The following is a 273,199-nucleotide window of genomic DNA, read 5'->3' as shown; positions in this document are numbered from 1 at the left end:
TATCTCCTCCTGGATGGAAGGAGGTTGAACAGTTTATGACTCAGGTGGGAGGAGTCCTTGATTATTTTGTGTGCTCTGTGCAGTCATCTACTGTGGTGAGGAGACTCAGTGGCAGGTAATTGGGTGCCGATGATGCGTTGGGCGGTTTTCACAACCTTTTGCAGTGATTTCTTTTCACACACCGTGGCGCTGCCATGCCACACTGTGATGGAGCTCGTCAAGATGCTCTCAATGATGCAGCGGTAAAAGTTGGTCAGGATCTTGGGGGATAGGTGAACTTTCTTCAGTCTTCTTAGGAAGTAAAGACGCTGTTGCACCTTCTGAACCAGAGTTGAGGTGTTCAGATGCCAGGACAGATCCTCAGAGATGTGGACACCCAGGAACTTAAAGCTGGAGACACACTCTACTTCAGACCTGTTGATGTAGATAGGGGAGTGTCTGTTGCTGTTAGATTTCCGGAAGTCCACGATGAGCTCTTTGGTCTTTGTGGCGTTATGGGTGAGGTTGTTCATGGAACACCATGCTGACATATACATATACATTTATTGTATATTTTCAATATTTTCAATTTGTACTGCACTGTATAGACTGCATCAAATTACTGCAGCCTATGATTAACTTATAACCCAACTGTTCACTTATACTACAACACATATATTTAAATTATTGTTATCTATTATATACCAGAATTTATACACTCAATTATGTACCTGTGCTCTCAAGACATCCTCAGTTCTTCATGGCATGGATTCCACAAAATGTTAGAAACATTCCTTTAAGATTCTGCTCAATGTTGACATGTTTGCATCACACACGTCCTGATGATTTCTCAGGTGCACTTTCAAGTTGTGAATCTCCTGTGCTACCATGTCCCAAATGTGACCTGTTCAAAAGTTTCAAATCCAGTGACTGGCCACTAAAGAACAGTGGACGTATTGTCATGTTCATGAAACCAGTTTGAGACGACTTTTGCTACTTTTTGAAGTAGCAATTAGAAGATGAATAATTGTGAGTAAAAAATTGTGAAGGGATGCAGATGATCAGCAACAATAGTCAAATAGGCTCTAACATTCACACATTGATTGATTAGTATTAACAGCCTAAACTGTGCTGGCAAAATCTTACTCACATCATTACACCACCTCCACCAGCCTGGACAGCTGACACAAAGCATGTTAGATCCATGGATTCATGCTGTTGAAGCCAAATTTTGACCATTTGTGTGCCTCAACAGAACTAGAGATTGGACCAGACATCACATAGAAATAAACATCTCATAGAAAGTGTGAGCATTTAAACTAGAGATAAACTGAAGTCATCCTTATAGCTTTGTTGTTTGTGGCCACTCTAAAGATGTAATGTTTTACACTTACAACTTTAAGTATGTTGTGGCATAGAAAGCTGAAATGCTGCCTAAACTGTTGCCCTAAACTCATTTACTAGCTGAAGAAAATTAGCTAGCTAAACATCGCTCCTCAGTAAGAACATGACCCACCTATCTGGTGTTTGCTAGCGAGTATCTTGATGTAGCTTTTAGGCAAGTAACCCAGTTTTGATAAAGCAAGTCAAATTGCAAGTTACCCAACTAGCAAATCCTTACTTAGCAAGCTAACCTCATTCGTAGGAAAGTCAGTGATAGTAAGTTAAAATGATATAGGCACTGCAAAGACTTGACCAATTTATTTCTCTTAAATTGTCTGCAGCCACAAGGATATTCTGGTCGCTTGGAAAAGTTTCTAATACAATTATATGACACTCAGCACACAACAATTCCTCCAAATGTACAGTTTGTGTACAGAACTTATAGATCAACAGAGGATGCCATTTCATTTGCCCTTCACAAAACAACCTAACTTACCTGGAAAATAAAGATAGCTATGCCAAACTGCTTTTCATTGATTATAGCTCGGCATTCAACACTATCATCACCTCCAAATTCATACATAAGCTGTATAACCTGGGCCTGCCTTCTGCACAGTGTAACTGGATACTGAGCTTCCTCACCAGTAGACCTCAACATGTCCGCCTCAGCAAACACAGTCTTCCAGCACTATTATATTGAACACAGGGACTTCTCAGGGCTGTGTACTCAGCCCGATGCTCTACCCTCTTTTCACGCATGACTGTGTTGCTACCCATCCCAACAATGTCATCATAAATTTCACAAATGACACCACAGTTATTGGTCTTATTACAACCAACGATGAGACCACATACCAGAAAGAAGTGTCTGAACTGGTCACATGGTGAGAGGCTAACAATCTCACACTGAACATCAGCAAGACCAAGGATATGGTTGTGGACATGAGCAGAAGTGAGTGTGTCTATCAGCCTCTACTGATCTGAGATGCTGAGTTTGAGAGAATGAGCAGCTATAAGTTCCTTTGTGTACACCTCTGTGAGGGCCTCAAGTGGACAGAAAACACAGTGAAACTAGTAAGTAAGGCCAATCAAAGAATGTGCTTCCTGAGGAGACTAAGGAATTTTGATATGTCACCACAAATACTCCATAACTTCTATAGAGGCACTGTGGAGAGTATGCTAACTTGCTGCATTGCTGTGTGGTTTGGCAACAGCACAACCCACAACAGAAAGGTATTACAGAGGGTGATCACGCTGGCCCTGAAAATCCAAGGGACAGATCTCCACTTACTGCACGACATCTACAATAAAAGGATCTGCAAATGGACTTGCAACATCATCAAGGATACTACCCATCCCATCTACAATTTCTTGAGCTTAATGAAGTCTGGCAAGCGATACCGGAGCACTGCGGCCAGAACATCCAGACTCCAGAACAGTTTATATTCCCAGGCCATTAGACTGATCAATAGTCAAAACCTACAAAACACGTCCACCTGTATCATCACGGTAAATTCTGTCTGTTCAGTGGCACCCTGCAATTTACCTGCTGAACCATCATACACTCATAACAGATAATTTAAACACTAGACTTTACACTGACACTTTATCATCACTTGTCATTCTTGAGAGGAGTAAACAAAGTAAGAATTTCATTGTACTAGTACATATGACAATTAAGCTATTGAACTGAATTAAATTGAATTGAATTTCTTAATAAAATTCAATGACAAATTCAACCAATCTAACTACTCATAAATTCATTAAATATTCATCTTTTTATTATTATTTTTTTAATCTATCTTTTTAATCTTTTGAACCATTAGAAAACTCTCCATTAGCAAACTCTCCCTCTTCTGCAGCTTGTACAGACCTTAGGAAAATGTGTCTTCTGTTTTTTCCATATAGACCGGGACAAATTGCTAACGCAGACATTTGCCATTAGATGGCAGCATAGCACTAGAAGAAAAGCATCCAGCAGATACAGCAGATGTTTTGAATGAACATTATTAAACATTATAAATTATAGTGTATCAGGTTGTGGTTTATTATGGCGTTGTGAAATCTGTGTAAGCAATAATCTGGTTTCATGTGCTCACTATATTTAGGACAATGCATCATCTGAAGCATTATTTATTACCTAATTGAAGATTGTTAATAGTATCATTGGCTCAGAACACTGATCAGCTGGAAAAAGAAATATTTTTTCCAATTAGTAAATATTAATAATGTCAAAACCAGGCATAGTTATTACTGGTCTTAATAAAATCATCTTTTGATCATGTTTTTAAAACACAGTACTGAATATTTGAAATTGTCACTGGAGGATAATATTGCAGCAGCATGCAGTATTGCTTAGTGTGCTGTTTTGCCTGCAGTATACATGTCTTTCATGTTGTAATTTTTAGTGTAGTGTATTGCTTTTGCTCAGTCTTCGAAATGTTACACCGATTCTTTTATCAGTCATTCGTGTTCGTAGAGAATAAGCATCTAAGAACATATGGATGAAATATTGATCATAATGCTGAGCTTTGTTGTTGCAACAAAAGCTAGAATTAAGACACGTTCATTCCGTTTCCTCACAAGTGTTTAATAGTTGCTTATACCATCTGGTTTTCACTTAACAATGACAATAATTTGACATGGACATAGACATATGCTTCTCGTTAAATCAGAATAAAGGTAATGGTTAAATATTTCATTTTAATATACAGTGCCCATATTAGTTCATGTATAAAAATAATTAATCTCTGAAGTTATAAGTACGTCATTACTAAATGTATAAAAATATGAATCCATAACATAGGATATTTTTCATAATATTTTTTCCCCTTTTTTAAGCCATTATTGATGGAGTACATACTGCTACAATTATTGCACATTCCCCCACTATACAAATATTCAGCTTCAAGTATGTAAGCAGGTGAACAGTCCAAGTCCAAGCATTTCACATCCAGCATTCATAAAGACTCTTTCAATTCTTTTCCCTTATGGAGCCTTACTGGTAAAAGTCTTTTAGCTGGTATTTGAGTTTTTCTGTCCTTTTTTCCCTTGCTAGGAAACACAGAGGCGCTGGTAGTTTCCTGGATAAACCCAGAGGTTTGAAGAAGCGACATGTCCTGTGCTGATGGAGAGACAGAAAACCTTGTCATGTCCCAGAGCTCCGTCAGATCCCAAACTAAATGCACACACAACAGTTTTCACAAGTATCTTTCATACTGTTGCCATAAACCCACACCCTTGGTATCTAATTTAAACTCCTGCTTCTCTTTCTTACAAAACAGAACTGCCTGACCCACTTCACACAAACACTCATTCTTCTCAGATGACCCAAATCCTTATCTTTAGTCTTGCCTCTCTGGTAAAGGACGGAGAAAGAAGTTCCAGCTGCTTGGACTTGGTAGTTCTCCATTTGTGTGCCTGCAAAGGAGCTGTCAGTAGTATTTCAGCAAACTGAGCCAGCATAAGAAAAAGGCTCAGGACAAACCGCAGATTGATGTTTAAGTCAGTTTTTGAGTCGAATCACGTCTCTGGGCTTGCAGTGTGGAGTGATTCAGATGGCCCCCTCCCCGTGGGCTGGAGCGGCGGAGCGTCGGAGGAGGGAACGCCTCCGTCGCCGGCCATAGCCACAGGGACTGATCTTGCGTGGGGGGGCGTTACTTGTCTTATTACTGAGATGATTGATGCGGTAGGCTAGATCATGTATTGAGCAGGTGAGCAGGTTACAGCCCCGTTTCATCCTTCCACTTGTCTGATCACTGCAAAAAGCAAACAAGCCAATAAAAACTAATAAAGAGTGTAGGCTATCCTACATTACAGCCTCCCAGAAAGGCTATTTTAAACAGTGAACCTGTTCCACTAACATTCAGTGTAGTGATGACAGAAACATATTTACAGGTGATGAAGAACCAGTGAAGAATTAAATCAGTAGAGACTCTGCACTCCATATTTAATATGTGAAATTTGTTATAATAAGTGTTTGCTTTGTGGTTTCAATTTCAGAAACCTTGAAGAACAGGTGAGTGAAAGCAGGGGGTGTGGCCATTTGGGGTTCACAAGCCCTGCCCTACACCAACACTGACCTTAAATCACATCTTAGATCATTTATTACTCAGATGCAATTCAACTCTAACTTTAAATACCATTTTACATAGCTTGTATTGATTTATATCATCCTAGAACCATAAAACGTATGTTATTATAAACTATAAATCTACAGTGAAGCCCATTCATGCCATAATGTGGCCATTCATTTTGTACCAAACCAAAAAAAAACACTTTTAAATGCAAACCTGTATACATTTAATTAAGTGATGCCACCCCACTGCAACCCCATGTCTAAAAACCCAGACATGCCAACAGAAGGAAGGATGCCTACCTGTTCTGAGATGTAGGTGGCCCTGTATCCCTGTTCTCAGCTGAATCTTCTGAACTCCTGTTATGCACACAGAGATCCTTCTTCTGAAGTTCTGCATTCACTCTGATATCGAAATAAAAAACAGCACAAACATATTAGCATCAGAATTGCAAACCCAGTGTGTAATTGCAATAGGAGAGACAGATAAAAATGCTCAAACATACTTTTTTTCTCCATCTGAATTGGGTGGAATTGTTGCACTTAAAACACAAGGCACAAAAGCAGCCAGCAAGCACCAAAACAAAATACTCTGTGAGACCTTCTTCATTTTGACTTCAACCTGTAGAAAGAGTTCAGATTGACATTTTAGTTTATGAACTACCAAATAATGTATTTCAGGAGAGATTGAACAGTTCCTTAAAATAATTAACACAGCAGCTCTAATCACCCTCCATCCATAATCTTCATGATAAACACACTACATTCTGGCAGATGTTATTGGTGCAATAATGAGACATGGAGCAGGCATGGAGCTGTGTTGCTTTGCTGGGGGTCAATAAGTGCTGCCTCACACATGATGATAACCAGACTGCTGACAGCCGGATGTCTTTCCAACACAAACTTATTTTAGCCTTGACCTCTGAGGAAATGCCAACACATTCAACTGATGATAATTATGTCTGAGTAGCATTGCAAGGTACATACCTGAGAAGCTTGGTTCTTGAGTAAGAATCAAGAACTGTACTCCTGACCTCTCAACACTGATTGGTTTGTCTAGAGAAATAGGATTTCCCAAATAATGTCCTGTGTGTGTGTTTGTGTGTGTGAGTGTGTATGAGTGTGAGTGAGTGTGTGTGTTTGAGAAGGATGCAGCTGTGACACTACCAATCCTCTGAGTCTAAAAGGCAAACCTGGGAGCCTTTTATACTTTACAGGGGGTGGGAGGAGGCGGGAGTTAGGATGAGTGACAGTCAGCCACATCCCCAACCTTACATGCCCTGTCTTGTGCGGACAAAGGAAGGATTTTCCAGCATCATTAACAATAACTGTCCATTAATAGTCCCACTGCATTTGTTGTAATTAAAATAAAAAATCATATTTAATGGTATGTTTCTTTTCTATACAGTTAGAGTGCTTGGGGTCTTGAGTAACCTAAAGGAATATTTTAATGTTTTAAAATATTCCATACATGCTGTATATATAAGAATGGCATGAATCTTTAATATTCATGCACTGAATCTTGATGATTTTCTTATTGGTTATTGTTTAGAAATTGGAATAATGACTTAACACCTGCAATTCAACCACCTAGACATTTTGTTAGTGTTAGTGTGGCTTTATTTGGAAAGAAATCTGACATAATAATGTTGCTGTAATGTGTTTAAAATGATATAAATGCTTTCATGAATGACATCACTCACCAATTTGATTTAATCATTTATTGGCATTAAATATTATGACATATTCAGTCATGCACTTTCAGTTTTCATGAAAAGTAGTCATCTTCTGTAAGGCCTGCTAGTATTGTAAAAGTTATTTATTTACTACACCAACTTCACTTATATTAAAGAACATGCCATGAGTCAGATATTTAGAACACAGCTTTTAGTCTTCCATTAAAACCTAAATAATGGAGTTATTAAAATAACACTGAGGCCAGTTTGCCTGTCCTTTGACCTTTGCTGCACTGATATTTCAGGGTCATAACTTTGAGCAAGTGTCCTTTTGAAGCTTGCCTGTACTCAAATCTCAGTGTAGTTTTTAGGTGCAGTGTTGCAGTACACTGGTTTTAGTGACCTCTTCTGTCATGTTGGAGTAGAATTGCAAATATGCTGCACTTTGAGAGTTAGTGACTATGGTAACCTCACGTTAAACCCCTCACACGTCCCTGAAAATATTGAAATCAATTGATCAAATGGGTTGTACGTGCTGAGAGCCTTGCTTAATGCTCTGAGGCATTAAACAACACCCAAAATGATTTTTCACATTACGGCACATGACCAAAATTAATTCATCCTTACAAAGGATTCTTTCCAGATGCATCTCTGAAGACATATATTATAATATCCCTTGTTGGAATAAACAGCTGTTGGTCGAATTACGTGGCCCACTGTGCTATCTGGCCAGTCACACTTCATAGCAGCTGAATTCTGTCTGGCCTGGAGGCTTATGGGTAAACAGTGTCTATCCTCACCATGTTTCTCTGTGAGTGATATGATAAATGAGTATTTGGATTCAGTAGGACGTAGTGTTCCTGGCCTAGTCTCCCTTATGGTTTTCTGTTGTTTAGTTAGCATAAGTCGAATTTCATGTAAATACTGACAGTCCAGGCTTCTAACATTGCTTCCTTGTTTTTTGTTTGCCTGTTTGTTTTTTAACATAAATTTTTGTGATTAAAACTGCAGGGCAAACGTTGATCATGGGTATATTACAAAAATATCTTCCAGGGTGGATGTTAACCCACCCACATCCAGAGACCGCTGTTAATCTGTAGGAGTAACAGTGATAGGTGGAGCTGTAGCTTTGGATCATGTGACAGGTGGAATTTACTTGTGTAATGCTTGTGCTCAGACTGATAGACTTCAGCATGTTCTAACATGACGGAATGGTATCAGCATTTAAGACTGGAAGCCAAGTCCTTGCACTTCCAATCATACAGGAGTCATTATTATTTTGCAGAATGTGAATCATCACTGATCATTTCAGCTCATGCTTTGAATTTGACATGCTTTTTTTTTTTTTTTAAAGAGATTCTCCACTGGTTTCTCTTCTCATGTATCTCAACTGTCCTGAATTAAAACATATACGTCGGCACATGAGTGGCTTTCTGTGTTATTAATGCAACAGGTTTTTTAAGATGTGTGCTGACCATTACCAAAAGGTTTTCGCTACATATGTGATTTATTATAATTGTATTTACTCAATGATCAATATTCATTTATTCAAGTACCAATTATATAAACATCCATTTGAGAATGACAGATGAGTGTAATTAAAAGCAAGTGCTTCACGTTGCTTTTACACTCCCAGTACTATGTTGTGAAGAATGCTTTTGTGCATTTAGAATAATTGCAAACAGGTCGAAAGCTTTACAATCATTTCTTAAGCATTGTTTTTAATACGTCGTGTTCTTACATGATCAACATTCATGTGATGTGATGTGTCCACGTGATGTAGCGTGTGCGCTGTGATCGGCGAGCATGAAGGATGTCACGTCTCTGTCTAGTAACTGACCTGCGTCTGTTCCTCATTAATAAATGGAAAGCGCAATACATTGCTCACGGTTGCGTAAAGTTTTCAAGAATGAGCTACATTCCACATGAGAGGCGAACTCCACATGCTTAATACAATTTCACAGTGTACGCACACACAGTCTTCTTTCAACACCCAATCCACAAGTCACTCCAGCACTCACTGCTACACCTTGACTACTTCATTAATCTGAAGGTCTCTGCAGACTTGTGCCTCCATGTTGAGCTTAAAATAGTAACAGTTGCCTTTCAACACTGCAATGTTACAACTTTCTTGGAAGCTTTAGAACATCAGCTGTTTTTAAAAATGTGAAGAGTTCACAGTAAAATGGATCCATTAATTTTGTGCTGGAATTCAGCCATCACATCATTCAGGCTGAAAACACAGTTAAGTACATAAAATGAGAAACCATTCGAGACTAATTCACTGTGAAATTTTATCTAGTCCACTAATATTTTAATGATTCACAGTATTCATAGGTGGGTTTTTTTTCTTTTTGGAGAATTTGTTCGTGATAATGTAATTTTAAAAAAGAAAGGCTGTGGAAGTAGACTGTTAGAGTTTAATAGGATGTGAAATCCACTGAAATCCTATGCGTGGAATGTCTTATGCACAGAATGTATTAAGCCAAAATTCTAAGAAATACAAATACGACTCCCAGTGGTCTCCCAGTGACCGAGCTTTATTCATATTCCCGTAGCCTTTTTAGCTGCGACTGGTCAACACTGAGCTATTCGCCTTCTAATTTTATTACACAAGGCTGATATGGAAGCCATCAGGATGATGGAGACATTACTAATGGTAACGTTTTGATGAACTGATTTTGACTCATGCATTCCTAATACCAGAACATCTGTAACATCATCAGTACAAACAGTGTTGCCATATTGGGGAAATTTCTATCCAGATATTTCACACTTTAACACTGGCAAGTTCACTGTCAACTATTTTATAAATGTACACCTTGTAAAAATGTAGTACATTTTTGGAAATTTCAGATGTCATCATTTCATTATCAAGACTATTTCAAGCTGTTTTTCAACAGTGTTTTAGCTGCTTTACTTTGTACTAAAACAATGTGTCGTTCTAAATGCAGATTTACTTGCTGATTTTCCTTAAACTGTTTGTGGAAACCAAAGTTTTGACTCATCTGAATTGGTCACACTGGATTTATTTGTACAGCTTGCAGAAATAAAAAAAACAAAAAAAAACAAACTAAAGTGCACAAATAAATTTAATTAGACTGACTTCAACTTGTTAAGCAAACAATTCTTCAAAATCTGTTCAGCTCACCTGTATAAACAAAGATAAAATTGTGTCACTTAGCACCAGCTGATTTATTCTCTGCCTTTCCAATCTCTTCATTTCCATGATAGACTTGCAAGGACGGCAGAACATTTGCTTCTTTTCCATGAATGGAAATGGAAAATATGTTTTTCGTATCTTTTTCCATGTATCTCATCTATTACCATACTCATCTGTAACCAGAACTGAGCCCACTAAACTGTTATTGTCTATAAAAGTCCTTGAGATAGCTTGGGTAGCTGTAGCCTTGGATTCAGAGAGACTCACTGTCATTGTTCGCTAGGCAAGCATCAGTCTTCCTTCCTTCTATACTGTGTAATCTTTTAAACCTCTCTTCCAACACATACAGCAATGCACTTAATCATTTAACTTTACAGTAACCCATCTCCACTACTTTGATTATAAGTTCCTGACTTTCATGCTTCTCATCCCTGTTGGAAGGGGTAGTAGCTTAGAGGTGTGTTAAGACTCTGGGATGGCTTAAGTGTTAAGGCTCTGGAATGTTGTTCAAAAGATTGGGATTCAAGCCCCAGCACTGCCAAGCTGCCACTGCTGGACAACTGAGCAAGGCCCTTAACCCCCTCTGCTCCAGGGGAGCTGTATTGTAGCTTCCCCTACTCTCTGACCCCAACTTCCTCAGCCTAGATTTGTGAAGAAAAGAATTCCACTATGCTGTAATGTATGTGTGGCGATAACAAAGGCTTCTTCTTCTTCTTCTTTTCCTGTCCACACCAATCCCACATACACCTGCCTCACTCACCTCAGTTTCCATTCCATTCCTACTCTCTTGCTTTCACCAACCTGACTACTCTGACCCACCTTCATGCTACACTAAAGCCAGCCACTAGTCACTAACATACACTATATTGCCAAAAGTATTCGCTCACCTGCCTTGACTCACATATGAACTTAAGTGACATCCCATTCCTAATCCATAGGGTTCAATATGACGTCGGTCCACCCTTTGCAGCTATAACAGCTTCAACTCTTCTGGGAAGGCTGTCCACAAGGTTTAGGAGTGTGTTTATGGGAATTTTTGACCATTCTTCCAGAAGCGCATTTGTGAGGTCACACACTGATGTTGGACGAGAAGGCCTGGCTCTCAGTCTCCGCTCTAATTCATCCCAAAGGTGTTCTATCGGGTTGAGGTCAGGACTCTGTGCAGGCCAGTCAAATTCCTCCACACCAGACTCTGTCATCCACGTCTTTATGGACCTTGCTTTGCGCACTGGTGCACAGTCATGTTGGAAGAGGAAGGGGCCAGCTCCAAACTGTTCCCACAAAGTTGGGAGCATGGAATTGTCCAAAATGTCTTGGTATGCTGAAACATTCAGAGTTCCTTTCACTGGAACTAAGGGGCCAAGCCCAGCTCCTGAAAAACAACCCCACACCATAATCCCCCTCCACCAAACTTTACACTTGGCACAATGCAGTCAGACAAGAACCGTTCTCCTGGCAACCGCCAAACCCAGACTCGTCCATCAGATTGCCAGATGGAGAAGCGCGATTCGTCACTCCAGAGAACGCGTCTCCACTGCTCTAGAGTCCAGTGGCGGCGTGCTTTACACCACTGCATCCGACGCTTTGCATTGCACTTGGTGATGTATGGCTTGGATGCAGCTGCTCGGCCATGGAAACCCATTCCATGAAGCTCTCTGCGCACTGTTCTTGAGCTAATCTGAAGGCCACATGAAGTTTGGAGGTCTATAGCGATTGACTCTGCAGAAAGTTGGCGACCTCTTCGCACTATGCGCCTCAGCATCTGCTGACCCCGCTCCGTCAGTTTACGTGGCCTACCACTTCGTGGCTGAGTTGCTGTCGTTCCCAAACACTTCCACGTTCTTATAATACAGCTGACAGTTGACTGTGGAATATTTAGGAGCGAGGAAATTTCACGACTGGATTTGTTGCACAGGTGGCATCCTATCACAGTTCCACGCTGGAATTCACTGAGCTCCTGAGAGCGACCCGTTCTTTCACAAATGTTTGTAAAAACAGTCTGCATGCCTAGGTGCTTGATTTTATACACCTGTGGCCATGGAAGTGATTGGAACACCTGATTCTGATTATTTGGATGGGTGAGCGAATACTTTTGGCAATATAGTGTATCTTTTTGCTTTCCTTTCAAACACCCTTTAACTGTTTACTCAGAACCAAAATGCATTTTTTCAATATTTACCTGAATGAACACTAAACCTATATCACTAGACTTATTTTGCTTACAGTTTTTGTACATATTTACTTAACGTTTGTGGACACCTCAGTATCAGTCTCATTTGTGCTTGTTGAACATCCCATTCCACATTTAGTCTTCCCTTGCTGTTGTAATAATAATCACTCATCTAACAAATTTTGGAGCATGGCTGTGAGGAATTGCTCATTCAGCCACAGAAGCATTAGTGACAGCAGACAGACAGCATGATGTATGAGAAGGTCTGGGGCACATCAGCATAATAGTTCATCCCAATGGTGTTCAGTGTGGCTGAGGTCAGGGCCCTGAGCAGGCCACTCAGGTTCTTCCATACCAACCTTGGCAAAATATGTTTCCATTGACCACGATTTCATGGACTTCTGGAACACTGAGACCATGACCAGGATAAAGCAATGACTGAAGATGAATGAGTGATCTGCACTAGCATGGTTTCAATGTAGTCTTATTCCATTCATTCTAAACCCAAGAAGAATCGTTTTTATGATTTAATGTAAAGATGTTTAGTGACTCTATTTGTTTGGTTGTCACATGAAAGGCATTAAACTTGCTGAACATAAATCAGCAAGTAAAAACATCAAAAAACAATCCAATACAGTTTGGAGCATAACATAATTTAAAATAATATATTTTGATTGGCCAATTTAACTCAACATGCCATTTTTAACTTTTTTTCACTGGACCTTTGTAGCTGCTTGCATTGTGTTACATTCTTACAATAAATTACAGTATGTCACCAACCTACTTGAAATTTGTCAAAATGTTTGTACACCCAGGGCAAATGTAACCATAGTATCAACTTGCAGTTCAAGGTCACTTGTTACTGCCATCGTGTGATCTAAAACCTCTCTTTTTACTAGTTGTTCCATAACTTATTGCCCAACCTGCAATCACAATGCAAGTTTCCTCATAATGGCCGAAGAGGAACTGTTGGAAACTGCTGCCAAATTTGCCCTGCTGTTAGCTTCTTTATAAGCTCTGTGCTTGAACTGTATTGTGCATCAACAAATTTTTTGGTTCTGCAAAATAAATAAATATTTATTAATATTATTAGTCTTTCAAAGCCATTTTGTGCATTTAATCGTTCAAAAACAAATATGGCCAAAATTCATTTCTACACAAAAAATATGCTGAGTGTATTCACAAATTTTCAAAAATGTTGTGAATTCGTACTACATAAAACTCCCATTATACATAATCTGAAAAAGAACATCATTCTAAATCTAAAAGGTTTTATTACCAAACATAACAGTTAAGAGTTCCATAGTTTAGTAGAGTTTGCATTTGATTCAATTAATAAGATAATAATCAAACCAAGAATTCTCAAATTCTTCCACGCTGGTCTGTGTAATTGATTTATGCCATTGTGTGCAAGTGTTCATTGCGTGTTGGAGCTGAAATACCCAAATACATTTGCAATGACTTGTTTAAAAAAAACATGCTGATATCTCAATTCAATCTTACAGGGGTTTTTTTCTTTTTCCATAAAATATGCACCTTTGTTGAGACACATTTCAGATCTTCAAGCCTTTTAAGTCTCCTGGATTTTAAGCAAATCCTTTCAATCATGCAATCGGGAAAATGACACTGGGTTTATGTATCTTGTAGGAATTTGAGAACTGTTTGGAATGTAGGGAGGATTATAGCAGGAAATCAACAGGTTATTTTAAGTTCATATTGGTGTGTGAAGACGGTTTTCTGCGTTGTGTGCGTGATCAGAGAGGTCAGGTGGTGAATCATGCTAAGCACGAAACGTTATCATCTTGGGGGTAATGGCACGGATGGTTTTAATGCCTTGAAGTCTATCCTCTCAGAATGTCAAGAATTTTTCTGTTTATCTTTATAGTGTGAGAAGAAATAAATTTCGGACTTTCCCAATTTCCAACATGTGATTTGAATTTGTCCCCTGTATAAACACCTGATGTATTATATTCAGACTTACTCCACTATGCATGACCCAAGGATTTACTGCATAATACATATTGACTAGGATCATGTTTAGGTGCATGCAGGCACTTAGTAAATGTTTCTACTTGTATCCTAGGTGTGTTGAATTTGGACAGAAAATCTGTGTTAGTGGTCTCCTCTTCTGTTGAGCTGTTGTTCCTCCACTGTAGAGCTTGAACCACTATAGTAAATAAATAGATGGAACAGAGAGACAGTGTTTATGTGTGTTCCTTGGGTATTTAGACTTGTTTATTTTTGGGGGTTTTCAATCAGGTCATTTGCTATTGCCGTAGTATTTATGCTGTGTTTGTCAATAATGTCAGTGATGTATATGTTGGCCACTGTGAAAAGCATCCTTCAGATGGCATGGTTTAATGTGGATTAGTCACTTGTAGCAAAACTGGCTGTTGTTTTCAGAGTCTGCTTTGTGTTAACTGTCCTTACACTCTTTCTCACACTTCATCTTTTATCACATTCTTTGAACATCTTGACCTAATCCAAATCAGTCCATAATTTATGGTCTGTGACTGAATTCAGTGTTCCAGATGAGTTTTGACTCAGCACGTCAGGCTTTAAATTGTCATTGATACAGTTGCTATTCAAAACAGGGATAGAATTATATTCTCTTTAAAATCCCGCTCACAAGTGGACATGCGACAAAAACACAGAACACAGAAGGATTCTCAATACTGAATGCATCAAAAATGGCTAAAATTCAAAATAGCACAAAGCTATTATACAGACAGGTGAGCTTATTATTATATACCCCAACGCACTGCACTGCACTGCTGAGAATCAAACCTTAAGCCTTGAAATCCATATATATAATCCATACTTTTTTATTTTATGATTTTTAAACATTTTTTATTATTATCAACAAGGAATTGCGCAATGTATCAGTTCATTATACTGGTGAGGAAGTTACAGAATGCATACATTTTAACTCTCATATTTATTCATTTTCAGGTGCCTCTTTAGTATAGTATAGTAGTCAGTATAGTAGAAGCTCTGGAGCCAAATCCAAATAACACTGGGACAATTCACCTCTTATTGGATGGCAGTCCATCACAGGGTACTATATACACACACATCTGGTTAGGAGTCCGCAATAGGGTGTCTAAATATTTTTCATTTACATAATGTTGTGGAGATTGTAACATGATTGGTTCTTATATTTGACGATGCAGTAGCGCCTGTTAGTCTGAACATTAAAACCTCTTGTAAATTTTAACATGACTTTTATGTCCTATATTCTTTTAATAATTATATGCATTTAATATGCTTTTCCTCACTTTGGTGGACTGGCAACCCATCCAGATTGTATTGCTGTGCAAAGTGTTTTTGCCACAGATGCTGATCCAACAAATTCCTGACTAGAATAAAGCAGTTAAGATGGACGAATTAATGAATAAATGCTTGTCCACAGAGAAAACTGCTTATTATCTATAAAAAGAAACCCTTGCAGTAATGTGCCATGTAAGTTGGAGCTTTAGTTAATATGTACATTTGGTATATGACATGTATTCTGGACCTGTACTGTTTCTGATTAGAGCTAAATGAAGATGAATATTAAAAAACTGCTGTTTAGCCTTCATCCATCCTAGAAAGAAATCAGCTTTGAAGTGTTTATGGAGCCATGTGGGGTCGGTTTGTAATTAAAGCACTGCTTTCCACATGTGACTTGTCCGATTCAAAACATGTGTTTTGTGCTTATTTTTGTCATTACTCTAATTTACAGTGATTGTCTTGGAATGCATAACGTAGCTGTTATGTAGATGCATTTTGCTATCTCCAAAATATCATTTGGCTGAAATGAGACATCAATACAGCCCGAACATGTGCATCCAATCCAGAATGACGTAATATGTGCGGAATGTACGGTATCAGTTTTATGGTGACTCTAGTGTCAAAAGTGAAATGGCAAGAAGGATGCTGATCAATGTATGTAATAAGAAGCGTTTGTAGCTTTACATTGAAAAGATCTGTTTTTCTTCAAATAACACATAACGGCATGCCATCTTGTTGTCAGTCTAAGTTGAGTGGCATGTGCAGCTTCACCTAAACCTGCCTGTAAATCTGTCCCGAAACCTAATAAAAACATATTTATATTTCATTCATGGTTAATAAAATATAAAATGTATTAAATATATATTCATATATTCATATTCAAGTCATATTAAAGTTATATTGTATCGATGCTCAAACTGGAGCCAAACCACCTCAGACGATTATTTACATTAATCTGGTATTTGATTGTGCTTTTACACTTTTTGAATATATTAACATTAGCGCAGGCTATAAGAAAATAGCACAATGTTGCTTCTGACTGAACAAACACCACAAATTATACTGAGGAACCAGATTATTTTAGAGTGATTGCATGACTGCGGTGCCATTTAACCTTGTCATTTTAAATGAAACTTATTTTTAAAAAATCATTTCTTATATGTAAACATCCATTTCATTTCATTTATGGAAGGTTTACTGATCAAAAGTGAGTGCATTGTGCTCTTCAGTGAGTAAAAGGTTGAAGTAACAGGATTGTGCCATTAGCAAAAACAGAAAATAATTAGCAAATACAAAAAATGAACATGAAAAAAATTAACATGAGGATATGTCAGCTTTAAATGTATTTTTAATGTGTGAATGGGACACCACTGATAAGGCTGGTGGTAGCTCAGTTGCTGATCAAAAGGTCATGAAGTGAAGTCCCTGCTAAGCTGCCCCATGCTGAGCTATGGAGTAATTCCTCAGTATATGTAAAGTTTGTTCACTTTTAAAAGTTGCTCTGGATAAAGCTGTCTGCCAAAGGACATGAATGCCAAAAAAGTCAATTTCTCTTCATTAATAATGCATGAGATGTTAAATGGATTCACACATTCAAAGAACTTTATTGATCCCACGGGGAAAATCCTTTGCCATATTACAGTTGCTCTAATAAAAATAAAAATATATAAATATTTATTTTTTTTATTATTTTTTTTTATTTTTTATTACAGCAACTGTAACATGGCAAAGGAATTTCCTCCTGGTATCAGTAAGTTCTTTGAATCTTGAATCATTAATGCACAAATAAGATTTTAATGAGATTGTAATGAATATTCTTCAATTTCTAGTTATAAAGTGCTGTGACAGGAAAGAATTAGGTTTTATTAACATTTTACATTCTTTATATGAAATTTAAGCACATGTTGTTATAAAGGACACTTTATCCATCTTTAAAATCTCTTTTACCTTTACATCCATATTCAGTGAGTGGGACACATAGCAGTCCAAGTGTGGAATTACCGTATACATTTTTCTGTGTGTTTAATAATAGATGTAGTTGCATGGCACAGTATGCATAACTAGTTAGCAGTGGATAGTTCTGTTTGCCTTACCTCTGAGTTCTATTAGTTTATTTGTGGCATAAATTACGAGCAGAACCAAAAGGTCTGGTCTCTGATGGCAGACTGTTCCTGTGTTTTTTGTGTGTTTTTACAAGTTCTGATACTTTGCACAGCAGGGAAAACACTTTCAGTAGTCGTTTTAGCCCGAACATATCATGTATTAATTCAAGATTGTGTAGGTTTGGTTATTACACTGTCAGTGTTGTTAATCTTTAATCTCTACACTGCTTTTTTTTTGTAATCCACTGTTTTGGGTTTTAATTTTAGGCAATACTACTAACATAACATTAATTCAGTAAAAGCTTTACTGAATACGCTGTTATTGCCTCGAATGCAAAATAGTTGCAGTTTAGTAGTTTGGGAGAAAAATGCTAGGCGTCTACATCTTGAAGAGTTCAGGCTTGTGCCAGTTGCTCACTTTTCAGCCTGAGATGCGGTTAAAGAGAGACAGCTTCACTGCTTCAGCTCTCTGCATCTGCAGCCAAGCAATCTGTGACTCCAACAGCCCTGCGTCATGTCTGAGGCATCCGTACACATTGGAGGGGGCATTAGAGGGCTGTAAAAATAGAAAATGAATCATTCAGATTTGTACATCCAAATTGCCAAGTTCTGCAATCCGTGTCTTTCCGTAGGATAATACTGACATGCCTTACTGTTTAATTTCGCTTTGTTAGCGGTTACTTAGATCACAAAACAAATCTCTGCAGCACCAGTGGACCTGTTATGTCTTGCTCGCATGAAACACCGGTGGATTTCAAGAAACATTAGAAGAAACAGTAGAACATTTTGGATTCAGAGAAGCATGTGCAAAACCTAAGGTACCCATCTTACTGTAAAACAAATGCAAAGCTGTAGGTGTTGCTACTGATTTTGCTTAGACATCATGCTCAGTACTGGTGCATGTATTTTGGATGGAAATCTGGTAGACTTTCGTACACCTTATCCAGCCTGGATGTGCTTATTCAAACGATGATTCATTCAGGCTTATGCACTCTCCATGGTCACGCCATCAAATATCGGAGAACATGAACAAGTGTTAGACTTGCACAATCATGAACTCTACATGAGCTCGGCAGGTTTCTTAAAATTTTCCACAACAGTGCTGATGTTGTTGTATGAGACAAATATGTTGATCTAATCACTAAAATGCCACTAAACTGAAGAACATAGCAAGCAATAAACAACTGAAACAATTTACAATTCAAACAAAGGTGGGTAAATCCATAAAAATAAAAATAAAAAATCAAGAAGACACGCTAGGCAGTTAGTACATCTGACACTCTACAACATCTCTGGTTTGAATTAGACTTTCATTCCTCAGAGCACATGGGGTATCTTAAAGACAAATTACACGATGCCAGAAATAGTCCAGGGAATGTTATCTGTCTTTAAAATCTCTTGCTGGAGTTGTGTGAGGGCATGAATGATTAAAAGCACTGTCTTCCTTTATTCTGGACTTCATGGTTACAAAGCCGGACACTTTATGAGAGGAAAGGGAGAATCTTAGTCTTACAGAGAACACTGCTGGATGAACATGGCTTTGGTTTTATGTTGGGGTTTATAAGGATTAAATGCTTGGTTAAGTTTGCAAATCTCAAATGAGATACTTTCTTCGATGTTTATTTTTAGCTCAGAAAAATAAATACAAATAATACATACAGATTTTTTGAATAACCAAATACAGACATTGAAGATGCTATTCCAATGGTCTCCAATAATTCCAATAAACTGATAAATTGTAAAAGAATGCTTTAATGTATATGTTCTTTTTGCCAGATTTTTTTTTTTTTTTTTTTTGCAGATACCGTAAGCTTTTCATGCATCCTGACAAAACGGTGAGGTTTCTGAATTACGTGGATCGTATAAACACATCTTATATTCTGTATATTCAGATGGAGTGACTGCCTTTCTTTTCATGTTTATCACACATTTTCCACACATGCTGAATTAATTCACAACAGCCCCCTGCAATCTTAGGACATCATTTCTTCACCCGCTGCAATCAAAAAGGTAATTGTAGTTGATTTACATCCATTTCGAGGCAATATTAAAAACACAATTGGAATCTGAGAGTAAGCCTGTGGCTGCATGCTATTATGTTTCTCCTTTTTTGTTCTGCTAACGTAATATTTCATTTTATTGATGATACTCAACGGGGGTCATTTTAGGTCTCATTTTGGATGCATGCTAATCTCATTAGTCTGTTAACGCAATGTTCTTCACAAGCTCTTCGAAAACAGTCAAGACAACACGACATCTTTTGATGGTATTAATAGTATTACAAGTATACAAAGGTTTACGATTTATTTTCAACACATATGTCTAATAATATATTACACCATCTGCTGGATTTTTTAATAATTCATAAATACTTTGTGCAGCCACAAAGGAACAGTGTTACCCACCGGTGCCTCCCTTAGTTAATAGCTAATAATAATAATAATAATAATAATAATAATAATAATAATAATAATAATAATTGATTATTATTTTGCAAACTAAGGGAGGCACAGGTGGGTAACATTGCATGGTTATAAAAAGGTCAAAACATGGTCATGGCTTTATACTGTGTGTGTGTGTGTGTGTGTGTGTGTGCATGTTAAAAGTCTAATTTTAATTGATTTAATTGCAGGTTGCAAATTTTCCAACTCGATCCTGATTAGATCATGGTTTGCAATCTCATGCAATATCATGATTATAAATGTGTAAGAGTTCATCTTGACATCACAGCTTTGCTCTGAATGAATGTTTCCTAATTCTGAACCCATAAATAACATCATCCTGTTATTCATTTTTTGAACCAAAGTATTTTGCATCCTTACAGCAACATCTAGCTCAAGCATGTGTTTCATGCTAACTTCAAGAAGGGTATGTAGTTGAAGTGATGTGCTTTGTTTTCTTCCCAGTCAGACCACAGGACTCTTTTTCCACCATTTGATTAATGCTGAGTTAGTGACCCCCCACACACCAGAGAACCAGGCAAAAATGCAAAATATTTTAAACTAGTGCAGCTTCTCTGCTTAAATTGTTTATGGGACAGGATTACATGCTGTAAACACAAGACAAGAGCCAGCAATGGAAAAGTTGATGTTCACTATGGAATGCACAATATAGTAACACAAATGAAGTTGATTTAGTTTAGAAAGAGACATTCTTTTTCTCATTTTATAAAATCAGATATTCATATCTTGTTGCTTCCTGTGACATCAAATCAGCAGTAGGTCAGTAGGACAAATGGCATGCCTTCCTCTCAGCAATCTCTGGAATAATTTAACTCTGTGTAAAGTTGTTATATTTTTAACTTGACCGTATTTTTGCGTTTATGTCGATCTATCCATCCACCTGTCTGTCTGCCCATCCAGTCACCATGTCTCAAGAAGGAGTGATGAAATGATTACAGGATTTGGCTGGAATTATCATGAACTGATTCTGTTTTGTAATTGATCCAATCAGGGTCAAGGTCACAGTTTAAATGGTAAATAGTATTTATTCAATAGCTTTACTTACATTTTACTTACATGGTCATATTCAGGAGCTCAGTCTAACTGTCAGCCTGTTCAGGAACTTAGTCCATCTGCCATTCTGTTTCGAAACTCAATCCATCTGTTAATCTGTTCATGGAAAATTCTTGTTATATTTCAGAAATAAGGGTTTAAAATATTTGTATGGATTTATCCTTGCTACCACCAGATTACATTTTGGCAGTGAGTCAAATATAGTTAAGGTATATTTTAAGGGTATATGAGGCATACAAATTAGTAACAAGAAGGTCTTGATAGTGTGTGGAGTAGTGGAGGCATCCATGTCACTACCTGTGGCATCAAGTTCCACTTGTTTTCTTCTGAAACCTCGCATACCAACATATTCACCAGGCCTCACCTATAACTAGATATTTTCTAACTAACATGTTTCTCCAAGTTTTATGTGAGTTTTGATGTATTGTAGATGCTCCAAGATATCAGCGGCCTTTGAGATTCTGCCTGAAAGGGGATGGATTTCAGTTCCTCCCAAAGATATTCCATCGAATGCTGTTTTGATGATAATGGTGGAGAGTGGTGTCTAACACATCACTGTTCAGGCAGTGAGATCTGCTGACTGCACAACCATTCAGAGAGCCCTCTTAGAGAGAGCACATCTTTGTGAGTCATTTTACAATGTTCAAAAGAATAAGAAATAATGACTTATTGATACATTAAAGATAGCAAAATATGATATTGTAAGAAAGTCTTTAAATAGAGAAGTTAGAAGTAAATTAATTAAATAGCTCTTTGAATCATTGAATCATTTCAAATCAGTGACTTATAGTCCTTTATTTAATCCGATTTTCTTAACAATCAGCAGTCATTGAAACAGAATTCATTATTAATTTTGGAAATGAACAATTTTGTGTTTAAATATAGGAACATAGCCAACACTAACCCAGTCTGAATTTTTCTCATTATCTTATCTCATTTCAAATGTCTTAGTCAATTCAATTCAATTCAATTCAATTCAATTCAATTCAATTCAATTCAATTCAATTCAATTTTATTTGTATAGCACTTTTAACAATGAACATTGTCTCAAAGCAACTTTACAGAACATAAGAAACAAAAAACATAGTGTAAAAAGTCCTAGATGTTAGACAAAATCATCCCTAGTGAGCAAGCCTGTGGCGACTGCAGCAAGGAAAAACCCTTAGATGGTATGAGGAAGAAACCTTGAGAGGAACCAGACTCAAAAGGGAACCCATCCGCATTTTGGTGACACCAGAGAGTGTGATTATAAATTATTCTAAACACCGAAGAGTGTGATATGAACAATGATATACTGTATGCACTTTGCCATGCTACCATGTCACATATACACTCATGTCTCAGAAATATCAGAGTTGTCCACCTTGATTGGTCCACCATTTGTCCACCATTGGAGGCTTTTAGTGCTGCTATAGATCAGCATAATTCTTCGTCTTAATAAAAGATTAAAATACTAATCCTAAATTCACATTTTTGATGACAAATTTGAAAATATTGGGAGGGGGGATTATTTAGTATTAACTTAAACTATGTAATAAATAACTGTGGAAAAACAATATACTGTTAACCATATCAGGCCAGTGATTATAATCAGTTACTCCCCTTGAACAGACTTGTGTACTAGATCCTTACCTACACATTTCCTTAAACAAATACTATTAGATGCAATCAAACCTTTATAAAAAGCAATCAATTCTTCCAATAGTACTGGCTATGTACCTAAATCCTTTAAGCTGGCAATTATCTAACCCTGATTAAGAAACTATAGACCAATATTAAGCCTCCCATTTATCTAAATAAAGATCCTAGCACAGCAGTTTGTTCAATAGCTTAATTTAAATTATATAACAACTCTGGGTGTTTTTTCCAGTTAGATCAGGAAAAGACCTTGGTGTGATTATTGACACCACTCTCTTTGAAATTAGTAGATAATTACTAGGATAGACTTTCAGAAACATCGCTAATTAATAAATGTAATGTCACCCGATAATGCAGAACAAATAGTTTCTGTTATTTCTAGGATGGATTATTATAATGCTTTGAAGCTCCAGTTAAGCACCATAATGCAGCCAGAATCTTTACTAGAACCAGAAGATATGTGAACATCACTCTTATCCTATCCACACTGCATTAAAATTTTCCATTATTAAATTCTACTAATGACCTGAATAAAGCATTAAATGGTCTCGACCCTCAATAACCGAAGTGAACTCTGATTTTTTTGACTCCCACATGTTTGCTCATGTTAGGTGATGGAGGAGTGGCTGGCCACTTTATGTCCCGGGACTCCTTCATGCCTGTGTTACCTTCTGGCCCTCCCTTTTAGTTACACTATCATAGCTTATCTTGCTGGAGTCCCTGCATGTAATTTCTCTGCGCTATGAGATTGCTGTGGATGGTACCACAGGGTTGCCATAATCATGGCTGAGGATGTCTCCACTTGGATATCCTAAAGTGCAGACTTAAAAGCAATTTACACTCAAATCCCAATATTAAACACTGGATAAATTCACTTTGTTATCACAGACAAATGAAGTCAAACATGGAGTCTAGCGAGTCAGATTTGAATACGGTTCCTTTCAATGAGTCTCAGAAATGTTTTGCATCACCTCTGTCCTGCTCATTGAGCACAAACCTAAATCTATATTCACAGTTCTTTAAAGCTGTTTGGGGACAGTCTCCGTTGTTGAAAGCACTTTACCACAATTTACCACCCTTAAAATTCATTGCTATAAAATCCTTCCTCATCTGAGTTCCCTCCAAGCAGTGTTATTTGTCACAAACAAACTGAAATACATCTGCTCCCTGTTCACAAAGAGATTTGTTTATAAAAATAGCAGATCCATCCTGCAGTGCAATGCCACATGACAATTTTGTTATTATTGATATTCCCCAAGCCTTATATCAAATAGTTTAATAATGAAAGTTATTCAGTAACAGGGTCAATACACATATACAATGTTTTTATAGATTTGATGCAGGCTGTCGATATGAGCTTAAATATAATTTGTACCTTAAGTAGATGCATAGATAGAAAATGGTAAAGCTGCCCCCTCCATCCAAAGAGAATGAGCATGGTCTTTCTCACATCCCTATTCTCTCTTTCCTTATGAGTATCACAGGATTTCATGTGGTTTGGCTTTGTATCTGACACTTAGACTGACTCCTAACTCCTTGTGATTTCTCTCCTTTGGGTTTGGTGTAGCACTGTTTCTCATCAGTGTTTATAGGGAATGACTGTAGGCTTGCTCTCCCATCATGTTTAATGGAAATCACTAGGCCAGGACGTAGCACTGAAGTAAAAACAAAAGGTAGTGTAAGACAGCTTGGCTGTAATCCGTGCTGTGCTGAATGTGTCTGCTCAGACAGAACAAGAGGAAGCACCTGTCTGTGGGTGGCAATCACAGCCGCTCTCTGAAGACAGAAGGGAGGATAGAGGCACACACAGATCCAAGGTGACTCAGAGGACAAAGACCTTCTCCCCTTCACCTGATTTAGAAGAATAGTTTTACCAACTAAGGGATTTTCCTGCTTCCCTTTATTACGATTGGCATTAATCCATAGCACACACATTGCTGTGTATAAGTCAGGAGTTTTACAATGTAGAGTTTAAGAAAATGTAAAGAGTGTGGTGCTTAGGATGCTTTAGAAATGTTTCTTTACGATTCACATAATTATTATCTCATTATTTTATACATCAAATATGTAAAATAAATAAAGAAATATGTAAACCTACAGTCACTGTCAAATTAATAAAATATCTGCACATTTATCCAATCAATCAGCCAATCATGTGGCAGTAAAACCATGCAGATACACATCAAGAGTTTCAGCTAATCTTCACATCAGACATCAGAATGGTGGAGAATTGTGTTCGTAAAAGATGTGCTAGTTTGAGTATTTAAAAACCTGCGGATCCCCTGGCATTTTCACACACAGAAGTACATAGATTTTACATAGTTCTGTGGATGAAAATGCCTTGTTGATAAGAGTGCTCAGAGCAAAATGAGCAAAAAAATTCATAAAAGTGTACAGGCATTGTGTAACCTTTTTCCTATAATAAGTGAAATGCTTGTTTTGAAACAAGATCATTTAATGCTCTCTGTTTCATTTATTTTCTTCTTGTCTTCACTTACATTTTGTACGCTGATCTGACATTTAGTCTTAAAAAAATAAGCACTATGCAATATGGTTATAATATTACCACATATATAAAAGAAAGCCAGGTTGTTTTTAGAATCTGACCAGAGACTATGACCAGGTCCACATGACCCTCAAAGTCAAGCAAAAGACTTACTCTTGTACACCATTTGGTTTAGGCACTTCAGCATTCCAAATGCTCCAAGCACATTCCTAATGGCTTATGTAATGCATTTTCAGGGATGAGCACTTCTACTCCTTGTTGCTATTTTTAGATGATATAGTAATGTTTCTACTTCCTTTGACACTCACCTCCAGCAGTTTCAAATCGTACTGGGAAGCCTACAACAACATAAATTGAAAGAAAATGTGAAAAAAAATGGGTCTACCTCATCGGCTTAATATAATAAGGAACTCTCCATACTCTATGGGTGTACACATATAGAATATGGATATAATATTCACACAACCACAGTAATCCTTGCAGAATGACACATGTTGAAGGCAGTTGTACAAAACAGGCTCAAAAGCAGTCAGCCACACAACTCTGAATATGAAGAAAGAATATGTGATATCACCAATGTGGCAAATACTGCATGAAAAACTCAGAATCTGGATTAAACTCGCATTCAATCACACATTACGCCTCCAACCTTCTTTGTTTTCTTTTTTATTCTTTAAACTGATTTTAACTTGCAAAGAAAACTCAAATCACCAACTACAACTTATTGTTTTAACAATTGCGTTCACTTGCACAGCCACTCGAATACCAAATCAGGTCAGTGTGATAGTTTCTAAAATTTGCGTGAGACTATGTTTCAGTGGCAACTGCCTTAAAGGCACTCTCTACTGCATCTCTTGACCACCAGCTGCTGTGAACTATTTTGTCTGTCAGATGGAATGATACTGATTTTATTTTCCATGAAAGCATCCAGACCGGTTTAGTCATGCACAGTTTTTTTTTACATAATATGCACTGGTAGAATACAATTAGGAATCCATTCCTGCTTTTTCCATTGCATAAAACTAAAACTTTATGAAATACCATTGTTTTTTTTTGTGCATTAACACAGGCATATGCTTTAAGTGCACCAAACTCTAGATGTGAATCCTTGCTGTGTTTCATGAGCAGCCAAATTGCCAAATTTTATGCATACTTTTATTTTTTGCCTCTACAACCTGGACTGTTTTGTAGAGGAATCAGGAAGCTTCCATGTGTTTCTAAGTGATGTGTCTTGCAGGTGTACTATAACACAGGAATTCACATAAATAACAATGCTAACACTCCAGGGACAGTTTCAGTAAGCCTCTGCTGTAAGATAAAGCCGAGCTACATTAATTAAGTCACGTTTAACTGTTTGCATTCTCCAAATATTAATCCCACTACAGCACTCCATTTGTTTGTCATATAATCACAGTTCTAATAATGCCCTATAGTGCTCTTATGCTTTGCCCTGATCTGTTCCTTTCAGACACTACAAGTTTCTAAAAATACTCTAGCTTGAAGCAAAACATATGTGTTCAGTTGAGTAAGTGTACACACTGTAATTGAAAACATGAGGTAGAGTAGGAGAGCACGGCTGTCATTTGCCATTACAAATGTGGCTTTTAGGTTCTGCTCAGTGGTGATGTGGCTCAAAAGTTGTTATGAAGGAATGATATATAGCAAGACCTGTAGAGTGTGAAGAATACTGTGCATGTTGGGTTAAGGTATTATAAATAGGAGCTGATTCATGTAGTTGCTTTATATCTGTAGTGACCATACCTGAAAACCTGCATGAATTGAATTGAATTGAATTTGTTTGTGTGTGTGTGTGTGTGTGTGTATGTGTGTGTGTGTGTGTGTGTTCAGCATTTGATTGAAGCCTTAGTGCTTTCAAAGACTCTCACAATGCTCTTTACACAGAACCTATTTGTACTTCATATTTTGTGTGTTCTCACTGTGGTTTTAATCATTATGCACTGCACTTCAGATATATATATATATATATATATATATATATATATATATAGAATGTTCATGCTCTAAATTATATGTAATGTGTTCAAATACAATGATTTGTCTCTCAGATTTGTCTGCAGACACAAATAGGTCTAATTATATACTGTAGGTCTAATTATAATGACTTGTTTACTATTTTTTTATTATGCTTGTGTTAAACTTTAACATAATCTTTAACATAACTGTGGTTCTTATCTTCTTGGGTAACATGTATATAAATTGTTATTATGAAAACTTATTTAGACATGTATTTTTTTTTTTAGTTCTGAATAATATAAATCAATAAAATAATCAAAACCATTCTCAGCATATTAGACCTCTTACATAAAACCTACTCTAATCCCTAATCTCAGTGTTATTACTAAATAAAGAGTCTCTGATCAGCAAAAAACGTACAAGAGCTTATTTTGTCAGCTCTTTAAAATGTTTGTTATAAGACAATTTAATTGCATGATTAGATAGCTGTTCATGAACACAATATCATGTCATTAATGCATCGTATTATACGACACTATGCGCTGACTTGCAAAGTGAATGCTCTCTGTTGATTCCTGTTGAAATGTGGTTAATGTTAAAAATGCGTGATTTTATAAGAGCGTGATACAAGAGTTATTGCTTTTGCAAGAACATTTTATTGGTTAAATTATGCCAACCACATGGCGAATCCCCTATGAATTTTCTGGGAATTAAAGTTTATGAGAATGTGTCAGTGATCTTTTTTTATTATACTAATCTTTTTTCAGACTACACAAATTACATGCACTGTTCTTGCTCTACGCCCATGTTTTTTAAATAAAGTGTATAAAAATAAAGTGTAAAATATCTATCTATCTATCTATCTATCTATCTATCTATCTATCTATCTATCTATCTATCTATCTATCTATCTACTACTTACAAATTCATTCAAATAAATCATTCAATTTTACACTTTATTTTTTATACTAGTACACTTCATAAGAATGGCTATACTGTCTTCAGTCATAAAATGCACAAATTCTATTATTTTACTATGTGTTTTAGCTGACAACTATGTGGAGGACCTGAAGGACACTTTGTTATTCACTAAAGTAGATGAGAATAACCAGAGAACAGACATGACATAGCAGGAATATGATGAGTTGCCTACATGATTATTATAAGTTGCCTATGTGAGGTCAAGGTCCTGAAGTAATGACAAAGATATTTGCACTCAGCAAAATCAAGTAAATGTGGAATACTCCAATAGTTTTAAATGAAACTACCTTGGTAGTCCTCGACTCAGTCACAGGACCACTCTTGCATACACCGTTTTCTCTTTTTTACTCTGGGCCAATTTTAAACATTCATTAATCATCTTATTATGAAGCTTTTAATGATCTTACTTTTTTATCTTATTTGCATTGATTAAACTCAATTAAGTCAATGACTTGAGTGAATGCCATTAACATGTAAATGAAATGAGTAACCATTTAGAAATATTTGAATTGATCTCAATGTTCTTAAGACATACAGTACATAGTGCTTTACTAAAAGCTCTTCTATGAATTTCCTAAATGCACTAAAGCACAAAGAACATTGTTAAATGGTAGAGCAAGCATCACACCAAACAGTCTCTGTACCAGTTAAAATAACTTTATGATTCTTACCTATATTTGGGTGCTGATCATTCTAAATAAATAGGACCTATGAGTCAACCCAATAAATAGCACCATGGACAGGGTCTAGAAGCACAGAACAACACAATATTACTGTTCACTATATATTATTTTGAATGAGAATGAAAATGAAGATGTATTCAGTGATAATGTTAAATCTCAGTTATAAGAACTGCTATTTAGTACTGAAGAGCTTCTTTTGGAATTTACTTGGAGTACAAACCGAGGGGAGATATGATCAGAGCCGCATGAAAAGTCTTTCATAAATCAAAAACACAGGATGAAATCTTTCATGGGTCCAGAGATTCTATGACATTTTCTGGCTCATTTATAAACCTCACATTTTTTCTCTCTTTCTACATCTCCCTTTCTCACTCTATCTGAACAAAACAGTACAAATCTGCCCCAGATTTTACAAATATTGGTTTATGATTTGGAGCTCTGTACTACAGCGAAGGGGGGTGATATTTCTCAAACAGGTCATAAAAACAAGCCGAGAATAGCAAGCTATGATAAGATTCTTCACAAACAAGACACAACACAAACCAGACCTGAAGCACATTTCAATATGATTTCAACATATCACCTTCATTACAAGTGGTCAATTGCAGAAAAGAGGATGAGGGTAAAATTTCCTTTTCAACACAAATACACTTCCAATCAGTACAATGTAGTAGTCAGCTTACAATGAGCAGATCTTTATTATATCACCTAAGACTGTTTTCTAATTGGTAACGTACCAAAATAGGAAGTGTAGTAAGTTTAATGTAGCAGTTTGAGATATTTATTGCTTGGCTTTTTTCACAATTTTCTCACTGTTTTGAAAGCTGTTTCAAATCACAATGCTTTCGGGTTCTGAAGCTGATAGTCATGTGGATATGCCTTTGCCTTCCAAATAGGCATCTAAGCAACTTATGTTCATAAAACAACAGGGACTCCACCAAAGGGAAATGGAAATGGCAAAGGCACATTACTAAAGTGTATTTTAACAGCATTTTGTTATGACTCCTCTCAGTGATTTTCCTTTTGTGGCTGTGAGAGCATTTTCTCTGAAATGCTGCAAACACACAACAGCAAAGACAGTTAAAGTAATTGGAATTGTTGTAAAGTCATTGTTTTGATTATGAACTTTTACAGAAATTATTCCATCTGTAACAAATAAAAGATTTATTAATGTTTGTTTAATATTGTACATCCATTTTCGTTGGTGTCCAGTGTTAAAAAATAGGTTTGTGGAGGATGTACATGCGCTATTATACTCGATCCCGTTTACTTGGGCACATGCTGCAGTAAAATTCTGCTGTGCTCCGGTGAACGTTATAAGTCAAATAATGAACAACATTTAGCTCAGCTTTGCATCTGCTCAGCTCCAGCTGGTGCAAACCAGCATATTCCAGAACTTCTCAAATCACTGCTCTATCTACATCTGGCCAAGACCACTCCAATACAGCAGCTCCCCCTCATACATCACAGAGAATTCTGGCTGTATTGCACACATGCAATAATGAGGGGGATAGATGAGTTCTTGTTAGGAGTGTAATTCAATGCCCTTATCTGTATCTGTTTAGTGCTTCAAATATATGTATCTGTTCTATATAAAATAATCTAAATCTATTAGTTGCATTAAATTTAGGAATCTGACTATTATATCAACAGAAAGAAAGTAAAACACTGAACAAACTTTAAAAGGGATAGATAGATAGATAGATAGATAGATAGATAGATAGATAGATAGACAGATAGATAGATAGATAGATAGATAGATAGATAGATAGATAGATAGATGGATAGATGGATGGATGGATGGATGGATGGATAGATAGATAGATAGATAGATAGATAGATAGATAGATAGATAGATAGATAGATAGATAGATAGATAGATAGATAGATAGATAGATAGATAGATAGAAACAAACTGAGATACATACAAACAAACAAATTCATTATAAAAATATTTAAAGTCAATATAGCCAAAATACAGAAGTACTCTAAATAAATGTGAAAGTGTCAGTGCAATACTGGAGTATTAACCCCAGAATTGATTAATGATAAGAGATAAGAATCTTACTATTAGTGCAAAAGAGCAGTTTTGGAACCACAGAAAAGTAGCTGTGACAACAGAGTGTCCAGAGCTGGAAGTAATGTTCATTCCTTATTATTTGTATTCAGTTAAATTCCTGGTTCTTCTATACTGTGTAGTAAATTATTAATGACAAAATTAGAAGTAACCCATAAAACTCGGAAGTGTTACAGAATTCCTTGTGCCAAATTAATGAGGCAAAGAAAGGAAAGGAAAGGAAAGGGAACATGAAAATCAAGGAGAACATTAAATGAGAAATGATTATGCAGCAGGTTAATGTATTGTGGTTCCCTCAAATGAAGTTCCTGGAATATTCTGAATGTGATTCTGTGTCACTTTTACAGGCATCAGCAAAACCTTTGAAAAAAGCTGTTCCTTTCTTCCCAAGATGAGTCAGAATTCACTGAAGCATTAAAAAGAAAAAACCTGACAAAGGTCAAATTATTAAAAGGTTTCTTTTACAGCTAAACAAAAATCAGATCTCTAATGTTTAGAAGTTTAGACACAAAAACCCCAGCCTCACATTGTTAAAGGATCCTTTGCTTTAAATAAAACACATCTAATATGGGGTTTTTAGTAAGCTTTGGGAGGAAGGTTTGACCTACACTATATGTTTAAAACTATATACTATATACATATATATGTATATACTATATAACTATATACTATAACTATATTATATTGCCAAACGTTTTGGGACACCCCTACAAATCATTGAATTCAGGTGTTGTTTTTCAGGAGTTTTGGCTTGGCCCCTTAGTTCCAGTGAAATGAACTTAATGCTTCCGCATACCAAGACATTTTGGACAATTTCATGCTCCCAACTTTGTGACAGTTTGGGGATGACCCCTTCCTGTTCCAACATGACTGCACACCAGTGCACAAAGCAAGGTTCATAAAGACATGGATTTGGTGTGGAGGAACATGACTGGCCTGCACCTCAACCTGAAAGAACACCCTTGGGATGAATTAGAGTGGAGACTGCGAGCCAGGCCTTCTCGTCCAATATAAGTGCCTGAACTCACAAATGCACTTCTAGAGGATTGGTCAAAAATTCCCATAAACACTCTCCTAAACCTTGTGGAAAGCCTTCCTAGAAGAGTTGGAGCTGTTATAGCTGCAAAGGGTGGGCCAACCCCATATTATTCATGTGCATGTAGTGTATGTGGACACTGGACCATGACACTCATTTGAGGGGCTTTCTCAAACTGGTGCCGCAAAAATGGGAGCAGAGAAATATTAGAATGCTTTGTTTGTTGTAACCCAAACCTGTTACCCTAAGACAATGCCCCTGTGCATAAGATACTTTATGACACTGTTTGCTAAGGTCAGTGTGGAAGAATTAATGCAGCCTGCATGTGTCCATTTGTCCATGTGTCCTGACCTCAACTACCCTGAACATGTTTTGGATGAACTGGAACACAGACTGCATCCCATGCATTTTCACCCAGTCAGCGGGCGATTACTACCTTATTAATACTTTTGTGGCTGAATGGGAAACTCAAGTTTCCCTGAAGAGTACAGGTCTGGAATGGGATGTTTAAAAAGCACATATGAGTGTGATGGCCAGATACTTTTGGTCAGATAGTGTATGTCACCAAGTAAATTGTTTCTGGTACAAAAAGCACCACATTAGTCTATTACATTGTTCCATTTTAATATCATTAGACTGCATTTTTATAAGTCACACTAACCTAACAAAATATTTAACACATCTTAATACCAAGTATACTAAATAAATGCAAGTTTTGAATAAATGCATTTTTTTTGCATACAAAAACAAAACAAATGTGAGGAAATTATCAGGTGCTTAAAGGATACATGGCTTGTTTCGTTTGCAGTAAACGTTAACTATGTAAATTCTGGCACTTGAGTAGTCAAGAAATGTGCTTACTTTGCACTGTACCATGACTCTGTTATGCTTTTCTTTATTAGACTTCATTTCTCATATCTTATACATATCCCTGTCTGACCTCATGAACCCTGAGGTTTTAAATAAGGGTGATGGGTTAAAAATCTTTACACCTTACTTCCTCTGCTTTACTAAATTAGATTGCTTTTACCTCAGTACTATAAAGTTCTTGTAACAGACAGATTCAGTTAACCTTCTTTTTATCTCTTGCCCTATGTTGCTCTTTTGTGCTATTTACAGGTGATTTATAACGGATGCTGGTAAACAATGTGCTGGTTGAGCTCCAAAAGCTGTGTGCCAGACAAGACGACTCTCAGAGGAATTCTATGGAGACGCAGATTGCAGAGAGTTGGCAAGGGAGATGTGAGGTCCATGGGGGGTGGTTAACATTTTTTGCTGAGGCACTGGTGTTTTATATTTGCTCATTTCCACACATTCCTCAGTGTTAGAGGAGGAGCAGGGATGAGGAAGGACTGTAGCTAATAAAATCCTTCCCCCTTATTAACACGCAAACCATTCTTCAGAGATCCACCCTGTCTCGCTCATGTTAGGTTTCCGCAGGACTGATAAAGCAGAGACAGATTGATTAGCGTTAGGGCTGTAGTACACTTTTCTCTCATTATGAAAGCCGTCCTCTGCCCTATTATTATCGGTCTCAGCAGCACTTTTAAATAAACTATTAGAAAGGTCAGACTGGTCACTGAACATATTTATAACCAGAGAGAACAATTGGTTATAAATAGGGTGGGTTAGATATCCTGCAGGTTTTCCTTTAAAAAGGGTTTAAGTTTTATTAAGATTTTCAAGGGGGATTGAGTGCATTAACCCAATGCCAACTGGAGAATGGTTTTGGGCAGGGAAAGGTGATCCTGAAAGTGACCACAGAGGGGAAAGGTCATGCAGACACAACATGCTTCCTGTAATACAGTAGAATACAGATGAATGCCATCATAGGACTAATAATGTAGGTACTGTATGATGAACGCAGTACAATAAGGAATAGCAACTATAATATTTTAGCCACAGGACTGGAATTGGAGCATATTTCCTATATGTTAAGCTTCACACTGTATATTTTGGTCAGAACACTAGGTCTTAATTATCCAATCTTTTGATTACTTCTTCAGAAAAATGACAACAATGACAGCTGCCTAATGATCCCTAATGTACGAGATGATTGATGACTGAGAATGCTATGTATGATACCATGGAAATGAGTCATTTCTTTGGAAGAAACTATTTAACTTATTAAATTTGTTTTATTATTATTACTTTCCTCTTATTAATACTTTTTTTTTTGTTAAAAGAAAATAAAAATCTGCAGATGTGCCTGGTCCATATAAATAAGTTCCAGGCACTTCAAATCTGAGAAGTAAGGGATCCTAGATTGTTTTTAAGCTTGACACTTTAATTCTACAAAGGGGGGGGGGCATAGATGCCTCTATGACATTGACCCTGTGTGTTTTGTTAGCAACAAATTAATAATTAGTGATCATGAGTGATTTGGAATTTTACTTACTCAGATCTGCAAATCATGTGAAGCGTTATAGAACCGTGTGAAGCGTTATAGAAGCGTGTGAAGCGTGCATATGATGATTGATCTAAAATAAATACTACTACTGAAGGAATATTTCATTTGCTGTTGCCATGTGAGCGGACATTTTCACATGTCCTATGTGGAATTTTGCAGACACCTTCCCATCATCCCAGGTATGAAATTCAAGTTGAGGAAGTGTTTTAATTGTTTTTTCCTAGATGAAGGATGAAGTCAGCGTGTTCAAATGATTACACCTTTCTGGTTCATAGCTATCTATATGTGACTGATAAGGACGCTTCACAGCTTGAATAGTTAGCTTAGAGCCTTTGGTCATAAAATCACTTTAAATTAAGTGAAACATGCTTTAGCAACCTAACTATTCAGTGACCAGATGTTTACAAGAGGGAGACACTGTTTGCTTCAGCTGCACTCAGACAGGAAATGCCAACTTAAGAAGCTTGTGTGTGTGTGTGTGTGTGTGTGTGTGTTTCAGTCACAAACTGCAGCAATTAATCCATTCTGTGGTTGGCAGAGATGTCTTTAATAGTGCACCACATTCCAAAGGCATTCAAATTTAGGACATTGCTCCTCAGAGGCACCAGCTAACCCCTCACACACCACAGCTGTGTAACCCGTCTGTGCAACAGCGCGGAGCGCCCTATTTTTACAGTACGACATGCACAACTCAGCGATGGATTCCAGATCAGGAATTGAATGCATTTCTGTTTCACATCATTTCTCTGGAATGTTGTGCTGGTGCACAAGGCCCCAAGCAGAGCCGATGAATTCAATGGAGTTTTGAAGGAGAGATGATGGGATGCAGGCACTGCTGGGGAGCGGGGTGCATCCGGAGCACCGTGCGAGTCCTGCCGTTAATGACCCTCCATCAGGTTGCGTAAAGATCTCAGCTGGAACACTGTGCATCTGGTGCACACATTTTAGCCCCTTCGCACTCTGTCACTCACGCACTGTCCACATAGCTGCATGATTATTTGTTGTTGTATAAATAATTGTTTTTGAGGGTCAGTGAAAGGAAATTTCAGAGGCTGATTTCCAAGCCCAATGTGTTCTAAATTAGAAGAGAGTGTACGTGAACTTGCAGATGAAAAAAAATATAGTGATTAATGCATTCATTAATAGCTTACCCACCATGTGGAACACTGTGTGTACTTTTTTTGTATTATTCTGCATTTTGTTAATGAATAGGCCCGTGTGTTTTTGGACATACATCAAAGACGCATTTTTTCGGAATGTACAGAATCTTCCATTTACATCATCGTTGACGTCTTTGGCCTTTGCTATGTAATCAACCAATTGCAACCTTGACATAGTTGCGTGAAATAGATGTGGATTTCGTTATTCATCTAATTGCACGATTTGTGGCTTTGATACACAATGAACTTTAAACTACCTAAAAAAGCTCACAACTGTGCCAAAAAAAAAAGATTTTTCAAAAATCAGGTCATGACCGTACGCTCTGTTGTGTTAACCTCTAACTTGTGTACTACTTGTTATAACCAGTCTGCTATAAACAATACCAATAATACCAACAACCATTAAAACGCTATAATGTATCTTGTGACTCTAACTGCATTATGAATATTAATAGGGCAGTCGTGTGGAATTCTGGAAGGAGGAATTCTTGAAAAGCCATAAATGTAGTTGCGAATATTAATTTATAGGAATTTGTATGGCAAAAACTCCACATAGCCACACAGAAAAAAACGTATGCAATAGTTTATATAATGAGGTTTTCTCTTTATTTGTGTACATTTGGAAGGAGTCTCCAGGGTCAGTGCTTTTAACAGTCTTCAGGACAGAGGATTTTGTGATTTCTCAGTAAAATGGCAAGCGGCATTTTTTCTGTCTTCTCGACAATGTGGTTGTACATATGTAACTTATTTGCAAGTAATAAAAGAGAAAATCATTTGCTCTATGAGTTTTATTAATAAACCCACGCCCATTCTTAAATGCATGCTCCAGTTGAATTAATATCAATGCTCCATCACCTTAGAGCAACTTGGGTAACAATAAGTGTGTGCAGGCTAATTAACAAGCACAGTCATCCCACACTACATATGTGCAAACTATTTGTTTAGTCATAATTGCATGACATTTCACCTTTTTCAATCTGGACATCAAATTTAATTTCCTCATGTTATCTTAAAAATTAACCTCAGTCTGTATTTGCTCTCCAAGGTTGTAAGTCTAAATGTGTGTTCATTATATTTAGATTTGGAGCAATTTATTCTCTAATGGACACAATGTGTTGATGGAAAATATGAGTGTAAGAGGAACAGAGTCATGTTGTTCTTGAAGTACGATGGCAAGGTGTGAGATGTCCAACTATTAGCAGCGCTCACTCTCACTTGATTAGTAACACATTTATGCACGCTTACACACTAACCCCAAGTTAAAGTCTGTTAGAGATTCAACAACCTAAGCTATAAATCACATATTTAGAGCAAGTCTCAAGAGAGCTAGAAAAGTGAAAAACAGATCCAGAAATTCAACAAATAAATAAATAAATACATTTTTTAAAGTCCAAGAACAGCTATTTGTAACAGGTGTTTTTCACAGCTTGCCATAAATGTCACTAGCAAATACCCTAAATGCATGATAAATATGATAGACACAGAAATATTACGGCATTAAATTACTCCTACAAGCTTATTTTTCTTCATGGGTGCAAAGGTTATACCTTTCAGTTAGTTTAAGTTGGTTCGCAAAAACCTAATTCTCATATGATCCCAATTTCAAAGTGCAAAGCAATGAAAGTCGTAAAATTTTCTTTTGCATTCGGACAATATTAATATTGTAAATTTATGTTCATTGCTGTCCTATGTGCACCACGGCCTGTTCTCTCACTGGTGTATGGAGACATCTACTGGTACTAATTGCGATATCCTAGAAGAGGATTTTGATAAAACTTTTTTGTTTAATCAAAAACACTTTACAATGATAATAATAAAACAAACAAAACAAAAACTACATTGAAAAAAAAACAACTTTTTGCAGGGCATTAAAAAAATGGAAAACTAATTGCAGAGCATTAAAGCTGCAGGATCGGCTGGAAAAATGTGCTTTACACCATACAAGCAAGTTAGAGATCTTTCCTAAGTAAATAAGTAAACCAACAAATAAAAATAAATAGCAATAATAAGTAGCAATATTCTAATTATTAACCATTATATTACAGGCTACACTGGTGCTTCATTTAGTCTATAACTTGTGAGAACTAAAAATTTCAGACACTTTAAACATAACGTAACATTTTATTCTAACTTTTAATGGATCTTTGTAAAGAAAAAAAGAGTCTCAGTTCTGAACATTACGTTAGTTTGATACAAACATGTATGCACAATACTTTTTGTGACAAAAACAATTCAAAGACATTGATATCGGGTAAAAGTTTTAATAACAGAACTGCTCTGGTGTTATAACAGCTTAATACTGTAGTAGCCATGTCTCCATTAACAAAATTACCTCAATAATTGGATTTTGTTTGTGTCAGTGTGGGGGAAAAACAGTGACAAAACAATGTTATTCTACACAAAGTACAAAAACACATTTCTACACAGTACTTCATTCATCACTTCAACAACCGTTTGCTGTTTATGGTGCCCCATTTCCATTTAAACAGTACTAAATTATGTGAGAAAAACTGATAAGGTTACAGGTTAGATTATTGAAGATGTTTTCAACATGACTTGGTGAATGACAGGTTTTTTGTTCCACTTTTAAAATGATCTTTGACATTGTACTAAATTCTGTACAAAATCTGTCACCACTTTGGCAGAAAAAAAAACAACTAAATCAGCATATCTGTGTAGAATATGGTGCTTTATAAAAACAAATATATAAATCCCTTCAAATGAGGCACAAAATGCCCTGCAATGTTACAGTATGACTGGAATAATAACAGATACAGCAAAATTAGAGTCTACTATGCAGTCACACGGGGTGTTTCAAAGGTCCGTTTGAGTGGAATGTGGCCTAAATGGCCAATGTTTCCCCATTCAGTAGTGGTTAGATGTACAGGAATGCTTTGCAGTAATGCAGGAAGAACAGCAATGATGCTTCATTGGGTCTCAGCTGGCTTGCTTTTCCTCTCCTTCCAGTCCTTCTCTCTCAGACTCAGTTCTGCTTCTGTGAAGGCTGCAGGACCCCAGTTTGTGATCTTCTGAGGGCCTTTCGGGCCTGAACAAACACAGACACACACATAAAAAAAAAACAATGTGTGAACATTCAGTCAATAACACTCAGGACTGGTGACAAACACATCATGGATGGATTAAAGCAGAGTAATGAAAAGAAGAAAGGGGTTGTTATAATAAAGAGATATAGTGAGGTGAGCAAAAACACAGATCGTTACCCGGCTGTATAAGACGGATGAGTCCCTCATGATGGGCCACCTTGTCTTTCCAGCTTTTTGTGTTATTAGCAGCATCCTCCAGTTTCTTCATTACTTCCTGTTCATTAGGAAACACAGGATATACAGTCGGGCTTATAACTAGATCAGGCCACTTGAGGGCGGTCTAAACCAAAAATAAAGATTTAAAAATTCTAGCACTGTGTTGTGTTAACCTTTTTTTCTGAAAGAGCTGGGCTGAGTGTTTTTGCAATCAGTGATCAGCATTAATCTTTAAAATCTTACAGTGCCTGTCTGGACTAAAGACTTCGAGAAGAGAGCAATCCATAGCATACTAGTAAACCCTAAAGGTCATCAATCTCAAATTTACTCAAAAAACATTACAGGAATATTATGAAATTAAAGTGAAATGAATTAGCATGTCTATGTGCATACCCCCTGCCCCATTCAATTACACCACTGCTAATGATGTATTAAAGATCAAGTAATTTGGACACCTTAGTGGGTAAAGAAAATCAATGTTAGGGACAGACAAAAACTTGTGTAGTACCTCATACTGCTCCAGTGCACTCTGTCTCTCTGTCTCCAGCCTCTGGAGCTGCTGCATGGCTTCCTGCAGCGCACTGTCCTTCTCCAGACGCGCTCTTTCCAGCTCCTCTTTCTCAGCCTTTGTCTGGGAGATAGCCTGCTGCTGCTGCAGATGGATATGCTCCAGCTCTGAGCGCTTTGCTGCCTCCTCCTCCAGCAATCTGCATCACACACACCAAACACAGACCTGCTTTAGGGTCTACTAGGTTTATTATTTTGCTTTCGTTTTGCAAAGTCTGGCTTTAATGCACATGATGTGTAAAAAAATTTAACACATCATAACACATCTTCAAAAGCCAAACAATTCAGATAAATATAATTCTAGTACCCAGTAAAATACCAAAAAACAATTAAAATTCAGCATGAATTTTAGGAAACTTGAGAACATATCAATACATAGACTTCTTTATGGTTTAGGAAATAAAGTTTAAAGCTTAACACATGGAAAAACCTTGTCAAATGCTGATTCATAATTAAACCTTATTTGGTTCTATTGTGTGAAAAGAGTTGAAAATGAAAAGTATTGTTTGCATACAATTTTGATGTATTGGATTTAAACAAAAAGCCAATATTGAATCAATATTTTTGCTTGGTACACAGTTTCTCCGTAGAGATTTTCTCCTCATTTTTAAGAGCAATTATTTTTGAATGTTGTAATGTATATTATTCACTTAATTATAAAAAAAGTGAATATACACAGATCAGCCATAACATTATGAGCACTGACAGGTGAAGTGAATAACACTGATGATCTCCTCATCATGACACCTGTTAGTGGGTGGCATATATTAGGCAGCAAGTGAACATTTTGTCCTCAAAGTTGTTGTGTTAGAAACAGGAAAAATGGGCAAGCGTAATGATTTGAGCGAGTTTGATGAAGGGCCAAATTGTGATGGCTAGACGACTGGATCAGAGCATCTCCAAAACTGCAGCTCTTGTGGGGTGTTCCCGGTCTGCAGTGGTCAGTATTTATCAAAAGTGATCCAAGAAAGGAACAGTGGTGAAACAGCGACAGGGTCATGGATGGCGAAATCCAAGGCTGACCCCTGTGGTCAGATCCAACAGATGAGCTACTGTTGCTCAAATTGCTGAAGAAGTTAATGCTGGTTTTGATAGAAGCGTGGCAGAATACACAGTGTATTGCAGTTTGTTGCGTATGGAGCTGCATAGCCGCAGACCAGTCAGGGTGCTGACTCCTCTGCACCACCGAAAGCACCAACAATGGGCACGTGAGCATCAGAAATGGACCACAGAGCAATGGAAGAGGTGGCCTGGTCTGATGAATCACATTTTCTTTTAAATCACATGGATGGCTGGGAGCATGTGCGTCACTTACCTGGGGAACACATGGCACCAGGATGCACTATGGGAAGAAGGCAAGCCGGCTGAGACAGTGTCATGCTTTGGGCAATGTTCTGCTGGGAAACCTTGGGTCTTGCCATCCATGTGGATGTTACTTTGACACGTACCACCTACCTAAGCATTGTTGCAGACCATGTACACCCTTTCATTAAAATGGTATTCCCTGATGGCTGTGGTATCTTTTCAGCAGGATAAATGGTTTGAACAAACAACGAGTTCAAAGTGTTGACTTGGCTTCCAAATTCCCCAGATCTCAGTCCAATCGAGCATCTGTAGGATGTGCTGGACAAACAAGTCCCATCCATGGAGGCCCCACCTCTCAACTTACAGGACTTAAAGGATCTGCTGCTAACATGTTGGTGCCAGATACCACAACACACCTTCAGAGATCTAGTGGAGTCCACGCCTCAACGGGTCGCGGCTGTTTTGGCAGCAAAAGGGGACCAACGCAATATTAGGTAGGTGGTCATAAGGTTATGGCTGATCTGTGTTTATTCAGTAATAAGTAGCCATTATTCATATTATCCCTACCCAAGATCAGGGTCTTCATTTATCAACACTGCCTAAAAAAAGTTAAAAATTATATATGCAAGAAGTTACTTAGAATGAGTATAAAAAAATAAAGTCTTCATAAATGCACATGTCAGTTGGATATGGTGCTAAAGTCCTGTACAAATGCAATCTGAGAAAGATTTCGGTTGACTTAATATGAATAAATGAGTGCAGGAGAAAAATGGATAGAAAATAAAAAAAGATGTGCCTCTATATTTTAAAGCATTCCTTGTATCAAATACTTAAATAGTAAAATACAGCTAAGCTGCAATAGGGTTTGGTAAAGTGCTGAGCTGGTAATAGGTCAGCACAAAGGCAGGAAGACAACAGGCCTGTGGCAGGTCAGACTGCAAACCGACAGAACTCATCATGGTCATGGTTTCTGTCACTTCCCCCTCCACTAAAAAGGACTGTGTATAGGTTGTATTGGTGCTGAATGTCACTGCTCAATTTTTTTTGTTGGTGGATCTTACTATTTGCTTACTTGGGTGTGTACTGATGAAGAAAACATCACACATCCAAAAATTTAATTAAAAAATTTAATTGAATTTAAAAATTCAATTTATGAAAAAGACAGTTAGAAGTAAGTTGTGTTTGTTATGGGACTGATAATCAGATATTCATATAAGATTTCTGGCTCTATCTATTATAATTTCACTCAGTATACAAATATAAAGGTAAACCTTGCATCTGGGATGTTATTAATGACCGAATAGGATAAGGGAATCTCTTCAGGGTTATTTTTCCTATAGTGTGCGTTTGTACATAAAGAACATTTTTGGTCTGTCTGTCTGTCAGTATATCTATTTGCTTATTCATTTATTTCATAATGTCACATAAATCAATATAAAGTAGTTTAATAGCTACAGCTGTCATTATAATAGCCTGCAGGATCTAATTTTGCATTTATGGATACACACACTACACAACTAATATAGTATAGCACCAGCATATAGTGTATAGCACCAACTTTTTCTAAAAACAAGAAGTATCTAACTATCTATGCATATGGGACTAAGGCCATCAGAGTTTTCCAAAAATGAAAAAAGAACCTAATCTGGTGGGTAATTTTCTCGAGCAAATAGGGGGAAACTACATGACTGAATTGGAATTAAATAAAACCACAGATTAGCACCTGATTAGCACACAGAGTAACACATAGTATTTGCCCAGTGCAAAGAGGGCTCATGACTTATGAGAGAGCGAAATTGACAGTGTTAAAGAAAATGTGTCTGACAATCTATATTTAGTGTGCTCGCTATATGTGGTATTGGACCTAATCAGAAAGAAAAACAGCAATTCCCTGCTGACATTCGCCCAACAGACTCTGAATTGAATCTTTATACCCATACTACCCTATCTGTGTGTAAATTGTGTGTTGTGTGAGTACCTGGCCTGCAGTTTACGAAAAGTCTCTTCATCCTGCCTGGCTTGCCTCTCATCCTCTAGTGCCTCCTCCAGGCGATGGTACATATCCTCCAGCTCTCGGACACGTTGCAGATACTGCTCTAGCTCACTGGACTTCTGTGCAACCTGCTCCTCCATCTGCAGCCTTACCTAATACATCCATATAAATATTAATACAGCTTGTCTGAAAAAAAAGTTTCAAAGGAACACATTTGTTGCTATAACTGACCACATGATGAAAATATAACATCCCTAGAACTTCAGCACAAGTTTATAATGCTTATACAATTAGTTCCTATAGCTGTTTATCTATTTCTTTACTATCTTACTACTTCCAATCCATATTTAGTTTGGAATTTATGTTTTTTTATAACCGTTTAATAAAGCCATGAGATACTTGCTTGAAGCAATAATGTAATGCATGAACAGGATATAGTTTTTGTTTATTTGATGTCCTTTGCTGTAAAGAAAGCATGCTCACAGTTATAAGGAGAAACTGACTGAGCGCTCTTCAGCTCACCATAAGCTCTGAGATGTGCCTCTGTTTTCTGCATAGCTCCTGTGTAACTTGAATAGTGCTTAATTCTGGATTTATGTGTGTGCAAATTCAGTAAAATATATTGAATAAATGAAAGTAACTCAAGTCTGAATACATTCTGAAGTGTGTAAGAAATTGGACAGGTTTTTTTTTTTTTTGGCTTTAAACTTCGGCACATTTATTGAGAATCTCCGTATCAGGAGGATTGAAAGATGATTTTGGTTGGGTTTCTAAGAAGTGTCCTAAACAAACTTTGGGAAACCCTAAGTGGTCAAAAAAAAGTGGAGTGGTGAGTAAGTAAACAGCAGAGACAGGAACTACCACCATTTTCCACCCCCAACCATTCACACGTCAACACCAGCCAATTGCTGGGGGGTGGGGTGGGGGGTCATTGGGATAGTTGAGTTTCAGAAAGAGACTTGTGAACTGTAGCCCACTGAGTTTAAATAAAGGAGAGCATTTTTCTATAATTCTCTCATTTTAAATACTGATTTCTTATGGAAAAAAAATGGCTCCAACCAGCCAACTTGTTAAAGTGATAGCAAAAAAAAAAAAAACAGACCATTATATCATTTTCTGCATTCAAGGTTTGTGCATTTGGACTTCCCTATTTAAACCACAGGTTTTCATTAGAGTTCAAATTGTGTGAGTGAGATGGTAATTACTGATCTTTTTGTTAATCAGTTTATCATCACGCAAAATGCTATAGTCAAATCTGAACCTCCTGGAAGAGTTAATCAGGTTTCGGTCTGAAATATTTTGCTACTTAGCAAAATTTTAACTGTGCCTGAAACTTTCTGTTAAAGTCCAAACAATAGGTATTTTTAAGTGTGTGTTCTGTTCATGCATACCCATTATCTGATTTGTGTAGATCTTTTTTTGTCTTTATTTGGTTTAAAGGGCTTTGTTTTAAATCATAGTAATATATAACAAAGGGTTTTTAGAACAAATATAAATCATTTGTCCTATTGTTTGACTGGAACATTTATTTTTGTTATTTTTATGAATCATTGTATTGAATAGTTTAAACTACTATGACTCATCTAATGCAGATGCAAATGAAAATCAGTGTTTTACTACGACACGTACTGTGTGTGTATGCATGTTTGCATGTGAATAAGGGTTTTGGCTGTTATTAATCAGATCTATGTAGCTGTGTGCTTCCACATTTCAAAGCACTACAAGAGAAAAGAGAAGTTAAGCTTGAATTAACTTCCTAAACTATTCCAAATATAGTTAAAAGTCACTTTGCAGCTCACAAATGTTCAAATAACTTCGCACACCCTTATATGAGGGTGTGTCAATAGACAAAACACAGTTCTAATCTAAAAAGGGGCTTTTTCTTTGGGGTATTTCCAGTAACAGGGCTGTTAGCAGAAACTAGGCCATAGCCAGATACTAAAATGAGCAACAATGAAAAGACTGAAGATGAGTTATAACGTGATGTGGTTAGTTTACTTTAGCTTCATTCAACTGTATGGATAATAATATTATGTATTTGTAAATACCATTTTCTCTTTCTCCATTTCAGCTTTGTAAAGGTCCTCCAACTGGGTCTGGGTCTGCAGACGTCTGCGTTCCTCCTCAGCTGCCGTGGCGGCTGCATCCTCCAGTTTCTAGCCATTAATGAATGATGATAACAAAATGATTAAATCTAACTTGATAGGGATGGAAGAGATGCAATATTTATGCTTGCATTTAATAGAACAAATTCAAGTCACATTACATAAGATGATAAACAAAGTGCCAAAGGAAACATGTAAACATAAGTAAGTCAAATATAAAGCTGTTTTGTTTATTATTCTGACATGGCATTTTTTTCAGGATAAAGGTAAGCTGTATTATAAAAAGAGAAGGTTAGTGTTTAGAAAAATGTTGTACATAAAAAATAACAGCAAGATGTGTTGTGGGAAAATAATTAACTCCATCATTGATTATTTTCCTATAAAAGCACACCATGTAGTATTTTATTCCTTCAAAACTATTCAACATTCAAAGACACAACATGTGTAAGTCTTATTATCTTAAGTGCCAAAGGGTATCAGGATATATATATATTATACAAGCAATAGACTTTTATTCAAGAGGTTATGATTATTACAATTTTTTATGATGTCACAAATTGGCTGACTGAAATAAGCTCCCCTAATGAATTTCTTAAATTAGCATCCAGGCTTTTAACTCATATATTAATCATGACTTCAGATGCAATCTATGCATTGGAATTACTATAACTACATATTGCATATTTCATATTTCTGGCAAAGGAAACTAAAATATGCTTGCCTTGTTTTAAGTAAGCATCAAATAATAAGTTGACACTCTGTCGCTTTACAAATCTCTGCAATTAAGACAGGCAACCCAGCACTTTGCTACAAAGGAATGATCATTAGACCTTTACAAGGCTTAAATCTGAACAGTGACAGACATTAAAAGTGGGCAGAGGAAAACCACAACAGTAATAAACCAGCATGTAACAGACAACTTGGCCAGCAATAAATCCCAAGACACTAGGTCTTCTCACTAAACCAGACACAAGCTTATTACCAGAGATCTTCCTGTTTAGCTGGCCATTTTGTTTAAGTGTTAAACATCTGTAAAGCTGCAAGCAAACTCCACTACTGTTAGTTCAGCCACAGCACACAGTAAGCAAGAAAAATTCTCTATCAACAACCCTTTAACAGTTCAAGATATTGAACAATATCTATACTATATCTACAAGAATAGCCACATTTGAATAATTAATTTGCTATGGTTGGAACTGGAACAAATAAAAGCTATGCTCAGTAACACCATCAAGGCAACCCAAGCAGCTGTCACTACTCTCACCTCCCATTATTCACAAGCACGTGTCAGGGTGAGACTCATCCGCCCAGTGCAATTTGCAGTATCTCAGGGTAGTGTGAGATATCTCAGGTAGGACTGCTGAGACACAAGGCAGGCACTGTGTCTCAGAATGAGCTCTGCAAGCATGTGTTGAGCCTGGACAGCTCTCTTCTGGTACAGTTATTGTTCTAATCTCTGTAAGGGGCAAGTGGGGCAGGCAGTAGATATCAATGGCAAATTGTTCTCCATTCACACTATAGCCCCGGCTCACTCAGGGACAGACAAAGGGACCTTGTTGTCAGAGTAAGTCACACTGTCTGCTCAGTAGCAGTCTACCAGAATTCTTACATGTTGTGTAGTACAAGTGTTGCTTGCTGATGAATCAAAACAACATTGTTCTGTCATTTATTGCAGCTAGTACTTTTGCACATTTCGCTAACCTAAAATCCAGACATAACAGCTAACCTAAGGCACTAGCTTGGGTGTCTGATAAGACAATACTGTCAGAATAAGCAGAGATACCAGTTAAGTAGAGTTAACAATTATTTGCCTCAACACCCACCACTGTCATCTTCTCATGCCTTCTCTCCTGTATATCAACTCACCAAGTCTTAATGCTTAAGCTTGTGTATTTTGTGTAAATGTTTTGCAAGTTTATTTAAGTAAGAATAAATGGAAGCATGAACAAAATAGTTGTATTTATACTCAATATATATCTGTCAGGAAAAACAATATACTAGACAAAAGTGTTAAAGGTGTGGTACATGCATTGCATCATGAATGAAACTACCCTACTTCAGAGAGAGAGCTACCAGTAGCAAAAACAGGAACAACCACATTTGTGCCTTAATTCACCATGCAGTAATGTGTATTTCCACAGAAATTCTCAGTGGTTTTCTAGTTAATTTAGTTACACTAAAACACTATAAAGACATATCATTTCATGAGGTCAAATAAACACATTTGGATTTTAGCCCAGTGCATGCATATCCAAGTCAGTTGTACTTCCTAACAATAAACAAGAAATACATACGGTCATGGTTAAATTATGCATTGTATACGCTGATAAAAGAACTGAATCAACACTACACCGCTACTTGTTCAACAAATAGATGCTCAACACAAAAGGGTCTATTGTTACTCACTTGTATGTCAGAAAGCCACTTAAAATATATATAAAGAAAGAACCTAGTGATGAAAAAGTATTTCACATTGCTGTGATCTTGACCCTATTCAAATCAATTAAAAAAAATCTAATCAGTTTATCTGCTGCTTACACTGAGAATTCCATATAAATGCAAATATTCAACCATTTGTTTTTGAGATATCATGCTAACAAGAATCTCAGACGGATGGGAACAAAGCAAAGACAGACAGTCTGAAAACATAAAATATCTGAACTACTTACCAGCTACAAGTTCATCGTAATACTGGATTGGTCTAATTTAAGTAAAATCCAAACTTTTGTTCTTATCAGATGTTGTATATGTAAATGCACTCACAGTCACTCTCAATTGTTATTCACTAATTTAACTAAAACCTTCAAACCTTCAACAATACTTTAGAGCCCCTTTTAGCGTTAGTGTATTCCGTATTTAGCTATTCATGAGCTTAAATCAGATTAGGCTCAGTGTGTGGTTAAAGATGTGTGTGTCTAGAAGTTGGGTGTAGGAGAATGGGTGTGTTTCACTTGCTCACTTAATAGGATTTATAATGAGAGGAACTTACAGACCTTTCTCATAGCCTCGAGTTCTCTCTGCTTGTTCTCGTTGGCTATCTGCAGCTCTTTCATCCTAAGCTCTAATTGTTCCTGCTCAGCTTGTTGTTTCTGCCTCAGCTCTCGCCGTTTTTGCCGAGCTTCATGATGTGGAGCCGGACGGCCTAACTTCAGCAGGGAGATACATGTCTGAATGGCTGAGAGTCAAAGAGAGAGAAGAAAGAGAAAACACTATGTACATTATATAATATTTCTGATATATGTAATATTATTTATATAAAGTAATGAAGCACACTTCGCAATCAGTAATATCAGTGGTGGTTTCCATATCCATCATTAGAGTAACTTGTGCATTTTCCAACCTTGAATCCATTCCTGTTTCTTCTTTTTATCAGAGGCACTGATCTCATAGCTTTTGTCTGAGCACTTGACAAAGAAAAGGCATTTCTTCCCCTCCTTATCTGGTAGTGACTGCAGAAATGGCATGGAAATGATTCATCAGTATTCCTCAAATCATGCCGGAAACGGAAGGAAACTGATTACATAACATACAGGAATTATCTCAACATACTCCAACTGCTTCATCATTCGTCCACACTTGTATATTCAACTTCATTAACATAATAAGTGGTTAGATAAACTTAGAATAAGGTTTACAGTGGTGTTACTTTTTTGTGTTGAGGTCAGATTTAAGTTCACGATAAGTCAAAAACGTCTTTAGGCTTAAGAGCAGCACCCAAATATTAGCCAATCATCTATTTAAATAAAAGTTGTAATCTAGATCTGCATTAAGAAACCATATACAGAGTGCTATTGAAATAAGGAGATTCCTGAGTTACCAGCCTATCGTAATGCAACACAAAGGAGTAATTTAGAAATATATCCTTGCCTCAACACAGCAGTTCCCATCCAGCAGTATGTCTCCTTTTTTCTCTGCCAGATCTTCACTCACATAGTATGAGATCGAATTGGGGCTGAGCAGAAACCACCTCTCTGTCCAGTTTTTCCGTTTATGGCCTTTTTTCATCATATAACCCTAAAAAATAGAGCAGATTTTACCCAACGTTAAGTGGGTTTCTCTTTTAAAATGATTTTCAACTATAAACAGCACAGGCAATTTTGTTTTACATTGTAATTCTGTATCTAGTCTCTGTCTGTGGTTGTGCATCTGGCCTTGGCAATGGTCTCTTCCCCCTCTTCTGTGCATACCAATTTAAATCCAAAAGAGAAAACACCACTGGTATCAGAGAGTTCCATTGATACCACCTGCATTTTCCAAAACATACTCACAAAGCAGACACTGCACCCCATGCAGAGAGTTGTGCAGGAGCTACTCAGAGTGCATGCTCATAAAGGAGGCCAGTAACATCAGCTTCACACAGACTGGCTTAAAACACAGTAGCTTCGATTAAGTAACAAATCCATTTCACCAAGACCACCCAGAAGGCACCATACCAGACACCATAGACTCATGATTTGCATGAGCTATATCTGTCGGGCTGAGATTTACCTGTTTCAACACATCCAGGATGAGTTCCTGGAAAACCTCACTGATGCCCATGGAGAGGGTCTGACGATCCATCCCTTTGCTGAAGTGACCCATGCCAACCAGCTCGATCAGCTCCCACACGTTCAGGCACTGCTGTTTGAAGTTCAGCTGCATCTTGTAATCCTCAAATTTCTCCTCGATCCAGCTACCACCCATCGCCTCTGTCAACTTACGCAGGAAATACTCAATCTGTGGCAGAAAGAAAGAAGGATGAAGGTTAGTCATGAAATTCAGCCTATGAATATTAGTATGTGGTGCTCTATATAGCAGAATTGAACACTGCGCTATTTAATACAATATACACAAAAATTGTTTCATAATGTTTATTAAATGAACAGCACTAACATAGGTAAGGATTCAGAGTAATGAAACAAATTCACACAGATACAAAAATAATACAGTCACAAGTCTATGACACTGCATTCCACGTAATCAAAATAACAATGGCTACACACAGGACACTCAGTCATAACGTACATCCTGGTAAGTATTACAGGAAGCTAAGTAGTTCCTTTTTTGTTCCTGGTACCTCTTTATGATTATAATAACCACATGACTATTGCCTTTAATATTGTATCACTATAGGAAGGTTAAAAGAAATGAATTAAATATCAGTGTTCATTTGTCTTCAGAGGAATTCAGCAGATTCAGTGCTTTTAGAAAGCAAATCATAGCAACTGTTATGGTAACAATAATGGTTATGTGAGCTTATGGGCTTTTGGGTTCTTGATAGGTTAGCAACATGCAATATTCATAATATTTTCATTTGATTCAGTTACGCCAAAAAAAACTCTACAAACCTCTTTTTTCACTCACTAATGGGCATGATATAAATAGGTGAAGACTATAGGTGTAAGTGAATAGGTGAAAATAATAGACTTGGTGGAGCCAAAACCTTGCCACTATGTCATGGCTTTCTTCAGTTTGACTACGTCCATCTCTATTTTATAAATATCATAGGTTGTTATCTATTATATACCCACAACATTTCCATGCATGCTTGCTGTACCTATTGTTAAGAGGTCAACTTCTTTTTTCTACAACAATTCCAGAGATAAATACTGATGTATAGAGAGATAGATAATGGTGAAGTTCTTACCTCCTCTGTGACCATGACCAAAGGGTACCGGTCCTCTGAGAGAAAGTTAAATATGCACCAGATCTTAAATGCGTCATCATCGGAGATGAGTAGATGACTTCTGTTGAGGTTTTTCCTGGCGCATAGCGTCCAGCACATCCTGTTAAAGTCGACTCGATCGAAGTTGTCCTGTACCTGAAGTAAGAGATGAAGAGATTCAGAGTGAGCCACAGACACACAGACCTGAATATTTATTACAAAAAAAAAAAAAAACTGAAAAGGTGATTGGAATACAGAGCTGTATGCTTTCTCTTGGCACAGGGCCGGCGTTCCCAGGGCTACCTCTGGAACACTAACCAAAGCTGCTGATAATAAGGAACCATCCAGTGCCTAATTCACATGAGCTCCTACTGGGAAACAGGACAGCTCTACAGCCAAGCAAACATCCTCAATCCAAACAAGATATTTGACAGAATACTGGAAGCTAACATTTTTTATATAAAACACAGTTACTTTTTTCCTTTATTGTAAAATAAAACATTTACTGAAAAAACAAACTAGCACAGAAATAAGAATAGTCATAGGAAAGTTATTTATGACTACTTCATTCACAACCAGCTCACAATTTAGTTCATTTCCCTTTTCAGGGCAGTCCAGGGTAGTTAAGGATTACTTGGAATAAGAACTAAGCACATACGCAATCTGTAAATGAGTGTGTAAAGGTGTGTATAGTGCCCTATAATGAACTCTAACCCTGCCTTATGCCTGCTACTCCCATATAAGATTTGGCTCCACTGCAACCTCGACCTCAATAAAACAAAATAAGATTTTTTTACTATCTGCAAAAGTAAGCACAAAATATCATGTATTCCATGTTATTCTTGACATATTTTAATGCAGTGTCAGTAATGTTTAGCTTTTAGAGTTAGCTGGCTTTTAGAGGTTGGGACAGTGGGAAGTATTGCCACCTTGCAGCTCCAGGGTTCCTGGTTCCATCCTGTTTGCTGACTATGTGGAGTTTTGCATGTTTTCCAAATGTCTGTGTGAGTTTCTTCTGGCTTCTGCACAAAATTCAGAGAGGTGAACTGAATATACTAAATAGCCCCGGGGTGTGATGAGTGTGTAAATGGGTATGTAGATGTTTGTCAATGCGCATGGTTGCCTTAGATTGGTTTGGCAACTCATCCAGAGTGTGTTCCTGCCTTCCGTCTAGTGTTCCCTGGATAGGCTCCAGATAAACCACAACCCTAACTAGGAATGAATGAATGAATGAATGAATGAATGAAACATCAAATGTCACATGAAGTTCCTAATCCAGATTTCCACTAAACTGCAGTTAAATATAGTTCTGGTTACTTGTCCATAAGCGCTTGGGCTAGAATTACTGGATAAGCAGGATGGATAAGCAGGATAATGCATGCATGATTCATTTATCTTTATTTATTCTTGGAGGATATCCCAGGATCACTAATTGCAAGGCAGGGATACACTCTGGACAGGAAACAGTCTATTGTAGAGCTCATACAAAAACAGGCACACACAACACATGCTGAACCACCATGCCATGCATATATAGTTTTATTTTAAAACACTCTTTATTACATGATTGAATAAATTTAGTTTCAATAATTGTACTTGTACAGGAATATACCCAAAATCTATACTGAAAATACCCTCTCCTATAGGACCTTATCAATTCTAATCTATTCCAGTTTCTGAAACCACCTGTTCACTACTGTTATGCTGCATTTGAGGCAAATTTTCAACTTGTAATTTTTCACTTACAACTGGTAAAAAAACACCAAAAAATGTCCACTCAGTTTGCGGTTTCATTTTGTCATCTTAGGTAGTCTTCCCAATTATCATTTACATTGTTTGGCAGAAGCCCTTATCCAGAGTGACTTAAAATTTCTTATTTTATACAAAAAAAAATAAAACCTGGGGTTTAAACTCACAACCTTCTGATCAGTAATCCAACACTTTAACCACTAAGCTACCACATCAGCTCCTTCTTGTTTAAATGGCTGTGCATACTGTAAATAGTGTAATTTTTAAATTAGTTTAGAGAAATATTGCCTTTAGAACAATTAATACACAGACACAGTGACCACACTAATTGCTGTTTAATTGAGAAAATACATATCATCCTTATCACTAACATTAGCCAGCTCGCTAGTTACTTTCGCCACTTCGCTATTGTCCGGTGGCTTGTTTGCTGCTTAGGAGCTCGTTATTATCTGATATTGGTGCAGGACTAAATTTTCAGTTCAAAATTGCATGCGTGGTTAAAGTTCACCACAGCAGAACAGAACCAATAGCCATGTAGGCCCGCAACTGTGAAAGTGTAGTTACAGTAGATTTTTGTGAGCTGTATTCACTAACAGAGCAAACAAAAGACACACTTTTGTGGAGATGCCCATGTTTTTTCCCACATTTCTTTCAAGAGGTGTGAAACTTTTTGCAATTGTACAATTTGCAAGTTACCACTTATTAGGCACCATAAACTCAGCAGTAGCTGAAGGTTAGTAAGTGGTGTTGGAGTGCTTTGCAGAGCAGGTTATGATCACACTGTACCACAAATGTGTCATTGGGGGTTACGGAAAATACTCTAATAGTAGAGAATGATATTGATGTGAAAGCACAAAAATGTGCAAACAGAATTTCTGAATCATTCTATTGCTATTTACAGCTGATATAGTGGTTAAAACAACCTTAGCTGTTAAATAAACATGCCTTCACTAATGCTGTTTCACCATAATCCACAAACACACAGCTGGATTTGTAACAGTTTATTTTGAAAGAGCAGCTCTTTTTTTTTTTTTTTTGCAAAAGTGTGCACTAGTTTACGTCACACACACCTCCCATTTAGTTTTGTGCACTGTGGGACTACACAATAGGAGCCTTGTGGAGGCCTGAACGATCACGACTGCTGCTGAGCTACAGAGAAAACTGGCCATTTGCATTCTACAGAGCTGAGAGGCAGTGAGATTTGTAAACAGGCCTTATCAACAAAAGCAGGCATAAGACACAATTCCACAATTCCATCCACAGTCTTATACAATCTAGAAAAGTGTTTTCATGTCCGTGATATATGAAAATGTCCTTCACAAAATTCTCTTTTTATAACCAGTGAATTAGATATTTATTACAATTCACACATTTGTGTGATTATTAAACATAAGTGCATGGACTACAGAGAAAAAACTACATACAGCCATATTGAAAAAACTAACATCAAGGTGTTATATGACTGTATGAACTGGGTCAATCTGCTCACCACACCACAACACCATCACGATACACATGGTACCCAGCGCCAATGTTTTTTAAGAGAGCTGCTCTATTTTGGTCTCGCATTTGTATAGCAGTCCTGCTCTTTTGTTCACCCTCTGACATCACGGTACTTCAGTAACAATGCATTCCAGGATCTTAGACGAATGTTATAATCAAAGAAGTACTCTGTTTCACATCTGACCTACAAAACAGAAAACTACAGTAGAACAGCACTGTTATTAGACCAGGAAATCACATGCACTCATGTACTTGACAGCACCCATGTGCCGAAACCTGAAGTCATCTGTGCTTAGTCAATATATGTGGGTTCCTACACATGCATGTTATTTTAGGAGGACGAGAACACATTTCACTAGCTGCCACAGCTAAACACAGCTTCCTAACCAAAGTACTAAACATACCATCCCTATTTGAGGCCTTGCTTCTTTATAATGAGTGATTAAGTTATAAAACACATGCCCAGTGTGAAAGCTAACTAAATCACAAAAACCTACAAAACAGTCCAAAGGTGAGTTTTCGGACTAAAATCTGGTTCTACACGAATCGTCCAACATCGCAACATTGTCTTGTAACAATAGGATGTGTATCTTAGGTGACCCTAATGTGGCAGAGCTAAGAAAAAGCTGACTCAGTTAAAAAATACTGACACACACACACAAAGAAAGAAAGAAAGAAAGAAAGAAAGAAAGAAAGAAAGAAAGAAAGAAAGAAAGAAAGAAAGAAAGAAAGAAAGAAAGAAATGGTGAGTCATTTGCTACAATCAAACTAAAGATGAGTGAACAAACTTGGCTGTGAGTCATGCTGGTGGTCAAGGAAAAGGGAAAGGCGGATCACAAAAAGAGTGATGCCGGGGCTGGGGGTTGGTGGTGAAACACTGCCTCACATTTACACATTAAAGAAATATCCTGTCACTTCATAGACTGAGCACTGGCTTAAAATGAATAATGAGGCACCTAATTAATACACATTAACCTCAGAGATAGCCAGACCTCAGCAGCACCAAACACATATTTCCTTGTAAACACTTCCTTGTAGTTACTAAATTATATGCTTTACAATTACTGACAGGATATTAAGCCGGGAGTTAAGGTTAAACAGTTAAACAAACGTTTACGTTAAGAAAGATTGATACAAGTGAAAACTCATTTTCCTGAATCCTACAATAAGATGTGTGTTGTGAAATATAACTCTTCCTTTATCTGCTTCCTCTTTCACAAAGATGGAAGAAACGACCATTATTGCTTCAAAAAGCCATTCATAGCATCTATTCCCATATAGAGTCATGCTTCAAACTTAATCAAGCCCAATTCCTTAAAAGATAAGACCGAAAGATACGACAGTGTAAATGTTCAGTAAAGAAACCCCCTGTTGCATTCAAGTGTTGTTTTCTAGTTCATGTACCCACAGCCTGTCCACATGACATCAGCAGTGGAATGTGAAGCCTCACTCACAACTTTCAGTACCTCTTGTAAGGTCTTCCATAGATAGCAAGATTTCAGCAAGAAAGCTACTAATAATGAGCACAAGAAGCTCACCTTGTCCAGAATGAAACGGTTCAGGTAAGGCATGTATCCCTGATTGGAGACCGGTCCCTCATCATCGTCTCTGAAGTGCTCCTCCAGAGCCACTGGATCATGAGGAATCTTCATCACAGTGCACAGGCTATGGGAAAGCACCTGAAAGTGACGAAAAAATAAAAACCCAAGACTTACTATGTATGCTCATATAGAATACTTTATACAGTCATTTAGCATGAAATCCTACCATTTTTTTTAATGGGGCTAAAAATTGTACTACATATCAATAACTCAGCATTACTATTATGAAATGATTAGACATTGTGCTTTATAAAACCAGGTGTTATCGTAGACATAAGTTATTATGCATAGATACAGGAACATATTCACAGATCAGCAAGATTATCCATGATTGTTGTTTTTCAAGTCTGTAATCACAGTTCTGCTTGATTCTTGAATCCCGATTCACTCTGCGTAATGCCTTAACACAACCGTCAAAAGTCAACTGTTTGAACCTACAGTCTGGGCTAGTTTCATGCAATTTTGCATGTTTCTACTTATGATCTCATTATTTTTATGCATCGTTTTCCTCCAAAAAGTTGCCTTTTGGTGGTGGCGGCATAAAAAATGTATCATAATACTCTTTTCTGGGTTTATTGTTTTATATTTTTGTGTGTGTTGTATCTTGTAACTGTTGAAGCTGCTGTAACACAAGAATTTCCCTCATGGGATCACCAAAGTATCTATCTATCTATCTATCTATCTATCTATCTATCTATCTATCTATCTATCATGTATAGACTAACCAATGTTTGAAAAAGGATGCCTGTAGTTCGACGACAAATTTTTAACTTAAGCTCAAAGAGAAAGGTTTTTCCACACACGTTTTTTTAGCTTTTTAATTTACATTTACACTATTACAGTCACAACATGGCTAGTTGGAAAAAAAAATGTAAATGATGAAAAACAATTTTCAAAGATAACTGGACAGAGAAAGGATTTAGTCTCTTGTTTCAAAGCAAACAATATCTTATCGGTTCCGAGTCTGTAGTGTTAGTCAAAACACCAGAGCGAACCAAAACAACACCACTTCAGATTGATGTGTATTATTACATCAATAATAGTTATGAACTCTCACTAACGGATACGCATTAAAAAGCAGCTTTTCACCATTTTGTAACTTTAATTGCATAGCTGCGTAATGGATCTTGACAGAGTTTATTCAAATACCCTATAGCATAAAAAAAAAATTGTTTGTTTCTTCTGTTTTTTAATACATTATTTAAATAAACAGTTGGCAGTAATTTGCATCAATTTCATCACAAACCTAACGAAAGCTAAATATCATAAGAGGTTTTCTTCCAGGATCTATAGGACCAGATCACACACACCTAAACACAAGGAATGAAAGTGTGAAAAGAATTAAAAAGCATTTCTTTTCTTTGGGGTTATTCTGTTTATTGTGGTTTATTCTTTAGTATGTAAATGTGTCTGGTCTTTGCAATACACAGCACAGTATAAGAGGATTTGAACAACGACTAGAATTACTAATTATGTTTTAGGTTACTTAACATTTCCCCTTTAACGCCTATCAAAGGCGTTAAACCCACATATTGCTGTTAAAGACGCTTCACAGCTCTGTACATTTCATAACACTGAACAAAACCACAGCAAAAAAAGCGGCTTATTTTAACACTCAGCAGTTCAGTCCAATGTCTCTGGTTCAAACACACTCCGTGGATTTTTTAGGGCACTGTGGCAACTAGAAATGTTTGTGTAGATCATGGTGTTTGTTAATTCTTAGAATAATATCCGAGTGAAGATAAAACACACATAACAGATATATTTCTATGTGATTTAATAGTTAAACCTAGTCGATATTGCAAGGCGGACTGGAGGAACAAAGTTACAAACCAAAAAGCAGAACAAAAACTACAAAATGCTCGGTTCCGGACAAATCATACCTTTAACTGAGACTTTGACACTTTCCCACTTTTGTCCAAATCCAGCGCTGTGAAAGCATGCCATATCGACTTTAATAGTTCGTCCCTTAGTCCCATTTCGAGAGGCAGAAACTGGCTGGGGTTCGACGCACTTCTGCTCTGCTCGGAGAAGGTTCCTCTCACACGAACCCAGCGGGAGTCACGTGACTGCGAGCTAACCAGCACGAGGAGAAACTCAGTAGAGCGCTCAGGCACTGCAGCTCAAAGTGCGCAACGCAGCACTGAAGATGCTTACAACATACTAGAACTGCAACTGCTGATGAGCTGGTAATGAAAACTCCATATTCATAATCATCTGATCTTCAGTGGTCCAAGGTTAAGTTGTTTTTATTTGTGACATACATTACTGTGTAGTTAAATTCTTTCTTCGCGTATCCCATCCTTGGGGGTTGGGGTCAGAGCACAGGGTCAGCCATGATGCAAGTACCCCTGGAGCAGGGTGGGTTGGGGGCCTTGCTTAAGGGCCCCACAGTTGCAGCTTGGTGGTGCTGGGGCTTCAACAACCCAGAACCTTAACCACTTGAGCGACCACTGCCCCAGAATTTTCACTGGTCTGCTTTTACATTTACTACATTAAGCCAAGTGCCAGAGGATTGCCCAATGATAGTGGTGCCAATGGGATTTAGCACTTCTTCATTCCATACTAAAAAGGATTAATACAGCAGCAGTTTAGTCCTATTTGGTCCAGCTGTCCTATGCTCAAATAGACAACTGTCCAAAACTTTAACTTTCATGCCAACTCGGTTGGGATGTAGATCACTAACTAACCAAGATGTTATCAATCTCTTGTGTTATCATAACTCAACTGTTAACTAAGGTGTTATCATAACTCAACTCATAACTAAGGTGTTATCATAACTCAACTGTCATATACAGTAGCTGCACTGCATACTGCATTTATAAGCTAAGAGTGAAACGTCATTTTTATTCTTCATGTCTGCTTTATTGTAAGTGAGCTATAATGTGTCCCACTATAACCTGGGTGTGGTACACAACCACTAAAATCTCAAAGGAACAATAAAAATACAACAGCACTCGAATCACTAAGCATGTAATATATTGCCTTGCTGCTTCTTCTAGCCTTAATTTGTAGTACAGTAATAGGTTTGTTACCTGGATGATCAATGACTTTTTTCTGTTTTAAGTTCTAGCCAGGTAAACTGCCCACAGTTCTTCAGAAAACTCCTTCAGGTCATTGCTTTTTCATTGCAAATTCATTGCAAATTCATTGCTTTTTCCATCCCAAATTGCCCCCTTTTCAACAGAGGCTATAAGATTTTGAGATCCATTTTTTCACACTGAGTTCTCCTACACAACTATTACAAAAGTTGCAAGAAGGAAAATGATACAATAAGAGCCTAACTAAATTACAAAGGAAATTCTCTACTTTAGAAAATACACACAGGGAGAAAATTGTTGGTACTCTTCCATTAAAGAAAGAAAAATCCACAATGGTCACTGAAATAACTTGAAACTGACAAAAGTAATCATAAATAAAAGTTAAATTAGCATAAATATTTTGTTGCACAACCTTTTGAGGCTGCAATCAAGCGATGTCTGTAATTCTCAGTGAGACTTATGTACCTGTTGACAGGTGTTTTGGCCCACTCCTCGTGAGCAAACTGCTGTCAGATTTGAAGGGTGCCTTCTCCAGACTGCATGTTTCAGCTCTTTCCACAGATGTTCAATAGGATTTAGATCAGGGCTCATAGAAGGCCGTTTCAGAATAGTCCAACGTTTTGTTTTGTTCTTAGCCATTCTTGGGTGTTTTTTAGCTGTGTGTTTTGAGACATTATCCTGTTGGAGGACCTATGACCTGTGACTGAGACCAAGCTTTCTGACACTGGGCAGCACATTTCACTCCAGAATGCCTTGATAGTCTTGAGATTTCATTGTACACTGCACAGATTCAAGACACTGTGTGCCAGATGCACCAAAGCAGCCCCAGAACATAACTGAGCCTCCTCCATGTTTCATAGTAGGTACAGTGTTCTTTTCTTTGTATGCTCCATTTTAGCATCTGTAAACATAGAGCTGATGCAACTTGCCAAAAAGCAGCAGTTTTGACTCATCTCCCCAGAAGCTTTGTGGCTTGTCAGTATGCATGTTGGCAAATTCCAGTCTCACTTTTTTATGATTTGCTTTCAACAGTGGAGTCCTCCTCAGTCGTCTTACAATAATTCTACTTTGGCTCGAACAGCAATGGATAGTGCGATTTGACGCTGACCTTGGAGTTCACCTCTAATCTCTTTAGAAGCTGTTCTGAGCTCTTTAGTTACCATTCATATTATCTGTCTCCTCAATTTGTCATCAATTTTCCTCTTGCAGCCACGTCCAGGGAGGTTGGCTACATCAAGCTGCTTGGAGTCTTATAGCCTTTACCTTTAACTTGCTGGTCTATAATTTTTCTTATAATCTTCTGAGACAAATCTCTCCATAGATTTCTGTGGTGCACATTCAGTGTAATGCACACCATGATACCAAATAGGCAGAATGACTGATTACAAGTTTGAAGATGCTTGTGATGCTAATTACAGGACACACTAACATGTCCCTATGGTCAAATTATCTTTTCTAGGGGTATCATTATTTTTATCCAGGCCAATTTCATTAGTTTTTTTTTTTTCCTGTTGAACCACAATTCAAAAGCAACGTCTAATTTTCATTAGTCAATTTTCAAGAATTTTTCTTTTTTTAAAATTATTATTACTTTTGTCAGTTTCAAGTTATTTCAGTGACCATTGTGGGTTTTTCTTTCTTTAATGGAAGGGTACCAACCATTTTGTCCACTTGTCTATGTACACAAGAAATATGTTCCCAACTGCCTAGAACCTCAACAGAGTGTGATGATTCTGTAGCTAAAATATTTAACTTAAAGCATCACAGAAGTCTCATATGGGACTATACTGCCTTTTCTAATTACTGTCTACATCCACCAAATACTACATACATAATATCCCATAACAGCCTAGTATTCTCATGCTGGAAAATACCAAAAGCAAACCAAACAGCAAATATTCCTATAATTCTCAAAAAATAACATGGCAGTTTATTTTTTAGTGATGAAATATAATCTTAATCCATCAACGTTAATTTATTTTGTGTTTATTGCTGCAAGTAGGAATATAAGTGCCATTTTCTTGAGGGTCAACACAAGAAAAACATTCACTTCTAATGCCACACTATATTAGAACTATATTTCAACCATCTCTCAGGCAGATCCTAAATAAATATTACCCACTTAATTTCAATTTCAGTTATTGAATATTTTGCTTCATTTGGAGGTAGAATAAAAAAAAAACAAAAAAAAACAACCTACTATATTACTTGCTTGAAATAAAGTATGGGCTGTTAGCTGAAAACAATTTTGATATACAAATAAGAACAGTAGAGCATAGGCCTGAGAATTGCAGATGTCTAGTATGCTGGAAAGTAGTGGTTTGCACTGACAAAAACACACCATTGATGTGTCAATCTAGTTTATTAAAAGAACATATTTACAAAAGAAAAAAAAAAGGTTCTATGGTACAAGGTCTAAAAGGGAAACAGAGTACCCTAATAAAAGTACAGTGGCGATACAGACGATAAAATGATGACTTAACAGATAATGTAAGGCAAAAAAAGTATGCAATTGTTTTAATGCTACAATCAGGCAAATTAGCTTGCAGCTTCTAAATGAAACCAAATCCCATGTATACATGATCAGTTCTATATCTTGTCTACCTGAAAAAACCAAAAGCATACATGCGATTTCTGTAAAGAACAACCTCAAAGGATTTTTTAAATGTCTGTATAGGAAAGGTGATCAATGATTGAGGTGGAAAAAAGAAGAATGTTAAAACTGTATGTCTCATTTTTCAACCACAACTGGACATGGACAAACATGAATAGCAGCAGGCTTTCTGGCGAGTTCCCCATTGCCTCCAAAGTGCTCAGTTTAACGGTAATTGACACATAGGGCCCAACCTTCATTGCTCAACATAAGGCATTTTTCAGGCAGTAAGGTGCACAAGTCTTAGGTCTAGAACATTCACACATTAGGCCTCTTTAATGGGTTTGGACCTCTGTGAAAGCTGGAGAAGTGATGGGGAAAAAAAAGGCAAGAAGTTCTCTACCTTAAGAAATATCTACACATGAAATATATGCAAAACTGAAATTCTTCAAATGGAACTTGACCATGCGGTACAATGCAGTCTGTGGCCAGTAGAAACTGACATTTGAACTGAGATTTTCAGGTGCTATGAAATTGTTTTTCTTCCATTCAAAACCATCTTGCATGTATCAGAACAGAGTAAGCACAAACTGTAATGAAACAATGCAATCTGTCCAACCAGTAAGAGACAATACAGTTTTCATTTCAAATCTGTGATACAGCACCAATGACCCTCCCATTTGGGGACACTCTTCTCTGTTTCATTTCAAAGTTCAGTAAATGGTGAGGCTGAGAGAGCGGTTCATCTTTTTCCCAATAAGCCGAGAACTTCTGGAACTAGACTGAACTGTGGAACGTGTCAGAACTCTGTCTGTGGACAGAACTCTCTCCTCTGCTGCAGCTTTGGCAAGCTGGGCTTTTTTCAGCTCCCTGTGAGGAAAAAAAAATGAACAAGGGGTCACATTTTATATGCAACAATGAGAATTAAAACTATTAAGAGTTTCCCCATTATACAGTCAATTAAATAGTATTACACATATCAGCTAAGATCAAATGAATGTGGTGTTAGCAGTTATTCAGGTTTTAAAAACAACGTCTTAAATGACCCTGTACTCATTCCCCCACCCAGGCTTACATACATAACCTACTCACAAAAACTGAATGAGGCGTCTGTGTTTCAAACAAATCCTGTTAAAACTAAGCAATTTATAATACAGCTTTGCAGAAAATCACATACTTTTGGAGCAGGGCATTCTTGAATCTTTCGGCATTAAGTTCCACACGCAACTGATCAGCATTCATCCTCGAGGCAGTAAGCAAGACTGGGTGCCTGATGAGGTCAGATGTTGATGGTCGGCGTGTGGGGTCAGGATGAATCATAAGCTGTAATAAATTTTAAAAAATATTTACTGAAATAAGCAGAAAACTACAATTTAAAAAAAGTTACAAAAAAAAATACATAATATTTTAAATTCTGTTAATTTTTACCTTTAATAGGCTTAAAAATTCTTGAGAGAGCACTTGTGGGATATGGGGTAGGATCCCCTGCCGGATTTTGTGCCACTGTTCCCCATTGGTTGGCAGAGGCTCAGCTCCAGATGCACTGACAACAGTCAGAGCCAAAGCAAAGATATCTGCCTTTGTCAGGTTACTATAATCCTGAAGGAAACAACAGCATACTCATTACATCAGACAAAAATACCCCACCATCGACAACATAATCTATGTGGAATATGTTTAACAGCTCAGTTAATTAAAAATCTCCATAACTGAAATAAGCCATTCAAGAGAACTTCACCATCTCACCCATACATGGTTCCTCCCCAAACTAATACATCTGAAATACTTAATTGTATAGGATGCATAGCACAATTTTCCATTACTAGAATTAAAGGAGGCTAACACAAACTGATTCCAGCATCACAATGCCCCTGTGCACAAAGTGAGGTCCTGTAAGACATTTCTTTAACAATGTTGGCCCTCAAGTGGCCCTGTCCTAAATCACCCTTAATACCTTTGAAACAAACTACACAATCAACTGTGTCCCCAGGCCTCATTGCTTGATATCAAGTGCCTGACCTCACTAATGTTCTTGCAGCTGAATTAGTAAATCCCCACTGACCAGTTCTCAGAAGAGTGGCAGTTATTATATCAAGAGGGGACTAAATCTGGAGCAGGACTGTTCAAAAAGCACTTGTGTGTGACTATCAAGTGTTCACAAACTTTTGGCTATATTTGGAACACTTATCTCCAACAGGGAAATATCTGTTAGTCTGTGAGCTAAAAAGTTTACATCATTTCAAACACAAATCCTAGGTCCAAATGATCTCTACAGAAATTTGGTCATGAAATTATTAAACAAAACCATTGTCTTACCTCCTGGAGAATTTCATTAGCCAAGTATCTACTGTCACCCTCCTCAACTTGTGGATTAGTTACCCTGGTCACATGACCTAGGTCACCTAATAAAAAGAAGCCATCAGTTAGTCTGCAATTCAACAGAAATGTACATTGCATATAAATGCTGTAGTCAGTATGTGCATACCTATTTTGTATATCACATTAGTGCTGGGCCCATCCTCCTCGTCTTCAAACTCCTCCACACTCACTGCAGACTTCCTTGAAATAAATATGTTACCTGAAACAGACACATAAAATGCAAATTTAAATACATTTTCAGTTCAGGAATCTTCAATGTCTACATATAATAAACAAAGTAATAAATTGAATACTACAAGACAACCAATGCCTTCATGGGTCATTTTAGTACACTGCAATAAATATAAACAACATACTGAAGACACTAATGAGATGCTTTCAAGACAAATATTTTACAAAATAAGTTGCCATACTGAAAGTACTGTTTTTGCAGTCTTTGCATATGGTTCACTACAGGCAGTTAACAAAAACCTCTATTCACACACCCCTTTCTCACACAGCCATGTATTATGTAGGGTGCATGACATGATGGCAAACGTTTTTAAACACATAAGGGGGAAAAAAAACATCGGTAAAACTGAGCAGCCTATAAGAGTCTAATATGAACCAACATGACACTGAGAAAGAGAAACATACAACTGCAAGTTTCCCAGTAATCTCAAAGTATTCAATAGAACAACTCACTTGGCTTAATGTCCATGTGCACAAGCGCTGTCGAGTGGATATACTTGAGCCCACGGGAGACCTGCAGCAACAAGTCCTTCAGTTCCAGTTCAGACAGAAAGTGCAGACGCCTGTAGTTCTCAGCAATAACATCAGACAAGGTGCCGCCATTGCAGTATTCATTTTGGATCAGCATGTGGTCGTCCTCAGCCCAGGCGGAGTAATATCTCACCACGTGAGGGTGCTGTCCAAGAACTGCGTGTGCATAGACCTCACGGAGTGCATTTTGCCTGTGGATGGTTAAATAAATTTAATTTTTTAAATAAATAAATAAAATATTAATAATATAGATATTAAAGAAGTATTATGTAGTAAATATGGGGAAGTATTACTTACTCATCCACGGATCCTGCCAAAGGCTTCTTAGAACGCTTAATTGCATATATGCAGCCATCTAGTCTTTTCACACATTTGTACACAGAGCCAAACTGTCCAGAACCAATCTTCTCAAGTTCATGGAACTCCGATGCATATCTGGACATCATGTTACTCTCCATCATTGTAATTCTCTGCAGAGAACATGTTTTCCATAAAATTAGAATCAAAATATTACCACAACATAAACTAAAAAGGAAAGCCTTTGCTTACATATAATTCCTAGCATGTAGCAGGAAAAGTAAACAACCGTGCCATAAGTGTGCTCTGATTCACTATTGCACTGCGTAAATGTCTACCTTTGAAGGTGGAATGATCTCATCTTCAATCTCAGCATCACTGGCCTCCATGTCCTCTCCACAGGAGCTGCAACACAACGGGAGAAAATCAGTTATTTTACATTCGACACCAGAGGGCAGCAGAGAGCTCTGGGGCGGGCGGGGAGCACGTGGCGTGGTGGAGGAGTGTACATGAGGATTTGGTTACTCGCCACTGTGTTGACGCGCAACCTGGGCAGTAAACGGATTTAACGAATCTCATTGCACCCTGAACATTAATTATATTGCATCTAAAAGTTTAATGTCACATCGCTTCATGTCAAAAACTTTGGGGGTTCAGACAATAAAACAATCGAAGCTGTTAGGGACAAGTCAAAGTGCTTACTCATTCCAGTGGGAGCGCTTTCTATTGTTTCTTTGTTGAGTTGATGATTGGACGACCACGGAGTCTGGGGTGAAGGGGTTAATGTTGACCAGAGGTGTTTGGTTTCTTCTTCCGTCGCGACTCGCCTTTACTTTGGAATCCACATTCTTGAAAAGCGCGACTCTCCTGCTGGAAGAAGCTGAAGTACTTGCTCTGGACAGCAAACTCTGTAGACGAGACATTACAAATTAAATCACACCTTAATGTGAATACTCAAATATGCATACTACTCAAAGACATGTGCATTATAATAATTAAAGTGCAAGCCACACGAACACCATGAGCCGCTGTAATGAATGAGATGATTCACTGCTTATTAAAAACACACTGAGGAACCTGTACTGTTAACTAACACCTGGGTCACTGAGTATCACCTGGAGGGAGAAAAACAACTGAATACATCTCATTATTACATGCTTGTCATGCTTTGCACGTTCTAAAAAAATAAAAAATAAAATAAAGCAAAAACGAATAGAATAAGCATACTTATTATTAAGTTCTTAAGCCTATTTATGATTCAATTTTAAAATGCTAATACTTTTTACAAAGCAGAATAAAAAAGTCCAGCACGAACCTTCGGGGTGTGTGGGGTGTCGAACAGCCGCAGTTTTCTGAAGGTTTTATGGGGTGGTGTATCAGGACAGTCGGGAATGGGAGAGCTCGAACCCTCCACATCGTCCTGAATGCACGTCCTCTCCGGTGAGCTGTCGTAGGTGCGAGGACTTTTTCTCGGCGATGGAGAGTTTTTCCCGCAAAAGCTCACTTTCAGGTGTGACGGAGAGCCGAAGCCTTCCTCGTCCCAAGACTCGGCGTCGTCGTCCTCTCGGGTTCGACTCAGCGGGCTGCTGTTCAGTTCGTCGGGTCTCTTATCCGTGCTGCTTCGCCGCAGAGACACCGGAGAATCCAGCTCGGTAAAGCCGGACTCAGCCCCGGTGCTGTTGTTGGCCTCCTCGATACTGTCTTCTTCTCCATCGCTGTTTGAAAACTGTAATTTCTGGCGAATCGGTCTAATGTTTGGAGAAAAATCTGCGTGCCGTCGGCAGCCGAAATTCATTTTCTCAACCAAAAGAAACTCTCTACTGAGAGTTATACAGATCCAAAGACGCTAACGCTGTTGTAAACCAAGGCGAGCGTTAAGTTCAAGTCAAACGGTTAAAGAAAAGTAATGAAAGAAGTTAGGCATATCGAGCAAGCATGAAGTACCTAACCTCAGCTAACAGGAGACTCTCAGCTCCCCCGTGGAGACCTAACGAACTAACTAGCCACTTTGCTAAATACAACTTCACTTGGAGTTGCCACTTTAATAAAATATCAATCTCACTCGTCTTCCGCCGTCGACTAGCGACAGTACAGTCCAGTGCCGACCTCAATATCCACACACCCGAGTTAGACAATCTCTTACCGACTCATAAGTTGACTTGTTACCATGAAGCACCGAAGCGGCCAAGTTTGAAAAAAAAAATGGCTTCTTCTTCTTCTCCTCCTCCGAGTCTCCCAAATCCACGGACAAGTCACTGCGTTAAAAATGGGGGAAACTAATATCCACGAAAAGACAGTGCGACGTTAAAAGGTCGCAATCAAAAACCGACAAAACGCAAAGCCTTCAAAATTATACCGATTTTAAAAACAATTTTGTTTACGAATGTAGTTTGAATGGCGAGCTACTCCTCCCACCTTACAACAAGCGTGGTCAAAGTCTTCCCGCGACCGTTGGTCAAATGACTCACTGTCGACCAATCAGAGCGCACCCTGAAGTTTGAATGATGGGCGGCTCCAAAACGTCGACGTCATCGACGGTGCATTACGCAACCTGGCCGGAGACTGGCGCTAGTTTCGACTGGCGCGAACGCCGTGCTTTGATCTCTGTGATCTCATTCCTCTCGGGTGATCACGGGCTCTACTTAGTAATGGAAACTGGAGTTTAGAAACACACAGGTTCATACAATTTCACTTAAACAAACAAAAACAAAACGTACAAAGTAGAAATAAATGTGATACACCTACAACTTTATAATTGTTCGTCGATGGAAGGCTGATTAAAATGTCGTTTGCAAATACAGTTATCCTGGCATCTAAATGTTATTTTAAAGTCTTCTTTCATTTAAAAGGTAGGGTACTTACATAAATTATGCAGATTAGGAATATGGACCCGCCCTAGATTAGCCACGTGGGTTTCGATGTGCGCGTCTCCAGCCATAAAAGGAAAAACACTCCCAAACTGTTTCACGTGCAATGTGATACACGTCTCTATATTTTCAAACATGCTGGGTTGCAATGCTTTGTAAAATCTAGAAAGTACAACCTATATGGTAGGCATACTATTTTTTTATTTTTTTTTATTCACATGTTGGATAATAAAATTGTCTGGGTTCTGATATGTGGAGTCATGTAGGGTGACAAAACACAAACAGACAGACATGTACCATTAAAAAAAAAACAACTAGAAAATCTTTCAAAAACCACCAAAACGGTTTTTCAAAAACCATATTCATTTTTTTATTGTCTGTACCGCTTATCCGATCTATCATCGAGTCACGGGGTCGTCCTCGGGCATCAAGGCAGGATACACCCATTCAATCACACACTACAGGCAATTTAGACTCCAATCAGCCTAGAAGCATGTCTTTGGGCTGTGGAAGGAAACCGGAGCAAACCCACCAAGCACGTGAAGAACATGCCACATACACAGTGAGTGGGAGTGAGACTCAAACCCAGGACGCTGGAGGTGTGAGGCGAACATGCTAACCACTAAATCACAGTTTATCTAATTAATCCATAGGTCCCCAACCATCACAGTTGAGTGTTGCTTAACCCTTCGCTGGGTAAAAGGACAGGGGTACTCTAGGACCAGATTTGGTAACCTGTGCTGCTGTTAAACCAGTAGTCATTGCTGCTGAGATCATAGCTTATCTAGTTCTATGCAATAATCAGTCCCGTACCAATGTTACCATACACAGAAAAAAAACCCCACAGATTATAACCAGCAATTTCATACCTACATGGCAGGTAGATTCCATAAAATGGCCAAGGCAGATGTAAATGGAATGTTGTTCAATTTTCATTTATTAAGATCCTAAAAAGTCAAGTATTCAATAGAAGAATCAAATAAATATTTACAGCAAAAACTCCAGTTTCAAAACATTGTTATGTACATAAATCCACACAAAAATATATTCAGTTCTCTTCAAACAGAGCAATCATGATGCTAGCAAATTTTTTGGATACTTGACTTTCTCAATTGTTCACTGCAAGCACATGCACACGCATGGACATCCAGCACACACGCAGAGATTTTTCTTAATTGAAGGTCATGCTTTAATCATCTAGGCCTGGGGTTTCTCCTTGTTGAATACGTGATGCAATTCTGATGGCCTCCTCCAGTGAAGGCTGATCACTGAGCTACAAAACAGAAACAACAGAGATATGTATTGCAATGCCTTCTTGCACTGAACAAAATAAATCATTTTATGTAATATTTGGGGTTGTGCAGAAGAAATTTATGTGGAAAAACCTTTTAGGACTCTAGCAGCCTGCACCAGAATGTCGATGCATTAGCAAGAAGTGTTTCATGTATATTCATTACCCTTTTATAAAGCATGAGTGGGAAAAGGTGTGGACATGTTTGAATGAATTTAGATTGGCACAGATTTTAATCTAATTGTTTTCTAGTTTCAACATATTTATCTCATGATTTACCCCTTATGCCCTAAAATTGCTTGAAAACATATCTACTTCAACTCAGTGCCCACTTCAGTCAGTAGTAGGGCTCTCTAATCAGATATAATTGACGGGTCAGTCTGAGATGGTTTGATGATTAGACATTAAATGAGTTGTATTAAACCACAATTATAACCAGATCCAAATAAGGAATTAATCGAGACAGAAATTGGATGATATTGCTGTTTTTTTTTTAAGCTTGAGTGAAACGTAAATCCAACTGTCCACCTCTAGAATAGTCATGAAAATCCTTAAACATTTCGGGCATTTTAAATATTAACTCTCTCTCTCTCTGCTCCAGGGGCGCTGTATCATGGCTGACCCTGCGCTCTGACCCCAACCTCCAAGGATGGGATGTTCGAAGAAAGAATTTCACTGTGCTGTAATTTATATGTTACAAATAAAGGCTATAAATTGGTAAAATAAATCAGCTATAAAACCACAGGAACTCCAGCTAAGAACAGTGTTTTACTTAAATCCAATTTGTTTTCCACACCCTTCTACCATAAATACCACTGTCTTGATCCCCTTAAACAAAGGACAGGGGTAATTTGTCAGCTCCACCCCCAATAGGATTTAGGTTGGGTGAAAATCCCCACATTGCTTGCTTAAAGGCTTGGTAAATACCATTCTAACACCAAATGCCTTTTGTGGTTATGTACCTGCACAGCAATGTGTGTGCCATTCGAGGTAGCCAGCAGAGTAACTGGATGTGGGCTAGTGGATACCACCGGCCGCTGCTGCTGCTCCTGGACCAGCTCTCCATCCTCAGTCTGGAATACAGACAGATCGGGCGTAACAATTGCCACCTACAACACAAATACAAAACAAGACACATTAGCAAATATATGGGACAAACATATACATGTTTGTTTATTTCTCATCCACCTCATTGCATTGGTTTGTACCAAGTTCAGTGCTGAACGAATGTAAATACAGATAGCACCTTTAGCAAAAGAATAATCACTCGAAAAATCTGGAACAAATGTCAGCCAGTACCTGTCCTTCTGTGCCATCTGCAGAAACCATAGTGACAGAATGACCTTCTCCTGAGGAGAGCATTGCCTCATGGGCAGGGATGGTTATAGTTGTTCCTTCTTGTGTAACCATCGTTACTGTGCCACTCATATCTGCCTGAGAAAAAACCTGAATGGACAGTAAAAGTATTAGTTATTCTTTGTACTACATTATCAGGTACAATGTTGACCACTGGCAGTATTCATCACAGAAAATGTTCAATTTTCTAAAATGCCCCTTCGTTATCGGAAAAAAAAAAGTTTCAGATCCATGACAGGGCCAAGAAACTTATTTAAAAAATATGTAATGAAAATGGGTAGCAAGGACAATATTAACTTGCCAAAAAAAAAAAAAAAAAAATACGATCAAGTGATTTCCAGAATATTCAGAACAAAATTTTCATACAGAAAAATGACAACACTACTTTTCTATTTCTGAATCTCAAAACGATGAATAATTAGTCTTTATAAAACTAAATATTACACAAACACACAAACAGATGTTTAATCATAATATGTAATCAAAATATAAATCATAAATGTAATCACCATAATATTAAACAAAACAATCAGAAGTACCCAACAGTGCCCAATGAGTAGGGTTGCAAAATGTCCATCTTGGTGAGTAGTCATGTAAATTACATGAATATTACACAAATTTATATTTAAAACTTTCGTGTGCTGTGTGTAATCTATTGTGCAACAAAACTTTACCATTGTAAAAACAAATACACTGACCGAGCAAACATTTAGGTGAGATAATTAAAACAAAAAAACAAAAAACACTGTCTAAAAAAGACCATCCCTCACACACAATCCCCCTTGGTCACTTAAGGGGGGAATTCGCCCCTATTTTCCAGGATCTGACCATCACAAGAATATTGTAGCCATAGTTCTGCATTTGAACCTGAAGATTACATCGATTCAAGTAAATTTTGATATTACTTGTGTAAATATATTTGATCTATAGTTTTAAAGTTTAACTAGCAAATACAAAATGTGTTTATACAATAGCTAGCTATCCAGTAAATCAGATAGGCTAAATGTAAGCTAGTTAGCACTATTTCATTGACAATTTATGAGGCTAGATATCATGTGCTAGCTAGCTCAAGCTGTGATGTTCTTTCTTCTACCTTTTGCTAGCCAGTTTTCTGTCATCATACAAAAGTACAGTACTGCTAAAAGTTTGGACATATCATTATTTATCATTTTTGAAAGAGGTCTCTTATGCTCATTAAGCCTTGACCAAAAATATTGTGAAAATTTATTACAATTTAAAATAATGATTTTCTGTTTTAATATACTTTAAAATATAATGTATTTCTGTGATGCAAAGCCAATACTCCAGTCTTCAGTGTTACATGATTTCCCCAAATTTCTAAATTAATGAAAATAAAATTCCCATAAATTCCTGTTAAGTTTCCAACTTGGAATGTTTCCAAAATTCCCAAGATGAAATTCCCATGAGAATGTTCCCGTTCCCTTTGCAATCCTACTAATGAGTCATTTTAATTGGATAAAGAGCTCCAAAGTGGGCTAAATGGCCAGACTTATGCTACCTTTTTCAGTTTCATTGCACTTTGTCAGAAACATCACTTGCTCAATTTCCAGATTATTCTAAAACAGTTTCTTTATGATGCGGGTTCAGGAATTTTTACTTCTTTTTTACTACTGTCAATATTATTAAAGCTAATTTTGTTCTGATGAATCAATGCAGAACCAAAGTACCATATGACTGAATTATACATATTTTATTTTCAACTGCCCCAACCTGCTGTGTGCCATCCTGAGATATGAGTGCTACGTGCTGCTGACTCATGATCTCTGTTCCTCCTGAAACTTGCTCTGATCCTCCATCCTCCTCCACCACAGCAGGCGTAAATGTTAATGCAGGGTCATCAATGGCCTCTGAACAAGATATTAACACAGAGTCAGGTCTGGTGAAAAAGAGCAATACAGTAAAAACAATATGCTCAAAACTAGGGTTTATTACAGTGGTTCTCATCTCTTTTGTGTCTAACTGTAAGTGCACAAACAATTCACATCACAGACCCTTGGAACTGACCCTAAACCATACTATAGTAACCTCAGATTCTGCACCTAAAACCCTTTTGCTTTGCTAATACGCTTTTGTGTTTATAATGTTATCATTACATCAAGACATTTAATAATTATGTGGGCAAATACACTTTTGTACAAAGATTTGGTAATAAAGCTTTCCTTTCATTTTCACCAGCAGTTGTTTTTAAAAGATCAGTTAATACCACAATACAGTGGTACCTCTGTGTTTGACCTTAATTCGTTCCAAAATCTGTCTGAATACCGATTTGGTCGAATTATTTTTCCCCATAGGAAATAATGTAAAATGAATTAATCCGTATCAACTCGATGGTTGATCTCACAACTTTCGATGATTGATCTTCACAACTGATGCCTGATTTCCTCTTTTTCGGAGACATGGCTACTGACATTATACCACAAAAGATAGCGTGGGGTTATAACACAAGCACTCACAGATGATGCTTTAAGAACAGATGACCCGTGTAAACTGCTTCATCTCTATTGTCTACGCCAGGGTACGCCACATGGAAAGCGTGTGTGGCATGGGCATCGCTAGGCCATTTTTAGGGGGGGCTTTAACCCCCCTAACATTTCTACCCAGCCCTCCTAAAATTGTGCGATTCTCCATAGACTGTACACAAATTCGTGATCACCTCAGTCCCCTTTAAATTTCATATGAAAACGGCTTTTCCCCAATCTTTCAGCACGTTCATCAATCCACAGACCGCGACGTCACAGAGCAAGGATCAGAGGATGTGTGTGTGTGTGTGTGTGTGTGAGATCAGGGAAACTCGTATGTGGCTTGTTCAGTACTCAAATGTTATACACATCTATGCAATACAGTGGAATGCTGCAATTAGTTTACAATCCTACCCTGTTAGTCAAACCTTTATTTATTTATTTATTTTTTAATTTTTACTATTATACCCTAATTGTTGGCTGAGACCCCCGTAAATGAAAATCCCAGAACCGCCCCTAGTTCTTTTCAGGTCGGTTTGAACACAGAAAAATATTTTCGAAAACTGATAATTTGTGTCGAAAATACAGTTCACATTAACATTCGTTCAAATTTTGTTCAAAATGTTGATATTCGTTGCAATCCTGTATGAAACAAGAACTGGCGTTCCTGACAGTCGAGTCGTACACCGGAAATATTTTCGTACGTTGAGGTCAAATTGACTCGAAAATTCGAACACAGGGGTGGTCGAGGACCGAGGTACCACTATACTATGAAGTTTTAGATTATGTCTTCAGTGAAAAATTTAAACCAGGACAACTGATAAAGCTTAAAAGTATTAAAAACAGCTCCAACGTAGGTGACAGACCAGGGCCAGTTCAGAGGTTTTAGTCTCAAAGGTTCTAATCATTTTTATTTGTTTTGCACTAACCTGTAGGTTGCTCAAAGTAGGCCTCCTGCTCCTCCTCAATAGGCTCGGTGTCATTGTGTGCAGTGCGTTTGTGCATGGCTAACGTGGAGATCTGCTTGTAGGTCTTCCCACAGTGGTTGCAGTTGTAGGGCTTGCAAGGAGTATGGACAACATGGTGCTTATAGAGACTGGAGTACTCAGTGAAGCGCTTATCACAGCCAGGCACAGTGCACACATATGGCTTCTCACCTACAGATGCAAACAAAATTTAACTAATTATTAAATAGGGTTTTGCAAAATTGTTGCTTTTGTATTAGCGCTCCAATACTCATGTCTTTATTAAAATGTAGTAGAAAAACAGACGACACCTGTGTGAATTCTCATGTGGTTTTTGTAGTTGGTGGCGCTGGCAAAAGCTCTTCCGCAGTTGGGTTCAGAGCAGTAGTACGGGCGCTCACCCGTGTGTGTTCGGATGTGAACTTTTCGAATATTTGATGTGGTGAAAGATCTCCCACAACCTTCAAATGGGCACTTGAAAGGCTTTTCACCTACAGATACAATCATGTAGGAATGTTAAACCACAAACACTTTTACAACATAAAAAACATGTAATTATTGGATAACCGTAAATGTTACTTATGGGCTTAGGCAGTATACTGACTACAGATAACTCACCAGTGTGTGTTCGTGTGTGTTTTTGTAGGTCTCCAGATGTCTTGAAAGATTTAAGGCAATTGAGCTCCTGGCAGCGATATGGTTTTTCACCAGTGTGTGTTCGAACATGACTTTTTAGGCCATATCCTGTTAGTCAACATAAAAGCATGAATATGAATAATTGGACAAAAAAAAAAAACAACAACAAAACAAAACACATTAAGGTGCATCTGAATGTGATACAGTACCTGTCGCAAACTTTTTTCCACATCCCAGATGATCGCATATGTAAGGTTTATCCCCAGTATGTGAACGTTCATGTACCTTTTCAAGAGAAATGAATGACGCATATAACTTTGAGTCACAGTAATCGTGAGATAATCAAGTACATAATTAAAAATGTTTACTAAAACAGCAGTCATAAATGATCACCTTTAAATGATGTGCTGTTGTGTAGAGTTTTCCACAGCCCTCATGTTCACAGCGAAAGGCCTTTTCCCCAATATGCTGCACTCTTGGTGATCTGCCCTCCTGACCCTGGAGTACAATCTGATCACACAGGACACAACAGTCGCACACAAACAAATCAAATGACAAAGTCCAAAGAAAACTGCAAAGAATGGAAAAACTGATCAGAAATAATACAGAAGACTGCACCTGCATGTGCACACTGCCATCAGAGTCACCTCTACTGAGCAGCCCTGTGCCACATTCTGTTCCCTCCATCTGAAAGAGCAGTTCAGGTGAATTAGAATTGCTTCAAAATTTCAGTGACTTCACTTTAATACCATAGCAGACAATCATATTGTGGCTTGAGTGTTTTTTTTTTTGGATGAGAGGTTTAATTGTAACCTTGGCAGAATACTGTTCCAGCACACTGATGGTGTCAGGGTCAATTGCGCCTTCTGCTTGCAGGTCTGCCACTGTGCCATCAGCTTGAATAGCCAGAATGGTGCTTGTCTGGGGCATGTGCTGGATATAGGCAGTCGTGCCATCCTCCAACTGTACAGCCTGTAATCCACCCTGATCATATGTTTCTGAAAACAAATATATTATTACAGACTTTAGTCAAAGGACACCTTTACACATGCAGCATTTACGACATTTGTTAGGACATATTTAACCATGTGTAATTCAAATACAGTGAGAAAATAACATGACCATATTTAAACATATTAGGTTTGCACAATACAAATTGAATGCCAGAAGACAGATCAGAAGTGCTACATGTTTATAATGAATTATAAATATCTGGGTCAAAGAAGACAAAAATGTCGAAATACAGTAATGTTTCTAATTTACCCATTTTTTCAGGACTGGTTCCAAGTTCTACATTCTTGGTTGAAAACATTGTTTCGCATGTTTGAAAAAGGTTTGTTTACATTTGTTGCCTAGTGACTGAAAATCATTTTTTAACTTGCAACAAAAATCACAAAAAATTCCAAACAGAGTTTCAGTTTCACTCTGATTCAGACTGGGGCGGGGGGGACACAGAATTGAATAGATGACAAAGCATCCTAAAGAAAGTATATTATTTGTCATAATAATTGTTGTAACAAAACAAGAACTACTTGCATAGATGTTACCTTTGGGTGCATGAATGTATGCCGTTGTCCCGTCCTCCAGTTGCACAGTTTGGCCATCCTCTAGTCTTAGACCTTCTCCAGCTGAAAGTTACATAAAGGTTAAAAGATTCATCTTGAGTCATTAAGGAGGTGTAAAGTATGCACATGTTGCATAATAAATGAATCATAAATGAAGTAAATAACCCGAGTTAATTTTAGGCCTGTGGAAGGTACCTGCTTTTGGCATTGGAAGATGCTGTACATACGCCGCAGATCCATCCTCCAACTGGATCACCTGTCCTTCCATTATCTTGTTATCTTAAAAATAAAATGAAATTCATTAAAAAAAGATTAAGAAACCTCTTGCTTCTTGAAATATATATCTTAGAACGCTCATTGAATTAAGTGAAATGTATGCAAATAGAAATGATATGATATAATCCTATTTCTATACCTTTAGGGCTGTGCTGTATGTATGCAGTGGAGCCATCTACTAAAGTTACTGCCTGCAAACTCACTGTATCCATTCCCTCAATGTGGTCACTGTCTGCAAAGCAAAAGTTGCGAGTTATACAGACCTGTATAGGAAACAATGACGGTAACACATCGGACAGCAAAAATACTTAAAAAATGTAAAAAAATAAAAATAAAATAAATAAAAAATGTTGGCCCACCTGCAACTGTCACAGCCTCAGTAAGGCAAAGAGTGACCTGCTGTGGATCACCCTCAACACTTTGGAACTCCATGCTCTGGGTGTCCCGATTCAACTGGGCCAAGAGCATGGTCTACCTGTGAAAAGCATCCAATCAACACGTTTATAATTGCAAGTGAAAATATATTGGTAATGTCTGATGAACAACAAAAAGTTGCTCGGGGTTTAAGGGAATGCCTATGTCCATTTTTAATCCCAATTTTTTTTATGAGGAGCAAGGTTGCAAGGGCAATACAGTGTATACTGCAAATTCCATTTAAAAGCAACTTTTACTCATATTAAATGCAGTATCTGTCGTTGGAAGACACCTCATAGCTTCAGAGCCCAGACTTTTTAAGGGACTCCCACTGTCCAAAAATATACAAGTTAGGATATTCGAATTTTCCCATAGCTGTGAATGTGTGTATGCATGGACTGAATTAATTTGGGGCAAACTTTTCCCATTTTCCTGGTTTAGGTTCAAGTTTCACCATGACTCTTACCAGAATAAACCACTTAGGATGAATTAAACATCTGTAGCAAATTTTTCTAATTCAATTATTAATATTTAAACTACTAAAAGGCTCTGAAGTATGAAGTAGTGAAGTATGGTTTTGACTAAAGATCATGTTATTTATATTCAGTGACACAGGACTACCAAAAGTAAGGGAGAACTTTCCTGGAATTAGAAAACTTTGAGTTGTGTCGTTTTAAGGCTTAAGACCAAGTAATATTAGGTGACCTTTTAAAATGTCATTAAACTGTGTGAAAATCATCCAACCAACACACAAACACAACTTAACCACACAGCTATTATAGCAAATATTTCACGAACGCCTGTTCTTATGGTTTTGAAACGACAGTTTTGGAAAACCTTAAAGTTATGAATTCACTCTGAGGAGCCAAGACACCAACTGACAAACATTTACAATTCTATTAAAATCTTCATGGGGAAAAAAAATGAACAAATAAGCCTTTTCTATATCCTCGAGACTGCATCAACTAAAAGAGAACGCGCCTTTCCTAGCTAGCTAACCACTTTAGCCTAGCTACGCGAAACATCTTTCCACTCAGCACCTTCAGCTCTATATCCCAGTCCTGGCAAGACAAGAAAAAAGTGTTGCAACTACAATTTTATAAAAAGAAAAATAAACGTTAATTTGTCCTTTTGCGTTAAATGTGTACAAAGCTAGCCGGGCAGCTAGCAAAACACACCTCGCTAGCTCCTCAGTAAGCAGCTAGTTCGGCTAGTTTGACATGTTAGCAAATACGCTAAGACGTCAAGGTTTTAAATGTGTTTAAGATCTGCGCGAGGCTCGTGTGAAATCCGGCGTTCTACTAGTTTGTTACGGGGGAAAAAAATAATAGATTTATGTTTTATGATTTTTAAAGTTTAAAATGTTCTACAGCTGTAAGTGAAAGATGCGGTAAGCGAGCGCTAGCTCCGTTAACTTGAAGAAACACAACAGGAAGGTTAACAACGTTGTAACCGATAAGAACAGCGTGTCCAATTGCCACAAATAAATAAAACATTGTTTCCCGATGCAATCTGAATAGTTTTTATTGAAAACAAGCTTCCTCCGGAACTCCCACGATATCTCCATAGCTGCCTTCTCCCGCTCGGCACTGACTGAGGAAATAAGGCACACTGGGTAAAAACACATTTATATACTAACCTCCAAAAATTTTCCAACAATCCCTTCGTTCGACCGCCATGCATCAGGGCAGGAAACGCTCGGCAGAGAACACAACCCCGGAACATGAATAACCGCGCAATGCCCGGCGGAGGGCGGGATGTTTTCCGGCACTGCGCGCATTCTATTGGCTGGAAAACACAAAGAGGCGTTTAGTCTCGTGTTTCGATTGGCTCCGAATATTTTAACGCCTTAATATCAGAGAGTATTCAGAGTCAGGGGCACCATGATAACGCCATTCTGGTCTCTCTCTCGTATTGTTTGGCGCTTAATAAACACGAGCAATATCTAGGTACATAAGGAGAATATGTTTTTATTTCCCGACGAGTGCGGGTTACTATTTCTGAACGCTTTTTACGTTTGGACGTGTGAAATGTCCTGATATCACTTGGTGAACGACCAAAAAGTTGTAAATGCGTGTCCGCGGCCATTTTGAATTCCATGTTGGTCATAAGCAGTGAGGCTGTATGGGCAATGCAGTACACAGGGAATGCAGTCTACAGGTGCTCACTTCTGCTCGATGTGTGCACTATATATTACAACATTTTCTGTATTTTTTATGGGTGGTTGTTTGCCTAATATATATTTAAAGCATTCACATATATAATTAAAAAAAACAGTGAAGGGAAAACATAAATATATACGTTTTTAAATAAGTGAATGCTTCTGATTTCTAGTAGCCCACCAGCCACTCACGACTTATTGTAATATTTCAACTGTCCTAATCTTAATAAAAACATTTCCAGCGACATGAAGTTAAAACTAATGTTATAAGTTGCTTTTTTAAACGGAATGAAAAAAATTTAATATGTTATGCTAAATATGTCAGTGCTTATGTCCTGCTAATCACATATGTACTATACGGCCTAAATTGTGTGAACCCCAATCATCACACCTATTCCAGTCCAAAACTAGAGCTATTAGTCCCCCTTTTGCTGCAAAAACCTCCACTATATATATATATTGCCAGAAGTTTTGGGACATATTCCTTTACATACACATGAATATAATATGGAGTTGGCACGCCCTATGCAGCTATTCAACTCTTCTTGGAAGGCTTTCAACAAGGTTTAGGATTGTGTTTTGACCATTCCTCTAGAAGCACATTTGTGAGGACGGTGGACGAGAAGGCCTGGCTCACAGACTCTGCTCTAATTCATCCCAAAGGTGTTCTATGGGGTTGAGGTCAGGACTCCTTCACACCAAATTCGCTCATCCATGTCTTTACGGACCTTGCTTTGTGCACTGGTGTACAGTCATTTTGGAACAGGAAGGGGTCATCCCCAAACTGTTGTCACAAAATTGGGAGCATGAAATTGTCTAAAATGTCTTGGTATACTGAAGCATTAAGAGTTCTGTTCACTGGAACTAAGAGGCCAAGCCCAACCCCTGAAAAACAACACCTGAATTCAATAATTTGGAGGGGTGTCCTAAAACGTTTGTCAATACACTGTATATATATATATATATATATATATATATTTCACAGTTAAATTCTTTTCTTCACATTTCACAGCTTGTTAAGAAGCTGGGGTCATCATGTGGAATATTTGGAATGCTGCTGTGGGGACTGTTGCTCATTTAGCTGTAAGAGCATTAGTGAACTTCAGATGAAAATCAGATGAAAATGCCTTGCATTCTAAGTCACCCTAAAAGGGGGTCAGTGGGGTCTCAAATTCTAAAATACCTGCTCTACGGAAGGGAAAGATATACAAAGATATTCTAGACAAATTTGTGCACCCAGACTTTGGGCCAACAGTTTGGGTATACACAGTTGTGCACATACTATTGGCCAGTGTTGTTTAACATGCAATGTTGTTGCCTAAACTCTTGCTAAACTCTTTGCTTAATAAAGTCCAGGTGGAATAGCCACCTCTAAAAAAGCCCATCATTCAAAGTTAAAGTCATTTAAAGTCATGTTGATAATTATTCAGTGGAATTTTATAGATCACAGCATTAGTAGTTGATTAGGTGACTAACTGACCAACTGACTTTAACTAATGTTAAGTTTATCGGTTTCTTTGTTTACATTGGAATACAGATTACGCCTATATACAGATGCCAAAATCTATAGATATATGTGTGATTACTACAGACAATTTCAACACGTTTCCCTGCACTTATAAGTTAACAGACATAGAATAGGATAGAATAGAATAGAATAAAAAAAGATCTTTACTCCAAACTGACTTGTAAATGTAATGTGGCTACATAATATGAATTAAAAAAACTACCAGAAGCACCCTGAGATTAAAGAGATTAAAAAGCTATAGGTTAATATTTGCTAAGCCTTCTTTTGGATTGTCTGGGAAATATTAAATAAAATCCTTTGTACTCTCAATCTAAGTGTCTGGAGGTATATCACACAAAACAGAGAGAACAAATACTGTAGGTAAGTCATTCTGGTATATAGAGCTTATTGTCTGATTATTAATAAGCATGAATAATATCCATGTTGTAAAGCAGAGTAATTTTCTAGTTGTCTACCCACATGTCTTACCATGGAGATATAAACATAGTAACCACTGCTTTTAGTGAGAAATAAAAAACAGGCATGCTGTATAAAAAAATATGGGGTGGTCCATGACCCTTCACTGTGTGCCAAAAATTATTATTTTTTGTGTAATAGTATGGCTTGAAGTGTGTTATTTCACTGATAACAGTGATAACAATTACACCACTTAATGTGTCATTCTGTTAAAGAATGACACATTATGTTTTTTTTCACAACACCTCATGTGTTGATGCAGTCTACCATACTGGATTAACAGCAGAATAAAACGCGATATTAAATCATGTTTAACTTAGATATGGTAAGTGTTCAGTGCTAAATGCTCAGTGCCAAATGTAGAAAATTCAGCATAGAGGACACATTGTTGACAACAGACTGAATGTGGATTTACTATTGTTCCTTGAATCACCTGATTGCTTCTTCTGCTCTTGTGCATTAAGGACTCTCCAGAAAAAAAGGATAATTGCAGAGTCCCAATTCTTTTATTAGGTTTTGTGCAAAGCTGGATATTCCTGTATTAAATAACAAATCAAAATGTAGTTGTGATTGCCTTGGACAGTTTGCAAACTTGGTTAATTTATTCTAATACATTTTCACAAAAGATCACCTGGACCTTTCCTGTTTTCTGCTGTCCATTTTCGGCAAGCTTTTGCCCACTGTAGACTCAGATTCCTGTTTTTGGCTGATGGAGTGGAACCCAGTGCTCTCAACAGTTGTGTACATTATTTACACCGACCAGGCATAACATTATAACCTGCCTAATATTGCGTTGGTCCCCCTTTTGCTGCTAGAACAGCCCTGACCTGATGACATGCACTGTGTATTCTGTTACCTTTCTATCAAAACCAGCATTAATGTCCAGTAATTTGAGCAACAGCAGCACGGGCCAGCCTTCACTCCCCACGTGCATCAATGAGTCTTGGTTGCCCATAACCCTGTCACTGGTTCACCACTGTTCCCTCCTTGGACCACTTTTGATAGATACTGACCACTGCAAACTGGGAACACCCCATAAGAGCTGCAGTTTTGGCCCTTGTCAGACTCGCTCAAATCCTTACTGTTTCTAACACATCAACTTTAAGGACAAAATGTTCACTTGCTACCTAATATATCCCACCCACTAACACAGGGGTGTCAAACGGTATCCACAAAGGGCCGGTGTGGGTGCAGGTTTTCATTCCAACCGAGCAGAAGCCACACCTGAGTCTACTGAAAGCCAAGATCAGTTGATTGAACAGGTGGAATCAGGTGTGGCTTCTGCACGGTTGGAATGAAAACCTGCACCCACACCGGCCCTTTGTGGATACCGTTTTACACCTGTGCACTAACAGGTGCCATGATGAGGAGATAATCAGTGTTATTCACTTCACCTGTCAGTGCTCATAATGTTATGCCTGATCAGTGTATACTGTATATTGTATGCATGGATAAGTAAGAATTTCACTGCACGTTGCAAACTGTTATTTGTATTTATTTATTTATTTATTATTTAAATCGACATTATAAGGGAAACTTTATTGTGAAGTGTAGTTTCCCGTGGTTTTATTACCGTTGAGAGATAATGCTCATCAGCAGCTAGTCGCTGTGGTTGGGTGAGGAATAAACGGGAACTCCTCCGCCGCCTGTCGGTGTTTGTATAAATGGCGGGCGCGCGCCTAGAGACGCGGACAGGAGCGCGAGCGTCATGGACATCAGTAAGGCGGCGGCTTTACGGCGGCAGCGCAACATTAAACAATCTATTCAGTTTTTACACAAGGATTCCGCCGACTTGCTGCCTTTAGATGGCCTCAAGAAACTCGGGACGTCTAAAGAAGGGGTGAGTTATGTAGGCTGTCCGAATAAAATAATTTTAACTGGACATACACAACAGAGAACCTACATGGTGTAACTACAAAAGTGGTATGATCCAAGGTCTTTAACTGAACCGGATGTTAAGCAGTTATAATACCATTAAAGTATTTGGATGTTTGCAAGGTTTTAGAGGGAAGGCTTGTTAGTGCAATACTAGAAACACAATGACGTCATAGATCAGTCCTGGGGATACCCTGTTTGTAATACACCCATTGCGTCAGTAGCTAAAAACAGTAAACAGTAGCTAAATCTTGCAATAATAAAAAGAATATGAATTCTTTGAAATACAAGGTTGAGAAACTATTGGGCACACGTTAAACCAGTTAGTTTGATTGCTTGTTGTTTACTTAACCCTGAACACTGTGCTTCTTTATTGTGTTTCCTTTAAGTAACCCCTTTTAAAAAATAAATATACAAATCATAAATACAATAAACACTTAAAGTTCAAAAAAAAAAAGTTATACATTTCTACATCGGTAATGGAATATGCTACAGTGATTCAACAATAATGTGGCAGACCAGCAGTTTCTACGACCGGAGAATGCTTGTTTGCTTGTTTCTTTATAGAGTATCAAAAGCAAATTGTGATCCTTGTAATCATGACCTCATACATAGCCTATAAAACGATAGCATGTTTGTCCTCTGGCCATTCTCTACAACCCAGATTATACTGGCCCAGTGACCCAGGCAATCGTCGACTCACTCATAGACATATATTGTTCATTCAATAGTTTTTTTCAACTTATCAGCTACTTCATTCATGTTAAGTAGCCTTTATTTGTCACACATATATTACTGCACAGTGAAATTCTTTCTTCACATATCCCATCCTTGGAGGGTTGGGGTTTAAAGCACAGGGTCAGCCATGATGCAGTGCCCCTGGAGAGGGATGAGGTGGGGTTGGGGGGTGATTGGATTGGGGGCCTTGCTTAAGGGCCCACCGGTGGCAGTTTGGTAGTGCTGGGGCTTGAATCCCGATCTTCGGATAAACAACCCAGAGCCTTAACCACTTGAGCTACCACTACCCCAACTCTTACACACAATCATTCATTTTTAATGAATAAGCAACTCAGCAAAACCATTGACCTACTAGCATGTTTTTGGCGGTGGGAAGAAACTGAAGAACTCAGATGAAACCCTTGCAGACACAGAGAGAATATGCAAAAAAGCTGCACGCAGACAGTAATCCAATCTCAGGATTGTAACGGTTACACTGAAACAGTGAGACAGCAACGTTATAGGCTGCACCACTTTTCCATCTCACATGCATGCTTAACCTAAAGCTCTATTAATCTAAGAAGAAAACAATCTAACGAATATTTAGCTGAGCTAACACAAATTGGGCAAACATAATTATGAAGTTCCTTGTAGGTCATGCAACATTATTTTGCTATTGATATATTTATAGAAACATTTGTTTTGTTAGGAAAATTTGCCTTTTTGCTACAGAACCAGTTAAGATTAAGTAAGAAAAAATGGCAGAACCAATCTACAGGGTAAAACACCACATTCTGTAAATACCTGCAGTTGTGATGAAGATCTGCATTTTCTTTATTGTCACTGAGATTAAAATAGCCACTAACACCAGGTTACATGGCAGAAATATGAGCCAAGAGACTTAACTCAATGTTTTTATAGAAAAAAACAGCATTTTCTGAATTGTATGTTGCTATTTTGCAAGATTCGTTAAGTTCATTATTTTATGCAGGACTTTAGCTTTTGACTAAAGTTGAAGATACATCAGTTTAATTATTTATCTGAGATACACTATTAGCCTAATTTTTTTTTTTCAGCAACCACACAACATTCTCCAGAGGAGGCTGCTGGAGGCCACCTTATCACGGAACAGATTGAACAACCGAAACATGAGACCACCGCGCAATCATATGGTTCAAAGCCACAGCGTGCACAGCGACACTCAAGAGGCTGAGACCGACCTCATTCAAGTCATGTGTCAGGTGAACAAAACATACTATGGTCAAGGTTGACAGTTTGTTGAGTATACCCTAGAGCATACCTGACCTTTTGGGCAAACCTCCTCATTTTTTTCCAACTCTGGTTAGTGCTTTGGGCGAGATATGATCGTTACTGTTGACACTGGCTGTACCCAAAATCTGATATCATCAGTCAGCATAGAGAATCTTGGGTAAGTATATATTCTACAAATATTTTATCATTTTTTTGCACAGTGGTTACTATACCTTTCCTCTTAAGTTATCTAACCTGAATGGTTGTATGAAGTTAAATGACATTGCCTAGCTTCAAAAGTGGTGTGAACTGTGAACCCCATAAACCAGTAGGTCCAGACTGACATTATCCCATAATTATATACATTAAGATGAGTAACTGAATAATGAACTGGTCATGGCATGTTTTAAACAGTGATAGAACTAATAATTACGTCACACTGGTTTTACAGCTTTAAGGAAATGATCATCAGTAACAAAAATGGGGATCATTTAGGACCACTCCAACACAACCTCCAAATCATAGGACACATCAAGCTGAGTTTGGTCATCGGGCAAACAGAAACAGATCTTTTATTTTCTGTTGTGGGTAAGTGCAAGATAATGCTGTTCTTAAGTATTGCAAAAATTCATGCAATTAATCTCATTCTCTAAATAATGTGTATTGCTTGTTGTAGAAACCAACAGAATGTTTATATCACTTGGCACAAAGACACTCAAGTTTCTGAAGGTAACATCTCTTTCTATAAAACCTTGGCAATAGAAGACTTGGCAACATGCTCAAAAGTATGTTTTAAGTATAATTGAATGCATTACATATATCATCCTTTACAGTGTGTTATTGACACTGAAAAGCAGATGCTTGTGTTTGGAAATTCTGTGCGTGAACAAGTCCATTTTGTTGGAAAACGTGAAAATGAAGGTTAGAATAATTTGTTGCATTTATAATTATGTTATTTGAGATATATCTTATGCTTACTGATTTTCTTATTTCTGCTCAACATTTCAGTCTCTATGGAATAAGAAGAATCTACAAATATCTACATTCTTATCTCATGAAAAGATGTATCTGTAAAGAAAATTAGTTTAAAGAGCCTGGGGTCATTACTGGAATCCATCAAGCTTGTAGGCTATCGTTATCACATATCCCTTTTTCCACTTCCTCTGTGCAGAGCTCATTATAAGCTGATTATCCTAGCAGGGAATAGCTGAAATATAAATGAAGAGCAAGTGTCATCTCTACATCCGGACTTTAATGAGCCAATCGTGTGTGTCACTAATTTGTGATTGTAGATTAAGGTTTTAGCGGCAGTAATTAAAGAACTGTAATCATGGATATACAAACAAGAATATTCGCATGAGCATTTATAGACATTTGCATATATTGAGATCTACTAAAGCAGACATTTTCAAACTTTTCCTTTGTGAGCTGCACTCCCCAGCTTTCTTTTAAGAACTCACTCTTTACCTGTAGCTACATAATATTGATTGAGATGATTGACATGATTGAGAACACTACAGAATTAGAAATATCATTTAAACCAAGCATATTTAAGTACATTTCAAAAGTAAAGTGTAATATGCTTTAAAAAAAAGTGTTTTGTATAATAATACTTTACTAGAAAGGTTTGTACTGACATCTTGTCATAGAGTATTTTGTTTGAGTACATGCTTCAATTAAATAAAGGTTAAGGATGTTAAACACATGGTTTGTTGTCCTTTAGCTATGTAATTATTATTACGAACATATGTTTGAAAATTGTATATTGTTGTTGTCCTTCGGCTGCACCCTGTTTGGGGTCACCACAGTCAATCATCTGAACCGCACAGTGTGATTGTGATGCCCTTCCTGATGCGACTTTGTCATTTTCTCCATGCTTAGAACCGGCACTGAGAGTTAACCCCTGAGTGGGTAGGTAGGTTCCCTGCTGCTGGATCACCAGGGACACTGAAAAATGGATATACATTTTCTTACTTTTATGTAATTCTACCCAAACAAACTATGGTCTGTTTTTTTCTTATTAGTAGCATTAATGTAGAGAAATATATAGAAATTCTTAAAAAAAAAAAAAGGTTTAACCCATGACTACAATCCACGCCCCTTCACTGCCCTCCATCTCCTTCTCCAATCAGGCAATGATATAATGACATACTAACACTAGTTGAACCACCATCGGTTATGAAGGCAGACCTACTATATGTGCACATGAGTGGAAATGGGAAAAACTGATGCAGTAAGTAAGTAAATAAGTTTTTGATTTGAGGCGAGGACATAAATGAGAGCTTGCTTAGAAGACCCAAGAGACCTAGGTACTGAGTACGAATGAATTAGGTCTATAATGTAAGAGGGTGTCTGTCCCATTAGTGCTTTAAAAACAATCGAAGTATCTTGAGCTGTATTTTTAAGTAAACTGGGAGCCAATGTTTTTTTTGTACCAGTTAGCAGCCTTGTGGCTGCATTCTAGACCATCTGTAAGGAATGACAGTAATCCAGACGAGAAGTAATAAAGGCGTGAATAACCTTTTCTAAGTCATTGAAATTCAGAATCGGTTTAAGTCTGGAAATGATTCTTAGCTGGTAATAACTGTTCTTAACAACAGAGCTAATTTGTTTGTCAAGACAGAGTTCAATTTTTTTTTTTTTTTACATATGGCTTGACGTATAAAGCGAGATATCCTAAATTACTGGTCAAGTGGCTTCTATTCTTAGAAGGACAAAGAATAATCACCTCAGTTTTATCATTATTCAGCTGAAGGAAATTATTTGTCATTCAACTTTAATGTCTTCAAGACAGTCCAAGAGGGACTGTGGCGAAGCTCCAGATTTTAAGAGGAGATAAAGCTGGGAGTCATCAGCATAAAAATTAAAAGAGATATTGTATAGAGTTAAAAATCACTCAAAGCTTATTCATGTCCACATTTTAAACCATTAGAGACTTAAATTTGCACTTTTTATATTCTCAAACAAACACACTGAAGCAAAAAGCAGTAGGCAAAAGCAGACATTTTCCTATTTTTCACACTTTTTTAACAAATGATTAAGCTTTTGTTTTAAATGATATTTGCAATTGTGACTTTGTGTTTGATAAAGACTCATATTTTTGGCCCTTCTGGTGTGTGACAGGTTTCACAGACATGCAACAAGAAGCCCTTTATTACCTTTAAATAACAGCTATAATCTAGCCACCATTCAGAATATAGTTTAATTAGACAACAATATTTGCTAAGAATTTATAGTGATTAATAAATTGAGCAATATGTCTCACTTTTATGATGCACCATAAATAAAATAAAATCATTTGTTGCTATAGTTGCATGCGTTGTGCTTTGTCACCACTAGATGGGCTCAGTGTCACCTTTCAGTAGCCACTGCCTCACTATAGCAACCATATTACACAACAACAAAGTCCAGTAGCCTGCAAACTGAGGGAGTATATGAACTTTCTCAGGAATCCATAAAGGTAATAATCCTTTTTTTCATTGTAATGGTATGTAATTTCAGGTTATACAAAATAGACATAGATATTAATTACAGCCCTGTGTTACAGAATGGCAACAGCTTCCATATATCAGTTCTCTGATAGACAAAGTGTCATCCCTGTGCTGATTGGGAAGGACAGGAATGTCACCTATATACTGGACACTTCTGAGGCTATGGCTGCTGTTCTGGGGACAGTGAAAAATCTGATTATTCAAAGTCTGCTTACCAAGGCTTCTCTCAGAAACTCCCTCTTTAACATCATCACCTTTTCATATAAGGTGCCTTCACATACATTCTAAATTCATGTATAATTCATAATAATTACATTTTCATACAATTGGAATTTTTCTTTTTATTTGATTTGAAAATTGTTGACAATAGTATAAATGGTGATAAGAATTGTTGTATTCAATTAGGAAAGAGTGCATAAAAGCATTTTTACTTGTGTTCCCAGACTTTTGGACCCCACTGTATATATTTTAGACATTTGACTTATATGGGCAATATTAATGAAGCAGTACTCGTCACATTATCTAACCACACCTATATGTGCCTTCATAGATAACATCATTGTCTGAGCACATGATTCCTTGCGCACCCGATACAGTGTACCAGGCCCTCAGCTGGATCCATACTCTCAGGACAAGCTCAGGAAATGATCTCATTACGTCACTCATCACAGCATTTTCTGATCCTGTCTGCCAGTCTGTCCACCTAGTGACAAACAGCCCCCCAGACAATCCGGAGAAGTGCCTGAATGCCCTATCTGCCTTTACAGCACGCCCTGTGCATATATTTTACATATCGGAAAAGCAGGATTTGGACAGCAACATTTTGGATTTCCTAAATTGCTTAACCTCTGCCACTAAAGGAAGTTGTTACAGGCTGTCTCTAAACTCTAATGCCCCAGCTGATCAGGCAAAACCCTCGGTCAGTGGTAGGGTAGGAATGTTGAAAAACCTCACCCACTGATCTATGTGATATACATTTATACCACAGCACTGTTGATTTCTTAAATCAGATTGGTCAAATCAGCTCTGACAGCTATATAAATCAGCTATATTTCAGATGATAGGTTTTAATATATTATGATGTCTATATTAACAGCTCATTTACAGGGACTAGCATGGCTGATGCTCTATAGAATCTAAGTCTAATGATAAACAGAATGAAAGCATTTTCCTATTTAACAAAGGAAGAGATATATTCATTGACATAGTGAAGGTTCTTTTGAGGTGTTTATTTAAAAATTATGAAAGCTCTTTACAACAGTTAGTTAGATTTCTGTAGTTTGCGCTTTTTGGTTCCTTAGTAACATAATAAGCTTGTTGTTCTAATTAACTTCGAGAAATAGGAAAAGGAGATGATGGAAAAGGAATGTCATTAAATGCAACTATAAACTATTAAAAATATTTATCAGAACTGTCATGGTATAAGAGATGAAATTCTTTGGAACATGAAGTTATTGTAGTTATCACACCACTGATAACTGATAATCTTTGTGTAACAGCAGACCCTGTATTTGTACTTTATACTTGCCTTAGATCAAGTTTAAGGTATCCTAAATGTTGTGCATCACTATTAATAATTATATATTTTCATTCATAACAGGTAGCCCTGATAAACTTATCAGAAAACCAGATTCAACATGTGTCATGCTCAGAGGACAGATGTCATGTCTCATGCTACAAACCATTTCATGCAGTCTGCATCTCACCTTACTGGTATGAACTCTATCTTCAAATCCAGAAGATTAAGGGTTAAGGGTTTTCAACAAGTGTGAACATATATGCACTAGGGGATTCAAGTAAACAAGGAAAAAATATTTTCTTCCAGGTGTTCCAATGGAAATCCTTTTAGTGTTACCCCGTGTGTTTTAAGGAAGGTAGCAAGAGGTGCCGAGTTCTTTCCAGGTTGCCGTGTGTTAGCAAGAAAAGAGATAGATGGATTCTATTACTTGGGGACCATTGTACACCAGCTACAGGTAAAACAAAAGAAATCTAAATGTTCTGCAAATGACTTTTCAATACATTAATAACATAAAAAATTGATTTACCCTATAGGACAGGGGAGGACTCTTTATGGTGACATTTGATAAGTGTTTGCCCAAAGATGACACCATGATGGAAATGGCATCACCTCAGTTAACTTGCCAACCTGACATGGTGAATATAACCCAGGCATATGAGCACAGTATAGTACCAGGGGACACTGTTTTAGCTCCCTGGGAACCTCAAATGAGCAGATATGGTCCTGGAAGAGTTGTTTCAGGCATGGAAGTAAGAGATCCACTGAAGGGTAAGGCTAGGTTTTGAGATGGTGTTTGAACTACTTGAACTACTAAAATAATCTCCTGAATGGGGTAAATGTAGTTGTTTTGTTTTAGGTGGAGTGGGAGAAGGACTAGTAGTGCAGTTTTGGAATGGATACAGAGTGAATGTTGCAAAAAACCTGGCTGTGTGGATACCTGCTTCTCACCATGAGCGAATAATCAGGGAACTCCAGTCTAATCTGTTCCAACCAGGATGTTTAAGCTATAGCTACTGTAATCACCTTAACTGGTCACCAGTCTGCTGCATAAATCACATAAATCACTGTCTTTCAACAACTCCCTCAATGTGCCTTTGCCCAGTCAATCACGGTCCCCTCATTAATTCATGCTTTCTCATGAACAATCACTTGAAGGAGCAGATTAACCCTGACCAAGTAAAGGAGCTGGAGATGTCTCAGGAGGTGAAGACTGATTTGTCTTCTTCAGACTCAAGTGAAGATGAGGAAGAAGTTGCAAATGAAAAGTTAAATTCCACAAGGTCAGATCTAGTGAGCCGCTCAGTGAACACAGAGATATCCTATCTGAAAAAGACCCATACTGAGCCACTGATTAGACCCGCCTGGAGGTACTGGAGAAGAGGTTCCCCTGAGCCACACCACAAAAAACCAGGTAACTGCTTCCCTATTCACAGACCATCTCTGGTTTCATCAATAGAACCAATAATCCATAACCAATAATTCATAAATCCACATGAACAACACACACTGCTAAGGTCTTTGTCAATCCAAAATGTCTCACTGTTATTTGTATGTAATTTTTTATTTAAATCAAATTTAATTATGCTTTTATTCTTTTACATTTCTTTTATAGGGCAAGTAGCCAAGCCTCCAAATCCAGGTTATTCCTCCCTTGAAATAAACAGCGATTCTGGCTATTCCTCATCCAGTTTTTCAACCACAAATCACAGTTCATTATTTGAAATGGTTCCCCATTCAGTAAGAAGAGGTATAACAGTAAGAGAAGTATTTGGCTGGAGTGTACAAAAACCACTTTCTGATGCACCATCTCCATTAGCTTTTGCAGTGAAGAAAATTTCAGCTGAACCAAACTCATAAGTCTACTTAGATAGCTCAATAAGAGATTTAGTAACTATTGATTATGGTTTTTAAATATTCCTTAAATGATACCAAGTTAACAAACAACAATTAAATATGACAAGTGCTTATTTTTAATGTCTGAATTGTTTATGTTTTGCCCCCAGCTAAGGACTATCTTGTATGTTAATAGTTATTTTGTGCTATACATGTGAATGATAAATGATTATTGACAAATCATGGCGATAAATGATATTTGTACCGTAGAATGTGCTAAATCCCAAATCTTTGTACACAATGCTAGGAAATAGCACTGTTTAACAAGAGAAGGTTGGAAACACAAAATGAACAGTGAAGGAAAAAGCTGAAAGGCTGAGATGGAAGTTATGTTGACCCCCTTCTATAAAATAAACACCTTTGTAAGCAAGACCTCAATCTTCTGTCAGGTAAGGTGCTTACAGACCTATCCGTCATTTATTACTCAGCAGTATTAACAGCAAGATATCGTTAAAATTTATTTAAAAAATAATGTTTATTTCAGCATATAAATTCACAAAAGAAAGGCAAACGTATTGCACTTAATTTGATCATAATTGTTCAGAATCAGTCCTGTAGAAAAAACCCTGAGTAGTACATGTACACATTACAAGGTACATTATACATTACATTAAGTGCACCAAAGAGCTTAAATTCTGTTATTTTCAGTTTTAAGTGCAAGGAAGTTATACTGTGTTTGAGATGCCCAGATGTTTCACTGTATTTAGAAACTTCCTCAACCCTGAGGACAGTAGCTTGAGGTCAGAGGTTGAATGTGAGTCTCGTGCTCTCCCCTGCATTGACGTGTACCACTCGGGTCTGTGGGCCGGCATCCTGCATTGCTGCTGTAATGGCATAAGTACCTGGAGACACTTCAATCAAGAAATCCTCTGGTTCGGACAAACCCTTGAATAACAATGAAACAGGTTATCATTCCACACAGCTTCCCCAAATTTAATTGTAAGTCAAATAATTTATATACAGTGAGTGAAATAAGTATTCAGACACTTTGCATATATCCACACACATAATGTCTTGATTGTGTAGTACATTATGTAGTGTATTATGAACAAAAAAGTATATACATTCATAAGCAAAAAACAAAAATTTCTTAATAAACAAAATCAACAAGGAAAGCTTTTTCCTTGTTGATTTTGTTTAAGAATTTTTTTTTTTACTGAACATCTTGCATCAACTGGATATCCCTGTCCAATTATGAAATATCAATTTTTTTTTTTTTTTATAATATGCAAGTGAAACAAACGTTCATGGAGCTACAAATTCTCATTCCTGGACAGGTGCACCACACAAGATTTCACAATGTACTCTTAGACTAATAATAATAGTAAATAATAATAATAAGAAAAGTAACAGAGAAGCCAGTGGCTCAAAAAGAATGACCTGAAAGTTGCAGGAAGCACAGTAAGAACTGAACTTTACTTCAGTCACCCCCGTCCCTACACTCCATGCAAAATTACTCTGCTAAAGAGATGCATGTCTAAAAGCATTTAGTCAAATCAGAACTGTTTTGAAATTAAAACAAAAAACAGAACCCACCATAATTCAGCTCATCATGTTTGGATGTCTCAAAGCTTTAACTGCCAACAATTTCCTTATGTCAGTAATTTGTGGTTTTTGAATACCCCCTCAGATTTATAAACATATGTTTGGTTAGGCTTATGCAAAGTGTCTGAATACTTATTTTTGCTCACTGTACATGGGAATTGCTTACAGTGTACTGAGCTCTTTTGGAGGTTAAGGTGGTGGTTTGAATTTGTCTTGAAGTCTTAGCATGAAATCGACACACATGGGCTCGCTCTTGTTCCCGAAGCTCTGCTGCACTGGCAGATCTGTAAAACGTCTGTGAGGAAAACACACTCTCAACAAGTCTGGTAGCAGAAGGGCAGAATGAATTAAAATAAATTATTGGCACTAGACTGCACCTTGCATTGATTGCTGGTTTCAGACATGCACTCCACTATTTTTGCAAAAGCATCATCCAAGGTCATCCGGGTAGCAGGGTGCTCCAGAACCTTTGAATAAACAACATGGTTAAATTTAATTATCATCATTGTTGTTGTCATTGTAAATACAGGTTTGTCAATACAAAATGCTTTTCCCCATGTGAATTTTGAAGGAAGTTGGAATCAGAGCAAAGGTTCACTAGAGAAGTTGACTGATTTTCAGTAGCTCTTGAGCAGTTCTCACAAAATTCTGGTTAAGAGAACAGAACCGTATCTGCTGACAGGCCAAACACAACTCCCAGAACAAAACCTTTCTGAATAAAATATTTATAAGGACTAATCCAGAAGTCTACTTATGTACTCTTCCCTTACCCAACTCTAGACAATTGCAGGAAATTCTGCTGTGCTTCCACGCCACTGAAGAATCTTTATATCTCAAATATCATTTTTAAGATAACTAAAGCACTTCTCATTTGTTTGCTACGTATAACTTCAGTAATTACGGTCAGCACTATGATGTAAACACTCGTCCATGGTGGATGCCTAGGAAAATACGCAAATAAACCTATACACAAAAGACCACAGGTTTTGCTTCTGACTAAACGTGAGCCACATCTGATAGTCAAAGTTGAAAGTCTAAGATGAACTGCTGGAATTAGATATGGCTGTAACTAAAGCATGAAGCCACAGTGGCCAATGTGATTACATGTGGACACCCTGGAATAAACCAAATACATATTGGCATGTACTTGTGTGACATGTATTCATGTCTGTTTCCACCTACTATACAAAAACATTCAGGTAGCCTGCACTAAATTTCCATAAGTATAAATTAGTATTTGAATGTGCGTGTATGGTGCCCTGTGATGGACTTTTGTCGCATCTAGGGTGTATTTCCATCTTGTGCCCAGTATTCCTGGGGCAGGCTCCTGATCCACTACAACTCTCATTAGGATAAAGTGGTTACTGAACATGATAGATATATAGATATATAAAAATACTCCCACAATACATAGACAGATAGATAGATAGATAGATAGATAGATAGATAGATAGACAGACAGACAGATAGATAGATAGATAGATGTTAGATGTTATTCATATCATGATGTTATTTCTGATTAAGTGGTTTCTAAATATTGTAAGCATCCCATCTTTAAAAGACTGTACTTCCGTGTGCTTCTCACTGCCAGAATGATCTCGATGAGACGCTCTTACACTCTTCCACCTTTCCGATCGTCTTCTGGCTCTCTGCAACACCTCAATTCCGAGTTTTGACGAGCGATCAAGTGAAGACTCCAGCCAACACCGACCTGCCATGATCGATCTGCGCCTGATCACAAAATGCACGTGCATGCAGTTAAATTAATACTCATCACGCGCACAGACACAGCTTATTCCCGTTACAATCCACCAGCTAGAAGTTACAGACTATGGAATAATACAGAACATGACAATGTTTAATATAGCAGTGTGCACTGCTGGGCGTATCCGTGCAAAACATTTAGTGGCACTGACGTTAATCAACTCGGAGCATTTTCAGAATTATTTCCACGCACAGCATAGCAATTTCTAAAGGTTAAAACTTACAACACGAAATGCTTTCCTGTTATTTCTATTTCCTGCACGAACAGTCACCACTATCCCGACATTGTCCTTACAGCAGTATCACTAATTCAGATCTGCTGGGCGTGTAAACGAAAGTGAATCGTGAAGTTTTTCTTCCTCTCCCAGGTGTTGCTGGGAAATGTAGTACATTTATCTGTTATGGCGGATAACGTGATATAACTGAAGACATGCGATAATTATTGTTTTCTACATTACAGAAATGTTGTCAAGATTTAAAAAAACACGTGAAACATTTATCTACAGTATTACACATATTTATTAAAAAGCAAAAAGTTTATTTTGTACAATCAACCGTCTACCGTCATTGAATTTGTCGCCCCCTGTTGATTAACAGCTGCTTATTTCCACAGAAGAAATATACACTATATTGCCAAAAGTTTTGGGACACCCCTCTAAATCATTGAATTCAGGTGTTGTTTTTCAGTGGTTGGTCTTGGCCCCTTAGTTCCAGTGAAAGGAACTCTTAATGTTTCAGTATACCAAGACATTTTGGACAATTTCATGCTCCCAACTTTGGGGATGACCCCTTCCTGTTTCATCATGACTGCACACCAGTGCACAAAGCAAGGTCCATAAAGACATGGATGAGTGAGTTTGGTATGGAGGAACTTGTCTGACCTGCAACCTGACCTCAACCCAATAGAACACCTTTGAGATGAATTAGAGTGGAGACTGTGAGCCAGACCTTCTCATCCAACATCAGTGCCTGACCTCACAAATGTGCTTCTAGAGGTATGGTCAAAAATTCCCATAAACTCACTCCTAAACCTTGTGGAAAGAAGAGTTGGAACCGTTATAGCTGCAAAGGGCAAGCCATGAATTACATTAATGTGTATGTAAAGACAGACGTCCTAGTTTTGGAATGGCTCAGAGTAAATGTATGCACTGTAGTCTGTTATTCTGCAGAGACAATCCTGTACTTGTCCTGATGTAGCCCTTCACTACATTTTTAAGTAGTTCCTCAAGCCCAAAAAAAAAAAGTGTTTCTTCACATTTTAGTTAAACACTCAAATGTTTAAAAAGGTTTTAAGCAGTGCTTGTTAACTGATTCATTTAGAGATTTATGAAACATGCTTTTCAAAATATACTTCTGAGGCCAACTAGCTGACAATCTTTTTTTATCATTAATGTATATAATTGATATTGATATCTTGTGCACTGTAATAATTATTAATCTGATAATCAAAAACTCTTGTCTGAGGTTAACATTTGGCATGCAAAAAAGATTAAGGATGATATAACATGTAGGTTCATCCTCATGGGTCTTGTGTGTTGTGATTAGATTTCAAACAGGTGTAAACCATTTGCATTGAAATTTGTATGAAATAAGTGCCAGTCAGCTAATGTTGCTTTTATTATTATTATTATTATTATTATTATTATTATTATTATTATTATTATTATTGTTGTTGTTGTTGTTGTTGTTGTTGTTATTATTAAGTTGCTCAAGTTATTATTAAGCTTTATTATTAATGCTTATTATTATTATTATTATTATTATTATTATTATTATTATTATTATTATTATTATTAATAATAATAATAATAATAATAACATTATTATTAAGTTCAACCTCTGCTCAAAAAGATTAGATGGGTCTGTGATTGTCCCAGAAACACTGGGCAAAAAATGGTAACCACCTTAATCCTGTACATAAAGTAGTGTCCCTGGTGGTCCAGCGGCAGAATCCCTATTCCACTCAGCTGTTGAAGGGTTAACTCTCAGTGCTGGGCCCAAGACCAGATAAAATAGGAGGGTTGTGTCAGGAGGGGCATCTGACATAAAATCAGTACCAAAATCAAAATATGTGGATGATCTGCTGTGGCAACTTCAAACAGGGATCAGCTGAAAGACAATAACAACATCATTCTTTTAATACAAGACAAAAAGACAACTGCTGCAATTTGTAGCTGGTGACTGTTATCCCTGTTGCTGTTGACAAAATCTGTTGAATGTGCTTTTAAATAATTGCATTACATTAGATTTTATACATTAATTTTATAATAATTCTGAATTACTTAATTAAAAATAATATATGTTTTACTGTTCTGATGTTTAAAACATGCTTTTGAGGCTAGCTGATGTTTTTTAAGCATTTTTTTAATGTATACAATTTTTAAAAAAAAATTTTTTTATCATATTTTGTAATATATACAATTGACATTAATCTCATGTGCTTTGTAATAGTTAAATCTGATCAAACACATTTTTGCCATGACTTTAATGCTTGAGGTTAACATTTGACATGCAAAAATACATAAAGAAAGATTGACGATGTAACATGCAGGTTCGTGGGTCTTGTGTGTTGTGATTAGATTTCAAACAGGTGTAAAACATTTGCATTGAAATTTGTATAAAACAAGTGTCAGTCAGCTAATGTTGCTTTTCCCATGTCTTTTCTTCTATTCATTTACTTTTTTCCTTTATAATGTTGCTTAGTTTAGGAGTTAAGGAGTGGAATAATATAAGTTAGTTTGCTGTAAAGGAATTGGAGCTGTGCATTCTATAGATGGATGCAGTGCACTCATATATGTAAACTTTTCTTTGAACCATATTTTAGCTTTTTTCTGGCTTCTACCCACGGGCTATCAGGCTTGTGAAAGACACCCATTCACTGCCTCTCCCGCCTTCACCACAGACAGAAGGTACTGTCGGACTCTCAGAGGTGTCAACTACCCCATCCTTCATACAGACACACACATGCACACCTCAATGCAAATAAACATCAGATACTGCAGACTACCTCTGCATTCACTGCAGACACACATACAATCCTCTCAATGCAAATAAGCGACATGGACTTTTCATATGCATATCTTTATGTTATATTGCACACCATACACTTTATACAATTGTCTCTTGCAAATTAGTAATTGTAAATTTGCAGTGAATGCCTTGTGACCTTAATTTATGTCATAGGCTGCTGAAGGATTCAAAGAGTAAGAATTTCATTGTATTGTGTAACACACTGTTCCTGTACATATGACAATAAACTCTTGAATCTTGAAACTGATTTTTTCCCCCCAAAAAGTACATCATAAGTATAGCATTAAATCATAATACAGAAGTATTTACATTTATGGCATTTGGCAGACATCCTTATCTAGAGCAATGTACAAAGGTGCTTAGAAGTCTCTATTAATGAATACACCAACACTGATTCACTAGGTCACAGACTTAGGATACCATCAGCCCCAAAATTTTGATGGATGGAATTATAGCACAATTTTTTTATTGTATTTTTTTGTAGTATTGCTTGGTATAATATTACATCCTAAATGTTTAAGAGGCAGGCCACAAAAACTCATAAGGGTGGTTTCCCAGACAGTGATCAAGTCTAGACTAAAATGGCCCTTTAAACCAGATTAACAGAAGTCTGCTTTTTTTGTCATGGTTTTAAATAGCCTTTGACTTAGTCTAGTCCAGAGTTTAATAGGCTGATTTTCTGAAGAAAGACTAGAACTATTTCAGGACTAAATTGAGGCTTAAATTAGGCAGGTTTAACTTCAGATTAATGTCATTTGGAGGACTTCAATGAAGTTCAACATTTACTTCAATGAAGATCAACATTTACTACCAGTTAGATAAGTTCTTGCTGACAAAAGTGACCCATTTTGTTGAAATGAGTTTTCACAATAATTTCTTACAGTTTTTCTCAGTTTCTTTGGAGCATTTCTCAGATCAGAAATGAAATTCTCAAAACTGCCTGTTCAGCCGCTACATCATTTAGTCACTTGTGCACATCATATGAACATTTCTCGTTGCTTTGATCAAATTGCAATTGCTTTTGTACATTCATATAATTGATCGTGTACAATTGTCTGCTGTTTCCTACATTATCACTTGTTTATGTCATGTTGATCAAAATATATTATACTAGTTTCTAAATAATCTTAACCCCCAAAACATTTCACCATCAGTTCATTGCACAAGTCACTGAATGCAAAATAGTTAAACCAGTTGTCAAAATCTCAACAAAAAAAAGAAGAAATTAAAAAAAAAACCCTGTTTTTTGTAAATGTCTTGAATTGACGAATTGTGCAGATGAAATTTGAATGTCACTAATGAAGGGGCGTGAAGAACCAATGATCAACTAGTTCTCTAAAACAGGTCAATCTCTCGAGGTGAATCTCATGAACCTATAATTGGCATGCCTATATAAAGAGCAAAACACAGATTTACAATTGTTGAATTGTTGCCAGGCTAGCAAGGAGGAAATATCACTATGTGTGCTGCTATTTCAGAGCAGGGTGTGCTAACTCATATTCCCCTTATAGGTCCATACAACACACAGCATCTCCTCACCTTCCTAGAAACCCTCTATAGGGCTCTCATCCCTGATGATGAGAGGGGTCCATTTCAAGATGATTTGCCAAAATATGTGATACTTTGGGATAATGTGAGTTTTGCATGCTGTATTGCAAGGGATGATCTCTATTGTGATGTGGATGAAAATCTGTGGCCTGACAGACTGGGACGTCAGGGGGTATAGACAGACAACGGCATGCACAAAGAGGTGTTTCATATGTTTACCCTTTGTAATTTTATATTTTTCCCCATTTTGTTTTTGTGTCCTTTTCTTTTCTATCACAACGACATTATATGATGTTATATTGTAAATCTTTTTTTTCTGTCCACTAGTAATGTACAATAAAAGTGTGAATCCTGTTCGGTCTCTTATAATCAATATCCCACATACAGTAATGTGTAAATTTGTGCAGTTGAAATTCATAGATCCCATACAGAAGAAATTCAGCCTTTTGCATTGTCACTCACTGTAATCCAAACCATAGTTTATATCAGGAAATCCTGAAACCATGCACTGTCATTCTGACAACATGACTAAACATTTTGACTATACCGTATATAAACAATGACAAAAGGACTTGTCATTCTGATGGTGATGACATTTTCATTGACACAAAAACTTACTTTTGAGAGAATACCTAAGGATTTTGAGTAAAGTACATGCTTTTGCAAGAAATCCAATGTGTTGTGCTGTTTGTACAAATTGTTTTGAGAATGCACTTACTGGTTTGCAAATATTAAGGATGATTCGAGAAATGCTCCAAAGCAACTGAGAAAAACTGTAATGCATAAAGTAAATGCAAAGGAAATTATTTCACTTTTAGAACCCCTAGCTTTCATCTGTGACCCAAAGAGGACAGCCTGTTAGTTATATACAGAGTATGCAGGGTACTTCAACTTATGTTTATGGAGTTCAATAGCCAACCTTTTAGGGACAGTGAGTCTTTTCTTCTGGTGCCACCACTGCTTATGAGAATGTAGATGGTTCTGACCTGAACTGCCTTCCAACTGGCATTCTGTTCATACAGTTCATTAAAAATAGATTTCCAGGCATCCTTTTCCTTTTATTCCACAGGTGATGTATTATTTGCTTCAAAACTTTTCTCATGTTCAGTAAAGTTCTTTGATCACACTTTCTTTTCAGCTGCCATTGCAATTTGCTTCTTTATTTTAAACTTTTCTTGGTTCATTCTATGTTTTATAGGCAACCTCGATTCAGCAAATTCAGATTTGCAATGGTAGCCTCATTGTTTATGTCTTTGTTTATTGGTGCAATAAATTACACATAAGTTACTAGAATTAAACAAAGTAATTAATTGTGTGTCTTTTTAGAAACAGCATCAGAAACCCTCTAATTAAAATGGAAGGTGCTTGCAATGAGCATAAAAGCTTTTGTTTGCATTTGATAGGTAAGTGTGTTCAGTCATCCATAACCAATATTCAAACACCTTGTATAGTGATTTTGTGGGCAAAGAGAGACTGAACTTGCTACATGAAATAAAAACAGATGGAGACACAAACAGTGCACAACAGTCACATTTCAAAGAGTTTATGGCAATATATGGTCAGTACAGATTACTTAAGACATTATTTTCTTTTGCCTACCATTCCTTGAAATGTCTAAAAAAAAAAGCATAATACCAGATAATACCAGATAAAAACCAGATATTTTTTGCACTTCACTTATGCTAGTTCCTGTTAACATGCTATGCACTGTTACATGATCACTGAAACCTGCTTTCTACATCCAGAATGCTTATCATGGACTATACAGTGGCAAATAAAAACAATGAAACCACCATATCTCTTTCCAATTGCTTTTAAACCAGTGCTTCATCTGCCTTATGCAATTATCTTTCTTTTGGTGAGATTATATCTCAGTGTAACAGTAGTGGGATAGTCCCAGTACATGTGTCAATTCAGATCCTCAAACTTACTCTTCTAGTAAATGCAGTCCTGCTCTGACTGCTTGTAAAGAGCAGAAAGGCTCTGTCACCCACTGAGGTTTTAGCTCTCAATATGACCCTACTCAGTGCGCTGTTTTGTCTCAGCCTTCTGTTGGATTTAGTGATTTCAAACAAGTATTGCTTAGAACTACTCCTGCACATCATATACTTCTCCCACCCTCGGTTACTTAGGCTACCTGCTTCTGCTTACCAGTATGTGCTTGTAGTGCTACATGGCAAGTGCAAGTATCATGCTACACCCTCTCCAAACAAATCTGTAATCCTTCTCATCATTGTTAATGTGTTATTTTAGTCATAGTGGTCTGTCTGGTAGGCATTGTGTGTGTACTGTCTGAAAAGGGCCCAGGTGATGAAGCAAGATTAAAAAACATTTTGGAAGTAATGGTGTCATCATCTATAATCTATTTCCCACTGCTGGGTCTGGAAGGCACAAATACCCAGATCTGTATTGGTCTGTCGATGTTCGGTATTGTCCCCAATCTGGTCTACATGGCCCGGCTAAGGAAATCCTCTGTGGCAGAAAAACCTGTGAGAAAAAACACTACAGACTAGATTAACTAAATTATTGAAGTCATGTATGATTTATCTGAAGACTATGTGGTTGTTTGTACTTGTTTGTATTGAGAGCAGGATCTGCAACATATATGGGTTCAATATGACAATATCAATATGACACCACCATTTTGCTATAGTATAAGCAACATTTACTGAATGGACTATAAAATCAATAAAGCAAGAGAACACTAGTTACTACTTATTAAGATATATTTATATATGCATATGTGATATTGTATTATATCAAACAATAAAGTATATTTTATATCTTGCTAATTTATAAGTATACTATGGGAGGCTCCAGGGCCCTTTAATGTGGGTGGAATTTCTGTCTTGAATTTGATAGGTAAGTTTGTTCAGTCATCCACTGCTAATATTCAAATTTTTTCAATAAGATTCTGGGGCTAAGAGAGATTGAACAGTGTACAAGAAATGAAAAGAAAAAGACAGAAGGAGTCTAATTTTATTACACTGCAATATAAGGTCAGCACTCACAGCTCATTATGCGTAAGTACTGTTTTAAATTTGCTTACCATACTGCCATGAATGTACGTATCTAAAGAACAGGACGACTCTGTAAACCCCTGAAGTTGTAGGTCTCAAATTTGCCATATGGCCATTTGCCACTAATGCCATTTGGCCATGATTAGCCTTTTTTTTGTCTCAGTCTTTTCTCAGGTTGATATGTTAATTTTAACAAATGATTGCACAGGACTACTCCTGCATATCTCACACATCTTTACCACTGCCACTTACTTTTGCTGGCCACTTCTATTTCATAACCAGTTACTTTTTGTTATTTTATTAGAATGAGAATTTTCAAGCAACGTTTCTACTTACTACCTTTCTTGCTTCTAACTATTTTTTGCATGCAAGAAAAAGTGTCCACATCTTCATAAGAATGTAGGAAAATGTGATCTCATTGACTTGAACATGGAATGAATGTTGATGCCACGTGGGCTAGAGTATTTCAGAAACTGCAGATTGTCTTATTTTCTTAGTATACAATGTTATGTACTTTTTTACAGGGTTGCAAGGTTCCAACACCACCAGAGAGATGATGGAGGCCATAGAGAGCATCCCAGAAACCAGCCAGGCCCATGCCTAGGCCCAGGAGAGAAAATTTCATAAAATATTAAATATTTATTTATATAACTGTATAAGTATAAAGTATAGCATTACTAAAATATAACACAGCAGCATTGTGATTTAGTATGATATACAGAAAACAGTTAAATGGCACAATTGAAAAAAATACTGAAATATGAAGTGAAGCATACTCATATAGAAAATGTCTAAAATGTTTGTCCTCTATTACTTAAAGCTTATTAAATTACAGACTACCATTATTTTAGTTCACAGTTTTAAATGTTGGAAAAATCTTTATTCATTGTTGCCAGTAATTGCTGGCATCATATATGAATTAAGCAAATAATTACTTTTGGGTCTTTAAAAACAACTTTTAATTTTTTTTAGAATGCTTAATTAGCGACATAAATTTTTGTCATGCTATGGAAGGCTACAGAGCTTATTTTGATTTTGGGAGGAGCTTTTTAACATATGCAAAATCTCTGGATGGTATTAAATAGGTTAGGGTTAGGGTTGTTCAGTCATCCATCACCATTATTCAAATTCAGAGCGACGAGGTAGCAGAAAGAAATTGACTCATACATGAAATAACACAAGTGCATTTTTGCAGTATAAGGTCAGTACCGATTTTTATAAATACATAAATACAGTACCGTATTTATGTATAAATATTATTTTTCCTTTTTTTTGCTTATTATCTCTTCAAATGTCTAAATAAGGGAAAATCATTAACGGAAATGATTTTATATGCTTAACGTATACTAGTGCTTCAAAGTACCTTTGAAGATGCTCTGTATTGTTGCATAATAACTGAACTCTGCTCTCTACATCCAGGTTGTTCATCATGGAATACACAGTGCCAAATGAGTATAACAATATAACAACCATATCTCCCTCCACATACTCTTTGCCATACAATACTGTTTTGAACACAAGGAATGTGACCACTCTGGCTGAGATTACAGATGATTGTAACAAAAATAGACCAATCATTGTGCGTGCATATGTCTTGATACTTATCCTCGTACTTGCCCTTCCAGCAAATGCAGTCCTCCTCTGGCTGCTAGTAAAGAACAGAAAGACTATGTCACCCTCTGAGGTTTTAGGTCTCAACTTTGCCCTACTTGGTGTGCTGTTTTGCCTTGCTCTTCCATTGGATATCTGTATGACATTCGCTCAAGACCGCTCAGGACTACCACTGCGCATTTCACAAGTCTTTTCCACCATCTGTTACTTCGGCAGCCCACTTTTGCTGACCTGTATGTGCTTGGAGCGCTACATTGCTGTGGCATACCCTGTGCTTTATATGAAGTTGGGGAAGAGGGAGTATCGTGCTGCATGCTCTGCTGTCATCTGGTTTCTCACCTGCATCATGTCAACACTCATGTTTGCCTTAACTATTGCAGGCATGGCTTTGATTTTATCCATCATTTTGAATGTGCTGTTTTTAGTCATGGTGGCCTGCCTGGTAGGCATTGTATGTGTGTTGTGTAAAAAGGGCCCAGGTGAAGGGGACCAAAATAATTCAGCTATAAAGAAGCAAGCTCTAAAGAATGTTGTAGCAATATTTGTGCCCTCAACTCTAACCTATTTTCCAATGCTGGGTCTGGCCCCTTTTTTGATTATAATCCAGTTCCTTGCAATAAAAGACACAAATAGGGATCTTTGTCAGTTTCTGATGATGTTCGCTGTTCTCCCCTATTTTGGAGTTTGCTTGGGGCCCATGTTCTACGTGGCCCGGATGAAGCGAATGCTCTGTGGCAGGAATAATGAATCAGGAGACACAAAAAAGACCACTAGAGTTCAGAGAAAGTAAGATTCAGTTTAGTCAAGAATGATATTATGATTTATCTGACTATTGTTGGGGACGTGGTAGCTTAGTGTTTAAGGCATTAGCCTAATGATCAGAAGGTTGTGAGTTTGAATCCCAGGTCCACCAAGCAATCACTGCTGGGCCCTTGAGCAAGGTCCTTAACCCTCAATTGATCAGTTGTATAAAAAAATGGGATTAAATGTAAGTTGCCCTGGATAAGGGTGTCTGCCAAATACCAGAAATGTAAACCTATTAGCATATGCAAAATGTGGCCATCTGACCATCACATCATATTCCAAAACCATGCGTATTAATATGGAGTCTATCCCCCCTCTGCTATAACAGCCTCCACTCTTCTTAAATGGCTTTCTACTAGATTTTGGAAAGTGGCTGTGGGCCTTTTAGTTCCAGTAAAAATAAATCCTAATGCTACAGCATAAAATGACATTTTAGATTGTTTGATTCCATCTTTGTGGAAAATCTTGGGCATGGTCCATATACTGGCTAAATTTTTAGGCAGCTCAAGAAATTGTCTTGTTTCTACAAATATATACGAAAAGCAAAACATCACTGTGCCTTTATTATATCTGTACATGTTGAAAAATCCAAATATCTGTAATCTCCCTGCTTTTTTTGTTTGTAACTAGTTTTCAAATGAAAATAAAGCCTTTAAAACTGTCTACATGCTCATATTAAACTTCAGTTGATTTATGCTAGTCAGGGTTATGGTGGCTTTAAAGCCTGTTCTGAGATGAGAATACTGAACATAAAGCGGAGACATATCCTTAACAGGATCCTTGTTTCATTCCTAGGGAAAGTGCAGGAACAATAACCTTTATATAATAGGTTTTTAATGATGGTGACAGAACTGGAGGTAGAAGCGTTATTGCTTTTACGATCCAATACAAGCAATTACTGTCAAAACATGAGGACTCAGGACACAAATTAACAGGGGAGCTAGACTCACAAACTACTCTAGGCTCTGTTTTAATGAACTAACCTAACTACCAACAGAAAAGCAAAACCAGCCCAGGTTAAACTAACCAAAATTACATTGGGTGGCATCTGTCCTCTTACCTAGGGTGTCTATGCAATCAAAACTCCTACATAGTGCATAGTGCATGCAGAATCTTATCCTGTTCTCAAACCAAGTAAGCTAGTGTAAACTAACAAGGAGAACATACTAACAACGATAAACAGCTAACGAAAGGTAAAAAGTTCTAACAAGGTTGTCTTCTCTCTTCTAGGGCGTCTGGGTGTGGCTTATAAACAACAGGCTCCACCCCTTTTGTGGATTCTTGTTCCTGATTGGTCCATTAGTCCTCCTACAGCAAAGCATAGGGAGCCAAAGACAACAGAGCAACACGAAAAAATAAGAAAAAGGGGGAGGGACACACGCAAAACATCAATGACACATGACAACCCTCACCAAAGAGCAAACATAGAAAAAAAACAGTGGGAAAAACACACTCAGTATAACCTAGCACACCAAACCTTTTAGACAATTGACAGTGCATCAGCAACAACATTTTCTAAGCCCTTTTTGTGTTTTATTTCAATGTTGTAATTTTGTGCCAACAAGGACCATCTCATGAGTCTTTGATTTTGATTTGAACATCCAGGACTAAAATATCAGTGGGTTATGGTTTACACAATGACAGGTTGGGGAAAAAAAACTGTAAAGACAGTAACAGTGCTAGGGGATTCTTATTCTAGAGTTGAGTATCTTCCTTGGTGCTTGTTAAATGTCCATCAGAAAATAACTCAAAGGATGGTCAATTCCACAGGCATCATCCTGTGCTAGCACAGCTCCAGCCCCTACAGCACTTGCATCAATTTCAAGCTTAAACAGCCTAGAAAAATCTGGGACTGCAAGAACAGGCGTATCAGATAAATTGCCTTCACACTGTCAAAAGAATGCTGGTAATCAGGAGTCCAAACGAAATGTTTGGACAGGCTAAGCAAAGATGTGAGGGTAGAAACAACCGTCAAAGTCAAGTCAAAGAAGTTTTATTAGTGAAATGAAACAATGTTCCTCCTAGACCAGAGGTGCTATACAGAACAATAACACAGTACAGGTGACGCAGACAGATATAGAGCTAAACTATACTACAAGGTGCATACTTTAAAACTAAACATACATCATAAGTGCATTCGTGTGTGTGTGTGTGTGTGTGTGTCCAGCTCAGTTCAGTTCTCTGTTGAGATATCTGATTGCCTGAGGGAAGAAGCTGTTCAACAGTCTGGTTGTGTGGTGTCCGAATGCTTTGGTACCATTTTCCAGATGGCAGAATGGTGGAGTGTGTGTGTGTGTGTGTGTGTGTATACTACTACAATACTACAATAATACCCAGGTATACCCAAATATCTACGTAACTCACGACAAGTTGAAGGAGGAGGAATATTGAAAATGCCAGTTGCATCTACTGACGCACCTGTCCTTGACCTACTTACTTGCCAAGAAAAGTAACAGTTGCTTGGAAAAACTTACAATTTGCCAAGTTCAGTGTCACGGGCACTTGTGGTAGTGGTTTAAAAACCAATCTATAGTATAAATTACAAGGTCATCTAGATAAGCTGAGCAGTTAGGAACATCTGCCAACACAATATTAACTAATCACTGAAAGGTAGTCCAAATGACATAAAAGTATATTGCAAAAAAATGTCAGTTGTGACAAAAGCATACATTTCTGAGGCATGAGGACTCAGTGGTATCTGCCAATAACCTTTAAGTAAGTCCAACACCTACACAAAATGAGCGGAACCCACACTGTCAGTACAGTTCTCTATCCATGGCAAAGGAAATGAATCAGAGACTGTAACAGCATTAACACACCTGTAATCAGTACACAGCCAATATGAATGATCAGGCTTAGTGAGTAGTAAACAATGTGAACTGGGTTTGTCCAACTCATGCTCTAATAAATATTTAACATCTTCCTTCATGACTGCTGTCTTAGTGATATGATAAGCATGTTGTATAACGTGTGTAGCTTCTGGAGTGGTAACTTGTGGTAAGTTGTATGTCATGCTGTTACACTGTTTTCTGAGATGGAACATCTTAAAATATGCAGGGAAACCTAAGAATTATGCATTCAATATCTACCCTTTAGTAATCAGGCCAATGATATAGGAGGGAAGAAGGATTGGACAACATTTCAGAATTTAAAAGTCTGAAAGTCTACAATAGGTTTGTGGTGAACGTAACACTAACCCATCTGAATCTTCAACAGTATTCTCCTGACTGTTATTTGATACAGATATTAACCCAACAGCTGCTGCCTTCTCACTGCACAAGTCATTGGCTTCAGAACTAGAGGTATCTCCAAGGTATGATATGCTTTCATTTTACAATTAGGAGTACAGACAATATAGTCAGTGTCACCAAGTTTTCCTTTGACCATATGTAGACCAGAGAACTTGGCAGACAAGGATGAAACAGGGATTGGAAGTAAAATCTTGTCTTGCAAGCTTTTAGAAGACCGCAAATTGAATGACCAAACACAAGTTCTGCAGGACTAACAGCAGGATATGCGGCATCTTCTGTGAGGAAAGAGTCAGACAAGTCTACCACATTATGTGAAAGACAAGCCTAAGCAGGAGTCAAAACATAAGCAGGGAAAACTGTGGGGTGATCAAGCAGCAGATCATCTTTTAAGGGACAAACAACAGGGCTTTCCAGGACTTCTAAGAGTGGGAGAACTTTACCTCCAGCTATGTCATTCCCCAGAATAAATGTAATGTCTTACACAGGTAAAGACTGACATACAGCTATTCTAAACATCCTTGTATCCAGATTTGAGCACAGAAATACACTGATCAGGCATAACATTTTGAGCACTGAGAGGTGCCGTGAATAACACTGATTATCTCCTCATCATGGCACCTGTTAGTGGGTGGGATATATTAGGCAGCAAGTGACCATTTTGTCCTCAAAGTTGATGTGTTAGAAGCAGAAAAAATGGGCAAGCGTAAGGAATTGAGCAAGTTTGACAAGGGCAAAATTGTAATGGCTAAATGACTGGATCAGAGCATCTCCAAAACTGCAGATCTTGTGGGGTGTTCCTGGTCTGCAGTGATCAGAATCTATCAAAAGTGGTCCAAGGAAGAAACAGTGGTGAACCGGCGATCATGGGCGGCCAAGGCTCATTGATGCACATGGGGAGCAAAGCCTGGCCGATGTGGTCCAATCAAACAGACAAGCTATTGTTGCTTAAATTGCTGAAGAAGTTAATGCTGGTTTTGATAGAAAGGTTTCAGAATACACAGTACATTGCAGTTTGTTTGCTTATGGGGCTGCTTAGCCGCAGACCACTCAGGGTACCCATGCTGATCTCTGTGCATCGCCAAAAGCGATGGGCCTCCAAATTCCCCAAATCTCAATCCACTCTAGCATCTGTGGGACAAATGCTGTGTGCTGGACAAATAAGTACAATCCATGGAGGCCCCACCTTACAACTAAGGACTTAAAGGATCTGCTGCTGACATCTTGGGATCATATACCACAGTACACCTTCAGGGATCTAGTGGAGTCCATGGCTCAACAGGTCAGGGCTGTTTTGACAGCAAAAGGGGGACTAACCTAATATTAAGCAGGTGGTTATAATGTGCCTTCCTTTCTCCGAAGCGCATTTTTAGTCGTTGAAAAAAAGTGTGAAAATTAGAAAGTGAAACTAAATTAAAGGGCAGCGGCAGGAGCAGAATGCAGATCATTTCTCTCAAATTTGTTTCAAAATTTTGTATAAATTGTCGACAAATTTTTTTTCAGTGTAATTCAATCTTGGTGACCCCTGTTAATTAATTTGGAACTGTGCAACTATTTGTCCGTGTGTTTAAGTGAACGGATGGATAAAAATATGGATACCATGTTATCTGCTGACCACTGCATTATTGAGTATCAGCTTCTGGAGATTTATCATAAATAAAGAAAGTCAAGATCGAGTGCAAAGCTCACACATACTCTTACAGAGCCAGGGCTGACCAGCCAAAGATCAGCAGGTTTGTGGACGTATATCTACAAGGACACGTGTTCCTGCTTCTGCAAAGACTGGTAAGACAGCTGGATAACCATTAAGCACAGAAAAAAATCTGATATGGTGAAAACTGCTTAAATCCTGTTTTAATGTTGTGTCCTTAATCAAACAGATGTACTTGTACAAGTGGCTGATAAACTGACTGACATTGTAGACGGTGTACCTCCTGCTCAGGATCAAGCTGTAACAGACAGTGGTGGGTTTGTTGACCTGCAAGTTTCCTCCTAGTTTTCATAATTCTGAGAATATAATGCTGTATTTAAATGAACTGTTCTATAAATTTTATTTTCTAGGGTTAGGGTTTTATTGAAAAATATTGCACATTGATTTACTGTAGTTAGTAGTTTCTGGTATATGACTTAAGTACATAATTACTTTGTCTTTAAAAAATCTTTGTCCTTTAATTTTTTTGGAATGCTACATTAGTCATATAAATAATTGCCATGCTATGGAAGGCTTCAGAGCTCATTTTGATTTTGAAATGGGAGGCGCTTTTTAATGTATGCAAAATCTATGGACGTTATTTAATAGGTAAGTTTGTTCAGTCATCCATCGGCATTATTTAAATTCCTTGTAGAGCAACGAGGGGGCAGAAAGAGATTGACTCATACATGAAATAAAAACAGAAGGAGACAGAAGTGCATTTTTGCAATATACGGTCAGTAACAATTACTTATGTATAAATATTATTTTTTCTTTTCTTTTCTATTCAAATGTCTAAATAAGGGAAAATAATTAATGGAAAGCAATTTTTATGCTTAACTTATATTAGTGCTGATGATAATGCCTATAAAGATGCTCTGTATTGTTGGATAATAACTGAACCCTGCTCTCTACATCCAGATTGTTCATCATGGATTACACAGTGCCAAATGAAAACTATACAACAACCATATCTCCCTCCACATACTTCTTGCAGTATGATACTTCATTAAACACAAGGAATTTGACCACTCTGGCTGAGATTATAGATGATTGTCAGAAAAATAGACCGAGCGCTGTGCGTGCATATATTCAGATACTTATCCTTGTACTTGCCCTTCCATCAAATACAGTCCTCCTCTGGCTGCTAGTAAAGAACAGAAAGACTATGTCACCCTCCGAGGTTTTAGGTCTCAACTTTGCCCTACTAGGTGTGCTTTTCTGCCTTGCTCTTCCAGTGGATATCCGTATAACAATTGCTCACGAACGCTCAGGACTACCACTGCGCATTTCACAAGTCTTAGCCACCATCAGTTACTTTTGCTGCCCACTTTTGCTGACCTGTATGTGCTTGGAGCGCTACATTGCTGTGGCATACCCTGTGCTTTATATGAAGTTGGGGAAGAGGGAGTATCGTGCTGCATGCTCTGCTGTCATCTGGTTTCTCACCTGCATCATGGCAGCATTCATGTTTCTCTACGCTCTCGCTGGCATGGCTTTGATTTTATCCATCATTTTGAATGTGCTGTTTTTAGTCATGGTGGCCTGCCTGGTAGGCATTGTATGTGTGTTGTGTAAAAAGGGCCCAGGTGAAGGGGACCAAAATAATTCAGCTATAAAGAAGCAAGCTCTAAAGAATGTTGTAGCAATATTTGTGCCCTCAACTCTAACCTATTTTCCAATGCTGGGTATTGCCCCTTTTCTGCTGATAATCCAAATCCTTGTACTAAAAGACACAAATAGGGATCTCTGTCAGTTTCTGATGATGTTTGCTGTTCTCCCCTATTTTGGAGTTTGCTTGGGGCCCATGTTCTACATGGCCCGGATGAAGCGAATGCTCTGTGACAGGAGTAATGAATCAGGAGACACAAGAGAGAACACTACAGTCCAGAGAAAGTAAGATTCAATTTAGTCAAGTACGATTTTATAATTTATATGAATATTTTTGTTCATAACTTTAAAACGTAAAGTACGTTTTCTTCCTCTTGTTTTTAGTTTTTCCATAAAGGTGGAATTTGTTAAGATACAAATCAATTAAGTTATTAACCTACAAACCTATTAACCTAGTAGTATATACAATATAGGGCAAAATGTGACCTGACCATCACATCCTATTCCAAAACCATGCGTATTAATATGGAGTCTGTCCCCCTTTACTATAATAACAGCCTCCACTCTTCTTAAAAGGCTTTCTACTAGATTTTGGAAAGTGACTGTGGGCCTCTTAGTTCCAGAGAAGAGAAATCGTAATGCTACAGCATAAAATGACATTTTAGACAATTGTTTGATTCCATCTTTGTGGACAGTTTTGGGAGAGGTCCATACATTGGCATGATGGCCAGGTCTCCACTAAATTATTAACCATATCAACCAACTGTCTTGTTTCTGCAAGTATTTAGGCAAAGAAAAACATCACTGGGTCTTTATTATATCTCTGCATGTTTAAAAATCCAAATATCTGTAATCACTCTGCTTTTTCCGGTTTGTAACTAGTTTTTAAATGTAAATAAAGTCTTTAAAACTGCCTAAGTGTTCATATTTAACTTCAATAACTGATTTATGCTAGTCAGGGTTATGGTGGATTTAAAGCCTGTTCTGAGAATACTGAACATAAGGTGAAGACATATCCTTAAGAGGATCCTTGTTTCATTCCTAGGGAAAGTGCAGGAACAATAACTTTTATATAATAGGTTTTTAAATGATGGTGACAGGACTGGGGGTAGAAGGTAGATTGATTCGTTTTCCCATAACCATGTGATCTATGATGTCCGAAGCTTCGTTTCACATGCAACTATGTGCATGCTTCACATTGTGGTTCAAAAATCGTGCTAATCCCTTGCACAGGTTTGGAGTGTCATTCGTTTTGCTAGTTAATTGAGAATATTGTGCATCAGAGAGTCAGTTCTTTTAATTATTACCATGGAACCAACTAAGAAAAGAGGCCATTCTGAAGTCTGGCAGCATTTTCAGGTCATATCAACAAATAAAGTTTAATTATACTACTACTACTATTGTTAATAATAATAATAATAATAATAATAATAATAATAATAATAATAATAATAATAATAATACCAATAATAATAATAATAATATACACATTTAAATGTGTACTTTTGTGTGTATTTAATGTGTTATAATTTTATAATGTGCTTAATTTGTTCTCAACCATTGTCAAATAATAAAAACACATCATCAATGTTGAGACATTGAGACATGGAGCTGGAACACCAGAACACGTCTTCAGGAGATGGACCAACAAGCAACCAAGGTATAAGACTTCTAGTTAGTCATTTATTGTTTGTTTATTGCAGTGTTTATAAAAGATAAATAGTGGAAGAATATAAACTGCATACATTAATGTTTTAAAGCCTTATATTTATTACTGCATTTATATTATAAATACTTTACTGTAGGCAAATGCTGCCTAGAACATGTGATGTGGGTGTCCACAGGGTTTTATTATTTCAAGTTATCCATCGTTATTTTTGAATTATGCTAACTCACATTTCTCAAGCAAGCATATGGCAGTGTAAGAACTGCAAAATAAAAGTGTCAACTAGATCTCAGTTGCTGAAGCACTATATAGTGCATGGACATCATGCATAATATGGTAATTATGGTAATTGGTTCCTGTGCACTTATTCCGATTGTCCCTGCAGATATAAAACACAGAATGCGCTACACAGCCATTTTGATCTTGCTGGTGGATTTATTGTACCTTGAAATCTAGTGTGAATTTTTTTTCCTGACCAACTCATTGATGTGAAACATTAAGGAATGGACAATTGATGCAGAATTCTTTGCCTTTTCTGTATGTATTTCTAAGGGATGTTAAATTTACAACCTGCATTTATTTATGCAGTTACAATGACTGAACAATGTTACTGTTTTTGTGTTTTGTTAGACACAGTCTTGAATGCCAGGCCTGAGAGACATGGCTAATACAGTCATTGGAATCTGTGTCCCGCCATGTTGGACTCATTGTTGAGGAAGTGGAAATGCTTCAGGAGCTTGTCAATGTCACCAAGGTTTGTGCTCTTCTTTTGGGACTCTTTTGGGATATACAGCTTGAATCTCAGCTGTCCATCAAGTGTTACCTGGGAGCTGATGCACAGAAACTTTTGAAAAAATACAGATTCTCAAAAACTTGATGATTGAATCATTACATCTTGCAGTTGTCTAAAATTATAATACATTTTGAACGTTCATAAATATAACATAACATTATTAAATAAAATGTACATAAAACTAATATGTACTAGTGACAAATCTGAATGGTTTGTATTTACTCAAAGACATTTTGGCAACTTTACCTGAATTTTATTTGTTCATACTAAATTGTTAATTGTAGAAATTACTCAACATACTCATGTGGAATCAGTCAAACAAATAGTGTTGGTCCAACAGCATGGGGAGCCAGCGGCAACAGAGTTACACACACACAAAAAAGGGAGAATATAATATAATGTAGGACAACAGTTTTCCATTTACACTGACCAGGCATTATGACCACCTGCCTAATATTGTATTGGTCCCTCTTTTGCTGCCAAAACAGCCCTGACCCATTGAGGCGTGGACTCCACTAAATCCCTGAAGGTGTGCTGTGGTATCTGGCACCAGGATGTCAGCAGCAGATCCAAGCAGAAACAAGTCCATGGATCGGACTTGTTTGTCCAGCACATCCCACAGATGCTTGATTGGATTGAGATCTGGGGAATTTGGAGGTCAAGTCCACACCTCAAACTCATTTTTGTGCTCATCAACCATTCCTGAACAATTTTTGCTTTGTGGCACGGTGCATTATCCTGCTGAAAGAGGCCATAGCCATCAGGCAATACCATTTCAGTGAAAGGGTGTACATCGGGGCGGACTGGCCATCGGAAGCACTGAGACATTTACCGGTGGCCTGACGGTTGTTATGGCCTGCCACCATTAGGAATGAATCTAAGACCGCTCAATCTACAAATCAGTGAAAATGACATCGCCACATGACCCAACGTCAGTGACGCACTGCCTAACTGGCTATTTCCAGAGGCAGGTAATCAGTGTGTTCGACTTGAAGCGGCACATTCAAATACACATTCAAATGTCGATATATATATATATATATATCGACATTTGAATGTGTATCTGTGTAAAAGTGTAAGCCAATTTTATATTTGTCTGTGGTGTGGTAATATAGATGGTGTATTCCTGGTGAGTTTTTGAGGGTTCATTTAGGCCTATTTATCCATTAATAATTGGTCTAGTAGTCTACCTGTTACATCAACTAATAGGGTTAGCCTACAAGATTAGCAGTCTGGTGGATTACATTAATAGTGTGGTCGTGACGGCAGCAGCAAAGGTGGCCTGGGATGGAGTCAAATTCCTGGCCTGAATTATTGTCTCAGTTCACCACAGGTGTACATGGTCTGGAACAATGTTTAAGTAGGTGATACGTGTCAAAGTAACATCCACATGGATGGCAGGACCCAAGGATTCCTAGCAGGACATTGCCCAAAGCATGACACTGCCTCCACCGGCTTACCTTTTCTCCATAATGTGTCCTGGTGCCGTGTGTTCCCCAGGTAATTGACACACACAGTCCCAGCCACCCAGAAAAAATGTGATTCATCAGACCAGGCCAACTTCTTCCATTGCTCTGTGGTCCAGTTCTGATGCTCACATGCCCTTTGTTGGCATTTTCGGCAGTGCACAGGGGTCAGTATAGGCACCCTGACTGATCTGTGGCTATGCAGCCCCATACACAACAAACTATGATGCACTGTGTATTCTGACAGCTTTCTATCAAAACCAGCCTTAACTTCTTCAGCAATTTGAGCAACAGTAGCTCGTCTGTTGGATCGGATCACACGGGCCAGCCTTCACGTGCATCACTGGGACTTGACCCTGTCACCAGTTCATATATACACTATCTCACAAACAGTTAAGGATATTCGGCTTACGGGTGTAATTTCAGGATGCACCTAAAATGCACTATAACCTTTACAGGTAAAGTTAATTTGACCTTCTCTACCCTTTTAAATGCACATGTCCAACTGTTCAGTGTTTCAGTACTTTTTGCATAACTTGCTGTTCTCTAACAAGGTGCTTAACGGCAAAATTCACAACTGGTGTTTGATCTATGAATCGACCAATAAATTTTCTGGTTCAGTTAGAATTGGTATTTAAACAGTCCTCTTCATCATGCTGTTCACATTTTGACATCATGAAACCAAGACCACACCTAACAATTGATCAACAGTACCTCGCCATTGCGAGGCTTCAAACAGGATGTTCTCAGAGGGAAGTGGCCACTGAGCTTAGAGTCATCAGCAGGTTGCGACAGAGATAAAGAGAGACTGGAAGAGTCACAGAAAGGCATAGAAGTGGACGTCCTTTGGCCACATCCCACGTTAATGACTGCTTCATTGTGAACAGTGCCCTGCGGAACCGGATGATGAATGCAACTCAACTCCAGGCACATTGAAGGGAGGTGAGAGGCACCCAAGTGTCACGTCAGACCATTCGAAACCGTTTACATCAGCGTGGTCTGCATGCTAGACGACATGCAAGGGTACCTGACCACACCACCAGGCACAGGTGTCGGGCCAGGGAGCATTTACGCTGGACGAGGGACCAGTGGGCCTCAGTGCTGTTCTCTGATGAAAGTCGATTCACATTGAGCAGAAATGATGGCCGCCAATGATGTTGGAGATGTTAAGGAGAGCGCTATGCATCAGCCACTGTTGTGGTGGTGTTACAGTCTGGGCAGGTGTGTCTACTCAATACAGAACTGCCCTACATCTTGTGAATGGTACAGTGACAAGCCAATACTACCTGAATAACATCATTAATCCAGTCATTGTGTCCCTGCATGAACAACACAGGCCTAATTTCATCTTCATGGACGACAATGCTCCAACTCATCGAGGTCGCATCATTAGGGTACGGCTGCTGGCTGCTGGAGGTTGGGGTACCTCAAATGGAGTGGCCTGCACTTTCTCCAGACCTGAATCCCATAGAAAACCTATGGGATCAGCTGAGTCGCCGTGTAGAGGCTCGTAACCCTGCACCCCAGAACCTCAATGACCTGAGGGCCGCCCTTCAAGAAGAGTGGAATGCCACGCCTCAGCAGACAATAAGTCGACTCGTGAACAGCATGAGATGTCGTTGTGAAGCTGTAATTGATGGTCAAGGGCACATGACAAATTATTGAGACATTGACATTTTTTGTTGTGGTATACCCACCTCTGTTGTTGGCTTTTGTTTCAATAAATTGTTTGAGATGAGGAAATCACCATTGCATACTTCTACTTAAATGCCCTACTTTCATGATATAATATCACTGTAGCATGAACTTTTTACATTTACCATAAATTTCACCCAAAATCCAAATATCCTTAACTTTTTGTGAGTAGTTTATATATATATATATATATATATATAGGAGCATTTAGACATTTAGACCATTTCTCTCAAATTAGTTGTAAAATTTGTATACATTGACGACAAATCTATTTTCATTGTAATAAACCATATTTACCGCTGTTAATTTATTTGGAGGAGGCGATGAAACTGTGCAACTATGAAGCTATTTGTCCGTGTGTTTAAGTGAACTTCAAGGTTTCTTAGCTTTGGAAAATGGATACCATGTTAGCTGATGACCACTGCATTACTGAGTATCAGCTTCTGGAGATTTATCATAAATAAAGAAAGTCAAGATCGAGTGCAAAGCCCACACACATACTCTTACAGACCCAGGGCAGACCAGCCAAAGACCAGCAGGTTTATGGACATATATCTACATGGACACATGTTTCTGCTTCTGCAAAGACTGGTAAGACAGCTGGATAACCATTAAGCACAGAAAACTAAAATCCAGAAAGCTTAAATCCTGTTTTAATGTTGTGTCCTTAATCAAACAGATGTATTTGTTCTTGTATTGTAAATGTTCTTTAAATTATGCATATTTTTATGGTTGGGGTTAATTTTTTTTATGTTGTAGGACAACATTTATTTACTGTAGTTAGTAGTTGCTGGTATCACATATGAATTAAGTAAATTATTACTTTTTCATCTTTGTGTTGAAAAACAACTTAATTTTTTTTTTGGAATGCTACATTAGTCATATAAATAATTGCCATGCTATGGAAGGCTTCAGAGCTCATTTTGATTTTGAAATGGGAGGCGCTTTTTAACACATGCAAAATCTATGGACGTTATTTAATAGGTAAGTTTGTTCAGTCATCCATCGGTATTATTCAAATTCCTTGTAGAGCGACGAGGGGGCAGAAAGAGATTGACTCATACATGAAATAAAAACAGAAGGAGACACAAGTGCATTTTTGCAATATACGGTCAGTAACAATTACTTATGTATAAATATTATTTTGTATTCTTTTCAAATGTCTATATAAGGGAAAATAATTAATGGAAAGGAATTTTTATGCTTAACTTATACTAGTAGTGTTGATAATGCCTATAAAGATGCTCTGTATTGTTGCATAATAACTGAATAACTTCTCTCTACATCCAGATTGTTCATCATGGATTACACAGTGCCAAATGAAAACTATACAACAACCATATCTCCCTCCACATACTTCTTGCAATACAATACTTCATTGAACTCAAGGAATTTGACCACTCTGGCTGAGATTATAGATGATTGTAACAAAAATAGACCAATCATTGTGCGTGCATATATTCAGATACTTATCCTTGTACTTGGCCTTCCTTCAAATGCAGTCCTCCTCTGGCTGCTAGTAAAGAACAGAAAGACTATGTCACCCTCCGAGGTTTTAGGTCTCAACTTTGCCCTACTAGGTGTGCTTTTCTGCCTTGCTCTTCCAGTGGATATCCGTATAACAATTGCTCAGGACCGCTCAGGACTACCACTGCGCATTTCACAAGTCTTTTCCACCATCTGTTACTTCGGCAGCCCACTTTTGCTGACCTGTATGTGCTTGGAGCGCTACATTGCTGTGGCATACCCTGTGCTTTATATGAGTGCTGCATGCTCTGCTGTCATCTGGTTTCTCACCTGCATCATGGCAGCATTCATGTTTCTCTACACTATCGCTGGCATGGCTTTGATTTTATCCATCATTTTGAATGTGCTGTTTTTAGTCATGGTGGCCTGCCTGGTAGGCATTGTATGTGTGTTGTGTAAAAAGGGCCCAGGTGAAGGGGACCAAAATAATTCAGCTATAAAGAAGCAAGCTCTAAAGAATGTTGTAGCAATATTTGGGCCCTCAGCTCTAACCTATTTTCCAATGCTGGGTCTGGCCCCTTTTCTGCTGATAATCCAAATCCTTGTACTAAAAGACACAAATAGGGATCTCTGTCAGTTTCTGATGATGTTCGCTGTTCTCCCCTATTTTGGAGTTTGCTTGGGGCCCATGTTCTACATGGCCCGGATGAAGCGAATGCTCTGTGGCAGGAGTAATGAATCAGGAGACACAAGAGAGACCACTACAGTCCAGAGAAAGTAAGATTCAATTTAGTCAAGTACGATTTTATAATTTATATGAATATTTTTGTTCATAACTTGGTGCGTTTTCTTCCTCTTGTTTTTTGTTTTTCCAAAAAGGTTAAATATAAGATACAAACATGCAAACCTATGAAATTATTTACTTACAAACCTATTAACCTATTAGCATATACAATATAGGGCAAAATGTGGCCACCTGACCATCACATCCTATTCTAAAACCATGTGTGTTAATATGGATATAATTAAATCAACAAATTGTCTTGTTTCTGCAAGTATTTAGGCAAAGAAAAACATCACTGGGTCTTTATTATATCTCTATGTTTAAACATCCAAAGATTTGTAATCACCCTGCTTTTTCTTGTTTCTTTTCGAATGTAAATAAAGTCTTTAAAGCTGTCTACGTGTTCATATTCAACTTCAATAACAGATTTATGCTAGTCAGGGTTATGGTGGATTTAAAGCCTGTTCTGAGAATACTGAGACATATCCTTAACAGGATCCTTGTCTAATGTAGGTCAACAATTCTCCATATATACTGTAAACTTTAGAAATGTGGACCTTTATCATTTTCATAATACTACAATTAAACAGTAAGAGTGTCTTTCCTATTTCTCTCTAGAAATTGGTATTTCTGCTCTCTTACTGCTGCTAAAACTCTCAGTATGCTTACTCAGTATTGTTATAAAAAGTGTTTAGGGTTTACTGAGAATGGTGCAATAAAGAAAATACATCCAGCGATTGTGCTTGTGGTTGTTTATCCGTTACATTAGTGAGACATTGGATTGTGGACATTGCACTGTGACTTCCTTTCCTCTAAGCGCATTTGTTTTAGTAGGTGTAAAAAGTGGGCGGTCCTTTAAAAAAGTAACTGCCGCACAGTGGAAAGTGAAACTACTGTAGATTGAAGGTCATGGGCAGGAGCAGGATTTAGACCATTTCTCTCAAATAAGTTTCACTTTTTTTTTTTGCATACATTTATTTTCAGTAATAAAGCATTTAATCTTTGTGACCGCTGTTAATTTCTTTGGAGGAAGCACTGAAACTGTGCAACTATTTGTTCGTGTGCTTAAGTGAACTTGTCAGAAAAAATGGATACCATGTTAGCTGCTGACCACTGCATTATGGAGTATCAGCTTCTGGAGATTTATCATAAAAAAAGAAGGTCAAGATCGAGTGCAGAGCCCACACTGCAGGGCTGGCCAGCCAAAGACCTGCAGTTTTTTGGATGTATGTCAACGTCTACAAGGACACGTGTTCCTGCTTCTGCAAAGACTGGTAAGACAGCTGGATAACCATTAAGAACAGAAAACTTATTTGATATGGTGAAACCTGCTTAAATCCTGTTTTAATGTTGTGTCCTTAATCAAACAGATGTACTTGTACAAGTGGCTGATAAACTGACTGACATTGTAGACAGTGTACCTCCTGCTCAGGATCAAGCTGTAACAGACAGTGGTGGGTTTGTTCACCTGCAAGTTTCCTCTTAGTTTTCATAATTCTGAGAATATAATGCTGTATTTAAATGAAATGTTCTTTAAATTATGCATATTTTCCAAGATCAGATGTCATACAGAGGCTTGTAGAGATATTGATAGAATACGGGGACCAAGTCAATGAAAAGGTAAGCAACTGATCAAAATAAAGACTTTGCAGAGAATTTGCATGTTCTAGTCTTCTTCAACTTTTTCTTGATTTAGATTGTGAAAGATACAGAACTTTTTAGCTATCTCCAAAACCTCATCTCCTACAACCTGTTTGAAAAACTGGCCTCAGCCTTCATTCTCAGCATGGTGCCCCCAGGCAATCTGAGAGAGGAGGATCATGATCAGAAAAAAAAAATTGCTTGGACCTTTGAGATGACCAGCCGGCTGAGTGCCTTGGATCTGCAGCCTATGAACAGAACAATGGGATTCGGGGCTAAGTATGTGCACCAGCATTTTGCACCATGGATTCAGCAGCATGGTGGCTGGGTAAGGGCTGAATCATGCACAGTAATAGGAGTACATAAATATAATAATTTCAGAAATGCTGTTATAAAGTGTATTGTGTGTGTCTCTTTCCATGCCCACTACAGGAAAATGCTTTCAAAATTGATGAAGGTGATGAGGTGCAGTAAAAATGGACTGGCTGCTTTTCCCAACAGCAAAGCATCCTGTTGTCTACAACTACCTCCTGAATAAATTTCAATTTCACAGAAATGTAACAATGGTTTGCCTCACTTTTTCTGTATGCACAACAGTTTATGATACTCATGTAAGATATCATATATATATAATATTATATAATATGTTCAGTTAGTACTTTATCCTGGTCAGGGCCTTGTTGGACCACAGGAACACTGAGGATGAGGTAGGAATACACCCTGGATGGGACAATAGTCTAACGTAGGGCACCATGCAAATGCATATTCACATACTTATTTACAACTAGGGGCAAATTAAAGTCAGCTGTTCACATACCAGCATGTTTGTGTGAGGTGGGATTAAAAACTGACATTTCTGACATATCTATCATAATAGCTTCATATTCATGAATAACTTGATATTCATGAGAACATAAATATATTATGAGACAAAAAGAATTTAAAAAAAATGAGACAGACAACTAAAAAACATAAAATATATACTTTATTAAACAAGCATCTGATGCATTTACTTTATCAGCTGCAAATATAACAAGTACTACTAAGCACTATCCAGACATAGAGACTGTAGAATTCACTCTAACATTTAGCAATTTCATCCATAAATATTCTATACAGATTATTTTAGGCACAATACTTTTAACATTCATCTTGAATGCCTGAATGCTGCAATTTAAAGAATAAAAATGCACATAAATGCTGCAACATAAGAAATAAAATACACATTGATTATGACTACTATCTTAACTCTTAACTTGATTCAGGCTTATATGGAGGCACAGAGAGGTAACACATTAAATACTAGACTCTTTATGGTAGTGGATTCTTTATGGTTATGGACTTAGACAGTTAGAAGGTCTGTGAAGCAGACTGTGCTGCTAATTGACTAGAACAAAGTGGGGTATATTTCTCCCTTAGCATCTGGAATCATCCATCTTAAACTTCCTGTTTGTGCTCTCATAATGAAGTTGGACCTAGTCAGGAACTTGGGCAATTGGATTATAGAATACTATGATTAGCAAATTACAATCAGCAACCACAAATGGATGCATCTTGCTGCTTCTGTAGCAATGGCAGCCATGCACATATGAATAAATTCACTATGAACGCTGGCAAATGCATGAAGTCACCAGACAGGAAGACCAAGCTCTGCTTGACTTTGGGTTCAGGTTATACACTAAAGAACACCATTAGCCACTAGGTAATGTATTTGTAGTTTGAGTTTTAGTTCAAAGCAGAAAAAGTTTGGCTAAAACTAATTTGTGTTTTTCTAGATGCCAAGGTACTTGTTCATTTTCCCCAGTGCATCACAGACTGTGGTGAGGTCACTGCGGAGATCTTGCACCACATTTTCTATGCTCCTGGTGTCCTTCAGCAGGTCAATGCTCTGGGTGTATGGGTTATAATAGACAGAGAAGGGCCTCTTGATTGTTTTGGCAAATTCCCTGTGGAAAGGATAACTTCACTTCATACCAAAACATTTGATACTATATCTCCTGAAACATTCATGATTTTATCAATGTTATAGATTCTTCATGAATGGCATTACCTCATCTTTTCTTTGGCTTCTTCGAAACTCTCTGAGATAAAGTAAACATCTTGAAAAGCTGTAATGATGCACTCCTGGTAGCACGTAGTTTTGGGATCAAAAGTCTTCACTACAGCTTTGTCTGATAAAGCATGCTGCAAATTAATGGATGGTAGTTAAGTCAAGTCCTTCCTGTTTCATTATATTGCAAAAATAATCTAAAAAAACAAATGTCTGTACCCGTAGCTCTCCAATTGAAGAAAGTAGCCCTGCTCCATAGGCTCTCAACTGGCCATCTTGTTTACATAGGCCAAACTCAATTGTGAAGAAATAGCACTGATGAAAATAAAAATATATATTTTTTAAATAATATGTAAAAGGTGTATATTTAAAAAGCACATAAATAATACATGAGTTAAATGTACTGCTAATATGATTCCAACAACATAATGTCAAGGAAGAAAGTTTCTTATTAGCTGTACTTTAAATATTCCAAGCTAAACTTTCCACACTTCAGTGCAATTCAATTCAATGCAAATGTGCTACCATAGGTCAGGTATGAAAGTGAAATGGGTAAATGCCACCACCAGCCACTGTGACCTTCTTATGCTGGTATAATCTCTGCATTATACAGAGAACCTGTCAATCAATTATGCAGTGTGACATTTAAAGACATACCTGTATTGGGAAATAAAATTTCGTTTCAGTCTCACTTACTGTAGCCAACTTCTGCACGTCTTCATCCGAAGCTCCAAGAGAGGCTAGGCCAATTTCTTGTGAGAACTGAGCAAACTTGGGATCTGCTAAGAGTGGGACATGACCCAGGAGCTCATGGCAAGTGTCCCTGAGAATTAGTGTTAATGACAAGAATTAAAAATAAAGCAGGCATTGATGCATTTAGATGTACAATGTACAATAACAGATGACATGGAAGACAACTAAGTGACAAGTACTCACGGCTCTGGTGTGTAGAGTGGGTCAGTGCTATGGCGTACATACTGAGTGCAGTTAAACACTCGATATGCCAGACCAGCAAGGAAGTCTCTAGGTGACAGATAACCTGCCACAGGTCGCACTGTGAACCCTGACCTCTCTACAAATATCAAGACCAAACAAATATCTATAATCAATAAAAGATCATCCTGCCTTCCATCAATTTCTTCACAAGTGGAAGATGCCTTTTTTAAACATAGGCTATTGAATATGGACATGAGGCATTAATTTAGACATTGATTTCTAATCCTACTTGTGGGCAAAATCACTACATTACTCAATTGTTAAGGCTACAGTGTGTGTGTGTGTGTGTGTTGCATAAGCAGCTTTTTTCATATTAGCACAAAAGAAGCTTTCAGGTAGCATTTTTGCTGCACAAAACACCTTGTGTGAAAGCATTCTTTTCTCACTTAAAACATGATAATTTATGATATGATAATATATATAAATGTGTGTGCACAATTTGCACATATCCAGGTACCAGTATTAGCAAGATAACATTATAGAAAAAACTGAAGGTGTATAATAATTTATATCTCTATATTTAATAATGTAAAAAAAAAAAAATATATATATATATATATATATATATATATATATATATATATATATATATATATATATAAAGGTTCAGGTAAATAAAAGTATAATTAAATATAAACAAAATGACATTTCTTGCTCTGGCAGCTGTTTATTATTTTTTTTAATTCAGACTTTTTCTGGCTGCTGCTGTGGATGGACAATAGAAAATTCCAGAAAATTCATCTTGATATAACAAGCTATTTCCCTTTCAGGTCTGCATTCGTGAATCTAGTTTGCAGTGATCAACCCAATTTGTGTCATGCCAACCTAACAACTCCATCCAACAAGCTAACCCCAGCAAATGAATTGTACAAATAAATTTTTTTTTTGGAGTGCATAATGACACAAATTGGAGTATTACAGTCATGAAACTATTTACCTCTTAGGAAGCGAGAGACATCCTCCAGCTGGGGAATATTGTCCTCACGGTATCCGCAGTGTTTTATAAGCAATGGGAAGTTTTTCATGTACTCGCGGCAGGCATGGGTTGGATAAAGTTTAGTGAGCTCCCGGAACACCACTCCCCAAGTCTTCACCTCCTCTTGTGTGTACTCAATGCGTGGTATGGGTTGACCACTGCAAATTGAATTCATAAACCACATTTATATTCATGTAAATCGTGTGAGAGACAATTTGAGAACAGTTACTAACAATTTGTAGTTCATTGCAACTTCCACAAAGTACTTCCTCCTCTGTCTATAGATGTTGTCTTTAAATCCCTGAAAAATACAAAGAGATGTAATCGATTTGTTTGTGGTTTAATCATTATTGAATCAAGACATTATTTCTCTCATAAGTATCTTAAAATCAGTTCACTTACTGGATGATCAGCATCCAGCTCTGAGCCATACATGAGCACTCTGTGTGAGCACTGGTCCAATTCAGAGATCTTCTGGGGAAACCAAGGGACTCCTTCTACATCTGGCAAGCCACCCAAAACACACACACAGTCCAAACAGTCTAGAATAAAGAACCAGGAGAAGCAGCAGCACTATCACTATGGATATGTATTGTAGCCATATCAAACTTTCTCTACTCACTGCTAGTTAAGTGTGAATGAATAACACAGTTTTGCATTTGATATGTATCATCAATCCTTGTACATATGTTTTTCAACATAAATAAATACTTGCTGCATGTAACAGACTCACCAGTCTCTACAGACCACACATTTTGAGGTGTGTTATATGAGATAATGTTGACATGGTCTTTAAGGTGCTGCACCAGCTCATTGAATTCCTTTTTAGTGCAGCTACACTCTGCGTATATCTCCACCTCTGTGGTGACTCGCTTTGATTTGCGTGATTCAATGTGGGCCAAATTGACATGCTTCTCCTACAGAATACACAGGATACGTTCACATGAGAAATCATACTGAAATGTTTAACTGCTTATTACTTTGATTTAACTTCTTTGTCACTTTTCTATTTTCATTTCTCATTCACCAGCTGAAGTGGTTACTAACCTGAAAGAGCCGGAGAGCCTTCACCAGGCATCCCACCTCATTCTTCAGAGAGAAAATTACAGCTGTTTTACTGCTGTCTGTATCCTCCTTGTCCGGTTTTTCATCTATGCGGCTAAAGGATGTCCTACGAAGCTGCACGAAAGTGTGGAAACCCCAAAAAAGTACATTTATATTGAGTATGCATATAAATTTAGGTGTAAAAAGTTCCCAAATCATGATGTATTTGATAATTGTGCTTGGAGTGCTAACCAGATAAAGGCTGTTTTGCTTTGTTTTTTTGTTTGTTTTTTACAGTATTTGACACATGTACATACAGATGATTGAAATTTCAGGATTTATATTCATATCTTTAATTATTAGGCCATAAAATTTTAGTTTTTCTAATCACAATTGCTCCCACAACTTTAATATCAGGTAGTAAAACACAGTAAAAACTTTAGATATTTGTAAATATTTTAACCTGAGCAATTACAGCTTCCAGTGTCTGTTAAATGCTATACTTACCATATTATTTCCTAGATGCTGCTGATCAAGCATAGCTGAATCCAGAGATAATCCCCGACGTGCCCAGTATTTGCTGGAGAACATCATCATTGATGGCTGCATCTTTGGAATTGCTTCCTTACCCCTCTTCCTCAGCAGCCCCACCGGTGATTTAGGGATCTCCGGACCCTTTTTCTGACTCTGGGGGTCAGTCGGTGCAGACATTGTTTCTTGAGGCTTGGTTTTGCCTTGCATTTCAGAATGCACAGGTACTGCTTCAGACCCCTTCTTGTTTTGTACCTGTGAAGCCATTGAAAACAGACTGTGCTGCTCAACCCTGCACTCCACCTTCTCGAGCACTGCCAGAGCCCTGCTTATATAGCGTGACGAAAGATGGTGATAAGAACTCCTCTCTCCTTCTGTCTTGCGTATATTGGCTTCTGGGAGGCTGGTGTGTTGTTCATTTAAAAAAAAAAAAAAAAAGTTGTTACGTCAGTACCTTGCTGATCATGTAACATCAGTGATAATCTACTCCAGATCTGATGTTGAACAAAGCCCAAGATCTGTTTATTGTGATCTATTTCAAGATGGAAAGAACACAAGACGTTAAAATATTAACATCAAAATGCAGAATGCCAAAAACAGTTATATTAACACTCACTAATTGCAATAATTTCCATTTTAAGTGAATCTATATTTAAAAAAGGACAGAAGAAAATACAAAACAGACCCTATACCATATTCCCTAGAGGATGTGATATTTATAGTAAAGGAAAATAAAGGAACTGGAGCAACATTAATGTGTGTGTGTGCACGCACACAAATGCACATTGTTTGTAGTGGATGAGTGGTGTTTGCTCCAGCGCATAATGCAGCCGCTTCTTTAATGAAAGTGAGCTGAAGGTGAGATAAAATTACAGCTCTAAGGGAAAAGCTATCGGCCGCCTCTGAGGCAATTTCCTGTATAACAGGAAATGAAAGAGCCAGGGAGTGGGGAGGCGATTTGGGTGTCTTTGTTGTGAACATTTGGTTCTGTTATGAACCGATAAAAGATACTCCATTTTTTTTGTCAATATTTTGCACCCGCTCCTCCCCATCACATCTTGAAATGTCACACGAAAATGCAACCAAAAAGTCCAACAGAGAAGCAAAATGCCACTTAGATTGGTATTTGTGTTTTAAGTTATTTGAATTGAAAATGCACAGGACAGGGCATTATCTTAAGTAGAACATCTTATGCATAGCTTCTAATGTGGTTCATTGTGTCATGACAAATTTTGGTATAGCCTTCTCCAGAATTCTTGGCACCCTTCATTAAATAAACAAACAAACAAAGAAATAAATGACACATTCATTCATTTCCTCTCGAACTATAAGAGAAATTATTTGTGATAAAAAACAAAACCAAACCACCATCATAAAATTACACTGTATTTGGCACCAAAATAATAATTTAAATGAATGCAAAGGGTGTCCCCAGTAAGATTTTTAGTAACTAAATAATAGCTATTTTAAAGCACATTTAAACAAAATCTGACAAAGTGCTTTACATAAATTTAAAATTTTAATTTAAAACATGGTTAAGCTTATTACAAGCATAATAGAAAACAAAAGAAAGCTGACCAGCATGCCAGCCCATATATCTCCATCATTACAAATCATTCAGATGACATTTTTATTAAACAGGGTACCAGGTAAGTCAAATGAATGAAAATATGTTGGGGTGTTGACATTTCATGTTATATAAACCTCACTTGAAAGTCATAGTAGTTGCAAAAAAATCCAACATACACCACTATGAGGAGACCAGATTTTAATTGGTTCAATTGCATGATTCAGAAAAAAATGCGGGAAATCAATCAGAATTTAAAATCAACAATGGAAAAAAATCCATCTTTACATTTTGAAAACTTTATACAGTGAGAAGGAATGATTATTTCAATGAAAGACGATATGGTACAAGAAAATTACAAAAATAATAGCTTTAGCTCACATTAAATCCCAATTTTACATTCATACATATTCTTTTCTATGGTTTTATCCGGGATACTTTACAATGTAACATCTGGTAGCAAATATCTACATGATACCAAACACTGTTTATCTTACCGATATACAGGTGCTAAGAAAACCTAGGAAATGCCCTATGAAATAAAGCCGACTTTACATGTGTTGTGTGATGTTTCTTGTAACAGTCCATGGCCGTTGGAGTAAGCCTGGTCTTGTCTGTGTGCCGATCTTGGTGAGATCTGAGGTGATTCAAGCACGCTGTATTCACTGGTTTCTAATGTAGAGCTCTCGGTGATTGTGTTCAAGCCCAGAATCTCACTCACTGAATGGGGCAAATCCTAAACATTTAAAAGAAAAAAAAAAAAAATCCTAAACATTCAGCAAAATCCTCAATGAAGCATATCTACAAAAAACATAAATATGATGACATCTATTACATAAGACTTGCTAGATCACAGCACTGCTTGTTTATTAGTGTTACAAATTCCAAAGACTTGCCTTACGACAGACGACTAGTTTTCTACTGTTTGTTTCAACATACCTTGCAATTCTTTAACTGCATATAAATAGCCTCTGATTTAATAAGGATTTCCTCAATGTCCAGTTTCATGGAGAGTTCATTTATGTGCTATTTAAGACAAAGAAAGCAAAAACATTATTACATAATACAACAGTTCACAAAAAAACGCACATCCAAAAGTAAGGAATAAAAAAAACGCTGGTTATTTTCAATTTCAAGCATCTTCCATACAAGTCCCTGTATTAGCAGTTACTATAGAAACCAAAGCACTATTACATAACTGATGTATTAGGCACTTATTTTTATTCTTTGTCTTAAGATGTTATTTAATGATATACTATATAAAGTTATGGTTAGCACTTTGGAGCAGCTACTGTTGTCTTTATAAATAAAACTGAACTTAACTACAGCTGCCACTATAGTCTGGGGTGCACCTTTGAGAATCCTACAATGCTGTGGTATAAATAAACAATAAACCATTGAAGCACTTTCAATAAATCAATTCATATTTCGGTGACAGGTCAAAAATTTGTAGTAATATCAACATTACAGAAATATCTTGTGGTATCAATATTTGTCAGCTTACCTTAAGGATTTCATTAAAACCATAATGTCTGTCCATTATTTTTTGTTTTTCTGAATCCAATATGGCACAGCATACCAAAAGGTGAAAATTCTGGCAAGGCAGGCCTGTCCACATCACCTGACAAAGAAAGATTGATTCACTAGCACATCCTATAACATTACAGTGTGTATATAGACAGTGTATTGCTTTTTTATTCATATATTTAGATTGATGTAGCAGACCTCCCAGAGGCGAAGCACATCCTGAAAACAAAGTTCCCTTTTGAAGCGGATCAGTAACCACCGAAAACAGAAATACAGATACCCAGAATCTTGAGCCTCTGTTGAAAGCAAAAAAAAAGAAATAAAATACATTAATGCAAGATAATTTATAACAATCAACCCCCACTTTATTACAAAAACCTGTAGACCTCCACATTCACAGTTATCTAATCAGCCAATCATGTGGCAGCAGCACAATGCAAAAGATAGATAGATAGATAGATAGATAGATAGATAGATAGATAGATAGATAGATAGATAGATGAAATGAAATTAAAAAGGCAGATTACTTCAGGTAATGATCACATCAAGCATTAAAATGGAGGAAAATGTGATCTGTGAAAATGTGATCAACCATGGCATGGCTGTTGGTACCAGGTGGGCTAGTTTGAATATTTCAGAAACTGCTGATCTCCTGGGATTTTCACAACAGTCTCTAGAGTTTGCAATGAACTGTGCAAAAAACAAAAAACCCTGTGAGAGGAAGATTTTTCGCACTGCGCTTCTGCCACACGACATGTGTTTGTAATAAAGTGGGTAGTGAGTATATCTCTACAGAAACATGCTTATCAAGTCTCTGCACTGACACTTTTCTAAGTAACTTAAATTACTTTTCAAGGTAAATGGTTTTCAGTAATGCAAGTAGCAAATCAAACCATTTCATGTCATTAGAAAGCAAGAGACATGTACCCAGGTAGTTCCAGAAGGCTAAGTCTAGGAGTCGTAGCAATGTGCTGAGCTGGATCAGCTGCGTCTTCATGCCCTGCATCTGCTCCTCGAAGTTCTCATGCTGAACACCAAAAACACAGATGCCTTATCATTCATACACAAATATAAAAAAAATCGCAAAGAATGAGTGTAAAATATCCATGATATGATGTGAAATGATTGTGATATTTAAAAATGATGGTACCATGTGATCCATGAAGGAGACAAAGCACCAGAAGGCATCCACTTCATTCTCCATAACAAAGAGGATGGGAGACAGCAGATCACTCATGCCTTGTACATAGCCTGCACCAGACACATCAAACTGAGTTATGAGTATGCACAGGAGGATATTGCAAACTTTAATGAAGCACAATTTCCAGTTTACATTAAAAAGCCCTTAGCAATTAAGAAAATTATATAAATCATTATACAGCATGTTTAAGTTTCTCTCAACAAAGGCACAAAATGTGAAAGACACAACAAATACACTTTTTCAGCAATGTTCAATCATTTTTTAATTTCCCATTCACCCACCACTTACCCAAATCAAAGTCATACATGCAGTATGTCATCAGGATGTCATGGAGCAATATCAGCCCAGGGTTGTCCAAGCCCTCATAGAACTTATTGTTGCGGTCAGTCCTGTTTACATCTTTCTCTATAGTTAAAAAAAAAACAGCAAAATATCATCCAATTTGTATTTTTTAACAATACACCAGTTGCCTGAAAGAAAGTAGGCATGTTTCGATATTTTAATTATATTTCATCTTCAGCCTGGTCAGGATCATATGGGACTCATGTTCATACCAATGGGCAATTTAGTGTTACCAAATATTTTAATAATTAATACAGATATTGGAGCATTGCCTTTACTCTACATGAAACTGCAGGTAGTTTTCTTCTTATAGAAACCAAAATTGAACCAGTAATTGAACGGACACATACCAATAAGGCTTTTATAATCCCGTAACCTGGAATTTCTCTTCTCCTGCTCCTCACTGACTGATTTCCACTGCAGCTTCATTCTGAAGTACTCATCCCTTCAGTCCACAAGGAAACAAAAACAGGCTTTAAATACACCCTGTGTCTTAAACTATTCCAGAAATAGGAAAACTCAGAGACTTACTCACAGATGACACTTACGTTTTCCTTTTCTGCAGATTTTTCCTTTCTTCATGTGTACTGTCCCAGGGATAATAGCTCAGCAAAAACTTCCAAGCTTCTTTTCGTAACGCATGGCACAGGCCCTTAAAGCACACAATCAAACAATTCATTGATTGTCGAAATCAATTAATCTATCATCCCACTGAAAATGTGTGCATCAAAATAAGCAGATATTAAAAGATCAGTGATGAGACATACGTTAACTGTAAAGTTATTTATATACAGTAACAATAAGGAACATTTTGGGGTTTTTTTAATATAAAACATTTCACATTTTACCCCTTTGAAAATAAGCTGCTTTAAGTGAGGCACATTGGACACTCTTCCCTCTGAATCTTGGTGTTTTGCCCAGTCTTCCATCATTACTGGCTCTCTCCTCTGCACCTCTGGCCTTGTGCCCAAGTCAACCTGCAACAGAAGCATACATTCAGACACATACAGTCAGCACAAGTCTATAAAACTCTATAAAAAAAAAAAAGGGGGGGGGGGATAAACGATTCCCTAGAAGAAAAATGCAGAAAACATGTCTACGCTATCTGTTTTTCATTCATTGTTTTTTAATAACCGAATACATTTTCCTGTATTGATATATTAAGTTATTTTCATATCAGCAACATGAAAGTACAGTACAAGACTATAACACTGCTGTGAAATATATATCATTACAACAACAACAAAAGAAACTATTATACGTTATTTTTGAACACCACAGCTCTCAGTCAAAATCTAGGTAAAGATGTGGTTTTGCTGACGGCAAACACAACATGCTACATCACAAATTCCTTTTCAAAACTATAAAATACAGAAATAAATAAAAACATGAGCAGGAGCACTATGTACAACATGCTCCCAGGTTAATTAAAGCCTTTGATTGTCCCGTAAGCTTCATCTGACCAAGTAGTCTGCTACTATAATTTCAATGTTGTTTCAAAAGATCCCAGTCCAAAAGCAGCCTTCAACATTCATGTTGAATAGATATGTGTCAGAGCAAACAGTAAAAGCAGCTTATGTAATTTTCCTATATCAATAAACTATTACCTCTAAAAAAAAATTTCATATGACTGTCACAATAACTTCCTATTATTTAGATTTCTTAGTAATATTAAATATTGCATATGAGTAATACAAGACAGAAGACAAACTTATGTACAGCTACTCACTCTGGTGATGACCTCAAAGCCAGGCTCCTCCTGCTGGTTTATCTCCAGCCCAGGGATCAGTTCCCCCAGAAGGTCTGCCACTTCCTCATCAGGACGCTGCTGGTATTCAGACTCAGACGGACGAAAGGCATCAAAGATGTAGTTTGTGACTTTAGAGAAACCACCCAGGGTTGTTGTGTAGGGATCCTTTTTGAATTTCTGTTGAATTGAAATTTCATCAGTGTGTTGACAGCTTTGTGTATGATAGATTTTTTTAATTAAACACAATAGCATCGATATTATTTTCACAACAAATTTTCCATACCTGAACAAGGCCATAATTGGAGTCATCTAGAAGATTCTCAAAGGACTGTGAAATTGCTTTGTTATATGTGCAAACTACCAGAATGTTTTTGTCATCAGGACTCCTTCAGAGACAATAAAAAGGACTTATATTAATACAAAAATGAAAACACAAAACAGAAACAACAGCAAAAATAATAACAAAATCTGTTTGAAAAGTTAAGGACAGTTAAGCGAGTGACATCACAGGTCTTATCCCTCTCCCGTATGACTGGAATGAAAAGCAAAGGCAACAAAGCCAAGCCCATATTTCATTACGAGAGCAAAGATAAGAACTTTAATAACAGCTATCTGTTCCTTAGTAGCGCTGCCTTGAACATGCTCCCGACCTGATTTATTTATTCTGCAGCCATATCTAATGCCTAAGAAGAAGCACTCCTCTACTTCTGTCATGAAGCCTCAAAACGAAACGTACAGCTGCAGCTGACATTAGCCAATCCAATGCCCTTTCAGTCTCAGAAGACACGTGACATTTAGCAGTGTCTCCAAGAGGAACCAGAATTCCCCAGCAAAAACCCGACATTACCATATAAATAGTGTTGCGTTCAGTCCTTTACTGTTTTAGCGCAGAAATCTTCAAATGGAAATAAGATAAAAGAAAATCCTGTTTGATTTGTATGGGGAAGCTGTAAATGGCAAAGAGTGAACTTTTGGAGGCCTTTGATGAATAAGCATGAAGGAAAAACAAAGTGCAAATTTTGACATGGAATAGAAGCAGCAATAGGAATTGTCTGGTTATATAGTTTAATAAAAACAGGTCTGATCTCAGAGTATATTAGTGTACCATGCAGAATATTAAAATACAGTTGCACTGCACTCTGCTGGATAAATGTTAGGATTACAGAAACACTAACTAAAATGCTAAACACAATTCTCAGCTCATGTCAGCCTCTTATAAATTCTAAATAGTTTTAACAACAAGAGTAATCAACTTTTTTGGATCAACTTCACTTCCTTTCATTTATTTATTATGACACTTTCACCAACTACTTACTCGCTGAGATGCACCGATTTCCTCAAGCCGTCCAGAAACCCTTGGCTGCCTCCTTGATGGAAGTGAATGGCAGGCAATGTTGCATCATCTCTCAAGCAGAAAATTAGGTATGACCATCCTTCGTGTTTAACTGTGACAGTTCTGAGTTCGCTGACATTAAAGGAGAAGGCCCACTTGTTTCGCTCATTAAAGTGGTTTGACCCCCCTTTAAAGAAACACAATGCACCATTTTCAAATGTTGAGAATTTTCATTGTAAGTACTTACAATCAGCAATTAAGGTGGCTTGATTAAGATATTGTTTGTAAATGTTTAAATGTGTATCTAGACTACTAACACTCTTATTGGCAATACTGCCATCCAGTGGATCTTGAATAATTTCAGACTTCTACAATTTTCCTATCTGGGAATTAGTTTCACACCAGCTGGAACTGAGCTTTGTACGTAGGTTTAAACAGTCAGATTAGAACGGCATGTACACTATATAGCCAAAAGTTTTGGGACCCCCCCAAACTCCAAATCATTGAATTCAGGTGTTGTTTTTCAGGGGTTGCGCTTGGCCCCTTAGCACCAGTGAAACGAACTCAATGCTTCAGCATACCAAGACATTTTGGACAATTTCATGCTCCCAACCTTCTGTTCCAACATCAGTGTCTGACCTCACAAATGCACTTCTAGAGGAATGGTCAAAAATTCCCATAAACACACTCCTAAACCTTGTGGAAAGCTTTCCCAGAAGAGTTGAAGCTCTTATAGCTGCAAAAGGTGGGCCAACTCCATATTAAATTCAAGTGCATGTAAAGGCAGATGTCCCGGTTTTGGCCTGGCTCATACTCTCCACTCTAATTCATCCCAATGGTGTTTTATCGGGTTGAGTTCAGGACTCCATGTCTTTATGGACCTTGCTTTGTGCACTGGTGTACAGTCATGTTGGAACAGGAAGGGGTCATCCCCAAACTGTTCACACAAAGTTGGGAGCATGAAATTGTCCAAAATGTCTTGGTATGGTGAAGCATTAAGAGTTCCTTTCACTGGAACTAAGGGGCCAAGCCCAACCCCTGAATTCAATGCAAAAACATGTGGCAATATAGTGTAAGTGTGTTCACTTGCAATTTGTCTCATAGGCAGCAGAAGGTTTTGATTACAAACTGCACCTTAAAAATTAAAATTGGAGAAATGTAACTGTGTGAACATTTTGTTGACTGAAGAAGGAAATCTTCCATAGAGGTGACAATACTGTTATAAAGATACAGATCACTTAGTAAAATATACATGTGGCAGCACGAAACCTCAGCATGCCAATTATATTACGCAAGTCCTGACCCTTACTGGAAAAAGCCAGAAGCAAATTACTTTTTTTGTAATATTACACCCTAGCTAATACAGGGTTAACTGACTTTTTAGCAGGCAAAAATATTATTTACATTCTGCCTGAGCACTCCTGGTTGATGAAAGGAAATAAGGTTCAGCAAATCAGCTGATTTTTTTTCTTATGCAAAACATCACAGATGTATTTTGACATCTGGGAAGTATTCAGTAGATACAGTCATTACTTAACTACTCCTGACCCACAACAACACAGTATGAACTTGCGCCAGGCATTAAATAAGTGCATGGAAATGTCTCACCTTCTCCATTGGTATGGACCTTCCTCTTAAAGGAGACTGTGTTGACCATGTCCCACTCAGTCTCACAGCTAAGCTGCTGGTCCAAAGGACGATGAGGCCTCTGTGTCCACTCCACCACTGAGCTGGAATCCTTCACATTGTAAAATAAAAACAAATGAACACTATTGAATAACGAATCCACCTGGTCAATTGCAAAGACTTAATGAAACATAATACGATCAAACGTTTCTGGACACTTTTACATCAATCCCATTTGTGCATTCTGAACAACTTACTACAGGCTTTGCTGCTTTAATAACCTCCACTCACCATCACACAAGTATTCCCAATTGATTGTGGAGTGTGGTGTGGGGATTAGTGAGGTCAGGCACTGATTGTGTGCAAGAAGACCTGTGGTGCAGTCTGTGTGGGCAGAAACTATACAATTGTGTGCTTCCAGTAATCTGTGAGTGTTCCATTACAATTCACTATAATAGCTTTAATGTAACCTTAAAAAATGGAACTGTACTGGAGGGACAACAGCACTCTTCCAAAAGACATTCCCTCAGTGCTTTGATAACAGCGGAAGACAGCGTTGTCTAAAATGTTGCTTCAAACTGTCTCAACTGAGTTGGGATCTGGTGACTGAAAAAGGCTACAGCATATGATTTACATCATTTCTACACATCTATCCAATGAGTGAGTCCTCTTTGAATAGAGCGGAGCCATTCCAAATGAGACCACTCCAATCAGATTTGCAGTGACCGTTCCCTCTAAGGAAACAAGCAGAGCTAATCCATGCCCCTACAACATTACAGTGCCACCAGATTTTTTCTTTAATTTGTAACCCACCTATTTGTATGTATTTTATATGTTTCACATACACTGCATTACAGTAAAATAAATAAACAATAAGCTAACCTTGCAGGCACAAAGCATATTTGAAAGATCCACTGTATCCTCCAAAGGTTTATATTCCACAAATGTTTCACCATCCTAAAGAGAAAAATGCTTGTATGATTATTTGTATTTTAAATAAAACATGTATTGCTCATGCAGTAATTCATTTTTAAAATGTATTTAACAAAAAATTTTAATGCACAGCTTCTGACTTCAATACATGGCATTTACACAACTCTTGTTCTTCAAATTATTTGTATACTATCAACATTAAATGATATTACAATGAAGCAAGAGCTGATGAAATGTAATGAAAGTTTGTTTCTTGTCATTAACAGGCCATCAGTACCTTATCGATGATCCGAAGGAACCCTGATATCAGTGATTCCTGATCCTCTGATTCTTCTGTGTTTGAATGGATAAAAACCCCTTCATGTTCAAATATAATCTGCAAACAACAAACAGGATAATAATGACTTTGTTTTCTATTGTTCTGTATCCTAAAATAGTCCTGCTCATATTCACATAGACCAGGGGTGTCCAATCTTAATGCAAAGGGCCGGTGTGGGTGCAGGTTTTCATTCCAGCTGAGCAGAAGCCACACCTGAGTCCACTGAAAGCCAGTTGATTAGCCAGTTGGAATCAGGTGTAGCCTCTGCTTGGTTGGAATGAAAACCTGCACCCACACCGGCCCTTTCTGGATAAGATTGGACACCCCTGAGAAATTAAAGCTCCATGTTTGCATAGGTACCCCTGAGGTAAATAACAAATGTGTTAAGTGCAAAGTGTGCAGTAGATACACTATATTGCCAGTTTGGTGTGGAGGAACTTGACAGACCTGGTGAGGTCAGGTACTGATGTTGGCCGAGAAGGATTGGCTTGCAGTCTCCACTCTATTTCATCCCAAAGGTGTTCTATCAGGTTGAGGTCAGGACTCCGTGAAGTTCCTCCACACCAAACTCACTCATCCATGTCTTTATGGACCTTACTTTGTGCACTGGTGTTCAGTCATGTTGGAACAGGAAGGGGTCATCCCCAAACTGTTCACACAAAGTCGGGAGCATGAAATTGTCCAAAAGATCTTGGTATGCTAAAGCATTAAGAGTTCCTTTCACTGGAACTAAGGGGCCAAGCCAGAAATCTGAAAAATAACACCTGAATTTGGAGGGGTGTCCCAAAACCTTTGGCAATATAGTGTAGACCTGTGCTGTTTTACTGGTCCATGGTTATTAGTGCTTAAAGGAAATAATGCATGTGCATGATCTACATTAAAGATACTTAATCACTAGCGAATTATTTTGACAGCCCATAATAAAAAGTGATGTCCTATCAGTTGCTAGCAAAACAAGTGTACCCCATCACTGTGTGTTCCCGGGGCTCATCTGTCAAAGTGTTGCGAAACTTTTGGCCTTAGCACTAAGTAGCCAGATGCTACTGCTAACAACAAACTTATAAAACGTAGGTCTGTTCTGTATTCAAGACTTTAGTGGCTAATTAACTGACATTAATGAAAGAGCCCTAAAGTTGACATACATCTAACTTACTGCCAACTAACCCAATTTAAAAAGGACAATTCAGAAAGTAGGACTAGTAGTAGCTGCTAACTTAGCTTGATATTTAACCTTTTAAATTAGGTTGTATTTTTTTTAACAGTCAGCGTTAGCAGGCTTGGTATAAATAAATGATTACATTAGCCCAGTGCTTAATTGCGGCACGAGATCACTTTTGTAAGCTAAGAATGCTAATTAAGTTGTGGACATGACCGACGTGCCTTCGTGGCATTCCTGGAAGAGAAGCTAGCTAGCAAAACAACTGGATGTGTATGAGGAGCTAGTGCTAACTGGCTAACAACTACAAGCTAAAAACAGTAGTCGGTCACATCTCTGTATTAACTTTTGCCTTTCTGTTCACTGTTCAAGCGGCCAGGCCACACCGAAGCCCCCGCCATAGCCTACCAGCGCGTACTGACAGAGCGGAGTGGATCTGAGTATTTAATAGTGAGCTGACATGAGAAGTGCAATGTTTTCAGTACCTTGGGAGGAGTTGTGGCCGCCATGTCGCCCGCTATCGCTACACTCGACGTAGCACAGCTCACGTGCCTGTCAGCTTTCCACAACAACACTGACAAGTCATCTTCCGCGTGGCCCGGACTGCGCATGCGTACAAACACGAAAATCCGGAAACACTGTCAACGCTTTATGCTTTTTTTCTCCCCCAAATAAAATAATATCAAAAGCAGAAGGATTTATGGATTCTCTAAACATGCACTGAAATTGTTTTATTTGTTTACTTACCTACCGATTTATTTAACCACAAAAATATTTTACTCTCCCTCCTCTTCTTCCACATCTTGTGCTTTTTGTTCTCCTTCTGATTATTATTTGTTCTAGTATTAATTGATTGATTATTAATTGATATACAATTTCTATCTATCTATCTATCTATCTATCTATCTATCTATCTATCTATCTATCTATCTATCTATCTATCTAATAATATGCACATAATATATGCATATATGTGAAATGGTTCCCAAAAGAAAACATAACCAAGCCAAATAAAAAGAAATAATTCAATAATAATAAATAATAGTACGCGTCTTTGTCAGTGTATGTAACTGAGGAGGGATAAACAAAGTTTAGATAATGTAGACTAAACAGTAAATGTACTAATATTACTTTTGAATATAGATCAAAAAAATTATTGAACATATTTAAATAAAAACAGTAATCGCATATGGGATATTTTGTCCTAATTATTTGTTTCTTTTATTTTAAATATCTTTTAAAAAATATTGAAATATCAGTAGATGAAATCCCAATTTTGTGAAATTTGACTACTCAATTTAATCTTAGCAACAATTTTCTTAGGAAGGTATGTAGTTTCATTTGGGTCATCGCGATTTCTAGGCTTCAAATGGGACAAAGCGTGAAGAATTACTGTGTTTTACTAATAACAAAAATTGATATAAAAATGTCTTTATATGAATATTTCACACACAAAAAAAAATATTATAATTAACTCAGTCACTGTGATATCTTTGGTGTAGGTAATTTGTGTTTTTATTTGTCCACGGTCATTTTAAAATGTCCAAAGTCCAATAGCTTTCGACTGCCTGGACTCGGGGTGCTGCTGCCCTCTCGTGGTGAAAATGGTGTACTGTTGGCTTTTATTTTGAAATTACAGGAAGGCTCTTGGACGGAAAATCCGATCAAATGCTCACGCTGGCGGGAAACCTGAAGGAGAAGAGAAGGGTTTATGTTGATCATGTTTATGTTGTCTGATGTATTTGAGCTTTGTGAAGTGGTACAAGAATATCAAGAGAGATCAGCAGTCTTTCGTTGAATCGCTCGATCCTTATCCCAAGTGTTGATCTTGATTACTCTCACACATAAGGACTGAACTACTGAAGCCTTGTCATATGTTTCCACTTCCAGCATGGTTCAGATAGTCATTTCAAGGTAAGTCTTAAACAGGATTTTAACCCTTGATAAGAAATATAAGTTCCTGAATATTGTTACTTCAACTTGTGTTTTTCTCTTATTTTTGCTTCAGGTTTTGTCTTGATGCAGGTCATGCCTGTGTTTCATTCATAACATTGTTCTAAAATAAAAAATGCATGTCCATTGTGAAACCAAAGGTGCATGTAAACTGTACAGTGTGTGTTGTGTATTTGTGTGTTTCAGTAAAAGCGGTGAGTCTCCTGGTGAGTGGCTGCTTGTGGAGTTACAGGGTGAGATGGTGTCACGACATGACACTGGACTGGCTGGAAATCTTATGGGGGATCTGCACTACACCAAAGAAGTGAGAACTATTGCACTGTGAACTATAGACGCTTACTGTGCATGATGGACCACTGTGTTTATGACCTTTATTATTTTACCTATTACACATCAACACACAGGGTCCTACTCTATGCGTATAAAGTATAAAACACAATGTGGCATGCTCTTTTAGGAAAATTCAGATTGATGGTGATGTTTCCACCCCGAATTTTTCAGCCCAGTGTAAAAAGCTGTTTGCCAAACATATATGTATATTAGTTATGTTTAGTGTTGTGGACTATTCACATAGTTGCAAGCTATAAACTGTCGTTCCTTCATCAGCCTTTCTTTAGTCTTCTCTTGAAATTAACAAGACACAAAATCTGGTTTGTCATGTTACAAAAACAAACAAAAAAAAATACCCTTTCCACCATGAATCCCTCTGTTCTTGTGTCTTTGTCTTTCCGTTACATCGTCCAGACAATTTAAAGTTATTCCATAAATGCTAAATAAACCTCTTCTCCCAGGAAAACTTTTACCAAATCAACAATTACAATTTACAATAAAAATAGTTAAGGGAATTGTCTGCCATAATGTTAATGTTAGTGAGCTGTTTTGTCACCACCTACCTAATATTCGACTCGACTAGATGCCTGAAGGTTTGCTGTGGTATCTGGAAACAAGATGTTACCAGCGGATCCTGTTTAAGTCCTGTATGTTGCGAGGTGTGTCCTCAGAACTTTTGATAGATACTGACCACTGCAGACCGGGAACACCCCACAAGAGCTGCAGTTTTGGAGATGCTCTGATCCAGTCGTCTAGCCATCACCATTTGGCCCTTGTCAAACTCGCTCAAATCCCTACGCTTGCTCATTTTTCCTGCTTCTAACACATCAACTTTGAGGACAAAATGTTCACTTGCTGCCTAATATATCCCACCCACTAAGAGGTGCCAGGATGAGCCATGATGATTCACGTCACCTGTCAGTGGTCATAATGTTATGCCTGATCGTTGTACAATAACAACTTCTGTCCTGTCAGTATGAAGTATGCAGCAGCAATGTGCTGTAAGTAGCAATAAATGCAGAGATGATGATCCAGCTGAAACATCCTTTATCACAAGTGTTTCTTTCATCTATTAAATTTCCTAGAAAATACAGAACCTCAGAAGACTGCAGGCTATTAAGAAAAAGGTGAAAAGATGTGATCTTTTTGATGGACCGATGTATTAATCAGCAGTTTTCAAATGAAACCAGTATATACAGTGCATTCAGAAAGTCCTCAGACCCCTTTCACTATTTTCAATTTTGTTATGTTGCAGCCTGATTCTACAATTGTTCAAATTCATTTTTTCCCCTCATTAATCTGCAGTCAGTATCCTATAATGACAAAGTGAAAACAGAAATGTTTGCAAATGTATGAAAAAAGAAAAACTGAAACATCACATGTACGTAATATTCACACCCTTTGAAACAACACTTGCTCAGGTGCTTCCCATTTCTCTAGATCGTTGCTGAGATGTTTCTACACATTGATTGGAGTCAACCTGTGGTAAATTAAAATGATCGGACATTATTCGGAAAGGCACACACCTCTCTTTAGAAGGACTCTCAGCTGTCAATGCATATCAGACAAAAACCAAGCCCTTGGGTCAAAGGAACTGCCTGCAGAGCTCAGATACAGGATTGTTGCAAGGCTCAGATCTGGAGAAGGCTACAGAAGAAATTCTGCTGCACTGAAGATTCCCAAGAGCACAGTGGCCTCCATAAACTGGAAGACACAACCAGGACTTTTCCAAGAGCTGAGCCAAACTGAGCAAACTGAGGGAGAAGGGCCTTAGTAAGAGAGGTGTCCAAGAACCGGTGGTCAGTCTGACTGAGCTCCATAGAGCTTGTGTGGAGATGGGACACAGTTCCAGAAGGACAACCATCACTGCAGCTCTCCACCAATCTGGACACTCTTGACGGAAGCCTCTCCTCAGTGCAAAACTTTGCAAAAAAAAAGTGCCTGAAGGACTCTCAGATTGTCTGGTCTGATGAAACCAAGATTGAACTCTTTGCCCTCAATTCTAAATGTTATGTCTGGAGGAAACAAGGCACCGCTCATCACCTGCCAAATACCATCCCAACAGTGAAGCATGGTGGTGGCAGCATGATGCTGTGGGGCTGGTTTTTCAGCTGCAGGGCCTGGGAGACTGGTCAAGGTTGAGGGGAAAGCTGAATGGAGTACAGAGATATCCTCAAGAAAAATCTGTTCCACGGCACTCAGGACCTCAGACTGGGCCGAAAGTTCACCTTCCAACATAACGACCCTAAGCACACACGCAAGCCCAACCCCATTGAACATCTCTGGAGAGACCTGAATTACAATTGTAGTTTCAGGCTGCAACATAACAAAATTGAAAAAAAAAAAAAATGGGAAGGTTGGTCTGTATACTTTCTGAATGTACTGTACATACAGATGTTTAAACCTTTTACTCTGTAAGGTACCAATGTTCTGCCGTTCTTTGTGTTAAAGGGTGTACCAGTGCTGATTGTGGGACATCACATCCTGTATGGGAAGCAGGTCAAACTGGAGAAACCTTTTGCTGTCCTGTTGAAGCACTCTGGCCTCCCACAAGAAGATGAGGTAGCCATGGAAACTGGCCAGGAGAAGCCTACCTCCTACACTGTCTCTGCTATAATCAAAAAGAAGCTGATCTTTAAAACACGCCCTAAACCTATCATTACTAATGTGCCCAAGAAAGTATAATGGCCAAAAAATATACAGAGGGGCATTCATGGTGTCTGCTATTCAATCTTTTGTGAAATACACCAGTCCCAGAAAGTGTGGTCTTAAAATCTTTCCAGATGATGTCTTATGAATACAAGACTGTTCTGTGAGCTCTGGATAGACTTTCTCATGGGACAAATCCTATTTGGATGTGTGTGATGTATTGGTTCATCATTGCAAAAATAGAAGTGACGCGGGTATTTTTTCTAGGACAAAGAACGATCAGAGTCAGAGAAAGTTTATTTTCCATAAAAACAGATTGCAGGTGTTATAAAGATCTGCAAAAATAAACAGTAAATGTTGCAATATCGATATAAAAGATTAAAAAACTTTTTTTTTTTTTTTTTTTTACATATTTAACAATTTACACAATAAATGTAAATGAGTCAAAACAGTATGATTGGTGTTCTCGTGCATTTACACAAATAAAGCATGAAGCATGTTGTCATTAGCGTTGCACAACAGTGTAGTGCATCATGGAACAGTTTGCTCAAACTTACTCATTTCTGACTCTAATGTGTTGAAATACAAACGACCTTCGAAAATAGATCACACTTTCTCTAACCATTAAAACAATCCTCATGTTGTGGTGCTTATTTTACTGGACTCACAAAAATGCCATTGTTCATTGATGAGAGCATTGCAACACGAAATGTAATAACATGTAGCGCGGTGTGTCAGTATTCTTGCACTGGTTTATATTAGACATATACAGTAGATATTTAAAATTAAATATTTAAATAAATTTTTTTAAATATACGAAACAATTAGTGAAATAAGCATTAATCTAACTTAACACCCAGACAAGATTTGCTCGTCCTGGGCATCCAGGCTTGTGATTTGTTAAATTCTGGCTGCAACAAGCTTTCATTTTGTTGATGATCTTTAAGATGCCTAATAATGTCCGGTTCTCTTGAAGAAACGATTTGGAAAACTGTCCTCAAAAGCGTACAGAATTTTAGTCAATTCTGCTTGACTTATTTTACAACGAAACCTAATATGTGCCCATGAAAAGTGTACACATTATATGCAAGTCAGCTGTCTAAGGCTCAAGAATAAACTGTTATACTGGATATCATGAGAAGCACTTTTGTAGAAAGCCATTGCATGAATTCATAATAATATGTACATCATAACACACTACACAGATAAATTGCTAGAGATTATTCCTCCTCTCTGAGTGTGTTATCAGAGAGGGAGGTGTACATTGTGCTTTTGTAATAAATCAGTAAATCAACATGCGGACAGTGTGAGAGCAAACAGAGCTGATTTCGGACAGTAAATATGATTAACCACTCCTTAACACAAAATGTCTGCTGATTTGGTATTTGTGCAAGTTCTAGGCATAGAGAGGGCAAATACATAAATCCAAAACCTTGCATTTTTTTTTAACAGATTGTACTTCTACAAGTGGCTAATCAACATTTAATGAACTGAATTGCATGTAAACATCATTACAGTTGGGGGTCTGTAAGGTTGAGTATTTTGCTGGTATGAAAAGTGACCATTAATATGAAGTCGTTATACAATTACAAGTACTTTTCTAATTTTGTATTTATTTAAAGAAAAAAAAAATAGAGTACTCTATAAAAGCAATTCTATCTAATAAACTATCACTTTACTATTAACTTGTAAACAAACAGCAATTTGTTTCATTTATCATTCAAGTTTCAGGTTGCACAGTCAAGCTTGATGCGTTTCTTCTTAAGGAGGATGTGGATGGTGTGTTTAGTCGCAGCTGCATCTAGAGTAACAGCAAATATGAATAATTCTGTGGTGTATTATTAATTATAAGCAAATAAACCCTAAAATACTCTTTGGTTGTTCCCAGTATGGCGTTTCCTGAAAAATCCTGAAGTAAATAGTAAGAATGAAATAACAGAAACTTTTGGTATAGTACAAACCCCAACAGAATCTTGACTAGTACTGCATAGTACTGCTCAAACTAAGGCAAATGATGTCGAATTCTGTGAAAATCAGGACAGATCATTTTCACTGTAAGCTTGCAGTGTCTAGTACGGGGTTCTTCCCAGGACCGGTACATATTTCACCACAGTGTGTGATTCATACTTGAGTCTAAGCACCCACACCACTCTATTCATGTATGATGGTGTGAGCTCAGCACCATGATTGAACATTTCCTCTGATCTATGCTTTATATTTAAGAAGCGAAAATACTGCACAGCTCAATTGTACCTTCTTGGAAGGCCAGTAATGTATCTCAACTGGTGGGGAAAAGCTCAATAGTCTTGCAAATGAATTGACTATGCATCATTCACCAGTATGACAATGAGCTTAGCACCAGCGAGGTAGAAGACTGATTCAAACCAGTCCCATAGAGTTTATCCAGCAATATTGTTAAGGCATTCTAGGCCTCAGCATAGGGCAGGTGATACTGTTCCTCCCTCTTATTACAACGCTTGGCCACTATAGCCAAGTAGAGCACCAGAAGTATAAGCCAGTAGCAGGCATAGAGGATAACCCCGCTAATGAGCAGGACCTTCTCAGTTTCACTAAAAGGTTCCTGTGTCTCACAGTAAATGGTGTAAGCTACTCCACCAAGCAAAAGAAGTGCCCAAACAGTTACTGGTACAGCCCCAATTAAGTTCACCACAATCTTCTTCCTCCCAGATGTGCCCCAGCCTGCTTTATTGATCGTCAACAAGGCAAAGATTTTAGCTGGCAAAAGGCTAGACATGTACAGCAGGGAATAAAGGGACATAAAAATCATGACCAAGCTGCCTCTCAGAAAGCAGGCATAGGTAGCCTTCACCATTCCCACCAGCTGAACTGTTAGCAGGAACAGCAGGATGTTCCACAGACGTCCACGGTAGAACAAATGGATAACTGTAGCCACCAGGAAAAAGGGAAAGAATCCTGTTACCACAGACTCGTAAGTCATCCAGAGGCTGTGTTTGTGGAACCAGAGAGCATTGTAGAGCCACTCCCGGAAGTACGACTTGCTCCAGCGAGTCTGCTGGTTGAGCCAGCGGAGGTATTGTGTAGGTGTCTCAGTCTGGCATTGTGAGCGTGCAGTAAACTTGGTCTTGTAGCCGAAGCTGAGGACTCGGTTGGTAAGGTGCCGGTCATCTCCAAAGCTACACTTGCTGCCCAGGAAGGTCTGGTGGTACCAGGGCTCCAAGAACTGCTGGAGGAGGGAGTTGCGGTACATCCCCAGAGGCCCACTGATACACTGAACACATCCAAAGTACGACTGACAGGCACGCTCTATGTTGAAGGCCATCCAGTACCTGACACTGCTCAGAAAAGATATCCAGGAGTCATATTTGTTCAGGATCTGAAACAAATCAGGCAGGGGGCGGTAATTTTGAGGATGAAGTTTTGCTGTGGTAAGGTGGAACTAAAATATTATATTAGTCATGCTTTCACATGGTGAAATTTCCCCTACAAACTCTTCTCACCTGTACATCTCCTCCTACTCCACCCACATTTGGGTCCTCCTCCAGAACCTTCAATAGCTCGATTGTGCTGGCTGGATCCAGAACCGTGTCCGAATCACATACCTACGGACATTTAAAGAGAAAGTTTTGAGAGAGAGATGTCCCAAAAAAATTTTAAAAACAATGGACTTCAGACTCTTTTTCTGCACACTGATCTATTACATGGCACCAAATACGATATAGCAGAGGATTTCAGAAATTATGGTTAATTGCCTAATTAGAAATGCCTGTGGCTGATGCAAGTTTCAGCTGGACTTTGCAGGAGCAATGAGAGGTTGCTGACAGCACACAGGTGTTCTCAGGGTGCAGGTGACAAGGCAATGAAATGACCCATGACCTCCATATAACAGTGCTTTTGATCATAGGATCATAGAAAGAAGACGAAAAGAAGAAAACATTGTAAACAGTGAAATTCACAACAAAGAATTGTTTCTGAAGCACTGTCAGTGATTATTTTAACCTAAAGGTATTAATGCCATGGGGGTTGCTACTTTTTTTCCAATGAAGCTCATTTCTAAGACTAAGACTCACCTGCACATAATCCACAGAGTTCCCCAGTGCTTTGAATGCCGTATACATCACTTCCCTCTTCCCACCCCACTCCTGCATGATGCAGGAGTAGCGGCAGCTGCGCACTATCCTGGCCACCCGAATAGCCTCATCCATATTCACTGAACTCGTACCTGCGCCTCCGGCCCCATTGCTATGGTAGTTCCCCTTCCACACCATGCATCCGGCCTGCTCTGTTCCCCCCATTACCTCCCGGAAGATGTCCATCATGTAGGCATCCTCAGGCCGGTTGCCATCTACAACAAGTACCACTTTTAAACTGGGAAAGGAGATGCGGCGCACGCTTCGCAGGCATTTGCGTAGATAGTCTGGGTCCTCCTGGTAAGCAGCAATGCACAGGGCAACAGTACAGCGCAGGTGCTGTGGCCGTGAAGGTGCTCGCATGTGCCGGTGTTCCAGGTAAGCAAAGAGGCTCTGCAGTAGCAGATGTAGTGACAGGATGGCGCCATACAAGCCAAAGGAGAGGTGATGCTGCTCAGTGTGGATGAACTGATAGCCAGTCACATAGGCCAGCAGGATGGCAAAGAGCACCACAGCTGCAAATAGAGTGGTGATGAAGATCCGCACCGCTGTTCCACAGCGAGAGGGCATCTAAAGAAGAGGATAAGAAGATGACTGGGTGATGAGAGAGATGAGAATGTGGTTTGAGACATAACTACTAGCTTATCCATGAAACTAAACTTTCTTCATATATGATGGTCTGTGTTGAACCTAACAAGAATAAGGAGTATATAAAAATTTGTCCTGAATTTAGTAGTTAGAGACCTGAGCTGACAAAATCTTCCTTTTGCTATTTCCACAATAACTTGTCCATAATCTTAGACAGTGTCTCATCTGTTAGCTAACTGGAGATTATTGGATTCCTGCTTACTGAATCAATTCAGTTTACTGAACTGTTAAATTTGATCTCTATTTCCCTCTCACACAGGATAATGACTTTAATTAAAGGCTTGAAAAAAAAAATTCCCCTTAATTCATTGCTGCACCCCCTACCCAATGGAGAAAAACTGCTTTAATTGAAAAACAACCACCTCCATTAACCCAACTTTTTATTTGACACAGCTCCACTATTTGTAGCTATCCAAACTTAATAATACCAGTTCTCTGGACCTAGGCAGGAGAGACAGCTACAGACAGAGGATCAGAGGTAACCCTAATTAGAGGGCCTGCTCCATTAGGGGCTTCTTAGCCTAGGGAACTGTCTGAAAAGAAAGGCCTCATGTCAAACTAAAGTACACTTCACTAGTTACTCTCTCACCAAAGGCTGTACACACAAAGACACGGATATGAGTGACGATGAGAAAAGAGTAGCTTACAGAAACCAACACAAGCAAAGTCAGAGCTAAGCCTTTGAACTTTCAGGATGTAAATTTCAACAAGAGGTTATTTAAAAGGTACAGCTACTAAAAACACAAATACATACATTATTTTCTACACATATAAGAATTTCCTACAAAACCTAACCTCTGTGATATCCATGTATCCAGTAGTCCATTATTTACACATTAACAATAAAGATGCAAATAATAACTTTGCCCAATAAATCAATATCAAATTGGGACCATCATAATAGGATACTATTATATGCTCTAGTGGAGTAATCAATCCAGAGGAATGCTCTCAGATGAACAGAAGACAAGCATAATCCAAGCTCAGGTGTAGTGATTATACTAAAGGAAGTAATTATCTTATCCAGTCAGTACAGATGCTGTCCCAAGTGAACGGCACAGTGTTTCAGGATTATATCTCTGTGGCAAAACTCTATCCTCAGGGTGGATAGGAAGAGGGCCATGAGCTGACTGAGGACAAAAGCATAAAGGAATGTAGAGAACTCTGTGTGTTGGTGGTCAGTGTTTGTGATTCAAGAGCTCCCTTTGTAGATTCAAAATGGTATGATCCCAAACTATATTCTAGACCTAAAAGGCACACTCAGCACTTCATGGGTATCTTATGAGACTTCCACTACTACAAAATTCTCAGTCCAGGGTTTTAGGAAAACCAATCAGGAAGAGCAATAATATTTCCTGAAAATATTAAAATAATGAATCACCAATATATATATATATATATAACCTATAGAGAAGCACCTTTTCCTACCACCAGGAGGCAAAATTATTACGGCTCTGTACAATTTTTTGTCACCCTCGACAGAACCAGTATATTTGCATAATTAAAAAACAGACCAGTGTGCACGGCAAGTTATCAGTAGGAATGAATGAAGTGCAACCAAGCAAGTGAGTAATCAAAGTTTGTAATTAAAGTTTGCCTGAAATCCAGCCAAGCTTGTAAGCAAAAGATACCCCAAAGGTGCCCCATAATCCATCCATTGAGGTATCCATAACTATGACCATATAAAAGCTTTTAAAAGACCACACACTTCTGGTCTGCTCTGTTAATGAATGGATATATGCAAGCCCTGTGTGAGTGTTATAATCTAGTCTAGTTGCTTGTGAATCCCAGGAGGTTCTTTTCCTGAGGCTGCCAGAATTTTGTGTTAAATAAGTCTCTTAAGAGATGGAAACTAAAAAGGGCTGCATTTTCCTTGGAGAGGTCCCACATCTTCAAACAGAATTCAGAGGTGTTTTCAAAGGAAAATATGGAAAGTGCCTACAAACAGTATTGTGCACCATGCATACTGTAACTGTACCAAGTCCAGAGACATACATGTTACCACATTCACATAAATGTACATAAGTTCAAAGCCAGTCTATCTCAGAGAAAATTAGCCATTCACTAAACACAATTAGAGCCAAAATGTTCTTTTCCTGTTCTATTTCTGTAAACACAAGAATACAAAAACTTATTTGTGCATGTTTTGAGAATGCCCACCCCCCAAACCTTTCAAAGCACTTATTCTGACTCTCTTACTCCCTTACTCACAAAACCCACATCCACCCGTAAACTTTATAAAGACAAATTCAACCCCCCTCCCTCCTGTATGAAGATAAATTGAATCCCCAATCCCTCTGCTCCCTAACATCCAGACACAATACACACACATAATCACCCCAATTGAGTTTCATACCTTCCAAGCCCTGCGGCAGTAACGGTCCGATCTCTCTGTCCAGGCAGTCTTGCTGGATATGTGAGTGGGGGTGTGTGTGTGTTCAACCGGCGTCTACTCCACTTCTCTCCACTGCAGCACAGCACGCTCCTTGTTCTGCCTCCTGCTCACACTACATCTTTATTTCACCAGCTCTTAATTCAGGAGCTCCCTCACCCAAAAATACAGCACCCCGGCCTCCTCCTTCTTTGGTTCCTCCTCCCTCTCCCTTTTTCTCCCTCCTCCTTAACTCCTGTCGTCTTGCACACTCCCAAGGCATGAAGGCCTCTCAGTGTGGAAGGCAGTGCCGGTAGGCTGGTAGGTTGAGGGTGGTGCAGCCTGGTTGTGGCTCACCTGGTCCTGGCTCCAGCATGCCTGCGTAAAGAGCGCCCTGCATGGTGAGAGTGCTTCATCTCTGTCCCTCTCTCTTATTCACTGCTGTGCTGCAGCAGTAGTCGCTGTCCTATTCTGCATCTCTGCAACGCAGTGTAACCCAAATCTTAGCACCCCCTTCTGTTAACACACTGTCCTTATTTTCTGACTCTCGCTGCAAAGCACACTCGTCTCCTCTCCGCCTCCTATCCTCACCTTCACTTCTCCTCTCTGTCTCCTTTCACTGCTCTCTTCTGCAGTGCAGCCAGCTACCACAAGACTCAGAAGCGTTTGGGCAGACCCCTTCTCAATGCCTCCTTTATGCACTTATTTATTTATCCATCCCGCCTCTTGTGCCCTAGCCACCGAAAGCCTGCAGGTCCAACACAGGCTGATGAGGTGGAGAGAAAATAAAGGAAAAAGCGAGAGAGCGAGAGAGAGAGAGAGAGAGAGAGAGAGAGAGACTATTGGAGTGCAAAAGGGGGAGGATGGGGGAGGGCTGAAGATGGCAGTGTAGTATACTATGACATTCAGGATACACTTTGTAAAGCACTGTGTCCTCAAATATTAATATCTGGGTGATAACACCATCCTAACAAATATTTTTGACATGCATGTAATTAATTTCTCAAGAAAAAGGTCTTTCTTTCTGCCTGTGCAGCAAGACTAGCAGGTAATTGGTCTAATAGTTCTTTCATTGCTGGGCAGCAGGAGAACATCAATCATGGTAGGGTAGGAGGTAATCCATTGATAATGATTTGCAGTGATGTCATAGCTACCTCCAATGTCCTTGGATTTAAACAATTCTAGCAACAGTGTGTGTGTGTGTGTGTGTGTAGACTGAAGCAACTAATCTGAAATAATTAGAGATTAATTTAATTTCTTGTTATTAATGTCTTATCATTTTAAAGCTTTGTCATCTGTGTGACTGAGTGTGAATCTAGTCACAGTAACATACATATTTTAATAACTACTTCACTTACAGGTATGTAAAGCCACTAGCTTGTGATAATGTGCTTATATTGAGAGTTAGACCTGAATCTTCTGTAAATCAAACCATAATAAAATAAAAGGATAGAATAACGGGAATAGGTAGGGAAATAGGACTAGAGAAGGGAATAGATGTAAAAATATATAAGTAAAGATGGGAACGTGATCAAACATCGACATGATTTTATCAGAATGGATTATAGGCGGTAATGCCTATATATTACTGTGTGATGGATCATCTTCCCTGTATTACATTCAACTTAATGTACATACATACATATAAAATCAAAGCCATATTTTCTCAATTTTCTCATCACTTCTAGAAGCTTAAGGACATGGAAAGGTTCAGTAGCACGTACACACCTTTAAATGAACTCGTAGAGTAATGAATCGGGTTGATTTGTTATTAGCTGTGTCAAAACTGTTTTCTATAAGTAGTGCAAAAGTGTGGGGGTGAGGAGCACAGGAACTACATACATAGTGTATAGTATATTGTTGTTCTGTGTTGTGTGCAGAGTAAGACCAATCTCAGTCATTTGCTTTGCTTTAATTTACTCTCCTTCCCTCTGACCTCTGAGTCTGATGACAAAAGCCTGAATTCTATTTTGTCAGGCACCAAAACTTCAGAAAGTATGATTAGTGGGAACTTTTTATTTTAACCAATTTAGGCCAAAGAAACACGAGTAGGTATCCAGAGTCAGGGCAAAACCACAATCTTCTTCTCCAGTTTCTGTTGAGGGAAAATGAATTTCCTCATGACATCATCAAGTTCTTCCAGGGCCAGTTGAGCATGTAGTACAGCCACCTTATCCGAGTCAGCACGCACCACCCACTTTAAAGCCCGATACAGCTCCAAAAGAACATCTCCTAGAACCTGCAGAGAGAAAAAGAACACCAAATTTCAGGTGCTGAAACAGTAAAGGTTTGGGAAGAAGTGGTTTCCTGCTGTACTACAGCTAAACAGGGAACAAAAAGAAAGGCAAGGTCAGGATCCACTATAGCTCCTGATGAGGAGTGCTCTCATTTGCTTTACAAACCTTTTCCCATATCATTAGTTAGTGCAACATCTGCATCCATCCATCACCTCTTCCGATATTGATCTGCCAATCCCAGCAAAGACACGCCTATCTTAAATTGATCGTCAACATGCCAGCATTCCCCAGATGGTCAAGTCTGGCTTAACATGCTTTCATACTTACAGAATGCCAGGTCAAGGGTCAAAGTGGTAACTAAGGTGATGACTGGTGTCGTAAAGCAGAAGGTCAGATGGATAAATGGTCTTTTAATGTGTACTTTGTGTTGACCTTGCTACAGGCAAGAGACCAGCTCTGGAAAAAACAGAGGATCTGCAAGTCTTTGGACAGCAAGGGCTCCATGTTTAAACCAGAACTCCAGCTGTTCTGAACTAATCCCTGGCCATTCACAAACAATTTACTTTTTCACACGGTCTGGTGATTCTACCTTTCTACAGTCTGGATGAAGAACTCTGTATGAGGCTGCTGTGCTTTAAAGCTCTTTATAACACAGCACTACTGAATTCTCGAACCTGATTAGTCTAAATGTGTTGCTATGTAACAGCACGGCAGGGACAGGAGTGCTGATTTATATTAATAATGTTTTATATTATTATAATTATGTTTATATTAATAATGTTTTAAAATATATTTTTGTAATGTAAAGATTTGTATGACTAAATTCTGAATGGATTTGAATAATTTTACTTTATATTAACTGTGCTATTTCTAACATTCCCTTCAAATGTCAAGCCCTTCTCTAGAGTGGAGTTGTTCTTATAAAAAAAGCAAATAATTCTCCCTTTTGTTCAAACAGAGAAAGAGTGGTCTATAATCACAGGAGTACGGGTTAATTACTATCTCCTGACTAGCTGTCAACGTGAAGCCTAGACACCAGAGACATGAAAGCTAAAACACAACACTTCCCACTGAAATGTGCTAATAGCTATGTGGCAGCTACAACAATAGCGATTGTAGCATGGCTGAAAAGCAGTAGTAAAAGTGCTTTTACAATGACACGGGGAATAGCAAAGTGGTGCTTTTGGCTGTTGGCACAGCTGGATCTTTTGTCCTTGACTCAGGAAAAAAACAAAAGCTTGAATATTGACAAAAAAAAATATACTCAGTACCTTCTACTTTGCTACAGTGCAGTTAATTTCATTTAGCTTTGCAAAACTCCCTTGCTAGTATAATACCCACATAAGGCCATACTTTGACATGACTCTGGGAAAAAAAAAAAAAATCTAGGGCAGTTGAAATTAATGTGTAAAGCGATTTGAAATATAGCTGGAAGATCTGTATTTCAGATGGAAGAGTCATAAGCTCTCCTGAGAGATTCACAGTGTCACAATCTCTCCTGAAGCTGTAACTCAGGGTATCTCAGCATTGCTTTATGGGGTTAAAGGTTTCACCAGTGTGCTGAACGTTTAGCTGTCGCTGGGACACAGGGAGCAGTTTTACTCTCTAGCTTCTGGCACTGCTTACACATGACACGTCTGCAGTGTGCCAGTAGCCCTCTATTTCACTTCTTGTGACATTCGAGGCACAGGAAACTGACCACGTTTTGCTTTCTTCTTGCAACAACAAACCTTTGAAACAATGTCTGCTTTAAGCAACCAGATTATGCACTGTTCTATAAAGACTCAACTAGTTTGAAATGCATCCAACAGCCTTTCGTGGATAGATTCTCACTGCTTTACATTTCTTTGTGATTAAAATACACTGATTCTACCTCTGTTTCTGGGAATTTTGCATTAATGTATAGTCTTTCTAACATTTTTAGTTCATTTGTTGCTAATATAGATATGTAAATATCTGATGTTTGCACACATTTTATTTGTACTCAGGTTAATTTACATCAGCGTGCTCTTCAATTCTAATCTAATTGGTCAGAAGGTGTTGATTCTGTCAGTAAATAGGTTTATAAAGAAGTCGTTCACAGTGACTTGCATGGAAGACAATGCATGCAATTATGTCTGATTACGAATGGATTGAAATGTGCTGTTATTTAACAGAAAAACTTACATTTTCTGGAACAAAATGTTTGTTTAACGTTTCTAAAAGGAGTGTGTTTTTTTATGTTTTTACATGTAAAAATTAACATTTACTCATTTTACTGGCAGATCTTTTTTTTTTCTTTCTAGAAATAAAAATTAAAAAAAAAGAAAAAGATCAGCATATAGGAGACTATTTCAAGCTTGAAATCAGTAAGTTGTCTATAAATCGGTCTAATAATCATATATGCGTTTTATAATACTGTCAAAATAAGTAATATTATATAAATTTGCCTGTACTAAAGATATTGCTAAAATTTCATCTTTTTTGCAGCACAACAGAATACCTTCATTTTGCCAGACTAGAAAGCAGAGTGACTGGCCAAAGCAAGCCACTCTGTTTGATGTCAGTTTCAGTATAATCACACCGAGTGCCAGTATTAACTCCCCTAAACCATTTCTCATCGCTGGGTAAACTTCTGCTTTCTTCAGACTCTCCACACTTTACTTCAGTCCAAGTAGAGTGGCTTTTGAATGTCTTCCATTCTTATCAGTTCAGGATCACTTATAATTATAACTATACTTATCACAGTATTAATTATATAAGCTTACTAACATGGATACATCATCTATGATTATCTGATTATTTACATGACAACTGGGTGCAGTAGTTTTAGTTGTAGCATAGTGGTGGCCTACAGAGTGGACTGGACCATGGGAAAAATAGCTTACAAAAAATTAGAATTAGGAAAAACACATATTGCTTGAAGGAGGGGTGAGCTTGATGAGAGACCAGTGGCTTTCAAACCATCTGCCTCGTCCACACTTCTAAAGCTGCATGCTGAATTCTTCTCTTTAAACCATGTGTTAGACGCAGGTGTGCAAAGACCAAGTGGTCCTGATTCATCCTGATGCTCTTCCTCTGCTTGGGACCTCTATACTTCCTGCTGTTGTGGATGGTTTCATGAAGATTTGCACTTCCCCAACAGTTTAAGCCCAGGTCTCACCCTATTTTTTCACTGGATTTCACCTGGATACTGTAGCTTTATGACTACATGATACCTACTTGTGCCTTTTGTGTCCTGTTCCTTTCAAGGTTTCAGGCACACTTTGTGATTCCGACTGAAGGAACGATCACGTACGTTATGCAGACATTATATGTGCTGAGCCTGTTGCGCATTTTAGGTAGCACTTTCATGTTTTATTCAACACTATATAGCAATGATTACACTAATTCTCACATTCACCCACCTGAGTGGTTTTATCACTGAGGCCCCTCAGTAATAAAACAATGACATGGACCGCAGCTCTTCGCACCTCTGCTTCTTTTTCTGTCTTTATCAGGGACGTGAGACAGATGCTCAACTATTGAACAACAACAAAAAAAAGATAAACACATTTTCATGAATGCGGTACAGAATGCAGTAGAGTGCAGTGCTCTACTCCATGCAGATACAGTAATGAAAGTCTACTGGGTCAAAGATTACACACACTCTTACACCCATAAATGAAAGTAGCCTCTTCATGAATAAGCAACCCTGTTATTCACCGTGACAGAGCTGCTTATTCATGAAGATCTCTGACATGCCCCACCTCTCTACTACTGAACCTCAGCCATGTACAACCGCTTGCTTAAAAATCTGATACATACACAGAGACTATGTAAAGAAATTGTGTACAAATTCATATAAATATCTAGTCACATGATGTACTATATTTACACAGCATAGAATAAAAATGCATGCTATATAGAGTCATGCTAGCAAGGTGGATCTGAGGTTTTGCCAGTTCAGATATTGACAGAACTAGACACATCAGAGGTTCATGTTTACCCCTCCTCCTTCCTTTTTCCCCCCAGCATAAAGCATAATTAAACCAATGGCAAAAGGTTAAGCAGAATTCTGTATGTTCAAATGCACATATAGCTACATTGATTTTATGCGCATAAATTAAGAAGTGCTGTGGCAATGGCAAAAGGTTAAGCAGAAAAGGTTAAGCAGTGAGACCTGAAGCAGCACTTCATCCACTCAAAACAATGTTCTGCCTCTTGCTGTGACTCACACATCTCAATCTTGCCCGTTTGACCTCTGGTTAGAACACATATGCACCATATGTACCAGGTCGAATTGAATTAAAAGATCAACTTATGTCTCACTGATTGCAGACTGCAGTATGATACTTTAAGAACCTGCATAAATGAAAACTGTAAACACAGTTGAAAAAAACAAAATTGCCAAACTGTCTATCCTGTGTGATTGCTTTGGTGTGATGGTCAGTTGGGTTACCTCCTGTGCCAGTGGGCCGAGGGAGAAATGTAAGCGCTGGCACAGCTCTCCCAGGTTGGAGAGGCAGCTAGCACGAACACTGCTGTCCTCATCTCGTGTGCCTCTCAGAAATGCCCCAATCAGAGGGCGGCCATGGTGTGGTGCAAGGTCACCTGGTATGGAACAGAGATCCCAGAATCAAAAAAAGGCAATCAGACCCTAATTTATAAAAGATAAAGATGTTAATGCTCTCATTCTGAATGATCGCTAAAGCTCTATTAGTAAGTAACAGATAAAACGACAAGTAGGAATTAAATACATAACTACAATGTGTACTGCAATGGACTGTGAAGATGCAAATGTAAGGCTTTAATCTGTTTAAGTAATATTATACAATAATAATTAAAGAAAAAGACCATTAATGGTCATTGATAGTATTAGTGTGAATTGTAAAATAATAAGAATAAAAATGCAAATTCATCCTGTATGAAAATAAACAAAGGAACTGAAGAACAGTTGTTTTTTAAGCATTTAGGTCATATTTTAATATGACCATTCTAGGGGATCTTTAAGACATGGCCCTAAACACAACTACCAAGTTTGTTGTCAGTATAACATTCAATTGCTGATGTTTAGTCTGGTCTCCTGTTTGACATCTGTGATGTCAACTGGCGAATGAATATATAGAGTCTATGGATAACTTTTGTGTGGTCCAAACTGATGATCCTCTAACCTCTGACCTTCATTTAATAAAACTTGGACAATATTTAAGGATATTAGCAAAATACAGCAACACTTTCTGTATGGCCATTTCTATGTATCATAATCCTGGGACTTCATGTCCCAAGGTATCTATCAAAATTGGAATGTAGTAGTTCAACTTATATGCCTAACTTTAGCCTGTTGGTGGTGCTAGAGGGTTCAAAGAGTACACCCAAAAACTGGTCATTGGTCTTTGGATTATGTCAAATCAGCATGTCCATAAATTCATCTTCTGTACCACTTATCCTAAACAGGGTCACTGGGAGCCTGGAGCCTATCCATAGGGAGATACCAAGATGGGGAACACCCTTGACAGGGGAATCAGTATATGACACTTAATTAAAAAAACTTTGCCTGCAATAGACCTACTTTAGTCATGTATCATTAGAATCCTCTTGTTAAACAGGAATACTATTGCTAGGGCACAATGCTTCACTAGAGGTCATCAACACTAATTCTTTCTTCTGGCCATACCATTTCTATTGCACTTGTTTATTTAGTGGATCTGCCAAATTCTAGGGATACAGTCATCCTGAAGAAGAGGAGGAATTTTACTAGCTCATGGACTGCACTCAATCTGTTTCACACTGCACACACACATCTGCTAGAATTCGACACAAAGGCTAAAAAGTAATATACTTTTCCATCTCCTGATCCACCATACACTAGCACTGCAACTTGCAGAGATTTAAGCTTGTGCATCCTGTTTTACCAAACATATTAAGTTGCATACTGAATATATTATACTTTTAATTTATTCATTAATTAATTTGTTTCATATCATGAAGACATGGTCTTGTTTTCAGGGATTGCATATTTTCCAGTTTCCCATAGACACAGCTGCTCTACTTCACCAGCTCTGCAACAGACACTTTTCTTTAGAGATGTTAGTCCCTGTCACACAACATGAGCCAAGGTGCTGAGAAAATAAACACAGCACAGAGGCCACAATTTCTCTTCATCTCTGTGTGAAAGTGTGAGAGTGACTTAATCACATACCTTATGCATGAGTAAACGGCTAAAATGGTATTTCTTGGGCCACTCTGAGCAATTAGGAAAAATTGAAATCAATGGCTTTTCTTTGAAAAGTGTATTCTTTAAAGCACGGTGTGTTCTGTTCATTTCTTTTTTAAGTGGAACTGGATGGGCAGTACTGCTACTTTTAAGTTAATCTTCTGTTGTCTGAATTAGCATGAGACAATGGTAATTCAGTGTTAAATGCTTTGTATGTGGGTCCAAGGAGACTGAGTCTACACAGGGTCTCGTTTAATAATGTTTCTTTAATATATTAAGAAGGTTAGCATGAGCATCTGTTTGAGCCTTTTAATTAATCAAATATTTGCAAAAAGTAAATTCAAGACACTAGATTAGAAACTACTGAAGCATCATCTTCAGGCTTTGATATTTAGCAAACATAATCTTTATGTTAATAACAAGAAATTTTTGTGTTAATAAACTAGAAAGAGACTTTAAATTCTTTAGATAATTCATAACTATTTAATTACATCATGCCAGAAGCAGCAGAGCTTAAGAGAGAGGGAAACAGCTTTGGGTTGCTGGTGCAGTTCAAGGGAGCTGACGGGGGCAGTCACAATGTGTGTTTTTGGAGACGGAGTGAAGCAGCTGTTGGACCCTTTGAGAGCAGGTTCTGTTAGATGTGAGGAACGGTGCCAGACTGAGACACCCAGGACTGGACTGAATAACACAGACACAAAGAATAACCCCAAGCTTCTGCCAGGAACACTGCACTACCCAAAATCTGGCACAGAACAGAGTAGGGGGGGACTTAAGAAAATAAGCTTCAGCTCTGAATTAAAGATTAATATTAAAAGTGTCTGCTTTAAAAAGAGAAAGATACATCAGATACAACACTGAGATACATCTGAGAGACAGACAAACAATAGATTACAAATCGTACTCACCCATGGCTCTACTAGCTCGCATCAGAGCCTCCCCCACCTTGAGGCGTGTCTCAAGACATTGCCCCCTGCTGGACGAAGCTGCACTTGGATCTGCCTGATACTCTACTAACAGCCGTTGCAGGATCTGCTCAGGAAATGAGTCAGCCAACAAGACCAGGCCTACACACACACACACACACACACACACACACACAAGACAAACAGAGCTTGAAATAGGTTTTCATTCAGCCTTTCAGATCCCCAAACTGCTGTAGAAGGACAAACCATTGTCACTATATAAACTAATGAAAATCAAGCTGAAATAAATCTCAAAATATTAATAAATCTGTGACAAAATGACCAGATTGAAATTAGCACTTTATTTATTCTGGACAAAATATAGCCAGTAAACTGCAGTAACTACAAAAGCTAACAATCAGTATTACACCAGCAGTCCTGAGCTGCAAAAATGTGTTTTAAAAAAAAATAGACATTTCTTTATTGGAATTCAGTTAATTTAATGAGTGACTTCACTAAAACTCCCTTTATTGTGTTCAGGTATGGTTTATAATTAATACAAGTACAATTTAAGTTTTTATATAATTCACTGTGATTGTCATGTTGACTGCATTCTTACAGAAAAAAACCCATTAAAATATACTATTTCTGCATGGTTATGAATTATGATAATAATGAAAACTAATATAACACTTGTTGTTGTCGTTCTTTTGGCTGCTCCCAGTTCGGGGTCACCACAGCGGATTATTTGGTCCGCATGTTTCGATTTGGCACAGGTTTTATGCTGGATGCCCTTCCTGATGCAACCATCGCATTTTATCTGGGCTTGGGACTGGCACAGAGACCCAATATAACACTATACACTACTTAATCTGCAATATTTTCTAAACACTAACCATTAGGGTATTCACTAAACCAATCTCTGGTTTACCACCAAGGATAACAGCACCAAGAATAATAATTATAAGTTAATATTTAATAACTCAGTTTTATTGATTGTTCATGTGGTGTTAAATATTAAGCTGAAATAAAACCATGTTAAAATAAATGATCTTGAAATCAAATAAAACTTTTTTCATAACATTCGATTTAGGGCTTTTACAGATTATGAATATTTTGAGAGATTATAAAATTTGCTTACAAACTGTCAAGTAGGCTCATGTTAGCTATCACTTGCAGAAGTTTTTGATATATTGCTGAAATGCGTAAAAAAAGGAGCTCTCAGCACTGAGCAAACAAAAGATTTTTCTTCAGCTGAGGTTAAAAAAATCTGGTCCCCAGTGTCCTCTCAAATACAGTTGAGGTTGGTATCCACATTAATAATGCATAAATAGCAATGTGTGTTCAAGTTAAGCTCATTAACTTGAAACACCTCACCAAAGCAGAAACCTTCTACAGAATATTAACATGGCTTGTATAATACGGTATAGTATGTCTTGTAAAAGTAAAAGCTTGTTTTAGATCTTAAGCTTTGGGGGCAAGTCTGGTACCAGGCTACTGTTTACTGATGTTTTACACTAGTGTGGAAAACTTTAGATTAAATGAACATTAATCTGCTGAGCTATAATTCACCAATAAAGTAAAATATACGTAATAAATAACATTCAGAGTTGAATTTGCAGGTTGAATAAGGAAGGTTTGTTAGAACTCTATCACTGGGACTTTTTCTTTGCTTTGCTCTGACAAGCAAACATGGACAAGGGTCCTGGGTCCTGTTCAAAAGTGAACATGTGAGTCTGATATGCCTTTATTTCTGACTCAAAAATGATTAAATATGTTGTGGATTCGGATATGGCGCAATTAATCGAAGCATGCAGATTACATCTACACTCTGTATAGCTCTGTATATACGATACTTGGAAAGTAAGATATTCATCCAGCACATTAACCTCAAAGCATATTACATTTATTTCATCTGCATTTGATAAATCATCTCTGATTAACCAAGGCCAACATTAAACCCCATACCTTGAATGGCAGAAAGGTACACAAATGAGTCTTCATGCTCCAGGTTCTCCAAGAATATCTGAAAAATGCAGACACAGCTTCACTAAACAGTGTGACAAAATGAACTGAAAGCAATTCTTAACAGTTGAGCAAGGCTCAGTACATATTCAAATGCAATAATGAATACAAATTAAATCCACTGAACTGGTTATAATTGCTTTTTTACGGCTTGAGGTTACTGAAGATTAGAACACTAATGCACCAGTATATTCATTTCCAATATTATAATGAGATATACAATTATAATTAATATCATTTCCAAGTACCGGTACCAACTATTATATTTTTGTTTATTATTAGACCATTTCACACGAGCAATGACTTTGAATATATTACAACATTCCACTTCTAGTAAAAAGACAGGATTTATACAGTAATAGTAAATCCTCCCTTCAATGTCAGTGTGTGTGAACTATATGTGCTACATGTGTTATTATATTTGAACCCACAACTGATATTTTCTAATGTACTCAGTTGGTTCTGTTTCTTCTAAATATAAAGAAAAAACTAACCATAATGGCATTGACTAGCAGAAAGGTGTTTTTTTGGGTTTGAACCCTCCTGAAACATTCTGACAACAGTATGGGTGATGCTGGGTGTCAACACATCCAATGCAGTTGACTGTATAAGTGTCAGATAACTCGTTTTGTGGAGTTATTGTGCTATACTGATGTTAAAAAAATCATCATCATTATCATTATGATGATATCTAACCACAGTGATCTGATAAATTAACAATTTTTCTTTTATTCAAGGTGAAAAATATAATGTTATGTTAAAATACATAAAACTAGCATCTCGTTTTAAACATTTTTATGACAAAGCTATTAATATTGTGTGATTAATTGAAGGTAGATCAAATAATTAAAGAGTTTGTCGCACTTGTAGCACTCCTACTACTTCTGGCATCTATTCAGAATGCATGAGCAAGTCACACTTTACAATATAAATGTACAGATCACACTGTCATTATATTTATTTCCACACAACCTCCTGAAATGAATTCCTGGCAATACGACGAATTAATACTCAGTAAACATGTTGTGCGGCACCACTAGGCAGTCTGACTTCCATGTTAAAGAGTATGGTCTTTCTTTATCTTGTGAGATTTTTTATCTGGTTGCCTGCTCCTGCTCACATGAAAGTTAAAGAAAAATGCAGGGTCCTGAAGCACACGTCTACTATAAATCCACAGCAGGGAATCCCATCACAAAGAATATTAGATTAGTTATAGGATCACAAGCAATACCCAGTGGAGCCTAGTGTGGCTTCAGGGAATTTCTTTCCATCATCTCAACTCATTCATAAAACATCTGTAATACATCTTTCCCTCTATCACCCAACCAGGAATGGTTTGCCCTTCCAAAAGGACAGACTAGTCAACCAGTGTGTATTACTTTACACAAAAAACCTACCAGAGACAGAAAATGTTATTAATAATAGTTGCAAAAACATCCATTAATCAAACACTGTGAAGGAATTCAGTTCTTCTAGCATTCAGTGATTTGAGAGCTAGAACTGCTACTAACCAAAGAGCCCCCGAGGAACTCCTTTTTTTCCCTCAAAAGGGCTTTTCACTTAACCCCAGATTTCTAAACCACACGTTTAACCCCAGGCAGAGGAACATTTCACACTAATTCAGAAGAAGGGTAAGCACTGCTTTTTACCTGAGGTTATTAGTAGGGTTAAAACAATTTTTGTCTTTTGCGGTGTTAAGCCTGCATTGCAGTGCCAAACGTGTAGAGTGTAAAACAATAGTGTTATAATATTTTATCTAGATGCTTAGCAACAGACAGCCAATCAGAAATTGAAGAACACATGCCTCATATATGTTTTGTACTGTCACAGAAAGTCTGTGTGTTGTATAAACAATAGTTGCAGTATTGGAGAGTAGAATAAAAAATGTAAATGAAAAAAATAATCAAATAGAAATGTAAAACATGTCAAGGTTTAGGAATGTCTGATTATGAATACCTAGGATGAATTGTAACACTGGGAATGAGTAGTTTGAAATGTAAACCAAGATAACCGAGGCTTTCATTTACCCAGGGTTTAGAATAACCCAGGGTTAATTATTTCATGTGTGAAAAGCCCTAAATAATAAATGTGATTAACTATAGACCATTTATCCCAAACATTCACTGAGTCTCATGTGCACACTCATCTTTTTTTCCCCCAAAGCTCAGACTCACCATTAGAAGCTTGTCTCGAGCCTGTAGTGCCTCTGTGGTTCCCTCTTTTACACACTGGGTGAGTGCCCGCAGTGCCATGGCCCGGGTGGGTATATCAGGGTCACAGGCCTCCAGCAACCACTCAGAGAAGACCTTTTCTGGAGTGGGAGTAGTGGGAGTATTGGACGCAGAAATGTGTTTGCTGGCAGCAGGCTTCGGTGTAAATGATTTTAAATTTATATTCTGAAAACTCTGGGCTTGCTCCCTCACTTCGGCAGATGTGCTAACTGTGCCAAGACGTGCTGTATTTTGAGAATGTGAAGGCACTGAAGCAGTGGACTGTGCAGTGACTGAACAGCAGGTATGGGTAATTGTAGGTGACTGTTGAGTGACATGCTGCATCTCAATGTTCTGACTAACATGAGCTTTTAGGCTCTCTGAGGTTCCACCAGGTTTGACACGATTTCCTTTGGTTTGGCTTGTCACCTGGTTCTTTGTTTGAGTATAACTGCTATGGCTGTAGCACTGGGCAGCATTAGTCACAGAATCTGAATGATAAGCCCCTCGTGTGGCTATGGTAGCCCGCAGATCTGATGCCAGCTCCTGGATCACCAGCTCTGGGTGTTGCTGTGAAATCTGCTCCAGAGGAGGCAGCAGCCTGGCCATAGAGGAGTAGTCCTCTGGAGTAAGCTGAAAAGAAACACAACCTTTTACCTAGGAAACAATTTTATACATAAATAAATGTTAACATTGAGTGCACTACTCTAAGGTGCAATCTTCTGGAGTGAAATTGAGTTTTTGGTCCGATTTGTTTTCCCAATGCACACATTTAAAGTAAAAATATTTAATTCACAGATAAGAAATATGACGGAAAAATATAGCTAGTTCTACCTAGTTCTCTTAGGTCCACTGTTGCTGATAGGCATAAAACCTATCAGCAATAGTGGACTATTAGTAGTATTAATAGTGGACCTATCAAAAAATGAGAGAAAAACAAAAGGTTGACTAAATCAGTAAAGTGTATTTTACCAAGATTTTACTGGTAGGCCTGTCTCTCTCTGCTCTCAACTGTCTGGACTGTAAGAACGTAAGAAGGAAAGAATGTGAAATTGTTATGACTGTGGGCTCCAGCTTATCTGCCTTAGCAGAGTGAAGAAAACAAGTGGCGCAAATAAAATTGAGGTGAATAGGACATTAAAGGTCAGCACCAGAAAGAAGGATTAAAATAAAATGAGGCTTAAATATGAGCAGGGCAGTGTCTATTTATTTTCTGTGACACTTCAAACAAAATCTCCTTTTATCCCCCTAGTTATATTCCAGGTCATCTCAATCATGGATAGAAGCAGAAAAATAACAACCAAAATGTGTAAACTATATGGCTAAAAGTACGTGTATGACTATTGACCATTACTCTCATATATGGTTCTTCCCCAGCTGTTGCTACAAACTTGGAAGCACCCAATTGTCCGGAATGTTTCTAAATGCTTTAGCAAATCTTTAGCATTTAGATTTGCATTGCCTGGAATTAAGGGTCCCAAACCTCATAACAAAATGAGCTGCAGGGTTTGTCAAGGCTGGAATGTCCAACCCTATTAATGCACTTATGGCTGAGTGAACAGAAATTTCAACAAAATCTAATGAAAAGCCTTCCCAAAAAGAGGTGGATATTATAGCAGCAATGTAGGGACCAACTCTGGAATCGGCTGTTCAATGGTCAGGTGTCCAATACAATATAGTGTTCCTGAGCTGACCTACCAGCTCTGATAAGGGAAGTGGCAACAACTAAAACAAATTACAACATCCCATGGAACTTAATACTACTACACAACTGTATTGGACTTCCCCCTATTTTTCCCCAGCTTTGTCATCTATCATGCAGCTTCACCCTTTCAGTTATAGGTTAACAGCTAAAAACCAGGAAAGTGAAGGCTAACAGATGCTTCTTCTGAGACATGTGAAGCCAACATCTGTATCTTTTTACACTACTGCTCATCCTGCTTCACAATGCAGGGTAACACAGTTGGGTGAAATCTACCCTCTTTTGGATACATAAGCTGACAAACAGTAGCTAACATTGCTGTGACTGACAGAAAAGAGAGAGTATAGACAAATCTGTTCCCTAAAATCCTGACATGGGTGTGGCATCGGTGGGATCCAAACTTGTGATTTTGAACTCATGTGGATGGATGAATGCTTTTTTGTTTCACCACACAGGAGCCCATACCCAACTTAACAGCATGGAAAACAAAGAAACTGGGATTATGGAGAAAACCAAAGGGAACTTGAGGAACCTTTGTAAAAGTAAAAATGCAACCAAACATGTTTTGAAGGCACATAAATCATATAGCACTACGAACTGCATTACAATATAAAATAAAGCAACTTCAGCTCTTGCCACACCCCCCTCCAAACTCTACCTATGAACAACAAGAAATATATTTTTATGTATTCTAATAAAATTTCTTATAGCAACTTTGGTCCCTTTGCTGTAGCTGAAACTACTAAGAGTTACATTTTACTATCACTGAAATCAAACTGCACTTAGGACATCTCTTTCTCTTGTTAACTGAAGTTGTTGATTGTTTTTGATCCAGTTATGAAAATGGCCTAAATACACTGCAATGATTAGGGAAACTCAACAGGCCTTGACAGTGAAGGTACTATACCTGTGCAGCTCCAGACAGCAGAGTGGCCACCAGCCCCATTCCCATACTTAGAGTCTGACTCTCAACTGAGCTCTCTGTGCTGTGTTCTAGACCCACACATGCCCTCTGTAGCATGGCCTCTATGAAGCTCACCACCTAGATAAAATGAGAAAGTATGTTTAACGTTATCACACACATAGTCATGTAATGAGTTGAACATTGGCTGGGTGCCCATATGGGTCTTGGCTGGCGCAGGGTGCACAAGAAACTTTATTTCAGGAAAAACAGAAAGATATTGCCAAAGACCAATAAATTCTGTGTGCTATTTTTAAGATTAAAATGTGACAAATGCCCTAAATCCTCTTAATCAGGGCTCCCAGTAGAACCAGGCCACCACAAATACAGATATAGTCATGCAAGGACAGATGAGGGTTCTACAAAAATAAGCTTAAACAGCCAACAAACACAGAGCAAGCAATGCTGTTAACACCAAATTAGGTAAGATGTAATATGTAATGATAGATATGGATTTCAGATCAAATTTAGGCACTTGGTCTATCTATAATTATATTAATAACTCAATATATTTAAAGTGCTTCATATATCTTTGAAAATCAGACAGTTAATCACATACCTGGGTAACTTTACGCAGTAGCTGTGTGTGTGGCAGAATCTCACACATGACAGCCAGAGTCTGTAGAAGAGCCAGCCTCTGACCATAGCCACTCACACTCCCTGCGAGGTGTTTCTCCAGCTCCAGCAACGTCATGGAAGATGTGTCTACTTCCTTCTCAGGTTCCTGCTGCTCTGATGCCAAGTCTGTGAGATCCTATATAAAGAAAAAAATTGCTACCTTGTTTATTTTTTCTTCTATCTCAAGCAGTAAAAGATTACCTTCAAGATAAGTCCTATTTCAGAGGTTTATGTGCCCTCCATATGTCTGTAACAACTGCTTTAAATAATAAAACAAACAACTACAAATTTTTTTTTATAGAAAATCTCTTTTTAAGAGATTCATCATACTGATCTTTGAAATATAAAACCTAAAATATATAAAGAAAATAAAACTACAATGTAAATTTCATAAGGACCAATACTGAATCGTATTTAGTGTGACATCACTGTATGGTTTGCACGTATAAATGCAAATATGATGACATCACTGTATAGGTTTGCACGTATAAATGCAACCTAAAAACTACCAAATTAAAACTTCCTTTTGTGTAAACTTTCTGACTTTATTTACAACAAAATGTTCAACAAAGTTGCTCCCAGAATGCATTTACTGCTTATGAAAATGAGTGAAGTTTGTAAAATATGAAGGGAAACAACATATACGATGTGAAATGACTATTATGCCTTTCAAAAAATACCTGCAGGAGCGAGAGGAAGAATTCTCCAGGCAGATCCGTGTCCTTCATTTGAGCCAAGAGTTGCACGACACACTCTACTTTCCACTGATCCCCTGACACTCTCTCATACAGAGCATCATCCTCATCACTGTTTACATCAGACAAACCAAATCATTAGATATTTTGGAAAAGTGACCTGACCTCACATCATAATGGCATATCTCTGTCACCTGAAAGGGTCTTTTCGGGTGAGCTTGACACCTCCTTCACTGCCAGGTGAAAAATGGTAGCCAGATGCAACTCCACCTCCATCTCCACCTCCCTGCATGACACACAGGTGTTTGAGCAGTAAAAGTGCTGCTGATGGCTCCACATGAGACAGGTACCACTGCAGGATCTCCTTACATGGGGTGCTGTTGAACATACTCTCTATTAGGGCAGTTAGGTTTACCAGATATTATAATAATATTACCATAACAGGCTTTTACTGACCGTAGGTGAGAGACATTGTGGTTGGTGTAACAATACAGGCTGACGATAGTGGGAATTACTTCCCCAAGAGCGCTTAGCAGGATTCCTGATGGGCTGTTACCCACCACATAGATCTGTTAGAAGGGAAAAATGATCATATTAAATGTATAGATTTACAAAAAAATCTATTTTACAGTTGTAACAGCAAGTAGGAAAGTAAAGCCCTTAAGTAGGATGAAAGCTAAAGTGATATTTTACACACATCTAGGGGCCAGTCATGTGGCAGCAGCACAACACATAAAATCAAGCAGCTACAGGTCAAGCTTCAGTTAATAATCACATCACACAGCAATGTGTGATCTCATTGACTTTGCCGTATGGTTGTTGGAGACAGACAAGCTACTTTAAGTTTTTAAGAAATCTCCTGAGACTCTTAAGTTTACCCAGAATGATCCACATCCACAAGAGCATTCTGTGAGCAGAAATGAGACACGTCATAGGAGAAGGGCTGGGCTGTTCTGAGCTGACAGGAAGTCTATGAACTAGAACAACCATTCTTTACAAGCATAGTGAGCAGAAAGCACCTGAAAACACAGAGCACACTTTAAAGCAGATGAGCTACATTAGCAGAAGACCACATCAGGTTCCATTCCTGTCAGCCAAGGGCAGGAATCTGAGGTTTTACTGGGCAAAGGCTCTTAGAAACTGGGCAGTTGAAGAGTGGAAAAAGACCAGGTGATGTTTTTCCAATCTTTAACTGTCCAGTTTCAGTAAGCCTGTACCCAAACCATGCCACGGTCACTGACATTTCTAGATTAACGGAAGCTTTTGAGAAGTATACTACATGAATATAAATAAAGAAGAAGTCAGTGAGTGTATATGCAGACGTACATGCTACATGCACATTTGGCAGCCAGGGAGAGAAACAGAGAATGTATCAGCACCTAAGAGAGTCGAATAGTAGTAATAAATAGTAAATAGCAGTAGTAAAATAAATTCAATCTTCAGAAAAAAAAACCCCAGGAAAATTGCAGTTAATCACCCAGCTCTACAGGAAACATGTGGCAGATGATGATGTGATTTATGATCTAGCAAACATAATACAATAGTAAAACATTTCTTACTTTATACACATCCTCCACACAACAGGTCAGCTCAGACTCGGGTACTACATCTTCTCCTCTGGCGCATGCAGCTTCTAAAATATGGCAATGTAAAATATTAAGAGGTAAATACATTTCTATTCAGGATTGAGAAGATTCAATGTCTACTCCAGTGAAGAAGTGATGATGTGGCACTATCAGTCACATAACTGCAGGCCTTGCTGGACATTTTAACAGCAGAGAAATCTGTACTCAATCAGTCACAAGCTATTTAAAGAAAACTGCAGTCTTTACACACATGCACACACACGCGCACACAGACCTGGGACTGTTGCACAGTGCTTTAGGGGTGAGAGGAGAGGAGGCAATAAGAAGCGCTGGGCAAACTCAGGCTGATCCTCCACCAAGGTGAGCACCACCCTGGTGGCAACTCGCTGGAACTGTAGTGCCGTTATCTTGTCCTTGAAATGGAGAAGACCTAGAACCTACACACAGCAGATATTAATTAGATTAATAGATAAGATTTAGATGAAAAGTAGATTAGTTAGGGAATAAATGTTTCTAACTCGCTAACATTATATATAGATCACAGAACTCAGCCCACGCCCTACAGAAAGAAGTGTGTGTATGTGATAATAGAGTTCATGAGTTAAGCATGATTTTAACTATGTGTACACAAGATGGCTGCATTGTGTATTGGTACATTGGTTGTGCATGTGTATACTGGTTTTCTGCTTCTACCTGGTGCCATAGCAATGTAAATGATTGTGGCAGTATAGATGCACTCGATGGGACATCAGCAACCGACTACAAACTATACCCGAGTCTCAGATCACACACCTATTTACTATTCTACACAACTTGTATGCATACTGTTTAGAAATACATCTAAATATATGTCCTACTAGATTTTAGAAGTAAGGGGTGTCAAATATATGGCCTCCAAAGTTTCAGCAGGGCAATTAAAAAAAATCATGCAGATATAACATCAAAATGAGGAAAAAGATGTTTGAGCATTTCAGAAACTGCTGATCTTTAGAGAACTTCATACAGATCAGTCTCTATAGTTTATAGAGTATGGTGCAAAAAACAAAAAACACTGCATTAGAGACAGTTCTGTGGGTGGAAACACTGTTGATAAAAGATTTCAGGGGAAAATGAGCAGGAAGGATATATTAACTCATCACTCTTTACAGCTGTGGTGAGTAGAAAAGTTACTGCAGCTTTGAACTAACTTCCTGTCAGCTTTAACCATTTTGGTCATTCTCTTACTACCACTCCCATCAAACAAGATGTTTCAGCCTGCACACACACACCCCCCAACCAGCTTGTAGGATGTTTTTGTTTTTTCAAGCCTTTCTGTGAAAAACTCTAAAGACTTTCCGATTTTTTCATGTCCCAGGAGATCATCAGTTTCTGAAATATTCAAACCAGCTCATCTGGCACCAGCAACTGTGGAAAGTTTCCATAAACTGACTGTCCAAATATGCATCCCAGTAAGCTGTTGCCTAGGAATGTTTCAGCTTTGACCTGCACTCTAGCATTTATACCTCTTACGTCTTTCAGATTCACATTAATGCATTCACATTAGTGCAAAGATCACATAGTGTGTAGTGTGATTTTTCTTTAAACAGCACGATTATACGAGTGAATGCAAGCTTATGAACTGCTGTCTGTTAGGCATTTTTCATCAAGTCATGACATTTTTCACTTGGGCACTAAACCCATCTTTACCTGTGGGCACACTTGACTGTAATAACTCTCAGCAGAGAGCGACTGTTGGGGGCAAGTTGCCAGTATCTTAGCTACAGCATCACATTTTCTCCAATCTGAGTCTCCACCTAGTGGAAAAAATCATGGAATACAAGCATAAGGTAATTCAGTGCATAAATCAATTATTGTATTATACCCACATTTTTAACAAATTACTTTAATGAATATTCTGCAAGAAAAGTCTGTTACAAATGTCTGAAAAGTATTTCAACTCAATCACAGCCTTAACTACACCATAACTACACCAAAGGGTCTTTTCTGGAATTATTTATACTCCGATATTTAAAGAAAATTATTACTATTACTACACACTACAGCCTCCTCAGCACCAACACTAGCATCCTGATAACACCACTCTAACCTCCTGATCCCTCCAAGATGGCTCTGACCACTGCTTGGACCCCGTGTGGCTGCATCAACCTCTCAGAGAGCAACTGGCCACAAAGACGCCTCAACCAGGGGGGCGCCTGAGGCAGCCTGGAGCCGGGAGCTGCCTGAAGCAGAAGACCAGCATAAAAGAGTGAACAGAATGCAATAATAAAAAACGCAGTTCGAAAATAAAGAAAAACAGTTGAAGTGCACACCTTGGGGCCCCCTTGAAGAACTAGCAGTTCCTTGATAGCAATTGGCTGATAAACTCTTCCCAGAAGACCCCGAAGTTCTTGTTTGCATGTCTTTCTCTCTTCTACAGTGAGGCCCTGTGAAAAATAAACATTACTGGAAAAAAATGCCAATGCTAATGAAGGTTGAGTTAACAACCCCAAGAATCAACTAAACAATGTAATTATCAAACAGTAATTTTTGCCAGCTTCCAAAAATATAATCTTAAATTTTTTTCAAAAAAATTTTCATGTCCCTGAATGTACCTAATGACATTATGTACAGCTTATAACCAGTCAATCTAACTTGTGTGAATTAACATCCATCTGTGCTTCTGTTTAAAACCTGTTGGTTTTCCCCATTGTGATAAATAACAATGGATTTTGCAACAATGGGACTTTGTGTGTGTATGAAAAGGAACCAATAAAAAAAAAAAGGAACTAATAAATTTTTTAAAGACTGAGGAAAAAAAATAAAAAATAAAAATAAACTTGTTTCCAACTAATTTCAATTTAAGTATTTTTACAGTAATTTTACTCTACAGTATCAGTATCAGTAATTTGGCTATATTGGGTTTACAGAGCTGTTGAAAAAGCAATTTCACTCTCAGAATTGTGCTGTTGATTTGAATATCAGCACAGCTGGGAAAACCTACAGCATTGGGCGTATGACCTCATGATATTCACTACAATGTGCTACAGTAGTGACTGTCATGCTTGCTTGTGTGATATTGATTAATTTTGTATAGTGATCGTTGCTAATTCTTTTGCAGGGTGCCAATAATTCTGGAGATAGTCATTCAGCTTTAACTTAAAATAAGGGGCTCCAGCAAAGTTCCTGACTTTGAAAATATAATGTCTCAGTAGATCATGCACACTCATACCATTGTGATCAATTCCCTTGCAATGGCAAATACTAACCAAATCACTAGTGTAACACTCAGGTACAGCTCGATTTGTGGAAGGATGTTTGTTATTAGACAAAAGGCACACTTTCAATGACAAAAAAGGAGACAATTCACAAATGTTCATAGATTTACCCTCTCTGTCTCTCTGGGACAAAATACTGTGTCTCCAGGATCATAATGATCGACATCAGATATAGTAGAGGGCATATATACATGACAATATCTATCTTAAATGTAAACTGTTAGCATATGACAACTTGAGTAACATTACCTTATTATTCTCTACACCGTCTCCTTCAGGCCGATGAGGCCGATACCCTAACTGGCAAAGCGCCGCCATCAGGTCACCAAGGTGGCGAGTAAAGACCAAAGTGGCCAGGGACGACAGAGAAGCCACTTCAAGAAAAACAGTAGTGGTTATAAGAAGTCTGCGTTCACAGGGTGGGGCCACATCGCGGCGCACTGCAGCCTCCACAGTAACCCCAAACGCAGAGCGCAGCACCAGACTCACCCCCACCCCAGGTACCAAGTATGGACACAGGCCCAGGGTGACAAGAAACTGTAGCACAGTGCCTAGGGTCTTCTGCTGAGCTACACTAAGGACATCCGGAGGTAATGGTGGAGCTGCCTCTGGAACACGGGGGTTTGGAACGGCAGGACTTGAGTCCCGGTTAAAAGCCTCCACCAGCCTGGTGAGATGACGAGCCAAGCAGAGCAGCAGGAGGAGGCATTCCTGTACAAAGCTCCAAGTTGAGTCCTCAGTGTGAACACAGAACCACTGTGCCTCGCTCCTAACTCCCTCTAGTAAACGCCGGGCCTCCGCCAGCTCTCCACCATCCAACATTCGCTTTAGTTCTGCCTGGTTCCTCTGGAGAGCAGAGACAAGCACTTCCTGTTGGGTTGTTTGTGGACCACTTGAATTGGCCTCTGTAAAACAAAAACAAATACATAGATAAAAATGGCCATAGTTAACAAACTGGCACTAGGTTGAAATTGCAAGAACAAGATTCTTCTTAAAAACTACCAATGTTTAGTGTGAGGACTTGCCAGCAGAATTACAAATAAAACTCATAGAAAAGGAATATACACCAATCAGGCATAACATTAAGAGAACTGAGAGGTGATCCTCATCATGGCACCTGTTAGTGGGTGGGATATATTAGGCAGAAAGTGAACATTTTGTCCTCAAATCTGATGTGTAAGAAGCAGGAAAAATGGCAAGCGTAAGGATTTGAGTGAGTTTGACAAGGGCTGAATTGTGATGGCTAGACCACTGGATCAGGACATCTCCAAAACTGCAGCTCTTGTGGGGTGTTCCCAGTCTGCAGAGGCCCAGGTAGGCCCCACCTCGCAACTTAGAGTACTTAAAAATTCTGCTGCTAACATCTTGGTGACCGATACACCAAGCACACCAAGCTACAGCACACCTCCAAGGATCTAGTGGAGTCCATGCCTCGAGGGGTCAGGGCTGTTTTGGCAGCAAAAGGTGGACCAACACAAAAATAAGCAGGTGGTCATAATGTTGTGCCTGATTGGTGTATAAAAAATACATATGCTCGCCAGCTCCAGTCACTGATTTGATCTTGATCTCTGGTTAACATCAGTGTGGAGTTTTACATGGTCTCCTCATGTCCACATGGGTTACCTCCCACTTACCAAAAATGTGTCAGTAGGTAGACTGACTACTCTAAATAGCCTCTGCCTCAGGCCCAGTGTTCCTAGTTTAAGTTCCAGAAAACAATAAGCAAAGCTTAATGAATGAACATATTGCACCAAACAGAACTATTGACTTTCTCCATACTGTTTTTTAAACTGCAAATGTTTTTTAAATGCTAATTTAAGCAAGTTAATCAACAAAACACTGCTCGGGATTATTAACATCCTTCCAAATAACGGCTACTGAAGCCCAGGAGAGCAGAGCAGTAGAGCATAATATTCCCGAAGCTTTAAAATCTATCAAGAAAAATGAGCTCCTGATTTATAAAGTCTCAGTTCATTGCTACATGCAGAGCATTTACGTTTCGATATATTCCTAGCTTTATTTGTGTATTCATTTACTTAGAAGTTAATTTTGAAACTTCCTTTAAAGGAGGAGTCAACTAAACAATGCAGTTCTGGAACTGTGATCTCTGGGATTTTTGCTTTTACACTGTAAAGGACATAAACACACAGTACATAGTTTCTCCAACTGTTTGAGAAGACCATTTGAATTATGTGTACGGTCAGTAGTTCCAAAGGAAGGAAGTTTCATAATTATAAAGTGGGCTCTAAGTCTCTATAATTTGCTCACTTCTCAACAACTATTTGCACTTTATGTATTTGGGTATAGAGAGCCCCATCATTATTGAATATGCATATTGGTGCTAGAGACATGGTATTATCCCTTGTGATTGGTACCTGAGCTTTGAACCATGTGTTGAGATAGTAGGGCACTTTCACATGAAGCTTGTGCTCCTCAAACATCACTTAATTAAAACATTGTCTAGGGTTCAGTAATTGGCCCAGATGTGGTGGTCTGTTTTGAGCAATCTATGCTCTGCCCATGTACAAGCAAATTTCATAACAATAAGGTCAAATTTTAATTTTCAGATTTATACATGAATTATAACAGAATTTTGGATAATATAATAAGAAGAATTTCTTTATTTTATGGCTTACATGCTTATATGTTTGATCACTAGAGGCCCTAATCCCACATTTTAGGTGCATTTGGATGAAAAGAAAATGCTTCAAATTGGCGGGACAACGCAGAGACATTAATCAACATTTATGAGATATTTATAAATATCTAATATTTCTTGCCTAGTCTTGTAGAATGGTTGTGCTGTGAGAAACAGGGGTTCTGTTAGAGCTACTTATAATATGATGGATTTCTGTATACCTTTAACATTGCAAATGAAAGAAGGAATGCAAATTAAACAAATACATTTTTAAACTCTTATAAGAAGACGTAATTGTTAAAGAATATTTAACCCACATTTAGCACTCCACATTTAACACAAGTGTGAAGCGCCGAGCTGATGCACTCCACATTTCTTCGTGTGTGTGTGTGTTTGGGCTGAAGAAATGCACAGAAATCTCTACCTTGGTGGTATAAAAATGGAACTGATACAACGTTTACATGTTTGATTTTAAGCACACAGAGCCTGACTTACCTGGAACAGGTTTGGTTAAGACGCTCAGTGCAGTTATAAGAGCCGTAGACATATTTGTCAACAACACAAGCTCAGCACATGCGAAACAATGTCGCGCGAATTAAACGTCATCATTACGCATGGTCACTAAGAAAGGGGAGGGGATACATAAAATAAAAGTAAAAAAAAAAAATCATAAAGTAAAAGTCATAAATGTAGGTCCAAATCGCAATTAGGCCCGTGAAATAAATTAATTAATTAATAGTTAGGATGTGTAGTGTATGAGAATTGCTAAACTGTCATTGTTTTACAAATTTGTATTACAAGTTTAAGATAGTATGGTGTTTTGTATGTAGCTTTTATATTATATTAGTATTTTATTTTTCATTACTTCAGTGTCAGCCTTGTGGATAACTGGGCAGAGAGAGAGAGAGAGAGAGAGAGAGAGAGAGAGCAGCTAAAATCGGGATACTTTAAGAGGAAAGATGTTCATCCTTGGAAATATTTACAAGAATGTATGTTTAATATGTTTCTATGAATTCGAAAAGACGGAAAAAGCACCATTAAAACGATCATAAAACTAGTCCAGTTATTCTTTGTGTGTATATATTCAGGGTTTCTGAAGCACTGCACCAGGAATCGATCAAAACGATATTTTCAGTTCTGAATGAGCAAAATATTTGTTATTTAATTCTGAGTTCAGCCTATTATTAAACAAGCAATAGTTCTGTGGCGCCATATAATTTAGATGTCTTTATTAGCTATAAATAAAATAGGTACTTGAATGTTACATCATATTCAAAACATTTGCATTACATTATACTGCCCAAGGAGAAAGTGTTATAAAACTTATTAAATAAAATATTACAGGCAGCCTATCAGTTAAACAGATCAAAGGAAAACAGCAAATGAAAGAAAACTTCAAAACAAAACTTCAAAACTGAAGTCAAATAATTTAAATAAATAGTCAATAAATTATCACATAAATAAACACTAAATATACAGTAGTGTATGTGCGACAATGTGCCCAACTGCATCTTTGACTGCATAATAATTCCATGGGGAAAATGCAGCTTATGGAATATACACAGCACTCAGTGCTTTTTACGCAAAAACAAATATTTAAACAGTTTTGCGTTTTAAAACAAACACAACCATAAACGAGACACGTCTCTACATTTTTGTCTTGGTTAAACGCTGATGCCTCTACAAGAGGTTATTGTTTGGGCACGGCGCACGTGCAGGCGACTGGGACTGTCTTATACACAACATCTAGAGAGTATTTATCCGGATCAGATGGACATGACACTTTCTTCAGGAACATGATGCGCTGCATCACCGGGACGGAGTTGTAGTCGGTGTTTTCAGAGCCGTTAATGATGCAGCCGGAACATAGGCACTCGGCCACTTCATATACTGACGGAATCATGTCGTGATCAGTCTCAAGTCTGTGGGGAAAATCAGACATATAGTCAAGTGCTTAACAACTGTATACTGGGAATTTTTTTGGTGTGTGACAAAAACACTGCAATTGATTAAGGGGTTAATACATAAATATTAAATCATCATGCATCACAAATATCATATGATGCCTGCTGTGTCACGGTTGTTTTCATTTCTGCAGCGGACTTCCTTTATTCGGTATGAAGTGTTCCAAATTTTCTCTGTGGGTGTATGTGTGCGCGCGTGGGTAATTGCTGATATATCATTTGGTTTGTTTTAGTTTCACACTGAACATAATTACACGAACCAAATAACAAGAACACACACACACACACACACAGAGAGAGAGAGAGAGAGAGAGAGAGAGAGGTGTACGTCTGAAAACGAATACAGTCGAAATATCACGAGGGAGTGTGAACAGCATCCGAGCACAAACTACACTGAGGATTATTATATCACTAACTCCGAAAACATCGTGCTACATTCTCACTGTAACCGGACCGGCACCAGGTCTCTTGGACCAGGTAGTTTTGTCCTGCACCTGTTCTCACCTGCTTAATCTAACCACACAGAGGCGCAAATCTCACCATCAGTGACTTCCAGCGCGGTTCGTTTATGATTCAACTCCGAATCGCCCCATAATGCAGGAAGTAAAACCACACCTGTCGTGTGAGCGGCTAAACTGAGTACAGAGCTCACACTGCAGTAGAGACGTAATTGCGCCTAGATAAAAACAGAAATGCTACACAAATCCTAAATTGTATAATTATCCAACAGTTTAATTTATACAGCGCTGGCGCTCTGAGAACGAGCCCTACCTGTCGAGAGCTCTACCTGTCGAGAGGTCCGGTCCGCGCATGCGCACTTTCCTAGCTTTTGCACGCCCCCAAATTCCCGCTTATATTTTAATGTTTTGAGCCATTGCTGGAATCAGGACATAATATGCACTCTTCGCAAATTATGCCATCTTATCCAAAATACATGAATATTTTTTTAATAGGCACAGTAAAAAGTTTAAAATTTAGACAAGATCAGTACTCCGATTCGGGCGAATAGACGTGAAAGCGCAACGTGATTTCTGCCTCTAAGTAGTAACTTACTAACCGGAGCGATGCGCATGTTATGTAATAAGCTATTAAAGTTTTAGTGTAGGTATGAGACTCACCTTGATCGCCAAGGAGACAGTGATCGGTTCTTCAGATCAGACGAGAAGACCCAGTGTGTGAAATCGGAGCAGGACGCGGTGGACACAGCATGTGGAGCTCTGTGCTCAGTGTGTCTGCCTGTCCGCCGCAGAAACTTCTTTGCCTGGCTCAGGAGCTCATTTTGAGGCAAACAGCCTCTAGGCTTTTCTCCTGTCATAGCACCAGCCAAGAAAAAGAGCAAAAATCCGACCCTCAAATAAGACTGAAAAAAAACAAAACAAAAAAAAACAACGCGATTAAGAATAAATAATTAAAATAAATAAACATTATTATAATGTATTCAACGTTTCAGGTTAAATAAGAAATACATCCACTAAAGGTGATATCAGTTAAGTCATGGTGCATGAAGTCAAATCACTAGACTTTACTTACCCACATCTTTAGTTTGTCCTTTTAGTCCACATCAAAATGATGAGTGATGCAGAGCTGCAAGTACTCGAGCAATATATCTGCTCACTTGGGGAAAATCCAGGGAATGAGGAAATGTACGAACTGCTTCCTCTTAAGCACAATAACCATCACTGAGGACTGTTTATTTATTTATCTATCTATTTATTCAAGTCAAAAAGGGAGTTACTATACGGTAATTGAATCTGAAATACGTTCATTGGGAAAAAAAAAAGTCATTTACTTTCCTCTTATTCAGTTTTATATTTTTGGCTGTTGAATTTTTCTTTCTTTCTTTCTTTCTTTCTTTCTTTCTTACATTAAGCTTGCAATTGCAACAGAAGATGAAGCTTTACAAACAGTAATTCTTCATAGGAAAAAAGAACTATTCGTTTTGGTTATCTCAGATTGCTATGGGCTGCTGGTAAAATGGATGGTCAGGTGTCTATCATATCAGGGGTATATTTTCATACACATCTATTCCATCTTAATCAACTGTAGTTTTTTTCTGTTTAATGTTAGATTTGCATATTTCTGCTGGTTGATATTTTGGATGATTATTTTGTTCAGATCAGATTAAATTCTTCTTTTTCTTCTGCCTCCTCACCCTCCGGAGTTTTTCACTGTACGGCTTTAACAAAAACCTCTGCAATTCCTAGGAAGAGTTTTTTTTTTTACTATTTATAAATAAGATACAATGAGACATGAGAGAACGATTAATTTCCATTGGCTATTATTTTCTCTACCCTTAGAAGTGATCAGTTTACTGTATAACTGTATGGTTCGAGGAAAAACTTATGGTTAGATCTTATGGTTCTGGATTTAACATAGCAAAATTTGTTGCAGTTATTTCTAGGCACATCCTCGGGAACGGTCATCTTGGCAATTCGCCAGAAACAGGATTAACGAAAGAACAGCAATAAATTATGGTGTATCAGGAGTCCTTCACTAACCACTAGCTATATTAACTATATTAAATCAGTGTGTCTGCTTGCTCACAAGTGAACATGGAATTTGATTTTCCCCACCGATTCCCTTTACAACTTCTAACACATGCTTTAACACATCAGCATTTCCATCCTACAATGCTATACTCCCACTGGACAGAAATTCCGTTCATTAATTCACCTTCTCTCATCGAATCCAACAGGCCTAATATTCATTAACCATCCACCTAAGAGGTTTATAACACTTGCTCTCTGTGTTGGCTGTTGAAGTGCATTCATACAGTACTTTTTAGCCTAACTCTACATTTGCATACTTTCCATGAATAAACAAAACCTAAAATCATATAAGGACTCTCTTTATCAAAATAGTTTATTTAGAAGCTTTCTCTGTCACAAAAAGCAAGATATTATTATTCCTTATTATTCCTCAGAGTGTCCCAAAGATGTACTCGTACACTCAACTAAAAATAAGGAACAAAATAAAATAAAATTTTTACGTGAAGACCTAGGGGACCAAAAAACAAAACAAAACAAAAAACAAAACAAAGCAGTCTTAGAAAAGCAATACATCACATCACTGTCATTTGTTCTCTAGTTTCATAGATGTCAAGAGGTGTTTTCCTCAATTGGCTTATAATATTTGTACACCGTCAGAAACAGAACACGGTCAAGAAATGCAAAACATACAGGATTGGAGAGAGCTCACTGATTAAGATGGGAGAACAGGAACCTTGAGGTCTTCTGAGTGTCAAAACCTAAGCTAGACAGGTGTGTGCCCAAAAGCAGCCACTCTAAGTAAGGCAGTCCGTCTTGATGATTGACGAAATTTATAGCCTTGGATCAAAAGACCAAGACATGGGCTATTAACAAAAAGTAAATAACGGCGAGAGAACAAAATTAAGCGAGACAGAGGGAGAGAAAAAACATAATAGTACATTTTTGTCAGCATAGAGACACTACAGTAAAGCTTCCATCTTCTTGCAATAACAGATTAAGAGTGAACTGTCACCCCACTACAATATCACATCAATATAAAATAGACAACCTCTCGCTGAGGGGAAATGTGCGAATAATGTAGCAGTGGTCATTGTGAGCTACTTAGACGTCTGTGATTTTTAAACACAATGACCGTTTTTATCCACTTCTAAACAACACTGGGTGTGTCCTCAGTGACTGATGGCTTGGAAGCCAGATGTTGCAGGTTCTGGCCTATTATTCATTTCCCCGGGATTTTAGCCCTCTTGCGAGCAATGGCATCTTCCACAGCCTTCAGCTGCTTCAGCAGCTCCTCACGGCGGGAGAGAGTGCTGCTGGGTTTGCCTGAGCCTGAGCCTGGAACAGGTGCTGGAGATTTACCAGCTGATGCTGCGAGGCCTTTCCCAGTAGACTTTGGTGGTGGAGACTGGGGACGCTTCCTGGAGGAACAAAGACAACCATGATTCATGAGGAAACAATATTAGGTCTTTAACTGATTATATTTAATTTTTGAACAAATACATACTCATTTGTTAAATTATAACTCATGATAAATTATAAGTGATTTTTTTTTTAACCCATGGTTAATAACAGATAAATGCTGTTCTCCGACTAATAATGCCATTCACTATTTAAGAGCATGTTCAATATTTATTACATTTAGTACCAACAATGTGAACAGAATTCACCTGTACTGAAATTTAATCCTGTCTACAATCCTGATTGGATGGATGTTGGTCAACCTCAACTTTTCTCTCAGTTACTGAACCCGCAGATTCGATTGTTGTCCTTCAGGTAGATATTTTTCTAAAGCTGAACTTTTTCAAATGTTATGTACATCTGTACTGATGCTAATGTAAGCAGACATAGTGCTAACTGTCCAGCAAAGATATCCCATTGTCACAAATATGACCATAAGAGTATGATATTCAGACACGCGTATCTGTACGCCACTGTGCAATGTAGATTTGTTTTCAGTGACGAGGGGAAGCTTGCGCATACTAATTTGACTGGTGGGCTGAGAAACAAAATTTGCACAGAGAGAGATGTGTTACCTGGTGCGGCTACAGCAGAAAGAAAGACTGTGTGTGAAATGGAGCGGGCAGAGAGTACTGAAAGGTGTTAATCAGCTTTTTTTTTTAAACATTCAGGTTCATATTTATTATTTTTTCAATAATTGCATCAGATCCTGTGCAACTAAATGTTATTTGTAACAAAGCACGTGTACAGACGGGGGAAAAGAGAAGTGAAGCTGACCAAACAAAACAGGTGTTTTGTTTTTAACACACCGTGTTTAATTTCTCTGTCTTTGATAAGTACTTCCCTCCCATAGGTAGTGTGCGTCACTGGGTTTGCGTGTTCTGTCCATACAAAGACTATACAAGCCTGGGTTTTCCCATTTTAAATAATAACCCTCATTTGAAACAAAAGGCTGGAGACTCAGCAAATATTTTCAGCAAACTATGATCAACGCAGATCAGAACATCGTAAAAGATGACCATTTCTGAGGAGGGGAACAATGGCATCCTTTCTGCTCTCCTTGCTTTGGCTGTGGAAATATTTCATGCTGCATCATGAAGGTTGACCTTGGTTTTGGTGGTTTTTAGTTTAACAAATAGAAAGGAAGAGACAGATTTTTCCCTATAGTGGGAATTTTATAAAACGGCCACAATTAGTGTGCACAATCTGTGTGCAACACTGTGCTTTTCTGGATAAATCAGCCAAGCCAGATAAGACAGGGGATTTGCAAGGTCAGGGGATGGTGCTGGAACTGTAAATGAGATTCAAAATCTAAAGAGCAGAATTAAGTTATTCATTTATGAAGAACAGAAGTCAGAGAAAGCCAAAGGAAATTTGCTGTTGTACAGAAGCTTGGTGAACAAATGTGAAATCAACCTTAAAAAGAAAGGAATTTATTGAGTATGTACTAGTAGTAGTAGAAGAGAAGAAGATATAAAAATGGTACCACATTTTTATACCATACCACACACAAACATAACACAATTACACACCTGTCTCCCTGAGGAGGCATGGGCCGAGGGCCCTGACCTCTGGGCCGGTCCATTCTAGGTGAGAGTGGGGAACGTCCTGGCCTCCTGTCTCGACCTATGACATATTGGATTAGATCGTGTAGATAACGCTGTGTAAAGTCTGGTGGTGTGTGGTTGCCAATTAAATGAACTGAAACTGCTGACCAAGGTAATGCTTCTTGAATGCAGGATTTCCTTCTGGAAATCCATGTTAAAGCATGCTGATTGTGTGCATGTCTAACACTTGCAATTTTACAGACTCGGTTTCTACACTGGTTATTCCTAGTAAATAACCTTTATGATTGGATGGGCTGCATCCTCTCACCTCTATCAGGAGACAGTGCCATTCTCTTGCTAAGAGGAGATGTTGGTCTGTCCTTGTCTGCAGGGAAATACCTCTTTCTATTGCTTCTGTCTGCTTGTTGCTATATGGCGAGGAGAAAAAAAACAACACAAAACAGGTCAGCCACTTGATTGCTATTTGAACTAAAGAATGTTAAAGTAATCTTAATATAAGCAGCTACTTTGTTGAGTAAGGTGAGTTTGATGTCCTTATGTGAACCATAGCCCCCTGCAGAGCCCATGGATGGTGCATTCATCGGGTGCCCTCGGTTTCCAGGTGCAGATCTCGGCATGCCAGGGTCAGCTTTTGGAGGAATGCCAGATTGATCAACCCTTTTCCTTTCCTCTTTAAAGGTCTCGTCTTTCTTTGTGGGCTTTCCTGCACAGAAGATAATGTAACCTGTTAAGCAGCACACGTCAACTAACATAGCTATTTAAAATAGCTGCAGCACCAATAGCTGATTGGTTTCACTGATATGATTGACTGATTATCTGTCACAAGGATTACCTCAACCAAATAGCATGTAGTTAGACTGTCCAAACATATTTCTTGAAATTGAACTCCATACAGCATTTAGTTGTAGATTTAACAAACTGGTGTTGCGAGTAAAATGGAAAAACTGAGATAAGAGAAAGTTCTCTTTAAAATCTGTGTTATCTAGAACCAAATTAATTAAGACCTGTTTGGCCCCAGTACCCAAACTGGATAAACAGGTATGTAACGAAATCAGAGCACACAAAGAACTGCATCACATTACAGTGTAGAAGGACAGCATTATATTCTACATTCTTTCAGTGTAAACGTCTCAGTTTGATACCTCGTTCTTTATTGGCATCCCTGTCTCGTGGTAGTCCTCTCTCCTTGCGTGTGTGACCTGGAGTGGGTGACCGGGAGCTAGCTGAAGACACAGGGCTGGCCAGGTCAGCATACATATCATCAGAATCGGCACTGCGCACAGAGCTGCTGCTGGAGGAGGCCGATGACACTGATGACACGCTGCTCACTGACAGAGACCTGGACCATAAACACATACAAAGAAAAAAAAAAAATCAAAATCACACACACACACAAGGAGTAAGTTATTTATCTAAATTGAATAATAGAAGACAAGTTGTATGTGCAGTGTTTTCAGCTGTCTTGCACCTGGACTTGTGGGATCCAGACCGGGAGTGAGAAAGAGAGGCAGAAGATGATCGAGATCTGGAGCGAGAGCTGGAGCCTGAATAACTGCTACCACTGCCACTCACACTGCCACTTAATGTCCTCCTGTGAGAGGGAGCGAGAGAGACCGAGAAAGATGTTGAGAAATTGTCTAAACCTCAAATACGGTTTTTGCTCCATCTGCAAGAATATGAGAGCTTGAAAGGCCGTGTCCATCTCGTTTCTCGCAAGGAAACGTGTATACACAAAACAACAATAACCCCTTGCTCTCCTGGCGCCGCATTATGACCGAACCTGTGCTCTGACACCAACTTCCTGACAAACTGGGATATGAAAAAAGAAGTTGGTGTAGTGTGTTGTGACCTACACATAACAGTCTTTAACAGTAAAGTTTAATTATATATGTTATGAAATGTTGAAGAAAACAATGTAAGCAACCAATTTACACTTGATATGAGTCAATCACATAAGCTCGATTCCAAGTTAAGTTTTAGGTCAAATCGGGGTCAAACACCACTCCCACGCAAGGAATCATGTACCACATGATTTACTTATAAGTAATCATTAGTACTTGCAGATAATAATAGGGGGTGTTTTTATTAGGAAAACAAACAAAAAAAAGATTTGAAGCCAACATAATTTGCACAAGGACACCAATGTTTGGGGGGAAAAACTTTTTATAAGTATGTAGGTATTTATGTGTGTATACATGTTTAACAAAAACATAAATCACACACTGTGTAGAGGAAATTGTCAGGATATTATCAGAATATAAATTATTGCTTTATAACAACTCATTTATTGATATATACAGTATCTGAAATATTCTAAGTGTTTAAGGCAAAAATAATAACAAAAATACCCTAAATAAACAATACTAATCAAAACTGAGAAGACTGACATCAGTCATCATGATGGCACGGGACTCAGGAGTTCCCTAAGGGAAGTCTCAGTCAAAGGTTACATGACACAGATAATAGTTACTCTGTCAACAGAAAGTCAACAAATGCACATTTATACCCAAGCTCTGGAAAGCCAGGAGAGACGTGTGATTTTCCCCACAGAGTCCACCAGACTTCCCACACAGGGTATTCCACATATAAGACTCCCACACGCACACACAAACACACAGAACTCTGTGTTCTCTGGATACTGATACACTGGATTCATGCAAATGCATCCATAAATCACATAGGTCACACACACACACACACCTCTCTCTCCCACTGGTAGAGGAAGAAAGAAAATTAATTAGTTTGTGTTCCCACATTCAATTTGCAATTCTGTTCAATTTGCAAAGTATTCAAATTTGTTAATGAAAGGAAGTTTCAAAAGAGGTTTTCTTTGCTTGTAGACTTAAATTGAAATATGATTCTGTTTCTCTCTGGAAACACACACGCCCACTCATATGCACACAGAAACACGCTACCTGCGAGGATCGTGTGGCTGGCGGTCTTTTCTGCGGCCCTCCCTCACATTGGGTGGTTTTGCTGGTTCTCTTGGTGCAGCTGGTCTACCCACATCACGGACGGTGGGGGGTTTAACACCTTCTGCTAAAGGTTTCAAAGGTTTGCCTGGCAATGAGGGACTGGGCATCTTCTTGGAGGGGCCCTTGTCCCTGCGAGGAGGGGGCAGCGCACCAGGCTTCAGTGGGTGGCTTAAGAAAGAGAACAGACTTTTGTTTCTGTTTGCACGCAGAGAGCAAATGTGCTGCTTGGTACTGTTGCTAGTTCTGAAGAGATTTCAGCATGGACTTTTTGATATGCATATGATTTCAGCATGGACTTTTTGATTTGACATGCTTTTTGTGTGACAGAGTGTGGATAATTATGAATAAGTTTGTATGAGCAAATTTATTAAGTGCATAATAATGTTGATGTGTGCATGTACCCTTTCATTGCTCCAGGAGGCTGCTCTGCTTTATTTTTGCCAGCATTTCTCTGGCCAGAAGGTGTAGGTGAGGGAGATGAAGAGAAGGATCTGGACCTTTGAAAAAATGCACAAGTATAATTACGATAATAGTTAACCAACTAAAAATCACATGCCTTGGAGCACTGGTTATAGAAATGCAATTTCATGAATTAGGATCACGCGGAAATTTCCTGCACCACTTCCCTTTCAAAAAATTAAAAGAGTGAAATAAGAACAAGAACAACAATAAGGCAACCTGACCCTCCAGTGTACTGTATATTTAGTGCATTCCTCAGGGTTTGTGTGCGTGTGTGTGTGCGCGAGTTTCTTGCCTGGAACGACTGCCTGTAAAAGAGCTATGCTGAGAAGAATGGGTGGAATAAGAGCTGAGAGATGAAGACCGTGACCGCGAGCGAGACCTTGAGCGGGAGGAGCCGGAACCTGTGTATGAAGAAGACCGCGATGATGACCTGAGGAAATACCATTCAGTTAGTACCCAAATACACTTGGCAGCCAATCCACAGCCCAAAACAAACAATTAAAGGGCTAACATTAAATATTACCGTGAAGAGTTAGAGAGTGACACAGATGAGCCAGAGGGCCTATGCCGCCTGCGTCCGCGAGGTGGGGACCCCATGAGGCCAGGTCTTCGCCTTGGAGATTTAGACCTGCGCCAAGGGTCCTTCCATTCATCTGGCCGCTTAACCATGGGCACTGACTCCTTTTTTGGCTGCGACTCCATTGGCCCTCTAGAGAATAGGAAAGGGTACAGTGACAGTTTCGGGCTTTTGTTTGTCACTTCTACATTTACTGGGAAAAATGCTGGTTATGACCACAGAACAGAAGTGCTAAATCACAGTGATGCACAAATTCCCTTACAAATGCTCCACAATTAACACAAAGTTCACATTTCCACATCTCATAACAGAGCATAGAAATAGTGGGGAGGTAGCACATGAGATCATTCCCTTGTATCAAGCATGTGACAGTGAAGTATACACGCACGCCTACACAGCTGTTCCAAGGTGGCTTTTCCACATTCACCAAATTTATTTGAAAGGAATCTATCAAGACCAGTGCTGCTACCAGTATGCGGAAAAAAAGCACTGTTCATTGAAAGCTTGCTTAAGAAGCGACTGTTTTATGTCAGACAGACAGTGATGAAGTAATATCGAAGTAATACAGCTAAAGTCTCTGCAGATGGTGAGGGTGGGGGGTAATCTGGTTAGAGTTATACTATGACAGTTTCAAGAGAAACTAACAACAAGGAAGATCTAATGCAGATACTATTACATAACCATGGTTTCCTTAGATTTTTTTTTTTTTTTGATGAGTAACATTTTACGTAACCTAATTAGCAGGATAAAACCATCTAAAAAAAAAAAAAAACCTTTCTTGGAAAAGGTTGTTGTTTAACACTTGACTCAGAATGCCATTTTGTCACTTTACTTATTAGTCACATGGCAATTTAACAAACATGGTAATTTAACAAATATCACCAGATGCAAATGGTCATCATGACATATGAATGCATATAACACTATCCATGATATCATCCGGGGCATGTTAGTCAGTCTTATGAACCAAGATTCAATTAAAGGGTTACCCTTTTTCTATCTCTGATCAAAGCATCAGCAACAAGGAAAAAAATAAAATAAATAAAGATGCAGGTAGGCCTATCTGTTATATATCTGCCAAAAAGTGACAGTGTGTTTATAATAAGGGGGAAGTCTGTTTTAAAGGAAAAGGTCATGTCAGGATTTTCCCGTATATAAAAGCAAAAGGTGTTTTTCTTTTCTAATAAAGAAAAAAAAAAAGGCTTCAGACCGCAACAATAGCACCTTTGTTTTCATAGGCAAGCAACATATACCGTGAAAGTAAACTGAAAAGAATACCGGCGGTTCATAATTGGAAAATTGAACACACAATTGGTAACAAGAAATGCTGGAATTTTTACTTTGTTTTTATAGCTAGTGTCTTTGTGTACATAAAGTCTGCAGTCATTAGCCTGGGAGAAATTCCTGCTGGGTGATGTAAGAATGAGCAACCTTAGAGCGGGCAGAACAGTGGTGCTAAAAATAGAAACCACAGAGAAAGCTATTATTAGAATGAAAAAGAATATATTCTCAAACTTTCCTCGTTGTGTGAGTTTTGGGGCCGAAGGGAATCATGTTTCTATTCACCGGGGGGTGGGGGTAAACGAATTTCCAAAAAGATTGCGATAAAAGACTACAAAGATGATAGATAAAAGCATATTAAAAAAAATATATATACTAATATATTTGCCAGAGCAATTATTTTAGCAATGGTACCAAATATATCTCTGGACCTTAGAGGTAAACAAAAAAAAAACTTATAAACTTCAGTTCAGGTCCCTTTTTTGGAAAGGCTGATTATATTTTATTTTCACAGCTTAATGATTCTATCTTATAATTGAACACCTTAGGATGAGCACCTTCAGCGCTATAAACAAGATATTTGATCTACCGGATGTCTTCTATGTTCTTGAATGTGCTGCTGTTCAGAAGCTAAGATTTCAAAATCGAGATTTAACGTTTAGCTCATAAATATAGAGTTAGACTCTCTATTTCTTTTTAAAAAAAAAATTGTACAAATACGATTACAACCCCAAGATGCCTTTGGTTTATGTTTAACCAGGCAAATTTACTGCTTCACCCCCTGGGTATATACTGTCAAAGGGCTAAATTAGAACCAGTGAAACAGAATGGGAGAGACGGAGCAGGTGCTGCCATGAGAAAAGAATGTAGTCTGCATACATATGCTCACTTGTTTAATCTGGAACACTGACTGCATAGTTTGCTGTGTTGAGAAGGAAATTATACACTTATCGCTGTTACCTGGCTAGCTCGTGACTACCAAAACAAACACAGAGGCTTCCATGGCTTTCTACACACTTTGTTCACCTCATGAGAGCATTACAGGCAATTAGCTCATAGAATGTGTGAACGGAAATTAGTTTACATTTTCTCATTGTGGAAATTGTATTTGGGCAACCAATTAAGACTAAAACCAAAATTAATTCATACAACAACATACTAACGAAATCGATTTTACAATTTCACTTTGGTCTGGCAGAGCGAGCTTCCGTAGTTCTGTGACGCAAAGAGCTTGTGTCTAAGGAGAGGCGCGGTTCCTTCAGTCGGTTTGAAGAACGCGCTGAAAGATGGGGAGGAGCCGAAAGTCTGCCGCCATTTTCATATGAAATTTAAAGGAGACTAAAGCGATCATGAATTTGTGTAGAGTCGCAGCATTTTAGGACGGCTGAATAGAAATGTTAAAAATGGCAACGAAAACGGTGGCAGACTTCGGCTCTTCCCCGTCTTTCAGCGCGTGCTTCAATTCGCAGACCGCGGGGCCGCAGAGCGAGGATCAGAGGACAAGTGTGTGTGTGAGATCAGGAAGACTCGTATTTGGCTTGTTCAGTACTCAAATGTTATATACATCTATGCAATAAGTTTCCATCCTACCCTGTTAGTCAAACCTTATATATATATATATATATATATACACACACATATATACATACACACATACACACATACATACATACATACATACATAATATATATATATACACTATATTGCCAAAAGTATTCGCTCACCTGCCTTGACTCGCATATGAACTTAAGTGACATCCCATTCCTAATCCATAGGGTTCAATATGACGTCGGTCCACCCTTTGCAGCTATAACAGCTTCAACTCTTCTGGGAAAGCTGTCCACAAGGTTTAGGAGTGTGTTTATGGGAATTTTTGACCATTCTTCCAGAAGCGCATTTGTGAGGTCACACACTGATGTTGGACGAGAAGGCCTGGCTCTCAGTCTCCACTCTAATTCATCCCAAAGGTGTTCTATCGGGTTGAGGTCAGGACTCTGTGCAGGTCAGTCAAGTTCATCCACACCAGACTCTGTCATCCATGTCTTTATGGACCTTGCTTTGTGCACTGGTGCACAGTCATGTTGGAAGAGGAAGGGGCCAGCTCCAAACTGTTCCCACAAAGTTGGGAGCATGGAATTGTCCAAAATGTCTTGGTATGCTGAAGCAAAGAGTTCCTTGCACTGGAACTAAGGGGCCAAGCCCAACTCCTGAAAAACAACCCCACACCATAATCCCCCCTCCACCAAACTTTACACTTGGCACAATGCAGTCAGACAAGTACCGTTCTCCTGGCAACCGCCAAACCCAGACTCGTCCATCAGATTGCCAGATGGAGAAGCACGATTCGTCACTCCAGAGAACGCGTCTCCACTGCTCTAGAGTCCAGTGGCGGCGTGCTTTACACCACTGCATCCGACGCTTTGCATTGCACTTGGTGATGTATGGCTTGGATGCAGCTGCTCGGCCATGGAAACCCATTCTATGAAGCTCTCTGCGCACTGTTCTTGAGCTAATCTGAAGGCCTGTAGAGGTCTGTAGCGATTGACTCTGCAGAAAGTTGGCGACCTCTTCGCACTACGCGCCTCGGCATCCGCTGACCCCGCTCCGTCAGTTTACATGGCCTACCACGTAAGCCTGAGTTGCTGTCGTTCCCAAACACTTCCACGTTCTTATAATACAGCTGACAGTTGACTGTGGAATATTTAGGAGCGAGGAAATTTCACGACTGGAATTGTTGCACAAGTGGCATCCTATCACAGTTCCACGCTGGAATTCACTGAGCTCCTGAGAGCGACCCATTCTTTCACAAATGTTTGTAAAAACAGTACCTCTACAGGCCTTCAGATTAGCTCAAGAACAGTGTGCAGAGAGCTTCATGGAATGGGTTTCCATGGCCGAGCAGCTGCATCCAAGCCATACATCACCAAGTGCAATGCAAAGAATCGGATGCAGTGGTGTGAAGCACGCCGCCACTGGACTCTAGAGCAGTGGAGACGCGTTCTCTGGAGTGACGAATCGCGCTTCTCCATCTGGCAATCTGATAGACGAGTCTGGGTTTGGCGGTTGCCAGGAGAACGGTACTTGTCTGACTGCATTGTGCCAAGTGTAAAGTTTGGTGGAGGGGGGATTATGGTGTGGGGTTGTTTTTTCAGGAGCTGGGCTCAGCCCCTTAGTTCCAGTGAAAGGAACTCTGAATGTTTCAGCATACCAAGACATTTTGGACAATTCCATGCTCCCAACTTTGTGGGAACAGTTTGGAGCTGGCCCCTTCCTCTTCCAACATGACTGTGCACCAGTGCACAAAGCAAGGTCCATAAAGACATGGATGACAGAGTCTGGTGTGGATGAACTTGACTGGCCTGCACAGAGTCCTGACCTCAACCCGATAGAACACCTTTGGGATGAATTAGAGCGGAGACTGAGAGCCAGGCCTTCTCGTCCAACATCAGTGTGTGACCTCACAAATGTGCTTCTGGAAGAATGGTCAAAAATTCCCATAAACACACTCCTAAACCTTGTGGACAGCCTTCCCAGAAGAGTTGAAGCTGTTATAGCTGCAAAGGGTGGACTGACGTCATATTGAACCCTATGGATTAGGAATGGGATGTCACTTAAGTTCATATGCGAGTCAAGGCAGGTGAGCGAATACTTTTGGCAATATAGTGTGTGTGTGTGTGTGTGTGTATATATATATATATATATATATATATAATGTTTTACTATTATACCCTCATTGGGGGCTGAGTCCCCCTTAAATGAAAAACTCGTCCCTGATTGTGCCCAGATACACAGTTGTAAAATGATGTCTGGCTCCTGTTTGATTCTATTGATCATGTAAGCTGAATGTAAACTGCTTTACAAAAGTGTTTTTTTAGGGATTTTTTTTTTTTTTTCAGGTGACTACTATTTATTTTATAAAAAGTGATTTAAGTTAAGTCTGCAGTTTGCACTTTACAAATCCCTCATATTTTGTTATATTACTTTATTTTGCTAGAATAATTAGAACTTGTAAAGACTTGTGAAAGTTTGCACTTTATTAATCCCAAAAGAAGGTTATGTTGATTATTGATTTTCTAAAATAACAACAAAAAAAACTTGTTAGCAAAAGTAAGTTTGCAGTTCATGTGTGGTTATATTGTTTTTGCTCAAATAAAAAAAAAAATCTATCATATAGTCTCTAGTGCTTTATTAATTTTTTTTTTTTTTTAAGAAAAATAAATCGTTTTAAAATCGAAAATCAAATTTGGTTTAACAAAATCAGAGATTCAATTTATAGGACATAGCGCCCTGCTCTACTATAGTGCATTTGAATAAATAAAATCACTGCTTTTAACACTCTTCTGTTAATTTGTTTAACTGGCAACTTGGGTCAGTACCCATTATCTGTAATCTTCCACAAATTAAATTTTGGTAACTGGCGACACATTGGGAAGTTCCAGGCAGAACCTCACTTGGTATCTCATAACCCATTCATAAAAAGAAGCAGCAAGGCTGCCACTTCCTTTCCACTCCCTTGTTTCACCTGGGCACATTGCCCCATAGGAATTACTCAATACACACAAAAGCCAGGAAACCTCCACTACTTCATAACTGAGCACAATTGTGACGCTTTAACGGCACCTTTGTGACGTTGTACGGTGATGAAATTCAGGTAAGGAAGTAAAGAGAAGGGTAAACTTAAAGTCCAGAATTACAATATACACTATTTCAACAGGTAGTAAGATACACAGGGGAAAAAAACCTGAGATTCAGCAGAGTTGTTAATGGAAATGAAGAAAATTTTTAAACAGAAAATTAAGTAAGAAAAAAAAAAGCGCACTATATGTTTGCCTAAATTAATTACTATGCTAAATATTCTAACATTGGAGCCAAGAAAGAGCGAGGTGGCGTAGTTCTTGATGACTGACCAAATACTAGATAGCACAAACCCAGAGAAACAGCTCGATGTGCTGCTCACATTAAAACACAACAAAACTCTACGTGCATATCCACATTTAGCACTGCATATGAACGTGAAAAAATTCCAAACACAATCCACTTAGAGCTGTTTGTTTTTTTATTTTGGAAACATGAGGTCACTAGCAGATACAGAAATAAAGGTCAAGGGGACAATAAGCAGATTCCTGTCTGCTTCCTCAAAACGGTCACATTCAGTCATGCTATTTTCATGTTAGTATGAATATGTAATATGCATGAGCACCAATATGACAGTTTGCTAAAGAATAACTAGTTTACACAAGGGGCATTCAGCTAAAATTTATAAAGGTCTGGCTACATAAATTCCTCGTGTAAAAAGGGCTGGATAATAAACTGACATGACAAGAAAAGTTACATTTTAATGCTTTAACTATCAGTGATTAGTTGATCACTATAAATGAGGCAGTTATTTTCGCTTGTGTCTCATGTGCAATGGTTCAGGTTATATCTCCTGACTTGTGCTTCTCAGTCCAATTGGCTTTAAATGTGCAAATTTCAATAAGTCCTCAGTTTGCTAATCAAACTAAATCAAAATTCTCCTTGGGAAATTCTCCTTTTTGACCCATTTTCTCTAGATCAGTTCTCTAACCTCAACCCAGAGAGCTTCAATCAAATTATTTCAATAAAAGTGATAAACAGTAACAGAGGACCTTCTACACAAGCAGAGCTGGTTCGAAAGTATGATCTTCTCAGCTGCATTATTTTGTCAAGAACTCATTTTGGCATACTGAAATTCTTAACTGAGTCCCGAGTTACTAATCAAATGGTGAGGGGTAAAAATTAGTTGGGAAGTATAAATAACCTAATCATGAACTTAGCAAGAGCAATGGGATTATCACCTCCACGTGCACACGCCCATTTGTGCGTACATACAGTTGCATCAGACCAAGAAACTGCCCCACCTACGAGGCAACAAAATTACATCACTTCCTAGTGCAGAACACAAAACTGACTCACTACACATCAATAAGCCAACAATCCATACCGGTTAGGGATTCAACAACAACAACAACTTCACTCGTCAGTAACAAATTTCACTATGGACTGTTTAGACTGTTATGAAGCATGCTGTCACATGCTGTCATCATTTAGACTAAATTTCTTTTGAAAAGAAGAGTATGTTACAACAGACACACTATGACCCAAGTTCCCTTATGAATGGGAAGCCTTACATTACACTATTCTGTTGGCCTTTTTGTGTGAATATATCGATTTGTAATCATTTGAGGTCATGGTGGAAACAGTGGAAGCGCGTTGTCCCTGGTTGAATAATGCTTATTAATAGTCTTGCATCAGATTGAGTTTATCCTGTTCTCTTGCTACATCACACATGTATCTTTCTGACCCCATCAGGAAAACATTGATTTTGGGGGAATAAAGTGTTGGTTTGTGGGACTCGATATGTTGAAAATAACTGAACACAGTCCTGAATCAATAGCCTTTAAGACTAATGTTTTCTCAGTACAAAACAAAGCTTGTGTATACTCTGTTAATGATCATGCTAAGCTTTAAACCAACAAGCCTCTCTAGAGTCCCTATTAGTTGTATTTAGATCAGTGAAAAACTAGATCAGTAACAACTGACTGGTTCAGATACAAGCATACACGTTACGGAAACCAGCGCCAGTTCTGAGAAGTGTATCAGGCTCTAATACACTTCCTGTATATTATTCCTGACATGGTGTATTAAAAAAAAAAACTGTAAGAGGGCATCGACTTCTTCTCAATACCTGCAATAATATATTGAAACCAGACCTTTTCCCTTTCTCTTCTAGAGCAACAAATACCAGGGTGCAGCCTAACAGTGAAACCAGGCAATGTTACAGTCATATGTGCCAACATTGCTTCAAAAAACCCCACAAAAACAGCAAGAGATGTTAAAGTCAATCATTTTGATTAATCATTTCTGTAAATCAGGTGACTAATCGTAAATTAAACAGCCAGAAGGAGTTCAAAAACCACAGCCATGTGTGTAGCAACAGAAGTAGAAGCACAGTGAAAAGAAATGGAGTGAAATGCTTACCTGGGAGGCATATTGATAGGTGAACGTGGTTTAAGAGGCTTGTCCTTCTCTTCTTTTTTCTCACGTGGTTCCCTCAATGGCCGTTCTCTGGGTCTTCCTTCTTTATCGTCTCTTTTCACCCGGTCTCGCTCCCACTCTTCCTTTCTGCGCAACCGCTCTTTTTCACGCTCCCGCTCTCGCTCCCTCTCACGCTCCCGCTGTCTTCGCTCTCGCTCGCGGTGATCTCTCTCACGCTCCCGCTCCCTCTCTCTGTGCCGCTCACGGGGATCTCTCTCCCGATCCTGAAACAAACATATAAGCAGATACCTATTAAAATAATTGTAGTCAATAAATACACAATTAAATCTTAAGGATTTGCCATTTGTTTTAAACCACCCTTTTTGTGATGTACAAACTTACAGTGTAGTGGTATGGCAGCGGGGTCTCTGTGTACTGCACTCTGAAGTTCTCATACTGCCCACCTCTCCAGAAAGCTTCCATTTCATAGTCATAATAAGGATCAACATAGGGATCACTGTAACACAGAGTTCAGACTTGAAAGCAGTGCTAACACACTTACATTTATATAACATATTTAAAAAAAAAAAAAAAAGGGTACTACTGTAACAGTAAGGTTACATAAGTATCACGTTACAAGTCATACACACAATAAATCCATTGCTTCACAACAATTCAGAATTGACAACAAAATTCTTACCCATACGCTGGGTCTCTGAACTCCACTTCACTGCAATATTGAAAAAGGAAAAATAAGGAATGAAAATCATTCAGAGAAATTGAGAACATAAAAACGGTATGTGACGTAAACAAAAATTACACAAAACTGACCACCGTCCATGCAGAAAAAAAGGGAAAAAATGCAAAATATTTAACAGAACGTGTCATTATGCACAGCTCAAAAACAACCACAACATGGTTCTGGGTGATTCAACAGGTTTGTTGTTTATGTTATCATAAACTCTTAAATAAACGTTTGGTGTCTGGTATTCTATTTTTTGTAGTAAGACAAGTGGGTTATAGGAATTGGTGTTGCATGACCCTGGTGAGATCAATTAAAAGTCCCAAGCTAAAAATCCCTGTTCAAGTGGTAAATATTTAGCTTATCATGTGGTTAATTTTTAACTGAATCAGTCAAAGCTCCAACGTTTCGATTAAGAGGAATAAGATACACAGTAAATCAATATCACTGGCAAAGTGAGGCCTGCTAATGCAAACTGAACACTTCCTAGGCTCTTAGTTTAGGTTTCATACCCAGGATCTCTGATTTCCCTGGTAATGCGATAGCCTCGTTCCCTGAAGAAGTCATTTTCCTTGTCAAATTCCCATTCATCTTCACCAATCGTAACATTGAATCGTTTTTCCTCAAAGTCGGGCTCCTGTTCCTTGCGTATTGTGGCTTTCTTTAATACCTGAGGAAACCAAGGTGTTGCGTTAGCATCATAAACACCTCCCACACCACCACTTATAATCCACTCAAAGGATTAGTAAAATACAGTAGTTATATAAAGAAAAGATGCACTATACTATAAAATTAACAGTCATGAATATCACTGATATAAAGACAAGATGATTTACACAAACACAACAGCATTTTTAGCATGATATTGCAAGCGCTAGATGGGAAAAACCTAAAACCACTGCACAAACTGCGGGTCTAATTTGAATAGTTACAGAAAGTCCAGCCATTATCACTTATCACCATCTGATCGCTACAATCCCTCTGAAATTCCCTTTCGGACAGCTGACTCTGATGAAAGTTGTTACGATCGAAGTTTTCATGAGATCGGCACGTACCTCTTTGGCATGTCGGAGACCTCTTTCCCAGGCACTCTCTACTGGAGGCTCTGCGGGCAGTGGAGGAGGAGGCAGCTCCTCTACCGGAAGACCAGTCTACAGAACACACACACACGTTCATCCACCTTCAGATACTTCTCAGACACACATAACTGGATAAATGCAAAATCGATCCAACACATTTGTATTCGCAAAGCAATAATCAGAGTATAACTGATTGTTTCATTGTTTATCATTAATGCACTTGTTCTAACTAGCTACAGTTTCTATAGAAACAGTTCACTCACAGGGACTTACAGGACATAGTTTCCTATAAAAGCATGAGGAACAAAAAGTCAGTGTGCATAAGGTAAAACAAAATTGTGCAGCTGTTTGTCCTAAACAAAAATGACCTGCCTTTTTTTTTTTTTTTTTTTTTAGGAAGAAATGCATGCAAATACATAAATGATTTGCTGCTCTCAACTTAAAACAGACAAATGTATGTTTGCATTGCTTGAGAATTATGCATATGCACACTAGCAATGAAAAATAGCTGCTACATTTTTACCTAATATCACACATTAGGGGTTTTTGAAGTTCAATAATGGCTGAAAATTATCATTTTGCATTTGTGTAAGTTAATTGATTTCATTTACGTAATACCAAATACTAAAAAAACCAGTTAAGTGGGTGGGGAGAAATAGTTACTCATCCCATAACTCTAGAAAGTATACATGGGTGAATGACTGTATAATTACAGCAATTAGCCAGAGTTTAGATTAGCCAAACACAATTTACTGATTCAGCATACATAGCATCCTTATGAATTGCTAACAGAAAAAATGTTTGATCGTTTGATAATTACCATCAGGGAAGTACAGGCTACAATCCATGCCTCTATGACGTTCAAAACATTAACTCATTAAGTGTTTTCTCTGTTAGACCTGCGTCAGATTCATTATTCTTGGCATTTCATTTGACAGCTGAAATTAGCTCAGAATCACGGTACTATCAGTGCGTACATAAACACAAATTGCCTGGGCATATGAGGTGAAAACCGCTGTGGTGGAAATAACTGGTGATATCATACCCAGGGGTTGGAGGGCATTAGTGGGTGAGGGCCTCCGGCTCCAGGAGGAGCTCCATTTGGAGAGAAAGGGTCTGGCTTGGAGATGAGGGAGTAGTTGCCTTTGTCATTGACTCCGGGGTGGATAAACCTACAGATCATGCCCCAAGTGCAGTTACCTATCAGACACAGAGAAATCATTAGCAGCAGTATTCTAATGCAGTTGCATGGACTGTAGACAAGATTTAAATCCTGATGCTGGATTGAATGTCAAAAACATATACATGTTAAAAACGGTAAAGCTTTCTTGAAAATTTCACATGACATGAAACCAAAATGAATACATTTCTCTCTATCACTGCATACATTAACAGTGGTTCAATAGGTCACAGGCTTAGGACACCATCAGCCTAAAAAAACTGTTTTTTTTCTTCCTTTCTTTCTTATATTTTTTAAATACATTAACATACAACAGTACATAATACAAACAGGGAAAATAAGAGCTACGTAGTATACCGTGACAAGCTTCTCAGCTGCACAGATATGTCTACAGTTAAGCAATCTTAGTGAAATAGCGCCACCTTGTGCACAGGTAAGTAAATGCTACAAACCCCCATAACACTGCATAGCCCTGCAGTTCCTCAGTAGATACTCAGCAATCCACAAAAGTCAAATCTGACATGCTATGATATAGCTGTGTCATAAACAATACATCTTCTATAAAGAAAAAATAACCTCTGCCTGAACATGTACTTCAGAGTTTGGTTTTCAAATGATTAAATCAACATGATAAAAGCGCTATAATTATAACTTAATATTAACATTTCGATTTTGTGTGATCAGTTCACCTGAATTGAAAACAAAAGCAATGCATGAGAAAACTGAGCACGGGTAGATTTCCCGGTTCTGACTCAGAAGCCCATTCTGCTGTCAAAGGCACATCGTACTGTATGAATCCATTGCATTCCCCTCTACTTTACCCTGGATTGAATTAGCAAGGAAAGACTGTCTGAATGCAGCAGGAGTTTGTTGTGTGCTTAAGAATGCGGTATGCAGAGACACAAAGGGCTGACACAAAGGATAACATCAGATAATTTACTGGTACATACTTACGGCATACTGAGTGTGTTTTAAGAGGAAAATTACAGAACAAAAATATTCTTTTCACCCGATTTCACAATATTTAAAATCAGAATCCTGAGAGACTACCTTTCATAAAGAACCTGCAGATAGGTCTGGGTCGGATTTTTCTGTCTGTGGGGTCCTTGACTTCACCCTCCTCAAGATCATCATCCTGAAACAGGCCACAGAAAAAAAAAAAAAAAGCTTGTGTTGTTTACTACTCAAATTTTCAATTTTAATGTTCAGCTATGTGTTTGAAAGCAAAATGCATGATGAAATCTTTATGAATGACGTATCTAACTGAATATAAAAACAAACAAAATATATGCACGCAAAAAATTATATTGATAAATGATGGAAGACTAATACTATTAAAAGCAAAAAAAAGGAATCATGTTATTTAACATTTTACATAAGCGATTGATGAATTATTGACTATTTCACACGCTGGACTTTGACCCTATTTAGATCAATTCCAATATCTAATCAGTTCATCTTGTTACAGTACTAATCCACATACATTCAATCTCAGACAGAGACACAGATTGTAAAAGTCATAACCTGCACTACCTAAACACAGTGGCAAAACAAGTGTCTCATACATGAAACCACATTTTCTTTTCAAGCCTGCTGCTCTATCTGTGCAATCAGATACAGGACCACACAGCACATAGATATAACGTGTATTTAAGTACCTTGTCTTGAGCTTGAAAAATAAAAACCCACTTATGCTTCCTTTTATGACTAACAAAACAAGTCAGATAAGAATCCACCCCCATCTCCAAATAGTCAGTTTCAGTGAGCCCTCTGTAGCCTCAGAGTCCTGCATTTGACTAACGGCAACCCACACACCTCCAGGTTCAACATGTGCAGTGTTCGGAGATAATTTTCTGCTCTGCAAGGCTCTAAAGAGTGGCTAGTTTAGTTACTGTCTGGTGTAAAGATCATCTATTGCTCAGACCTGTATATACTTTCATGGATTGTGCTGCTGCCACATGATTAGCTGATTGGACAATTGCATGCAGGTGGGTTCGATTAAAGAAAAAAAGTAAAATTGAAATGAAAAAAAGTACATGACGTGAAAAGACTTTAGACTTTTCCAGTGTACAGCCTGAATAGTCGGGGCAGACCAATCAGTAACCAGACAATGCAGAACAAACTGATTTTATGTTGGGACTTACTGACTACCATAAAGAAAAAAGTTTACATTTGATAGTCATGTTTAACCTTAATGTGCCTCAGGGTGGTGTGAGATTGACGTGACTATAAAGCTCCTACAGCACTTCACTACAGTACTACACACATAGGCTAAAGGCACCATCTAGTGTTAGAAGATTGAATTTTACTAGGTGTATTAAGTAGCACAGATGGCTAGTGAGTTCACATGGACTTTGTTGAGGGTGTGATCATCAGTTGAACATGAGCATATACACGTTTAATTTTCTTCAGTCTGCACCAATGCACACAACCATTAGTATATTAGTATACTATGAGTATGCTAGTATCATTCAGAAGAGCAAGGAAATTTGGAGCTTTAACTTGTTGGGTGGGAAGCCTCACATAAGGGGCCATGTTTTCCTGCTCAATCAGTGTTTCTGCACTGCTGTAAATGATGCATTTACACAACATGCATGTGAGACTAGAGGGGTACATGCTGGCTCATCTATGAGCTGCGCTTACCCATAAGCACCTTCTCTTTGTTGCAACACAAAAACATTCTCGTGCATATTAGTAAGGGCTTTTCACACCAGAAATTAGCCCTGGGTCATTCTAAATCACAGGGAAATAGAAAACCTGGCTTATCTGGTTTCATACTCCTCATACTTTTTTTTTTTTTTTTTTATAAACAATTAATCCTTGGTACTCATAAGCTGACTTTTCACACTCTTACATTTCTTCATTGAAATACAACTTTGGCTTATTTTCAGGGTTACATATTTCCCCCTTGCTAGGGCACACACTTCGGTGTTTTTCCACCTAACGCTACAGAGACATTTTTGTTAAGGGCCGCCATGTCCTGGATTTCACATAATATGAGGGACATACTGTTCAGTTTATGATTGGGTGTCTGTTGGTAAGCAACTAACTGTAACATCACATCATTTCACACTGTACATGTATGGCACTGCAAAGTAGGGTTAATGCTGCAAAAGCACTTTGATAACCTCGGTTAAAAAGAACAATAAACTAAGGCACACAATTTCTTTCTATTTGAACCTCTAAAAACACACATCAACATAATATCAGAACACTTACATCAATCTCTCCTTCATCAATCTCGCCATCGTCTTCATCTTTCTTTTTATCGCGAAAAGAATCCCTCCTACCCCTCTCTTGGCCTCTTGACTCTTCAGATCTTTTAGCCTGAGCATCAGGGGGCAAGATCAGGTTCCTCTCCTTCTTTCTCTTCTTCTCCTCCTCTTTTTCCTCCTCATCTTCATCCCCTTCCTCTATGGCAGGCCCCTTCTCTGTGTCCTCTTCATCTGGTGCAGCTGTGCTAGGCTCCTCAGGCACTTCCTCATCATAGTCTAGCTCGTGCTCATCCAAATCTCTGGACACGGAGGGCGAATCCTGTTTCAAGTCACTGACTAACATAAGCCTCCTCCGTCTCCTATCCTCCTCATCATCATCCTCCTCATCCAGCTCTTGACGACTCAAGCTGGACCTGGTGGTCACCTCTCCTACATCATCCTCGTCTTCCTGCCTGATATCTTCCTGCTCTCCGTCAGCAGGGGTGAATGGCCTATCTAACTCTGGCTCTGGGGAATCAGGGTCTGGTGATCTGGGTGTCTCCAGGATCTCGCCCTCTCTTTCTTGTTCAGCTGATCGACTTCGATGCATGACACTCTCCTGCTGGTGCACCCTTCCACCTCTGTCCAATTTGTCATCTTCTAAGTCAGAAATGTCCTCTTGAGCCCCGCCACCTAACTCGACCTGCTCATCATCATCAAAATCTGAGTCTGCGTCTCCGTCTTCTCCGTCGTTCAGTAACTCGCTATCAGAAATCCCATTGCCTTCCTCTGCAGGGGACTCCGGCGACTCCAGCAGCTCACTTTCCGAGAAGCCTTTTTCCTCCTCATCAGGGGATTGTGGAGACTGAGTTGGGCTCTCAGGGGTGTCCATCAGTAAACAACCTACCATTAACATTATTCAAACACATGCAATTAGTTTGACACACAGACAAAATGCACATCCCTGATGGTTACCTTCAGTACATATTGGGCTGGTTTTTCTGGACAGTGTTTAGGTCTATCCCTAAAACAAATGCAATGAGTCTGGTTGGTTGGAGCCTAATAGCTACAAACAAGATTTATTTAAATCATTTAATAAATTCCACCCAGGATTACTTTAATTGTTCATTTTCATAATTAAGTAGAAGAAGGACCCTTTATTTTTATCACATACACTGATCATGCATAACATTATGACCTAATATTGGGTTAGTTCCCCTTTTGCTGCCAAAACAGCCCTGACCCTGAGGCATGGACTCCACTACATCCTTCAGGTGTGTTGTGGTATCTGGTAACAGGATACCACAGCACACAGATCCTTTAAGTCCTAGACGGACTCAAATCCTTACGCTTGCCCATTTTTCCTGCTTCTAACACATCAACTTTGAGGACAAAATATTCACTTGCTGCCTAATATATCCCACCCACTAACAGGTGCCATGATGAGGAGATCATCAGTGTTATTCACTTCACCTGTCAGTGCTTATAATGTTATGCCTGATCGGTGTATACATTACAGCACAGTGAAATTCTTTCTTCGCATATCCCAGCTTTGGAAGTTGGGGTCAGAATGCAGGGTCAACCATGATGCACCGCCCCTGGAGCAGAGTTAAGGGCCTTGCTCAAGGGCCCCAACAGTGGCAGTGCTGGTGCTTGAACCCTGACCAACTAAACTAATCTTCAATAGCATCCAAGACTTTTTTTTTTTTTTTTTTTAAGCTTAAACTTGTCTGTTCGTCTCTTTTCATGTTAGTGTCCTACATGCCATTCGATGACCTGTGGCACCAGTGGGACTTGCTAGAGAGCAATGTTGCAAGACTTTACTCTTTCAGTGCAGGTCTCTCGTGTACTCTACTGTACACTCTGCACAATCAGTCTTCCAAAGATTCATCTTTAATGCTTACACCGCTCTCAATGAGGTCATGCTCGTTGTCTCATGCATCACTAACTAGTTTCTAATGTTAATCTTCATCACTGCGCTGTATTGCTCCAGGAACATTGAGTCCAACATTTGGAGTTTACTGGTGGATTTCTCATTACTGGAAAACAGTGAGTGAGAAGGAAGCGTTTGCTCTTCATCATCATCATCATCATCATCATGCGGACCAGCAGGAAAAACCTGACCGTTATCCCTTATGTTTAAAATCGCTGAAATATCTTCTCCACTATTACCGCGTTACCAATGTCCCCCGTGACGTCAGAGCAGCACACTACTGCTCATTTCTCATAGGAATTACAAAAACATTGCACCAACCAACAAATTAACACAAGCAGAAAATCATATAGCTTACAATTTTACTAAAGAGAGGACAGTGTTTACATGAAGGGTTTGCGTGTCATGAGAAAACTGAAACGTCACTGCAAACACAGACACACTATATGCTTAAAATATAAAAGTTTTACTTTAACTGTTACAAGCTGTTGTTAAAAAAATAACCCTAAATGAAGTCATTAATGGCCCTGATATTGTTACCGTCGAACAGCCCGTTAGCTTGTTAGCGAACAAGCCAGCTAATGAGCTATCCGCATCCAGAAACGCCCAACCTCACATAATGCATACTTTTTGCAAGACAGAGATAATTGTAGCAATCATTTGGAATGAGGTTACCTGCTATGTTTTATGGCAAGTGACATGAGATGGACGACCAAAACGTCAATTTTCAAGCTAGCCGACTAGCTTAGCTAGCATATTTGCCAATGAGGAGCCGTCTGTCGTTTCTCTGGCGGTGAAGTAGCTTAGCTGGCTAGCCCGCAGCAGCAGGCCCGAACTCGGCCCGCACTTTATTACGGACAACATGGACAAAGGGCGGAAATTAACTTCAGACTACGTTAATTAAGTAACCGAAGAGAAACTCTTTGGCGTTAGTAGCGGTGTTTGCGTCTTTCTGCCGAGCAGGAGCTGAGCTTCTCTGATCCAAACTGGTCAGCTTCATTACCCACAACAATAAAGCGCACTTTCACAAAAAAAAAACAGAAAAGAAAAAAAACCCTGAGAACGCTTAAAACACATTCGGTCACCTTTCAAACCACAGCGTCTTGGAGACACGGTCTCGGTGCTGGGAGTTACCCGGTCTCTCTCTCCCTCAGTGGAGATATCTAAACGATATCTTTGACGATTTTCTAAATTTTCTTTTAGCGGAGAAACGCACAAGCCCTGCACGGCACCGTGAGAGCAGCCATAACTCTGACGTCATCAACAAACGACACGGGGCCGATAGCATAACGAAACAGAACATTTTAATAGACGGTGTTTACAGGAGTAGTTTTTATTTAAATAAATTGTTTGCTTGTTTTTAATTTACTGTCTTTTTTAAATGCACTAACAGAACAACATATTTGTCAGAAAGAGAATACTAATGGAAAAGTTTTGCAGTGGCAGTGCTTTGCCACTAGAGGGCATTATTATAATGAACGCGACTGTCCATTCATTTAATTTTTTCCCCTCACTCTTATCCTTTCATATTTATAAGCCCCTTTACTTCCCAATGCTTCGGAGGAATATTCTGTCTTCTGAAAATACACACTATATTGCCAAAAGTTTTGGGACACCCCTCCAAATCATTGAATTCAGGTGTTGTTTTTCAGGGGTTGGGCTTGGCCCCTTAGTTCCAGTGAAAGGAACTCTTAATGCTTCAGCATACCAAGACATTTTGGACAATTTCATGCTCCCAACTTTGTGGGAACAGTTTGGGGATGGCCCCTTGTGTGGAGGAACTTGACTGACCTGCACAGAGTCCTGACCTCAACCTAATAGAACACCTTTTGGATTAATTAAAGCGGAGACTGTGAGCCTTTACATGCATATGAATGTAATATGGAGTTGGCCCACCCTTTGCAGCTATAACAGCTTCAGCTCCACAAGGTTTAGGAGTGTGTTTATGGTTATTTTTGACCATTCCTCAAGAAGCGCATGTCTGAGGTCAGGCACTGATGTTGGATGAGAAGGCCTGGCTCGCAGTCTCCACTGTAATTCATCCCAAAGGTGTTCTATCAGGTTGAGGTCAGGACTCCACACCAAACTCACTCATCCATGTCTTTATGGACCTTGCTTTGTGCACTGGTGTGCAGTCATGTTGGAACAGGAAGAGGTCATCCCCAAACTGTTGTCACAAAGTTGGGAGCATGAAATAGTCCTAATTGTTCCTTTCACTGGAACTAAGGGGCCAAGCCCACCCCCTGAAAAACAACACCTGAATTCAATGATTTGGAGAGGTGTACCAATACTTTTGGAAATATAGTGTATACTGCTTTAAATGAGTTAAAAACACGTTGGATTTGTCCAACAGTTGCTTTATTTTCCGTTTCACACTCCTGTCATTCGCTCCTGCAGGAATGAATTGTTTATACAGGCTTAATAACACTAGGTGGCGCAATTGCAAAGAAAGCGTCTTCATTCATTTTTATTGCCCTATAATAGTTAAAAGAGCGCATTTTGTCAGCGCCTGTGCTGTCTCATAGATGATTTTTTTCTGACCTCGATAAATAGTACAGAGATTTCTCACATATCTGTGTTTTTTTGCAGCGGAAACAGCAGGAGAGAGGTGTTTTGGACAGAATGCATGGAATCTGAATACACACACACACACACAAAGAAGAAAATGGTAAGAGATCCGATATTTACTAAAGCATTTTGAAGTTAGTTGTCTATATGAATTATTTAACTGACCTAAGCGTAGTGCTACTTTTATTTATTATTTTGATATCTGACTGATGTTATGTTCTTGTATAGCGACCTGGACATTTAGTTTTGATTAACTGCATATCTTAAAATCTTCAGAATCTGACTCAAGATTAAACAAACAAAACAGAAAAAGGTTCAAAGTTTATTATAGCTAAAATATGTCTTCACTGCCTGAAATGTAGCTGTACTTAAACATACAGTGTTCAATGTGTTGCTTAATATAAATGACAAATAATTACATTTTGTTGTGCACATGAGAGAATTAACTGATGTAAATGCAACCGTTTGGTTGTCAGGCATTTACAACATGGTAATACCATGTGGTTAATATATAGTAATAAATGATAAGTATTGTAATTCTCTATTATGGGATGTGTCAGTATTGTCAGTCATCAGCAACGAAAAAAAAAATCACTGAAATGTCAAACCTTTTTTAATATCATTTATATCCTTATGAACACAGAAGCGACAGCACAAACATCACAGAAAGAAGGAGAGAGAAACAGAGAAAAAGAGATAATGAGAGAGAGGGAGAGAGAGAGACAGAGCTCTCAAGGGCTACACTCACTGAGGAGAGCTCAGCTGAGTGATTGACAGGTTAATTCATATCACAGTCTCTCATCAGCATGCTCGGTCCTCACCATCAATTTCAATCTCTGAATCAAGCTTGTACCCGCTGCACAGCAAGAAATTGCTCTTCGCAGGACAGTTGCTAGCTTAATGAGTGCATTTAACATCTGGGATTTAATAACAAATGCTAGTGTAACTGTTTAGATCTAAAAATAATCTGAAGTGTTAATGAGATGAGCTTGAATATGAAATGTGTTTTTTTTTCTTCCTTTGACATATCACTCTCATTAAAAGTGTATCATTAATTAGGTAAATATTCATTAGTGTAGTGAAATATGTCAAGAATATCTCCACCCGTGGTCTTGCAGTTTTGTAACAGAACACAGGGCTACATACATCCACAGGGGTTTGGGTTGAACAGCTTTTTATTATCTAATGTCTTTTATACAAGAGTTGAGATAAGACAGAGGCAGCTGAATAGAGCAACAGATGACAAGCTGCCAGTGCACATTAACAAATCCAAATAAGGTTTGTTTTCTTTCTTTTTTTAAATTTTAGCGGAGAGTAAATTTTATGATCATATTTTTTCAGCCTTTATACTTCCCCTGGGCTTTATGGGAACATCCTTTCTTCTAAAATGTACCCTGTTGTAAAAGGGTACAAATAGTTTGAAACAGATGTGCTTGGTTTCTGCAGGGACGATTTTATGATTTTGACATTTGTTTTGTTTTGCGCTTCTAGACTTGTGTATATACATTATTGAAAAAGTAGTTATTGAGGGATGGGAAGGAGAGAGGGACTGAGAGACTATGTCTTTCTACTCTTTTAATCAGCACCGTTTCAGAATGCTGCAAGCTAGAACAGTTATATGCACAGGATTTATCTACTAGCGCCAGAGGATATGGACAAACACAGTTATTGAGCAATTAACACAGTGCTGTGAAATCCTCTTAACAGTATTGGAGACTGGCATTTTGCCCATTGACTATTGAAATCTCTATTTTCAGGGGGATTGATTGGATGGACGATTGCATTAACCAGCAAAAAGGTGTACAAGACATTAAATGTGATGCCACTAATGGAAATATGGCTGTATAACCAAGACCACTGGAAGAACACTTAACATATTAATCGTAAACACTTGAACAAACATACGCTTTAAGTCTCTTCCACACTATTCACACCTTTTTTGCCCTACTTGCTATATTTTATTTCACATAGAGATTTGCTTTTTGAGAGCCCTACAGACTCCTACATTGCCCAATACACACCCACTAAATCATACACACTCACACAAGCCTCAAGAAACCATGGCAGAAAACATGAGCTCCAAGATGGAGAGTAGCTCCGTGTCCAACATCTCCCTGCTGGGCCAGGGAGACTCGGTGTCCAAATCAGTGGAGTATAAAACCGTGTCCGTGTTTCTGGTGGTGCTGGTATGTGGTGTGGGAATTGTTGGCAACATCATGGTGGTCCTGGTGGTCCTTACTACACGACACATGCGGACACCCACCAACTGCTACTTGGTGAGCCTTGCTGTGGCTGACCTGACGGTGCTGGTGGCGGCTGGACTTCCCAACATCTCTGAGAGCCTTATGGCCACGTGGGTATATGGGCAAGCTGGCTGTCTGGGAATTACCTACCTCCAATACCTGGGCATCAACGTGTCCTCCTGCTCCATCACAGCCTTCACAGTGGAGAGGTAGGAGAGTGAAAAGCCTAAGTGATTACACTAAGTGAAAATAAAACACATATGCTATCAGAGGAACTCTTTTATCCTTGTATATGAAAAAGTTAATCAGATCTGATATGGTATTTACTCAGTTTGGACAGGTCTTGAATTATTAGCTTTATTTAGTATAAGTTCAAAATGATAATGAGGTTTAATACTTTCTCTTTATTCAGTTTAACATAATTAATTTCTCCAGGTAAACAAACATGCAATAAAAAGTCAATGCAAGTTAATTGATATTCTTGTCTTGTTCTCTAATCCTTTCTCAGATACATAGCCATCTGCCACCCAATGAGGGCTCATACAGTGTGTACAGTCTCCAGGGCCAAGCGTATCATTGCAGGGGTGTGGGCCTTCACCTGTGTCTATTGCATGCTTTGGCTCTTTCTGGTGGACATCCAAGTGAACAGCGATGGACGCGTCCAGTGTGGGTATCGGGTCTCCCGAGACCTCTACCTGCCCATCTACCTCATCGATTTCACCATTTTTTATGTCATTCCACTGCTGCTAGCTATCATACTGTATGGCCTCATTGCACGAATCCTCTACCTGAACCCACTGTCCCACCCACCGGATTCAGGCACCGTCACAGCCCCCACCCTCAGGAGAAGCTGCAAAGAGCCTGCGGATGCAAGCAAAGGAGTTCGCCAAGGACGTCCAAAAAGTGCACCCTCATCTCGGAAACAGGTGAGTGTATATCTGTTATATCTAGACACAAATCCAGTTAATCTGTCATAATTGAACTGAATATGTTTGTGTGGAATTTTATCACTGGTGTATTGATTCATAGAAAGTTCATAGTAAAAAAAAACAGAACATGATCCAGAAACATAAATGTAAATCAGAAAAGCATATTCAAAACCTGAAAAGCAAATCAGAAAATGCATCAGTGAGTACAAAAATAGTGAACCTCTATGAACCTTGCATGCTTGATTCATAAACTCAGACTAATGCACATGTAACAAGTCAGTGATGAGACTGTACTGAGTGTTGTACTGACACTCAGTACACATTACATACAATACACATCAGGAATACTTGAGGTAATCAAGATTATTTGTAAGATTCTAAAATGGTTTCTTGCAAAAGGTAAAATTAAATATCTTAGTTTTATAACCTTAATATACTCACAGGAAAAACAGAACCTTAGAAGGGCTTTTTTTGTCTTCTGGCTGAAACCTTAAAGTTTGTTCTCTATGTAAAAGTACTTTCAGGCAGGAAGAATTTCAGTAATAGGTGTTTAGATATTTATTCGTAAATGTATTTTTCAGTTTGTGCTTTATTAAATGTTATACTTTTATATATTGTTATACTGTATATAGTGTTATACTTTTATATATTTAGTTTACAGCTTTCATACTATGATATAAAAGTGGCATAAACAACAGCAGACACAATTTAAACAAGAATCACAATTATATCATCAGCCAGAATTTCATATTGCCATGTCTAAGCTGTACTAAATTCATTAAGAGAGCTTTTTGTCTTGTACTTGCTTCTACCCTGTGGGGCTCCAAAAGGGCAACACAAGACAACACTTGTCACTACCTGTAGCAGCTTGTCACAAAGCCAGCTTTTCCTATGACAGTACATGGGGTTAGTTTACGTATCTCACCATGTGCAGGGGGTGAAAGGGAATACCTGTATATTCCTTGCCTACAAATGTCTGTAAAATGTGTATATATATACATATATATATATATATATATATATATATATATATATATATATATATATATATATATATATATATATATATTTAAATGTATCACTCATTACAAAAACTAAAAACTTTTTTGTGTGGCTTTAGAGACTGAATACCCGAGCTCTCTGTACTTATTTTTGAGCACTCAGTAACTGAAATGATTCTACATGTGTACGTTCCTTTAGAAAATGTTTTTAAAGACAAACACAGATGTTTGGGCATAAATTCTAATAGGAAATGAATGATCTAATAGCTATATGAATGCAACTCATCTAAGCACAGTGGAGATCTTACAGAAGGAGGAGGATACAGAGGATACTATGACGATACTGAGGTCCAGACCTCATTAGTTTCAGAAGCATTTTTTCACCTCCCACGTTTGCCTACAACAGTTTTTAAATGAATTGTGGAAACAGCAACATCCTGATGATGTAATAATACAATGTAGCTTGCTAAGACTCAACTGTCCTCAGTGCAGTACTTTATATTTTCCAATAGATTTAATCACCTGTTATGTTCAGAGAAGAAGTTAAACTGCATACTAAAGATTGTTAAACTGCTTACCGAAATATTTAGCTTGATAAATAAGAGGTAAGGAATGGTGGAAGCATAACAGAAATATTTGTGAACTACACCAGAAAAAGTGTAGTTCAAAGTGTTTAAAAGTTTGGGATCACTTGGAAATGTCCTTGTTTTCCAAAGAAAAACCCATTTATATGAAAGCGTACAATTAATCAGATGATTTTTAAAGAAGGATCTTCATTGTCAAACAGAGGCCCATTATCAGCAACCATCAGTCTGTTTCAACCTCATGTTATGTCTGCTAATTCACCAAATTAATCATTTTATAAGGCTGATTGATTGTTAAAAAACTATTTTGCAATTGTGCTAGCACAGCCGAGAACTGTTAGTTTAGTTTAACAGGTTAGTTTAGTATCTGGAGCATCAGGAGTTGATGGGTTTTTTTTCAGGCTCAAAATGGCCAGAAAGAAAGAACTTTCGTTCTTTTCATGGTAAGAACTTATCTTTCCCTGCTTTACTCCCTTCATGGAACAGCACAAACTGGCTCTAACCAGAACAGAAAAAGGAATGGGGGACAGGCACTGGTGTACAACTGGAAAACAAGGACATTTCCATGCGATCCCTAACTTTTGAACAGTAGTGTACTGTATATTCTTTATTGCTATATAATGAAGCTGAAATTTTGGTTCCGGTGATCACTCTGGGTTCCAGTTCTGCTGTATTACAAGCATCTCAAAAAAGCAGCATCCTCTCTCAGTTCCACTTAAACATGACAAGTATAAATTTAAATATCAGATAAACTCTTTAAAATTGCGACTAACGTTTAATCACAAGCAGAAACGTACATGCTGTGTTTATGTTCCAATGCAAAGTGAATGTTTGCATATGTTTGCACACATATTTTAAGTACAGTTTTGACCGTGCATATGCAAAGCAACTAGCGCTGTACAATGCCACGAGTGTAACGTGTTCCATCAGGAGTGCTTTATGTGGTGGCTTGTTACAGAGTGTTAATAAATGCAAGATGATGTACGTATGTCACTTGGCTGTTGATATAACCATCAGCTGGGACCTGCTGGTGAAGGACATGAGGCATACAAATTAACATGTGTGCATGGCCAAGTCATTTGTACAAGATGATATTTGGCTACAGGCACATTTCAGAGAGACATTAGGGATATAACGGGTATTTCCCAGCCATCACTGTGTAGGATTGTGCCCACGGTGTTTGATTGCCATGATTTCTCTTGGCCTGACATTTATTCAGTTTCCCTATACACCAAGGCACAACAGGACTTCCGTGCAATGCGAGTTCAGGATGGACTTAAGCTGTCCTCTTTTACTCCAACAGAACTGGCTATTGGTCAATATTTCATCACTTTTTTATTGTCTTTAAGCAAATTTTGTTGCATTTTTTTTCTCAACTTAATCACCATTCTAAGCAGAAAAATATTTGAGAAGCTGCTGAGAAAAAGACTGCAATACACACTTGTAAAGGAAGTCTAATTGCAGGTGTTAAACTCTCTCAAGTTTAAAACATTAGCCATTATAATTTAACAGAAAAGGTCTTAAGAGGAGACAGGCATGGAAGAATACCTACAGAATAATTTGTGGGTATGCCATGATGCATAGCCACAAATTAAATGCACAAAGTGGCCCCTTTTCCATAAGCCCAAATCTTTCAGATGAGATTCATTTATAAATACCTCAGACAAAACATCTCATTCAAACTGTTCTACAAAATATGTGATTCACTTAAACATTTACTGATTACTCCTACACCTGCCATTAGACAAGTATACTCGAGTTCCAGGTAAACAAGTTTTCTGTTCTTTTTTTTAGTTCCACAATAGCAAGTAGCAATTATTGTCCATAGTAATTGCATATATGATACAGTTTCAGTAAATAGAGATCATGGGCTAGAAAACATTCCATTGTTTCGTTTAACATGCTGATTATTGTCATATTAACAACAGAACCAAAGATGATATATGTTGCGTATATTTATTTATTTATTTTTTTTCATAGATTATTGGCTTTGCAGCTATTTTTTTTTTCAAACAAGAACAGCTCTCTCACGCACACACACACACACACACACACACACATACTGAACATATGTGTTGGTTCTATTTGAGTACTAAGTGTAACATCTAATCATAATTTTATGATCTTGTAATTTTACAAAAGTTAAAAAAGCGCACATTTTTTTTGTAAAAAGTCTTTTTTTGTGGCTGTCATGTGATTGTCATGACATTTGGCAGTATTATATCATTATTAGGACATTTTGTTCATTCTGGTTCTCACAAAGAGTTAAAAACCTGCTCCACACACACACAGACACCCACACACTAGCCCCACTCAATGTAATGCCTCTTCATGACCAGAGGTGAACTTCAGACCAGCTGTCAGTCTGTTGCCAGAATGAAGACTTACTAGAACTTCCACTGATCTTGTGTGGGTGGGTGAGCCCATATGACAATTATGTGTTTGCTTGGGTGTATAAGTGTGTGTGTGTGTGTGTGTGTGTGTGTGTGCACGTGCACTCGTTGCTAGTGTGTGGCATAGATCATAGATTAAAGAGGGCTCCACTTGAGAAGAAGATTTGCATAATATTATTTGTGGTGCTCAGTGAAGTACACTTAATGCTCCTGATGTTTCTGCTCTCACAGATCAGGAATAAGTTCTTCCCCCCACCTCATTTCTTTGTTCTACCCACTTTTCCTCCACACCTCCAGCCACTTTCATTGCACAATTATCTCAACATTTCATAAAGTTCAGAAAGCTTCAGGACGTTCACAGAGCTCCAATGGATGGGCATAATCATCAGATATGAGAAAAGTTATCTGTGCTGTGAATCAGATAATACTATTGTTAAGCTAACAGCTCCCCCTTTATTTAGCTAAATTGTAAGCAGCAGGCTGCTTTGTTTGTGTCGTGTTAAGAGCTTGATTCTGGCTGATGAAGAATCACAGTAACCAGAGGTATTTGTAAATGTCACTGCTAGTCACACTCATTATCTAGCACTGTGATAATTAATGGAGCTCCTCCCAGTCTCATGCAGCTTCAATTAAAACGTGCTGAGAATTTGTCACGACCATCGAAGGTCTCGCTCACCAGTTGTCAGTCTGTCTGCGGTGTAGGATGACAAATAGCAATTAGCCTTGCAAGATCCATTTTATTCGCATGTCAGAGATTTGTAGTGTTTGTTTGACATTTTCTGTACTCCAGGGTATTTTTTTACTTAATTTAATGCAGCGAGACCTAAAAAAAAAAGGAGTCCGCAATCTGTCAGCAAAAAGCAATTCAGCTAAGAGTGTATTTTATTCTGAAAAACAAAGGAAATAAGAGGACAGGAGAAGGCTTCATTCTCAGGAAATGGGAAACTAAAAAGAGTGAAGAGTGGAGTATGATGGTGATTCTTCTACAGCCCTCTCCCTGAGGTTATACACTACCTGTCTACTCCCTGTCACCATGGCCACAAAGCCACAGGCAGTATGAAAATGTGCTACTCCCTCTCTCCCTCACTCAGTCACTCACTCATTTCCTCACTCACGCACTCCCTCTCTCTCTCTGCCCACTCCCTCATGCACTCCCTTATTCACGCACTAACTCATTTCCCCACTTGTTCTCACGCTCTCTCCTCATTTCTTCTCTCTCTCCCCACTCCGTAACGTACACCCTCACTCCCTCCCCCACTTGCTCCCACTCTCTCTCCCCACTCACTCACTCACTCACTTGCTCCCACACACTCTCTCCTTCCTCCCTCCCTCCCTCCCTCAACTTCTCTCTCTTACTTCCTCTCCACCTCATCCACAAACTTTTTTCCCCTTGTAATGTGGAAAACACTTAAGTTTACATACATACCCACCAATTCAGACAGAAAGTTTCAGTGTGACTCATGAAATAAGTCACGTCTCAGGTTCAGAATTTCATTTAAGCCACTCAGTCTTATTTTATTTTTGCTGTTAAATAAGTACCAGGGTTGAAAGTAACATGGTTGAGCTTCAGCAAATACACAAAATGTGGTTAAGTAGAATCCATGCTAATGGCATGAGGACATTAACAACATTCTAATGATTAATGAAATCATACACAGTATGACATGTAGTGAAATGCTTTTTACGACTGTCCTACATTTGAAGAAAGAATTTAAAGTGTGTGGACAAGAAAAGTATAGGGATATAGGTAATAAAAATATATATAGAAAAATAGGAAGAATAAAAACTATCCTAGTAGAAATTAAAGACATGATAAATTATGAAAAACACCAACAGTTATGTAAAGTCAATTGTGTATCGTGTATACATATACAAATATATGTGTATATAAAAAATATATATATATATATATATATATATATATATATATATATATATATATATATATATATATATATATAAATAAAAGTAAAAGTATGTATATAATATAATAAACATAAATAATAATAATAATAATAATAATAATAATATAATACAATATATTATATATAATATAATAATATGATTATGTAATATAATATAATATAATATGATATAATATTTATAAAAATATATAAATAATACATATGTATAAACATCTATAATATATAGTATATAGTATATACATGTATGTAGATAAAAAAAGACAAATATAAATATAAATGTAATGACAATAAATAATACGGTATGTGCAACGTGCATACATAAGATAAATATATATATAAGGGAAAATATAAATGTCCAATTTTAACAGGAATAACGATATCTATTGTACAAATACCAATTGTAACAGTAAAGCTTTCACCATGTTTGAAATGTCTGGGATATTTGTATTTGTAAAAATTGCCATGTAATATCAATGAATCGACCTCCCAGGATTGGAATCAGTCTTGTAGGGTTACATGACATCAAAAGCTCTTCAATATCTGCACATAACAATTGTTACATCACTTTTGGTATCGAGTTGAGTATTATTGTTGACATAGGGTTGCATCATGACGTTGTTGAGGAACTAGAAACTAAGGGTCAGAGAATGCTGTTTAGTGAGCAGTGTACTGATTCCTTCTGTTACACCTTTCACTATAGAACACTGTTAAACAGCAGTTGTTCAAGATAATGTTACTACCACATGTTATGTTCAGGAGACATTCTCTAGAGCATCATTTGCAACATTTATCTTGATTTATTTTTTCCAAATAAACGTGGAATTTAACCTAATGAGCTAAACTCACACTTTAATAGGAACACCTGAGGCTTTCTGAGAAGCACTTGACCTGTATCTGCTTGATATATTGCATTGTGCTACTGCATCATAAGTGGCTGATTGGATAATTGTGTGAATGAGCAGGTGTACAGCTGTTCCCATTAAAGTGCTTTACCATATTATGCTCTCATATATTCATAGTTGTATGGATTCTATCACTATGTGAAATGATACCAAATATTTCTTTATACTCAAGCAGTAAGGTAAAGTACAATAACATAGAGGTGAGCTGTAAATCTGAATGAGCTCTAACATTGCTGTCATTGGTAAATGTAATACTGTGTGAGCTGGGTGATTATCTGCCACTGTTTGTGCTCTTTATTAGCTGTATGAGCTTTGTATCTGCTTCCAGCTACAGCTACTGAAAGGTATACTGCCCATTTTTTCGTTCTGGTGGATTGGATAGAGAGTGGTCATTGTGCTCATAAAATAGATCCAAAAGCATCTGTAAACAAACTGAGACAAAAAAAAAGCGTCGTTGTGCTCAGTGCTCTGGACACACTTAGCAACAAGCACAGAATCAATCCCTGGGAGTTGCTCAGAACAAAAAACAGAATCAATTTCAGGCAATAAGAAGCTGGAGGCTAATGCAGGAAGGAGAATTATTACCTTTATTGGTAACCCACATTTAAACGTTTCTGCTAAGAAATTTCAAATAGCTCACAATTCATCTTTAAAATGACCACTTTCAAACTCCACCAAGGTCCTCATAGTGGGCATAATGACAGAGAAGGACACTTTGCACGTTTTCTTTGCATTCTCACCCTGGGTGGTGCAGTTATGCTGAGCTAAAGCACTTATAGGTCTAAATGTGGTCTGCGATCAGATGTACAGATTATGGTGAATAACATAAAAGCTATATTACAGATCACCCTTGCCACTGTCCACTGTTTTCCTGGTCACATATAGTCTCAGAGACATCATTAATATACCCAAACTGTGTCATCTCAACTCTCCTTAGGTCACCAAGATGCTTGCTGTGGTGGTGGTCCTTTTTGCCCTGCTGTGGATGCCATACAGAACCTTGGTGTTAATCAACTCCTTTGTCAGCACGCCTTACCTGGACGCCTGGTTCTTGCTTTTCTGTAGGACATGCATCTATGCCAACAGCGCTATCAATCCCGTAGTTTACAACCTGATGTCTCAGAAGTTCCGCTCTGCATTCCGCGGCCTGTACCGGTGCCAGCAGCCAGTCAGCCATCAGCGAAGTCTGTCTTCAGTCCAGACCAGTTACACTGTAGCTAGAGACCCTCGAAGCACTCACATCAGCAATGGAACCAAGGAAACCGTCAAGAGAAGCAGCTGCACCACTGCTAACCAGCAACCAAGCATGGAATGCCCCTTGGGTGAAAAGAAAGATGCCACAGAGAATACCGGTATTGACAATAACGGCATGGATAAGCAACAAGAAAAGACAGATGAAACTGACAGAGTCAAGGATCGAGGCGATATTGCAAACCTTGCTACAGAAACTGAAAGAAAAGCAATTAAAAAAGAAGATAATGGTCCTGGCTTGGAGAAAAAGAATGATAGCCAATGCACTGATATTAGAAAAGATATGGAAAACTGTAATAATGTTAACAATGACATGACTCCAGACATTAGCCATTCTAATGCAGAGAAGGCTGTGCCAGCCTCTGATGAGATGAAGCCAGCACTTGAGCAAAATGCTACTGAATTGATGCACAGCACATTGTAATAAAACCCCTAATGTGTCATTCTTAAAGATTTTCAAGGGAAATCATATAGGGGTGGGAGTTGTATAGATTATTGCCCTGATTTGATGCTTGTGGTTACAAAAAAATAAATCTGAAGATTAATGTAAATTTCAGACGGGATCCAAAAGAGCTGCATGTCTTTGCACTTGCTGATGAGACTGCTATGGATTGCTAAAACTTGGACCTTCTCTCTACATCAGTGTTATTGGATGGGGGATTCGCCAGCAACACCTTCCCCCTTCTTCATAGGCTTCTGAAGGTTTTGATGTGTTCTTTTCATCCATATTATATTAAAACAACTTGCCTGATCTTCCTGGAAGGAGAAGAAGAAAGTAATGAATCCAACTAAGTGAGTCCATAACCCACTTCTGAAAGATCAGAGAGGGTCGCACAGCAACTGCTACAAGCTGCTTTTATCTGATAACATGGCCCAGAGCATCGGGTCAGCACAAACATACATCTATGTTATCCGTTCAGCCAACCGGAGGCATTTAGAGGCTGGCACTGAGCCAGAGAAAGAGCAGAGAGCATGGCCAGGGGAGCTGACTTGTAATGCATGAACATTTGTTCAACATAAAAGCCTGTGCTTTAAGAACATGGTGATGGTTTACAACTGTTTCATCTGCCATCATGCCCAGAGGCATGATTGAGTCCACTGGGTGGCTTTTGTGGAATGGATGCAGATTACACCAGAAAGGGGAAGAATCAGACATCAATTTACAGACTCATCTACTTATCCGTTTGTTTATATCGAGTACATGGGACATTTTAGGACAACCGATGCTTTCTGTTGAAGCAAATGAAGAGGTATATATTCGCTATATGTATGTTACTGATATGTGCTGATCTTGAAAAGATTTGAAAGCACTTCTTTGTGTACCCAGTGCCAAAATATTTATTTAAATGTTTCACATTTATGTGACAAGCAGCCATAAATATGATTTTAATGACGCTATAACGACTTAAGCACCATCATGCATAAAGTGTGTTTTAAGTTGTTCTTTTAAAGTCTGTTCCCTGTTGTAATTGCTTTATTGTGACGCCTGTAGTTTATGCTTCTCTTGTGCCGTTTCCTTAAAAGGAGAGATTATGATAAGATCTTGAAATTGTTTGTGGCTGGTTTTGTGGCTTATTAAACTCATTTTAGCTGTGCCACACTTAGAGTTCTGCCTGGAAGTCGGAATTTTCATTTATCTCATCAGGCATCTTGTTAGAAGAGCCACCACCATTCTGTTCGTCGCCGCTTTAGTGCTTGAGCTATTATTTCTGTACTGTCACATTTCATTTGATGAGCAGTGAATGAAGCCAGCACCAGTGTAAAGAGGCTCATTTCAGAGTGCTAAATTGGAAAGTGTGTTATGCTGATGTCTTCGCCACACAACACTGTTTTTCTGATTTTAATTGCATTGGTGACAGGAATGAAAAAAAAACAAACCCCAAAACAAATAAGTTTTCTTTTAAGGCTGGAGAAAATGCATGGCTTTGCTGAGGATTCGTTTAGCTAAATTGAATTTGTTGCCATCGCAGAAAACCCATGAGGGAAAATATAACACCTTCGGTGTGCTGCTTGTAATAGTCTTTTTTTAATCCACTTGATATTTGTTCAGTTCATAATGTTGAACTTCTGGAATCAGAGCTTGATGTATGTGCGAGTTCTGTGAGCATCTCAGCCTGTGTTTATTTTTACATGCAGAAATTACAGTATTATTATTATTATTATTATTATTATTATTATTATTATTGTGTTCACGCCTGTTTCCTTTTGCTGTCCTTCGCTGTATGAAGAATAAAGCTGAATAGATGCATACATGCAAAATATGAGCTTAACGGGTTCATTTATTTTTATTTGCATTGTTCAAGGAAAAATACAGAGATGGGATGTAATCAATCGGCATTTAAAAGATAATAATAGTGATTTCTTGTTTTGAGGGTGTACTGAAGTATGTTGAGGGGTTTTGCAGGTGGTTATTTTATTCTAGATGAATATGTTCCTGAAAAACACAGTCTAACAATGCTGAAAGAAAACTCAGTAGTGAGTATAAGAACAGTGTGTTTTTTTACACTGAATGTAAGCTATTATTTAATTATGCATTTTAATAATTTACTCTTGCACTAAAATTTAAAAGTATATCTATTTTACTCAGTTGAATGGTTTAATCTTACAGGGCTGTATTCAGACCTCAGTAAATATGGATTTAAGGTGAGTTCAGTAATATATTCAGAATATATTAGACTCCTATGAGGTGTCTATGTTTGATTCTGATCTTTATATTGTATTAGTCATCTGTTTTTCACTTATTAAATTGCCCCTTGCAGTTATGTTACAGTGTATTTCATATGACAGAAAAAAAAAAAAACATCCAACCTTCCACAATTTTCTTCGAGTCTGCATTTTCCATCCAGAGAAATTTCCCGAATGTAAATACTGACATACAATAAGTCATCGACTGACCATGGCTCACAATTACATATACCTACTGAGATAAAAGAGAAAAAAAAAAAACTTAATCCAAGCCTGCTTTTTTGCAATGGCCATTATACATAAGTTACTTTAAACAATGTATATTTTTATTAAAATGCTGTGTGTCGTGCTAAAAATTTACTAGGATCCTTGTCTGGTTTGGGACTCTAACTAACTAACTAAAAACTAAATGTTTTTTTCTTCCAATAACTCATACATTGATAATAATGTGAAAATGATTTCACTAGTCATCGACCATTAATACCCATAAGCCACCTTCACCCCTTATCTTCCCTATATAGGGTTTCAAATCCATTTCTCACCTGCCTTTTGGCTTTTTTGGGGACAGGCAGTATGGAAAAGACTTTTAATCAAGCGAGAGATCATCACCAACCTTACTGATCACATAAAAGACTGGCAGAGAACCTAATATTAACCTTATCCAGAAACTGTTAATCTGGACATACTGACGACGGCAAGAAGAGGATCCAGCAAGGCACTGGACTGAGCTGGGGTGCACACACATAAACACAGAGGTTTGTCTTACCTTGTCTACTGATATTATTAATAATGCAGCTAACGTTTTGCTACACCTAAAGTTAATCCCAAATTTTAGGTTTATTTTTTGTATGATTTCTTTATTTTTGTTTGTAATTTTTTTTAAAATAAGCTGCAACACCAGCCAAATGTCCTAACATTCTACCAAACTCCGTGGGGAAATAAGATTTAAAACATCATACACACAGATACATCGCTTCCCTAACTGCAACGGTGTATTTCTTCTTCCCTGCAGCCCTGTAATAGAGTTTCTATTATCCACAAGCCAGAGCACATTATTCAGTTATTATTGTCTTATCATTGATGTTGTCTACATTTATTACTGCTAAGATTTTGTTGGCTTTTCCCATCTCTGTATCCATTAATGTCATGTCTGCATGGAAAATAACACCATCATTTCAGAGGAATTAAGTAACCCACAAAGTTTTTGCCTTGATACACCTGAACTGATGGCTTATTACAACAATATCCACCCAATTTTTGAACTTTGGGAAGCAAACATCCCTAAATCCCTATTCAATAAGACGAAACAGCAAACCGGCAGTGGCTATCCCTTGATCTTGTTGGAGGTGCTGTTATTTATCTTTATATATAGCTGAATCTAAAAATAGCACTATAATATGGCTGAATACAACTGGCGTGAATGTATGTGTTGATGTGTGGCCTGGCACCTGGTTGCTAAGGCTACATTCTGTTTCACTTCACTTTCGCACGATTAGACTGGAGGGTTGTAGGCACGGAAGATAAGGCACCCCTGAATGGATTTCCAATCAGGTGCAGTAGGACTAATCCCATCACTGATAAGCCATCACAAAACTGAGGTGTCATTCAATGAGATGAGGCTCATGGGCACAACAGCTGTCTGCCACCACATGCTTCTGACCCTCTGAGCACTCCATATTAAAAACTTAATAACACATATCCGTTATGCTGGCTTTGATCGTAATCATTTCTGTCCCTTTGTTCCCTTCTTTGTCTGTTCCATGCCTGAATCGCATAATTATGAGTCACTGCTGAAAGTCATATTCAGAAGTTGAAAACAGCATTTAAAAAAAGAAAATCTTCTCTTCGTTGAGGTTAGAAAGCTTTTTGGCCAAATGGTGAAGATGGACAGATAAAACTAAAAGAGTTCCTATTTCAGTAGAGTCTCTTCTCTTTACTCTGATGACACTAGTTCACCTGATCCTGCTGATGTCAGATGCTTTGGAGTCAAGCCTTTTATCATTGCCACTTAGAGGCCAGAATGTAAGGCACTAAGATGGTCTCTCAGATTAAGAGGAGGTTGTGATCCAGAGAGAGCTGCTGTATTATTTTCTGTTTTTAAAACTACACAGAGAGAAGAGTGCCTTGAAAACACCACTTAGGTATATGATAAAAAAGAACTACTGTAAGTGTCTCTAGCTCTAAGGCTATGCATCTATGGACATGCTGCTATGTATTCAACTTGATTCACCCAGAATTTGGGCTGGGAGAGATTAAACAAAACAACCTCTACTTAAATCAATTTCAGCAACATACACTTATACTTGATTATATATTCTTGAAGACACTCAAATCTGGTGATATGGAATGGATACTATCCACATTTGATCCAAGTGCAATTTCAGGTTGATAATATTAGGGTTACAATCTGTCGGATAAAAGTGCAGGACTTTAAATTGCTGCAAGATGATCCTAAGCAGGAATGATATGCTTAACTAAAAGCTCAGGATCACCCATAACTAACACACTGAAACTTTATTGGCTTATTGAGACTTCTGGTTCATTTAAGTGAGTCAGATTATTTGGCTCATCTTATAAATAAAAGCTGACTGTTTTGGTTCAAAACAAAGCAAAAACAAAACAAATGAAATCTTTTGACCAGTGATTATTCTTTCTTTCAATAAAGAAACCTTAACAAATACATTACACCAACCAGGCATAACATTATGACCACCTGCCTAATATTGTGTTGGTCCCCCTTTTGCTGCCAAAACAGCCCTAACCCATCATGCACTGTGTATTCTGACACCTTTCTATCAGAACCAGCATTAACTGCTTCAGCAATTTGAGCAACAGTAGCTCGTCTGTTGGATCGGATCACACGGGCCAGCCTTCACTCCCCATGTGCATCAGTGAGCCTTGGCCGCCCATGACCCTGTCACTGGTTCACCACTGTTCCTTCCTTGGAGCATTTTTGATAGATACTGACCACTGCAGACCGGGAACACCCCACAAGAGCTGCAGTTTTGGAGATGCTCGTCGTCTAGCCATCACAATTTGGACCTTCGTCAAACTCACTCAAATCCTTATATTTGCCCATTTTTCCTGCTTCTAACACATCAACTTTGAGGGCAAAATGTTCACTTGCTGCCTAATATATCCCACCCACTAACAGGTGCCATGATGAGGAGATAATCAGTGTTATTCACGTCATCTGTCACTTCTCATAATGTTATGCCTGATCAGTGTGTATACTTGTAAAATCTTTGAGGTGTATCTACAGGTAAAGAAATATTTGAGAAAAAAAGATGCATGACTTACCCTTTCGTCTAGACTGATTCAGTGTTTTTAATGATGTTTGGTAAATTAGGACAGCATGCTTGGGAATTTGAGGGAATTGTTTTAGGGCTTTACTTTCCTTTCCATTTAAATGTCTATGACATTATTTATTTGTAGCATACTTATTCATGGTGTCAATATTCATGATGGTCTAAAAAAGATTCAGTATTTTCTAAACTCATACCTAATCTTTTCTAAATGCAGTATGAACAGATTAAATAAATATCACTAAAAGGTAAGCAAATTTATTTTATAATTAACTTGTAGTAGTAGCATAACATTAAATTTTTCAAATAAACATCAACACTCATCCATCCTTTTTCTGTATCTTTTATCCTACACAAGGTGATGGGAAACCTGGAGCCTATCCCAATGGACTCAGAGTACAAAGACAGATTGCCAACCCATCACAGGGTACAACTGCCCATTCACAAACTAGTCAATTTAGATGCCTGTCTTTGGATTGAGGTGGAAACCCAAAGCACAAGAATATGCAAACTCCTGGAGTCTGGAACTGAACCCCTGACCCCGGAAATGCAAGGATAACATGCTATCCACTAAGCCCATGTGTCTCCCGAAACATCAGTGTCTCTAAAATAATATGAAATGTACAATGAGAAAAACTTTCGAATATTTAATAGTGGGCCTATGTTGTTGTTGTGGCTTCCTGTTCAGGGTCGCCACAGCAGATCTTTTGGTCCACGTTTCGATTTGGCACAGGTTTTTACACCAGATGCCCTTTCTCACGCAACCCTCCCATTTTAATCCGGGCCTGGGACTGGGTGCCAACTCTTCAGTGGCTGGGTTAGCGTCCTGCCCAGGAATCAAACCCAGGCCGTGGCAATGAGAGCGCGGTATCCTGCCAATGGACCACTAGGAGGCTAATAGTAGACCTATGTAATATTCTATAATCTTCAATCTACCTTACATAAACATACCCTTTAATTTATAATGCTGTGTTTCATGCATTGATTATGTATTTAGAATTTTCCTTAACTTTTGTTTTGTTTTGTAATTTTACAGTAGAACATCTTATGTTATGATGCCACATTTTATTTCATTTTATTTCTGTCAAGCAATTCCACTGCAATGGTTTAGTAACATATGTTTTGCCCTTTATTTACTACAGCAGTACATATGCTGTTATATTGTCCAGTTCACCTGTATTATCGTTAATTGTGCAGTACATTTTTAGTACAAACTTTATTTTGGATTTTGGTGTTTTCACTTGTCCAGTCAAAGACTACACTTTATATTTTAGATTTAATAAAGTAATATTACAGAAAACGTAACAGGTTACTTGTGAAATAAAACACATGATGAGTACAGTTTTGAGGATTCTCCTAGATGCTCAGAAAGAATTACCAGCTAATTTCCATATAAACTGTAGAAATTCTATTTAAGGCTACTGATGAAAAAGAAACACTGAAATATTTGTTTAGTTTATTATGTACTACTTTTTCTAACATTTTTGATGTAGACATTTAATTAAATGATTTTTGAAGGCAAATGTAATTGTAAAATTTGTATAATTTTAAAATCAGCAAACAGCTTTAATGTAAGCCTACCAGCATTAATGTTATTGTGCCTGCTTGTGTTTGTGCTTCAGTTCCAATTATTGCCTTCCCTTGACAATATACAGTACATCTTTAACACGCAGCAGTGCACTGAATCCCTCTGTAATATTGGCTCATACACTCATATCACACATGCTTTACCATTCACATGAAAAAACAGCTCAGATGTTAAAAAAAAGAGGTTTCCATGGAAGCATTTTAATTAAGTAAAAAATTTTATTATATTTATAGTTATAATTATGTAATTATACAGTATGTGTGTGTGTGTGTGTGTGTGTGTTGGGAGGGTGTACATACTGTAAATATACAGGGATCAGCATAACATTATGAGCACTGATATGTGAAGTGAATAACACTGATTATCTCCTCATCATGTCCCCTGTTAGTGGGTGGGATATAACATTTTGTCCTCAAAGTTGATGTGTTAGAAGCAGGACAAATGGGTGGAATTTAGCCAGATTGACAAGGGCCAAAGTGGTCTGCATTGGTCAGTATCTATCAAAAGTCATCAAAGGAAGGAACAGTGGTGAACTGGTGACAGATTCATAAGCGGCCAAGGTTCAGTGATGCTCGTGGGGAGCGAAGGCTGGCCCGTGTGATCCGATCCAACAGACGAGCTACTGTTGCTCAAATTGCTGAAGAAGTTAATGCTGGTTCTGATAGAAAGGTGTCAGAATACAGAGTGCATGATGGGTCAGGGTTGTTTTGACAGAAAAAGGGGGACCAACACAATATTAGGCAGGTGGTCATAATGTTATGCCTGATTGGTGTATGCACATCTTGTACATACAAGTCAGCTTCTAACATTCCAGCTCAAAAAGCAGTCTTGTTTTTAAACAACACATGACTAATTTTGGTGTGAATTTCCCTTTGGGATGAATAAAGTATCTATCTATCTATCTATCTATCTATCTATCTATCTATCTATCTATCTATCTATCTATCTATCTATCTATCTATCTATCTATCTATCTATCTATCTATCTATCTAATTATTGTCTGAATACAGATGTATGCAATTATTTTGGTTTTACCTCCTGAACACACATGCTTAACTGTGATTACAGCCCCTTGTGATGTAGGCTAATATCATGTGACTTATGCTGATGAGTCATAAGTAAAAGGTGTGTCTTGTTGACACAAACCTAAAGAATTTCTCTGCCCTTGCCACGTATATACCTGAACGTCAGAAGAACTGAATCGATTAACATGTTCACAGCATACTGAAGATCCATCTCCTCAGTAATCACTAATCATGCACCTAACCAAAAAAAATGCATTAATCAACTGCATATTAATTTGCATATGTCTCAGTGCTCAGTCCTGCATCTGGCAGCACTTTAATATGTTGTTATCTTTATACTCAGACCAGTCTGCTCTAGCATAAGGGTTTGTTTTCCAAGTAGACAACAAACCACTTCTGTAAGTCACTCTGAATAAGAGCATTTGCCAAAGGCCAGAAATGTAGATATAAATGTAATTGTTTTTCAGTGCCTCAGAGACAGAACCTATTCTCACAAGTAATGTTTTCAAAAAAGAAGATTTTTTTTATATTAACTACTGCTTATAGCCAATGGCCTTCCATTACGAAAAATCAGGCTACAGGTTCTGAACTCATGGAATAACCTCTGGGCATAAAACTCATCTACACCTTTAGGTTCATATATCCTTGTACTTAGAGGAAATTCTATTGGGATAAGTGAAATGAAATCAATGCAACATCAGAAGGCAGATCTGACTTACTGTTCGATAGCAAACAAATCCATAGAAAGATAAGTGGCTTGTGTGAGCCGCTGATCAAATCAAAATGATCAAACTTTTAATGACCTTCACAGCATTTATTTCCCCATAGCATTTATTGTCCTTTGTTTATAAAAGAGTGAAGATTAGTAGACTGAACAGAACAAAGATCATTACAAAATGTGTTAAAGGGTGAATCAATTGTAATATCCCAATGTATTTTTTTTTCTTTCAAATTTCTTTTTGATAAAATGCTTATCTGTCAAGGGAGGATATGGTGGCTTGGTGGTTATCACATTTTCCTGCAGTGCTGCATGTTCAATTCCCACCTCTGTCTTGTTTGTGGAGTTTGCATGTTCTCCCTGTGCTTTGTGGGATTCCTCCCCAGTCCAAAGACATGCATACTAGGCTGAATAATACAGAATCATCTGTAGTTAATGTTAATGGGTGTGTGATTGTGTGTGAGATTGTGACCTGCAATGGGTTGGCACCCCATCTGGGATCTCCCTGCTCTGTGCCTCTGGGATAGGCTCCCACACCAATGTGTAGACTAAGCAGTTGGATGGACAGATGGATGGGTTAACTGTCAAATCTTGCTTGAGGAAAAATGCCTTTCTTTAGCATTTAGCATTTATCTTATGCATTAAATTTTTGCATATTAATTATCTTAATCATAGACTGAGGAAGGGTCAGAGCACACTGTATGTTTGTTGTGGAATATAGACACATGGTCTGTGAACTTCACACCTCTTTCATACCTGCAGAAAGTACTAGCCCTGAGTTTTGTTTAACTTAGTTGTTATTAGATACATTAGTTTGCCCTGTCTTGAAATACTATAGATTGTAGGAATCTCCTTAGTTCAGCAGTGTTTGATTTCCAATGCTTTAATTTTCTGCTCCATTTAATGTTTTGTTCTCTTTTTCATGGAGGATGAGGAAGATATGATAATCCCTCCAAGCTTTCATGGCATGTCAAATTACAAGAGGGATTTTTTTTTTTTTGTACTTCTGAAAACAAACGCTCATTAACAAGTGAAATGAACTCTTGGCTGGCTAACACTGATGTGTACTTCGAAACACTTATTTGGCTGCAACAAACTGAACAGAACGATCAGATGAAGCCACAAGAAGGGCACAATTTTAAATAGACTCAATAAGAATAAGTGCAAGACCACCACTAACAAGCATTGTTCAATTAAAAGTTTTTAACATGAAATAAAAAACAACAGTCCCTTTAGGGGTCTGACGATGTACATATTTCATGAGATTGCATACAATAAGTGTAGTTTGGGAGGCATGCGGATGAGAATCATATTAAATGCATTTTTACAATCCATCCAGATGCCTGGTTTAATTTGCTAGATGTTCATGTATAATTTCATCCTAATTAAGGATTTCTTGTTTTTGTTGGGTTCTGCACATTTTTTATTTGGATCTCGCCTACTTGTTTCTGAATTATAATGATGGATTCTCTTATGACTAAGCAACCACCTGTTATGACACAGAGTCCGAACAGAAGTACTCACTGCTTATATCGCACTCCCCCTCTGCATAACTCTAATGAGCCCGAAGTGTTAACTTTTTCCCCAGATATCAGCAAGTAAAAAATGAACAATTTAGCAGAATAAATCCAGAGGACATTTCTCTATTGTGATGCTATTTATACATGTGTTACAAGAACCGCAGGAGGTTTTTTTGTTAGTCGATATAAATGAAAAAGGGAAATAGGGGATCGCTCTTCATTACAGCAATATGACAGTCAGGGAATATTATCAGGTGCATTTTTCATTATAATATTCTGTTCTGCTTTCACTTTGTTCTTGTTCATTTCTTTAATGTTTTTCATATTTGGACAGAGACTATAATTAATCTCTTAATACACCCTTTATATGTTTAAAGTGTGTCAATTATTTCAATGATAAAGAAAACCTGTAGCCCTTTAAAGAACTTAATTAACCTGTTATAGAAAATATTCATTTAGGAAATAAATTGTGCTTTCTTTCAGACAACCTGAACCCAATTATAGAGTTATTATAATATTATTATTGTTTATACCACAACGCTGTTGAATTCTCATGTGATTTCCTCCCACAGCCCCATCACTGATTATTTTCACAATACAGCATGTACCTGCTGTGTTCAATTCCTTACATATCAAACTGGTCACATATAATTAGCTTATTATTTAATTATTGATTTATTATTGAATATCATGTGATAACTCTTGGCTGAGTTTTATTGTATAGATAAATGAATAGATAAATTGATAGTTCAGTGTGAATTGCTGTTTAACTAGGCATTGCATGGACAGGGTAAGACACATTGTTCTGGATAAGCAGTAGTTTAACCAGAATCCTCCCTTGAACAACCAATTTTGGTCCAATGATTAATCCAACCTTTGCAATTTGTTCAATCTGCTGGAATCTTCTGCCTTCCTGCTGCTGCCCCAGTGCATAGCTAGACATAAAAGACAGCTCTTGCACACAGACTGTTGGAATATTGTGACAGCTTGCTGCATATATTAAAAGATTGGAATTTCTTAAAAGGTACATTTTGTGTTACACATATTAACACTTGTTCTGTATTTGAAGCTCTCCAACACTCTTATTTTCACACTTTTTTTCACTGATATTGACATTGTTTTAGGGGCAAAGCAGGGCGGATATTTGGCTGTCTAGTGGTCCGTGTGGTCTTCTGTAATTGCCAGCTTCTTGCCATATCAATTCCATTAGGCATGGTGCACTGCAAGTCCTGAGCCCCACTGCCCACGCACCTCTGTACATATTGACCCAGAACAGTAGGAGACAGAAAACAAACCTAGAAAAGAGAGGCTAAGAAACAAAACATCATAAATAAACCTGATTACTCCTTCCTTTCTTCCCAACTCTTTCACAGAGAGACAAATATCAAAACAGTAAAACAAACTCAAACAAGACCACAATTCAATAAGCACTGCACGATTGTACATAACAATGTTTGGTATTATGTTGTTGACAGATTGTGGTCAACCATTCTCACTGACTAATAGGTATGTTATATTGACCAAGTCTGTATTTAATTCTTCAATTAAGAATAATATGACTATGCTGTTTGAAGGTGTGAGAAATTTATAGGTTCAGACTTCAGAATTCATTTATTTATTCCTCTTCAGTAACTGCTTCATCTGTAAAAAAGCTATGGTGGTACTGGAGCCCATCCTGGGGAACACTGGACCATAGCGAGGATTAGACTTAATTTGGAGTATTAGCTCTACTTTCAGTTAAGGCCCACAGACTTTTACTGACAATAATAATGCGTATATCCTATGTAACTGACGGTCATTTTTTTGCCTTTGCAATTTAAAAACATAAGAGGTGACAGATACTAAGGAATCAGTGTTGCTCACTTGGCTCAGGAGTTGCCCAATGATGTCATTAACTAGTCTGCCTATAAATTGAATCATCATAATCATTTAAATATACAAGATACATAGAATAAAATAGAATAGAATTGTATAGAATTGAAATGGAATTTGTATTATGTATTAATTTTTACATTATGTATTAATTTTTACTTCTTAGAAGACAGCAAATATATGTATTTAACAAACAGAGTTTGTTAAATACAGTCAATAGTCAATAGTCAATTTTTGTTTTTTTTAGCAAGAAGAGAGCTTAAAATGAAGAATAAAATAGTGCACACCAATGGATGCTGATTAGTGTCTGGTCATTAGGATCAGTTGTGATCCAGCATAGGTGGAGTTCTTGGGCACACTGGTGATAGGCAATTAATCATTTTGAACAATGGTGATTAGAAATTGGTCACTAGGGAACATACGGAACGTAGGGTCATAAAAGTGGAACTCATACTGGAGGTGAGTTGATTGAACCAACTATCTCAAATCTGAAGTGAATGGGGAACTGTACTGAGTGTAGAATAATCCTGCCTAAAATGATTTTAAAGGACTTAAAGCTAGCTTTCTGTCTAGGGTTTTTTTTTTTTTTTTTTTCAAATAAAGAGATTTAAAATCTAGCACCAAGTTAGCAAAGCATTGTGCAAAACACCTAGAGAAAACAACAACAAGAAGGATGAGGCAACGCATTATCTGTGTCCTCTATGTTTACAAGATGCTCTGCAGACCTCTAAAAAAGCTTCAAGATCTTTCTTTAAAAACATATCTGTGGACAGGAGTAGGCTCATGCTCCAGCCTCTGCTAAAATCCTTGCTCTTTGTAAGATTGCTTTTATCTTCACAAAAAGACATAAGGTGCAGGACTAGGCAGGAGATCAGGCTGTAGAGATAAGTTTTCAACCAGCCATGGTGTACCTGAAATAATCAAATCTGTCAACCAAGAAAGAAAGGAAAAATGCTAAAGTGATGGAAAAGTGACATGACTCTGAGATCTGAAAACTGGCATCATCCATTAGTAAAATTTTAAACGATGTCACCAAATTAATACAGTATTTGGGTTTTATTAATATTAGTACAGCATGCAGGTAATGTTTCACCTGCTCTTCTAATTAATTCCTGAATAACAGCATAATAACTCCCTTCATTCTGCAAGAGTGATAGGGCTGGAAATGTCATATCATTTGGCATTTCCACTCTCCACAGGGAGCCAAAGAGAGCAGCTTAATTTTGGCACTACATTAATCATACCATTACCTGCCACTTATATATTATCTGTGTGTGTGTGTATGAGTCTGTCATTGCAAAAAGGTGTAAAGGAATGTTCCTTATGCCAGTATTGATTGATTGCATATTAAAAAACTTCTGTAATATGTGGAAGTGACATCTCTTGTCTGCCCTGTCATCATGCTCATGCTAAAGGCCAAATTAGTCTCAATTATGGAAATGTTAGCGTTTTTCTAATCGGTTGTACTGATGACCTCAGGTGACTGACTACCCATATTGATCTTGTTAAAATAAATGAATGTCTCACAGTTTATGTGCTCTGGGCATGCTGCACTGAGAGAAAGACTTGGGACAATTGTAACACTTACTCACGAATAATTTCTCTAATATTGCACATGCATACTAAGTCCCCCTTGTTATTGAACCCCATAGACCGGATTTATTTCATCAGCTGTTTGCCTGTGAAACCCACCTAAGACATGATTTGTATTCGATGGAAAGGCTCTTGGACCCACTGTTCATCGATTTGCACCTTTAACATCAAAGCAAATTTGATCAAATGAAAAAAAACACATTTTTAAATGAAGACTTTTGTTCATTTCAAATACCAAATGTATTTATACAATAATAGTTCAGCATCATTAGATGAACTAGTTAGCTTACATGTGTTAAGAATACCTAGTTTATTAGTTACCTGTGTCAGATAACCAAAGGTGAATGAATCAATAAAACCAGCAAGGAGGTTTCCTAGCAAGATAGCTAAAATTAGATAAATAAATTAACTTTTTTTTTGCCTTTTTGTCTCTCACCTTGCTTGAGGGTTCAATTTTGCATGTTCTCTCTGTGCATTAGGAGTTTCCTCTGGGTACTCCAGTTTCCTCCCCCCAGGGCAAAAACTGGTCGGGCTCTCTAAATTGTCCATAGTGTTTGAATAAGTGTGTGAGTGTGTGTGTGATTGTGCCCTGCAATGAGTTGTGCCCTGGGTCTTCTGGGATTGGCTCCAGGCTCCCTGAACCCCTGTGTAGGAACAAACAATGGATGAAAGGATGGATAAATGTAAATAGTGGTTTATATATATATATATATATATATATATATATATATATATATATATATGTTAATTTTAAATGTGACTAACCATGTAAATTAATATCTAATATTTACATTTAAAATTTAGGCAAATATTTACATTTATACAGTGTGAATGTGCAATGATTATTCATTATGCACAGCAAAAAATTGCTGTTTTACATGAATCACTATCTGAATGGTCCTAAATATTAACATATTTGACTACAAAAATGCAAAGTTTTTACATTCAGTTACATTAACTTCTTGGATTTTAGAAGGTTATTCTGTTCTTATCATCAAGGATTTTGCCTTGTCAGGAGTGGACAGTAAATGTCCTAAACACTACAATGAATAGAAAAGTACACAGGCTCTCCACTGCATTTATCCAGCCCTAAATTCTTCGAAGAGGTATTAATAGTAAAAAGATAGTTATCATTAACAAAGCTTATCCACACTTGAGATTGTGATCTCCTCTTTTGATCTGAGCACTTGAATTGCATATTGAGAGTAAAATTACACATGCATTGGTCAGTGCTCTGATCTGCCCTTCCTGGTCTAGTCGTATTGATTGAGCTATCTGATTTACAATGGCTATTGTGGGCAGTTGTAATTGAGTTGTGCAGAGACTGAAAATAAAGTGTTGGCACATTGGTGAGTGAACAAGGTTGGCGGAGAGCCATCTCTGTAATGTGAAAGGACCCAAGGTTGGCCATTGTGGACAAAAATGCTTTATAGTCATGAAGAGAAAAGCACTTACACATATACACACTGCACCAGGGACAGTACACCTGCTTACAAATGTGATTAGTTCTGGCCTCATTCTTACCAGGTGGTAGTTGGCCCTTTACAGCACTGACAAAAGCATTATATCACAAATTCACAAATGTACACATACACCAAGGAGCAGTTCCTACATGGAGTTCTGAGTGAATTAATACACTAATAGAGTAACAAATAGACCGCAGACCTATGTTATACATGTCATAATTCTTAGCTGCTGAATGTATGGAATGAGATTCAAGGGGGAAATGCATCTTCCTTGTGGATCAGAGTTGTGGGGTATTTTAGTAAGGTTATGTTTATATTAAATTGCAAACCTATACAGCAACGCAGAAGTAAAGCATCTTAATGAAGCTGGGGAATTATTTGGCCAGCTGTGTGAATTCCCAATTCTTTAATCCCTTAATTCCTTGCTTATTTTACTGGGAATGTGAATTCCAAGAGGAAATATATTTTCAAGCTGAATTTTTACCAGCAGTTATGTACTTTTTATGTGATATAGAATATTCCCCCTAGACCTGCCACTCCATATTCATTTATTCATTACCTCAAATTCCACACTCATTCGAACCCATGTCCAATCACAATCACCATTTTGTTTTTGATTGTATAAAAAAATTCTTTAAGGCATACAGTTATATTTTAGAAATTAGATTACAATCAATCACCCAAACCTTGGATCTGTGTGAAGGCTTATATTATCAGCTGTGAGAAGATGGATGTGCAATTGTTAATATGAGATATATATTAAACAGATCATTAGAGAATATCCCACTCCTTTTCTTCTTTTCAATTTTATTTGTTTGGATCTTTTTCTCAATATATATGCTCACAAAGCAGCTTTACAGAAATCAATTTATATACCTTAATAAGCAAGACAGTCGCAAGGTAAATGTCCCTGAGATGGCATGTAGAAGAAATCTTAAAAGATTCAAAAGACTCAGAAAAGCACCTATTCTCGTCAGGGTGACACCAGATAGTGTGCATATAAATCATTACACTATTCATTACACTGATCAAGTACGCTATCTGTACGACATTCTATAATTATCGGACGTTAGTGTGTTGAAAGGACGTTCAGTTGATACACATTGTGAATGTTGTGAAGTCCTGAGATGAGCACAGGACATTAGATATAAGTCTACAATATGAAATTAACTTGAGGCTGAGAAATGGTGGAAATAAAAATCTTTATTTTAATTTTAATTTAAATTTTAATTTGGCTTATGTTCAGCTTCTTGATTTTATAGGTAGAAATGCTAAAAAAAGGATATTACAATATCCTCTGCTGGCAAAAACAGATTATTTTTCTATTTACAAGTGTCTTAATCATCCTGTTATGTAAATAATTGAAATCTCTCAAACTATGTGCTTAATGCATTCATATCTTTCTGTCATGGTGAATTAGCTGTGATGACTCTTCTCCATTGTCACTGTTCTGATCTCACTGCATGCCGAGGAATGCGAGTGTGATGCAGGTGTTTGGCATTGCAGTGGCAGACATGGAGGCTTTAGTCATGAATGACAGATGCAGATATTTGTCTGCCTGGAGAAGCAGTGTTTGAGTCAGTGAGTCATTGGCAGTAGGGAAACAAAAGGGTGAGAAGTAGAATAAAAAAGAATCCATCCAATTAATTAAAGGTTACAGAGCTTTTTTTTGCTGTCTTGTTCTGTTCTCTTATAGGTATCAGCTAGTTGAACACAAAATGGTCACAGCCTTCCATACTGTTCCATCTCATGTGATTTCATTCATGTTGCTGGGATTAGAGATCACTCTCTGTGGGAGGATTTAATGTAGGCACAAAAGCATTTATTTTCAGACCCCTTTCTGTTGTGTAGATATTTGAGGAGCACTAATTGTTTGTTTGTCTTATAGATGATGGATAGAACATTCAGCGCAAAAAGGATGTGTCAGTCTATTATACAATTAAGATTCTGTTGGTTTACCTTAAATTATTCACAAGATTTCTTGTTGTGAAGAAATGAGACATTGGGCTGTCTGTCACAAAAACAAGCTTGCTTAAAAGCAATTAGCCTGTTATTATTAGAATTAGAATATTATTTCGGTGCTGAAAGATAAGACATGAAGTACTGATTAAACACCATTTCTCTGAATGAATTTGCAGTATACATTAAATGTCCATATAAAGTAGGCCTGCGATGTACAGTACATAATGAGACCATGGAACCTATCTAAAAATTGTTTGCTTTATGAAACACATTTATATCTGTCTTGTCAAAACACACTTACTTGATTGTTCCAAGCTTCACCTTTGTGAGTATACCATTCAGGGGTCTGTAAGTGAGGGTGAGAGGCTTTTACACAGGAGAAATGCTTTTACACAACATGCACTCTAGTCTTTGATGACAACATCACACATGCTTTTAAACTGGCCAAAGGCAGCATAAGACCTTTGGGTGATTTTTTTATTGAATTTCTTTGTCTGTACTGATATTACTGCAGTGTTGAGATGTGGATACGTTATTGAAAGTGGAAACATTTGTGATATGTCACTTTTAAGGCATATCACAAGAACAGTAAGGCAATGGCTCATGCCCATCTCCATGCTACTTGTCTTCTTTATGGCTTTTTTTTAGGAGACATGCATAATTGTTTCCCAGCAAAGTCAAAATAACAGAATGTGTTTACATATTACATATACAAAATATGAAATTACATTTTGCCAACAGACTTACATATTTACATGCACAGTAATTCAGAGTGAACAAAGCTGGAGGGAGTGACTCAAATATAAACATTTTACTAATTACTCATTTATATATAAAGTATATTAATATTAGGGAGAAAATACACTTCCAGAGTAAAAATGATGCAATGTGCATAATGTGGCCGGAAGTAAAACACACTTTTTTTGCTCAGCAGTTACATAATCACTTATTACTCACAGTAACAACTCCAACACTCTATAATAATAAAAAAAATTATTCATTAGAATTGGTGACTCAAATCCAACAGTTACAGATATTCAGAGGTTATGCATGTGTTTAAATTGTTTTTCTGGGAGCACCAATCAGATCATGCATTCGTTTCTAAGAGGTTGCCGTATTTGTCTTGAGTAAAAGCACGGGGGACAGGGTCTTTTCAATAGCTTCTAGACCAGGGACACAAGCACTTTTGCTTTTAAGCCAGAAAAAAAAATTAGGGATAGAAAATTGGACATAAGAAGAAATTCTTTTTTTTTTTTCTTATTTTATTTCCCTTTTGCTGCAAATGTAGCATGATGTAACATAAAAGCAAGACACGGTTTAAAATAGAAAAAGAAAAAAAAAAAGAAAATGGCAAGCAATGAAACAAAACAATTCTAACTTTTAATTTAAAAATGTGGCTTCTGCCCAGAAAATAGCACTTGATCCAGCATTGTTAGAAAAATGTACCAGGTTAAAAAAGTACCGGTATTGATATAGAGATAAATATATTAAAAATGTAATAGACATAAGACATTCTCAGACAGGAAGATCTCCTGGTCTGAGTTGTACAGTAGTAATAGACTGAGCCTCGCCTCATCGGTTACCTAATTAAATTCATCTAAGACATTCTACCTAGTCCATCCAACCTCTTCAGCTAGGGAAAGGTTGACTCACCAGAATGTCCTTTGTGCCTCAAAAGCAAACGCTGGAGCACATTCTCAGCTGCTGCCCCAAAGCACTAGGTGAGGGTTATTATTGCTGGCAGCATGACCAGGTACTGAAGTCAATTGCTGACACCATCAGCAGTGCCGGAGACCAGTGGGAGAGCACATGACAAGTAAATGAGGGTGGACCTTGGGAAGCAGCTCAAAATCCCCCCAAAATATTCCAGAGACCACCCTGAGACCAGCTGGTGCTGGTTTGGAAACTGGTGCTTATGCTGTAGTGCTAGTGATAACGTCATATATTGAATCTTTACCATACGAATTAAAATTATTTCATATCATGTGGAAGCCTGAGATTTACACCCCTGTTGTGCTGTCATGATGAGATCTTCCAACAAGTGATCTAATATATAATTAGAATTCTGTTTCACTCAGCCTAACTGTCTAACAGGACAGTGTGTAACACCTCCAACATAGATACATCAGTTGCATGACTTCCCTGAAAGGTGCTCACTGATGACAACCACTCAAATTGGCAATGTTTTCCTTGTAGAATCTGGAAAGTGTATGTTGATGCCAAGATAGCACAGCATAGATTTCTTGCAGCGGCACATATCTAACTAAGGCCCATGAATAGAAGATGCTCTGTATCGAGTGGCATATGTATGGCTAGTGATGACATGACATCCTTCACCCAGTGGGATAACCTCTACTTTAAAGAGGGAGTTTTTGAGTTGTAGTGAGTTGTAATAGTTAAAAAAAAAGTTTCTCCTAACCTGTAGCTGAATTATTATCCGTCTTATCCTTCATATGTAAAAAAATAATTATATTTACAATCTATGATAGTTGTAGAGAAGGCAACCATTTTTAAAGCCCAAAACAAACTCTCGACCAACACAGGCCAAGATCAATTCAAGTCCAAGGCTTAAAGGGAATGATGCAGAGTCAAGATCGAATCCAAATGAAAGCAAGACTTGGTGAAGATTGAGAGTGAAAACCATCAAATATTTTATGAGGGCAAGGCTTTTAAAATATGAATTGATTTGAATTTGAAATTGCTTATATCTTGAGGTTTACATAGTTTCTTGCCCAGACAGCAAGAAAAAAAGCAGCTAATATCAGTACTTAAAAAAAATAGGTTCATTCATGCATTGTGCTAATCATGGGGTTCTGTTTTCTGGAATGTATTCTTGTCAAACTTTGTGTATGCAAAAACAAAAGCCAACATGCCCTTGTTTCAGAATTGGCCCATGCCAAAGACTGAAACAAGTGCAAGCACAAATGCCAATACTGTAAGTCAGAGACAAGTCCAAATCAGTAAGGGATCTTTGAAAAGTCAAGTTTTTATATTAATGCCCACACAAAAATTGAAAAGAAAGCAGTGCTTATGCCAGTTGCAATACAGTTAGTAACATGGTTGTAATATAATGATTATTTATAATTATTATTAACCAGAGTATGAATAAAAGCATTGAAGAATAAACAGCAGGTCCACTGGGAAGTGATATAAACATTGCAACAAAATAATTCACAAAAATATTGTGCTGGGTTGCAGAGGGTATCCTGAGCTGATAGCAGATAGGGCAGTGTTCCATGACACTATTGTAACAGTTGCAAATACCAACCTGGCTTTATGAATTAAACATAGAAGTATTTTCACAAACAGTACTTCCTGGCTGCCAAGTAAAAATAAGTGCTGTGTATGCTGGTTGAATACTTTCTGACTCTTATCACTTTTGCCACCGTGGCCATTGTTTAAAAGGCTTATATTAGGCTCATGTAGGTCTAGTGTCACACCTTAAAAAAGCTCCTTGCCTGTCACCAAAGTGTTTGGCACAGGACAAGATGAGCTTGATCCAGCTGTACGCAATTGCAGATAAGTGACACCTAGTGTAATTTTCTTTTACTCTCCTGTCTTCATTTCTCTGCCTCTTTCCTCTGTCCTTTTCGCTTTCGTTCTTTCATCTTATCCTATTTTTTTCTGCTTCTTTTATACTCCTAATGTCTCTTTCATAAGAAATAACAATTGAGAGAGAGAGAGAGAGAGAGAGAGAGAGAAAGAGAGAGAGAGCAAAATAACTGGAGAGCATTTTCATGTATATTTGATTTTCTGCTGCACATATTAGTATTTTGTGCAATGTCATTCCTCTAGATGTCCCTTGAATATTTCAAATCATTGTGAATTATAGTACGTTGGAAAGAAGTTTGCATGGCAGCTCTTGCAGTCATCAGTTGCTGCAGGGGAACAAGCCTCTCTCTCATTCAGACTAATCTTTAATTATCCTGTAATTAAATTAAGACCTATCAGAAAGGCTTACCCAATTATCTAGGTCATGCTTGAGTTTCCTTGTCACACTCCCTGGATGTGATGCACAAAAGTAAACACGTTAACCGCACAGTTCACACAGATGCAACCCAGAGCATCTGAACCACTCTCGGCAAGGTTCTTATAAACCTGACACTTTCAAGGTGAAATTGAGTGTAAAAGAAATGTAGTGTTATTAAAGAGAGCATGTGAGAGAAAGAGAGGGTAAGAAAAGTATAGAACAACCTGTTCCCTTAATGACAGGCCTGCTGTTTAAGAGCACACTAGGGGAGAGATAGCTTTTAGGAGATAATTATATGAAGCATTTGACCTTGCCTCCTCATTTCAGATGTGTGTGCGTTAGAGTGTCAGAAAGCTGTACATTTATGGTGTATTAATGTAGAATAATTATTAGCGTGTAATATGACAAAGACCCAGTTTTTCATGTTTATATGCCCTAACAGTAAAAGCAATTGCATAATTTCATCTGTTTTATTTTTTCTTTATCACTCATTTATTGGCAGAAATGTTTTCTAGCCACATAACCCTTCAGTTACACAATGCAACTGTTATTCACCAAAAACATTCTCTTTTTGATATACTTCTTTAAAATGGACATCAAATTCTTCATGCGCTTGCATATAATAAATGAATACTGAAACCTGCTCCTTGCATGTTTTAATTTTTAAATATTAAATAAATGTTACATTTACTCTACATAGCTGAACATCCTATTTCAGCTCTGCTTTTATGCATGCAGTTGTATAATGCATAATGGCCTCTGAGTGGCCTCATTAGTAACGTCTTTAAATGCATTCATTAATTCACTCGTTCATTTTCAGTCATCATCTTATCCCAGTCAGGGTTGTGGATCCACAGTCCATTGTGGGAATGCTGGCCATGAGGCGGGAATACACCCTGAGTGCTCACAGAGAACATGCACACGCATCTACACGCTTATTTACACATATGGGCAATTGATAGTCGCCTTTTCACCTACCCATACGTTTTTGAGAGGTGGGAGTGGTAATGTGGAGAACCTGGAGTAAACCCACGCAGAGCTTTGAGATGGCAAAGCTACCTGCTGTTCCACCATGCCACCCTCCTAATCTGCATTTCATAAAATATTCTGTTTAAAAAACGCTTGTATCTTCGAATCTTTCAGTGAGATTTCCTTGTATAGTTGTATTCAGCCAGTTAAAATAAATAACTCAACTATAAATAAATATACTCTTTACATAAATTGTGTAAAAGATCTTGGCTCATATTTGATATTTAACAGAGAATAATAGCATAAATCAAATGATGAGTGAGTATAGTTTTGCTTGTAAACAACCTATAACAGCCCACATAAGTGTGCTAAAAGGCACTTTCATTGTAAGTCCTTCACATTTTACACCAGGCTACAATTACAGCTGTTTTTGTCCTTCATTTTCATGAGCTGTATGCTTTCATTCTGCTTTCCATCCCTGTCGTTGCTCTCTCAGCAGATCCCCCACCAGGTAGATTGCGTCATGCGCTGCTAAAAGCAGAACAAAAAAAGCAGAACGAAAATCTGTATATTTGAAAGAATTGAGAGGACATTGATTTATGTATCGAGCTGCACTGAGTGAAATGAGGAGGGACAAAGTATCAGCAGTGTCTCTCCAAGCTGAGAGAGCAGAGAAGGACAAAGACAGCCTGCTGATCAATGGGTGGAGAGAGCTGAAGGAAGGGATTACCTGTGGTTAGAAAAGGAAAAGCAGGCTACAGGGTTGCCATTGTTCCCTTATCTTGGAGGTGACAGTGGCTGTGGAAAATAACCACACACAAGCAATCAGAGAAGTGAAAAGGCACACACCTAGCCAAAAACCCATGGCACAGAAAACAAGCTACCCCGAGACACCATGACCCAAAATATAGAGACACAAAAGCTGGCAAACTCATTCAACCTTCAAAGAAAACAATCAGGTCAGAGAGAATCATTTAGCTATTTTCCACCACAGAGTTCAGTAAGTGGGATGCTGTTAATAGTCCTGTTTCTGTTTGCTATCATATAGCAGTAACTGTAAAATTTGGAGGAGTTCACTACAATTGTCCAACCAGCTCCCACATAAATTTCCTCCAGGCTCTCCTCTCTAAATTGTACCTAGGTTTAATTGAATGTGTTTGTGCCTTGTGCCCTGTGATGGACTGGCATGGCATCCAGGCTGTATTCCTGCCTCATGCCCCCGAGACAGAAAACAAAATAATGAATATATATATACAGTAAGCTACTATACAACCAGTGGTGGGCCGTGCATTTCACACCTAGGCCTTCACTGCTGTCCTTCCTGAATTAATCCACCTCTATACCATCATCATGATGCCACGGCAATAGATACTAATCAACCGTTAAATAGCAAAGTAAAAAAGAAATTAGGCTACAGTATTTCACACCTCACAAGGAATAGTCAATCTTATCACAGTCCACCTTGAAAATGCATTTGTAAGGATGTCTGCGACCAAATAGATTTCTTCTCCTCTGTCAACCACTGTGAGTTAATATATATATATATATATATATATATATATATATATATATATATATATATTTTATTTAGTTTGTGCGGTTCGCTGCCTCTGACTACTCCAATTATCCAATCAAAGGATGGGAAATTGCTGACGTAATCGTATGTCTGCTAGATGGCCCAAGTGACGACAACGCGAAATCTGATTGGTTAATGTAACAATTTCACTGCCACTTATTTTAAGCTATGGGCGCCTGCACTATTGATTCTGAAGGCCTTAAGGCAGATTTCTTTCACTCTGGCAACACATGATGGCAGCCACTGGCTGAAATATGATTGGAAAAATACTCTTATCATAAATATACACTACTGGAAGCAGCACAACCGAGAGAAAAGCTATGAAATGTAGAGAAGACTATTGGGAATTATTTAATACACATTAATGGAAAAATATATTAAATATATTAAAATGCAAGTCAGTGATTCAGATCACTGCTGTTTAGGCCAGCAGAAAAGGTCTTGCTGGCCCTGACGGACCAACACTGTATACAACATATTACTGTAAAGTTCTACTACTGCTCACAGCTATTTTATTCTTTAAATTAAAAATCAAACTAACAAAAAAAAATTTCAGCTTCCAAATCCACTGTAATAACTAATTTGTGCTGATACCCTAACCAGTCCTCTTCGTACAATGATTACCAATTAGTTCCACTCACTCTTCATACATTAAAGAAAAATCAATTGATGTCATGTGTAATTTGTATGAATGCAAATGAAGGTGACATGGTTGGGTTTTGTTCGTTTTTCTACAAACTAAGGTTTTAAGATAATTGCATTCATAATCCAAATATTAATTTTTGTTTTCCGCCAAGACAAATTTGCGTATTTTCGACTAGTTACTTAAACTATTCACAATACCCGTACTTTCATTAAGTTATTCATCTTCAGTAAACTCTTTATCCTGTTTAAAGGAACACTGCAAGCAAGGCTGTGAGCCATAGAGCAATGCTAGCCACTGTGTCAAGGGTCTCCGCATCCATCATTCATGCAGTTACATGCATATTTTCTGTACTATTTATAACCCTTGTGATGACTGACAACTGCATTTAGCCTCTCAGTGCTGTGCACAGTTTCTGCTATCAGCTGGAAAAGCACTATCAAGTATGCAGGCAAGACAGCTACAACTATTCCTCATTAGAGATAGGGTTACTATTTTCACTAGTTGTTGAATGCTAATGTATTCTTTGCCATATATCTGTAAGCTCCTCTGAATGTGACATTCGCTCACGATCCACTTTTTATAGGTACACCTTCACAGTCTAATCAGCCCATCATTTGGCAGCAGCGTAATGCAAAAATTCATACAGATGCAGGTCAAGAGCTTAAGGTGATGTTCACATCAAAGATCAGAATGTAAAAAAAGATCTCTGTGAATTTGATCATGGTATGGCTGTTGTTACCAGAAGGGCTTGTTTGAGTATTTCAGAAACAGCTGATCTGGATTTTCTCTCACAACAGTCTATAGATTTTACACAGAAAATGTAAGTGTAAGTGTGTGACAGTTCTTTGGGTGGAATGCCTTGTTGATAAGAGAGAACAGGAAAAGAGCCAAATTGGTCCAAGCTGCCAGGAAAGATATAGTAACTGAAATAATCACTTTTTACAACCATGGTGAGCAGAGTAGCATCTCAGCACATAGAAAACTTTGAAGTGAATGGGCTACAACATCAGAAAAACACACACTGGGTTTCACTCCTGTCAGCCAAGAACTGGAATCTGACGCTATAATGGGCACTGACTGATCTGAACTGGACAGTTGAAGATAAGAAAAAATATCACCTAGTCTTTTTCCAGTCTTCAACCGTCCCGTTTTGGTGAGCCTGTGCCCTTGACAGCATCAGAATCCTGTTCTGTAATGTTGTAGCTCATCTGCCTCGAGTTATGATGTGTATACTGAGATGTATACATGTATACTACTCACCATGGTTGTGAAGAGTGTTTATTTGAGTCACTATAGACTTCCTGTCTGTTTAGACCAGTCTGCTCATTCTCCTCTAAATCAGTGTTTCATTCTGCAGACCCTCTGTGCACATGATGCTTTCGTTTTTTGTTTTTTTTTTGCACTCTTCTGTGTAAATTCTGAAGACTGCTGTATATGACCATTCCCACATTTTCCCCATTTTGATGATTGGTTTGAGCATTAACTGAAGCTCTTGACCTGTATTTGCATGATTTTATAGCCACATAATTGGCCGATTAGATAACTGCCTGAATGAGCAGGTGTACAGGTGTTTCTAATAAAGTGAGCAATGAATGTATAACTGAAGACCCTGTTCTTCTGCATCATCCCTACACTACAATTTTACTGTTGAATCTCAATGAGTGAAGCTGCGACCTGCAGAGAAGCAGACATGTTGACCTCAGTCACTGTAATCTGTGGGTTATTATTGGAGCCCATAAACATAATGCAGACCGCTTTTAAAACATATTGCTTGGCAAAACGAGCCATGCTTCTGTTTTCCTGAGCAGTTTAAAGTCTCCATCCTTGTTATTTTAGTTATTATGACTGGCATCGCAGAATGAAGTATTGCAGGTCAACGTGACTCGGGTCTGTGAATAATTTCTACTTTCCCAGTCTATTCTGTTCTACTGTAATCACTCTCATGCTAACAGTGAAGTAGAGGATAAATATATGTTAAAGTAACACTGAACAAAAGCAGGTTTTAGAAGTAGTGAAGTGATCTAATTGGGAGCTGGCTTGAGTCAATTTTGTAATAAGAGTGTAATGATAATTATGGCACATTAAAGCTAAAGTAATAAAATAGTATATTTTAGAATGATTGCTCTTAATGCTTATATAATGGATTTTTGTCAAAGAACTTTAAATAAATTATAAAAACATAGCAGGTATTTCCAGTACTATTATTATGTATTACATAGGAATGCTTTATATGTTACTTAATTGATGGAGGCATGGGTAATGATCTTGCTGGAGCTTTAGTTATTCAAACAGAATTAAGGCATATGCTAATAAGAGTAGTTAAGACCTATTTGAAACCTGTATAGATTGTGTATGATTTTATTGTTTATAGACTGATGTTTCATAGCACATGTGTAAATGTTAACACTATGTATATTTCAGTTGCATTTATGTTTTCCTTTGCTAGTGTTCAGTTTGGGGTTATGTGGGTTAAACATTTCCAAACATTCATAATCGAAATCATCTTTATTAATACTGAAAGCCATAACATTAACACAAGACATAATAAGTTAAAAGGATATTAATTATAAACTATTGTTATTAATGGCTACTCATATATGACTCATGTGGCTTTATTACTGTATGTAAACAGGAGGATATATATGTAAATAAAATGGACACTAATTGTCCTGATGTTCTGAATTTTCAGGTAATCATTTAATTAATTAATTTTGCTGAATTAAATCCATACTGTTGAAATGTGAAGGAGTTGCTATGACAGTTAGATGACGTTTCAGGGCAACCCTAGCTATGTTTGTGCTGTGTGTCAATACCTGAGGAATCCAACCAGGAACAACATGCTGGTATTTTAAAAGTCTGGGTGGGTGGCAAATGGAACATGCTACAGTACTGGATGTTTAACTCTACAGGGTGACTGTTGACAGGTACTTAGTTGAGTGTGTGTGTGTGTGTGTGTGTGTGTGCACGGCTGTTTGTATATAACTTGCCTGTATAAGGATAGCAGGTTTGACTTTCTGTAGAAATTTGGCTTGTCCACATAAGGAAAGAATTGCAGATATTATTAAACTAAAAGAAACAGGTTTTGTTTTCTGAGGTTAGATTTACACGAAGACATAATGTCAACAGAAAGTCCTCACAAATTTAATAAGACATAATTAGTCTGTGTGTTTTTCCACAGCAGTTTGCCCTCTGCTATGCTTTTTTCCAATTTGCCCTCATAGCAATTTTTACACCATAAACCAGTATATTAGTTGAGTCCATTTTTCAGTTACTCGCTTCAGTAGTAAGCTGAATTTAATTCTTTTTCTGCAGCTCCAGTAAATCAAACCCTGCCTTATACAGTGTATCCTCCTATGTCATTGCCTACTTGACTGCTTCTGTGATATGTGGGACGAGGGAATGGTAAAAAATGAAGTGTTCATAAACCACAAAGGTGAGTGTCAGCACTTGCTCACCAGTTTTACTAATTGAAAACTTTGCGTCTGAAGAAAAACGACGTTGTGAACAGTGAGTGCAATGGTGTTCAGAACCAGTTCCCAGGAAGAGAGAGATCATTAACAGAAGCTCAGCTATTCTGTGAGTGCGGAGCTTGGCCTGTGAAAGTAGCAGATGTCCTCCTCATCTTCCTCTCACTCTCTGTTGGTTATATTGGTCCATAGTGACCCCTGGTCAGATGTAAGACTGCTTCTGCTGGCAGCAGGTCATGGTGGAATTGTGGTTAATCAGATGCCAGTGAAATCACAAAGGGCCAGTTACTGAGTCACTGAAAACCGATCCAGCCTTAATCATACTTTGCTCTGTTAAAATATTCAATGCAGCATCACACATTCATGGACAACTTGGTCCTTGTTCAAAATCGATGAAATGCTGACTAAATCAGACTTTGACCTTAATACTGGTGCATTATCATGAAAACCAGCTAGCATCCCACTGCATTTTTTAATTCCTTTTAACAACACAGCAGGCAGTTCTCGGTGAACATTGCCTTTATAATTAATGCAAAATTTGACCTTTTTTCACTCTACACTTTCAGTTTGGGTGTGTTAATTAATTCACAATCATGTCTGGTATCTTATAGCATTTTACACTGAGCTTAAAGAATGAGATATCTGCAGCCTGTCTCTGGATTGTCTAATTAACAGTATAATAGAAAGAAAAAAAAAATGGTGGCACCAAGCAGATTAAAATGAAGCATTTTTCATTGGCCACCCACTGACAGGAATTTTTGAAAATTACCTCATGTGAGAGTTCAATGACCCTTTTCACCACTGAAGGATTTTTATTTTTCATCTACAACTTTTTTGTTACTCCATAGGATATGACTGAAAAAAGGATTACAAATACATTATATGGAATAAACAGATAATGCTTTCTAAATGGACAAATAGGACATGAACAGGAGGTGCACTGTTCATTTCATTTTTATTGGTTTGTTTTTAAGGAAGCTTGCTTGGAAGGTTTACAGAACATCTGGTTGAGACTAGAAGTGTGCAATAGGGGACTTAGGGGTCCAACAAAACCTGTCTGCCAGAGGTTTTTATTTTCTTGCTGGTTTCAGATATAAAGCTCACAGGGAAATGAACATGAAAACATGAACATGAAATACTGTACGATACATTTACAAGATTCATTCATTCATCCTTCATTTGACTGCCTGGTCAGGGTCACGATGTGGTGATTCATATTCAATAAATCTAAATATGTCCACCAGTTGACTAATGGTCAAATTGAGACCATTAAGAACACAATAAAAAAGTGTTTAAATCTGAATACAGACACAGAATACAGGTGCAGTACAAATATTTGGAAGACTAAATAGATACAGCCTTAAAAATCTAGCTTGCTTTGGAAGTTTCTTGGAAGTGTTATTGAAGATATTCTTCGCCTCACAGTCTGTTGTTTGGGAATGATCTTCAGGCAAATAGAAAATTCATCTTGGATCACATTCCGAACAAAGATCTCAAGACAGAGCTATCTAACCCTCTTTACTACTATATGTCTGCAGTTATTGTTTTATTACTTCATTTGTTTTGTTGCAATCATTTTTGCATTCTCTTTCGCTTTTTCTTGCTTAACGTTCTGTCCTCAGTTCCTTGTGTGTTTCTGGCATTCGCTTGTGAAAGATCTAGAAATCCTATAGACATGCCATCATAATGTTTCTCCATATTTCACTATCACTGCAGCTTTCTGCCAGTCCTGTCTGATCAGTCATGTCTCACTTGTCTGGCAAGCAGCTGAGAGTTCTGTCACATCTAATTTCTTCACTTGCCAGTCACTTTATGTGTTGTGTGCTTGATATTGAATAATTTTACAGGGTCTTGGGTCTTCTCCTAAGTAGAGCAGTCATGTAATGGTCTGCTTTGCAAAATGCTTCCTTTGTGATCACAGACAGTATTCACCTATCCATCTCTTTTTTTTGTGGGTACTTTAAAGCATAAAGCCACACAGCACGAGTGCAAATCTGGGCTGACAAGTGCAGCATTTTAAACATAGTGAATATAGTACCCCTTCAATTAAAGTTACACTATTGCCATTATTCTCTATTGCCTGTGATGGTCATTCAACCTCTGCAACTGACCCAGAATGCAGCTTTCTAGATTTTGCCACACCACCCCATTGTTATTCTCGCTGTAGCTACCCACATCAGATTTAAAACACTGACGCAAAAATGGACCACCACCCACTCACCTTGAAGCACTTATCACACTCCGCACTGCACCCCGCTCCCTCTGTTCCTTTAGCACTGCTCGACTAGTCCCACCATCCCTCAGGGTACAAGGAAGGTATGCATGACATCTTCTCTGTTCTGGTACCTAGGTGGTGGAATGAATTTCCTCTAAATATCCAAAACGTTGAGTCACTGCCAGTGTTAAGATAATGTCCAAAGAACTACTTAAACTAGACCAAAAAAAAGACCAAAAAAGGCACTTGTGTGCTTTTCTTCATATATTACCTCCCAACATAATTCTAGACGGATGGTTGACATTATAAATCAATATCAGCATGCATTCAATGATAGAAACTTCAAAGCATTTCTGTAAGTCATTCCGAATAGCAGCATCAGCCAAATGCTTTTAATGTGAATGTAGATGTAAATGTATTGGTTTGTTTACCAATATTCTTCTTCCATAACCACTTTATCCTGGTCAGGGAATACTGCAGGAATTCACCAATAATGCGATTTCAATCTACAGTCCCCTCCAAAAGTACTGGAACAGCAAGGCCAATTCTTTTGTTTATGAGAATTCTTTTGTTTTAGACATTTTTGTGATCAAAAGATGAACATGAGACATTTAGCTTTTACATGTTAATTTGGAACATGTGACTGACAACTGTTTTATATGACGGTTAATAAGGACAAACCGATATGATGGCAAGAGAGCTATCTACAGTATGGATAAAAAAATAAATAAATGAAGTCATTTTGAAGCTGTGAAAGAGGGAAAATTGATCAGAGCCTTTGCACAAGCACTGCAAATATTTGGAATGATTAAAAATAGAAAGAAACCACTTGTGTACTAATAACCAGACACTGAACTGGCTGGCCAAGGAAAACAACAGCAGAAGATGATTAATATTGGGAGAGCTATGGGGGGGGGCAGAGGTCAAGGGATCATAATCGACTATTTAAAGAATACTTTGCAGAAATATACAAGAAGCAAACCACTCATCTGTGGTAATTATTAAAAGATTATAATTTACAAAGAAACATAGAGATGAGACAAAAGAAAGCTATTTGGACTCGAATGAATCTATTTATTAATGCAGACAGTTTTATTAATTCTATTACCATGTATACTCTCTATGTATGCACTATTTACAGGCCCTGAGACTCTTCCCCTCTCTTCTGGCTTCCTTATCAGTCTCAATCCTAGTGGATTTTCCTCCCTCATCACTGCGTCCTGTTTTTGTCTCAGAATAACTCACTCCCCTCACCAGATTTTTTTCCTCTTGGATGCTGTCTGGTCTTTCTTACCCTCCGTCTGTGTCTCTCTCTGTTGGTGTCTGCCTGTCTCTCTGTTTGCTGTTTCGTGGCCAGAAATTTAATTATGATTATTTTTTCTCTTTTTTTTGGACCTCAAATAGATGTCTATGTTCCTATTTTTATCATTTCATTTTCAAATGTGAAGGGCAGCTTTTTTATTTTTATAATAATAATAATAATAATAATAATAATAATAATAATTTATTATTAATATTATTATATATTTATACTTATTATCTATTTATATTTTTTTGTCTCCATTGGCTGTTTGTTGTAGAGACAATGATCAATATATTATATGATATATTAATATATAATATGATATGATTTCATTCTAACCATTGTATTATAAAAGTTTTTAGAAGTTAAATTCTTATTAGGTATGTATTAGGCATTTATTGAATTTATTCACATTACATTTGTAAAAATAGTTAAGGAAACAGTTTTAGTCACAATCGTTTTCTTATTTTTTTATTTTATTTTATTTTTTAATTTTTTGTTAAATTGCATCTATAGAATGTCTTCTCTTAAACAGTAACAATAAAAATTCCAAAGAACAATATTAATTTTACATCAAACCCTGCATGATCTGAATCTGCCCTCTCTCCCAATCATGTCATGTCAAATATCCCTGAAATGTCAGTGTAGGTGTCATTATGATATCATAATAATGACAGGGAAATTAAAATAAAAATCTGATATCAAAAGACTTTTATCAAACAGTTAAATATATGTATATTTAAATAGACAAAGACTTAGTTTCATTAATAATTTCATATTTCTTAAAAGGTGCGACAAAATACTTATATCACCAACCAGCTGACAACAAATATGATGTCTATTGTTTGGAAAACGTTGTTCTTTTCACAAGGTCATGAAAGAGGAACCACATAATGAAAGGAGAGTTTAATCTCTATGGTATTGGTATATTATATTACTAATCATATTTGAAAGTATTAGTTAACAAAATGTTAGTAATTAACTATTACTATTTTGTGTATCTAATAATATATTATTGTGAAGTACACATGGCTCAGTGGAAATACTTTATATATGATTTCCTGATATACTCAGAATTGGTGCCTGTATTAATTCAGCATTACAAAAGCATTAGTTAAGGATTAATAAATGGTCATTTGTGGACCTTATAGTGAAGTGTTACCAGACAGGAATCTGTCATCTGTCCAGGCACAAACACTCTTTCGTTAGCCGGGAGACAATATCTGCTTCATTTGCATTCACATACACACTGCATATATTTGTGAAATAAAATCTGCTTTGTGATTTCACCGTGTGTGTACAAATATTGGTGTGCGTGCATGTAATCACCTACATAATGTTATTTTTTTGGCACGTTTATCTCTTGCCATAACAACATTAAAGGGATATTATATATCAAGGGACATAAGAACATTAAAAATATATTCAGCAAGCATGAGGTACTAAGATAAGACAGAAAGAGGAAATGAGATAGAGAAGAGAATTTTCCATTTCTACCTCAGACAGACTCTGTGTATATATATATATATATATATATATATATATATATATATATATATATATATATATATATATATATATATATATATATATATATATTACAGCCTCCTTCTAACATTATTTCTGGTTTCCACATGAGAAAAAGTGTGTGCATATGATGGTGTGCAGTATTAGGAGCCTAGCGACTGCAGGGTGACCTCAACGTGATGCACAGACGCTGAGGTCTTATTTAGCTGGACGTGCTTTAGTCTGATAATTTTCCAATCAAGCAGCTCAAAGTAAGGCTTCCATTGTATCTCCTAAACCCTGGCTTTAAAAATTGTGCACAGGTATTTCTCCTTTTTCTTCTAATTTCCTGGGTTACCATGGTGACAGGGCTGCTCAAACATTTAGGTGGACAGAGATGAAGGCTGAGTGCTAAACAAAGGTCCAAGTTTAAATGACATTCACATATAATATAATAAAAACATATTGCTATTCTAACGCTCATATTACTGAAGATGTCATATAGCAGTCTGCTCTATAGAAAAAAAAATCTAAAACGATTCCTTTTTCCTGTTACAATACAATACAATTAAATGATTTTATGCCATATAACGTAGTGTCATAAAATGACCCCTTTCAGCATCCTGAGGTACAAGTGTTAGACTCCTAATGCTTGGATAAAGCTATGTTTTGGACTAGAATCTGCTGTTTCCATTCACATACTTCAAGCACTATTTCCATTTTAAGAGCTTAAAAAGCCTGGCTACCAAAAACTCTGCTCATTATTTCATACCGGCTTATGTAAATACAGTTCTTGTAACGTCTTTTGCTATTTCAACAAAAACTAATAACATATGTAACATCTCTTCCAGTTCTCATTAAATGTAAATGAGGAGCCAAGGGGGAGTGAATTGCGACACTTTTCCATTTCTAAACTCATTGTTAGCTCCTGGATCAGACAGGATGCGCTTGCACCAACACAGGTCACATGTGCGATGATGAACTGTGCTAATTGCTCCATTATCTGAGACAAAAAACCTGGCATGCTTAATGAGCCCTGAATAATGATGTCTTTCACCGAGTTAGGGATGGGAATCATGTGATTACTTGGAGACTCTCGAGTTTGATCCAGCTTATGATACAGCCAATTAAAATCACAGTATGTTCTTATTTACTGATTCCGTACTTTTCTCCAGTTTTCCATGTCCGGTGTTTATGTCTCTTTTTGTGGTGCTTTTAGAGTTTGTTCGCTGGTTGCTGGCTGACACGGACCTCCTACACACCTGCACTTAAGTGGCAGAATGCTTCTGGCCTTGCTCTTCTGAGCAGTAGCAGCAGCATGAGTGTCTACAAAACCTGAAGTGGATGCAGCACCTGATCACTTTTGCCATGTGAGTTTTAAGTCTGTGGTTCCACTGCTCTGCACTTGTCCTTCGACTATGCAGTGGCATTTGAAGCTGTTTTGACCACCAAACTGTATATATAAAATAAATAAAATTAAAATAAAACAACAACAAAAACAGCAAAGGTGACGCATCCAGCTTAGTACAAGGACAGGATAACTAATTAGTTAACTGTTAACTGTTGTATTTCTCGTGAACCTGGACGTGGGAACACTGCTTGGTATTTACACAACTGAAAAACAGGACAAATGCCTTCAGAGAGTGTCACATCCACAAAGATGTCCTTATAGGGTAACGGTTCCTATTCTCCTTTCTCTGCTACCATGGTAATTTATTATTATCACCTATTGCTTGTTACCCATGTCTAGTTGGTCTGTTTTTAGCTTTTGTGAATTATTGCTGTGATCCAGGTGATTTAGCATAACAATTTATACAAGATTCACAAAAATCTGTATTTTTCCATCTCAGACAGAAGGACTAAAGTAAACCAAAATCGAGTTCAGTTGCCTTAGCAACCAACGCTCTCGAAATTTAACCTTGAAAAATGATAAGCTTATTAGAGTTAAGACTGAACTCATCTGTATTATTTAAAGAACTAGGGATGCAATCATCTTTCATTAGTGCCAAAATCCTACATTGCAAACATCTGACAAATATATATCTGTTTTAAAACCAGTGTGGAAAATACTTGAATAATTGTACTAAGTGCTATTTTGGAATATATGTATTTTACTCACAAATAATATTAAAATTGATTATTTGTATACATACTAAAGAAACATATCCTTTTTTTTTTAACTAAACTCTTCTTAGGCTTCTAATAAATTCATTTTTTATTGCAGAAGCATAATCTCACACTGAAAATAGTAGAAAAATCTAACCTTTAACTCAAATGAATTTTAAAAAAAAAATACAAAAAATCCATGAATGTTTTTTTTAAATAAAATCACCTGTTCCACAATTATTGGCACCCCAAAAATTCCTTTAAAATAAATGTAATTGAAGCATTTTTGTAATTTTTACTGTAGTTTTAAAGTTGATCACAGTATGCAGAAACTTTTAATTAATAATTCATGACTTCTTTTTTCCCTGGGGTGTAAATATGACGTGACACAGAGGCCTATTTCTCTTATCCACTCTTCAACATGGGAAAGACAAGAGAACACTCCATTCAAGTAAGGCAGATGTGTGTCGACCTTCATAAGTCAGGCAATGGCTACAAGAAAATAGCCAATCACCTAAACTTGCCCATATCTACAGTCAGAGGAATCATTAAGAAGTTTAAAACAACTGGAACAGTGACAAACAAGCTTGGATGAGGACCCAAGTTTATCTTGCCACCACACACAGTGAGGAGGATGATAAGAGAAGTAAAAAAAAATCTCCAAGGCTCACTGTTAGAGAACTGCATCAAAGAGTGGCATCTTGGGGTCACAGAGTCTCCATAACAACCATCAGATGCTTACTACATGCCAACAAGCTGTTTGGGAAGCATGCAAGGAAAAAGCCTTTTCTCACTTACAATGACAAACGTAAACGTCTGGAGTTTGCTAAGTGGTACTGGGACTTCATCTGGGACCGTGTGCTTTGGTCAGATGAGACTAAGATAGTCTGGCGTAAAACAAAAGATGAGTATGTGGAAAAGCACCTCATGCCCACTGTGAAGTATGGCAGAGGATCTATGATGCTGTGGGCCTGTTTCTCTTCCAAAGGCCCTGGGAACCTTGTTAGAGTGCATGGCATCATGAACTCTTTGAAATAGCAGGACATTTTAAATCAAAACCTGATGGTCTCTGTCAGAAAGCTGAAGATCTTGGGTCTTTCAGCAGGATAATGACCAAAAAACATGTGGCGAAACCTACACAAAAATGGTTCAGCAGACACAAAATCAAGCTCCTCCCATGGCCATCTCAGTCCCCAGACCTCAACCCAATTGAAAATCTGTGGGGTGAGCTGAAGAGGAGAGTGCATAAGAGAGGACCCAGGACTCTGGATGATCTAAAGAGATTGTACAAAGAGGAATGGTCAAAGATCCCTCTCTCTGTATTCTCCAATCTTGTGTTATAGGAGGAGATTAAGTGCTGTCTTGTTGGCAAAAGGGGGTTGTACATGATTTTCTCTTTTTTTGCATTGTGGTTCTATATTGTTTTAAAAAAAAGAATTTATTAGAAACCTAAGAGCACACTGTATGTATATATATATATATATATATATATATATATATATATATATATATATATATATATATATATATAATAACTAACAGGAAATAGTATAAACACAGTAATTCTATCCTTTTCTCATGTTTTTTCTAATATTTTCTTAAATCAAATATCACTCACTAGTAAGGTGATGATTACACACACATACACAATTGAGCAAAAATGACTCAGAAGACAAGATGAAGCCCTATTCAATTTCTTCCTCTCTGTGTAAACAAACATTATAGCATTGCCATTGTATGGGTTGGTAACTCAATAAGTCTTACATCTCACAAATCTGTCACACACACCATTCTCATGTTTTTCCACAGCAGACAGCTAGTCCACCATCTCGAGATCACAATAATAGCTTTTTACCTCTGATGTGGCAGGAAATCAAATGCTGAGGTGGAGTTCAGTAGCTGACAAATGTGAAGCTGCTTACTTGACCTCCCTAAGCTAAACATATTGCAATTCATTTAAATACAATATTCTAAATTCTCTTCCACCAATTATTAATCTAGCATAACAAGAAAGCTAATTAATGACAGAACTATCCCTTTGGCACACTAGACAGTTAACCGACTGGGTGGACATATTGCTCAACACTTTAAAATGTTAATATATTTCATTTTTAGATTTTTTTGCACTTTATTACTTGTTGTGTGTGTCCACTTATCATACATTATGTTTACCATCATCATGAAATTTGTGAAAAGGTACCACCAAAAACATTCCAACAAAAATGAATACTTCCAAAAATGATTGATTCATCTACAGTAAGTGCTTTATCCTGGGTCATGGGTTATAGTGGATGAAGAGACCCTGGGGAAAGTGGGCATGCTTTGGACAACTGATTGAAAGGTTGTGAGTTCAAATCCCATGGGTCCACCAAGCTGTCATCTCTGAGCCCCTGAGAAAGGCCCTTAATGCTTAGTTACTCAGTTGTATAAAAACCTTAGATAAGTTGTAAGTCGCTCTGGATAAGGGTGTCTGCCAAATGCTAGTAATGTAAATGTAATGGACACCTGACCATCACAACGATATATGGCTCTTAAAGGACACAACTGCATCCAAGAATATCTTTGTATACAGTAGCATTACAATATCCTTTTATTAGAACTAAGAGGTCCATGTTCCTCATGATGATGCTCCTGTACGCAAAATAAGGTCCATGAATGATCTCGAATATCCTGCACATGGTCAGGTGTCCGTAAATTTAAAAAGCTTGTTCAGTATCTATGTGAGGACCAACAACACACAAATAAAAAATGGTACCAATATTATATATTTCTTTTTAATTGAATTGTGAGTAAAGTATTTGCTGAAAATCAAATGTTACTTTAAAAAGGAATTAAGCACCAACATATCTGAGTATACACCACCAAAAGAAATGTGTAATATAGCCTTACCCAAGTTATCTATATTTGGATCTGTCTACTCTACTTTGGTTTCCCCACCATGATTTATTAAGTGTGCACATCCTAACAGCACTCTTCTATTTCATTAATATGAAGGTTAACCTCTCTGTTGCTGAGAGAAATTGCTCATTTGAAAATGGCACAGGGAGCCCCCCGAGTTCACAATAGACAGTTGCTCCTAAAAAAAAAACATTATGCCTCACTAGCGATTAAAGTGACACAGGTCAGTGAGCAAATTTAGAGGTCAGTTACTGTTGAACCATCATTGTGTTATACCTACATTACCTTGCTGCTGTGTGGAGCTAAAGAAAACTGACGAAACCTTGAAAGACTGAATCACAGCGTCACTGAAGGCTGATGGATGAACACCTCTTCTAAAAATCCTTAACTCATATGCATGGTATGCTGTAATTATTTATAAGATGTACACTCAAATATAATTGCTTGAATCTGTCACAAAAAAAAATTTAATTAAAAAAAAAAAATTATTTATACAACATCTGTTGATAAGAACACATTTTGCCCAGCATTATGAGGTTCAGCCGCTTTACGTGCTGCTCTCAGGAAGCACAGGGAAATGTTTCAGCACCTAACGTATAAATAAAAAAAACTGAATAAGAGGAGAATATAGACAGGATATTACTCACCAATTTCAGTGTTGGACCTTGGCACTTGAATGCACTTTTGAATATATCTTGTAATAGACAGCGTTGCTTTTGCATCATTACATGTTGTGAGCTTGGCTGCTGTGTTACAGTGCCATAGATTTTCTGAAGGTCTTGATATTAGAGTGACAGAAGCAAAGCCAAAGAACCTTGACTATATACGTATGAATCAGAACTGCCTATGTAGTCTGCATACTCCCACTAATGAGGACACTTGAGGAAGGAATATGGTGACTCAAGCCTGAACTTAAAACACACAAACTAAAAGAATGCAGCAAACTTGCAAGGTTGAACATTTCAGTATGCTTTTTTCCCCACGTCTACTTGAGATTTGTCAAAGTCTAAAATGCTTCGTGAAAAAAGATTTCTCTGCTCTACTCCCACCTCCAGCATATGAGCCATCAGTAACTGTGAGAAAAACCATTTCAGGACCACATGACTGTGCTGAACTGGAGGCTGCCAAAAGGGTCCATCATTAAAAATGACCTAGCATGTGAAGTAACACCAAACTCCACCCTTCCCTCAGACAGACTGAACAACAGCCTTCACTGCAAGCAGCAGGACTGACAGCTTATTAGAGCACATTTTGGCATCGTAAGTATGTTATCTGAGGGCAGAGAACTTGTCAAAGCGAGAGAAGGTGAGAGAGGAGAACTCAACCCCGAGATATGGCCACATAATCCTAGTCATTATTATGAAATAAAACTAGGTACATCTCATGATGTTAGATTGTGTGTGGCCATTCCAGTCTTACAGAAAAAAAAAAAAGAAAAACATGTATGCAACCTATCTGTAGCACCTTCAATACACTGAATATCAACATTCTGGCACAAGCACATCTTTTCTACAAGAAACATTCAGTTTGTATGAGACATTCAGCACAAATGTATTTCAGCCAAACTGAGCTCTGACACTGTGCTATTTGAAAAGATCAATATATAATAAATACATGTAAATATAAATACTCTTTTAAAACATATCAAGTGTTGCTTACTTATAAAGTTTGTACAGTGTATGATGTGATTAGATTTGCCAGGCTCATGAAGCTGCTATGCAAAGGGTTTTGCACATCAGGTGATAATGTGGTACAGTACAGTGATATATACAAAACTCAGAAAATGATTTTATTTTTCGTAACCTTGTTCTGGAAGGGTCATTATACTTGGCAACTGTTAAAATATAGATAACCGTAGCAAATACACATTTATCCCCAAAAAGTGCAGATTTATTAAGATTTATTAGACAATGTTAAAATACAACCATGTACAGTATAAAAAACACTAGGGGAAGGTATACAAAGCCTTATTTAGGGTGCAAATAAAATGAATAGAAAGCCATCTAGCAATAATTAGACTATTATACTCGGATCATGGATGGATAAAGGAATGCAAAATAAAGTTATATAGTTGTATTAATTGAATGATAGAAATTAATAGCATGGACAAAGAAATGAAAGCTAATCTGAAGATTTTACAGACAGTTGCTGCCTAGCCTTCTGATGATACACACAGTGTCTAGATGAGTTTGAGATGATTATATTTGCCCAATCGATGGTCCACACTATTTGCCTATCATGGCATCTGTGTAATAAGGGTGACCAAATTCATGATGGGTACAGCCACAGCTCACATTTTGTCAATTGTGACAAAATATGGGACTGTGGGAGGGTAAGCATTAAGAAGTGCTTCCTCTGAGACAAATGAAACTCCTGCTCATGATGCTTCACTGGGTAGTGTAACACACTTGGAGAAAAGTTTGATCTTCTACATATACAAGCTTATAGACATGCTGTGATTTGTGAGGGGACAGAGTGGTGCCACATTCACATTCCTCAGCCATCCAGTGCCCTGAAATGTGTGTACAGTATTCTATTATCTTATTCCTGAAAGCTGGCAAAACTTTCGACCATTGCTTAAGTCTCATGGAATCTGCCTTTGCTCATATGGGTGAACTGTAGCTTGATAACATCTTAAGATTCTGACCATGAAAATGAGCCATGGAAGAATTGATCGATTGTTGCAGAATCTTTAGAAGGACATAAGGAAAACGCAGCTCCACTGCAAACAAGCAGTGCTCATCATGATTGCTTTGTTACTGAGAAGCTGCCTGGAGTTACTCCAGAGACGCCAAAGCTTGGTGAACATTACCATCAGGAAATAATAACCAGCAGCACTCTACCTCACTCCAAGGCTTTTTCTCTATCATTCCCTTTCCACCTTTACAGTACTGAAGTGTTCTCACTCTCAGCAATCACTACCAAACATGGTCCTCAAAGCACTCTAACTGTAATGAGGACAGAAAAGGGTAACTCAGTTCAACATTGGGTTCTTTCTTCAAATGTGCAACTGATATGCTCTTCTCTTTGCAAATACTTGTTCCTCACGTTATAGTGCAGCATAAATACCTGTTACAGTCATAAATGCTGTTCATTAGTTATGTTTTCACCTCATCTATTCTAATTCTCCATGCACACGCACACACACTCATTCATATATATATATATATATATATATATATATATAAAATCTTTTTCTTTATCCGTTTTACTGTTTTTCCACACAATGGCATGGCCGCCTCCATCTGGTGAAATCCAAGGCATCTTCCAAACCAAGGTCATTGTCCATATACAGCTCTGGAAAAAAATAAGAGACCACTGCCCAATCTCCATATTTGAACCCTATTGAAACCCTCTGGAATGTCATCAAGAGGAAGATGAATGGTCACAAACAATCTCTTTTGCAAAGAGCTGTTTGCTTCTTTGCAAAAAGAGTGGTATAAAGTTCCCCAACAGCAGTGTGAGAAACTGGTGGAGAGCATGGAACCAAAACGCGTGCAAATCGGGGTTATTCCACCAAATACTGATTTCTTAATGTTATTTAGCCAAAGCATTAACACAATTTGTTTACAAATTATTTGCATTTTGTTTTGTTCGAGTTATTAAAGCTCTGCATATACTGCATAGTTAGATTTTGAATTTAGGAGAAATATTGTTAGCAGTTCACAAAAAATGAAACAAAACTGTTCATCTCACCAATACATGCACCTGTAAGAAAAAACATAAGAAACTGATTATTTTGCAGTGGTCTCTTATTATTTTTTTTCCAGAGCTGTGTATATCTCCAGTATGGAATGGTATTGGAAAGCAAGGCCAAGACATTTGGTTTTGAGGTAAAAAAAAAAAAAGAAGAAGAAAAAGATTAATATTAGACAATAGGCCAGAATTATTCATTTTTATTGTAAATAAAATTACTTACTTACATTACCAGCAATTGCTGTTGCTTTCTTCTATGATGGTTATCCAGGCTTGTAATCCAGCTTCTCTCAGTTTTTGTTTCCCATTTTTCTCGCTTTTTTTGTGACTGTTTTGTTAGCCTTTCATTATGTACACCCTACTGAAATCAACATAATCTACCTAATTTCTTTTCTATATTTACTTATTTGTTTTTACCAGTCAGTGCATATTGGTGATGTACAAGGGTTTACCAAATACAGCACCAAGAGCAAACCATAAAACATTGATGTTTCAGATAGCAAATACTTATTATACTTTGTTGGATTCATCCCTGACCTGTACACTGTGGTGGCTGAAACACAGATGGCATATTTTAGTTTGTGTGCTTTTTCGTTAATATCTGAATATTTTATATTAAAAGTGTGCAATAATCTAAAAAAATAAAAAATATGAGAATCGAAATGACACTTGCCAAGTCCCAAAAAGGCCTGAATCTGTAGCTTTCAAGTGATTACACATAATCTGAATCAAATTTATTTTCTGAAGCTACATTATGTCTGCTTGAACTGCATAATATATGCACCTTGCCCATTACCAAGGCTTTCACTTGCGACTTTAATTCAATCAACAGGACATAATCTATCCCTCTTGTCTGAATCATGCATAACCATGAATTTTAACACAAGCATGTTATATTCATTTTGCACACAAAGTTACAACTACATGTTTTTTTTTTTTATTATTTTAAAGTGATCAATATTCAAAAAATAAACACTTTTTACAGATTCACAAAACACCTTCAAAGCAACAAAGATCACTGCATTCCAAGACCTTTCAGCAATGAAAGCATGTGGCCTTGATTCACTGTGAGAGGGTAAGAAAAAAAACAAGTCATATTGACCTCAGATTTTTCTTACCTTTAGAGAAGTCTATCAAGTGAATTTATCCTGAAAAACAATCCACAGGTACAGACATCCAACTGTGTTATTAATTTGCACAGCTGAATAGCCTTGAAGCTTTAAGAAGTAAAAAAGTCTTTTTTATTCTGATAATTGCAGCCAGAGCCCAGAGGGTGCACTGACTAAACAACGCCGGCATTGAAAGAGATGATTGAGTAATGAAGACTTGAAGGCTGATAGAAATACGCAATAACTTAAGTGTGAACAAAACAAACTCATTTAGTAAAGCAAAATGTCCACACAGTGAAGGTATTTGTGTTTTTGTAGGACACTGAACCCACTGTAATCACCAAAGACCCAATCAATCTTTGGTTTAAAAAATATATATATAATAAAATTATGCAAAAGTATGTGCAAAAGTTCTTCAAACAGTGATGGACTGCAGGTCACACTTGCCCCAGAGAGCTCATTAGCATAATAAAGTTATAAATTAAGAAAATACTTTCAGTACAAATATGCAAATAATGACAAACAATTCAGTCTAATCACATTATGTAATTTCTGGTGGGTAGAATGTATGTTTAATTGAGGATCTAATGTTTCTGACTGAATAAACTGTAGAACTGAATTAAGTGAGTACAGGAGGGCAGAACTTTGCACTTAAAATTTCCTCCAGGACTGTTTATTTTTTTCCCATGCATAGTTTGGACAAGTGTGTAGTGGAACATTTCATAGAGACTGCAATTAAAAAAAGAACAAGGTATGACATTCATAATCATTTTTCCAACAATGTTTGTAATTATACACAAAATACCTTAATTAACTTTGTAATTCAAATGTTTATCAGTCCTTCAGACATAGGATTGGACAAGGAAAAGTGCTGTCAAACTTAAATACAATACAAAAAAAAAGCTTCTTAAAGTAAAACATTCAGCAATTTTATACAACACAGTGCAATAAAAACAGGAACCAGATAGGTAAAATGGGCCTTCAGCACTGGTCATGAGTATGTGATAGTTAGCAAAGGCAAAACAACAGAATAATAAACAGTTGTGTGCGGCGTACAACTGGTGTAGCACCAATTCAACCCACTGCACAGAGAAATCTTACCTGCTCTGTCTCTTGAGAGAGCAGCCTATGGTTTTTGTAACACCAGAAACGGCTCTAGTAACGGAAGAGAAGTCCACTTGCTAGCTGTTTCAGACATACTCATTTGTGTCTTCAAATAAGGCTTTGCAAGGTAGCTTGTTCAAGATGTAAAGATTGCACTACGCTGCAACTTCCAAATGACATACTCCTAAATATGTGAATAGGGAATTGTGGGGATGCACTGGGATACCAGTGAGACTCAACACTTTGCAAGAGAGATTAATGTGAATGTTTAAAGTAAATCTTTATTTTGCTAGAACCCTCTGACATATATATTTTATATGCTAAACTTCATTGCTGGATTAAAAATGGAAACAACAGCAACCTATTGTCACACACCATTCAAGATTTGCCAGTGAGTGTAGAGAGTGTCCATACCATAGTACACAGTACAGACAACAGTTTATCAGCAGGTAGACAGGGCTGTGAATGTGAGTGCTTGTGGAGTGACTAAGTTAAAGACAGAGAAGGAGACTGACCAGACATCCACATCCCATCTTTCTTAAACAAAACCTTCATGAAGATTCATGGACTGGTGTTCTCGACCACCTCATATAAAACCTCTGACCCAGAGTAATGAGCCAATACTGAGAAAGAATATAGTGCAATCATGATGCACTATTCCAACACTTACCAATCAGATACTACAAATGCAATGCTGACAACTGTGAAAACAGGAGTACTCAGTGTCCCAGAAATTACCATGAATAGACACATACCTAAAAACTAAGAACATACAATACACTACCCTTGAAATGGTTGCTATCAACAGTATGAAAAAAATATATATATACACATAGAAACAAAAATATAAATCTTTTTCATAAAAAGACAGTAGGTAGTATTCTGTGAAAGTAAAATAAGTAAAGACTTAAAGGACACATAAATTCATATAATCCCTTCTTCAAATCTTCCATGTGGAACCGGTAACTTCACAAAACCAGTATCTATTGAGCTACTCTGTTTTTCTTTTTTTTTTCTTATAAAAGATGCTTCAGTGTATGGACAAAAATATTGTAGTACATCATGAAATTAAGAGACTTGAGTTATACAATTACACTAGGGGACAGACGTTCCCCAAATGAATAACTATTAATGGCTCAGAAAAACTACAATCGGTCTGGGACATGATGCATGATGCTACCATTGAAATAATTAACATCAACATCAAGCACATGAGTGATTAAAGCAAAAGCAAAAGAGTGAATTAATATGAATAAATGTGGGATCTAGTGCCCCATCAGCAAATATAATACATGGGTTAAACTTGGCGGGGCCGTTACAAGTATAGTTATAGGTCAATTGGGCACATTTCTGTGCACAGGTAGCATGTCTTATTATTTAGTGTAATATAAATGTGACCCATAATAAGCAATAAGTTACCATAATAACAACAGCAGAAACAGCAGGGTTGGCATTGCAACCTCAGCTCCTGGATAGTAACAGTCCCACTTTCATATAACGTTGAGATTGGGCAGGGCAAAGCCACTTGCACATGTGACACTTGGCACTTGCAGAGTTGATGGTAATGATGTGAATGGAAGGCTCACTTGACATGTTCAGCACTGTGGGAGGAGCAGTAGTACTTTTTGTGTGCAATGAAGGTGGACAGACTGCTGAATTTAATGTTGCACAGCCGACAGTAGCGCGTATTCCCATTTTGTAATGCTGTTGCAAGGACCGCCTTGGGTGTGGTTGGAGCACTGTGGCTTAAACCTTTCTCTGGGACAACCAACTGAGTGGTGGTGTGTCCTTGTGACCCCGAGTCCCTCAAGGTATCAGACACAGGCGACACAGTCAGAGAAATTGAACCTGTGGGTGAGAGGGCAGGAGGGGCTGCTTTAGGAGAGCCAGACCCAATAGGATGTTGTGGTATAGGACTTCCATTGAGCAGGGGAGAGGAGGGAGAGGCAGGCTCCCTCTTGGTCCGGCCGTTTACACCATCCCTTTGGGACCTGGGGCCTGGTTTGGGAGGTGTTAGTGGAGCTCCATTGCGAGGACTGAGGCTGTTACTTGGACTAACATTGGGTGGTTGGACCTCAGACTGCTGCTGCGTGGTAAGGACCAGCCCATGAGCCGTCTTGAAATGCTCCACCAGATCAGAGGTCACTGCCCGATTAGGAGGGCAGTAAGGACAAATCACAGGAGGAGTGCTGGGGGTCTTCACCCCAGGCACAGAATGAGAGGTAGACTCCAGACTGTGTAAGACAGAGGTGTGAGGGACCACTGTGGATTTTCCAGTTTGGTGGCTTTTGGTGTCAGGATGGAGATCAGGAACTCTGTTCTTAGGGGAAGTGGAAGCGGGTCTCTTAAGCCGATGCAGCTGCTCGCGTGTTTGAGGTTGCAAGGCGGTGGCAGGGCAGTAGTAAGTTTTGTGAGCCAAGTAATTCTCAATGCTATTGAAGCTGATGCTGCAGGCTGTACATTTGTGATAATCCGTAAGGGGCAATGCTGTAATATTATTTCCTCTTGAGTTCTCCCGCAAGCAGGGCTTTTTGCTAAGGTCAATGGGGCCATCAGCCTCTGGACTAGAACTGCTAGCAGAGCTGGCAACTGTGGCCACAAGTGGCCCAGAATGCGCACTGGCACACTCTTGTTTCACTGGCATGCCTGGTACAGCAGGAAGGGCAGCAGCACTTGCCAGGGCCTCATTCCGTGCCATGTGGATTTCATACATCTTTTTGCGTTTCCGTGTACGAATGGGCTGTGGCACAAAGGCAGCCTTGCCTGCCACGAGACGCTGGTTGGAAGGGTCATGACGTGAGGCACAGTAAAATCTCTTATGGACAATGTAGTTCTCATGTCTGCTGAAGCGGATATTGCAGGCCTGGCAAAAGGTGCGAGTGGTATCCTCATCCACGTCTTCAGCTGATCCACTTATTTCTGCAGGGCTTTGACTCCCCTCACTTACCCTACCTCCTCCACCCCCCTCACCCTCTGAGGAAGATGAGCATGCAGTGTCTTTCAGTCCTGGAGTCTCACTCTTCACCTCAGGTGGCTTGGTGTCTGTAACTGGGGCAGCCACTGCAGAGTCAGTGTAGCTAGGGGAAGCTGATGTTGTAGAATTGCATGGTCCTTCTTGTGGAGAGGCATCATTACCTGAAAGGGGTGCTGTGGTTGCTGGATCATCTGTTACCATGCCCGATCCCTCCCCTTGCTGGTGTCTGCTAGAGCAGTACAATCTCTTATGGGCATAATAGTTGTTGATGTTATTAAAAGTGATGTCACACTCAAAGCATGTTGCCCCCTTAGGGACACCAGCAGGAGAGCCTGCAGAGTAGAAACCCTGTGCAGATGCTGGGACCTGCCCACTCTTCAGCCTACTATGTACCATCTCAGACATTTTGGCCAGAATTTCAGATGCCTGGGGCATGATGGCAGCCTCAGGGCTGAAGAGATAAGGGGGCAGAAACAAAGCACCACCAGGTAACACTGATCCACCTGCTCCCAAGTGAACAGGGCTAGAGCCTGGAGTGGGACTGGCTGGCTCTGCCTTCACTGCAATGACTGAGGGACTCTTAGGAGAGGTAGGAATGGGAGAGCTCGGCTCTGTTGCTTGTTCAATATTATTGCCATCCTGCTCTTCGTCCCTTGTTTTGCTCTCCGAGTCAGACTGTGGTTCTTCCTTGATCTTCAACTGTTCTGGAGAATTATATCCACGGGAAGTGGCTGCTCCACCATTGGCCCCAGGGCTGGAAGAGTCTGATCTGGGCATGCTGGCTGATAGCTCTTGGTCCTGAGACTCTGAGAGCTCTGAGGTTACAGGGCTACCTTGACGAGGTGTGTGGCTCCTTTCAACAGGAACCCTGACCTCCAGGTGGGTGTGGACATGCTGTTGGAGCAGAGCAGGTGTGTCTGCTGAAAATCCACACACCTGACACTTCAGCAATATGCCAGAGTCTCCAGAACTCAGGCCTGTTGGACAGAAAAAGGGAAAGAGTAAGAACCTTAAGGAAATGTGGGGAAGCAAAACAGATTCAAGTCAGAAAATGAAGCACTGTCAATCTACATTTTAGTAAAGGTTGAGATTCATATGAATTAGGTAATCCCAGTTGTAATGTCTACCTGCAGCCACTGGAAGTTTGGGGGAGTAGCCTTCACTGCGAGAACCAGGCTGGCAAACCATGTGGCTAGTGACCAGATGGCTGTAGAGGATGTCTCGAGTTGTAGAGATGAATCCACAGCCATGACACACTCCATTCAGAGTGTCAGTGTGCACCTTCAAATGCCGCTCACAGTTGGCCTTGGTAGTGAATGCAGACAAGCAGATCAAACAGACAAATGGACGCTCACCTGGAGTAGAGACACATACATCCATAGATTGTTAGGCAAACAGTATGCATTGTGTTTTGCTTACATATTTTGTAAGCTAGAAAATTGTTAATGAAAAGCACTTAGTGAGCTGCTAAATTGGCGATGCACAAAATGAATTATTCATGAATAATAATTGAAAAGTCTGAAAGATTAATTGAGAGAGTGGACAGTGAGAGAGTAACAGAGAAAGGGAAATGTGAGAAATGGAAGGACAATAAGAGAAAAGAAGTGAAAGAAAGAGAGCTAGAGAGAATGAGTTAGAGAAAGAAAGAAAGAGGTGACACTCACCGCTGTGTGTTCTCATGTGGATTTCCAGTGAGCTGGCACTGGGACAACTCTTGTTGCACTGGGGGAATGGGCACACTCTCTCATTAGCGTAGGAGTCTTTGGGCTTGTCCTGTGGAGGGGAAGCCGTGGCCTTTTGCTTCTGACGGCTGGCACAGTAGTACATGAGATGAGCTTGCAGGTTTCTCTCACTTCTGTACCAGATCCCACAGTCTTTGCATGGGAAGATATCCTCTGAGAAATACACACCCACAAGTTTGTTAATATCATGAAATCAATAAATGAAATATAATTTCTGTGTTAGCTCTAGATTTTTATGTTTGTAGTCTGAAGAGATATCAGAAATCAGGTCTGTAAAAATGGCTCTTTGCAGCTTTATAATAAAACCGAAAGGGGAATACACTTTGCTACTGGTAGTGAAATGCACAGGTTATATTTATATATGAATATTAACTAATGACACAATCAGTTTAAATGCATCATAAGTGTGGGCTACACAAGTCACATACAATGTATGACGCACACATTAAAACAGAGAAAGCAACCGCCAATCTCCAAGGCAACAGGATTGAGAAGACTTGTATAATTGTATAAATCTGGTGTCAAGGCATGTTAAACAAGGTATATTGGATAACGACCGTAGCACCCCATAATTACCTATCTCTTTACTATATGGCTAATGCTACATGACTGAAGAATAGAGCTGATCAGGTTTTAACCTTTAGCTTGATTTACTGAGATTAATTACACACTCATCATAGCACAGATGTGTCCACTCCCACACCTTGCACAACTCAGCAGCCCATAGCAGGATGTAAGAAAGACAGATAGATAGAGTGTGAAAGAGAAAAAGAAAGGGAGAGACAGTGTATGTGCAATACAGATAGCTGTACTCTATTCCAAGTGAATTACCCGTATCACCAGCGCACGTCTCACTTGCACTCAGATGACACAATACTGCCACCTGCTGGTGACATTACTAAATGTTTAATATTGAAACTTAATAAATGTTGCTGCAGTTTATTTGTTTGAAAACCAAGGCCTGACGTTATATGTCCTGATTTTATCCTAATTACTGAACTTTGTAGTGGTAACACACACACAAAGAACAAAATTCACTTGTAAGATAATAGTGACTCACTGTTAACAACTGCAGTTGCCAAAATGGCAGCCATGCCAGCCTGCTGTGGGAGGAGCTGGATATCAGAAGGCAGGGTTGCTGGGTATTCTGGCTCCTCCTTCATTGGGGGATTATGAGTTTGGGTCGCAGCCTGCTGTGCTGAGCTGGTCCAGGAAAGGATGGCCACTAAAGCATCTCCACTAAAGACCTCTTGAGTGAGCTTACAGTATAGACCATCATCTGAAAAGAAAACAGACAGTGGCTTCAGTAAATTTGAAGGCAATCAGACTTCTAATCCCAAAATCTATAGCCATGCTGAAACTCTTTATTATTATAAAAGCGGTTCAGGTTGACCAGGAGGACTGTATAAACCTTCAACAGAAAGAAACACTATTTACCCAGATCTAGTTCTAGTTTACTATCAATGTAATTAAAGTATAAAGTATAAAGGGATGTGCTGAGTTGGTTGCGTGGAGTGAGTGCTATAGTACCTTGACTGTATATGATGCAGTTTGCTTCTGAGGAACAGGAGGTCACAGGGATTCTTGTGAGCCAACAATCCACATCCTCACACACCAGAGTCTACAGACAGGAAAATACAGACAATAAATCATTGTTAGAAAGAATGAATCTTTGGACTCATAATAACAGACTTGAGGAATAGTAAAGTGCGCTGTCATTTAAAATACTACATAATACTATATACTAAATACTACATGTTAATAACACATAAAAACCCATTTAAAATACTCCATGTATTCCAACTTTATTGAAACTATTTTCATGCACAGATTCTCGTTAATAAAACTGCAGTCAGGTTAAGTCTGAGCAAATGGTGAAATCACCACAGACTACAGTCGGTCTATATAATATATCCTGTTAACTCCTTTAGCGGAGAATCTTATAACAGGGACAATTGCTCAAGGAAATGGCAATAGAGAGGGCCTCAAAGAAATTAAATGAACACAGATAGAGCAGCAGAATGGTTAAGAAAGGAGATATATCAAGACTCTAATGACTTTTAATTCACTACAATGTCTCTCATGATCTGACCTGAATATGCAAAGCTGTGTGTGTGTGCACAAGTGTGCGCATCCGTAAGTGATATACCTCTGGAGACTTGGGAATATTAGAATTAACACTGTTACACACAGTGTGCTCTTTATCCAGAGCTCCTAAAACATTCTGTCCATCATTCCCACAGGCTTATCATAATACATATAGGCATGGATACATTCACACACAAAGAAACACAGACACACATGCATATGAAGGTATATACCCAATTACTGACTTAATTACAATAAGACAATAAGGGGATCAAATGATGTCCAGGTTAACTTGCTTATATGATTTATTGATTCATTTATGAGATTTATACACTGACCAACCATAACATTAAAACCACTGGTAGATGAAGTGAATAACATTGTTCACTTGCCCAAACATCTCTGGCATGTGCTGGACATACAAGTCCAATCTATGGAGAAACCATCGAACAATATATAAGACTTACAGGGTCTGTGGCTAACGTCTTTGTGCCAGATACGACAACACACCTTCAAAGTTTTGTGGAGCCAATGCTTAATGGGTCACAGCTGTTTTGGCAGCACAAGGAGGACCTACACAATATTAGGCATGCGAGTTAAATGTTATGGCTGATCAGAGCGTAGTGTAACCAAGATGCCTGCTACGAAGAATCAGGTCTCTATACGCTCCATTTACATATAAATTTGTACTGCTTAATGGTCTGAATCTCTTTCCATCATATTTGATGGAAAGAGTTTTCACACTGCCATTCTCTTAGTAACAGAACCTGCTCCTTGCAACCCTCTGTTAGATACTTGCAAAACATCACAGATATAAAGGCAACAGGGTTTAACATCAGGAATCTCCATCCTAGAATCCTGGAGAGTGGACTGAAAAATGATTTAAAATCTTGTACCAAATCTGTGCTTCAAGCCACTAGTGGCCCTGCTACTCATACACTTACACTAGATGGCAGTAGCTCCTCAGAGGCTGTGACAGTATCTGGCGCTTCGCACTCACTTTTTTTGCATTGCACAAAACCAGCAAAGCAGCTGCTCTTGCGGCTGCATCGGTCCGCATATCCCTGTCATCCCACCAAACATTAAAGACTAGAGAATATGAAAGACATCTCTTCAGCATAGAAGCCAAGGATGAAAGGAACCAAGCGTCAGGGCAGTGAGATGAGACAGCCAGCCATGGAGGACAGCTGAAGGGTTTCTTTCTAAATCTGTCTGTTCTTGCCTGAAGATACGGTCCGTATTGTATTTCATGGGGAACTAGTGCTGATAAGGAGATAGGGCTCCTTTTGTTTTAATTTGAAACCCAATGCCGGAGCCGTCTGTGCCATAAGTGCTGCGTGCTTCTGCTAATTTGTTTCAGACTCATTTAACACGACTCGACTTTGGGCTGCACAAAAGGAGAGGGCAGTGTGTTCAGCCACCCTTTCTGACTCAACACGCATGGCCACACCTGTTCACAGATTACACACGTTCATTCACAAGCTTTCCTTCTTTCTCTCACTCACACAATGCAGGGACGTTTATTACACGTTTAAGAAGGAAGCTTTCTCCAATACTTCAGATCAGAGCGAAATATCACAAGACTAAGGTCTGTTGTTGAATTCAATCAATAACAAACTTGTGAATATATAAAACCTGATTTCACAACTACAGCCAACAATGAAGGCCCCTGGAGGAGGCACACAACGAAACATTCTGACTGCTTACATTTTCCTGAAGGTTTGTTATCCTCCCACACGATACTGGTAACACTGTAAGTCTTACAAAATTAAAGGCAATTCTTCTCTAAAAAATTATTTGAATTTGTAGTTGGAGCTTAATAATCCAGAAATATATTTTCACTTAAAAATAAAATCATGAACAACTGCCTTCAGACTTCAGACCATTCTAAGTAAGTATAGAGTCAACATTCTTTCAGTTCTTTACTCACTGCAGGGTAACATGTTGAAATAATAATTACACATATGCTATAAAAGCAGTGGTCATCTTAACCAGACAATACCCAATACTAGATGGTTCATAATCTCATAATGCTGCAACCTCAATACCAAGTGGTGGTGGTGGTATAAATCCTTATTTGTGTGTTGTTGTTTTTTAAATTAAACATCATAATAATGAAAGTGTGATTTGATTTAATCTTTCATTTAATCTTTTATTAGTATATACTTTTGCAGTTTGTGTAAGAGCTGGTGTCTTGACGGATGATAAAAAAAAAAAAAAATCATTCAGATTCACGTGTCTTTACTGTGCCACATGCTTTCTTCCCTATTGATCATTTACTCTTACACATTTTCCCCTTTCTTTCTCCCCACTCTTTTTTCTCTCTTAAATCAATTCATTTATATCAACAAGCATCCACACAGAGTAATAAGGAACAGGAATGAATAGTGACAATAATAATAATTGTTATTAATCTTCTCTCTCTCGCTCTCTCTCTTCTCTAAGCTCTTCAGTGTGAGAGTCTTTGAGGTGCATTCTAAGCCCCCTCGTCCGAGTCCCAGTGCTTCATGAATATTAATCCCGGCTTTAATCTGCTTGATTCCCGCACTGTTGCCACCCCGACGATAGCCAATCTAATTATTTGGTCTGATATTAAGCAGCAACCCTGCCACACACACACATACCCACATATCATCAGGAAAAAAGAAGAAGCACCTTCCCAACACACACACACACACACACACACCTTGCCCTCCTTATGAAGACCTTCCATAAACAGATTTATTAATGCTGTTAATTGATGCTATACTTACACCTAAATGTTTATCATTAACTTAACCTCAATGAATGAAAAGAAACATTTTTCAGTGATTATAGTTCATTTATTTATGTTTTTTTTTTTTAAACTAAATGCTGCTGTTTTTGTTAATGAAAAAAAAAAGTGTTTTCCTGTTGGATACCAGCAAAATGTTCCAAAAACATGTACAACCAAGCAAATACATCTGAACACAAGCCATGCACACACAACAAACTCTCTTACCCCTCACAAAAACACCTTTACACTGGTAAAAGTTTCAGGCAAATGACTTATATAGATATATATATATATAAAAAAAAATCCCTCATCTTTTAACCTGTAATCACACCACATTGTTTTGGACTGGAGAGCTGGGACTGAACAAATGGAAGCAAAGTGTATCTATTTTGCAGGATGTAAAGTGGGGTTTTCTTTTTACCTTCAAATTCCACTGCTTATAATATCATAATGTAATGAAATTCACATGGAGGAAAAAACCTATTAGTATAAACCTTCAGACTCATTTTAGCTATATTTACTGGAAAAAAAAAAGTTTTTGTAGATGTTTAGTTTCAAATCTACTTCAAGTTACCTTCACCCAAGAATTGAGGGCACAATCCCAAATTGCTCACTATTCACAACTTAAGCATTGTAGAACTACATAGTGCACTATAGGCCCATTAGAACAACATTTAAGATTGTTCTGCTTTTGATAAATGTGTCAAATTTTGTATTTGAGTGCTGAAATTTCTTATGATAACTTTTGTGACAGTAGTAAAAATATTAATATTGATAGTCTTTTTGGCTTTGAAATAAGACGTTGAACAAGTACAAAATTCAGAGCAATGTCTTTTCAGACCTCACTTTGGACAGACGTAGAAGGTGAATAATCAAGACCTGGCTCATTGTCCCTTCTCTTCTTCTCTTTTTCTCCATCTTTCTATGCTCTGGCACTTTATCTCTTCATTTAATCCACTCCTCATCTATCCCTAGCCCTCTTTTTATGCACCGACACACTCTTTGTCTCCATCTCCTTCTCGCTATCTATTCCTATCCCGTATCTCTCCGCACATCCCTTTCTCACCCCCCTTTCTCTCAGCCTCCACTCTCCCTCTGTCTGCCCCTCTCTCTATCTCTCCGCTACAGGAAATGGTTTCTTTCCCAGCAGGGGGGTGGAGAAGGGTGCACACTGTCCCAAACAAAGAGGTCAGTGTGTGAATCCTCCAAAAATACAGAGAAGAAAAGGAAGGAAGATAATAATCAGAAAGCTTCTCTCATCCGCCTCACACACACACACACACTCCCTTTTCTCCATTACTTTCGCTGTCCCACATATACATACATTAAATGTAACCATATGTGTTCATACACACACACTTGTGCCTACAAACACACGCTCACGCCTCTGAGCGGCCATCACTTATCTCTCCAAGAAAACAAAAAATTTGATCAGCTCCATGCAAACGACATAAAAATATAAAACTGTTGATACTTAAAACGGATGAGATAAGAGACCAGAAAACGAGGCACTCTTGGAAAGCAGGCTCCTAAACTGCCGGAGATGAGGTTCAGAGGTTTTCCCTCATCTCCCCTCCTCTCTCTATCGCTCTCTCCCTTTTCCTTTCCTGACAGACTTCAGGCATAGCATGGTCAGATCATCAACTATTCAACACATAAGTAGCCCCTCCTCTCTACACCCTCCTCCTTCAGGCACTTTTCCTTGTGATTTTGCCATCAATTATCCTCCAGGTGTTTTTTTTTCCAGCTTTTTACTTTCTGTTCCTGTGCTCACCATTCCTTCACTTTCTCTCTCCTTCATTCTTCGTGCTATTCTGCATCCTCCTTATTGTCCTACCACTGGAGTAGTAGACTGATTGTAGGTACACTCTTCAGGATGCCCTCTCAGTACCACACATGATGTGCTTTTTCAACCAGATGCAGCCTGGCATGCTTTTCCCTCGATCACTGAACAGATAATTGAGAGAAAATATAATTGAAAGTATTCATGCATCGCTTTCAGCAAAAAGCTTGGGCACTGAGGGGTGACTCTCTGAGACACTCTACTGGCTGATGTAGATAGACTATAGTGATAGAATGCATGGTAAACAAACCCTATCAGAATGAGTGCAAGACAGCGAGAGAGAGAGAGAGGTGGAGAGAGTGAGGACACCTCACCTTCACACGCCCTTCGTGGGGTGGAGGCTGTTGAGGAAAGTGCAGAGCCCCCAAAAAGAGCAGTGGGTGGTACTGCTTATCAGAGCAGTTCTCCTGGAGAGATTATTGGAGGATTAGGGGAGATGCTTGTTTCTAAAACATGATGAAAAGACGCTTGGTGTGCGATAAGACTCTGAACTCCACACTCTTCACCAATGTACCTTCGGGCAGCGGTTTTTTTTTTTTTTTTTTGCAAAGCAGCAAGCATGGCAATAACGAGGAAACAAAAGCGACCTGTATGCTAAAGTTGCTCATCTCTCATGGATATTTTGTACATCTGTCTGGGCCAGGAGCTTCTTCAGGGCTGG

The 273,199-nt window shown here is 38.0% G+C and overlaps 20 protein-coding genes and 1 long non-coding RNA gene across 26 annotated transcripts in view; 8 read left to right on the top strand and 13 right to left on the bottom strand.

The window, feature by feature from the left end:
* Positions 1 to 3,937: 3,937 nt before the first annotated feature.
* On the bottom strand, positions 3,938 to 6,599 carry admb (adrenomedullin b). Its single transcript, XM_058387144.1, has 4 exons — positions 6,425 to 6,599; positions 5,944 to 6,059; positions 5,741 to 5,842; positions 3,938 to 5,120 (listed from the first exon to the last, which is right to left on the bottom strand). The coding sequence occupies exons 2-4, from the start codon at positions 6,045 to 6,047 to the stop codon at positions 4,916 to 4,918; spliced, it is 411 nt and encodes a 136-aa protein (XP_058243127.1). The 5' UTR covers positions 6,048 to 6,059; positions 6,425 to 6,599; the 3' UTR covers positions 3,938 to 4,915.
* A 31,449-nt stretch (positions 6,600 to 38,048) lies between these two features.
* swap70b (switching B cell complex subunit SWAP70b) lies at positions 38,049 to 57,585 on the bottom strand. The gene is made up of 12 exons (XM_058388408.1): positions 57,412 to 57,585; positions 55,466 to 55,606; positions 50,658 to 50,831; positions 49,520 to 49,747; positions 48,899 to 49,045; positions 48,372 to 48,480; positions 48,025 to 48,206; positions 44,975 to 45,082; positions 42,912 to 43,078; positions 39,570 to 39,768; positions 39,023 to 39,119; positions 38,049 to 38,847 (listed from the first exon to the last, which is right to left on the bottom strand). Exons 1-12 carry the CDS (start codon positions 57,505 to 57,507, stop codon positions 38,729 to 38,731), a joined length of 1,767 nt encoding a protein of 588 aa, XP_058244391.1. The 5' UTR covers positions 57,508 to 57,585; the 3' UTR covers positions 38,049 to 38,728.
* A 3,327-nt stretch (positions 57,586 to 60,912) lies between these two features.
* Positions 60,913 to 67,027, bottom strand: wee1 (WEE1 G2 checkpoint kinase). The gene is made up of 10 exons (XM_058387787.1): positions 65,916 to 67,027; positions 65,303 to 65,508; positions 64,939 to 65,005; positions 64,601 to 64,773; positions 64,226 to 64,494; positions 63,648 to 63,740; positions 63,479 to 63,564; positions 62,591 to 62,761; positions 62,340 to 62,485; positions 60,913 to 62,032 (listed from the first exon to the last, which is right to left on the bottom strand). Exons 1-10 carry the CDS (start codon positions 66,393 to 66,395, stop codon positions 61,876 to 61,878), a joined length of 1,848 nt encoding a protein of 615 aa, XP_058243770.1. The 5' UTR covers positions 66,396 to 67,027; the 3' UTR covers positions 60,913 to 61,875.
* A 1,354-nt stretch (positions 67,028 to 68,381) lies between these two features.
* On the bottom strand, positions 68,382 to 78,214 carry znf143b (zinc finger protein 143b). The gene is made up of 16 exons (XM_058387785.1): positions 78,090 to 78,214; positions 76,396 to 76,511; positions 76,176 to 76,268; positions 75,956 to 76,039; positions 75,743 to 75,823; positions 75,009 to 75,193; positions 74,814 to 74,882; positions 74,589 to 74,705; positions 74,405 to 74,480; positions 74,178 to 74,303; positions 73,871 to 74,050; positions 73,524 to 73,751; positions 71,846 to 71,982; positions 70,058 to 70,204; positions 69,721 to 69,867; positions 68,382 to 68,740 (listed from the first exon to the last, which is right to left on the bottom strand). Exons 2-16 carry the CDS (start codon positions 76,502 to 76,504, stop codon positions 68,657 to 68,659), a joined length of 1,863 nt encoding a protein of 620 aa, XP_058243768.1. The 5' UTR covers positions 76,505 to 76,511; positions 78,090 to 78,214; the 3' UTR covers positions 68,382 to 68,656.
* A 4,034-nt stretch (positions 78,215 to 82,248) lies between these two features.
* Positions 82,249 to 86,121, top strand: LOC131352165 (nuclear receptor-interacting protein 3-like). Its single transcript, XM_058388096.1, has 7 exons — positions 82,249 to 82,435; positions 84,264 to 84,428; positions 84,534 to 84,616; positions 84,890 to 85,026; positions 85,115 to 85,167; positions 85,272 to 85,359; positions 85,447 to 86,121. Exons 1-7 carry the CDS (start codon positions 82,304 to 82,306, stop codon positions 85,458 to 85,460), a joined length of 672 nt encoding a protein of 223 aa, XP_058244079.1. The 5' UTR covers positions 82,249 to 82,303; the 3' UTR covers positions 85,461 to 86,121.
* Positions 86,122 to 87,831: 1,710 nt separating this feature from the next.
* Positions 87,832 to 91,691, top strand: lg04h11orf16 (linkage group 04 C11orf16 homolog). Its single transcript, XM_058387140.1, has 8 exons — positions 87,832 to 87,898; positions 87,986 to 88,196; positions 88,480 to 88,848; positions 89,530 to 89,642; positions 89,755 to 89,902; positions 89,982 to 90,216; positions 90,305 to 90,859; positions 91,061 to 91,691. The coding sequence occupies exons 2-8, from the start codon at positions 87,987 to 87,989 to the stop codon at positions 91,303 to 91,305; spliced, it is 1,875 nt and encodes a 624-aa protein (XP_058243123.1). The 5' UTR covers positions 87,832 to 87,898; position 87,986; the 3' UTR covers positions 91,306 to 91,691.
* Positions 91,692 to 91,864: 173 nt separating this feature from the next.
* On the bottom strand, positions 91,865 to 95,007 carry akip1 (A kinase (PRKA) interacting protein 1). 2 transcript variants are annotated; one of them, XM_058387142.1, is made up of 5 exons: positions 94,875 to 95,007; positions 94,503 to 94,617; positions 93,264 to 93,353; positions 93,053 to 93,181; positions 91,865 to 92,226 (listed from the first exon to the last, which is right to left on the bottom strand). In XM_058387142.1, the coding sequence occupies exons 2-5, from the start codon at positions 94,602 to 94,604 to the stop codon at positions 92,083 to 92,085; spliced, it is 465 nt and encodes a 154-aa protein (XP_058243125.1). In that variant the 5' UTR covers positions 94,605 to 94,617; positions 94,875 to 95,007; the 3' UTR covers positions 91,865 to 92,082. The 2 variants fall into 2 exon arrangements, with proteins under 2 accessions (XP_058243125.1, XP_058243124.1); XM_058387141.1 differs by having other exon boundaries at positions 91,870 to 92,226; positions 94,455 to 94,617.
* Positions 95,008 to 103,677: 8,670 nt separating this feature from the next.
* Positions 103,678 to 104,649, top strand: LOC131351506 (psychosine receptor-like). The gene has a single exon (XM_058386920.1). The coding sequence runs from the start codon at positions 103,678 to 103,680 to the stop codon at positions 104,647 to 104,649; it is 972 nt and encodes a 323-aa protein (XP_058242903.1).
* Positions 104,650 to 110,530: 5,881 nt separating this feature from the next.
* On the top strand, positions 110,531 to 111,501 carry LOC131351505 (apelin receptor A-like). The gene has a single exon (XM_058386918.1). It carries the CDS (start codon positions 110,533 to 110,535, stop codon positions 111,499 to 111,501), a length of 969 nt encoding a protein of 322 aa, XP_058242901.1. The 5' UTR covers positions 110,531 to 110,532.
* A 6,364-nt stretch (positions 111,502 to 117,865) lies between these two features.
* LOC131352435 (C-X-C chemokine receptor type 2-like) lies at positions 117,866 to 119,379 on the top strand. Its single transcript, XM_058388579.1, has 2 exons — positions 117,866 to 117,943; positions 118,123 to 119,379. Exon 2 carries the CDS (start codon positions 118,133 to 118,135, stop codon positions 119,078 to 119,080), a length of 948 nt encoding a protein of 315 aa, XP_058244562.1. The 5' UTR covers positions 117,866 to 117,943; positions 118,123 to 118,132; the 3' UTR covers positions 119,081 to 119,379.
* A 557-nt stretch (positions 119,380 to 119,936) lies between these two features.
* On the top strand, positions 119,937 to 121,281 carry si:ch211-218c6.8 (apoptosis facilitator Bcl-2-like protein 14). The gene is made up of 5 exons (XM_058388091.1): positions 119,937 to 120,357; positions 120,454 to 120,537; positions 120,645 to 120,703; positions 120,780 to 121,052; positions 121,157 to 121,281. The coding sequence occupies exons 1-5, from the start codon at positions 120,171 to 120,173 to the stop codon at positions 121,196 to 121,198; spliced, it is 645 nt and encodes a 214-aa protein (XP_058244074.1). The 5' UTR covers positions 119,937 to 120,170; the 3' UTR covers positions 121,199 to 121,281.
* Positions 121,282 to 121,695: 414 nt separating this feature from the next.
* tph2 (tryptophan hydroxylase 2 (tryptophan 5-monooxygenase)) lies at positions 121,696 to 126,723 on the bottom strand. 2 transcript variants are annotated; one of them, XM_058388287.1, is made up of 11 exons: positions 126,298 to 126,723; positions 125,794 to 125,925; positions 125,480 to 125,663; positions 125,149 to 125,288; positions 124,980 to 125,047; positions 124,708 to 124,904; positions 123,711 to 123,846; positions 123,471 to 123,597; positions 122,994 to 123,089; positions 122,775 to 122,908; positions 121,696 to 122,670 (listed from the first exon to the last, which is right to left on the bottom strand). In XM_058388287.1, the coding sequence occupies exons 1-11, from the start codon at positions 126,586 to 126,588 to the stop codon at positions 122,496 to 122,498; spliced, it is 1,680 nt and encodes a 559-aa protein (XP_058244270.1). In that variant the 5' UTR covers positions 126,589 to 126,723; the 3' UTR covers positions 121,696 to 122,495. The 2 variants fall into 2 exon arrangements, with proteins under 2 accessions (XP_058244270.1, XP_058244271.1); XM_058388288.1 differs by having other exon boundaries at positions 125,149 to 125,249; positions 126,298 to 126,722.
* A 1,098-nt stretch (positions 126,724 to 127,821) lies between these two features.
* tbc1d15 (TBC1 domain family, member 15) lies at positions 127,822 to 138,678 on the bottom strand. Of its 2 annotated transcripts, none has more exons than XM_058388285.1 (17): positions 138,561 to 138,678; positions 136,878 to 136,976; positions 136,550 to 136,624; positions 135,650 to 135,779; positions 134,024 to 134,228; positions 132,992 to 133,094; positions 132,688 to 132,885; positions 131,807 to 131,935; positions 131,507 to 131,610; positions 131,309 to 131,403; positions 130,905 to 131,021; positions 130,566 to 130,666; positions 130,343 to 130,442; positions 129,614 to 129,711; positions 129,393 to 129,509; positions 128,828 to 128,914; positions 127,822 to 128,624 (listed from the first exon to the last, which is right to left on the bottom strand). In XM_058388285.1, exons 1-17 carry the CDS (start codon positions 138,582 to 138,584, stop codon positions 128,421 to 128,423), a joined length of 1,986 nt encoding a protein of 661 aa, XP_058244268.1. In that variant the 5' UTR covers positions 138,585 to 138,678; the 3' UTR covers positions 127,822 to 128,420. The 2 variants fall into 2 exon arrangements, with proteins under 2 accessions (XP_058244268.1, XP_058244269.1); XM_058388286.1 differs by lacking the exon at positions 138,561 to 138,678 and adding an exon at positions 137,367 to 137,489.
* Positions 138,679 to 139,726: 1,048 nt separating this feature from the next.
* On the top strand, positions 139,727 to 143,247 carry chtf8 (CTF8, chromosome transmission fidelity factor 8 homolog (S. cerevisiae)). The gene is made up of 3 exons (XM_058388057.1): positions 139,727 to 139,989; positions 140,215 to 140,332; positions 142,810 to 143,247. The coding sequence occupies exons 1-3, from the start codon at positions 139,967 to 139,969 to the stop codon at positions 143,041 to 143,043; spliced, it is 375 nt and encodes a 124-aa protein (XP_058244040.1). The 5' UTR covers positions 139,727 to 139,966; the 3' UTR covers positions 143,044 to 143,247.
* Positions 143,248 to 144,962: 1,715 nt separating this feature from the next.
* Positions 144,963 to 151,168, bottom strand: has3 (hyaluronan synthase 3). The gene is made up of 4 exons (XM_058388056.1): positions 150,121 to 151,168; positions 147,057 to 147,686; positions 146,487 to 146,588; positions 144,963 to 146,362 (listed from the first exon to the last, which is right to left on the bottom strand). Exons 2-4 carry the CDS (start codon positions 147,684 to 147,686, stop codon positions 145,433 to 145,435), a joined length of 1,662 nt encoding a protein of 553 aa, XP_058244039.1. The 5' UTR covers positions 150,121 to 151,168; the 3' UTR covers positions 144,963 to 145,432.
* A 563-nt stretch (positions 151,169 to 151,731) lies between these two features.
* On the bottom strand, positions 151,732 to 175,736 carry tango6 (transport and golgi organization 6 homolog (Drosophila)). Its single transcript, XM_058388054.1, has 18 exons — positions 175,637 to 175,736; positions 172,753 to 173,408; positions 171,559 to 171,672; positions 171,336 to 171,468; positions 170,936 to 171,042; positions 169,524 to 169,686; positions 169,223 to 169,296; positions 168,120 to 168,232; positions 167,858 to 168,040; positions 167,649 to 167,775; positions 166,910 to 167,104; positions 166,297 to 166,431; positions 163,652 to 164,320; positions 161,421 to 161,478; positions 159,456 to 159,614; positions 156,793 to 156,944; positions 155,759 to 155,872; positions 151,732 to 152,374 (listed from the first exon to the last, which is right to left on the bottom strand). Exons 1-18 carry the CDS (start codon positions 175,686 to 175,688, stop codon positions 152,198 to 152,200), a joined length of 3,381 nt encoding a protein of 1,126 aa, XP_058244037.1. The 5' UTR covers positions 175,689 to 175,736; the 3' UTR covers positions 151,732 to 152,197.
* A 628-nt stretch (positions 175,737 to 176,364) lies between these two features.
* On the bottom strand, positions 176,365 to 179,807 carry il17c (interleukin 17c). 2 transcript variants are annotated; one of them, XM_058387524.1, is made up of 3 exons: positions 178,640 to 179,807; positions 178,224 to 178,465; positions 176,365 to 177,063 (listed from the first exon to the last, which is right to left on the bottom strand). In XM_058387524.1, the coding sequence occupies exons 2-3, from the start codon at positions 178,418 to 178,420 to the stop codon at positions 176,832 to 176,834; spliced, it is 429 nt and encodes a 142-aa protein (XP_058243507.1). In that variant the 5' UTR covers positions 178,421 to 178,465; positions 178,640 to 179,807; the 3' UTR covers positions 176,365 to 176,831. The 2 variants fall into 2 exon arrangements, with proteins under 2 accessions (XP_058243507.1, XP_058243506.1); XM_058387523.1 differs by having other exon boundaries at positions 176,366 to 177,063; positions 178,636 to 179,807.
* Positions 179,808 to 179,949: 142 nt separating this feature from the next.
* zc3h18 (zinc finger CCCH-type containing 18) lies at positions 179,950 to 204,299 on the bottom strand. 2 transcript variants are annotated; one of them, XM_058387521.1, is made up of 19 exons: positions 203,716 to 204,299; positions 201,133 to 202,010; positions 198,964 to 199,048; positions 197,779 to 197,933; positions 196,710 to 196,805; positions 196,167 to 196,324; positions 195,613 to 195,642; positions 195,315 to 195,429; positions 194,916 to 195,196; positions 186,581 to 186,766; positions 186,350 to 186,487; positions 185,997 to 186,092; positions 185,536 to 185,763; positions 184,089 to 184,211; positions 183,763 to 183,959; positions 183,127 to 183,323; positions 182,928 to 183,027; positions 182,585 to 182,678; positions 179,950 to 181,012 (listed from the first exon to the last, which is right to left on the bottom strand). In XM_058387521.1, exons 2-19 carry the CDS (start codon positions 201,997 to 201,999, stop codon positions 180,814 to 180,816), a joined length of 3,345 nt encoding a protein of 1,114 aa, XP_058243504.1. In that variant the 5' UTR covers positions 202,000 to 202,010; positions 203,716 to 204,299; the 3' UTR covers positions 179,950 to 180,813. The 2 variants fall into 2 exon arrangements, with proteins under 2 accessions (XP_058243504.1, XP_058243505.1); XM_058387522.1 differs by having other exon boundaries at positions 204,126 to 204,299.
* Positions 204,300 to 205,529: 1,230 nt separating this feature from the next.
* Positions 205,530 to 219,041, top strand: trhr2 (thyrotropin releasing hormone receptor 2). The gene is made up of 4 exons (XM_058387167.1): positions 205,530 to 205,708; positions 207,366 to 208,060; positions 208,360 to 208,777; positions 216,523 to 219,041. The coding sequence occupies exons 2-4, from the start codon at positions 207,669 to 207,671 to the stop codon at positions 217,258 to 217,260; spliced, it is 1,548 nt and encodes a 515-aa protein (XP_058243150.1). The 5' UTR covers positions 205,530 to 205,708; positions 207,366 to 207,668; the 3' UTR covers positions 217,261 to 219,041.
* A 9,506-nt stretch (positions 219,042 to 228,547) lies between these two features.
* On the bottom strand, positions 228,548 to 234,918 carry LOC131351584 (uncharacterized). Its single transcript, XR_009204413.1, has 3 exons — positions 234,873 to 234,918; positions 231,580 to 231,787; positions 228,548 to 228,987 (listed from the first exon to the last, which is right to left on the bottom strand). It is a non-coding gene; the product is annotated as an uncharacterized LOC131351584 (long non-coding RNA).
* A 24,970-nt stretch (positions 234,919 to 259,888) lies between these two features.
* Positions 259,889 to 273,199, bottom strand: part of zfpm1 (zinc finger protein, FOG family member 1) — a 68,845-nt gene continuing 55,534 nt past the window's right edge. Inside the window, exons 5-9 of the mRNA XM_058387886.1 lie at positions 267,383 to 267,473; positions 266,913 to 267,131; positions 265,775 to 266,005; positions 265,238 to 265,465; positions 259,889 to 265,087 (exon numbers count right to left, since the gene is read on the bottom strand). Coding sequence (XP_058243869.1) covers positions 262,719 to 265,087; positions 265,238 to 265,465; positions 265,775 to 266,005; positions 266,913 to 267,131; positions 267,383 to 267,473 — 3,138 coding nt within the window. The 3' untranslated portion in view covers positions 259,889 to 262,718. The remainder of the gene's footprint in view (positions 265,088 to 265,237; positions 265,466 to 265,774; positions 266,006 to 266,912; positions 267,132 to 267,382; positions 267,474 to 273,199) is intronic.

Source organism: Hemibagrus wyckioides, linkage group LG04 (assembly GCF_019097595.1).
Source record: "Hemibagrus wyckioides isolate EC202008001 linkage group LG04, SWU_Hwy_1.0, whole genome shotgun sequence".
NCBI classification, from domain to species: Eukaryota; Metazoa; Chordata; class Actinopteri; order Siluriformes; family Bagridae; genus Hemibagrus; species Hemibagrus wyckioides.
The sequence above is the reverse complement of the archived record's forward strand: the minus strand, read 5'-3'. Positions and strand labels throughout refer to the sequence as shown.

What these genes read in the sequence shown, in the direction of transcription:
- admb (XM_058387144.1), bottom strand. Translation starts at nt 6,047, where the DNA reads ATGAAGAAGGTCTCACAGAGTATTTTGTTTTGGTGCTTGCTGGCTGCT. An exon ending in AATTCAGATGGAGAAAAAAA is followed by an intron (nt 5,843 to 5,943) that starts GTATGTTTGAGC and finishes TTTCGATATCAG; the next exon opens with AGTGAATGCAGAACTTCAGA. An exon ending in CCACCTACATCTCAGAACAG is followed by an intron (nt 5,121 to 5,740) that starts GTAGGCATCCTT and finishes TGCTTTTTGCAG; the next exon opens with TGATCAGACAAGTGGAAGGA.
- swap70b (XM_058388408.1), bottom strand. Translation starts at nt 57,507, where the DNA reads ATGGGACTAAGGGACGAACTATTAAAGTCGATATGGCATGCTTTCACA. An exon ending in TGTCAAAGTCTCAGTTAAAG is followed by an intron (nt 55,607 to 57,411) that starts GTATGATTTGTC and finishes CGTCACTTTCAG; the next exon opens with GTGCTTTCCCATAGCCTGTG. An exon ending in CATCCGTCTTATACAGCCGG is followed by an intron (nt 38,848 to 39,022) that starts GTAACGATCTGT and finishes GTGTTTGTTCAG; the next exon opens with GCCCGAAAGGCCCTCAGAAG.
- wee1 (XM_058387787.1), bottom strand. Translation starts at nt 66,395, where the DNA reads ATGAATTTCGGCTGCCGACGGCACGCAGATTTTTCTCCAAACATTAGA. An exon ending in AGATCATTCCACCTTCAAAG is followed by an intron (nt 64,774 to 64,938) that starts GTAGACATTTAC and finishes TGTTCTCTGCAG; the next exon opens with AGAATTACAATGATGGAGAG. An exon ending in GCACATGGACATTAAGCCAA is followed by an intron (nt 63,741 to 64,225) that starts GTGAGTTGTTCT and finishes TGTCTGTTTCAG; the next exon opens with GTAACATATTTATTTCAAGG.
- znf143b (XM_058387785.1), bottom strand. Translation starts at nt 76,504, where the DNA reads ATGCTCTTGGCCCAGTTGAATCGGGACACCCAGAGCATGGAGTTCCAA. An exon ending in CATACAGCACAGCCCTAAAG is followed by an intron (nt 76,040 to 76,175) that starts GTATAGAAATAG and finishes TTTATTTTTAAG; the next exon opens with ATAACAAGATAATGGAAGGA. An exon ending in CTACTTTGAGCAACCTACAG is followed by an intron (nt 71,983 to 73,523) that starts GTTAGTGCAAAA and finishes TATCTTGTTCAG; the next exon opens with AGGCCATTGATGACCCTGCA.
- LOC131352165 (XM_058388096.1), top strand. Translation starts at nt 82,304, where the DNA reads ATGGACATCAGTAAGGCGGCGGCTTTACGGCGGCAGCGCAACATTAAA. An exon ending in TCGGGACGTCTAAAGAAGGG is followed by an intron (nt 82,436 to 84,263) that starts GTGAGTTATGTA and finishes TTTTTTTTTCAG; the next exon opens with CAACCACACAACATTCTCCA. An exon ending in TCATTCAAGTCATGTGTCAG is followed by an intron (nt 84,429 to 84,533) that starts GTGAACAAAACA and finishes AACTCTGGTTAG; the next exon opens with TGCTTTGGGCGAGATATGAT.
- lg04h11orf16 (XM_058387140.1), top strand. Translation starts at nt 87,987, where the DNA reads ATGGCAACAGCTTCCATATATCAGTTCTCTGATAGACAAAGTGTCATC. An exon ending in TCATCACCTTTTCATATAAG is followed by an intron (nt 88,197 to 88,479) that starts GTGCCTTCACAT and finishes GTGCCTTCATAG; the next exon opens with ATAACATCATTGTCTGAGCA. An exon ending in AGTAAGAGATCCACTGAAGG is followed by an intron (nt 90,217 to 90,304) that starts GTAAGGCTAGGT and finishes GTTTTGTTTTAG; the next exon opens with GTGGAGTGGGAGAAGGACTA.
- akip1 (XM_058387141.1), bottom strand. Translation starts at nt 94,604, where the DNA reads ATGGCAGGTCGGTGTTGGCTGGAGTCTTCACTTGATCGCTCGTCAAAA. An exon ending in GCAGTGAGAAGCACACGGAA is followed by an intron (nt 93,354 to 94,454) that starts GTACAGTCTTTT and finishes GTTTATTCAAAG; the next exon opens with GTTCTGGAGCACCCTGCTAC. An exon ending in CCAAAAGAGCTCAGTACACT is followed by an intron (nt 92,227 to 93,052) that starts GTAAGCAATTCC and finishes TTGTTATTCAAG; the next exon opens with GGTTTGTCCGAACCAGAGGA.
- LOC131351506 (XM_058386920.1), top strand. Translation starts at nt 103,678, where the DNA reads ATGGAATACACAGTGCCAAATGAGTATAACAATATAACAACCATATCT.
- LOC131351505 (XM_058386918.1), top strand. Translation starts at nt 110,533, where the DNA reads ATGGATTACACAGTGCCAAATGAAAACTATACAACAACCATATCTCCC.
- LOC131352435 (XM_058388579.1), top strand. Translation starts at nt 118,133, where the DNA reads ATGGATTACACAGTGCCAAATGAAAACTATACAACAACCATATCTCCC.
- si:ch211-218c6.8 (XM_058388091.1), top strand. Translation starts at nt 120,171, where the DNA reads ATGGATACCATGTTAGCTGCTGACCACTGCATTATGGAGTATCAGCTT. An exon ending in TCAAGCTGTAACAGACAGTG is followed by an intron (nt 120,538 to 120,644) that starts GTGGGTTTGTTC and finishes TTCCAAGATCAG; the next exon opens with ATGTCATACAGAGGCTTGTA. An exon ending in GGGACCAAGTCAATGAAAAG is followed by an intron (nt 120,704 to 120,779) that starts GTAAGCAACTGA and finishes TTCTTGATTTAG; the next exon opens with ATTGTGAAAGATACAGAACT.
- tph2 (XM_058388287.1), bottom strand. Translation starts at nt 126,588, where the DNA reads ATGGCTTCACAGGTACAAAACAAGAAGGGGTCTGAAGCAGTACCTGTG. An exon ending in AGCATCTAGGAAATAATATG is followed by an intron (nt 125,926 to 126,297) that starts GTAAGTATAGCA and finishes ACTTTCGTGCAG; the next exon opens with CTTCGTAGGACATCCTTTAG. An exon ending in ACGTGCAGAAGTTGGCTACA is followed by an intron (nt 123,090 to 123,470) that starts GTAAGTGAGACT and finishes TATTTTCATCAG; the next exon opens with TGCTATTTCTTCACAATTGA.
- tbc1d15 (XM_058388285.1), bottom strand. Translation starts at nt 138,584, where the DNA reads ATGGCGGCCACAACTCCTCCCAAG. An exon ending in CGGCCACAACTCCTCCCAAG is followed by an intron (nt 136,977 to 138,560) that starts GTACTGAAAACA and finishes TGTTGTTTGCAG; the next exon opens with ATTATATTTGAACATGAAGG. An exon ending in AAATCGGTGCATCTCAGCGA is followed by an intron (nt 133,095 to 134,023) that starts GTAAGTAGTTGG and finishes TTGTCTCTGAAG; the next exon opens with GAGTCCTGATGACAAAAACA.
- chtf8 (XM_058388057.1), top strand. Translation starts at nt 139,967, where the DNA reads ATGGTTCAGATAGTCATTTCAAG. An exon ending in GTTCAGATAGTCATTTCAAG is followed by an intron (nt 139,990 to 140,214) that starts GTAAGTCTTAAA and finishes TGTGTGTTTCAG; the next exon opens with TAAAAGCGGTGAGTCTCCTG. An exon ending in ATCTGCACTACACCAAAGAA is followed by an intron (nt 140,333 to 142,809) that starts GTGAGAACTATT and finishes TTTGTGTTAAAG; the next exon opens with GGTGTACCAGTGCTGATTGT.
- has3 (XM_058388056.1), bottom strand. Translation starts at nt 147,686, where the DNA reads ATGCCCTCTCGCTGTGGAACAGCGGTGCGGATCTTCATCACCACTCTA. An exon ending in ACTCTGTGGATTATGTGCAG is followed by an intron (nt 146,589 to 147,056) that starts GTGAGTCTTAGT and finishes AAATGTCCGTAG; the next exon opens with GTATGTGATTCGGACACGGT. An exon ending in GAGTAGGAGGAGATGTACAG is followed by an intron (nt 146,363 to 146,486) that starts GTGAGAAGAGTT and finishes GATTTGTTTCAG; the next exon opens with ATCCTGAACAAATATGACTC.
- tango6 (XM_058388054.1), bottom strand. Translation starts at nt 175,688, where the DNA reads ATGTCTACGGCTCTTATAACTGCACTGAGCGTCTTAACCAAACCTGTT. An exon ending in GCACTGTGCAACAGTCCCAG is followed by an intron (nt 169,297 to 169,523) that starts GTCTGTGTGCGC and finishes GCCATATTTTAG; the next exon opens with AAGCTGCATGCGCCAGAGGA. An exon ending in GTACCTTTCTGCCATTCAAG is followed by an intron (nt 159,615 to 161,420) that starts GTATGGGGTTTA and finishes GTGTGTGTGTAG; the next exon opens with GCCTGGTCTTGTTGGCTGAC.
- il17c (XM_058387523.1), bottom strand. An exon ending in CTGTCTCCTTGGCGATCAAG is followed by an intron (nt 177,064 to 178,223) that starts GTGAGTCTCATA and finishes TTTTCCCCACAG; the next exon opens with ACTTGAGACTGATCACGACA.
- zc3h18 (XM_058387521.1), bottom strand. Translation starts at nt 201,999, where the DNA reads ATGGACACCCCTGAGAGCCCAACTCAGTCTCCACAATCCCCTGATGAG. An exon ending in CTGCAGGTTCTTTATGAAAG is followed by an intron (nt 197,934 to 198,963) that starts GTAGTCTCTCAG and finishes TGTGTCTGATAG; the next exon opens with GTAACTGCACTTGGGGCATG. An exon ending in CGCTGCCATACCACTACACT is followed by an intron (nt 195,197 to 195,314) that starts GTAAGTTTGTAC and finishes TGTTTGTTTCAG; the next exon opens with GATCGGGAGAGAGATCCCCG.
- trhr2 (XM_058387167.1), top strand. Translation starts at nt 207,669, where the DNA reads ATGGCAGAAAACATGAGCTCCAAGATGGAGAGTAGCTCCGTGTCCAAC. An exon ending in ACAGCCTTCACAGTGGAGAG is followed by an intron (nt 208,061 to 208,359) that starts GTAGGAGAGTGA and finishes ATCCTTTCTCAG; the next exon opens with ATACATAGCCATCTGCCACC. An exon ending in CACCCTCATCTCGGAAACAG is followed by an intron (nt 208,778 to 216,522) that starts GTGAGTGTATAT and finishes AACTCTCCTTAG; the next exon opens with GTCACCAAGATGCTTGCTGT.